The sequence below is a fragment of the Cygnus olor genome, chromosome Z (assembly GCF_009769625.2).
Source record: "Cygnus olor isolate bCygOlo1 chromosome Z, bCygOlo1.pri.v2, whole genome shotgun sequence".
In the NCBI taxonomy this organism is placed as follows: domain Eukaryota; kingdom Metazoa; phylum Chordata; class Aves; order Anseriformes; family Anatidae; genus Cygnus; species Cygnus olor.
In genome coordinates this window covers 51,215,571-51,452,581 of record NC_049198.1, presented here as the reverse complement: position 1 = coordinate 51,452,581, position 237,011 = coordinate 51,215,571, and the positions used below count along the sequence as shown (strand labels likewise).

The 237,011-nt window shown below is 41.0% G+C and overlaps 5 protein-coding genes and 1 long non-coding RNA gene across 21 annotated transcripts; 3 read left to right on the top strand and 3 right to left on the bottom strand.

The window, feature by feature from the left end:
- Positions 1–14,714: 14,714 nt before the first annotated feature.
- On the bottom strand, positions 14,715–36,623 carry RNF170 (ring finger protein 170). Of its 8 annotated transcripts, XM_040542142.1 has the most exons (9): positions 36,486–36,623; positions 35,519–35,575; positions 29,976–30,046; positions 28,406–28,549; positions 23,907–23,982; positions 22,688–22,799; positions 21,606–21,679; positions 19,190–19,294; positions 14,715–17,503 (listed from the first exon to the last, which is right to left on the bottom strand). In XM_040542142.1, exons 4-9 carry the CDS (start codon positions 28,540–28,542, stop codon positions 17,234–17,236), a joined length of 774 nt encoding a protein of 257 aa, XP_040398076.1. In that variant the 5' UTR covers positions 28,543–28,549; positions 29,976–30,046; positions 35,519–35,575; positions 36,486–36,623; the 3' UTR covers positions 14,715–17,233. The 8 variants fall into 8 exon arrangements, with proteins under 8 accessions (XP_040398076.1, XP_040398082.1, XP_040398079.1 ...); XM_040542148.1 differs by lacking the exon at positions 29,976–30,046 and having other exon boundaries at positions 36,486–36,617; XM_040542145.1 differs by lacking the exon at positions 29,976–30,046 and having other exon boundaries at positions 22,688–22,796; positions 36,486–36,593.
- An 82-nt stretch (positions 36,624–36,705) lies between these two features.
- On the top strand, positions 36,706–125,302 carry HOOK3 (hook microtubule tethering protein 3). Of its 4 annotated transcripts, none has more exons than XM_040542136.1 (24): positions 36,706–36,873; positions 51,439–51,524; positions 60,855–60,927; positions 69,532–69,582; positions 73,262–73,394; positions 75,544–75,611; positions 83,280–83,342; positions 84,409–84,492; positions 85,753–85,916; positions 86,521–86,661; positions 89,855–90,056; positions 93,463–93,573; positions 96,437–96,524; positions 97,110–97,179; positions 98,798–98,938; positions 100,932–101,019; positions 105,689–105,694; positions 106,420–106,454; positions 107,279–107,361; positions 109,392–109,492; positions 112,322–112,426; positions 112,538–112,609; positions 113,876–114,012; positions 122,609–125,302. In XM_040542136.1, exons 1-24 carry the CDS (start codon positions 36,817–36,819, stop codon positions 122,622–122,624), a joined length of 2,175 nt encoding a protein of 724 aa, XP_040398070.1. In that variant the 5' UTR covers positions 36,706–36,816; the 3' UTR covers positions 122,625–125,302. The 4 variants fall into 4 exon arrangements, with proteins under 4 accessions (XP_040398070.1, XP_040398072.1, XP_040398071.1 ...); XM_040542138.1 differs by having other exon boundaries at positions 119,958–125,302; XM_040542137.1 differs by lacking the exon at positions 105,689–105,694.
- A 4,657-nt stretch (positions 125,303–129,959) lies between these two features.
- LOC121062303 (E3 ubiquitin-protein ligase KCMF1) lies at positions 129,960–182,266 on the bottom strand. Its single transcript, XM_040542134.1, has 7 exons — positions 181,812–182,266; positions 157,296–157,463; positions 141,901–142,040; positions 139,353–139,454; positions 135,803–135,977; positions 132,637–132,919; positions 129,960–130,592 (listed from the first exon to the last, which is right to left on the bottom strand). The coding sequence occupies exons 1-7, from the start codon at positions 181,825–181,827 to the stop codon at positions 130,331–130,333; spliced, it is 1,146 nt and encodes a 381-aa protein (XP_040398068.1). The 5' UTR covers positions 181,828–182,266; the 3' UTR covers positions 129,960–130,330.
- A 138-nt stretch (positions 182,267–182,404) lies between these two features.
- On the top strand, positions 182,405–186,842 carry LOC121062304. Of its 3 annotated transcripts, none has more exons than XR_005815509.1 (3): positions 182,405–182,664; positions 182,759–184,278; positions 185,566–186,842. It is a non-coding gene; the product is annotated as an uncharacterized LOC121062304 (long non-coding RNA). The 3 variants fall into 3 exon arrangements; XR_005815508.1 differs by having other exon boundaries at positions 182,759–185,749; positions 186,255–186,842; XR_005815507.1 differs by having other exon boundaries at positions 182,759–186,842.
- An 8,153-nt stretch (positions 186,843–194,995) lies between these two features.
- Positions 194,996–206,327, bottom strand: FNTA (farnesyltransferase, CAAX box, alpha). The gene is made up of 9 exons (XM_040541257.1): positions 206,068–206,327; positions 205,668–205,753; positions 204,926–205,040; positions 203,991–204,095; positions 200,489–200,615; positions 199,925–200,073; positions 197,819–197,881; positions 197,126–197,297; positions 194,996–195,650 (listed from the first exon to the last, which is right to left on the bottom strand). Exons 1-9 carry the CDS (start codon positions 206,325–206,327, stop codon positions 195,522–195,524), a joined length of 1,206 nt encoding a protein of 401 aa, XP_040397191.1. The 3' UTR covers positions 194,996–195,521.
- Positions 206,328–211,306: 4,979 nt separating this feature from the next.
- FUT10 (fucosyltransferase 10) lies at positions 211,307–222,972 on the top strand. Of its 4 annotated transcripts, XM_040541645.1 has the most exons (6): positions 211,307–211,521; positions 213,326–213,535; positions 215,044–215,401; positions 216,021–216,303; positions 220,047–220,882; positions 222,726–222,972. In XM_040541645.1, the coding sequence occupies exons 3-6, from the start codon at positions 215,399–215,401 to the stop codon at positions 222,948–222,950; spliced, it is 1,347 nt and encodes a 448-aa protein (XP_040397579.1). In that variant the 5' UTR covers positions 211,307–211,521; positions 213,326–213,535; positions 215,044–215,398; the 3' UTR covers positions 222,951–222,972. The 4 variants fall into 4 exon arrangements, with proteins under 4 accessions (XP_040397579.1, XP_040397578.1, XP_040397577.1 ...); XM_040541644.1 differs by having other exon boundaries at positions 213,323–215,401; XM_040541643.1 differs by lacking the exon at positions 215,044–215,401 and having other exon boundaries at positions 211,308–211,521.
- The last annotated feature ends 14,039 nt before the right edge of the window (positions 222,973–237,011 follow it).

Below are 237,011 nucleotides of genomic sequence, written 5' to 3'. Positions count from 1 at the left end.
ACAGCAGAATGAGGGATGGTAGGGACTTGGTCTGAAACCACATCTGCAACAAATCTGTTGAACGAGGCGGCACTTTTTTCCTCTCCCGTGATCGTTCTCATGCCCGTAACTACATTTCGACATATTCCCACGGGAGGGCTGCTCGGCAAACACTGCTGCATGCTAGAAACACCCCAGAGGTTCCACTTGAGAACTCTGCTGCTCCGGGAAGGCAGCCCTGCCTCCTGGATCTGTCTTCCCAGCTGAGTTACTCGGGGAACGACGCAGTGCCAAGGCTGAGCAGGAATGCTCAGAGGATGCCAAGCTCAAGCAAAAGCTGAGAAGCTCAGCAGTGGCCATGGAGGTCATGACACCAGCCCATGATACAGCTGGATCCTGGCTACCCCTGCAGCGGTGCACGGGACAGAATCTGGTGTGCAAAAAGTTAGAGGGGAAAAAAAAAAAAGGAAGCTGCGAGCATTGTAATTCAAGCTGTTGTACATAGCCACTTATGTTTTATGGCCACATAATCTGTTTGGTGTGGGATTACTGTGACTTCTAAATGGGAACCATGCCTCCTTCGGCACAACAGAAGTTATTTAATGTGTTTTAATCTTCGTGTTGTGCATGGCTGCAGACTGTATTTCACACGTGCTAGCCAGACCACTGTGTACAGATTTCCACTCCACTTCAATGCAGATTTTTTCCTCACTTCAATACAATTTTCTTCCTGAGAGAGTCCGTAGTACTCTTGCGATATTCTTGATGCTTTCCAAATTAAATGCTTGAGTGCTTTGAAAGATGCTTCAGGGTATTGTTTCTAATTCTGGATGTCAATTTGAGCTACAGAGCCCACTTACATAAAGATATGTTTTTAATTGTAGTATAGGAACCAAGCTACTTGTTCACTCTAAGCGCTCAGTTTGGGCCTTGGGTGTCTCACAGAGGTGCCCTCAGAATCAGAAGAGCTCAGCGAGGAGAGAGCTTCGTCTGGTTGCACTCTGTTATCGGACGGACATGGAGTAAAAGCTGGGTGCTTTGCATTACTTGCATGCTAACCTGCAGCATCATGTTAAACTTTATTTTGCCTCTGACGGCCCTTTTCCCTTCACCTTCTGTCACCAGAGGCCTTGCAAGAGTGGGGCAGAGGTGGCTCTTGCAAAGCTTCCAAAAGCAGTGTCCCATGGTGGTAACTCAACCCGCTACCAGATTTAGTGCCACTGCCTGTGTCCTAGACCAAGCGTCTTCTTCAGTCAGAGCTACTCAGGTTCTGATGTACGCCCTTCAGGTGGATCTGGCAATTGCATCAGTTGCCAGAAATCAAATGGCAGGTGACGCACAAAAGCTGGGGACCTCTCTCATTGGTCCTGGTGTGGGCTGATTGCTCCCTGCTTCACTTTCAGATGTGTGAGATACCCGCTCCTCGGCTGAATTACGATCATTTTCCAAAGTTTCCCCTTCTTTGGTGTGACGTAGCGAAGTGCAAGATATGACACAGAAGTTGTGTTGGGTTTCCCCCCACCAACAGTAAATGAGATCAGGAAGTGCAAATGGCAAACACTCAGCACATTTGGGCAGATATCTCAACATCCGAGCCACCCTGACACGTCTGAAATTCCTGCTTCCCTCACTTTTGCTCTCAGATGTCAGCTCAGTGCGGCCCTGGGAGGGTTTTGGCAAAGGGAGGTGTTTGGGTGGTTTCTTTCCCACCCCCCCCCAACATCGACCTGCAGGTCAGGCAGGCATGAGGGCCAGATTCCTGAGGGTACAGGTTACAGGGACCAGCTCCAGCTCTTGGGGTGCCTCTCGTGTCCTGTGATTTGGCTGTGGGGGCTAATGCACACACTCTTCCAACGGTTCAGTTTCGGAAGGTATCCAAAAGCTGGGGTCAGCTGCCCCCAGAGCTGTGCTGCGGTGCCAAGTGACTCCTCCTCCACTCCAGCCTGGCGTCTCCTCTGCGAAACCATCGGCACTCTTGCTCTGAAGGAGCTGCACTGCACTGCTTGAGCTGTGCCAGCCTGGGAGCAAACCTCCAGCCTTTGCTTTTCCTCGGCTTACTGGTTGTTCTTTTGTACCGAGCAAGTCATTTCCCTCCGGTGCCCAGCAGAGCAGTCTGTCTGCTAGTAAATTTCCAGTATCTGCAGTAAACACCTGACACGAGTCCACCTGATGCTCTGCAAGCCTTGAGGCTTTACACACAAACAGAAACTCTTTGCCTCCCTCTCCACCCTTCCTCCATGCCACATCTCCCCTTGGAGCACCTGTGTTTCTCTAACCCCAGTGCTTCTCCTGCCACCCCTCAGCCCTGCAGCACTCTGAGCCCACCTGCAAGGATGGGAGCACTCACCTCCACATTTTTCATAGAGTCATAGAATGGTTTGCATTGGAAGGAACCTTAAAGACTAATTCTGCCCCCTGCCATGGGCGGGGACACCTCCCATTACACCAGGTTGCGCAAAACCCCATCCAGCCTGGCCTTGAACAATTCCGACTTTCACCTGTCATTTTGCAACAATAAGAGGAAATTTTCCATTCAGTGAATTAGTAAATGGATTGATTGACAGCTGCATTTGCAAAGGAGAGACATAGCGCATCATGCCAGCACTGTGAGCATGCAGGGTCAGTGCTGCCTTGCTGCCCCATGCTGGGTAAGACCTGGGTACATCCACAGCAAGAATGTTGCCCTAAAAGCTGGGAGGGCTTTGCAGGTTTGGCTCTCAGCTCTAAGTTGCTCCTAGACAGCACCTCGGCAAGGGTTATGCTCAGCATGATTCAAATAGGGAAAAAGTTAAGGAAGATCCTGGAGAGAGAATTACACAAAACAGAGAGCAATATAAATGCTTAAGGGTTAATAAAATAAAATAAAATAAAATAAAATAAAATAAAATAAAATAAAATAAAATAAAATAAATAAAATCAGCATTAGGAAACTTGTAACCATTCCCTGAAACACACGTTAGAAAATTGGCAACCTCCAGACAAATAATAATACATAACAAAGGTGCCAGATTACCTCTACTGCCTTTCCCTGTGCCCTTGCTCTCCGGAGTTTACAATTGGAGATTAAACACAAGTTGCTGTGGCGAGGAGGTCTTCCAGTTTGTTTGCCTCCTCACTGAAGGTTTTTGGGGAGAGTAGGGTCTCTCCATGTGCTGGCCAGCTGGGCTGATCTCAGGACATTGAGAGCTCTCCCTCTTCACCTTCACCTTCTCTCTGTCACAGTGCAGTTATTTGTAGTATCGGATCAGCAAAATAGTTCCTCGTTTCCAGACAGTCTGAGAGCATGCCCTATGGGTTAGGTCACTTGAACACCTTTAACCCCAGCATCCCCTTAGGATCACCACGTGCTGTCAAATGTCACTGAGGCCCCACTGATCGCTCATTCTAGGGGTGTCAAGGGACACTCTCACCTGTGGGTCATGGGCTAGGAGCAGCCAGGTGAGCTCCTCGGTGCCTGCGTGGCGCAGGCTCCTGTGGATGACTCGCGGGGAGAACTTCCCCAGCGCTTGCCCTTTGCTCCTTTCAGTTTCTTCAGAGGAGGCACAGGGGCGGCTGTGACTCATTGCTGCTTTCGGGAAGTGGCAGGGGCTCACGGCTGTGCTGCTCGTCGTCAGCGTCCTCCCCGATAAGGCTGCACTGGCTGCAAGACTCCAGGTGGGCTTGGTGGGCTGGGCATCTCCAGGCTGTCTCTTCTTCCTCCTCGCTTGCCAGCAAGGCACACATGAGGGTGGGATATGGAAGCCTGTGACCCTGCAATGCCATGTGTGTTCGAGCACCTCAGGGTATATGGATGGGGCAAGCGTGATGTTGAAGGCACTGAAGAAAGAACCTGGGCAAACAGGAGTGAGGTAGCGTCTGGGACCGCAGAGCAAATATTTGCCTGCAAAGCACTTTGGCAGATAACTGAGAGGCAGCCAGCATGGGGCGGAGAAGTCCGGAGGAGACAAGGCACCGCTTGTTTGCTCAGCAGTGCAGAGGATGGGAATGCATAGCCCAGGTGACCCAGGCCTCTCAGGCAGTTGCAGAAGGTGAAAGACAGGAGTCGGGAGGGCACATGTGCCCAAATGCCCTCCCAGCACTGTTTGGGGGTGAAAAGCTACTAATGTGCAGCAGCACATCTGGCAGGAGGCTTACAGGCCACTCTGGAGGCGAGGAGGGGCAGGATCATGCACCCCAGCACCTCAATGGCTGGAGAAACACTTGTCCGTGTCCCTGAAGGACGTTTCACCCACCACTTCCCAATGTCGCCTCCGTGCAGCGGCTGCTGGAGGTAGGAAGGGACCCAAGACCTGCCCTGCTCCATGCCCTTCTCCCCACAGAGAAGACCTGCTCCTACCAGCCAAGCCGCAGGAGTCCCCAGGAAGGGTGGCTTCCCCCTGCAGACCTCCACCAGACACCAGGCACACCACTGCAAGTGGTGCCTGCTGCCACCAGGACGTGGTGGGCCTGGTCTCCAGCCATACCCTGCCCTTGGTCCCAGGCCCTGTGTATAAATATCTCTGGCAGATAGCAGCAGTCACTTCGGAAGAGAATGAGGTGGGATAAAAGATCTTCCTCCTGCGCCCCCTCCCAGCTGCTGTCAGTGACCATTAGGAACTTCTGGAGGGAGAGATCGCTCTGGGACCTTACCTCCTCATTTAATATTTCTCACAGAAATGCCACAGATTTGTTTAGAAGCTTTTGGAAACTGCACAAACTCCTGACTTCTTCAACAAGAAGTTAATTGTGCACCACGCGGAACAGTCTGTCCTTGGGCTGACTTTAAGGCCTATCCATGGCTAACATCATGAGGCACCCTCAGGCCTTGTGCTGCGGGGGCGGGGAGTGGTGTTTCCCTGCGCACATTTCCCATTCTAGTCCTGGTTTCACAGAATCACAGAATCATTAAGGTTGGAAAAGACCTCCAAGATCACCTGGTCCAATCATCACCCTACTACCAATGTCTCCCACTGAACCACGTCCCTAAGCACCACGTCCAACCTTTCCTTGAACACCCCCAGGGATGGTGACACCACCACCTCCCCGGGCAACCCGTCCCAGTGCCTAACTAAATGATGAAGTTTCTTAGACCTCTGCTATTTCTCCTCTGCTCTGCAGGTTAAGAGCCCTACTGTCTTTGCTGTGTCCTCATACACAGCTGTTCCAGTCATCCTGCTCCTCAGGGTCCTTCCTGGTTCCCCTACAGCCATTTGCAGGTGGGGAGACCAGAGCTACACGGAGGGCTCATGGTGCAGACACACCAGGGACTTTGGTTCTTTATTTCATTCCTTGTACTGCTTGACCTTTGATTTCCTCTCCTGACCCCTCCTGAGAACACCAAGCCATTCTTGGCATCTCCCAGGTCTCTTCATGAGTGGTGACAGCTGGCATGGGATCTGTCATTATGCCACCACAGCAAGGGTTGCTTGAGCCCTGTGCACACTATTCTGCATTCACCAAAGCTGGGTTTCATCTCCCACTCGATTGCCCGGTTACTTTGACATTGAGGGAGACTTGTGCTGTCATCAAGTAAAAAGATAGCTTGCTAGGAACCTGGCTGCCAAGGAAACCTTGGAAGTGTAAGTAAGGGAGCAAGGCCCATGAGTTTTCAGAGTCTGAAACAAGAGGGTAAAAAGTATACCTTACCCCATCCCCACCATTGCCACTTGTCAAAAAAGCAGAGAGGAAGGATTGATATGCAGAGATCTACCCCATCCAATCTTGCCTGAGTTGTTTTCATTTTGAGGCAGCCTTTGGAGCAGGTTATGCCTTTGGAAAGCCAAAGGCTGCTCCAAACCCTGGATTGCAGTTCAGCACCCGATGCTGTTTCTGGGGAATGCTGACTTTCCCCACGGCAGATGGAGCACTCATGTGACACTCTGTACACTATGTATCATCTATTTACATCTTTTTTTACATTAGCAACAGATGGCTTGGCATAATTATTTTTTTTTAAATTAAGGGTAAAATACATCTAAAACTTCACACATTTTCTGGAGCCTATGTTTTTTACTTTTACAGCACCAATGATAAGGTCTTCATCAAAAGGACTTCCCTTACCCTTCCATTAACTTCCTTGAAGAGGTGTCACACTAAAGATGAAGAGAGAGGGGACAACAGTAAGTAAGCAGAAACTCTCTCAGTTGTGCAAGGGAGACAGGAAAAGGCAGCACCAAAGCAAGAAAGATGAAAGTGAGAAGAAACAGACTTATGGGCAGTAATAAGAGAGCAGGGGAAGAAGAGAAGCAATAGTGCTGACAAACACTATCCTCAAAAGCTGATCTGACTCAGGTCCTTCAAAAGCATGAGACTACTTTATAAATACAAAACTTACCAAAGCATGAGTTCAACAGTTGTTTTTTTTCTTGTTCCTCTTTTGGCATACAGGGCTGTAGGCACTGGTTCCTTGCTATCAGGTTTTCACTGGAAAAATGAGGTTTGAAGAGGGGGAGGAGGGTTAATGTAAACCAGGACTTCCACACACTCACATGACTCCCAAAGTTGGGGGTGTAAGTGAGCTGCCGGCTTGGTTTGACCTAGCAGTGCTGATGGTGTCAGAAGAAAAGAGGAGCTATACATGATAGACCAAGAGCAGCCAAGGTACTGAGATATCTTTATCAGGCTACATTTGCCTTGAAATCAAAAGGCCTTTGAACAGTTAGGGAGGAAAAAATTCACCAAAGTTGCCATGTGGAAGCATGATCCTTTTGCATGAAGTCAAGCCTTGCACATGGACAATACGAAAAGCTGCTGCCATCTGTTGGGAGGTGGCTGGGGCATGGTGGGAGAGGTCTGCCAGAGCAGGACCTGAGAATCCTGTTGGGACACAAAGGATTTAATCTCCATCCTCACTGCAAAGGACCATATCCAAGGAAAGGAGCTCTCCATGGGGTATCATTCCTGCCCACAATCTCAACAGGGCTGTAGTACTATGACTAGGCAAGGATCTGGTATGCCTTGTGTCGATGGGCTAATAGGAATGAGTACAGAGCAGTTTGGGATGGAAGATCTTTTTGATTGTATGAAACATCTCTCAAAGGAAGGGCCATGCAGGGAACACCACGATCTGCAGACAGAGTTCAGGGCAAAGGCTGCAGGACCTTTCGGTGACCAACAGGCCAATGGTGCGCTGCATTTATGAATAGGTCTGTCCCAGTTTGGGCACGTACATCTTCTGGCTGTGGTACCACTCGTTTGCTAGATTATTTTGACCCATGAACCTTCAATGCAGTAAATCAGATGATGCGCCTACTGTTTCTTGCTTGATGTTTCTTAGCAAGCAAACATGGTATGGTGGGTGGATGCAAAGCTAGTTTACATTTTTACGCTAGTTTTACTCCTCTGTAAATCCTACTCAGTAATGACTAATCCCCAAGTTGATTCCCCTTTCCCATTCGGATTATTTTATTTTCACTAGATTTTGATACTTAATACAGTTTAACCATTTAGAGCCTACCTGTTAAGATTTATCAAATGCTATAAGGCTGGCTCTAGGGTAGGACCCCATTATTGCTTGTATGTAGTAGTGAATACCAGGATTGTGATAAAACCAAAGGCAATGGAAATAATAAGACACCAACCCTCTAGAAAAAGCAGAAATACTTGAAGGAAAATGCACAGAAAAAGCAGATTGCAAAAGAAACTATGGCAAATGCCTACGAGCAGTCGAGCAAGTAACCAAGGCCAGGGGAGCCCACCCATCCTGGGTTTATTCATGAATCTTCCCATAGTGGCAGGGACAGCTTGGGCCCTGCAGCCTCTGCTTAGCAGCTCTCATTTTTTCCAGGAACAGTGCTACCCAGGATTCATCGCACTGCACTGAAGCCAGGAGGATGCCAGCAAGGCAAAAAGCTATGCTACTTTGTGAAGAGTTGTGCAACTAATTCCTGCTGGGCTTAGGTCAGTCTGCAGAAGCTCAAAAATGGCAGTAAGTCCCCTGGGTACTGTGGGGTACACTCACCAACGCTGGGACATGTTGCCCCAGCTGCATCTGCACACTGGCTTTGCTTTTTGGCTGTCTCACAGTCCACATGGGATCACCACAGGCCCCTGCTAGGATCTGACCTCCCCACCCTTTGCAAGGAAGCGTACCTGAGTCAGGGCTGTTCTTTTGGGCATTTTCTGGTGGGTTGGTGCTCCCCTGCCTCCCTTTCTCCTCCAAAGGGTAAGGATCTGCCCACTTCCTTCTTCCTTTCCTTGGCAACGAAACCTCTGTAGTGCAATCTCCTAGCTTGTGAGGAAGGGTTTCAGCTATTCTCGATGTCCTTCTGCCCTCAGATCTACCACGGCATCTGCAATGCCCCCAGCAAGTCGGTGTGGGGCTCAGCGGCGTACAGCAGCCCAGAGCAGAGCACAAGGTAGAACAGGAGAAGGTCTGCCCTTTGGGGCCCGTGTGGCTACTTCTGCTGGTGAGCTAACATCTACGCTTACTGCAATCAATCGCCTCATTCTTCTGAGCAAGATGAAATAAATCAATAGCAAAGATCTGAATCCAGGAAAGGGTTTGCCTAGCAGGACAGAAGGGGAAGTTCATGGGATTTCCAGAGAAGCAGCTTTGGTGACACCATGTTGACAGTCCTTGTGGTTTTAATCATGTGACTTATATGCTGATTTTATTTATTTATTTATTCTGGAGCTCATGTAACATGATTACTGAGTTCTCCTTCTTTCCTTTTCTTATAGAGAAATTTACTTATTTATTTATTTATTTGTTGGAGGGAGCTGTGAAAAAAATGATGAGAACAAAAACCCCAGGGGCTCAAACTACCTGTATGCAAATAAAGGGTTACACCACAGAGATTATTTTCAAAGCAATGTCTTGCTTTTCTTCAATAAAAGAAAGTTGCACCCAACAGCTTCAGTGACAGAGAAAACCAATCTTTCCAGACACGACCGAAACCTTTTGCAATAGCTTCTCAGTGCGTGGGCTCTACTTCAGCCTCCCAGGTGCAAACAGAGCCCAGCTAACAGCAGGTCCACTTCAGTGCCGTGCTTCTGGTCTTTTCTTTGGTTTCAGTCATCAGACAAAGGGCATTGCTGAGAAATCTAAACCAAAACTCTGCTGGGCTTCAGGTTCTTCATCCTTCATGGGGAAAGGCAGCAGATGAAGGGTGCCCAGCTCTGTGAGCAGGGAGGAGACAGAAGGATGGGGCTGCCCGGAACTGTCTTCTCCAAGCTGCTGCATTTGACCTTTTAACGACACACGTTTCTCACCTTCCTTGCTGATGCATGACATGTTGAGGGGTAGGCAGGAAGGTACGTCTGGGGATAAGGCGCTGAGTATTGTGAGATAGGAGCAAGTGATTCATCAAAATTTGCTTTGTGATATTTACTGTGCACCACAGTAAGAAAGTGGGAGGGGAGAGATACAAAAATGTGCAAAAGAAGAGAAAAATGACCCTAAAGCAAATTCCGGTTGTTTTGTTGGATTCTGAAGACTTTAGAGGGGATGAAAATATTAGCTTGACCTAAACCAGCTCACTCATGAGGCATATTTTAATAGCCGGTTGGAGTCAGCTTGCATTAGACAGAATCCCATGAACTTCTGTGATGAGCCCAGCCACGAAGGCAACAGCAGCAGCAGGTAACACAGCCCCTGGCATCCAGGGACCGAGATGGTGGAGAAGGCAACGAAGACCAAAGTGTGACCTTGTGCTTTAGAGAGCAGGAACACATCCCGGGGGAGGATGGGAAAAGCATCTCTTTCAAAAAGGTGATTTAATCATAGGAGCTTACACTGCATACAATGTGGTACAGGTTGTTTTCAGGTTCTGCTACCTCCCTGTTTTGATATTAGAAGAAGTAAGTTTCCAGAATGCAGGCAGAAATAGGGGGTACAGGGAAAAATATTCTTGACTGTGAAGCACAACATATGCTAGTGTGAAGCTGAACAGCTTTCCATGTAACATATTCTAGCCAACTCATTCGTAACACCTGATATACCCATGGTTCCTCATTAGTTACCTGCCAACAATGAGCAATTGACTTAATATTATCAATTGTGTTCCTTTCCCCTCTCCTTCCCTCCCACCAATTAAGCATCTGTTAGTCATGAGAACTAATCCTCTTCTTGGAAAATACGGGACAAACAATGAGTTTTTTGTAATAAAATTGAATATTATTGTAAGTAGTCATTAAGGTGTCCTGAAATAAGGTGGAGCCACATTGTTACTTCAGGGATTTTAAGCACTGCAATTTCGCAAAGCTCCTAGGTAAAGGTATGCTGGTCAGGCCTGCTGGCTGTTGTGTACAGATGAGGTTTGTTAGAAACCCAAGACAGACTTGGTCGGATCAGGACTTCTCTTGTCCCATGTCTATTAAGGCCTAGAGCTAGCTGCCTTGAAAAAAAAAAGCCTTTTTTCATTCATCTACTTCTTCCTAAGGCAGGGCTAGCTGTACAGATGCCAGTCTCAACCAATGTGAATCTGCCTTTAGAAGCCTCGCAGCGGAGTTCCCACCATTGTCCCAGACAATATCCTCTGCTGGTTCACTTAAGCAAGTTGTTTTTTTTCCTAACCTAAGCCTCATTTGGTACAATTCAAGCTCACTGCCACTTCCTCTAGCCATACCAGATGTATAGAATAGCATTTCCTTTTAGCATATTTAAAGACAGTTCTCTGGTCGTCCTCAGTCTACCTTATAGGCAAAATACCAGTCTCTTCAATCTGTCTTCACTGTTGCATTTTCTAGACTTTTTGTAATTAATGTGCTTTTTACCTAGTATTACATAATGAAAGAATTACAAGATATTTACTTGTCATCATAGAGGGCTATAAAGTAAAAATAACAGTAGATCACAAAATTACTTTTTTTTTTTTTTTTTGAGGCTCTTTTCCTCTTCACCCCAACCTTTGTCATCTCACTGTCCTTTGATTTAATCCACCCAACAGTGAGGCCCTGACACTTGTCATAAGAGTTGCAGTGGAAGTTCCCAAGGCAAAATCTGAGATTAGCTAGACATGAAGAAAACCTAACTGTGATTGATAGACTCTTTGTGTGGATGCTGAAGAGACAGACATCTTATGTAGCACATTAGCACACTAGCTCTCAAAGAAACAGGGATGGGAGTGTGACTTTGTGCTCTGTCCCCTCGGAGCAAATGCCCATGTGGCTTCTGGGGTTGGTGACCAACAGGCACTTGTCTGTTTGGCTGGCGAAAACCAAGTAGCAGAAAACCTACAGAAAGGCAGAAAGCAGTTTTCTGTAGGAGAAAACCTGCCTACAACTGCAACTGTATTATAGGCCTTTGACAAAAGGCTCTAAAAGAGCCATCTACCATGACAGCCTCGTCTGTCTGGGGAACACTCGTCTTCAGCCGAGTCTCCCACAAGCAATCATAAATGCAACAGACAAAAGGACAAGTGTGTACCATCAAATTTTCAAGGCTATTTAATAGCTTTTTACCAGATACATAATTAAATGTGTTTCCATAAACACTGTGTTTCCATAAACATAGAACCGTGTACCAAAAGAAGCTAAAAAGTTTACCACAGAGTGTATCCTCAGCAAGTTTGCAGATGACACAAAACTGGGGGAAGTGCCAGATACACCAGAGGGCTGTGCAGCCATCCGGAGGAACCTCAAGGGGCTTGAAAAGTGGGATGGCAGGAACCTCGTGAAGTTCAACAAGAAGTGCGAAGTCCTGCACCTGGGGAAGAACAACTCCAGGCAACAGTGTATGAGGTGATCCTTCCCCTTCTCTTCTGCACCACTTAAGTCACACCTGGAGCGCTGTGTCCAGTTCTGGGCTCCCCAGTACAAGAGAGATGTGGGCACACTGGAGAGAGTCCAACACAGGGGCACAAAGGTGGTGAAGGGACCAGAACACCTCTCCTCTGAGGAAAGCCAGAGAGATGGGACTGTTCAGCTGGAAGAGAAGGCTCAGGGGGATCTCTCTGTCTGTAATGCCTGGAGGAAGAGTGCAGAGCCAGGCTTTTTTCAGTGGTACTCAGTACCAGGACAAAAGCAACAGGAACAGGCTTGAACACAGGAGGTTCCCTCTGAACATCAGGAAGCACTTCTGTGCTGCGTGGGTGACTGAGCACTGGCACAGGTTGCCCAAAGGGGTGGTGGAGTTTCCCTCCTTTGAGATCTTCAAAACCCAGCTGGACATGGTCCTGGGTAACTTGCTCTGGGTGTCCCTGCTTGAGCAGGGGGTTGGACCAGATGGTCTCCTGTATTGGGTTTATGTGGCTAGGTTTTGGTAGCAGAGGGCTGAAGGGGGTGGTTTCTGTGAAAAGAATCCAGCAGCTGCCCCATGTTACATAAGGGCCAGTTTCAGCCAGCTCCGAAAGGGACCTGCTGCTGGCCAAAGCCAAGCCAAAAAGTGAGGTTGTTTGTGCCTCTGGGAGAGTACATTTAAGAAAGGGGGAAAAAAAAAAAACCTGCTGTGCAACAGCAGCCAGGACAGCGAGGAGTGAGCAGCAGCCCTGCAGCCCCCAGGTGAGTGCAGCAGGAGGGCAGGAGGTGCTCCAGGCACGCAGCAGCAGTTCCCCTGTGGCCTGTGCAGGGAGAGGCCCCTGGTGGAGCAGGCTGTCCCCCTGCAGCCCATGGGTCCCACACGGAGCAGATCTCCACGCTGCAGCCCCCCCGTGGAGGAGCCCCCGGTGGAGCAGGTGGATGTGGCCTGGAGGAGGCTGCGGCCCATGGAGAGCCCCCGCAGGAGCAGGCCCCGGGCCGGAGCTGCAGCCCGTGGAGAGGAGCCCCCGCAGCAGGAGCAGGGGGTCTGGGGGGAGCTGCCGCCCACCCGTGGGGGACCCGTGCTGGAGCAGTTTGCTCCTGGGGGATGGATGGACCCCGCGGTACGGAGCCGTGTGGGAGCAGGTCTTGAGGAGCTGCTGCCCGCGGGCAGCCCCCGCAGGCTCAGTTCGGGAAGGACGGCATCCCGTGGGAGGGACCCCGCGTGGAGCAGGGGCAGGGAGGGACCGAGAGGGAGCGGTGGAGACGAAGCGTCAGGGACTGACCGCAGCCCCCATTTCGCATTCCCCTGTGCTGCTTGGGGGCAGGAGGTGGAAGAGGGTGGATGGGGGGAAGGTCTTTTTGGTTTGCTTTTCCTTTGTTTCTCACTGCTCTAGCTTGTTAGTAATAGTCAATAAATTGTACTAATCTCCCTAATCTGAGTCTGTTTTGCCTGTCACGGTAATTGGTGAGCGATCTCCCTGTCTTTGTCTCAACCCTTGAGCCCTCTGCGTTGTATTTTCGTCCCCTTTCCCTTTGAGGGGGAGTGAGTCGATGTGGTGGAGCTCAGCTGCCCACCTGAGTAAAACCACCACATCTCCAGAAGTCCCTTCCACCCTCAACTGTTCTTTGATTCTGCAAGTCTTGTAGGTAATTTCTTAGCAGAACAGATCACATCTTCCCAATAGCCAGGGGCCATTCATGACATGAATCATGAAAAGCACAGGACTGCAGCACATGCTGTTCACATTCAATTTTTCTTTGTCCCACATTGGCCTTCACCATTCCCTTAAACCTATGGAGATTATTTTCTATTTTCTTCAGTTTAGCTTACCATCTAGATTCTATCTGCCCGCTTTATGCTTTTGTTTGCCTGGAGCATTGACATACGAATGTGCTAAATAATCGTCTGTACTGGTTTGGCATCCTGAAAGCTCAGTGCCTATGGATCTGAAGCACTAGTTGGACTGTTCAGGGAAAAGACATTTAATGTACCAATATAATTTTGGGACTAAAATCTGAGATTGTAATTCTCATAATGGAAATAATAAAGATGAAAAGCATTGAGTTACTGCCTGTGGACAGGATGCCCAGACATAAGAATCACTCAACATTGGAGCAGAGCTACCACTAACTTTAGACTGGTGGAGGGGGAAAAGGAAGAATAAAAAAGTTCCCATCCAGAAAGCCAACAAAGTAAATCAAAAGAATCTCTCACTTTAATAGCAATTTATTATCATTAAAAGTAACAACAAGTAGGTTTAAATCCTTTTGTTTTAAAAATCTAGTGTAACACACAGGTCACTGTTACAGTTCTATGAAATCTATGGCAAAATTGCATCCCCAAATAACACCATTTTGCCTCATCTTCATAGGCATCCATGGTGTGTGTCACAAACAACATAGAAACAGACTGCTTTATACAGCGCTTGTGATAAGGATTATCATTAGGCCTCGAGATGCTACAAGTTATTCTGTAAAAACTATGAAGTATAACTTTACTTTTCCTCTTCGTTAATATTGCTGAAACAATCAAATATTTCACAGGTTTTGGTGAAGCCATAACAATCTTTTAAGAACTGTCTTCCCCCCCACCCTCCCCCACCCCCCCCATATTGCTTCTTTTCTGCTAAAGGCTTCCTCTTCCCCTCCTTTCGTGATATGGCTGCTCCATTCCATGCAGCAAAACTGCAGCAATGTTTGCAGTTGCTCCCCAGACAGCATTTCTTTCACATTCTGAAGCTAGTGCTCAGGTCTAGCACTTACCTTGAACATTGCTAACAGAATAACTTGGCAGTATGTAGTTAAGGAATGCTAAATGCTCACGTATTTATCTCCAGCTTCGTGGGAGCTCTGCAGCTTCAGTTAAGCTCAAGGTATTAGCATTACTCAAGATAGCTAACTTAGAGCTAATTCAGATTTGCCTGAAGGAGCAGCAGCCAGACACTGCTGGACAGCTGCACCTGCACATTACAGCTGCTCGAAAGAAAAGCCTGAACAACTCATAATACTGTTCATCAGTGCCTTGAAGAAGCAAAAAGAAACCCAAAAAAGTCTCCACATGCAAGCACACATGTTGGTGAAAAGGCAGGATGGTCTTTATTCTGTCAAGCATTTACTGTGCTTAATTAAAGCTTACAGTCTTACTCAATATTCAAAAGTAAGCTGAGGCCTCTGAGTGAAATCCTGCTGGCTAGCAGAAACGTGGTGAACAGAACACAGGTAAACTTTACGTAGTTACTCAAATGTGGCTTGTACATGATTTCAGATACAAAGGAAGATCTGTTCTTTGGGAACAGACTCCTTGGAAGGGCTTTTCTGCGTTAACTTCTTCACAGTATCATGTGGAATTTGGGAGCTCAATGAAAAATCACTAGGCAGTTTCTATACCAACTCGATCTGGAGAGTCGTGGGAAAAAGTATAACCACAATCACAGGATAAACGCATGTAGGAGGTACCAGATCACCAGATTCTATGAACAGAGTCCAGTTATCCTACAACAGCAGTACACACTGTTCTCTAAGCAGACCCACAAGCTAAACTCTAGGAAAAAAAGGAGGTGTTACATTTACTTGATTGTAAATACTTTTTTGGAGTTTGCTCTCAGCTGGATCTCTTGGAAAAACAAACAAACAAACCATGCTTAAAGCAAAACTACAAAATTCTGTTTATTCTAAATTACTATCTTGCTTTGTAAATACGTCTAACAGCTTATGAATATCCCACACTTACTCAATAATACCTTAAAGACTTAACTGAGGTAGCCACCACACCATCACCATACATTAACAATACCAAAACAGAGAGTTAAGCTCAACTAATATGCTCAAGAATGGCTGGTTTGCTAAAAACAACAGGGTTTGCTAATCAAGACATCATTTTCTGTCCTGCTCTTCTCCCCCTCACCCTTGTTTCACTTCCTGTTTCTCTTCTTGCCCATCTTTAACACACATAGCAACAAGGAAAAATTTAGCCTTCCAGTTCATTTGGAAAACATCACTGGACTTTCAATAGCAAATTTCCAAATGAAGAATCAGTGGATTTACCTGTAAATGAATGTAATTTAAAACACTGAGGGACAATCTCCAGCACCAACCATAGAATGACACATCAGGTGCCAGTTATATCATCTTCCTGAACATGCCTAGGTACTAGAAGCTGTGGAAAGATGCCGACATGGGCGAAACACAGAAGTGGTGGAAAGGTCCCTTTCATTTTAAGTCTCATCCAATACAATGTAAACATGCAAAGAATCACCTGTCTAATTGCTGTCTTTCAAGTACTCAGGAAGTTAAAGTAAAATGGCAATTACCTTTCCTCAAACTAAAAAGTACACAGATATGGAATATTCTTGAGCTTTCTAGTGGCATTCCCTTACATAAAATGAAAGTACTTTCAAATGAATTCTGTAGCTATGATAGCCTATATTGAAATACATCAGAAAAAGAATCAACTTTAAGGATAATTAATACTCTGGTAGGTTCGAAAATATTTCCAGATTTTTATTTTTTTTTGGTGGTCCCTATTCATAGATCTTTTTCAAGTTAATTCAGAACACCCTCTGCCCACATCCAAGTCAACCAGCCAATCAAACAAGAAATCCTCAAGTGAAAATCAAACACCCACATATCTAAGTTGTTTAATATTAGTGTTGCAAATATACAATCAGGTAAAGTTCTGTAAACATCCAGTTCTGAGTTCTTTTCTTTGATTACTGCCTAAAATCTGAGGGTTCTTTCTATTGGCCAGATTCTTGAATGCAGTTACAGGGATGCAAATGTCCAATATAGATATACTGCATTGACCTGAAGCGGCACAAAAATGCCACTTTCAAGGTATATAACCCACCAAATAAACAAGCTGAAGAGAAAAACCATGCTCCCATTGAAACACAGAGCACTAGCCAGTTTGGTGTGCATAATACTGGTTTCTCCATGTAGATCGTCTGGTGTGTGCATATTACGAAATATAAAAATAAAATTGTACGAATTGCATGCAACCGTACATAGTGCAGCTTAAGCAATACTGAGGTGTTCTCCTTGTTTTTGTGAAGCAAGTGGACAGCAGTAAACTGTAGGCTGATACCTGTAATGCAGTCCTTGGGTTTCTTCTTCCACAGAGATACAACACGCTACTTTGATTTTAAAAAACTCTAGCCCACAGCGGTGAGACATTAAACAATTTAGTCATGGTAACTGTCCTCTGAAGAGTTTCTGAAATTTCTTTATACACGTCTAAAGTACCCAAATGTATTTTTTCTTAGAAGTTCTTTACCAGAGCTCCCTTTTCACAAATCACACCCCAAAAGAGGTGTTTTCTGCTTTGATTACATACAATTGTTCATTAGATATAAGCAGATGAAGGTAGCTTATTACATTATAAAACTAACCTCATCATTATGAAGCTTTTGTAATACACAAAGATTCCAGTTAAGCATCACCACATACTAATTGTTCATACTTGTATAAGATGATCAGCTAGAAGCCATGAAATTGCAGTTACTGAAGCTGTGCACAGGCACCTTACTACTCCATACTTATAGTTCTCTTTTTAAAACATTCCACAAACACCTGTGCATCTCGGAGATTTTCATCCGTTTCATCTATTCAGCCGCTGTGTTACCACTTCTCGGTACATGATGGAGATGTATATCAGCAGGAGAAAAATGACAAAGAAATCATCCAAGAACCCCAGGATTCCAAAGAGGGCTTCAGGAAGAAAATCCAGAGGTGATGCCAGGTAGAGCAAAGCTCCAAGCAAGCAGAGGAATATTCTGATGCGAAACATCCAGAAGAGGCCCCCAACAGAAAACATCTCCCTGAATGCATGCCGCAGTAAAGTGGGCAGATCCATAATTCTTTCCATAATCTATCAAGAAACAAACCAAAGATTAATATTTTGCTTTAGCTACAGGTCCATGCTAAATGGGTCTTTTTTTCAGTATGAAGTTTCTATTACTACATTACAGCTTTGGTATCTCTTCATTTATAAGTATGAAAATAAAAAACAGTAAGATAAAACTCTCTGGATTTAATTTTGCTAGGTAAGAAGTTAGTTTTAGAATATATATGTTTTCAAGCAACAGTCAAACTGTATAACTCTATACAGTAAAATGTACATTTGCCTTACCACAAAATACATTATTATCTATTAAGAAGGGAAAGGAGTGACTATTAGAGGAAAACAAAATATGGAGAAATTATGAAACAGCAAACAGGGTAATTGGAATGATATATTGATCAGAAGGAAAGAGAACTAGGGATTCCTGGAAGTAAAAGAAACAATAGCTAAATTAGAATACATAGAATTTCTTCAGAAACACAACACCCTCTCCTATGGCATACAACCAGTGATTCTTATAAATCACCAAGGATCAAACTTTAAAGTAAACTAAAGAACCTTTAAATGAATCCATCCCTGGCTCCTTCCTTTTTTTCTTTTCTTTTTTTTTTTTTTTTTTTTTTTTTAGTATGATTCTGTCATCTTAAGTGAGGGACTGCTCAGTAGAAAATATTCAAGTGTTTGTTGTGAGGCTTGGGGAGGATGACCTTTGAATTTTACTTTATTTTTTTAGGTACTGATTCCGTTTCTACTGTACACAGAGCCATGACATTAAAAGGACTTATCACCAAGGCTGAAAAAATCCCCTAGAAAAGAATATTGTACGTGGTTAAGGCAAAATACTGTGTATAAATCAAAAACAAATTATCTAATTCAGGTTAGGACTTTAGTGCAGACTTCTGGGATGACCTTGGACAGTTACTGAGGACTAGACGCAGAGCCCAGAAACATCCACTGGAGCCTAAAATGTAGTTTCAATCTATTCTGGATAAAAACCATTCCTGTTTTGTGCTTTAGAACATGAAAAACAACAAAAATCCCTTCTCACAATTTTTTTCTTTTTGGACTGTAAATTTTCTTAGAAATGTTTTGTTACTATATCTAAATCCAATGAATAGGTGAAGACAAACAGTGTATCAGAGTTACTGGTATTTGTGTGCATACATCTCACTTTCCAAATCAGGCCGTGCACACAAAATAAAGGGGTACAAGGTTGATTTTCTAAAGTTCATAGAACTTCAACCATCTCTTAGCTATTCATCAAAAAAATCCTGTTTTCTTCACTCAGAGGGCAGAATAAAGACTGTAATATAGTCTTGCAGAAAAAAATACCAAAACAGCATACAGCTTGAAATCTGAAGAAGAAAGGCAGTAGAACTTCAGATTCTTCTAATCGATTTAAACAGATTAATCAAGCGAGTATTCTTTCCTACAACTCACTTGTTTCATTAAGTATTAAGAAAAGGGAACTCAAGATTATTAGCAGTTCTCACTCACAACAAAAATAGTAGTTCCAATATAGCAACTACAAACATATTTCAAGCTTGTGGGCTTGTCTTAACCATAAAAGCACGAGTTTCCTAAGAAAAACCTGCATAGTCCCTATACATGACAAATAGAAAATTCACATTCCATGGGAAAAAGAAGTCATCAAAAATGCTGTTAATCTCCCCTGAAATCACTGATGTCCACCCAAATTTACCGCAAACTTACAGATCTGGGTTGTCCCGAGAATCTCCGATTGTAATCATTAACATCTTGCAGTACTTGGGCTGCATCCTGCTGATCTTCACCGAAGAGTGGTAAAAACAATGTTACCTAGGCACAGCAGGGATTTTAGAACATGTGCAATTAAACACAGATATTGTCAATTATAAATGAGACAACAGTAATGTTCAGTTAACTATATAGAACAAACTTTGTTTTAGTTCAATATTTAGTAGCAAAATAAAATGAAAAATATTAATATTTAATACACGGTTACTGCTTCTAAGTTTCAACAAGTTTATTGCTTAAAACTATTTAAAGAATATCAATGCATTTTTTTTTAAAGTTTGCGAAAAGCAAGCAACAACAAACAACCCTCCTTCTAAGAGTAGCTTGCCACAAATTTTTCGCAACACCTAAATCTTTCATGTTTTAGAAGTGATTTGGATAATAAAGTTAATTTCACAAATTAATCTAGTTTTGTTTCTTAAACTCAAAATCAAGTAAAGCATGCACTGAGGCCATTCTCTGCCAGCTTTAGAAGGACGCTGCATTTCAGCAAACAAGCAACAAAATTCATGCTTCATGTTACAGACAGTTATAAGAAGACCAAAGAGAGTAACAGAAGACAGTGGAAAAAGAATAATAGCCTTCAGCTCTCTGGTAAGTACAGAGGATTCCCTTATGTTCTCGGGTTAATTATCATGCAAACATAAACATATGTGAAGTCATATTCAAATATATTTTATCTTTCTGCATAAGAGTTTCTGGAAACCTAAGTCTTGCATTTGGAAGTATGTTTAGGTATAAAATGCGTATTATCAGAGCAAGCAGAAAAAGTCTTTATTTAAATTATAACTATTTTTGGAAGTTCCCTCTGTACCTGCCCAGTAAATATACATCTTCAAAGCTTCCAAAAGCAGTGTATATCTCCAATGGCTGTTACTACCTAACCCCATTTTAAATCAAAAAGAAAAGAAAAACAGAAAAAGCAACGTTCAGAAGGAAGGTCCCCTCCTTTCTCCCAAGCACAAAACCATTACTCTTTAAGTTGTATGTTGAACAATATTTATTTCTGAGCTAATACTAGATTTAAAATGAAGCATTTATTACATTTCATGTCTATATGTAGAAGCTTAAAAAACAAAGCTTCTTTAAGCTTTCTCATATTAACTCATCTGTATCTGTGGAATGCTTCAAGAGACTGGACTTTGAAAAGCTTTTCAGAGCATAAGGCAAGGGAGGATCCTGTAGGAGTTTTTACAGCAGTCACACTTGGCAAATAACAGCACAAGCAGATCTATATTCAACTTCTAGCCCTGCCACAAACCTTCTGTGTGACTCATGTCGTTCATGTATATACACTTCCATTCCCCGTTCAAGTGAGACCTCGCTTTTCTTACCTCACAGGGGGTGAGAATGAATGCATAATCATGCAAGCAGTTCCACCCAATGTACTTATTACTCAGAGGAAGATAGAAGACCATCTATCTCCAGAGAAATATTAAAAAGCACTTAAAAGTATCTTATTTTCCTTTTTTCCATCTTTCTCACCCTTATTGTCTGTCTGTCTCTCTCTCTCTCCTCACTTGGTGTTGTCTAAACCCATTCATTCTCCCTCTAGCCATACATATTTTTCTTTCCTTAATCTCTCCTATGGTCACTTGACATGCCGATACACAGAATCAAAACAGGATATAATGTATGGGCAAGGGGGTGAAGTATGTTAGTAGCTTCCAATGAATTATATAACTCTGTAATTTTACTACTGTTAAAACACAGATGTACTTTTGTTAAAACAGACTGTGAGGCTCAGATTGAATGTTAATGAATTGCAAGGACATACTTCAAACTAACAATGTAAGTAAATTGTGTAGGAAGGAAGTAATATGCTTGCTCTATAAAGCTCAAATTAATAAAAACTAAAAATAGGAACAGAATAAGAAATTGACATGGATAGTTTTTGTTTTGGTTTGTTTTTCTGGCAAGGAGAACAGATGTACTTCTTAGAAACCAGTCATATTTTGACTACTGGCAGTCTTCCAGAACAGCCAGGTCTTTCAGATACAAGTTCTAGTTAAGAAGTTGTATAACATCACAACTAGGAAGCAGGGAAGAACCATAGTTAAGGTCTCATGATTTTCTGTTTTCATATACTGCTTTACAGAAAAATGGCTGAGTTATCAGTGCTGTTCACTTAAATTTGAGTTGCAGGAACATTCTTTATTTTTTTGATTTATCTGACAAAGCAAAATGTTTAAGAAACAATGTCCACCATCTATGTCTCACATATCCATATTCTTTCAGCTTCTCAGATTCCCTCTTCTGTCACTCTTAATACAGCAGTCCACATGTAATGCTTTTTTTGGTAAACTGTACAAGATGGCCAAACCATCGGGTCCACAATTACTTGAATTATTACCGTTTGTCTGCAGATTGGACAACGGATTGCACCAAGCCACGATCCATACCTCCAGTATGCAATAATGCAGGAACCTGACAAAAATAAGTTTCAGATGTTGACATTTCTGAGCTGAAACTATTATTGTATGAAATGATAAGCTAAGCACCAAGCAAAACAATGAAGATGTGTATTTTTGTATACGGCACTCATTGAAGATACCAAGAACCATATTCAGCATGACTAATGAGAAAAATCTTGAACAGGTTCACATGCATTATTAATTTTAAGAAATTATTTCCTGAAATGACAGAAAATCATTAACTGAAGAAACAAATAATAAAAAAAATTTCCAGTTTAAAATTCAGAAGTGACAAAAATATCAAGAGATGTAAAATTCATCCTGAAAACCTGGCTTTATCATCAGAGTTTCAATGGGTGAATCAATGTATGAAAATCTGGGTCCCCTTACTGTTTTCCACATTTATAACTTTTGTCTTTTAAATGACCAGGCATGGTAAGCATGATATATTCTGTAACAGTAGACAACCGCAGTAAAAGAATCCTACTGGGAAAGTGAAGGAGGGGAAGCAAAATGCTACATAGAACATTGATATATATTTATAAATTTGAACAGCTGGGCCTCAAAGAAAAGAAAATATTTTAATCATTGTAAGCTAGTAGCAACTCTTTAGGTCTTCTAAGAAAAACAAACAAAAAAAACCACCTCTGTAATAATGAAAACACCAAGCAGATATTTTTTGTTCTTTCTAAACCAGCTTTTTTAATGGTACGTTTCCAAGTGTATTTCAGCCTCTTCTGTTTTTCACTATCAGGAAGTAACGATACTCTCTGTCCATAATATATTTAAATTAAATGCATTTCAAGCCTGATACCATAGAAAAAAATCCAGCACATTATGAGAGTGACTATTTATTAGCATGCATTTTTTCAACACATTATATAAAAAAATATTTTTAATGGACTTGCAGATACGCAGTTAAAATCTAGCAAAGCTTTGCATTAGGGTAACAGTACCATTGCCAGAAGTTTGTATTTCTGTTCTGGTTTTATCAATGGGGTTTGGGGTTTTTCTTTCTTACCACAGAAGAGATGTCCACAGTTTGTTTCTATAGGAAATGTAGCTTGTTGCAAACAGACTGGACAAGACATATCTGTATAGAAGCGATGTCTGTCACCAGCAGAGGCATCCTGCTGGGACAAAAGAGAAATGGAAAATGTTAGAGATCCTATTTCTTATGAGAGAAGTCTGCTGAACTTCAAGTACATAAATAAATATATATGTTACCAGAAGTCAAATACTCAAATGCAAAACTATGTGAAATAAAATAAATTTCAATTCAAAAACAAAACATACTTAAATGCAAAAGCTGTTTCACCAAGAAACTTTTTTTTTTTTCTGGTGACGAGCACATTATTTTCCCCTCATATAAATATGTGATTCCATCCAATTAAAGACCACAAGACCACAAAAGAAGAACCTCCCCAATCCTTCACATTAAGTAGGACCCCCTAGATTAGACACACTGAAGCATGAATAACAACTTAGATTCTAGACTTTTACTTTATTATTCTAAATAGCTCTGGTACCTAAACTGTATTGCTTACCAACTGCACTATCTAGGGTTCCCAAGGCCAAACAGGGACATCAGTTTGTTTATTTCACTGTGGTGAAATGTGTTTTCCTCCCCATTTTGCCATATTTTTCCTCCACATAAATAAGCATTCTGGTCAAAAATCTGTCATTATTTCAAGTACTACTATGATTAAAGACTCTTCTGAACAGTCTCCAAGAAGTATGGGTTCTCTCATTCGAGGGCTGGGACTCAAAAATTACTGCTAACATGGCCTAGGCATTAGATTCTCTCCTACACGTCGGAATTGGGTGCAATTCCTGTTGCCCAGCTCCAGCTGTTGTGCCATTGTTCTGCTACACAGTTTATCAGTTTAAACATCTAACCCCTGTCCTGTGGCAGCAAGCTGTTCTCCAGATTCCTTTTCCTTAACACTAAGTTTCCAGGAACATTGCAGGAAGCACACAACACAATCTAACATACTCCACCTTGTGGCAAAAGCTGGTTTGAAAAAAGAACCAGTCAAATCTTCAATTGTAGACTTGATTTATCCACTAAAAAAAAAAAAAAACGACATCACCTCATTCTTAGATAAATTTTAAGGATGCCTCTGAACAGTAAGTAAGGTCTTGAAACTTTCAACACTAGCTTCTTCCAGACCTTCAGAAGAGAAGTCTACACTACCCCAAACCAGATAGGTGAACGATTTCAACACTTAGTAAAGTACCTGTTCAGTTTGAAGCTGCTGTCGAAGAGCTCTTACTAGCTCTTGATTTTCCGGGTGTATGTTCTGATGTTCGTTTCTGTGAAAGGAAATATAAGCAATAAGAAAAAACTGAACACTGTGAACCAACACTAAAAAATAATTGATTAGAAAACAATGAAACTTAAAAAAGGGGGAAAAAAACATTCTTTCCTGCTATAAGGGATTTTAAAGGAAGTACACAAATAATTAAGGAAACAGTACATTTAGTGTAGATCCTAAAATTACTCTGGCCACTTAAAGCTCTACAGCAGCAAAGTTTTTCAAATAGAGGCTCCATAATCAATCACTAAACCATATTAAAACTCAATTTTGTCATGAAAAAAAAATCAAGCCATTAACCTGCAAAAAAGTCAAGCTGCTTTAAAGATATTATATTCATCATGTAGAAAAAGTTTTATTTTTTCTCTCCATTCCAGTTTTTATGTTGTTGCTTTACTACAGAAGCTATCATCGAGTTTAAAAATCCTTACTACTTCAGATTTATCTGCTATATGAAAGATTAATCCACAAGATTTACATAAGAAGGGGTAGGCAAACTCTTAGCTTTAGAATGTTGACTTTATGTAACTATCAGCAGCTTGGATATAAAAAGAAATCACTGCAGACTCTACTGGCAAGAAAACTACAGGTTAGAAACACCAAGATAAAAAGGAATCAGAGGGAAGGGACTCACTGAAGAAAGGAGGCTGGATATATTAAGAATTCAAAAACACAATGGGAACAGGATTGGAATTAGAAATTATGCAGACAACATTAAGAGATGTTGAGTTACAATAAATATGAGTCAACAACACGTTCAGAACTGCAAATTTCTGTGTTTTATTTATTCATATGGATTTAACTGGTGATAAATTCTGCTCAGCACTGTTGAAATCTCAGCTGGATTGTGTCTTCCATTTTGAGCTAAATGCATAAAAACACGTAGAGAAATTGGAGGAATTCAGAAGAGATTTATAAGAACTACTGCCCACATAGTTCAAGCATTAGAAAAAGACTGAAGAAATGGGAGCTTGTTTAGAAGACTGCCTATGGAGAGAAGAGGGGACAGGATAAGTCTTTTAATCTATAAATATGAGCAATGATTTTCCATAGTTATCCAAGGTTGGTGGAAAAACATTTGTAACTACTAAGTGTACGAGGCCAGAAAACTTTACCTCAGGGTACTGTGACTTATCTTTGACTAAAAGTTAAATTGAAGAACAGGTTACTCTGATTCTAGGGATGATCTAGGCAGGCTGATCCTGTGTCAGAATTAAATGGCTGAATTTTAAGATCTTTTCTGGCTGCAGATCTATTTATGTAACTTCCTCAGTGGCTCCAGGCACATCTGCAATATTTTCCTTCATTTGATGTGAGCAATCACAATACTGCATACTACTGTCTTTAATGTTTTGTCTTCTTCATTCTTTTTTCAAAGAGGAACAGACAAAACCCATATTTTCATGCTAGTAACAACCTGATTATCTGCAAAAGGTATATTTATTTAGCAGTTAAGTGGCTGACATACGAAGCTTATATGATGAGAAGCTTACATTAAAAGCTTTCTTGTTCTCCCTGGTTCTCCACAAATCACATCTTGTAGAAGTTGTCTGTCGTGCAAATTATATGTTTAACAGTATTTTCCTGTTTAGACTCTACAAATTAGCATGCTTTGCACCTTCAGTTTGCCAGAACTTTGATATATATTGAAATTCAATGCAAATCACACACAAGTGGAAGGTGTGAATTATAAGCCAGTTTATCCCGAGTCCTTTATAAACAACTAATTGCAAATTTCTTACCAGATTGTTATCTAAAAAAAGTAGACAAAGTTACCAGGGCAATACTAGCATATCATCCTTATGCAAATATTACACATACGTGACTTTAGTCTGGTACCACACACTGTGCTCAACACATGAGAGTGTTTGTAGAGGTACAGTGTCTGTCACCAATGCATAAGATGGTTCAGAAGCAGAATACTACACAACGTCCAGGAAGAGACAGGCATAGTTCAAGACATATCCCACTCAGAGCTTCTGTTGTGCAGTTAGTGTGAGAAAGTAAGTTGGAATAAATGAGAAACAGTATGGTGCTTTGTTAATTAAAGGCTTTTTTTTTTCTGGCCAAACACAAGCCAGAAAAAAAAATAAGTTTAGTAAGCACTTTTCCTCATTTCTGAGTGTTAGCACTCCGTAACTTGAGGAAAGAAATCCCATGAGATGGCAAGATTTTACTATGCCTCATGAAGGACCACACCAAACTATCATTACCAGGAGAGGAAGGCTGCCTACTCATTCAGTGTGTGCTCTCATGTAGGCAAAGTGAAGGCCAGCACCTATGCAGACTGATATATCACTGCACAATGATTGCCATTGTTCTTTTTCCAAGGACTAAAATCTGACTTCTGCTGACAATACTGACTTAGTTTTATAAACAAACCTTACGCTGGAATAGAAAAAAATAGACAAAAAGAATAAAACTACAGATTCATAAATATGGGTTTGCTAATTCATGTAGGACATGCTGGGAGTCTCTGATCCAAAACACTGGAGGGTCAGACTCTCTTTAACATGTTTCATAAAATAAATTTTCACAATCTCATTTGTAAAGTGGTAATCTACTTATTTTTGAAAGATGATGGAAAAAAACTGACTGCATTTTATCAAAATGTACAACTCAGAGACATTAAACAAAGTATCTTAAAGAAATACTGAACTGGTATCTCACTGAACTAAACACCTGCAACTTGATATATATGTTAGTTATTGTTAATAGATTTCAACACCAAAAGTTCAGCACATGCCTTGATATGATGCCTCATTGCATTTTCCCTGCTACAAAGAAGTACAGCAACCGTATCCCTCAGCAGTTCTTTTCATATTCCATTTTTCTCCCCTCCATATTTATCTGTGTTTTCTCCCCTGCCTCTAGTTCAGTGCTAAATAGGTATTACTGTTATTTTGTACTGTACAGATTTTCCATTGTACTGTACAGATATTGATGGTGACAATACAAAAGAGGTATGGGGAAAATGCTGCTTAATACAGACAATTTTCAAAGGTTCCAGAAGGCACAGCGGGTATCTAAGAAGATGCTGGTAAGACCTTCAGTAGTCAGTCGTACTGTGTGGAAATAAGCTAGTTTCTAGCCTTCTAAACTATTAAAACTTTGTGTTCAAGTTCGTTTGCCATTCCAGAAAATAAACTGTCAAGGCATGTAACAGGATCCACAGATCTTGTTACAGCTCATTCCACTGCACAGGTAAGATCTAACTAGCCATTTTCTCCTCCCTCAAGTAACTCTTCATCATCAATGTATCATCTCCCTGAATGCCCATCTTGAGTAAGCTCCCACTGCTCTTGCTCACTGCTGACCCTCCTTGCTTTACTCACTTTTTTTTATGTTAACTTACTTTGCATTATGAAGTTCAAAACCAAAATGTTTAGTATTTAACTAAATGCTTCAAATGCAAGTCACGTGCTATAAAAAGTCAACATAAGCACAAGAGGGCAGAGAAAAGGCAGCTGAGGGAAGAGAGGAATCCTGAAGTCATCTGAATAACTGAATACAGGCTTGGCAAGAAAAGCACTTTGATGTGCATTCAATCCTCTGAGGTTTCCGTGCTATCTCCTGGTCATGAACAGAAGCACTGCCTTGCACTTCAACCAGGCTTTTCCGGTCCTGGTATCTTTCATGGCCTGCTCTCAAACACACCTTGCCCCACTAATACTTCTCACAAGGACACGTTCTCCTCGGTAAGCTTCATAATGCTGATGCATCATTAAAATTTAGTTTTCTCAGATATTAAAACCGCTTCTGTATTCAGAAGTACACAGAAGTGTTAAAAAAAGACATACAACAACAACAAAAAAACCAAAGTAACAACAAAAAAGCCAGCGTGAAGCTCAGATTTATTCTCCCAAAAACACACAGGCTAAGATATTTGTTAGGTTGCAAGGAAAAACATTGGAACTACAAATAAGCTTTTATTAATTGACCTTTAAAATTCTTTATGGAAATGGAAAGCATGGAAAAGCATATTAAAGTCCATTGTTTTTCAAATATACACATTTATAAATAAATCAGTCTGTTCTTTTTTTTTTTTCTTTGAGAGTTCAACTAGCATGTACATTGAAGGATTCCATTTAATCTTATTTGTGGAGTCATTATTGATAAATCTTTGCTCAGCAACCAAGTATGACACAACAGCCATACAGACTGTGAACTCAGTCATTTTGAGTCTTAGGAAATGATGAACATATGAAAATTTTACTTTACTTTTGAGAAACGCATCATTTAACTCTTAACTGTGAATTAAATTATGAACTCAGACAGGCAGTTAGCTAAATAGAGTAAGTGATCAAACAATCATTTCCTTAACGTCACAAAGTAAGTTTTGTATATGCAACAATCGGTTGAGAAAGTTAGAATTTGACAAACTCAAGTACGTTGATTAATTCCCATCAACATATTCTCACCTTAAAAGCGTATATACCAGAGCAGCAATGAAAGTGAAACTGAGCACAACTGCCACCAGTACCTGGTCACTTATTCCTTCTATGACTGAATCATTATCTAGCTTCAAACTCTGAACTTCTGCCTGGTGACTGGCCATCACAGCTCTAAAATGTAAAAAGGAATATATATGTATACATGTATAGAGAGAGACATACACACACATACAGACATACATTCTTAAACAGTTACGAATAATACGTATACGTATGTATTCATATGAACAATAAACTCTTGAAGCAAAAGATTACTCATTGCTGGGAGAAAAATGGTAAAAGAAGAGGAAACATGCATTTTACCAAACAGCTTGCTGCAGAGGACTACAAAACATTTGCCTTGCACAGTAGCAATAACTGCATTGAGATATAAGGTCGTCTTTTTTAAAAAAAACAACAAAATCAGTCACATACTTTACCTGAAAATCTTTATCAGATATCTTGCTTAGGGACAGGATACCCTGCTGTATTTGACATATTCTAAGGATAGTTCATTTGTAAAAAGTATGACTCAACATTATCAAGATTTTTTGTTATTACATAACACATCATTGTTGCTAGGCTAAAACAATATACATTTTAGAAACCTAATTTATTCCCCTTACCTACATGAATAAAGAAACAGGAATATTTGCATCACAGGTAGTTTTAGAGTGTTAAATGGCCATTTGGATGCACAAAAACCATCTGATGAATTTCGTATTTTATCTGCCTTTTCTATGGTTTCAGCTGGAAATATGGGAAAAGCTTGAAAGAAAAATAGTACTTTCAGGCTTCCCTAGTTAAACTTATTTGTTTTATACTCATTTCACATATACAAAAATCAGAATGACTTGCCAGCACTAATGTTCATTAACCTGCAGCTGAAGACAAGGAAAATAAAATAGTCTGCAACATGCTGCTAAATCACTCCTGTTCCAATCAGGAAGTGAAATGAACTACAGCTGTGAATATTACGAAACCAGGAAAGTGAAACTAAGTCTAGGAAAAGGTTAAAAAAAATGCCATATTAAAGATGTGTCCATACACATTGGAACTATTTTTCATACAGATTTGACATAAAAGCTCAGCAGCATTTTACAAGGTCAGGGAAGACAGGTGTCATTTACTTTACTTCCTACTCCAGTGTGGGTGCTTTAAGCCTGCAAACTTTCATCAGTGTCTCTTCCTAGTTCACAGCCTGTATGTGACTTCTGAATTTGAACCCTGCAGTCTAGCAAACATCACTACAAAAGACATCGTCTGGTTCTGAATTAATTGCAAAAATGAAAGGGAACACAAGCCATGGGCATTTTAGAACCTAACTGTAATGCACTACCCTGGCAAGATTTCAACACACCAGTCTACTGCTAACAGAAAAATGTCATCTTTTCCATAAGATGACTACTCTCACTCTCCAGATCTGTTCTTGTAGGAGTTATAGAGCTTTTTCCAAGCTTTGTTACATTTGTGGGAGCCACCTCTGCAGCAGCAAGGCAAGAGAAGCTAGTATATTCTAACATTACTATAAAAGGGGTAAGTGGGTATAATTAAGTACCATAATAGCAGAGAAAACATGGAGCATGAAGGGTAGATTCCTTTCATTGTTCTTATATTTTTGGACTTCCACTGCGAAAAAACAAAATGAAATAATGAAGCATATATGAAGTGGAACATAAACTAAGTTACCTAACCTGCATCTCAACCTGAACTGAGACTATTATTCCTGTAACTATAGTCATAACTTTTGCTAATGACAGCTTTTCACCCACAACTGTGTCATAATCTAACTACTGAAATGTTGATTAATATTTAGAAAGAATAAGTTTTCCTAAAGGTAGAACACCTATGACTCATCAAGAACCATGTTTGAAATAGGTCAATATTGACCCAGATTTCATACATACTAATGAATAAAAGTCTGTATCTTTGTGGAAAGGTCTTACGCAGGATCATGACCCTACACACAAGGAGCTACAGCATTTCTGTGTAGCTAGTTACGCAATTAGATTGCTATACCTAAAGCTGTGAGGCTAAGGTACTGTGAAAGTCTTCTGATCATCAATTCCTTGGTGCTGAGGGTCTGGATTTCTAGGCGTACTGTCAAGCCTCAGCTCAACATTCCCAAACTGTACACTTTATTTCTTTTAAATATTCACTCTCGAAGAAGCGTCTCTCTCTTACAATACATCATTCTGGGACACCCATTTTCCACAACTGTGTCTCAGGCAGAGTGCTGTTATTTTCATGTTTTCTCTCCTTAAGTACCATCATCACTGCACTAACCTTTACTGTCACACTGTCATTTCTGGGTTGACCACTCCATATACTTACAGACGTAAATGGCAAGGAACTGGTATGTGATGATTTCTCCACAGTCCTGCAACAGCTCTGTCAGAACAGACCAACACACTAGTAACACCTACACTTTGTTAAGCATTAATCATTTTTTCAGAAATACATATTGTGTTCGAGAGACATACAGATGCTCTGATTGCCCAGCACCTTTGGAAGGTAAATGTTTCTCTCTCTGACACCTGAAAGGCTTCCTGTATCAGTGCTTGCTTGGTGTACTCTGAATCCAACACATGAATTGTCAGTATCACACAAAATGAAAGGAATTTTCCTGAACAGCCTCCAAGGCTTCCACTCTAGAGCTCCCTCTCCTTCTCTTCATGCTCCTTGCAACAACATCCTTAATTCTTATCTATTTATCATTACACTGACTACATCGTCATTTCTGCTCTTGTACTTTTACTGAAATACCCGACTGTGGTGCCAAGGTTAGCAGGAGAAAATGAGTATGGAACAGAGATTCTCACTTTCTCTTCCTCACCACACACAATCCCAATTATTTTTCTCTACTTCAGATGTTCACTTACCACATATGACTTTCCCAATGCCCATTTTAACACCAACTTACTGCCCAACAGGAATTCCTGCACAGTTTTGCTTTTCTACATAAAAGACCGCTCCTCAAAACACTTTGTCTTCACTAATGTATCACTACTGTCAAGATATACAGGGGGAAGTGGAACCTCTGCCTCCTAAGTCTCTCTCCTTGCTGCTTCTATTACTAAATTCTAGGGAAGATGGGCTATTAATGTTTAGGACTCACATTCATGTCTTAACTTTAACATGTTTTACTTTCTGCCTCTGGACAGCAAATGAGTGCTGTGCACATTCCCCTCGTTACCTCTAGCACTTCTTCTGAATCAAACCATTGCACAAGAGGGCTGACACAAATTGTGTAGACTAAGAAATATAAAGAGAAGCTTTTCAGTTCAAAAGATCAATACATGCTTTCTCTGATGAGTCATTTAAGCCTCAGTAGACACAGCAACGATCTCCTCCTACTTTATCTCTGTGTGAGCATGTAAAAAAACAAACAACAATGGCTCCAAGGAGAACACTGCTGAAATATACAATGTGAAAACTGTCTGGCTGAAGGAGGAAGGAATTTTCTGATCTCAAGCCTGTTTACAACATTTTCCAACAAAATGCACAGAACTGCAAGCTTGCAGTTCACGTTTCTTCAAGTGCAACCACAACAGCCCATGAACACAGCTGTAGTGGTTTGTATGCATAATAGACTAGCCAAGGCCTAACATTGCTTCTAAAGAATCTTGCCTTCCACTGAATGAGTAGGTCTAGCAGCAGTGGTCTTTCAGTCAGCACAATTAATAAGCAAGCTATAGGAGACTCAGTCTTAAATGATATAATGAAGTTATCTTTTGTGACAACCAGTGCTGATGAGGACTAAGGACTGAAGTTCACAGGGAAAACTTCTACAAGAAAAAACTCTACCTATCTCTCCCAAAATAATATGCACTAGTAAGTTGATGCCATATAATAGCAACTTGATGTAATTTGCATTGAATTATTTTCTTCAACCCGTTTACTTTGATCCATTACATTTGTCTGGTTGTGCAAAAATAACTGTATTTCCTCAGCCTGTTCAGATCAGTCTTCGAGACCATAGGCTCTTCAGGCATTAAATAAAGTTGTTCATTCTTCACTATAGACTTATACTACTGTTTCTTTCCTTTTAATAATTACAAAGGTTTGAAAATTTTCATGCTGTGTCTCTGTTCTTTTATACAATAAATTAGTTCTTGTCTATTCTAGCTTTTTAAGAAAACTGTCACATTAATATAATGACTTCAGTTAAAACAGGCAGTAATAAGAAATAAATTAAATTTTAAGAATTGACCTTTGCTTACACTTGGAATTATTTTCCTCTTTTAAACCACTTAGCAGTGAGGTAGCTTTTTTACAGGAGAGCATAACCCCACCTTGTCTTCCAATTAAAGGAAGAAAAACAAACATCTAACATCTAAAATCATCTAACAATTTCAATCCCATTAAAACTGGATGGTATACAATCAATTTCAGAATGACAAAAGTACAGGTTGCAAAGTTTAAAAATCCAACAAAAACACTTGGCCTTTTTCCTACATTCAGTGCAACAACAGTAACAAAACAAATAAACAACAAAATTTCCAGTTTAACTTTAAACTAGTGGCACTTACTTGAAATAAAATAGTAGGACTGCCTAGTAAGGAAAGAAATACAAGTAGTTATTCCTCTCTTCCACTTGGCTTAGCTAAATTACAACGGGACTTTGCAGCACAGTGCTTAGATGGGGATCAGATTTATCTGCATCAGGATTCTTTATGGTTACAGGATGTAAACAACCTGAAATAGACTCATCTGGCCACAGAATGCTTCAAAGTAGAAAGGAATGAAACTTTGTAAAATCATGCTGTTTTGTTTGTAAAACAACATTTCAGACTACCCACCTGCACACATAATCACTTTGCTTGTCCTGTGTTTTGATGACTGATTACAGACAGAAAGCAACACTAATTTACAAACATTTCATATAAGAACCTGCAGGCCTTGAAAGGTACATTTCCTTCCACCTGATGGTTATGTATGAACAATACATGCAATTTTATGCAAAAGAAGCAAAATCATGAAGAGCAACATTGCAATTATGGTGGTAGCTTTTATTCTCGGAAACACATACAGATAATACTGAAATGTGGGGGCACAAAGACCCATAATAGCGTGGATGCATTACCTCTTTTTTTTTTTTTTTTTTTTTTAAGATTTGAAAAATATTTTGAAGGCTTTCGTGTACTACATACAGCACAGTTAGAGCAATACCTACACTATGGTCTGCAAACAAATGAAAAATATGTTATCTTATGTCTGCCACAATACATTATGTACTTTTTGTGAGCTAACCAAAATCAGAATATCCCCATAGATTTTCTATAGGAATTGTATTTTCCAAGTTCAACATGAAAGTACCACATGCTAATATACTCCTCAAAAGACAGAGGACCCACTACCAAAGGAATATGCTAGCTCAGAGAACTAAGAGGCTCTCGTCATCTCAGAGAAGTAAACAATGAGATAACACACAAGCAATACTGCTGTGAAATACTGATTAGTAATCACGAGCAACGTTGACTTTGAGAGCAGGGTACAATTTGCTCAGCATCTGAAAAATATGTTGGGTAACAACATGCCCCTTCAGGGATGGGCTGGGAGTGAACTGAGTAAGAACAACCATTCTACTTCATTTGTATTTCTGCTATTTTCTTCTTGTTGCAGTACTGACAACCACCCTCACTGCTTGAAAAAAATTTATAAAATGAAGACATCGGTGGTGCCCACCACCGTTGGAACCTACAATACCGATTGCCTGTTGTCTTTTAGTAGTAGAACCATTATTCCCTTTTTCCTTGCAAATGCTTCTTGCTTTAGAGAGAATATGTGTTCTCCAGGATATGCTAATTCCTAACTAGTAAAATACTACTGAGAAACACAGGCTTATAAAATGGAACTCTTGGAAAGTACAGGTTATTCCTGTGATTCTGATTTTTGTTAAGTCTCCAGAATTTTCTTCCATGGTAAAAGGAACTAAAACCAAATAAATTGATTTCATTTGTATCACCAGGTTTCCAATAAGTGACCTGCTTTAAATAACAAAATCGATGTTTAATTGTTTGAAAGTAGTAAAATGGAGCATATTTATTCTGTAAAACCCTCCCCCATGCGTATCAGCTTATATTGAAATCTTTAAGGCATGAATTTAGCTCTTTTGGTTTCACTGAAGAGAAAAACAGACACAAGGTCCCCCAAATAAAGACAAATTAATAATTGCTAAGTAACTATTGAGACCTTTCTTGTCAGAAGTTATCCAACTACTTCCAACTTCATGGTAGTAGTAGCTCCTGGACATTGTCTGTAGTTGAGAATAGGACTTTGCTAATGGATTTGAACCACCAAGCTGGATCCTACAGTTATTTTCACTCTCTTTCATGCAGGATTGAAGGGCATGCCTACACTGCATTCAGGAAGCGTAATGACAGCATGTGTTACGCATGTCCAATGAACGTCAGTGAACGTACAAATAGTATTGAAAGTACTTTAAAGTTAGTATACTGAAGCTGGACTTTGACATAGCACTGGACATATGAAATGTTTTAAAAGAGAAATTTGGTAATGACGGTGGGTGTACTCAGAAAAAGTCGTTTTGATGACGCAGGATTTATTAGCTTTCCATTTTTGTGAACGCACACTTATTAGCAAAAAGCACAGAATAATCTCTAGTACTAAGTATTTCCATAAGTTTCAAAAATCAGGAGGAGACAAACCAAAAGGCACAATTACTAAGGCAAATAAAAAATAAAAGTGACGTACAAATTGACAAGATATATTCTGTGAGAAGGTTAAAACAAACTCAGGAACATTAGAGTAGGACTTCATGCAGTCTGTTAATACAGCATTATTATGAGTTAGCGGCTACTTTGGAGTCATGAATCTGCTTAGCTGGTACAGCAAACTTATAGCCCAACTCAACCATATTGTGTTCAGTTATGCTTTCATCGTCGACCACCAGTACTTACAGGGTAACGCTGAATACATTTATGCGCGAACATAGTCATTGCAAAAGAGAAAGAAAAAAGCTTAAACAGTCTTGGTAGATTTAGTATAAAGCCAAAATAGTGGACAGGGCAATTTCAGTAGGGGAATAACACACATTTCTTCATTATATGTTAAAAACTGCCAAACCAAGGCACTTGCCTGATAAAGCAGGTCTCTGCAAGGTCAGAGGTCAGCAGCGCCTGTGGCGCATCTTCCCTAAAAAAAAAAAAAAAAAAAGTAGGTATTTTGCTTTTCCTGCTGGAATCCCACCTTGCAAGTTAAAGATGCAAACTCCAGATGCAAATTCCGTACAGGAATATACTCCCAACAGAGCCTCCAAACATTTTCCTATGAGCCTGAAACCGTGCAGCATTCCTATTTGGAGTATCTGGATGACGCATGACCTGTGTCAAACAGCCCCAAACCATGTCTGGAACTGCTGCATAAGGCTAAAAGAGATGGAAAGGTATGGAGCTCTAAGAAACACGGAGGGCAGAATTGGGTTGACATGAAGATGGGAACTTGAGGAAAGGCCTGTCAGTGCCTTCAGTTGGACAACTAACTTTTCTGGGCAGACAGGATGAGAAAGGAAGTAATGTTGCTTAATTATAATAGTTTACTGAAATATGGTAGTATTTCAGCTAAGGCTGGAAAGGCTTTTTTTTTTTTTAACTTAGATAGTTTGAAAGTGCCCCAGAATTGTTCATGGTGGAAAGCAGTGCTTCTGTACGCAACCTCACATCCCCAACAGCACGACAGAAAGCGTTACCCTGCCTGCTTGCGTCAGCGCCACACGAAACTGAAGTTGCATGTCGCGACAGCTGACAAACCGGGGCGGGACACCGGCACACCACGGGGGATCACAGCCGTGAAACACCGCTCGCCCCCCGCTCCAACGAGAGGAAAAACCCCCGAGAATAAACCCCGAGGAGAATAAGAACCCGTCACGCGGAGGCTGCTGCGGGCCGTGCCGAGCCGCGGGCCCGCTACCGAGCGCTGGGCCGTGCCCCTCAGCCCGGCCTGCCGCCACCAAGCCCCTTCTCCCGGCGGCTCTCCCTCCCTTTCCCCCCTCTGCGACCGGCGCCCTCCGCCCCTACCGTCCCGCCCCGTCCCCTCACGGCGCTACCTCAGCTCCTGCCGCTCGCCAACGGCCGCCAACGGCCGCCCCGCCCCGCCCCGCCCCGCCCCGCCCCGCCCCCTCGCGTCGCGTCTGGGCCCGGGACCGTGTGGGCTCGGGGCGGCGCAGGGCGCATGCGCGGGCGGGCGGCTCTCTTCACCCCCCCCCCCCCCCCCCCCCCCCCTCCCGTCAGGCGCTTCTGACGTGTCTGCGCCGCGGCGCGGCCCGGCCCGGCCCGGGACAGGAGCGGACAGGGCGGGGCGGGAGGGCTGAGGGAGGGAGGGGGCCGCCGCCGTTGCCGCCGCCGCCGCCGTTGGAACCGACCGGGCCGCGCCCCGCCATGTTCAACGTGGAGAGCCTGGAGCGGGCGGAGCTGGGCGAGAGCCTCCTCACCTGGGTGAGTGCCCCCGCAACGCCGCCCCGCAGCACCGAGCCCTGGCGGAGCCGCCCGGGAGCTGCCTCACCTCCCCCCCCACCCCCCCCCGCCTCTTCCGCCCCCGTCCCCGCCGGGGCGCTGCAGGGAACAAAGGGCCCAGCGCGGCCTCCTGCCCCGCAGCCCGGCCGTGAGCACCCCTGCCTCACCCCCACAGCCCACCCCCCCCCCCCCCCGGGAACCGTGGGCGCCCGGGATTCGCCCCGGGAGTTGTGCCGGTGTGGTGCGGGCGCAGCGGGTGGCGGCTCGGAGCCATTGTGCGGGGCGCCTCCTTCCCCTTCCGCCGGCAGAGCCGCCGGGTGAATGCCCGCGGCGTGAAGCCGGGCTGCTGAAACGAGTCCGCTCCTTCAGAGGCTTTTAAATCGTGCGAGCTCACGGCTGGGCAGAGCTGCGGCGGTGGATGGTGAAGTTACCGAGAAACGGCAGGGCACGCTCCTCTCCGAAATCCCAAGGGAGAGGAGCAAGGGAGATACGGTGGTTAGAGGTGAGCAGGTGGCCCAGAAAGTACAGCAGCCTGAGGTCGTGGGCAACAGTATAAATATATACATATTTATATATATATATATATATACACACACAGATCCCTGGCCGCCCCACTGCGTTACGCAGGTCAGAAGAAATAACTAACTCCTTCTCTGTTTCCTTCCTTCACATCCCTGCCAGCCTTTGTGTTTCCACCGTGGCTGGCCCCCTCGTCCTGCTGCAGGCTTCCCATGCTTTGCTCTCTCAGGCGCTGGGAATGAAAAGTCCTCTTAGTGGTAGAATTTACGAGGAAGTGGCTGTCTGTGAATCCTGGCAAAGAAGGGCTCAGAGCAAGGAGAAAGAGGTTGGCGTACCGGGGGCGATGGAGGAAGGTCCGTCGATGTGTGCTGCTGGTTTGTCTGTGTTTTTGTTTTAGCTGTTCTAGATACGCTCCACTGGTACGCTCTGGCAGTAAAGCAGCCATGCTCCTGGGAGAAGCGTAAGCTTAAATGCGTGCCTAGCAAATGGTCACGTTCCCAACGCCTTCTGAACTCCCCAGATTCCCAGGTCGCCAACAGACCAGATCTTTCCTTTGAGCATGAGGCTACTGTGCCAGAAACACATGAGCTGCTGCAGAATTTTCAGTCAAAGAGATTGAATTTTCTCTTGTAGCGTATTGGTCTATAGTGATTTGAACTGTTGATCCTACCCATTATCCAGTCGAAGACTTGACAAAATAATTAGACTTTAGAATATTTATGAAACGTAGCATCTCTCTAGAAATCCGTGTCAAGTCTGAGAAAATTTTAAAACAAAAAATATTCCAATTTGCAGTTACGTAAGTGTGCCATTCAAATTTCATCTTTAGGTGTTAATATTTCGGTGGAATTACTTCTAAAATCTTGTAATGCTAAGGTATTGGCTAGCTAGCAAGGGAAAGCACAAAATGCAGAGACACAAGGCAGCGGCCGCTTCCCTACTCCCCAAAAGAATTCTTTGTACAACCAAATATGGTACCAAACAGCGGCTCGTGTGTGTTTTGAAAGCCTGTCTTGTCAACTTCTGCACGTGTTCAGATCCGGTGGGAGCTGGATTATTTACTTTGGTAGAAAGTAAAGTAAGAGTCACCAGCTCTTGTCTGTGGAGAGCAGGAGGACAAGTATATCGATACAAAGTCTGTTCCACATTAGTAAAAGCTAATATTGATTTTTCTTGCATTATGGTAAAAACCAGTGAAAACAGCTAGCAATTTCTTTTTCCATGCTGCATTTGATAATGCCACTTAACAAATCAATTGTCTCAGTTACAAAACTTCATTGTTACCCTTGAAAATAATTTGCACTTCCTTTAAAATCTAAGCCATTGAAAACAAAATTACCTTGGGACAGAAAACTGCCCTGAAAATGTAGATATTTCTCTCTAAGCTTTCCATTTTTACCACAACAGTGGGAAAAAAAAAAAGGTCTTGTGGGGTTGACCATCTATAGGAGTTATTACTCAGCCATATGGCCACATGACATATTTGGGCAGTAGTTAGCATTTATTGTCTTTGGCCCTGAAACTGCATCTATCCAGTCAAGTCTGTGGTAATGGTCCATGCAGATCCCTTTACATTTCCACCCTTTCTACTCCATTAAATACTGGGATGTTCAAGAAACTAACTGCTGGCTTTTTGGTGAACAGAAACATTAGTAAATACTTCTTAAAAAGCATTGGAATTAGTAAGCACATTTCTTAAAGGAGCATATGGGGTTGTGTTATTTTTTGCAATTTCAGGATTTTTGTATGAATGTGACATTTTAATTGGCTCTGTTTAAAAAAAAAAAAAAAAAAAAAAGTAGTTTCACTTTCTTCCAAGACAGGCAAAACTTGCAAAAAGGAAGAAAAAGCGATGAAATGTTTAGCCCTCAGTGAAACTAGCTGTATAAACAAGGACTTTTTTGCCTGGCCTTTCTCCCAAGTCCCATAATGATGCTTGGGAAACCGCTCATTTAGATGGGAAAATAGATCTGTCTTAATTACCATTTACTTGTACCTCAGATGGCCAGTCTTTTCCATTGTGCCAGGGAAGTCGTCTGTTCTTAAGAACTGGTTTAACCTCCCAGATTGCTTGCTTCACATTCACATAGAAGTACATGAACTGGTTTGTCTGTGTTTTAAGTAGAGCAGATAAGGCTTTCCACAGGTCTGAGAACCTGTTCAGCCTAAACTGGATGTTTGCTGGCACGGACACAGGTGAGATGAAACTGCTCCTCCCGCTGCCAACCTGTGATTTTAAAGACTGGGGATGTCCTTCACGTCTTTCACCTTGTGTGGCTGAGATTCCTGTTGTGGTTTCTTTAAGCTAGACCAAACTGCTTACCTGTAAATATGTTTTGGTTTATTCTTTAATATTTCACTCACACCCCATTTTTGTGTTGCAGACTAGCTTGGCATGTGATTTTCAGACTTTTAGCTCTTTGAGAGCTTTGCCAAGTGTATTCCTGAATTGCTTTTTTTTCAGAATTTTAAGCCAGGAGAGTTTTTGCTTCCTTCCATTTCAGCAGGTGACCGTGACGATCCTTCGATGCAGCCAGGGTAGTAGCAACTAGGGTGAAGCCGAGTGAAGGACTGGGACCCAACTACTGTTGTCTCAAAGTTGGTATTTATACTTCAGCAGTTTTTGCAGCCTGCTGTAATTGCAGAACTGTTACCCTACCAAAAATATCCCAGAAGCCTCTTCTGAGACTATTCTAGGCGCTGTGGTGTAGTTATCCAGGCAGTGCTGCAGCCAAAGCAGTCTAGAAAAATGAGGCTGTGAGGTAAAGCTGCAGTGATTTTTAAAATTGCTTCAGCGTATCTAATACAGATTCACACCACCTTTTCTAGTCAAAACTTGTGACGGGTCCACATGAGAACACCTGGATTGTTTTGCGTTCTGTGTGGTCCTGGGAGTGCATTTCACTCCGATGCATCACTGAGTCATGTCTTAAAACACAAAGAGCTGTCAAACATGCATGTGGCAGTTGCACTGTAATATGCCTGTAGCTGAAATCAGTGTGATGGGTACAGGCTTTTTGCTGTGGAATCTGGTAAGTTTTCTTACACAGAACTAAGGTCTGATATTGAAAAGATTACTTAGCATTGGTATATAAACAGCACGACTCCCCAAAGAGGTCATTGTTGGGTGGTTACAGGTAGCAGGTTGCTGTAAAGGTATCATGAACTTTCTTTCCTTCATGATGTTAAGTAACTATTATTTTGCCATACGCTGCCTCCACCAAGTTGCCAGCTTGCCTGCTTTCTTTCTCTTCTCAAGGCCAAATAGATATACTATCTATGTGCTGGTAGACATGTTAAAGCCTTATAAGTGTGAATTTTGTAAATACTGTACAAGGCCACTGTTTTCGTTTCCTGCATTTTAAAAACACATCTGGCCACTTATGTGGTATCACTTCTTTGACCTTTCTCCTTTTTGGCTGAACTATCTTCGCAGTACAGCGTATCTCTATCTTCTGCCTGTTGCCTTTTCCCCAGCTGGAAGGATTTGCCTGTGCTGGTTGGAAATTTAGACACCATGTAAACAAGTGCAGAAACAGAGATTTTGATTCTTCAGGAAGGCTGCTGGTAAACACTGTTTAGGCCTCCTTTTCGGAGAGGATCAAAGCTGCCAGAATTTGCTAGTGAAACTCTTGTTTTCCCTTCCTGTTCAATTATCCCTTTTTTTATACTATGCTGTCCTTGATCCTTGTGCATCTGTGCTTTTAAGTACTCATCTGATTTCTTATGGATGCAAAGATCGTTGGAAACAAGTTCAGCCTGTTTAAACTCTCTTTCAACCCTTGATGGTCGACCACAAAGCTGTAGGGTTTTAATTTTCTTCTGATGATATCATCGCATCAGCATCTCTTACCTGTTGAAGAAAAACCGTCATAGTTCAGGAGTGGTTGGTTATTCTGGTGGTGACAGCAGATCAGAAAATAGTTGGGTTTGAAGATGTTACTGTTCGGGCAGAGGAAGAAAACATTGAGCTTGCTTTGCCAGCATTTGTGGAACACAGGCTGATCACAGCCCCTCTATCTGCTGCAGCAGACCAGTAGGTTGGGCTGCCTTTCTTTCTTTTAACGACCTCTCACTAAGATGTCAAAGAGTTTGTTGTTGCACTCTTTTAGGTGTGCTTGTCTGAGAGGCCAATGTTCTGAGCATATCATTTACTGTGTTTGAAGGAGCTGGGGTATTTAGCACTGTTGCTGGGTGATAGGGATTTTTTGACCTGTCGTCGAGAGGTCAAGGAGGGGCAGAACAACTTCCCTTAGAGACTGCGAACAACTGATACAAGGCTGATAATGCGTGAATATCGTAATCAAAGATGATAAAATACATTCTGTATGTGTTATTTTTTTCTTCTTAAGTCTCAAATGTGTCAACAACAGGAAGACAGGGTAAACACAGAATTTGGTAACTGCAGACATTATTCTTCATGCGTGCATTTTTTATCAGTGTTAGGTTCTGGTTCTTCATGGCCTTGTCACAAATTCTGCCTTTTTTTTCAATTCACTCCTTTCTGAAGAGCCATTGTATAGTGGTGGCACATTCATAACAATCAGTGGTTCTCTGGAAGTTAAAAAAAAAAACCACAGCATTTTGATGTGATTCAGCATGTGCTCAGTTTCAGTTCTGCCCCCTCACTTTTCCAGGGGGATTGTGAGATGCTGCTAGGAGAAGAAGCAGGTTTTTCTGCAGAGAACCGTGAACCTTAATCAGTACAAAGGAAACAACTGCTAGCTTGTTAATCTTGAAGTGGGAGGTGAGGAGAGGAGCTTGTTTCCATCTTTTTGAAATAGTTAAACAGTCAATCGGTGAATATTTAAATTGGGAATTTGGCACAATTGTCATTGTCTTTATTTTGAGACTGTTTTAAGGCATTTGAACTGGAATATGAATATTCTGATGCTGTGTTCTTCCTGGACCGTCAAAAGTCTTTGCTGTGATGTGTTCGATGTTGGTAGAGCAATTGCAGACAGAAATTGTGGAGCAGGGGGGAGAGAAGAAAAAGGACCCAAGACTCAATTGTGCTTATTGCTGTCTGTGTTTTTGAGTGAGCTGAGGTACTGTGACAGTTCAGAGAGACTTAACCAGCTTTGGTTTTCCTCCAACTTCAGAGAGACTTAACCAACTTTGGTTTTCTTCCAACTTCAAAGTTGAGGGTTGCTTGAGCAATTTAATTTGCAAGTCCAATTCACGAATTAAAAACAACAAAAAAATTTTGGCCATACAACAGCTTACGCTAGTACAAGGTTAAGGCAAGAATGCGTGGCTGGAAGCGAGGGGAGGAGGGTAGTAGTGTCCTTTTTGTGGCTTTTGTTGCCAACAGCCTGGCGGGTCCTGCTGCACGGGGAAGGGGATTAACTCCTTTCCAACCTGCTGGTGATGGTTTTCTGCCATGCAGAGCGGGCACATGCTGTTCTCCTGGCTGCCTCGCTTTGCCATATGTGACTTATGCATTCCCGTGAGTTCCCTAGTGCTTCTTGTTCATGCCAATGAACACAAGATAACATGGAAAGGAAGAGGAGGGCTTTGATGGAGAGAGAAGCTCCCTAAGTTCGGAGGAGCTAGCGTTACACTCCTGCAAGTGGCAGGCAAAAGCTTCTGAATGGATACAGAGCGGGAGTTTGAACGAGGTAGCTTGGGCTGTAAAGCAATGGCAGCTCCTCAGTGGAGGCATGCAGGAAATGGTTCTGGGGTGCTGCATGTAGTGGAGCAAGTATTGCACAAGTGGATGCATTATAAAGCTGATGATAATATGCTTCAGCCCTGAAATTGGTAGGGCTTTTCCACATCATTTAGCTGCAAGATTATTTGCAGTGCTTTGTGTCCTGTAGAAGTCCTGTTGACTTCAGAGCTACATCTCTCGGGATGGCTAAGTTTAGACACCTCAGCTAAATACCAGCTGTGCGTCCGTACCGTGCATGAGAGGCATTAGAAGATCTGGGAAAATAATTTAATTGATTCCAGAGCTGCAAAGTATTAAATAGGCCTTTCTTCTGTTCTGGGGTTGCATGAGACAATCCTTTGAATGACCTTGTTTGCCATGGTGTCAAGGTACCCATAGTTTCATTTCAGGGTAGAAACGAGTATCAATATGTTTGTTTAACTGCAACAGATTATGGTTGTTTTATCAATTTTAGTGCCCCTTTGGTGCTCAAGGGAAAACAAACAAACAAGCAATGGGACTTCCACACTGCAAAGTGTTTTAGCTGATTTTATTGTATGGACAACACCGAAGGATGGCAGCGTGTTCCACAGTGACTCTGGTCTTTCTTGAGGGATCATGGAACTGGCGCAACCTCTGACAGTACTTGTTCTGCATACCTAAGCAATCTCTGTGAAGTCCAGGAAAAAGTTCGCCGAAATAAAAATCCTAGAAATGGAAGAGGCTTGAACTGTAAGATATGCCAATTTTGGTGGTGTCCTATACATCTGTGTTACTAGCTGTAGAATCTGTTAAGTCTGAAATGTTAGCTTGGTGAAAACTTACAGCAATCTCTTTCTGAATCCTATCTTTTAGGTGCTAAGTCACTCTTGTGATCCTGTGAAGACTGTGTGTTTCCACACTGATCAGAAAGCCTGTGCAGATGATATTTCAGTCCAGCTTGGTACTATTGAATTCATCCTCTGTGCCTTTGGAGGAGAGCTCTTTATTCCACTTGTCAACAGAGACAGCGCTTTTCATTTAAATTATAGCTGCAAGAAGGTGGAGTTGTGGGCTTTAAATAGGTATTCTTCTTTCCCTGTATCTTGCAAAGGGAAAGCTGTCATCTATGTTCATCTTTTTTTTTTTTAAATAATACTAGAAATGTGTATAAATCTGGACTACTAGTATGCTAAATTCTTTTGTCTAACCATTGTCCAAGAAGCTAAAGGACTTTGCCTTGCTGCTTGTGCTTTATCTTAGTAGGGATCAATTTGAGCGTTTTTGCCTGATGTTATTCGGGTCTCTAGTAGTCTAGCAGTCTTCATTTAGAAAAAAGGAATTTTCTCTTTTGTCCACAGAGCATTCTGCTTTTAGAGAACAGTTTCATTTTCCTTCTTTCACTAAACACACCACCGTTCCATGGCTTGTATCATCATACAGGCTTCTGTAAGTCAGAGTGCTAACGACAAAAGATATTCTGTGCTTCCTGTGTTTGCTTGTTAATGCTGTATCACTCTTATCAACTAAAGGTAGTACAGATGTGAGTCTTTACACTGTTTGGCAGAAGAAACTGGTGGCTGGACTCCTATAAACCTTCTCATTTGTATTTTTCCATGAGAAGGTGTTTCTAGTCTTAAGAGGCACTTTTTTTTTGAGTTTATAAGGTTCATTGGTGCTTGGTGGAGTGTGAATGTGTGTATCCTATAAATCTGTGTGTTACGGTCATGTTCTGGCAGTTCCACACTTACTGATAGCTTGTATTTTGAGAAAATAATAAAAAGCATAAATGGGTAAGTATTACTTTTAAATAAAATATGATTAAGTTGGTGGAAGCTCAAAAAAATGTTGTTTTAGTGTACAATGTTAGGCCTTCGTGTTAGGTCTTATATTTTAGTTTTATCATCACAAATGCTCTCTAGTATTCTTTTTTATCAGCTAGCATATCTGGCTTTCAGCTGAAAACAGGGATATGTTCCTTTTCTCCCTGGGAGTTCATAGATTAGTTTTTCTTCTCGTGCATGTTTCTGAAATGGTTAAACCAAACATCATTCAGACTTGAGTTTCTGTTCATTGTGTCTTAATAATGTGTCAGACTTGAACATTTGAGTTCACAGTATTTTAATGTCAGTGTCAATATAGTACAGTAAGAACTGTTTTTTGGTATCATGGCTCTCCCATCTCACAGTGCTTTAGTAAGTTAGCTTTAGCCACGAGGGTATCTCACCTACTTTCTGCACTGTTTCCCCCTGTCCCCCAAAAAAATAGTTTCTGTGGAAAATGTAAGCTGTGAAGGGAGTATTTTGAGTGAGTTCTTTCAGAGCTTTGACATCTGTCTTGCTCAAGTATTAGGCATCCAAAACTGTACATGTAAAATGAGAAGTGAATTAATAAAAATAATACCCATTTCCCTGGAAGAATCATCATTTTGGCCAGTGTACTCGGTTTACCTGACAAGGTTTTGCTAGCAGGGGGCTGCAGGGGTGGCCTCTGTGAGCAGAGCCCAGCAGCTGCCGTGTCAGCTCCAAAAGGGACCTGCTGCTGGCCAGAGCTGAGCCAGGGTGACATTGGTTGGGCCTTTGTGAGAGCAGATTTAAGGAAGGGGAAAAAATGCTGTGCAACAGAAGCTGGGAGAGAAGACTGTGAAAGTGTGGGAGAAGCAGCCCTGCAGCCCCCCAGGTGAGTGCAGCAGGAGGGCAGGAGGTGCTCCAGGCAGGCAGCAGCAGTTCCCCTGCGGCCTGTGCAGGGAGAGGCCCCTGGTGGAGCAGGCTGTCCCCCTGCAGCCCACGGGTCCCACACGGAGCAGATCTCCACGCTGCAGCCCCCCCGTGGAGGAGCCCCCGGTGGAGCAGGTGGATGTGGCCCGGAGGAGGCTGCGGCCCATGGAGAGCCCCCGCAGGAGCAGGCCCCGGGCCGGAGCTGCAGCCCGTGGACAGGAGCCCACGCAGGAGTAGGGATCTGGGGGGAGCTCAGCTGCCCACCCGTGGGGGACCCGTGCTGGAGCAGTTTGCTCCTGGGGGATGGATGGACCCCGCGGTACGGAGCCGTGTGGGAGCAGGTCTTGAGGAGCTGCTGCCCGCGGGCAGCCCCCGCAGGCTCAGTTCGGGAAGGACGGCATCCCGTGGGAGGGACCCCGCGTGGAGCAGGGGCAGGGAGGGACCGAGAGGGAGCGGCAGAGACAAAGCGTCAGGGACTGACCGCAGCCCCCATTCCCATGGGAGGAGGTGGAGGAGGTTGGATGGAACGAAGGTGTTTTTTGGTTTGCTTTTAGTTCTCATTGTTCTAGCCTCCTAGTGATAGGCAATAAATTATATTAACCTCCCCATGCTGAGTCTGATTTTCCTCTGGTAGTGATTGGTGAAGAATCTCCCTGTCTTTATCTCAAGCCATGAGCTTCTTTTCATCATGGTTTCTCCCACTGTTCATCTGAGGTAGGGAAGTGAGAGAGCTGTGTGGTGGAGCTTGCCATCAGTGTGAAATCACAACAGCCAGTACTGTAAAGACCTTGTCATTTCATTGTTTAGCTGTTTGAGTGCCTAATGTAATGTTGGTTTGCAATTAAATCTTTGAGATTTTAGTAAGGAGAGTCCAACAACCTAATAATCACTAAAAACATCCCAAGATCTAAATCTGTGAATAAAACTGCTGCTTGTCTGAGAGCCTTGTCTGCTTTATGCAGTGTGCTGCTATCTTGGAAAGCAAGAAAAGATAGTAGTGTATGGCAGAAGATAGCAGTGCTGCCAAATGGCTGGAGAAAAATGGATGAATGAAGAAACCTTGCTGAAGTGCTTCTGAAGCACTTTATCAAGTAACAGGATATCCAGTTCCCGTTCTGACAGGTATGGGTCAGTACAAGAGTTTGGAATTTGAGGAACAGCTTCCTGTATCAGGTAGTTAGCTTACCGTCCTGAGAAATATTAATGGTCTGTGTTTTAGTGGGCTACTTGCAGATCTCACTGACAGTACTGGGTGAATGCGTGAGGAGAGAAATATCCAGCCCTCTTTCAAGTACTCTTGATACTGGCTTGTAGGGATATGTATCCATGCCACTGAGATGGGTTCTTGTCTTCCTCTTGCTCATTTAAGTCACTTTTTCTATCTTAACTGTGTGCTTTGTTTCATTTGTGGTGACAGAGCACTGATGTAGGCTCTGTAGGGCAGCTAGTTGTAATCTTGCACAGGTAGTTCCAAAAACGTAGTTTTTAATGGATAAATTATTCTAAAGCAATGTTGGAGAGTACTCTGCTCTGAAAAATAACTATCTGGAAACTGGGGATTACCTTTTGTTGCCTTTATGTGTAAGGTAACCAGTGTTTCTATGAGCTAAGAACCTCTGATACAGATTCCAGGTATTATTACAAAAGAATACATGACAGATTTATTGTGCAGCTGTACCAGCAATAAAAAACAAGCTATGGATAGACTGTGCAAAGAACAGGTCTTTCATTAACTGTAGCCTTGAGAAGTGAAGGGTGCTAGAGAGCTTTTTTGTCTTTCTATTTGGTTTGTTTTTCTGGTGTTCATCTTCCGGCTTCATGAGGTGCTGGATATCCCATCACAAATTTTATTCTGGTGTTCAGCTAGGGTGTTTGAGAATAGAGTGTTTGTTCAGTTCTCTGACCTTCATATATAAGATTATTTTTTCATGAAACATGTTTCTCCCTCCTATCCCTAGTAGCTAACAAATCCTCACTAGCTGTGTGTGTAATGTGGAACTGTAATTCAGATCATCCAATGTCCTGAGTTCCTGCAGCAATTATTTACTCCCCAGTTACAGACCCCTTTGCATTGAAACATTCACCTGCTACTCTTTTTCAGTTTTGTATAAAAATTGACAGCACATGCTCATGGCCTAGTGAATCGGTGCCCTGGATTAATATCTTAACAAATGAAATAAAACTACCATGTAACAAGAGAAAAGGGTTATGGAAAATGTGAAGGCCTTGCTGGGGCAGCAGCTATGATACAAGTGGTGTTTTCTTGTTTGGTTGGTTTTGTTCATTTGGTTTTTGTTGTTGTTGTTTTTTTCCCCTCAGTGTTTTCCCCCATCTGTCTTGCCAGTTAGTTATCTAGTTTGTCAAGGTTCCTCATAGTGGTACAAGATGGGGGGGGGGGGGGGGGGGGGAAGGATCATAATAGGGAGTGGGAATGAATTTACAGCTTTGGGGAATAAGAAATATGGGCAGTATTGCAAACACTCAAGAAGAAGGAACAGTTCCAGCAGGGTGAGAGAGAAGTCTTCCAGGGGAAGCACATTACAATGCACAGGAAGGGCAGTGCGTCAACAGCCATTGCTGAATAGCTCTTCAGAGGCACACAAAAAATTACTTGCTTCTCTCTCTCTGCAGTTGGACTCCGCTTCAGCATTGCCGCATTCTTGTCATTTTTCTCCCTTCTGGAAAATGGATTCTGCTGTTTCTTAAGAGTGCCTTAGCTTTTTGTAGAACGATCTGAGAATGGACTAGGAGTTTAAATTTGACACAAGTGTTTAAATTTTGTGTAGTTTTGGAGGGAAGAAAATATGTTCCTTTCATGTATCTGAAGGATATGAAAAAGATACAGGGCTTTTTAGAGCCAAATAAAGGTTTTGTAGTATAAATTTGACACCTTAGTTGAAATATTATGCAGTGTATTCCTTTCCTATGCAAGCAAAGACATTTCTTACAAAATTGAAATGTACGTGAAGAACTAAGTTGGGAAATTATTTTAAAATTTTCTTTCTGTTCTGTGTCATCTAATAAAAAGCATTATTGTCCGCAGTTCCAGTCATGCATGTGTGACTGTGAAATAAAGAGTTCAGACTGGTAACCTGAGCCGTTCTGCTCCTTGCTGACAGTTTTGACCTTTTTTTACTTAAAGTATGATGATAAAAATTAGTTACAAAACTGCAGAGATTATGCACCTTGTTGTTCTGTGCCTTAGAAATAGGCTTGGCAGCCTCCCTTCTTGGCTCAGTGTAGTACTACCTCTTAACTACACTCCTTATTTAGTCAAGGAGATATTTCATATGTCAAGATGCAAAATAAACTTCAAGAAACTGAATTCATTTGCAGTACTTGTGAAGACCACCTTAATGTCAGTATTTCTTATTTGAAAATAGCATTTTACTTTGTTTTTGAAAAAACAGAGTAAAGTTCTTAGGTTAATTTTTCATTTGGCTATTGTGCAGCAGACTAAGTGATTGAAATTTTGGTAATTTAAAGGAATAGTATAGAAAACTTGAAATAAGTTTTCATGTTTATGCTTGAAATTTTTACCCTTATAGCATCTTGAACTTCTTCAAGCATAAGCATCCACACTGTCATTACAACCTTTTTCACTGGAGAGAAAGTGTCGTTTCCTATTTTGAAGTATTTGTGGATTTGGGCACAGGATTGGCTCTGTATTCCTTTGACAGTATTGCTATAATTCAGAGACTATAGGTAAGTTGAAGTTTCTGGCAAAATAGCAATTTGATTTTACATCCTGCTCTGTGGTGTTTTTTATGTTTTTGGTTTTGTTTTTTTTTCCAACCCACCCACCATGATTTTTGCCTCGTGTCTAGTTAATCTATTAGGGCTTCTAGATTCTCTGGAGGGCAAGTGACAAAATGTTTTCTTAGCGTACCTCGAACCAAGCTACACAAAAATTGACTTGATCCGAAGTTACTTTGTCTGTTCTGGATGCCACATAGTAGATTTTATTCTTGTACTCTTGGACCATGTGCATCATTCATGACTTTTCACAGGTAGCTGCTTTGCCTGGTCACTGAACGTGTTTCAGGAGTTCATTGGTTTTGGCCATTCATGGACATCATTGCTGCTTTTTCCTAATGAAATGCTAGGGTTTTTTCCTTCCTGAGTAAAGGGAAGAAAGGAACACACACTGAGGGGCTCCTTCTCCAAATTAATTTTAAATGGCAATGTTGCTGAAGTGCTTATTTGATGTTATGAGAATCTGGATATTGTGCTTTTGATTTTTGAGAGCTTTCTCCACAAAAAAAAAGGTCGTACACAATTTCTTGTAATGTGAATTGCAATGTATTGTAAGATATGTATTCAGAGGGCATTTATTGGGAAATGGCTTGTACCAACATTAGTATTTCAAGTACCACTGAAGTGGGAATGTTGTACAATGTGTTCGCAAAAAATGGTTGGTATATCTAATGTTTATGTAGCCTGAAGTTGCAAGCTGTCTTGTAGGCTTTCTTATCTCTGACACATGCAAGTAGTGCTTCCTATAAAGAAGCCCAGGCTTCCCTAGAAGGAGAATAACCGCAGAGAGCACTGAGCAGATATTCTCCAAATGTCATGTCATCAAATCTACTTCCAGAAAACTCATCTGCATCCCTAAAAATTAATGTTCATTTAAAGTAAATGATCAGGTAACTTAGACCAGTTGAAAAGACTGTGCTGAAGCAGTGTCTTTTCCACATCAATGGAGAAAGGGAGAAAAGAGCTTTCCCTGGCATTTTTGTACATTTTCTGCTGCTGTGGTGGGGGGAGGGTTGCAGATAGCCTGTAGGCTGTATGCATGTAGATGGAGCAGAAGAATAGAAACCATACAGAAATTAAGTGTATCGATGAGTGGGTTTTTTTGTTAAGAGATTGCTCTTGCTCCTGCATAATTCCTTACTTCTAGAATAATACACAGCATCCTTACAAAACTAGATTTGTCTCAGTAAGTGTGTTCAGTGCACAGTCTGTAGGGGCAATTTGTTATAAACTAGCTCATCTTTAGGCATAAGTAATTCTGTCATCAAACAGCTCAGTCATAATGGCCTTGCCATTCCCCTTTTATGCATCTGAATAACAGCACTTCTGTATCATTGCTTCCATCTGAAGATCAGAGGCTTCTCATGATATGGACTATAATGCCTGTCACTGTGTTAATTAAATGCACTGAAATAATTAGAACGCTAGTACTCTCTGGACCTGCCAGGGCTTAGCAGCATTGTGCTTTGCTCCTTTATCTGAATATTTGGGAGCAGTTAAGTTTGGAGTATGTGTCTCTCTCTGAATTTGGTCTTGTGGTTTTGGAGAACCTGTGTAATTGGTGTTACTTTTGAAAGATGAGTTTCTTACATATGTTCGTTGGGAGGAAGTACTTGAATATATGCTCCAGAAGTACTTAAAGGGGAGAAAGTCCAAGTAAAATGCTGTGGGAAAAATGCCTTTTGGGGAATGTCCTGTTGTCAAGCGAAGTTTACAGCATTTGTGCTTACAAAAACAAAGATGCTAAGCCATGTCAGTAGTTCATTTCTTTGATTGTGATTAAACCTAAATTTTCATACTTCTTAATATATACACCAAATGTGTTGAGTTTACTCTGTTTGCTCTTTGGTAGCTTTTTTTTTTAGTTTTAAAAATTCCTTGACATTGAAGTGAAAGAACATAACTTTTTTTGTTCTCCCTCAGATCCAGACATTTAATGTCGAGGCACCATGCCAGACTGTGGAAGATTTAACGAGTGGGGTTGTGATGGCCCAGGTTCTTCAAAAAATGTAAGAAATAATTTATCTAATTATTTAAATACACACAGATTTATTTTCTGTATGAATTTGACTGATATTAATGTATTTTAGTTCAAACATGGCTGGTATTTCATTAGGAGCTGTCTATTCCTTTGTTTAGATAGTAATTTAACCTGGAACATGACTAATACACTTTTTCTCCAAAGTTTTCAACTAACTGTCTTAAGGGCAAAAGAAAATATATTAAGTTTTCTTTTAGGAAGGTATTTATTCAATTCTAATCTTACTGGAAAGTAAATTGGGTTAAAAATAAGCTTGCAAGTTCAAAATACTTTTTTTTTTGGGTAAAAGTTGGAACCAGTGCAAGGTAACGTATCGACTATGATCACTGCTTGAAAAGCAGTGTACTTGTAATGTTAGAGTTAGTTTCAAGCAATAAAACTTCGGTGGTAAACTGAATAAAACTGTCAATTTGGTTGTTTGCAAAGATACTGCATTCTTGAGAGTAAGTGGAAAAAATAATAGTTGTTGCACTAGATAATGGTTTTGTTTTCTTGAACTGTAAGGTCACAGAGGATAAAACGCGTTAGTTCAGCATCTCAGTGTAATGTAGGATGTGTTGGGGGAGTACAGGTAAGCGTCTAAAACGTAGCAGTCCATATCCAAATTTACTTACTTTCACAGAAACAGAATTTTTTATTGTTCATCAGAAGCTTTAGCAGCACTTAGCAAAGACAATAGTCCAAATTGAGTATGTCAGTCCTACAGACTTTTTGTTTGTTTTTAAAAAAGATACACTTTATTTCCTTCAAATGTTAAGATGCTGTGGTGGTTTCAGTCTAATGGACAACTGAACTCCACCACAACCATTCTCTCACTCCCCCCCTCCTCAAAGAGAGAGGGTGGGAGAAAATATGGTGGAGAAAAAAAGGCTCATGAGTTAAGGATAATTTAATTATGGAGAAAAGAAAAAAAAAAGCGAAGGCTTTGTGGGAGCAAAAAGAGAAAACAATTATTCTCTACTTCCAATCAGCAAGTGAGGTTTGGCTACGTCTTGGGAAACAGGGCCTCAATCTGCGTAGCGGTTGTTCAGGAGGACAGACATTGTCATAATGAGAGCCTCCCTTGGGTTACATCAAAGAGTCTGGAACAGGCAAAGTTGGAAGGCATCTCTGCAGTGCCTAGACCAACCCTGCTTCTCAAAGCAGAATCTGCTAGAGGAGGCTGCCCAGGACTGTGTCCAGTTAAGGTTTTGAATGCGTTGAAGGATGGAGACTCCACAGGTTCTCTGTGCAACCTGTGTAAGTATTCAGCTGTCCTCACAGTGAGAACGGTAGCAATAGCAACAAAATAAAATAAAAATTCCTTACTTTTAGATAGAAGTTACTGTCTTTCACTGCCTCTTGTCTGTTTGCTGATGCCACTGAGAGGGTTCAGGTTCCTTCTTTAAATACATCCTGTGTTTATATACAGGATTGATAAGATTCCATTGACCGTTTTCTTCTTGAGGCTAAACAGATCCAGCTCACTCAGCCTCACCTCCTATGACAGATGCTTCAGTCCTTTAATCATTGTAATTGCTCTTTGCTGAGCTTTCTTGTATGTCCCTGTCTCTCTTACTGGTGAGCCCAGAAACAGTGCTTCGGATGTGGCCTCACATTGTGGTTTAGCCTGGCAGGCAGCTAAACGCCACAGAGCTGTTTGCTCACCCCTCCACCCTCACCCAGTGTGAATGGGGGAGAGAACTGAAACGTGCAAGAACTTGTGGGTTGAGATAGGGACAGTTTATTAAGAAAGAGAACAAAAAAGGAGAGAAGGAAAAGGTGGGAAAGAAAAAGCAGTAACAACAAAAAGAAGAAACAAATGCACAATGCAGTTGCTCACCACTGGCTGACCGATGTCCTAGCTAGTCACCAAGCAAAGGCAGATCCTTGGGCCAAATCCCCCCACTTGTTCAGCATGACACCACATGGTGTGGGACATCCCTTTGGCCATTCTGGGCCAGCAGTCCTGGCTGTGTCCCCTCCCAGCTCCTCGTGCACCCCCAGCCTCCTTGCAGGCCAGCACCAGGAGCTGAGCAGTCTTTGGCTTTGTGTAAGCACTGCTTGGCAATAACTAGAACACTGCTGTGTTATCAAAGTAATTTTCATCCTAAATCCCAAACACAGCACCATACCACCTAGTAGGGAGAAAATTAATTCTATCCCAGCTGAAACCGAGATGTCTCACCAGAGCTGACTAGCACCTCCCTTAACCTGCTGGCAGTGCTCCTCCTACTGCTGCTTAGGATGCCATTTGGTCTTTTTTGCTACAAGCGCACATTGCTGTTATGTGTTCAGGCTGGTTTCTTCCAAGCTCCCTTTCTGCAAAGCTGTTTTCCGTCCAGTTGGCCTCCAGCAAATACTAGTGCATGGGGTTGGTTGTTCCTCCCCAGGTGCAGGACTTCGCGTTCAGTTTTGTTGAACTGCATAAGGTTCCTGTCTGCCCATTTCTCCAGTTTGTCAAGTTCCCTCTGAATAGCAGCACAACTCCCCAGGTCTGTCAAATGCTCCTTCCAGTCTTGTGTCATCTGAAAACTTGCACGCTGTTCTGTCATCTAGGTCACTATTAAAGAAGTTAAACAGGGCTGACCCTTGGGTGTGCTGCTAGTGGACTGGCCTCCATCAGGGGTTCGTGCTCATAACCATTCGAGGCTGGCAGTTCAGCTACTTTTCAGCCCACCTTATTTCCCACTTACCTATCCCATGCTTCATTAGCTTGTCTATAATCTAAGTATCCTGATCAGGTGGCCTGTAACAAGCATGTATAGCAACATCACCTGTGGTGGTCTGCCTGGTCATGTTAACCCATAACCTTTCAGCTGGCTCATCATCCATCCCAAAGCAGAGCACATGCATTCCTGCTGCTCTGTCACATTAAAGGCATCTCCCCCTCATTGCCTTCCAAACCTGTTCTTCCTAAAGAGCCTGTATCTATCCATGGCAGCAGTCTAGTAGTGTGAGCTACCCTACTGTGTCCCCATGATCCCAATGAGACTGTGGCCTTGTAATTTTCCTGTTTCTTCCTATTTGTTTTCAGTGCTGCATGTATTAGGCACTTCACATTGACATGCAGTCATGCTGATTCCCAAGAACAAGTTCGAGAGCTTTCACTGTAATTATTTTCTGTAGACACTTTATTATTCATGTGATTGGAGTGACCCCACCTCAGCCCTGTTTTGTTGACCACGAGGTCTCTCCTGTTCATGTTGCCCTGCAGCCTTTGCTTGCCAGCAGATGTTCGGTCATCCTTTACCTCCTACATTGTTTCTTGTTTAAAACTGTTACCAGGTTTGCTAGCCCATCGGCAAAGATGCTTCTTCCCAGCACAGACAGGTGGATCCCATCTCTTCCAAGCAGTTCTTGATCCCTCAAACAGGGTTCCATGGTCACAGAAACCAAAACCCTGCTGCCAACACCAGTTACACAACTGGTTGTAGGCCTGCAGAATCTGTCCACTTCTGAAGCCCTTCCCTCTAACTGGCATGACAGAGAAAGAACACTGCTTGGGTCTTGACCATTGCTTCTAGAGCCATATAGTCACACTTGGTATGCTCCAAGTCTTCCTCGCTGTAGAGTTGGTACCCAGGTGGAAGAGTAGAACCCATAATAGTCTGAGGGCAGGATGAAAATGGGCAGTTTCTTATGCCCTGGATTCAGGCCCACAGCAAGCAGCAACCTTCATTAGATGACAGGTCAGTCAGGAGATGGGGAGGGCCTCTATCCATTGCAGCAGGGGATTGCACCTGCTAATTAATGCTTATCACAACCCTCTGGTGCTGGTTTGTGGGCCATGTCTACTGGACACTCTCAACTAGTTAATTGTCAAAAGACAAATTTACTGCCTAGACTGGAGAGACAAATTTTCTTAAACTATGTTATCCTTATTCCATTGAGGAGAGTGAACTAGTATTTCTGTGCAGCATGATCCTTGAAATTCGGGTGTTTTTCAGCATAGCTGCTCCCCACCTTCCCCCACCTTTAGGGTTCTCCAGTAATGTGTGTACATAAAGGGGAGAGGAGAGAATTTTGGCAAGTTTTATAGAAAATGTCCTGATGCACCCAAAAATCAGTGTGTGAAAAATGACTGAAATACCAGATTAATGCACCTGGTGAGAATCCCTCCCCAAAGTTCTCAGGGAATGAAGAAGATGCAGTTGGTGAAAAACACCAACTGAATGAGGCAGAGCATTGACAAAAATTGAGGGATGTTGTTCTTGTCCAGTCATATAGATATACTTCCATAGGAGAGTAAGGATGGCTTTTCATCTAAAAAAAATTCTAAAGTTTGAGGGTCTAAACTCACTGTTCTTTCTATTTTTCAACCTCTACCTTCATGGAAAGTTTCCATTGGTACTTGTGAGGGCAGGCAGTAGTGGAAACATGGCAAAGTCACTAGTTTATGATGAGGAAGAGTTTCAGGGAATAATATTAATAATAATAAAAAAACTACCCATACCTTGTGTCATCTGTTCAGAAGAAGCCAGCAGTTCCTTCCATTTTGAAGTATGTTTTTCTTAATGTTTTTATGCTAAAGGTAGTGTCCCATGTTTGTAAGTAGGGACCATTGAGCAGAAATGCCAACTTACATGGCAGATTTTTTTTTTTTGTAATAAAACTTCTGGAAGACACTGTGAGAAGAAAAGGATACAGAGAGACAATTACACCTTCAAAAGCTTTTCAGGAATGTAGTGTGTGATAACATATGGCAGACATTTGAATTATGTAAGCTAGCACAAGCATTTTACTTACAGATTCAGGTGTTAATAAACAGGTTGTGATTTAAAAAAACACAACGAAACACTGAAAGACATCGTTCTTTCTATCATAAAGCCTTTATTGTTGAATTTCAGGTTAAGGTGTCATTGAATGAAGTTCTCCAGTGCTAATAATTTTCTTCTAAGAAATGCATTCAGCCTATATTTTAGCCTATATTTATTGTATTATTCCTTAATATTTACTGTTCATTTGAGTTCAGATAGGAAAGTTACTGTTCCCTCTGATTAAAATTGTACAGTAAGATAAGGTAAGTAAAGATTGGAAGCAGAAGTGGGTGTTCAAGTTGTCTGAGTAGGCTGTCTGGCTAAAATCATGTCGCTTTTGCTGTTCCAAGCAGATAGAAGTGCCATAGCTAGCTTCCAGATTGCATCATCTTTTTCTGTGTGGATTTTTGCATTTACCACTAATATTGTTCATCTGTTTCTTACTGTCCACTGGTATCCACATAAAAGCATATTACTCTGTTTTATACTATAGTTTTAAATTTTTTTTCATCTCTCTCTGGAGACTGTTTAGTACCAGGTGTTCCTCTTCTTTTAGTTCTTTCTTTTTCAGTCATTTGGGCCTTGGTAGATATGGAAGATGGTATTTGTTTTCATTTGTCATCTGAGCATTTTGCCCCCCTTAATGAATTATTCATTTATGATATTATACGTTGCAGCATGCTGTGTATGTTTTGACACATGCAGAAAGCAAAAGCCATGCTTTTATTTGTCCCTAGTGGAGAGATCTCTTTGTAAACAGACATCTCTTAAAGCAGCTTACTGTACCACTGTTAAAATGAGTAATAATCATGTGTTATACTGCATGTTCAGTGGGTTGGTTTTCTTTTCTTCAGAAGAGTATTTCTGTCTCTTGGCATCTATGATTTGGAGAGATGATTGCTTAAATAAAGGAAAATTTGCATACAAAATAAGATGGATGTGGTATAAATGACAACTGCTGAAAGCAACATCACATGAAGTGATACACCATTGACAACAGGATAAGTGTCTTGTGCTCTGAAGAAAAGTTCCAATTACCTGCAGCGCTATTGAGAGACTAGGCAGCAATCAACTGATATACAGATGCTTTTATAACCTTGAAAGTTACCAAGTGCAAGAGATTCCCCAACTTTGAATATAGGCTGAGGAACTTCATCACTTCAGAATGCTGAGTTCAAGCAAGTCATCTCAAAGTATTGATTATGCTCCAGTCAGTTTTCTGCTGACCTTGTTTAGTGCAGTACTTCTTCAAAATGAAGTGGAAGGTTTTGTAACCACAGCTGTTCAGTTCTCAACCACACATTTTCATATTTGCTTGGGTGATGCTTTTTCAAACATTACTCCAAGAGATGACAGCATCTTTCCTAGTGACATGGACAAAGGGGGTTCAAGAGCTCTGAGAATGTGGTTGAGTCATGATTCCCAAAGATTTAGTAGAGGGAAACTTGTTTGCAGCAAGGGCTGTGAATGAGCTAGTGCAGCTTTTGGAGGAGGGTCTGGAAGCTCTGTTAAAATGTATTTCTAGAAATTCTGGTGGAAAGCTTCTGGTTTGAGATGATTCATTCCATTGGTTCAATACGGAGAGAAAACATTGCAGTTAATGTAAATTCTGAACCTTAATAGGGCTTTTGAGAACAGGAATTAAATTAATCCAGTGCTCTAGGAATGATTCTGAGGTGACTTTTACATGAGGAAAGGGTGGTCATTCTAGATTTGCTTGGTGTTGATGCCCACCTTGTTGCTTTTCTGCTTATATTACTGACAAAATATTCTTTGCAGTATTCTACTAGTTATTGTGTAAACACATTTGAGATGCCCTAAAGAGAACTGTTGGTATTATTCTGACCACTGTGGTGTGTTGATGATGTAGAGTGGCTTGCTTACTGGGTGCTGGACCCTGGATACTTCCGTGAGGTTTGTATACTTAAAAAGAAAAAAACCTGTGAAATCTGTGGAAAATGACTGCCATACTTAGCTTAGGTTTAATTCTCAGCAATCTTCTTTGTCTGATGATCTGTATAAAGGTGCAGATAGCCCAGGACTTCTATCAAGAAAGTGAGGGGCATTTTCTGTTCCATATGTTACAGTAATTGCAGTAGTACCTGAGAAAAGTTTTTTATGTGCTATCAAAGTACAAGTATCCAGAGTGGAATTATTTGGAGCTAAACCTGAAATCTTCTATTTCTTCTTCAGTTGATGCCCCCATTATTGAAATGGGGTATGCAGCGTTAGTCTGCCAGTCGGTCCAGAGTTCTGCTTGTGGACAGTTCCTTATGCTTAGTTATTTAGAATCAAAATTGTAAATCGGGAGTTGTTATATTGATGGTGCTGCAGCCTTCAAGTAGGTGAAGATGTTCGTGACCAACTGCAATCTTTAAAATAAGGTATGGTCCTTAAGAAAGTCCCGATGGTCTTTTTTTGCTGGGGAGGCACAGATAACTAGTTATACCTGCTTTCTCACTGAGCTGGGTAGACACTTGGTGAGCAAGTCTGTGAGACACCAGTCTTGGTGACACGAGTCTGTGAGCAAGGCTCACTTGTGTTTGGCAGAGTGCCCATCCAGAATATACCAGGCTGCTTTGTGAACTCCAGACTTCAAACAGAAGCAGTTCGAGTGGGTCTCCTTATTTTCAACTAACAGGTGTTTTTTTTCCCACTGTTCTCCGGATGATTTTGTTCAGATTGGTTGGAAGTTAGGCATACTAAGACCTTTTGCAAGGAGAGACAGGTATTTAATGTAAAAACTGAATGCGAACTTTTTCTTCATCTGTAGTTGATCTTGTATGTACTGGAATCAATTTCTTGCTCAGATTTACCTGCCTCTGAGAGCAGAAGCCATTTGACAGCTATTTCAAAAAAGTCCATTTCAAAACCAGTTAAAACTCTGGATAATATGTTGCTTTTTCTGTTTCATGCTTCAAGATTTTGTCATCTGTGCTAGAACTGCACTGTTTTTGAATGGGAGCAATTTGGAGTCATCAGCTTAACTAGTAATTAAAGCTGTTCTTCCAGCTATATGTTTGCGGATGCCATGTCAGAGGAAAAGAAATATGCCATAATCTTCACCAGTGTCTGTAACAAAATGTGTAAAAATAACAGTTAAAATGTTTCAGTAGAGAAATGTTGGTGTTTATGATCCTTCTCCCCTCCTGTGTATTGTATCATGGGCTGCTTGCAGGCATTGGAACATTGTGGAGAAGATATTGTGGGGAAAATGGAATACAGGAGGGATAATGCATCAGGAAAAAATGTGGGTACAAAGAATATGCCCTACTATAATTGCTGATGCAGTTGCTGGCTTGCAACATATATGACTGCAGAGATGTCACTTTAATCTCTAGACATATTCATAATTTTTTTGAGCTTTTCCTGTAAGATTTCATACAATCTTACCTTTTTTTTTTATTTCAAAAAGGAAGGGTTCAGTTCACAACTCCATCTTCAAAGGATACAGCAGTAAATCTAATAGTACTTGGCAGTGAATGCAGCAGTATACTTCTAGAAATTAGAGTACTTCCTGTGAAACTCTAACCGGGCCTACCATGTTGACTCAAAAGCCTTATGTTTATAGAAAGTTTTTCTTCCCTGACTATATTAACTTTTGTTTCATCTGCAGTATGGGCCTTTCATTATATTGTGTTGTCATTCTCCTTTAAAACCAACTAGTTATAGTGCATTCTCTCTCTAGTTCTGAGGATAACATTGAAATTCTGTATGGTAGAGGAGAGATTTTACTTGAGTGTACAGTAGAAAATGTTAGCCTTTAGGTGATCAAGGAACTGAGGGCAAGAGAGTCTTAGGAGTTGTGTTTAACAAACAACCAAAGGAAGGTGCTTGTGAGAAAAAGGAAGAGGGGGAAGAAGTTTAGAGAAATAAAGGTATACTCTACATAAAGTTGGTGTTTTTATTCTGTCATTATCTGGATTGCCTTGTCAATAGTGCAGAAGATACAAAAAAACGTTAAGGAAGGGTGTTTGCAAAAAGATTTGTCAAAGATTACTGTGAAAAAATATTTGCAAAACCTGATAGTGTTTGGTAGATTGTGTTCTCAGTAGAAAACACTTAGCTGCACTTATGCTTTTTGGTCATTCTCATTATATAGAGAGAATATATATTTTTCAGTCTCAAGCTTCGCATTTAGTAGGGGAATATTTGCAATCAGTGTATAGCAGTATGATTCCATAACACGTGAAAAAGTAATAAATTTTTGTAACACTTTAAAGTAATGCAAACATACTGCTCCAGCAACAGCTGATAAATTACAGGAAGAATTTACAGAGAGGGGAAAACTGACAAAGTACATTCCAAGTACAGCAGCTTCTTCATAAGTATTAGCTACTCATGGCACACAAATGAAGCTGTGCTGTGAACAGGGTGCAAGGACTTAAGGAAGTGGGTACTAATGGGATTCTGAACTACTGTGTACTGGCCATATATAGAACAAAGATGTAGTCATTTAAGCAGCCTCAGCTTGAGATAGGGTCTTAATCACACTAAAGTATCTTCTTAGTTCCTGGAATCAGTTTTTAACAAATACTCCTTTTTTTTTTCTATTTCAGAGATCCAGCTTACTTTGATGAAAACTGGCTAAACAGGATCAAAACAGAAGTAGGAGATAATTGGAGGCTAAAGGTATTTGACTTACCTGCTTCTCTGCAGATCTGTAGTTCTGTCCTTAATACAATATTGTGTTTAAATATTAGCATATTTCTAGATCAAGACCTTGTTTTATAGTACAGTAAGTTGAATTTAAGACAGTTTTTAATTACACTTGCTTATTTTTTGTTATTATAGTCCTGCATAGTTTAGCGAAGAAAACACATTTTGAGTTTTAAATGGGTTTCAACAATTAAAGAGAAAAATATTAAAATAAACATCATGCTTAAACTACCATTTGAAAAACAAAGAAATGTGAATGAAACATCTTTTGTTTTTAATGCAAAGTGTGAAAGTATGCTTTCATATAGAGGAAAAAAAGCTCTAACAAACAATTGTGTAATAATAGCAGACTAATAGCCAATTTATTTAAATAAAAATGGTAAAATGTTATTTCATTTTACTTTGCCAGCTCTGCACAGCTAGTGAGTTTTAGGAGAGGAAGTGATGCTTTTTCTGTGTTGTTTGTACTCAGCATGTTTTTTAACCGCAGCCTGTTTGCTGGGTCATTTATGTCACTTGGTATTCTAGTACTTTCTCTGCAGATCTTAAAGGCAATAGGATTTACTCTGGTACAGCCATGGAGCATTTTGGTGTATAAAACCTGACGAACACAATTTCATATGCAGATACTAGTGTAGTTTCTGACCAGAGAATGATATATGTACCTTTCTGAATTGCTGTTTCCAGCCTGGTTTCTTCCTGATGATTTTCATTAGATAATATTGCATAAACACATTTTGTTCTGGCTCCCAAAAGCTTTTCTAAACATCTGTGAAAGGGCTACAACTGCGGGAAAAACTCTCATGCATATCTGTCTTATCAATGTTGCTGACTGGAGAGGGGGGAGACACAGTTAAGTGCTACCTGAGGAAAGGACAGAGGGTGTTGTTGTTGCCTATGTTGTCAGCAGATCTGTCAGCATGTTTTCTGCTGCCTGGCCAGTATGTACGAGTCTGGACTGTCTAGAACAGCTTGTCTAATAGCCTTACCAGCAAAATGTGGGAACATTGTTGAGAATATATTGATAGGCTGGTAAAGAAAAGATATGGTTCCTACAAATAAAAATCTGCTGGTAGTAGAGCAGTTAATTTAAATTATTTTTTTCAAAGAAGCTTATGAAATTGCAAATGAACAGCTAGATGCAAGGTTTCATTTTTCCCTAAAATAATAATGTGGCTTTTTTTCCTAAGGAGTATTGAAGTCTTGGTTGTTAAATTAGGAGAACAACAGTCTGACAACTGTTTGTTATAATAGTATTTCAATTGATTAAAAATGGAGTAGCAACTTCTGTAAATCTTATGGAGCTTGAGGAAGAATTATTTTTTTCCTGTCTCTCCTGCCAATGTGGCAAATTCTAAGGCTTAACAGGTGTGAATAAAACAGAAAGACTGAACAATCTAGTAACTTCATTATGTGATTGAAGCCTGGAAAAACATCAGCTCAAATTTCAATTTCTTGCTGATGTCGTTCCTTTTTACTTTTCATATTTCCATGTAAATAAGAACTAAAGACTGATATTTTTTTCTTGTTTAAAACAAATGCATATTACAGCTTTTTGTATACGTTTTTGTATGCCCCTTCCTTTAAAAGTCACAAATGTGGTATTTTTACTCCCATTCTTTAACCATGAAAGTAATCTTCTACTATGCCAGCTGTTCTTCTTCTTTTTGTGTAAATAAACACCATTACTAGTTTAGTTGTTCAACTGTTCATCCATCAATCAGTTATTCATAGTCTTGCTCATAGGAGCATTTTCAATCCGTGCACTTACATTGGTTTGTCACTAGATTATAAATGTAGGCAACATAGTCATGTGTGTCTCCTTAATATGATTTCCCTTAATATTTTAAGAAGCACTATGAGAAACTATAATTAGGTTAGTTCAGTACTTCACAAGTCATGATAATGAGCTGAAGAACGTTCTTGTTGCTAAACATGGTTGCTCCTTGCCTCCAATATCGTGTGGTATAATAGTCACCACTTGTGCAAGCTCTCAGTATTATGAAGCGCATAAAGGAACAAGTCCAGTAGGGGAGGTAGGTTTAAAACAAAGAAAACATAATGTGCCTGTAATTCTTTGTGAAGCAGTGGTTAGGAGAGCTGTATCAGGCCCTCCTAACCACTGTTGAGAGAGAGATTGAGAAAATGATGCACTGCATCATTGGATGCTGTCCTCTGTGGTATATAAACAAGAATATATGGCTGAGCTTTCATTAATTTTCTTGTTTAGCAGTTCATGAAACTTAGTTTACTTTTGATAACTGCAGGAATGCTGTCTTATTAAAAATATTTTTCCCATTGCTGTACCAGTTTAAAACAAAAGTAAAAATTCAAAGGGGTGTTGTTATACTCTTGGTTTTGGGGCAGGTTGTCTGACATAAGAGATTGAGCAATGAACAGGATAGAAAAAGGGAAATCTTAGAGCTCTGGGGACTTGCAGAGTAGGAAGTGGTCAGCTAGCATTCTGTTTATTAAAACAGATGAGATCTGTTTGCCTACTGTGTTTAATACAGAAACATTTTGTTACTTATTTGGGGTTAAAATTTCTGGGGCACAGCATATATCGGCATGCTTCACAGTCTATTTTTTCTGTTGTGTAACAAAACCCACTATTTCTCACTCCTGGCCTAACAGCAATTATATGTTGTGGTTTAAGAAAAATGCATAAAAGCGCAGACATCTATTTCCTGATATAAAAATGAACACTTTAAAATGGTTGGGGTTTAAACTGTGTACACACTAGTGTTTCATGCTGAAGATGATGACATTTTGAAGACAAAACAGCCTTCACTGAAACTGGAAAATGGTGTGGAAAATAAGTTTATAGCCAAAATTTTTCAGGAATGAAATTCCCTAATCAAGAAACAAGAATAGTTCGAGTAGTCCAGGAATATCAGTACCGAAAGTTTAAGCAGTTAATCACTTGCTACACACATCATTTATTTTATCCATGTTTGTAGTAGCAAGCTGTGTTTGTTCCATTCCTGAATAGCACATTTAAACAGCATGTGCCACTAGATTTTCTCCAACAAGTACAGTTTGAATGCTTTCTGTTTGATGGAATATTGCAAAGTGGAATAATCAGTGAAATTAGAGTACAGGCTATTTAGTGTTGTAATCGAAGTGAACAAACCTTCTTTGTGAGGATTAATTTTGACTCTAGCAGTAGTACAGTTATGCTCACACTGATTTATTCCAGTACAGGCTGGGTTGACTTGTATAGTAATGGAACCTAGTTTTCTGTGTATGGTATCATCCTTCTGCTACTTTTATATTCTCTGTGGAGAAGGGAACACTTATTCATGAAAAGCCATTTAGAGTTTGAGGGTTTGGTTGTTAATATTTTTTTCCTGATAAAGATAGAAGCCTATCTTGTGAATGTTCTACAAGCAAGAAGTGGAGATCAGGCATTCTTATTAGTCAGCAAGTATTTCTGTCAAAAAAGATACTTAGCAGCTGATACATTTAGTTCTTTTTTGTATATACTCAGTTCCTAAGTCAGCAATGTCTCTGAATATAAGTTTAATGTGGGAATACTGTTTGTTCGCAGCCACCTTTTAATGATTTTTTTTTTCCATTTAATTCAAGGATGTGTCTCTATCTGTTCTTCCTGGTATTTCTTTTTGCAGAAGACAAGTTGGAGGGTGATAACTCCAAAGCTAATAGTACAGCCTCTCTCTAGGCCCCATTTATAATAGTGAAGAGACAGAATGCAGTTCAGAGCAGAAACCTAATGTAATGGGAACTACGCATACACACAGTCTCTTTTTTTCCAATTTATGTACTCTTCTTGGCTGCACTTAGTCATATACCTGAAGCTGAATGATTAAGAGTTCTCTCATCACTGCAAGCCTGCCCTAGCAACACTTTCAGAGGTTATAAGATAGTTAATTATAACCTGTAGGAAGAGAAATAGGTCTATGCATAATTACCCAGGAAAGATACTGTAGAATAACATTTCAACATTGGGGTTCCCATTTAGACACCTGAGTACCTGAAATGTACAAGGATAAATTAATTTACACAGGGTATTCTGTACAAGCAAGATTTCAGTCATGCATATGATAAAAGGATAAATGGAAGAATGAGAACTGTCTGTTTGACAGCCATTTGACTGGCTGTCAAAATGTTAGAGAGTGAACAAGTGGTTATATAACCCTTGGTCCCTTTTTGTCAGTCATCACAAGCTGAAAAGCATTTCTGTTGTCCATTACATTAGGCTTTCCTTTTGTTGCTCAGGTATATTCCTAAAGAGAGAAATGTAGACACTGTTCTTACAGACCCTCAATATAGAATTGGTGTTTGAGCTGCAATTAAATAAAAATAGATTTCATATGACGGGTGAGAAAAAAAATTAGAGCAGCCCCAACCCCCCCAGCATTAAGGTTTACTGTGCCAGATCAAGTGTTGTCTTCAGTAAATCATATCTCCTTTCATTCTAGTCCGTTTATCAGGTTAATGCTGTAGAGTACGGGTCAGTCTAATTAAATAGTGTGTGCTAAATATGTAGAATCTTAGAATCATTATAGAAATATAGAGTCATTATATCAATATAGAAAAGACTTTTAGTAATATCAATATGGAAAAGACTTTTAATATCATCTAGACAAACATTTAACCTTGTACTGTCAAGTCCACCACTAAACCATGCTGCGAAGTTCTACATCTACATGTTTCCTGAAGACCTCCAGGGATGGTGATTCAACCACGTCCCTGGGCAGCCCATTCCAACGCCACACAGCCCTTTCAGTGAAGAAATTTCTCCTAATATCCAACCTAAACCTCCCCTGGTGCAACTTGAGGCCATTTCTCCCCATCTTATCACTTGGTGCTTGGGAGAGGAGCCTGATCCCAACTTCGCTACAACCTCCTTTAAGGTAATTATAGAGAGCAATAAGGTCTCCCCGAGCCTTCTTTTCTCCAAGTGAAACAACCCCAGCTCCCTAAGCCACTTCTCGTAAGACTTGTTCTCTAGACCCTTCACCAGCTTCGTAGCCCTTCTCTGGACACGCTCCAGGGCCTCGATGTCCTTGTAGCGAGGGGCCCAAAGCTGAACACAGTACTTGAGGTGCGGCCTCACCAGAGCTGAGTACAGGGGGATGATCACCTCCCTGGTCCTGCTGACCACACTATTCCTGATACAAGCCAGAATGCACTTGGCCTTGGCCACCTGAGTACACTGCTGGCTCATGTTCAGCCATCTATTGACCAATAACCCCAGGTCCCTTTCTGCCAGGCAGCTTTCCAGCCACTCATCTCCCAGCCTGTAGTGCTGCTTGGGGTTGCTGTGCCCCAGGTCCAGAACCCAGCACTTGGCCTTATTGGACTCATGTAGTTGGCCTCAGCCCATCAGTCCAGCCTATCCAGATCCCTCTGCAGAGTCGTCCTATCCTGGAGCAGATCAACACTCATGTCTAACTTGGTGCAAACTTACTGAGGGTGCACTTGATCCCCTCATCCAGATCATTGATATAGCTATTGAAGAGAACTGGCCCCAGTACTGAGCCCTGGGAAACACCACTAGTGACTGGCCTCCAACTGGATTTAACTCCATTCACTACAACTCTGAAGAACGGGAATGGTGGATGGAAAAGATATTGAAAATGAATTGAGATGATGTTGAAAATGAATAGATTCATCTAGAAACAATCAATTGTGAGTTGTAAGTGCTTTAGCAGTGTAATAGAGTGTAGTTGTTCCTATTTTCTAAGTGGGTTTCATGTTTTTTCCAAGTGGGTATGGATGTGCAGAACGGATTATGAAAGGGGTTAGGAGGGTAGTATATGTGCTATGTATAGAAAAGGAAGAGGTCAAGTTGCTGATGCAACCAAATAGGGATCCTATGTGCTCATGGGCTGGGGCTGATCTCCAAAGGATTATAGAGCACTTTATAGTCATGATCGATATTGGAAATTATATCTGTCGTGTTCTGCCATTGCACGACTTAATGGTCTTTGTTAACTGGTTGTAGTTATTTTTTTCCATGTGCTTAAGAAAAAGACAAAAACATCTGATAAACCATCACCTGCTGTGGTTTAGAATTCTACATGTAATCAGTTGTCTTTAACAATTTCCTGTGCTTTTCTCTGTTACATCTGTTGTTCATTTTCATTCATCTCTGTTTAAAGTCTTCCTTGTAAGAATTTATGCTATGACCTGGGAAATGCTAATGGATCCTCTGAGCTGAATCTCAAAACAGACAACATTTGTGGTAGTTTCCCATGATGATTCTCTGCCACTGGCAGTAGAACCATCAAAGTGTATTTACTGCACACTAGTGAAAGAGAACTCCCGTAGTAATACTGAAGGTCGTTGTTAAGTTTAAACCAGTCTATAAAGATGCTGCTTCAGCTTTATAATTGTCTGATTGTGCTCTCAGTACAAAGATGGTGCAGTTAACTCCTGAAGGCAAGTTATCCTGACACTGCTGATTGGCAATGGTTGACAAAAAAAAATTGGACCTCAAAGACAAGATTATTTAAGTTTATTTGCTGTTTTCTTTTTCTGAAGATGCTGTCCTATATGGTATTTTTCTTGACAGATTCTGATCAATGCTGATACTGTTCCAGCATCTCAGCTCTAAGTTCTATGAAAGTTATATGGAGGAAGATAACCCTTTGTTTTTAAGGGATTTTAATTCAAAAAATGCTCACAAGGAAAGGGGAAAACAAGTATTTTCTAGGCTAGTACATCCTATTTTGTTTCTCATTTCTGGGATTGTGTTCAAGTTCAAGGTTCCTCACAATGTTCTCATCGGTAAACTGGACTTAAATTCTACAGCATGGCCCTTGGGTTTCTGTGAAACTTTCTGCAGCAGATGCAGGTAAATTACAAACTGGAAGATTTTAATGAATCAAGTATGAAAATTATATTCCAATCACTGCAGTATTTGTTATGGTGATTTGATATAAAAATCAAATGATTTATATTTCTTTAAAATCTTAAATCTGTTGCAGACTTTGGTTATGATCGTTCATAGCCCTTGAAAGATGGTGGTGATTGCTTTGGGGCTGACAGCTAGAATGTTATTGTAGATTTTAGAGATGTATTAAGTGGTGTGGCATCTGTAGCTTGTTCCTTTGTTGAGTTTCCTCCAGAAAAGGAACTGCATTTTTCTTTCATCACTTCATTTTGTCTGTTGACTGTTGGGAGTGTTGAGTCTGTCGTTGGGCTTCAGTCATGCCTCCAAACTGTTTTCTGCAGTTTTTTCTTAGGTCTCTTGGAAGGTAGGTAGATTCTGTCTGCTGCCAGAAGTTCCTTATTGGATATTTTCAGAATAATAAAAAATACATACGTAATTGGAAGTTTTAAGGCAGCTGGGGTTTGAGAGTTTTGTTTTGATTTGTTTTTTCCCACTCTCCATTATAGTGTCATGGTTTGCAACTGTGGCTACTGTTGTCAGCAACATCAGTTTACAAATCCTAGTTTGAATCCTAATTCGTACACTACTTGTGTCTAAGATAAGATGAATAGAATTGGGAAGTGATTACTCAGTTCTCTAACCATCGTCTCATTTCTGCTCAGTCTTTATAGAACCCGCTTATAGACTTGCTGTCATAGGGGACAAGTGCGCTGCTTCTGTTATCTAAATTTCTTGCATATGTACATTGTTGGGAATCTATACCATTTGGTGGGAATCCATCGCAGTTATTTTCAAAAAAAATCTTTTTTTCTAAGCATCACCTATAAGATCCATTGGCCTTTTTTTTTTCTTTTTCACAGTTTCTTAGAGACTTGTTCTAAGTCATGGCTTCTGTGGTGGTTTGTTTTTTTTTCTTTGTTTGTTTTTTGCCAGAAGGGGAGCTGAAGAACTGTGGCACAGATTCTATACAACAGGAGACATGTAACTGATGTCATTGATTATGCAGGTGGAACAAAAACCATCTTTGTATGGCATTGAAGAAATGTGAACTTTGCCTTGACACTATAAGACAGGCATTTGATTGTGAAAAACTGGGTTAGGGAGTATCAAACAAAAATGAAAGAACCAGGAGGATTAATTAGTGAGAATGTTAATAAGTTAGCCTTACGTAGGTTTGGTATAAAAGATGATATTGAGCAGTAGCTGGTTTTGGTTTGGAAGAAAAGGTTTGCTTCTGCAAACAGTAGATCACTAGCATATTTTATGACAAGAAGGGGAAGAAAAAGAATGTTTCGACTTACAGATAAAAATACATATATATATATATATATATATATATATATATATATATATATAAGTATGTATATATATACACATATATATATATATAAAGATAACCAAGTATTCCAAAGAAGATTGGTGCTTTAGAGTCTGATCTAGAGGCCATCTGAGAACGTGTTGATCTTCATAAACTTAAATGGGTTATGTGAATTCATAAAGATTTGTGATCAGGTCTAGCAGTCTGATCACAACAGACTATTGCATAATTTCCATAATTCTAATTTAAACTGTTTAAACAGAAATTCTCTTCATGTGAATTGATGTGATTGTATGATTCTTTTATGTGATTCTTCTATGATTGCCTACTTTATGATCGTGTTTCTGCAATTTATTCTTTGCATTTATTGTATTTCCTTCCTCTTCTTGTCAAATAGGTAAGCAACCTGAAGAAAATTTTAAAAGGGATACTGGATTACAACCATGAGGTAAGAATATTTTAAAGTAATCTACATTTATGTTGTTTTTGTAAATATTTTAGTTAACCTATTTAATGTAAATTATGTTCTACTGATTCATTGACTTCTGACTTTTTCTTCAAAAATGTTTGACTCAGGGTGTTTCATGACCTGTTCTCAGGCCTTAGCCTGCTCTAAAACTTCTTACCTGCATTATCAAACACTCTAAGCTTTTAGAGGAATATGACCTGCAAATCCTGTCATACAAACTGTAGATGTCTTTGTTGACTATGTTCTGATGATGGCCTTAAACAGTACCTCTGTTCAATATTTCTCTTCTGCTCCAGCTAAAAACTGCATCTTTTTTTCCCCCTTTTCTTTGAAGAGAGAAAGAGAATTTCTATCATCTCCTTACATTACTGTTTTTAATCAATTGCTTTAATCCTGGGATAATAGTCTGCACATGGTGTTCTCTGTTATGAAACTCAGAAATTAACCACTCTGGAGAAGATACAAAACAGTATTTTTCAGTGGTGAATTTTCTGTTGAAATTTGCTTTTAGCTTCAGTGATGTTTTGAAGCAAATTGACCAGTACAGACTGCAGCACAAAATCCATAACTTGTACATTCTGGACATTGCTTGTCCCTCAAAAAACAAAACAAAACAAAACAAAAAACAAAAAAACCCACAGTATTAGCTTCTCTGAAGTACTTCTGTGAGGAAGGTATTTGTTAATAAATGTAAGTATTTAAAAAGAAACAGATTTTCAGAACGAAAATGTTATACTCAGAAGTTCAGATTCAGTAAATGGCCAGCTGTCCGAGCTGAAATTAATTTTGAAAATTGATGGTGTGGTGGGTTGACATTGGTTGGCCACCAGGCTGCTCGCTCACTCTGTCTTCTCAGCAGGATGGGGAGAAAATACAATGAAAAAATATCGTAGACTGAGATAAGGAAAGAGAGATCATTCACCAATTATAATCACAATCAAAACAGGCTCCACTTAGCTAAGATTAATCTAATTTATTACCAATAATAACAGAGTAGAGCAGTGAGAATTAAACTAAAAACAACTTCCTTACACCTCCCCTCTTCATGGGCTCAACTTCAATCTCAGCTCGTCTACCTTCTTCCCCAAGTGGCACAGGGGCATAGGGAGGGGATGGAGGTTGTGGTCAGTCCATAAGGATTTGTTTCTGCTGCTCCTTACTCCTCCTTCCTCTGCTTCAGCCTGGGACTGGTCCTTCCTGCAGCATGCAGTCTCACAAGCTGCTCCAGCACACGTTTCCCATGAGCTGCAATTCTTCAAGAAGTGCTACAGCACAGGTCCATACGGTCCTTCAGAAAGAAAGCTGGTTCATAGCAGACCGTTTTAGCAATAATTTATTTGTTATAGGAACTTAATATCACTATGGCAAAAGTGATGCCAGCTTCATTTTGGATAGTTGGAATTTATGATGATTAAGTTTCTAGTGTGAAAACTTTACTTCGATAAGCCAGCAGGTTTTGGCCTGATTTAAGCTGATTAAGTACGCAAATTTATAAGTTTAACTCTATTTGGTTTGGTTTCTTTTTTTTTTCTGCTGATGCGATGCTTGTAGTGATATTGGGGATTATCTGGATTCTGCTACGAATCCTGGTTATGTTTTTCTTGAGCCTGATTTCCCCCTCCTAGCAGTCATCTTCTTTGCAATATAGATGTGAATATAGAAGAATTTTACCTAATTAGCTGAAAATCTTTGAAATGTCAATATGCTAATTTTTCTGATTTTAAAATTTTTAAAAATTCATACCACATCCAGTAGGACAGTCTTTCAATAGCTATCATACATTGCTGTCTTTATCAGTTACAGTAAGGAAGAACAAGAAGCTAAAGGTACCTATTTATAGCTTGCATGCTTTCTGATGCCCCAGTAATTTTACTGCAGAACTCTTCTGCTCTAGAATAGAAGCTTCTATTCTTTTTGTAAAAGAATTTTTACAATATTTTTAAAGTATTTTTATATTTATTTGGGGAAAAAAAGGAAAAATGCCTATTTTCATCTCATGATATTTATTCCAGAATTAATTTTTATATTTATTTTAATATTTATATTTCATTGTTTTTCTCATTGCATTATAATTGTATCTCATGTTTATTGCAAAATCCTGCTCTATTTTCACCTTTACTTTGCTTGATTCCTTTATAGTGTCTGCTGATACGCCTCTTCTCTTCAACTTTTTTTCAACAGAAATTATATTGTCCTTAACTATAAAGCAGTTATGTTATTATTAATGTTAATCTGACACTGCATTTGAAAGAAATTCCAGAAATACAGGTCCATACATAAACACATTATCAGACTTGTATCATTCAAAGAATGTTGTGTTTTACTGTGTTATCACAGTCCATATACAATGGTAATATTTTCTGTTGTGCTTAATGCATTCATAGAATTATTTTCTCGCTAGAAAGACCTAAAGGAAGTCTTTTCATATAAGATTATATCAGAGTTCTTTACAGTATACAAAGATTTTAGTTGTGTTGGTTCTCATTCTTTGAGAAGGCTGTTAATAACAATAATTAAACAACCATATACACAAAGAAACATAGACCCCCAAAAATACAAAATAAGAACAAACCCAACCACAACTCCCTAGCCCTGGGAAACTTTTTAATGGCTTGATTTCTATGTGTTCTTTATATATATATCTGTTGAATATTTTTCATAGATACCTTTACTTGCTTTTCTGTTTTTCTCGAGTATTAAATGAAAAGGAGCATTCGGCAAACAAATGACTGATTCCCTCGGTAGTCATTGTTTCTTTATTGCACCCTGCTTAAGAAATGACAGTTTCTTTTTATCTGCAATTAATGTGTCAGAGATGTGTTTAATTCCACATTTCATATTCATATTTTCAGCCCCCTGAAAGTTCTTGGAGAACAATCTAAGAGAATTGTTTAATTCCTTCTACTGACAATCATTAATGTAAATCCTTCTTAATTATAAATCAGATTACGTTAATTATAAGTCACATGTTTTCTTTTTTCTGTTTTTCAGTATTTTTTTTATTTCTGTGTGTGGGCTGTTTAATTATATATTGTACTACTACCTTAAATTCTTTTCCATTAAGCTATTTTTTTAGCTCTGGGAATTGCTAAATATGCTTGAATTTTTTGGAAGTGCAAGGTCAAGTGATCAAGTGTTTTACAGTCTTACATTTGTCATCCATCAGTGCTAGACACATGTTTTGTAAAAGTGAAATATCTTAATTTCTGCCTTTACAATGGTATGAAATATGAGACTTGTACGTAGTATTTTATGCTAGCTAAAATGTTTTTAGGTATTAGACTTTTAATGGAAAGCTTTGTTTAAGAAAAAAAAAAAGTTATCCACATGCTGTTGATCATCTTTTGAGCCTGCCTTTGTTACCTTTCTTATCTGGAAAAAAATCATACTAAGTTTGAAATGACCAGCTTCTTGTTAATTGGGACAGGTTTGTGTTTCACCAAATACTAGTTGTACCAAAGAATATGGGTGACTTACTACTCGGAGGTCTGTATATAAAATGGTGTTAGGCATTTTTGTTTGTTTTAAAGTTGGAATGAAAACTGTACTAAGGCGAAAAGTGAACTCTTGTTGATTTCAGATCATGTTTGTCTGTCGAAATTTGTGGATCTGTGTATGTGTAGTGATACAGACATGTATGTACTGGGTCTTTATGCAGATTTTGGGGCAACAGATTAATGACTTCACGCTTCCTGATGTTAACCTGATTGGAGAGCATGCTGATGCTGCAGAACTTGGAAGAATGCTTCAGCTTATTTTGGGATGTGCTGTCAATTGTGAACAGAAGCAAGGTATTTAATTTTGAAAGAATGTTTGCTTCAAGACAGTGAATGAAAATCCAGCTTGTGTAATCACTTAGGGGAAAATGATATTTCTCATGTTGCCATTAGAGACAAGTAAGCATCGTTTTTATAAGTAATAACGTTATTTTGTCCTACAGATAAGAACTACTGTTTTGTTATGAGTTTCACTAGTTTTGCACTCTCAAACTGTGGAATTGGTTTTGTTATCAACATATGTAGTTTCAATTTTTGTTTGCTGAGCTAAAAAGGAATTCCAAAAAGGAAAATTCTGGGGCCCTTGCTCTCACCATTTATGAGGTAGCTCTGGGTAGTTAGGGATCAAAAAATGATTGGTTTTAGGAATGCATTCCGGTCACCTTCTTATTGCATGGCAGAGAGCCACCACTATGCCTGGAAGCTGTTTTGAGATATGTTTGGTGTGATCTTGGACACTGTAGTTTCTGAGAGTCTTTCATGAGACTGGCAAATAGGAATAACGACCGCTGGTGACCATGTCCTTCTCAGCAGATGCTGAAGACTAAGCATCAAGGACATCCAAAATGGCACTTAGGGCCCCTGTTAGGCAATTGAATCCCACATCAGCAGTCACTGAAAGACAATTCTGATTCTCTTGACTCCTGTGGTATCAACTGTCTATCTGACATGCACAGTTAAAATAGGGACCCTTTCATTTTTCCTGCAGATGCTGCAGAGGATCTATTGGACAGTGGAGACACTAGTTAGTGTCCCAGATCTCTTGCTCTAAACTAGCCATATCCTTGGGTGCTGCTGTGTGTCTTATTGTTAGACAATTACCTTAAATTACACTCATTTCAAGCCATGTTATGATAATAAAGCAACCACAGTTTATTCTTAATACTTAAAGCAGGGAGCATAGAAACATAGTTATTAAATACACAGGTGGATAAATAAAATGATGTTTATTTATTTACATTAAAGTTGCATTGAAGATCTATCTCTTTGTGATTTAACTTCTTGCAGTTCCCTTTCTGTCAAAACGGCAGCTAGGCTTTCAGACCTCGTCTTCCTCTTGCGTAGTGCATCTTAGCTTTTTAAACTAATTTACTTGTTCTAGTTTTCTCAGGTGTCTAAATTACTTTTTTCTCTCACTATGAAATTGCTTTTATACTTTTCTTGCTCAGGAGACAGTCTGGATACCCTATTAATTAAAGTAGAGGTGATTTTCTTCCACAAGTGCATAAATAACTCCTTTATTAGACCGTCTGTCTTTTCTGTCTTATGTAAGATTCTTTCTTTCTTTTGGTGATAATTTGGCATCTTCAAGTGAGAAGTATATCTTATTCCTGTATTTCTTTTAACATTCAAACTGACAGAGTAAGAGCATAAATAATCAAAATATATGAGCAGTCTAGTTATATGTGTTTTGAACGAGACTTGGCATTACATAATTAATCACTTTGAGGTGACTGATCCCCAGCATCTTCCTCTTTGGCAAAGAATGTAGGTGGCATGTAAAGGTGATCATCTCTGACTGGAAACCATACGATACTGGGCAAATTATAAATCCCTGACTTGGTCTAAACATCAGAATTTGTCATTCTAACTTGTCTCTTTTTGCAAAAATACTTACCGAGTAGCTCACGTGGACTTACAGGTGAGCGAGGATAAAGTGGAGGGAATTTAGTTGTGATATAGCACAAAAATTAAAACAAACTAAGAACAGATATGGAAATGACTTGAAATGAGGATGTTGTAGAAAGGACATGAACCTTGAACTCACAGAAAAGGACAGTCTCTCCTTGGACAGTGTACTTGTGTAGCCTGAATAGTTTGGGAACAAAGTAAAAAAAAAAAAAAATTAAAAAAAAAATAATGTATAGGTAGAATTTAGACATAAATTTCAGAATTTACATCTTTAAAGAGTGACGTGCAAGAAGGAGAAAACAAAGGATGATAATCGTGTACTTTTTTCATTGTTGCAGTGTTCTAGTGCGCCTGGATTTACATCTGATCAGATTTTGTGATAAAGTCTTGTGTATCTTTTGGGGGTGGGACTTAATTGGTGGTTATGCATTTCTGTATCATCTGTGACACCTAGTCAGTTTGTGGGAAGGATACAGCTTCTGACCTCATGTTTTGTGTGTAACATTCCAGAATGCTCTTTTTTTTTTTTCAGAGTACATCCAGACCATAATGATGATGGAAGAATCGGTTCAACATGTTGTCATGACAGCCATTCAGGAGGTATGTCAGAGTACCCACAGTGTGCAGATCAGCTTTTCAGTGTATTACAAACATATACTTTTTTTTAACTTGGAAAAAAAAATCAGTTAAAAGTAAATAAAATAAGGGGAATAGGTTTTGCCATTTTGCATTGAAAAATATTAAATTTTAGAGACACAAAGCACTAAAGTTTGCTTTATGTCATGGAACTCTACTTGAATGTCCCACTTTTCTTTAAATCTAGAAGATTGCAACTTCTAGATGTTTTTTATACTGGGTTCCCTTTCCTATACCTTTCCTACCCTGTGTGTCCTGAAGTACACTAGACTGCTTCTGTATGAGTAACAAATATGGTAGAATTTCATCAAAATTTGTACCTTGTAATCACAGAACTCCATGAACTAAGGGAGTTAATGTTTTCTTTACTGGACAAGAAAGAGAACTGTATAGCAGAGTATTCTTTTGTTAGTTGTAGTGTTTTGAATAAGGTAATGAAGGTATTTGTGATACACGTTTTTACATGTTGGCAAGTATACTACTGTGTATTTTGTAAAAGTGCTGTTCAGTAGTAGGAAACTTGATTTGCTTCTGAGACTGCAATGGTTATGGTGGTTAGCCTGAAGAGTTTCTATATGCAATTAAGGATTTCATGGTCATCTGTCAGTGTTGAATCACATCAAAAATACAGAAGGGCACATCAGAGAAGTAAAATAAACCAGAGTGTTGATCACTACTACCAAGAAGCTGCTCAGTGACTTCTAACGTGCCCAAAGTGCCTAGAAGAGATGTGCCTATTAGTCTTTACAGATGCACATTTACTGCCTGGAAGGCAAGTAAGGTAAGCAGGAAATCATTGGTAATAACCTTTCATCTGAGCCTGAATGAGAGAAACTACATTCTACATTGAAAACCAGGGTAGTTTCACTTTAATGCCTAAATACAGAAAGAGGTATCATTGAGCTTATGGGAACTCCAACCTCAATTATTACTTCGACCAATGCTGCAGCCATGCAATTCTAGATCTTGCTGGCTGTTTATGGACTCATATATGTAATTTTGCAGACAGGATTTTTGAAATGGGTGTTAAAAGAATCCTTATGCTAAATCATCTTCCAGTCACTGCTGCCAAGAGCAGGCAAGCACCAATTTGACTGAAATTTGAGATATTTTACTTTAGCTTTTTTTTTTTTTTTTTTTCAAACTATGAGATAATGTTTTGGTGGATTTTCTTACCTCATCTTTTATTAAACTTAGCTTTTAGGATCGCTTTATCCCTTATTGTCTTAAGATAGAAAATCCTCTCTTATCCTTCCTCCTGGAGAGGAGGTTAAAAATCTCCTGGATGTTAACTTCATTTGATAAAATAGCTGGATCTGAAGTAGCCTATAAGTCTTGGCATTTGACGAGTAGGCATTGAACTTGTTTGGTGTTTGTGCTCTGTCTCAGAGATTGGGAGTAGAATTGGGGAGAAATCACAGAATGAGTATCTGTTCTGGAACACATTTTGAAACTCAGTGAATCAGAAGGTTTACTATTCATGGACTGGTGTGATTCTGAGTGATCTTAATGCTGCCTTCCAAGCTGTCATTAGAAATGTAAGATATTTAGACCCAAATGAGGAGGGCCTGAGGTGCTTAACTGAAGAGATCAGAAAGTATCCTCAAAAACAGGATTAGGTCTGAGGAGACTTTTCAGAGCTGCACCTTCAGTCTTTGACTTTGGAGGGGTGAAACTTCATTGTATTTAAGGAGTTCTTGTATTTCTTGGACTTGGAGCAGATCTCAGAATCCAAGTGACTTGGACTAAGCAGTGTGTAGGAGACACCAAAATAAAGTGCTTAGGAAAGTAGCTATATATGCATATTTCAAAAGTTGATATGTCACCTAATCCAAACATTTCAAAGCACTTGACATGCAGTTACACTTTCTTCAAAATTAGGTATTTAAAAAGACCTCTCTAGGCTTTACTGATGTATTATGTAATTGATTTTTCTGTTTCAGCAAAGCACATATAAGTGCCTTGATACTTTATGGGTTTTCATAGATCATCTTAGTCATGAAAATAATTCTGAAAAGAAGCATCTGCCTTTTTTCTCTTTCCTCTTTTTTTCATGAAAAAGCTGTTTTTAGATGGAAAAATGAGCGTTTTGTTTTAAATTTTATTTGGTAAATTTATTTCATTTTTTAATTACTGGTGATTTTTCAGCACTTCTTTTCTTTGCTTTCTTATGTTTAAAATAATAACATTTATAATAAAACATGGCTAGCACTCCATAAAGGTTTTATGAATTTAAGAATGCTTTGTTGGCACTTTATCAGTGAGGTCAAATTGATTTGGTTTATTACCACCACCTAGTTTCTTAGATTCCAATCTGCAGATGTGCATTTCTAAATGCAGACAGTGTACGAGGTAGAGGAAGAGCAAGAATTATATATCTATCAAAAATATTGGCAAAAAAGTATTATATATGATTATATATTATGTGCTATGTATTATGCAATATATTCACGTATATTCCATTTGTAGTGTATTTTAATTTATTATTACTTGCAATTAGTAAGTTATATTGTGTATAATATGAAATGTATTTTTAATTTCATAATTGGCAGATTTTTTTCTGAAGGCAAAAAATCTTTCCATACAGAAATGATTTTGGCTATTCTGTATTTTACTTTCCTTGACATCTTTGCAGAAAATAACAGGAGAATTTCCAAAGTCTTCTGCTTGGACTAAAGCAAGTGTGTTTTCCCTTTTCTGTGCAGGTCAAGTTGAAAGTCAGAATAGGCTCTTTACAGCAATATACTAGAAATTGTCAAAACTTGTATGGGTGCATAGCAAAAAGCCCTGCCTGTCTGGATTAATAGTCACTGTGTTGCTTCCACAAAACAGAAACTTTTGTCCTTTAAATGTGCAAAGGTAACAGGGGATTTTGAATAGGTAGAAAAACATGTCATTGGGTCTGTCAGCAGGAAGGGAAAAGTCATGCTGCATTAAGGAATACACACTATATCATTTATAGTGTTATATCTTTAAAAAGTAAATAAACAAGAAAGGAAAGCAATCCCCTGAATATAGAAGCTGGAATTTGACATTGTTTCATGGGCTTTTAACTGAGTTGGTACAATATTAGCAATTGTAGAAGAAGCTTTTCAGATAGGGAAGTATTTTGAACTTCTAACGTCATCAACTAAGTGGTATAGCTGCACTTGCACAGTCATGTAAATCGGGTGTTGGGGGAAAAAAAAGCATTCATAATTCAAGTTATTCATGCCTGTGGATTTTGTGATAGTTTTACTCTAATTTTCCCTAATATTTGTGTGTCTGTGACAACGTGAATTGTGCAGATTTCACAAGCAATAAACTATCAGTTCTACAAGTATTTTTTTAAGACATTTTGCCAAAGCTATGAGTTTGGAATTGTATAGATATAAAGGATTAACGTGAACAGAATAGGAAATAACAACTGCTTCTCATAAAAACCAGACTAAGAATTGTAAAAATTGTCACAGTGCCCAGGTTAGTGTGCCACATAAAATCCAGAATAACCTCTTTACCACAGAATAAGCTTTTTTGTATCTAAGTAACATTTTGATTGTTCGAGCTTGTGCTACTTTGTCTTTATTCTAACATCATAAAATAAACCAGAAAAAAAGCAGGGAAATAAATGTTAGATGCTTGCTTTTTTTACCATGCATAGTGCTTAAGAAGACTGTTCTTTTACTGTAGAGAATCAAAGAATCACAGAATCGTCTAGGTTGGAAGAGACCTCCAAGATCATCTAGTCCAGCCTCTGTCCTAACACTAACAAGACCTCCACTATACCATATCACTAAGGACTACATCTAAACGTCTTTTAAAGACCTCCAGGGATGGCGACTCAACCACTTCCCTGGGCAGCCCATTCCAATGCCTAACAACCCTTTCCATAAAGAAGTCCTTCCTAATATCCAACCTAAACCTCCCCTGGCGCAACTTTAGCCCATTCCCCCTCGTCCTGTCACCAGGCACGTGGGAGAATAGACCAACCCCCACCTGTCTACAGCCTCCTTTAAGGTACCTGTAGAGAGCGATGAGGTCTCCCCTGAGCCTCCTCTTCTCCAGGCTGAACAACCCCAGCTCCCTCAGCGGCTCCTCGTAACACTTGTAAGACGCCTAATGCCTGTTGCTGGGTTTTGCAGGCACTTTATTCATTTCCCTTTTTATAACCTTTAAAATCTTTGCACATCATTGTTCATTAAAGGTAAATATTAAAACAGATGAATATACTGTATTTAAGCTAAATTATGAGCTGAGAGCTGAAAGGCAGTGCTGGCTGAGAGCTGAAAGCCAGTTCTGGAGCTGCAAAATTGAAGACCTATGTGTCTACCTGTAGTTTGCTTGTCAAGAAAACAAGACTTGCAGCTGTGGAGGGAGAATGAGAAGGCCACTTTCCACTGCATTTTGTTCTCTTGGGTCAGCCAGTTCAAATACTTGAAACAAATAAGATATTAATGGTTTCCACGCTAAACTCAAAATATTGGTGCTGACTCATACATAATAAGACCGTGTGTTCTAATACCACACTTAAGGCTGGATGTGAAGCAGTAAAACCACAACAATATTTCAGGAGTTAGACTGAATGTGAGCATGAAAGTAAAGGAGGTATGGCAGAACACAGTAAGGATGTTTGCTTTTAAAATTAATAACAGTGTATTAGTAATAATGAATCCAGAAATGTTTAATATGCCATCAAGCAGTTAACTGTTAAAATGAACATTTAGGAGCACTAAACTTCTGTACTATCGGAGATTGATTGGCTAGAAACAATGTGGAGAACAGGGAAAATTAGGCAAACCTGTTATCTTATATTTCTTTAGATGGACAGAAGGTGTGGTATGTATTTTGAGTTGACATATGTAACTGCATGAAGTCCTAAAAATACAGCATTCAATAAAACCTATCCTGAATTTTTCAGGAAGTCTTGTAGAAGTTTGTATAGGTGGGTAGAATGGTACTGTACAAGATGTGCTGCCTATAGTAAAATGTTTGCTTTTAAGGGGGGAGAAAATAGGAAGAGGTAGTCCAGAAGCAGAACACAGCGAGGACATCTGCATATATATACCGTTGTCCTCTCCTGTGTGTGGGAAAATGTGTTGGGAAAAGGTAGAAAAGCTCCTTCCTCATTCCTATTTATTTTCCCTTTTCATTCCACTTTTCCACCCACTTCTTAACATGAGTGTATTGTTAACTAATAATGAGAAGTCAGATTTGTATATTATTTGTGAGTAATCTGTTGGTCTCATTCCCATTTCTTGTCTGGACACAATCCAGCTGCATAATTCCTTAGATTTCATCTTTAGAACACCCACCATGTCACAGGTCATAATATTGCAAGAATGCTTCCTGTCTTTCTGTTGTTGTTTGTTCAGTCTCCTGTTGTGTTTGCATGTCTCCTATGGCTCTTGACTTCGGGGCCTCATGTGCACTTCCCATGACATTTTTGTGCCCCAGATTCATGATGCACTCCATGGAATTCACTTCACAAATTTAGTTTAACATTCATGCTACACACATACCATGTATCTCCAGTACCTAATTCTTCTCTAATCTGTCAGCTAATGTAGTTAACGTCACCCCTAATTCTCCCTAATTTTCCCCGATTCTCCCTCCTTGTAAAGCCATCTGGATGTGGCTGTGAGCAGCCTGCTTGAGCGGGGAGGTTGGACCAGATGACCTCCAGAGGTCCCTCCCAACCTCAGCCATTCTTTGATTCTGTCCTTTTTTTCCGGATGTTTCTGCAAGGGCTTCTCAAGTGTAGGAAGTTCTTGGAGAAGTGGGAAAACATGCTGAAGAATAAAGGCATTGCATTTATTGGCCTCAGCTTGTTTCCTTTACAGTAATCTACAGAAGGGAGCAACATCACAGTGGCCACTAGTAGGTTGTACAGCCTCTTGTATTGCTCCTGCATAAGTCTAGAGCAGGGCTGTAAGCTGGGTTTCTGAAGTGGTAGTTGTACTGCGTCCAGAAGGGGTATGTTGAATGTCAGGGGCATGTTACAGGCTGCGTGCAGCCTGGGACTTGCCAGCTGGAAAGTGCTTAAAGGGTAGTACTGACACAGTGTCTGGAGCACGGAGGGCGCGTGGTTGTGAACAGTGTTGTTGGGTGTGCAACAGGGTGAATAGTTCAGCACGTGGTTAGTCTTCGCATCCCTGTTAGTCATCTGGAAAAGCATTTAAACAATAGCTAGTGAAATGGAGCAATTAAAACAGGCATAACAACGCTAAGAAGAGAGGGATTGGAAATTTTTGTTATGGATGGCAAAACAGTTTCAAAAACATGGCCTTGAATTAAATACAAATTTGTAAAGCCACTATATATGGTAATGAAAAAAGCATGTGATTTCATTCTTCAGGACAGCTCTGAGGCAAGAGACTTTCTAATTACTATTCCAGAGAATCTGGGCTTCATGGAAAGCTTCATTTCAGGATAGTTTGTCATTGTAAAGATAGAGATAAAATGGAAAGAATTCAGCAGTCAGCAACAAACATGGTCAAGGTCTGAGGAGGACTTCTGATGACAGATAGATGAGTTTAAACACAGTATACAGCTAAATCCCAACTAAGGAGATCGGGAAAGGGAGAGAAATGTAAGTGTATAAATATTTGAGGAGTGTAAATGTCAAACAGAGATTTGCTCTTGCATACAGTGGTATAAACAGAAAGGATGCGGAGGTAACACAAGCCCTATGCTATATACCAGAAGAACTTTGCCAATGGAAAGTTATGCAAAAGGCACTGGTTTCTGTAAGGAATAAAGGAAGCCCTGTCTTTGGCAAGAGCAACCAGTCTGGACAGGAGGCCTTGAGAAAATGGGGGGGAGGGAGAGGATGAAGGGGAGGTGGGGGGAGGGAAGAAATCTTGTGATTTTGGTTAGATTCAACTTCTTTTGTTTGTAACTTCTGTGAGTTGTGCCATAGGAGAAACGATAAAACATTTCATGTTTGTATAGAATCGCAGAAATGACAGTTATGTTTCTGTAATGCCTCCTTTTGAGTTAGTTATGTAGTATTTCTTATTTTTTTAACCTTATTTCTTAAGTCACAGCTAAAAACAATGTTTTCCAGACTAAAATTACTATCAACCATTGATCACTCAGTATACCAAGAATTTTATTACTTGTTCTCAAGAATACCATTTGTAGATTTATTTATTTACGTATTTATTTTGCAAATTGCATGCGACTCCAGAAAACGAAGTTTGATTGTTTTGCACAATTAACTGAAATAGGTATATCCCCAACTTTTGTCAAATAAATAAATAAATTGATACAAACAAAAAAAAAAATGAAAACTAGTGGCAGAGAACAATTTATGGTAAATCTTTCAAATGTTGATAGCTTCCATCATTCAATGGCACTTTGGTAAAATGTTCTCCACGATATACTGCAGGTTTCATTGTAGATAAGGATGCGCTTTTGCAGAAGAAAATGAGATGATGTAACATTTCATTTATATTGCTTTAAATATAATACATTTTGAAGATTACTTTCAGTAATTTTTTCTGAATGTCATATAAAAATTAAGTGGAAAACTTCTTTGTTGTCAGAACGAAGCTCACAAAAATTTGAATCAATTTGGTATTTCATTGAAGCTTAGGTTTTAATATAAAAGTAAATCTTTGCTTTTTCTAATCTACTGTAATCTAATTGCAGTTGATGAGTAAAGAGTCTCCCGTCTCTGTTGGAAATGATGCTTACGTTGACCTTGATCGGCAGGTATCTAAGACTAGATGTTTCTTTTCCTTCAATCATAGCATATCAGTGCCCAATCATTTTGCTTTATTAAGAAACCTGTCTCTTTTATAGAGTCATGAAAGGATTTTGAGGGAAATTCATGTAAGGAACAGAAAATTAAATTTATGTATTTTAAGTCATTTTGCTTTATAAATTGAGTTTCCCATTTTGGGTATTTAACAGAAAAAAGTCATTTTTTAAAAAAAAAAAAAAAAAGCTATATGACATAGTACAGCAAAACTGCAGGTTGGTGTAAATTTCTGGGTAATGAGAAAGAAGAATAAGAATGTTTGTAATATTCATCAAAACTTTTTTTTTTGCCATCTCCCACTTCTAAAATTGGCTAAAACAATATATAGATTTTGTTCAAAATCCTTAAAGCAGTCCCGAGAACTGTTAAAACTTGTAAGAGAGTTAACTTTACAGCATTTGTATAAAAACATGCAAGGTATACATCTTTGAACATAAAGCCCTTTATGGGGATTACCTGAATACTTCCCACTACTTATAAGATTCAATGTCTTTTTTTTTTTCAGAAGGGAGTAGGGCTCTCCATCAACATGTTAATTGTATTCCTGTTGTGCAGTTTGAAGTGACTAGAGAGATTTTACCCTAATTGTCCATTCCCTGTATTCCACCTTCCAGTCTTTTGTGTATTTAAAAAGTAGATTCAAAACTGAAATTACCCACTCTTTGCATCTGTAAAGAAAAGTGGTATTGACAATTTTTTCAGTGTGTGCAGAATTGACAAGGTTTTCAGACCCAAGTTCTTCAGGATTTTTACGGTCTGTTCATAGAATAAATGTGGTAATTGGAATGCTTTTTTGTAAGACCAAATACTCTTAAATATGTTTACTTCTGTCACACAAATTAAACAGTGCTCATATCTGCTTCTTTGCTTCTTTTTAAGAGCAGAATTGCCTCACTTTCAAAAAAAAATCAATATATTACCTACATGTAGAAATAATTGTGCAGTCGTGTAGTTCAGAATTTTTCTACCTGCTTTACAGAGAGTGATTAAACTAAAAGTATTTGTTGTTTATGGTAGCTGAAGAAAACTACGGAAGAGTTAAATGAAGCACTGGCAACAAAAGAAGAAATTGCCCAAAGATGTCACGAGTTAGATATGCAGGTATGTTGTCTATATTGCATCTATTAGTAATTACTGAGGAAGAGACTTATTAATTTTTAGGTAGCTGAAGACAAGATGTATAGTATGGAAATCTAATTTGTAAATTGGAGAAGAAAATTGCACAGTAATTCTTTTGCTTTACTTGTGCTAGCAGGGTGAAGTTTGTTCTCTCGTTTTGATGCAATGTTGCCAGTACTAAGATGATTCATTCTAACAAAACTTTTCTTTTATTCAGATAGGAAGGAATTGAGCTGCGTGTCTCAGTGCTTGAGTTAGAGAAGGCCTAGGAGCAGTGCAGCTGTAACAATTAGTTTCAACCCCAGCCAGAAGTTACTCTTGTCTACCAGCTCTGTATGGGTTTAGATTGAGCCTTACTGTAAAATCGAGCATATGTAGTCTGGAAGACACGAAGAGAGTAATGAGGGAGCCCAAGAAGGCATTGTCAGTGAAACTTCTTGGTGCTATAATTCAGCCTTTTGCCAAGCTGTTCACTAACTGTTAGAATTAATGAAGTTGTTTGCCTTGATTTGTGTTTCGTGGTGGATTTTATTTGATGATGCAAGCTCTTAATGAAGCGTTTCCTTCTGTTGAGATCTTCATATTTCTTCTCTTGCCCTCCTCCTCCTCCTGCATATTTAATAATAGCTTCTATGCTGCTTACTAATATATGAACTCATGCTTCAGCTGCTGTTTGCAGCACTTCTGGTTCTCTCTGCACCAGTGCTTGTTTTCACAAAACTGTTGGAAACTGAGCCATCTTGGGATTTTGTTCCCGTTTCAGATCTGCTTACAGTTGGCTGCTGGATGAAAAAAAAAAAATCAGAAGGGCACAGCCATTACTTGGATATCCAGACTTGGATTTTCTATGGGACTGATAGGCATTGTTTCATTTGGAAGTCAATTTTAAAAGCTTTAATACGAAGTGCTAATTTTACGTGTTTGGAAAGTATGCAGACATCAATATACTGAACTCCTTTTCTGTGATAGCTAAGACTTTTTTGCCTAGATGCTTCTGAGAAGTACAGTTAAAATTACCTTTTACGGGTGCTAAATTCTACCCCTAATGTTGCCATATGTTGGTTACATCACATAGCAATTGAATACCTATTAAAGTTACGGTTTGTCCTTTGTGAAATGTGATTATTGAAACCTGTGCACTTCCATTTGTGAGTTGTGTTTCTACTTTGTTATGCACACAAGAAAATTACTTTTTAGAGCTGGATAGCTCTGTTATTCCAGTTTGTGTATCTGTTAAAACAGGTTGCAGCCCTTCAGGAGGAGAAGAGCAGCTTACTTGCCGAGAACCAGATTTTGATGGAACGTTTGAATCAATCTGATTCTATTGAAGATCCAAACAGCCCTGCAGGTCGTAGGCACTTGCAGCTGCAGACACAGCTAGAACAACTCCAAGAGGAAACATTCAGGTAGAAGAGTTGCATGTGGGTAGATGGTTTGTTTGTAGCTGGCAGCAGACATGACTATGTTTGCTAGTTGAAATTCAGGTAACTACATGAATGACTTGGTAACTAATTGAATGTACTGGACAGGCTTTAAGAATAAATAAATAAAAACCACATCATTGGGAGCTCTACAGCATTTCATCGGACAATCAGGTTAGTATTATTGAACGTAAACAGCTGAAAAAAAGCGTAGGATAAAGATGTCATGTTCAAACTCTGTACAACCCAAGATGAAAAAAGGTGGAGATTTCTGCTTGAACATCGATTTTTTTTTGGATTATTATAACAGAAAAAAAGTCAGGTTATCTTTCCATTAAAACATCACAACATTGTGATGTTCCAAATAGAAACACTGACATCAGATTGAAGGCATCAAAAAACTTGATCTGCTTCTATATTTTTCAGTAATCAAGGCATTTGGGAGTGTCTGCAATGTTGCACATTGGGCTTCTGTTTTCCTTTCCTGCATAAGAAGTCTGTTTCTAGCATTCTTAGAGAGGATGATGGTGAAGAAAGATAACTGTTGCTCAAGCTGAGAAATCTTTTCTGTTTCACTTCATTTCTACAGATTAGAAGCTGCCAAAGATGACTACAGAATACGCTGTGAAGAACTGGAAAAGGAGATTGCTGAATTGAGACAACAGACAGAAGAGCTTACTACATTAGCAGAAGAGGCTCAGTCTCTGAAGGATGAGATAGATGTACTCAGGTACACGCCACAAAATTCTGCTTAAATAAATTAATTATTTATGTGCCTAATCAGTAAATATTAGCAAATTTAGCAATTTTATACCATCTTATGGCCATAACAAGCCATGTACTGGTCTCTGAGTGTAGACTATTCCATGATCATCATCGCCTTCAGGATGTGGGTGTCCGTTCCTGTTGGGGAACCAGACCTTTTCCTTTCATGGGATTGTTTGGACTTGTGCTTTGGTTCATAATCATATAATATGAACAACATCTGTTACAGCGGTCTTTCCCACTGAATTTTTAGCACCCATAGTTGTAATGACTGACAATGGTAGGGGTTTATAAGGTGGGACAGCCTCTTTTACAACAGCATAATCCTTCAATGGTGGTATCTTGCTGCCATGGATTATTCAGAACTAGTTATCTGTCAGTCAGCTGTATCTTTTTTTCTACCAATTCTAACATGACTTATTTTAATACTGACTTTTCTAATTCACTAGCTTTCTACCAAAGACATTCATCTTTACCTTCTCTGTCATTAATGTACGGAACGAACCCATTGTGCTGCCCAATTTTATAAATTATCTGTGTCTGAAGTTTGGGTTCAAAGAGTAATTCCTTGCCCCAGAGAGAGTCTCTGTGCTTTATTGGGGGTTAGGGAGATTTGGGTTGCCCCAGGATCTCATAAATTGACCACCAGTAGGGGATTTTCCAGATTTCGTAGGAAATTGAGTATGTAAATAAGTTCTAAAATGAAGCTGAGGAAACAGTAATAGTTGGGAATAGGGAGGAGAGAGGGCAGGGCCAGTGCCATCCTGGCAGTGTACCAGGTGCTAATTTCGTTATGGATGCTACTATGTGAACTTTGTCATTCTTTGAATCAGAGGGGTTTATTATATGGTGTTCATTTGATGGGGGTTCAGCACTCTGGATCGTGCCATGTATCTCTGTCCTATCATCATCATACATAGCAGTCATAACTTAGGGTCTGTTCTGTCAATTTGTAGCAGTTGTTGCCATTGCTACTAAGCTTCAGCAGTGAATTGGGGTTGTAATTTGTTTTGTAGGTATTTACCCTGTGCTTACATTTATTTCTGGTTTTGTGTGTCATACTGCTTTTGGAAAGATTTTCTTTCTCAGCTTCTAACAAATAATTCTTAGCTTGTTTGTCTCTTATTATGTCTAGCATAACCATCAAGCAACTTCAAAGAAACCATCATGATCCTGACTTGCTCTTTCCTTTATATGACTTTTATTTTTCTCTCTCTCAGACCCTGATCAAATTGCCATATGTTCAGTGCAGTTTTTCCCCCACCTATTGAGTAATTCAGTGCAGGTTATTATATCCTAACTTCATAAGCTTTTGCCTTCCATCTTTCTATCTAGCACATATTCCTCACTTAAACTCCATGTTAGTTGTCCCAGTAGTACTGGTCTTATTGCTCCCCAGTGTTACTTCACCTTGTGAGTCACACTAAGCACTTTTATTGCTGAAGTTATGTTGGTCTGCCAGAAGGAGCATATTGTGAATGCCACTTCAATGTCACAGTCCTTTTCAGATCCTCCAAATGAGTGCACAGACCACCACTCAATTCTGCTTCAGTAAATTAGTTACTAATTACATATCTAATCAGTAAATGTTAGGCAACTTAGCAGTATTATGCTATCTGATGGCTGTAATAAGTCACTCAGCGGTATCTTGAGTACTTTCCACTCACCTATGCCACAACATGAGTGTCTACTGTCATCAGGGAGTTTGTATACTTGTAGTCTGGTTACACATAATACAGATTCTCCAAATGCCCGCCAGTGGTTTTGTTTATATTTTCTAGTTAAGTGAGGGTGGCTTGGACCATAAACTCTTATCAGATCCCTTGTTGTCCACATGAACAGTATGCACTATGTGCAATTTTATGCTTCAGTTGGTGTCCTGGAGTTTCCATCCTCTGTGTTCTGGAACACCAGGATTTCTGTATTTATCTGTACCAGATAGTGGAGGGACTGAGACTCCATTATTTCTACTAATCACAGAATCATAGAATGGTTTGAGTTGGAGGGGACCTTAAAGATCATATAATGCCAACCCCCTGCCATGGGCAGGGACACCTCCCTCCAGACCAGGTTGCCCAAAGCCTCATCCAGCCTGGCCTTGAACACCTCCAGGGATGGGGCATCCACAGCTTCTCTGGGCAGCCTGTGCCAGTGCCTCACCACCCTCTGAGTGAAGAATTTCCTCCTTATATCTAATCTAAGTCTACCCTCTTTCAGTTTAAAATCATTACTCCTTGTCCTGTCACTGCATGCCCTTGTAATAAAGTCATGGAGCGTATATTGCAGTAAATATGGAGGGAACAAAAAATGGAATATGAAGAGGACTGCTGTGGGATACTGTTGCTCTACTTCTTTACATCAGGGAAAAGGCATCACATCAGGGCATGAGCTGAAGGTCTCTGAGCTTTTGGTGATGAAACTTATTAATGATAACTAACATATATACCAAGTTGCAGGTGTTTAGTTCAGTGAGATACGAGTTCTGTATTTCTTTAAGATACGTTTGTTTAATGTCTCTGAGTTGTACGTTTTGAAAAAAATGCATGTCAGTTTTTTCATCATCTTTCAAAAATAAGTAGATTACCACATTAAAAATGAGATTTAAACTTTAGTTTATACAACATGTTAAACAACATGTTAGAGAGCCTGACCCTCCAGCGTTTTGTATCAGAGACTCCCTGCATGTCCTACAGGAATTAGCAAACCCATGTTTATGAATCTGTAGTTTCTGATTTTTTTGTCTATTTTTTTCTATTCCAACATAAGGTTTGTTTATAAAACTAAGTCAGTATTGTCAGCGGAAGTCAGATCTTGAATCCAGCAATTGGTACAGCTTGCACGTTTGACCTTGATGGAGAACAGTTGACCACACTGAACAAATGTGAAATGGGTACCGTGGCCTTCAAAATAATACAGACCTGTGTTCAAACAGTACTCTTTAAAAGTGCTTCAGGAGCTTTTTGAGTTAACAAATGGTGGAAGGGAAGCAGACAACTTAAAAGTGAAAACATCTCGTAATGTGAGAATATGGTCATTTTCTCATGTTCCTCGTGATGTCTCATAATGTCTTCTGTGTGAATTCAAAATAAAGGAAGCTTCAGGACATTTGATTTTGTTAGCTTTCAGAATATAAATCTGATACAAATCTGTCCCTCCAGGCATTCTTCTGATAAAGTAGCCAAGTTAGAAAGCCAGGTGGAATCATACAAAAAGAAATTAGAAGACTTGGGTGATTTGCGGCGGCAAGTGAAACTCTTAGAAGAGAAGAATACGATGTACATGCAAAATACTGTGAGCCTGGAAGAAGAACTAAGGAAGGCCAATGCAGCACGCAGTCAGTTGGAGACGTACAAGAGACAGGTGAGAACAGAAATCATCAGTGCAGCAGTTTTCTGCATTGTGTAATAATTCCTTGTTGTAACACAGCTAATATCTCAAAGTAAAAAAGAAAAGATGAACAGACAGCTCCATGCGTTTAGGAGAGTTGCTTGTTTTGTAGGCACTACCTTTTTTCTTCTTTTCTGCAATTCTTATCGTTGTTTGAATTTTACCTTTGTTTGCCAGTATACAGTATTTTTTTCTTCTCAAAAAAACAACAGATGTTAACATTTTTTCTCAAATTATTCCTAAACCATAGTCAGTATTGAGGCTTGAGTTACAGCCTCTTCTTTAAGAAGTGTCCACTTTTCCCTTAGAAATTTCCAGCAGTGAGGAACATAACATAGCTGAGATAAGTTATTCCATTGGTTCATCAACATTTTTATCTGAGGTTCTAGTTGTGCATAGGTGTAGAGAGAAAAGGATGTATACCATCCTTGTTTATATGCACTCAGCAGAGTACAAAATTAATCACCAGCACTCTCTCTGAAGTGAAAGGCATTTATCTTGCTTAACAAGGCACCATGTGATCATATTTCTGTAATGGTGGAAGATGTGCTCAGTCTTCTCTCTGCTTCTGCGCTACACTGATATGACATCATTCTTGGGTTCTTGTTACAGGATCAGACAGAGCTGGATTTGTTAAAGCAGTAGTGCCCACTCAGTATTCCTGTCTGATTGTGAACTCCAAGTGGTAGTCATGGTACAATGGTCCCTATACATCAGCTTACAGCAGAGTAAGAATGCAAAAGCCACCACCAACTACAGTGCAAGCCCTGATGCAAAGTGTGGCCCTGAGACTTGAGAACTTTTTTCATGCATATGGCCGTCTTGGTTATTAGGACAGTGAGCTTGAGCCTCTGTGGGCTAATTGTTAATACAGTCCAAGTGATTCCACTAGTAAAGAACATGGGCAAGAAAAACACTGAAATAACAGACAATCAAAGGGAAAAGTAAATGCAGAAAGCAATGACCTTTGATACGCAAGTAGTGTTATGTTTACTAGCAAGAAATATTCCTTGCCTTTGAACAGTTCAGCATGTGATATAATTGTGTAACTTTGACAGTCTGCATTGATTGTTCTCATTTTACCAATGGTAAGGTTTTTAGAAGGGGCAGTCCTGTCATTTGTTCTGCAAGAAGTACTCTTCCTTTTTGCCATCATTCCCCATGCTTTATAGCAGGGATTTCACATCTAAGGAGCTGTTGATTTGTGCAAAGGTGGTCTGCTGTGTGAGACTGAAATGAACCTCAAGTTTCTCATGTGACGGGTGTGAGTTTGTTTCATCTAACCACAGTGCCTCAGAATAAACACAGAGTGTATGTACCTTAATTGTCTGTTTGTTTGGGCTCCTTTTGAGATCTGCCTTTGAATCATGAAATGTCGTTAAATTAATTCCTGTGAATCCCAAGTTTTGCTATAAAAATTAAGCCAGATATAAGAATTCAGATGTTATACCCTTGTTGAGCAGTAGCGTGCCACTGTAGTGCAATGTGTGTGGTCTGGTGTGTGGAGGGATCCAATCTGATTTAAAAGGATGTCATCAAAGAGTTATTTCTTTGATTTAGAAGCTCTGTGCTGTGCAGGTGTTGTGCAGAAATACAGTGGTATATAGCGATCTGCAAGGAAATTCTATCTTCATCTTACCTGCTGGTTTCTGTGAGATGAGGTTGGTGATGGTATATTGTGCTGGGAGATGCAATAGCATTTACTTAGGAATTTTTGTTCACTTTTCTGAAAGTAAACACAGACGTTTTCTAAGAAACCTTTTATTGCAGCATGAAGAATTAAAATGTGCAGATTCCAGAATCGTTTTCTGTAATTTTAATTCAGTCCCTTTGTGCATGTGCATTTGGATATATTTTTAACAGTATGTCCTTCTTTTCTTTGCTGCAAGATGCCTGCTTTACTCATTCCACATGTCAAATAATGCTCAGTAAATGTGTTGGCAGTTCTTTTTTTTATTTTATTTTAGTTTTCTGCATTACCATGTAGCTGTGTATCTGTCTATACACTCCCAAAATCTGATTCAAAATAATTTCCTGCTGTATTTTTCTACATAATTATGGCATGAGTGATTACAGACATTAATGCATTTATTCCATGTGAGGTGGGAATATACCTACTTTACAAGAGGGGACAATCACAGGTGAAGGCCTTCATTTTTTAATATCCTGAGTAATGGAAGTCAAATCTGAGAAATTCAATATTTTCAAGTCTAGCATTTTGATTTATTTTTGTGATAATCTCAGAAATAGCAGGCCGGTGTTTTTTTTCCCAGCCTTTATTTTAAGAACGACAACAGCAGTGTCCTTCATTCTAAAATTTAAGACTATGCAGCTTTTCTGGCCTGGTAGTTTTTTTGTTATAGCTATACACATTGAAAATAAAAGGGAATTGGAACCACTAGATAGTCTTATGTAGGTATGGCTGCTGTTTTGCTTCAACAATTTGTTAGTCACTCTCCCTGTAATCTGAAAGTCATGAAAAAACCTTCTTATGAATTGCTTCAGAAGAAGCTGTATGTCTTCAGCTGAGTCATCATTCAGCTTACATATTTTCAGGTCAGTCTTTTTTTATCATCTTAAATCTTTTTGGATTAGTTGCTTCCATGCTCTCTGCATTATGAGTGTTATTAATGTCTGGGGATGAGCTTTTGCTAGTAAAGGTTGAAAGCTTTGAAATGGCAGAACTTCACTGATTTGCCTTCTGCTCACTGATTTTTTCTGCTCAGCTTTCACATTTCTACTCATTTCATTAATTCCTTACTAATTTGTAGTTGAAAGTATATATATGACACTGTTAGCAATGTATTTCCTTCCGAAGTAAAGAAAACTAGTTATGAGCCTATGGGTGAATCTTTATATTAGTGTATTAAAAAAAGATGAGGAAAATCTCAGGTCAAGAGACATTGCCTGACTACATAAACTGGTGTTTGAGTTCTGAGCAAGACTTGTGAAACAGAGTTAACAAAAGATTAAAATTAAAGTGGATTTCTTCAGAGATTTTTCTTTTTCCTACACTTCTCAGATAGCAGGAGAATTTTTCTACTTTTCCTAAGCTTCTTGATCTGTAGAAATATATAGCTTTTTTTTTTTTCCCCTGTAAATAAATCATGCTTTGGCATAAATTCCTGGTTTTAAATATACTGAACATACTTTACAATTTTTGCTCCTTTTGTTTATGGTGAAACCTAATATTTGAATGCTGTTAGTTTTGCTGAAGCTCAGAACAACTGATGAAAGAAGGTTTTAGTATGTCCTATAGGTAAATATTTCACTTGTTTTACAAAATGACTTGTGGTGCATGGTAATTGGCTACTTTGTCTTGTGTATTTTGTTTTAATATTAATATTTGCAGACAAATTATTAATTCTTGTTCTCACAGGCAGTTGAACTACAAAACAGGTTATCTGAAGAATCCAAGAAAGCTGATAAATTAGATTATGAATGCAAACGGCTGAAAGAAAAAGTAGACAGCCTCCAAAAAGAAAAAGATGTAAGTGCCAAGGTGTTACTTTTTTGGTAGTAGTAAAAGCAACTTTGTGACTTTTATAACACAGGGATATGATAATGAAAACTAGACGTTTACAGCAAGCTTTTTAAATTAGGAACTCTTTTTTCACATAACATTTCCTCATGTGTGATTCTTTTTAAATCTTAGAACTGTACAGCATGGAATAAAGTGACTGTACAAAAACATCTGCAACACATTTCTAAGAGGAAGAGCCTTCACAGTTGTGATCTGAAGTTGTTTCTTGCCCATTCACCATGGGAAGGTTAATAAACACCCAAAGTAATTGTCATGTTTTCTGAATAACTATTTAAAATAGGATTTTTTGCAGTGTTGTCCTAGTACTGAACTCCTGTTACTTTTTTTCAAGAGCTTTCTTTGAGGTACTGTCTGCATGCTTCTCTTTGTGCAGTCACAAACACTGCAGCAAGTCTTTTAGGAATCTTATAGGACATGCCCTTTTTCTTGCATTCTTACCTTTTATGACAGTTCCTCATTGATCTGTCTTGTAGTGTCAACATGGAAGACAGAGGATGGATACCAGTCCATTCTATTCCTCTCTGTCATTTGCTACTAGTGATTCTGAGATCAGTTGCTCTGCCCTCTTTTACTAAGACCAATCCTTCAGATTTTTCTTATTCTGACATACTGTTGTTTATCAGCAGTTTGTTTCTTAGGAATGCATTTGCAGGTGCTTTAAAGTACCTGAAAGCATGGCTGGCACTTTTGAGTTACAGATTTCTCAGGCTTCTTCAAAGTAGAAATCCATCTGTCCTTCAGCCAGAATCTTTGTAGGCATTTCCTTCAATATGTCATATTTCCTATTAAATCCTGTCCAAATTTTCCAGCCCCTGCACTTGAATAGCATTTGAACTGAAAAATCTCAGTTATTTTCTGTTCACAGGTCCTTGTTTTCCATATTTTGTTAAATTTTCTAACTACTGTGAACATTTGACCTTGATATCACTTCCATGTGCTCTTCAGCTGAGATTGGAATGCTCATAGTAATCATTTTCATATTGTGCTTTGGCTTTCATCCCTGCTCCTTTTTTAAAATTTGCTTTTCTAGTTTTGTTATGTTTTACAATGGTAAGATTGTGTTTGTGGCTTACCTGTTGCTTGATGGACCATTTTTCTTGCACAAAGGATCTGAATTGCAGGTCATTGTCATACAGTTTTCTGTTTTACTGCCTGGCAAATAGCTTATTTTTTTGGTGGATGTTGGTTTCCAGTACATTCTTCTGAATTGACATGCACCTGTGAGAACTAGTTTACAGTTGAAGAAGAATCTCAACATTTGGATTAGTGATTCGCCGCCTGTGTTACGTACTCTTTCTTTTCCCTGTTGTCACATACATATCACTAACATTGCCCATCACAGGTCACAAGCTAAGTAATGAATGGTATTTTGTCAGTAATATTTTGGAGGTAGCTGCAGAAATCAGTTTTGGCCTTGTCTTTATATTCTGGCAAAGTGTGGTAGTGCATTCGATATCTTCTGTAGTTTGGAATTTCACTTCTGTGGTCTGTTGTTTGATAAGTGCTAATACAATTTGTTGAGTTGGCTTTGTCTTCAGTGTACAAATGCAGACCTAGGGCTTCTTCAATTCATTAAAATATTCTGGCATTTAATTAATCAACTTGATGTTTTCTGACTGACAGTAACAGACTGCTGAATCCTTGCTTTCAGCATCTGAGTTTGAGCACTCCTCTGTGTGGCTATTTTTCTGTGGTATTTGTAGTAAAAACAGTTTTTAACCTGTAGGGTTTGTGAAATGGCTTTCTGTGCTAATAGAATGCATATTTTACCCAGGTTGTAGTAGTTGCACCAGAGTTCACCATGCAGGATTCAGAAATACAGCAGAAGCCTCTGTCACACCTGAACAAAACGTTCTTTGTCAAAGTTATTCCAAGTTATGAATCTATTCAGGCTGAAATATAAAATATATTTGAATCAAACTGTAAATGGAATCAAATTCAAGGAGCTTGATAGCTGATGCCAACACAACTGTACCTACAAAGAGCTGAGGTCTGTCTCAGACCTTTTAGTGGCACTGGACATTTCTGATATTGGAGCAAATTACCATTTGGATCTTTACATAATTGCTGTTTTCTACTTTCATATTTGACTCTTGGGAACCTTCTGGACTAAGACTTGATGTTACCTGTAGATTCCCGTTTTTCGCCAAAAGCAGACTTCTGCAAAATGGGAGAGTATTTACCTGACGGTACTGAGGAGCCCATCTGTATAGACCCCCAGGATGGGCCTGTCCTGTTCTTCATTTCTCTTTGGACTAAGCCTCAAGCAAATAGTTTTCTTAAATATCTGAGATGCTGGTGACTGGCAAGGCCAGTTAACACATGTCAGGAAGAGGTTGTAGATCTGCTGCTCGCCATTGCACAGTTGAAAGAGAAACAAAACAAAGTTAATGCAGTTTGTCTGTTGTGTTGACTGTGTATCCACCTGCCTTTTATTTCACTCTTGGCTAAATCTTGATTTCTTGTTGAGAGAAACATCTACACTCTCCTATCTCACTTCACTTTTCCTTGGAACCAACCCATGGTGAGGGGAAAAGGAGGGTGACTTAGTGGTCCCAGTACATGCAGTTTACTACCTGGTACCAGAATTTTGTGTCAATAACATATTGATTGTGTAAGCTTATACCCTGGTATTTTTGCCTCTTTAAGTATATTGACAGAGCAGCAACCCTTCACAAAAATAATACTGTTGGTGTGGGATATTTGAAAATTATTTTTATTCTGTTATAAAATAGGCTGAAGATGCCTTAATTTGAAAAATAATAAGGTGGCGCCAAGATTCATATTTATTCTCTTTCCAATTATTCAGAGATTAAGAACAGAAAGAGATTCTTTGAAAGAAACTATTGAAGAGCTCAGGTGTGTACAAGCACAGGAGGGTCAGCTCACCACTACAGGTAAAGGACAAATAAGGAGATTAAATGCATCTTTTCTAAAGTTCACAGGACTTCTCTAAAGACTGCTGAATGTGCTTTTGTGTAGCAGGGAATAAATTTAAGATCCTCTGAGAACAGCAATAAAAAGCTGCTTCTGCTACTCATAACTTTGCAAGTATTTGAGAACTTTAAACATGATTTCAGTCGATCAGAAATTTTAGTCTCCTCCCCTGTGTGGTAGTTTTAGAATGTATTTCTAATGTCTATGTAGTTGATCTCTGAAGAAAGTTATGTGAGTTTTCTCATGTGTATATGATATTTCATGTGTTGCAATTTATTTTTGTTGCATTGCACAGCTTTTTAGATAAGGTAATGAGTAGAAAATACACCATAAAATCACTTTCACCAGAATGGATGAAGACAGAAATAACGATTATTCGCCAAATGAAACTGCTGTTGCCTGTCTTGCTGTAGCCTGACTTTGTGTAATTTTCCATTTACTAGCATTACTCTAAAATTACAAGCTTGTAGAACAAAGTTTATTTCTGATCTTTTAAAATAAAGTAACTGGTCTGCTTGTTAAATTTTTTACTTTTCCTGACCCAGGATTGATGCCGCTAGGAACACAAGAACCTTCAGACAGTTTAGCAGCAGAAATTGTTACTCCTGAAATAAAGTAAGCTAATGTGTGCCTTGTTTTACTAATCCTTACAATGTACCCATAAATAATTGGTTCATTTCTTAATCAGTGCTATAAAGTTTCTACAATTAATATATATATATTTTCTTTTTTTGGATTTCTGCACAGTAGGAGCTTAGAACAAAATTCATTTGACCTCTTAATTTTTGTACGGTACTCCAAGAGAACGATAACAAGAAACTCTTCATGCTCATACTGTGCCTCTTCTTTTCCTGCAGAGTGTTCATGTAACTGCACTTTATATCAGAATTAACAGACAAAATTCCAGTGGAACTTGCAGTTGTACAAGGAGAAAATGAATAAAAATTGACATAGAAACAGTTGATTTGATAATTCACTCTGTATTGTTGCAAATGATTACAGTCTATGGAAGGGAAGAACAGCCATGGCAGAGCTGAAAATCATAGTTTAAAAAGTTGCAGGTGGTGCTTATCCTTGCCAGTATGCTCAGTATCACTGCAGCTTGAAATTTAAGTTACTTAAAGGCAGTCACATCTCAGAAATCTATTGACCCTTTAGGAATTTTATTCTTTCACATTTCTACAAAAATTGACACAGTTTTAACAATTGGAAAGATCCTTTTGGGGTCAGAACATAATTTAAGTGAAGAAAGCTAACAGTAGAAAAGAGTTCTTTTCTTCCAGCTCTGTTGCTGCATCTTACTACGAGAGCAATTCTTCTAGATTTGTTCGGCAACAACAAAAGAATGCTTTCACGTAGTATTAGTGAATTACGGAATTATTACATAAATCTTTGACATGACTGCATGAGAGAGGACAGGAAGCATAAATACTGTAGATACACAAGGTTAGACATGTGGTTTCATTATCTCTTCCATCTTCAGCTCCTGAAGATGAAATCTGGATTTTATGCAAGCATGCATCTATGCAGTCTGTTTGCAGCTGCTAAATTTGGCCTTTGTGCCTACCTCATAGAGATGGGCTGTAGCAGTGGCTGCTGTAGGAGTACAGCTTCCTGATCTGAAGGTCTGGGCTGCTGCTCCCCCTGATGACAGGGGAAGACTGTAAGAGGCAGCTTACCCACTGGAGTAGCTGCTGCTGCTCTCTAGTTCCCTGTGAGGTGACAGAGCGTGGGTCTGTGCTCGAGCCCCTTTCTCCATCTCATGGATGTGACTAGATGGGGGATTTTCATCAGGCAGGTCTGGTCTGCGATCTGTCATTTGCACCTGAGTAAATCAACAAGTTAAGTGACATGAGGGAAAACAGACCAACAGGGTAGAAGTGGCTTCCCCAGGTTTGTACAGTAGTTCCATGACAGCTGAGATTACAGCCTCCCTTGACACTTGTCACCGAGCTTTGCGTTCTCCACATTCTACCTATAAACCTGTCCTTCTGTACTCTGAGATCTAGGAGGGGCATTCAGGCAATTTTTTTCTGTTGTGCTTTCTACAATTACAGCTCCTTTAATTGGGTTTGAATTTGCGGGTTTGAAGACTTAATTGTTGTTTCATCTGTCTGTCTTAAATAGGTAAAGATGATCTTTATATTATCTTTACACCTTCTGTTTTAAACTGTTTTTTTCTTTAAAGAGATTAGTATACTATTTTCTATAAAACTGTATTTCATGTCTTTAGGGAGAAACTCATTCGCCTTCAGCATGAGAACAAGATTTTAAAATTGAACCAAGAAGGTTCTGACAATGAAAAGATTGCCTTGTTGCAGAGCCTTCTTGATGATGCAAACTTAAGGAAGAATGAATTGGAGACAGAGAACAGGTAAGAAGTATTGTCTTCTAACTCCTCTGTCCTCTGCTCCATTGACTTTTCTGACAATGCCATACACTTTTGACAGTACTGTGCCAATACCAGGTTCCCCAGCATAAAACAGACAGAGACTTAATGCAGTGAGCTGAGTGAAGGGCCACAAGGATGTGATTACAGAACTGCAGCATCTTTCAGAGATTCTGTGTAGGCAAGAAAACAGGAGACTTGGGAGGAATGCTATCAATGTTTGTAAATGTCTGATGGGAATATCTAAGGGAAATAGTCTCAGTGGTGGGAAAAGGCAACGGGTGCAAACTGTAGCACATGAAATTCCATCTAAATGTATAAGAAAATACTTTTTTACTGTGAGGGTTTCTAAGCACTGGAATAGGTTGCCCAGAGAGGTTGTGTCCATTCTTGGAGATACTCAAAACCCAACAGCACGTGTTCCTGAATATAGGCATACATGGCACCAGACTGCATCTGAGGGTGCTAAGGTAGCTGGCAGATACTGCTGTGTAGCTGCTTTCTATCTAAATCTTGGACAGGTAATGTTGATTGGTGAAGGTTTCTGAAGCCTGGGAAAATGTAAATGCCACGCTCACCTTCAAAAAGGGCAAGAAAGAGGATCCAGGCCTCTACAGACTGGTCAGCCACAGCTCATTTCCTAGGAAGCTCGTGAAGGAAATCCATCTGGAATGAATTTCCAGTTGCAAGAGGGACAAGAAAGTAGTTGGGAAAGGCTGATATTAATTTATTCAGAGCAAAGCATGCCTGACTAAACGGATTGTCTTCACTGAGATGGCTGCCTACATGGAAGAGGTTGAAATACCTTAAATTACCTCAGATTTGGCAAAGCCTTTGGCACAGTCTCCTGTGATATCCTTACGTTCAGAATGGTTACATACAGGCTGAATAAGTGGACAGTAAAGTGAGTGAAAAATTCAGTCACAGTGAATAGTAGTGCTGTTAACAGTGTAGAGAAATGAGCTGATGGGGCCCTGTCTGTGTCTGGGAGGGAGACCAGCAATGCAGGCTGGTGTTGGTAGACTGGGGAGCAGCTCTGCTGCGAAACCTGTGGGTATCCTGGTTGGGCAGTAAAGAGAGTGTCTCAGCTGAGAACCCTGCAGCCCAGGAGGCTGACTGCGACCTCGTCTGTCCTCACGAGGCTGTGAAGCAGCCGTTTGAGGAATCCCATAATACCACGTCTGGATATAGCATTCAGTTTTGGACATACAGGAGTGCTGAGATGAGGCATACTGGAGCACATGGTATGTGGGGTAATACTGAGGACTAGGTTTGCTCAGCTTGCAGAGAAGATGGCACATGGGAGATGGTTCTGCGATCTACATCTGCATAATGTGAATCTGTCAAGAAGGCAGAGCTGGACTCTTCTCAGAGATTGACAGTAGAAGGAAAAGAGGCAGTGGAAACTGGAGTATGGGAGATTCTGACTCAATGCAAAGGGAAAAAAAATTCTAAGAAATTTCCAACCTCTAGAAGAGAGGCTCAGAGAAATTGTCAGACTTTATCCTTGGAGGTATCTAAACCTCATCTGAACATGGTTCTGTGTTACACAGCTGCTCTCAGTGGATCTGTTTAATTGATCTGCTTCATGAAGGAAGTTGGATTAAGATGATCTCTGGAGATTCCTTCCAACCTATGGGTTTTTAGGGTTCTGTGGCTGTGTAAAGGCAGTAAGCTAGTAGCTGTCTCACAGTGAGTCAGAACAAGTTAGAAACTCTTGTTGTACCTGTATGGAAATAGTTTCTTATGACTTGCATCTATGCTGTCTTGGATAAGTATCAGACTGTTATGGGAGACTACAAACTTTGATCTCTGGAACTGTTGTACCCTCTCAGTTCCGTTGTAAATTTTTAGTGAATAAAATACAGCATTGCACCTCCTGTGTAGATGATCTGAAAACATTGGACACTAAAAGTCTCGGCATTGTTTTGCAGTTTTTTATTGTTTTCTGAAAAACAAAATATTATCTATTTCCTAGATTGGTAAATCAGAGACTCCTAGAAGTGCAATCCCAGGTTGAAGAACTACAAAAATCTTTGCAGGATCAAGGTTCAAAAGCTGAAGATGTAAGTAGAAATGTGTATCAAGCTTACATTCAAGTAGTTTTATTTCTTGGATCATCCATTTTTTGGTAAAAGTTTCTGCTTGTTATGTAGTGAAGAAATATGCAAATAGAGGTTTCTGGTTGTTTTGCATATTCACTGTTATGGTCTTAATACTAAATAATGCTTCTCTAAATAGAGTATAAGACATAATAAGACGTTTGTGTAGAAAAAATATAAAAATCCTATGCAGAGAAAGTGTCAAGTTTTGCTTAATTGAATGTGTCTATTCTAATAGTAAAGTCAGCATTGTTTAAAATTATTTAGTTAGAATAGAGACTTTTGAAAGGCATTAAGGACGTGTTAATTCTCCACATCTTAGTAAAATATCTGAAGTTATTTTTGGTTTGCTTAGTGGAAGGTAAGCCCTTTCCCGACAGTGGAAACCCTGTAATTGCTAGAGTAAGTGTATCTTGTAATGCCATGCAGGCCAAAACTAAAAAAGGCAAATGATTAGTTGATTGACATACGCAGCAGTTTCTGTTTCCATTCACAGAGTTAGCTTTATTTTTAATAGGAGCATACCCATCATGGCAGTTAGTGTGGAGAACAACTTTCAGTCTTCCACTCAAAAATTACTTTTGATATCTCTTGTGTTTGAGACAAGAAGCTCTATAACTTTATTGAAAGCAGTGATTTACAGGAGGGCACGTGCACAGTGTACACTCACAATACCAGTGTATTTCCCTGCTAAATGGCAACAAGTTGTAATGCGTTGCTTTCTATTTTTGTGTTTTTGTTTTAACTAATTCATATAAAAAATGAAAACTATTACTAGCTGCTTGTTTTCATTTAAGAGTGTATTTAATTTAGCTTGTCCACTTAATTTTCAGAATAAACTGTATGAAACTAAAACAACATAGTTGGGTTCACTTAAGATTATTTTCCTAAGTAACTTAGAATGTGTTATAGAATGCATTATGAAATCATTTCATAGTATTGTGTGATTCTGAGATGTTTCTAGGTTATTGACCAAAATCAGATCTTCAGGATGAACAAGAATATGAAAAAATATATATTCTCAGGCATTAAGTATTGTAAATGGTCCCTATCTAATTGCATTCAGTTTTATTTACTGAGATTGTAATTCTGTCCCTTTTTATGGCTCTGGCTTGGACTGTAATTTAGGATATGTCTGTAGCTCACTTACAGGAGTGGTTGCAGCCTGTTTAGGCATCATCTGAGGTGGTTCTGCTAACAGCAAAATACCACTGCCACAACACCATGGTATAGCCTCTTGTGTGTACTAGGCAGGTGTTGTCAAGCACAGCTGAAGTTCACGATGAAGTAGCTGCTTTCTGGGCTTCTGTGTAGGTCTGACAATGCCAGTGGTGACTTATATGCACAAACCCCATGGCCTTTTTTGCTGAGCTTAGTGTGTAGGCCTTGACTTACTCTTAATGAAGCAAGTTAAGTGTAGAATCAGAGATGAATTGAGGTTTCAAGAACCTCTAAATGGATGGGACACCTCATCCAAAATCTCGCACAAAGCAGAGTTTAACTCAAAGTTAAACCCTACTTCAGAGGTAGATCAAGTTGTGCAGGGACATCCTGAAGTTGTCTTCGATCTATCCTTAAAAAGGGTGATTCTTCAGAGGCACGAGAAAAAGAATAAGGAAGCACATGGCATACAGTTCATTTTCATCATTTTGACCATGTCTTTTTCACTACTTTTCTGTAACAATGCACTTTTTTTCATATTTACAATGTAAAAGTGAACTACTCTGAAAATTGAAAGTCCTGTTTGTATTTTGATGACTGTTTTTGTTTTGTTTTTGTTTTCAAAGTTGAAGGGATTTTTAGGCTTGCTCAAAAAGCAGTAAAAGCATTATTGTAGCCCAGACAAATGTCCTTACCGAGATCTAAATGAGGAATGGATCGGTTTCATTTTGCACTGAAGTTGCAGTGGGAGGAGGATGTTAGGAAGATGTCGGTGCCATTAGGCCTGTAACATGCACTGACGCATCATGTTGGGATGCATGATTGATTAGTCAGTCCATCTAGGTGTTGCGTTGCTAGACAGGGAATGGCCTCCTACCCTTATTTTCCAGACTACAGTATCAGGTCAGACATGAATGGTGTGGTCAGAACAGCAGGTTTGATTTGTTGTCCTTCAGAATGTGTTCATGTGTAGAGCATCAGCAATCAACAGGTACCCCAAACAGCTATGATTGTCTTTTGCATGCCTTATTATCACTTCCTTTCTTCATGCTTGTTCTCCCTTTCTCCACCCTAATGTACAAGTATTCCTAAATAAAAAAAACTGCCTTTGGTTACTTCTGCCCCACTGGACGTAGTCCTGATAAATCTGTAGAAAATCTGGAGTTTCTCGTACCATTACATAGGCAATCTTGGCCTTATATGCTATTCTTGGTACAGCTAGTATGTCCTCCTGATGTGGCGTCTCCCTAAAAAGTCCCCAGAACTCTGTTACCTGTTCTGTTTCTTGTGAAGTTCAGCTGCTTTGCTCATTACTCTTAACGTGTCTGTGAAATCTGGCCATCTCTCATGGTGCTGTTTGTAACTTTTGTCAGCTTCTCACATCAAAAAATTTTCTCAAGACACGTGCTGTAGTTGCCCTCATCCTGTTAAGTTAGCTTAACCTCAAGCCAGAGTATAGCCATCTGTCTGCAGCTTTAACATGTAGAACAAAACCAAGCTTTGATCCCCAAAGGGGGAAAAAATGTTCCTTTTGTCTCCTTTAAGTATACGAGACATTTTCAATAAAAAGACTATTTTTGTAAGTTTTTTTGATGCAAAGGAAAAATAGCAATTAAATACTGAAAAGGATATCTATTTTCTAAAGCCATCAGTGGTTTTGCTGGAGTTTTGTAAATGGAACTTGTTAGCATTGGGGGGGGAAAAAAAAAAAGGCAAAATATCCAGTATGCATTTGCTGATATTTTTAGTTTTATTATAGAAATACTTGTCTATTATGAACACATGAAAGACTTGAATGAATCTCAGTGTGAAGCATCTCAAAATTAGATAAAGCTTCGTTTTTTCATGGGATTTTTTTTAAGGTCCTGTCCTTCCTATCTGAGAACAACAATTTTATTAATTACCTGTTAGGAGCAGAGGATGTGGGATGTGGATATATGACTTTGAAGCTGGCTTAAACTTATTAAAAAAAAAAAAAGTAATGTTTGCCCATTTTTAGAGTAATTTATTTGAATTTATTTTATCTGTCTTGCTTCGAGTATATACAACACCTTTGGGTTGGTAAAACCATATGTTTTACATTTTATCCTTTTTCCTAATCACGTGTCTTGGGTAAATTACTCTGTCTGGGTATACTCAGTCCAGCTTCTTTTAGTGGTGGTGCTGTGAATCATTGTTAGCTTCTTGCTTGTGAGAACTTATGTTCTATCTAGATGGGAGGGAGATTACTCCCACAACAATGCTAATACTGTGTGAGTAACATGAGCATATACCAGTTGAATCCACACTGACAAGCGGTCATTGGTGTCTTTACCAGTCTACACCCAATGTAATACAAACATTCCAAAAACAAAGCTGAGTTCAGTTTTAATTTTCTTAAAAGCCTTCGAAAATAAATAATCACTGTTGCCAGCTTTCCCTTTTCTCATCTAAATCAATCAATAGTCACCCAAATGGACAGACATAAGCAACCTTGCCAATTTAAATACTTTGTGACCGATAAGGATGCATGCAAACATTTATTGTTACAGAAGAGTTGGTGACGCAGCAGGTTTTTTTAGAGGATTGGGAGCAGAAAAATACAAATGGTCAAAACCTGCAGATACTTAGCTGCTCTAAATTTCTGACTTTGAAATCAGTGGAGTCATGTTGGATTATTTTACATACTTCCCCCATTTATTCTACTGCAAGACGGAAATCCAATTTTGAAGTTGGTTTTCAGACTTGAATTTGGAAATCAAAAAAAAAAAAAAAAGTGACCTAGGAATGTGGTCAAAGACAATATTTTGAAGTCTTTACACTATGACAAAGCTAAAAAATAAAAATAAATAAAAAAAAAAGTGGGGTGCACAGTGAAATTGTCCCTATTGGCTAGGTGTCTAAACCTGTGTTGAAAGACCACTGGAGGAAAGGCAATGAAGTCATTTTGTTAGTGATATTATATTTCGATGGTGTTCTGGAACATTAGTCACATGCTAGAGCTCCATCCTGATTCGTATTGGGTAAATACAAAACAAAAAGGCAGGTTCTGTTTTAAGTACTTTACATTTGTCTTGTATTTGATCTATGTGGAAATAAGACAATTCAGAATCACTCCACAAAAACACATGCATCTATTTATTATGGTTGTAGCCCAATAGACTGCACACTTTCTCCTGTTTGTTACTTGTATCATTTTTGTCTTAAATGACTTTCCAAAACAGCAGTTGTTCTCCTTTGAAATTCTGGTTTAAATACGGTGACTTACAAATGTGCTTCTTTACCATTTTTATATTTTTTTTAGTGATGTGTTTTAGAAAATGTTACAGGATGAAACTGCTGATGAGAACAGAGGAGAAAAATACGCATGTCTGAAAATATGCGTAGCTTTAACTTTTTCTGTTCGTGACTTTCTAAATAGTTTCTTCTGTTGGCTGCTGTTTTGCTTTATACTAATGTCATCTCTGTTTCTTGGCATGGGCTTCTGCTCAAGGCTATTGTGAGTATGGCTTTCTATTTACTTAACGCTACTTTCAGTTTAAAGACATTTATTGGTTTTGTTTTTTGAAAGATACTCACTGTGTATCAAGTGAGTTTAAGATTAAAATAAAATTTACTTTGAAGCTTTTATTTAAAGAGCTTATCTAAATGTGATTTAACCAGAAAGTGGAACACTGTAAGTTGTATGATATTTTTTACATGTCTGTAGTCAGTAAAGAAGAGAAACAGAAAAGTGGTAAATGTTCTGCTATACTCCGGTCTAAAACACTCTATTCCCTCTAGTTTCTATGGGGACAGGAATTTGCTTCAATTAATTTATTACACATCTTGATACAAATTGCTTTGCCATATTGGTAAGATAGCTCTTCTAACAAATTTTGCTGCGCTTTCTAATTTCATATTAATTTACTGAGACTGATTACAAAAGTACTGATCGTGAAGAAATTAAAACTACCATAGAGCATTATAATTTATGGATCTTGCCTATATTGGTCCAGTTCCTGGTGAAATATTTGTGAAGTTACAAAGCATTCTAATTTCAGGATAGTCACATGGCTATGAAGGAAAGGATTGCTACCACAGAGGATGGATTTACAATCTAAAACTGAGTGAAGTAAAAATGTGGATTTGTGTTTGAATGTCAAAATTGTCTTAAAAATAATTTTGAAATTATATTAAAGCACCCCAATATATTAAAATAACACATTTAACTTTTTGTTTTAGTCAATTCTTCTGAAAAAGAAACTTGAAGAACATCTGTAAGTATTTTTTCCTGTATTGCTTGCAGTTTGAAATTACATGTTTTCCATATCATACAGAAGGCAGACACTCATTAATAATGTACCTAGAAGATACACAACTAAGAGAAATGATTTAGCACAGAAATGTTAGGGAGTCTGCTATTAGGATATTATTTTCATTTCATAGAAAAACTTTGCCAAGTAATAAGAGCTGTGAATAAAACATCTTTTGTGTTAGTTAGAATACCTTGCCTAGCGTTGTATAAGAGTCGAGAGGAGTAAGTCATTTTGTTCTGGGGAAAACACTTGAATTTAAATAAAAATAATCTGTTTACTTTTTAGGTAACTTAGGGCATAATACATAACATTTTAGGGAGTGTTACCATTTTGTTACATTATTCCCCTCTACTTCCTAAAATGCAAAAGACTTCGCTTTTCAACTGTCTTACAATAAAAAGTGTAGTTTTTGTTGCTTGTGGGTTTAGCCATTCTTTCATTATGTAATCTCAGTTAAAAGTATTCATTTTAGGCATGCGTTGTATAATTTACTGTAAGTTCTAAAGTAAATTTGTCATTTTGGACTGAGAATGAGGCTGTTTGCTGTTACAGTTCTCCTTGTACTGTAATTCTTTGCTGTCATATGTTACAAATATTTCCACAGTGACATTAATAACACTTGTCTTTTGTCCTCATCCCACATAGGAAAAATCAGTAATGCTATTAGAAATATATTGCTATTTGAGCTGTTTTTTTGTTGTTGTTTTTTTTAATATCGCTTAATGTTCATTCAAACTCAGTAAGAATATTTGGAAAACAATATGTGCCTTTATGATTTGTAACAGTGAGAAACTCCATGAAGCTAATAACGAGTTACAGAAGAAACGAGCTATTATTGAGGATTTGGAACCAAGATGCAATAACAGTTGTGAGTTTACTGATGTGCACTCCATTTCTTTTCTTTGTAAAGCATTTCATGTGTGAGGTCTTTAATTATAATAGCTATAGAAGGTGCAAGGTAAACAAAATGCACATTTTAAATGTCAGTGATAGGTGTTAATTTCTCTGACACTATGGTGACTAAAAAGATTATTCTAATGCTTGAAAAGCAGGAGATTGCATTTTAGAGACCACCATAGTAAGAAATGACAATGGCCATAGAAATACCTAGTCATTATCATACCTATCATTGAACCTCAACTGTTCAGAACTGTCATGTCTCCTACCACCTTAGTTTAGAAGATCCTTGCTGCCATCACCAGGTTATCTTTTACTAACAATATATATTCCTTCAGTATGTTTTCAGGTAACAGAGTAGAACTGTGTTGTAATTTGAGAATATTTTTGGGCAATCGTCAACACAGATGTAGGAATTATGTTGTATAGTTATAGGTCAGATGGTTTCTAGAGCCCAGCATCTAGCTGTTAATGATTGATTTTTAGCATGGTAATACTATTTATTTCTTGAGAAATACTGCAGGAGCCTGATTGTTGGTTTTGAAGCTTACTCATAATAGAACAAGGCAAAAGCTTGCAACCGATGTCAGCTTCTCTGGTTTGTGCCAGAACAATTTCAACCATAAGAGATCCAGGTAGACTAAAATGTAGTTTTACTATTCATTACATAAATTCTGTATCCAAAAGGGATTTTTAGTTAAGTTGAGCTAAAACTGCAGGGTATGCAATAAAGTTCTATGTTTTAGCAAATGTTAGTACACCTGGAAATGAAGGTTAGGGACTTCATAAGCAGCTAATAAACACATGATCCTGACATTTTAGATAAGCCTCAGTGTGAGTGTAAGAACGTTTTTCTGACTCTCAGACTTATTAAAAAAAATAGTCATGTTAAAGCTTCTGTAGTTGTTTTACTGAAATTACAACTTGCTTTTTAAAAACCTAGGTCTGAGTTTTGTCTTGATAAAATAAAAATGCTTGTATTTCTTCCTGTATTCTCATAGTCAGCATAAAAGGTGTGCGAATTATTTCTTCAGATTCTTTTAGCTGTCCTGAGAATGGCCAAAAGGATTTGGTATTTTACAAGAATCACAGAACACTTTGAAAAATTGATTCTTGTATTCTTGGAGACAATCTGCTATTGATTCCTTCACTGATCAGTGAAGACTTTCGGCAGGACTTACTTTGTTGTGTTGAGTAATGATCAAGATGACTTGATCCTGTTTACTAGCTTAGTGTTTTCGAAGAGCTTAGAGAGAAAAGTGTAGGATAAACATGAAAGAACATTTTAAAACAAAGTTGCAAAACAAATGGACTGAGGGTTGCCGACTGTCTAATGCTGTATGAGAACTAGACACCACTGTTATGTGTTATTTGATCCGGAATGATGGAATTGACCTTCTTTGAAGATGTATAGTTTGTGCTTTAAGTGATAGTGGCTCAACATATTTTTGTATCAACACAGGAAAAGCCTGTGTGAAACTGTCCTGCTGATCTGCATTGCTGCTTGAGAAAAAGTGGAAAAAATGAAATTGACTATATTCATGTTACAATTCTGATAAATTATGTCCAGTGTTAAAATTGAGTAGGTCTAAGTAAGAATTGTACCTCTTATGAATCATTCCTCTAACACAGAATAAATAAATTCATTTTTATCTGAGTTGCAATGTGAATGTAATTTGAAATTTGTAATGCATTAAGAAACTAGTTTGCTGAGTCTGTTCAGTAATGGCAATGATTTATGATTCCATTTCTCTTTATTTTTCCATATTTTTAAAAGCAAAATTTGTGCACAAAAAACAATCTCTTGATATTACATGAGTACATGTTTTTTTATGTTTCTGAGCTGTTGAGTAATTAAAACTATGGTATCTGCTATATCACATTCCTTATGTGATAAGAAGTGCGGTATGTTCTACCTGTGCCTTAAGTGTCTGTTTAAACACACAAAAATAAACATAATATAATTGTTATTTCCCAATGTGTGCACCTCCTGACATAAAGCACTCAAAATTGAAGAGTTACAAGAAGCCTTACGGAAAAAAGAGGAGGAAATGAAGCAAATGGAAGAGCGTTACAAAAAGTATTTGGAAAAGGCCAAAAGCGTAAGTATGTGTGTTCCATGTTAATTATCATAGAATCAACGAATGGTTTGAGTTGGAAGGAACCTTAAAGCCCACCCTGTTCCAACCCCACTGTCATGGACAGGGACACCTCCCAACAGACGGGGTTGCCCAAAGCCCTGGCCTTGAGCACCTCCAGGGATGGGGCATCCACAGCTTCTGTGGGCAGCCTGTGCCAGTGCCTCACCACCCTCTGAGGGAAGAATTTTTTCTTAACATTTAATCCAAATCTTCCCTTTTGTTTCTTTTAGAGCCATTACCCCTTGCCATATCACTACAACCCCTGACAAAGAGTCCCTCCCCAGCTTTCCTGTAGGCCCCCTTTAGGCACTGGAAGGCCGCTGTAAGGAGCCTTCTCTTCTCCAGGCTGAACAACCCCAACTCCCTCAGCCTGCCTTCATAGGAGAGGTGCTTCAGCCCTCTGAGCATCCATACTAGGATTGGTAATGGAGAAATTCCTGAAACAGCTGTGCTGCTCTGTTTCAGAATCAGAGAACCACTTATGTAAACCAATTCAAGGGAGGGAAGCTCGATAAACAGAAGTACTCCTTAATTGGCATTTTTGCTGAGGCTTCTGGGGACTTCCAGCACATCTTCCCTGAGTAGTTATGCCTCTTCGTACATGCAAATGTGGCTTAGTGCCACCAAGTGCAGGCACAATTGGACCAACAAACAACAAACCAACAAAAAGCTTGTATCAGCTTTTCTTCTTTTGGTTGAAGAATAAGAGGCAGAGAGGGAAGAGGAAGTTTGGGGTTCTCTGCCTCACTGGATCTATTTGTGTGTGCTTCCGGATGGTGTAGGCTTCTCACAGTGCTCAGTCAGTAATGTCTCCCTTACCAGGAGCAGATAATTTTGATACACCTTTTTATCAATGTAGCTTTTAGCTGCTTCAGATTTCACTGAATTCTGATTGCTCACATAAATTGCTCATCTTTTTTTTTTTTTTTCTTTTATGGGGCTTCTGAGAAGTTCTCTCAGTCGTAGCCCTTAGAGTTTACAGCCAGAGGTAATTACACACGTGGCAGAGTCATTCTCACCAATTTAAATTGGACTTTGCTTTCTTTGTTCATCTTTTGCCCCTGGTTTCCTTCTGTTCATGTCTTGGTTTAGCTAACTGGTTTAGAAACCATTTTAATGTGAACTCTTTTAACAGATGCTTTTTCTACGTAAAGTAGTATTTTTGACTGAACTACTTACACAAGCTGTTCGATTCTCCTACTGATGTTTAGTATTGCTTTTCACCTTTACTACTTAATGTATGCTTCGGGCTAGAAGGTGGCAAATATTTGAATGTGGAATTGAGGGTGTGGGTATACTACCAGCTTTAAAATGGCAATATTGTCGTCTCAACCATAGCCCCATTTCTTCTATACTTTCTATATTTTATTTGAGTTTCTTAAAAGCATACTAGCATTTTCATTCATCTGTTTCGTCTATTCACGATAACATCAAAGTCTCTGCTGTGTCTGGATTGAGTTAAATGGGAATCTGTAAATGGGTTCCTAATCTGTCAGAACTCTAGGCTTCCTTCCTTTATTTCTATGTGGTTTTCTCGGTGACTACTTTGAAGATGTTTCAAAGGCCTTCTGGAAAACTAAACAAATCTTTCTTTTTCTTTTTTTCTGTTTTCTCTTTTGCATCTTATATTCTTAGAGTATTCTGGTGAAAGACAGAATCCTGATTTCCCCCTTCAATAAGATTTGTTTGTATGTACTGTGTTACTTTATAGGGTGCTTTATATAACAGTAACATTAATTTTTCTTCTTAGGTTAGTTTTTTGTGATCTCATCAACTTTCACTTTTTTTTTGTGAAGACAAGTACAATCATTACAGCCTTCCACTATAGAAAGTATATCTAAGTCTAGTGTATGTTTTCTTAGAAACCTAGTATACTTCTGTGAGTCGTCTTCCATGAATACTATTCCGTAAAAACAACTTAGTAAAATTGAAAGCATTGTTTTATTTCAGCATTTATATATCATTCTGAAATGGTTAGGAAGACAAAGGAGAAGTCTCTTCCTATATATCCCCAGCATGTTAAAAACTTGTCTGCCATTTTCTATTACAGAGAGCTTAGGTATCTAAGCATTTTGCTGGATTTGTTCTTAGCTGAGCTCTGTGCTTGATAGCACTCAAATGCTGCCTGCGATGGATGCCACACATGAACATAACTAGGTGTCTGTTCATCGTATTAGTAACATAGTGATCATGCATGTGCCACAGGATGCTTTTTGGCATAAGTTTTCTAGAAATAGCAGCACCTGATACCCCAATGGTACCCCGTGGCACCAGGTGTAGTCTTTCCAGATTGAAGTGGTCCATAAATTGAAGGGGAGGAATTAACAGGGAATGTGTAAGTAAACCTGAGCTTTTGGAGCCTCGTAAAAAGTCTTTGAGAAAACATTTCCACCACTGTGGCCCCAAGGTAGTGTAACCAGAGAAGGGACCTGCAAATGTGAGTCTGGGACAGTGAATTTCTTAAGTTCTACTTTTCCTATTAGTAGTTTTGTTTCATGGTCACATAGAAGAGAACCCAGTTCAGATTCTCCAACATACCATGGCTGATGTTCAGAGGCAGAGCCTCTGTCATGCTGTTCAGCAAGATTGTTTCACGGGAGTCAGCCTCTTAAGACTGCACATCCCTCTACTCCACATCTTGGAGTGTCTTTTCTTACCATTGATATGTTTTAAGTCACTTTTTGTTTTTTAATCAGCTTTGCATGGTTATAATTGTTTGATTTTTTTTTTTCACTTAATTAGATTGCTTTTGCAGTGTTTAATTTAAAACAATCTGTTTTTCTCTTACAGGTCATCCGCACCTTAGACCCTAAGCAAAACCAGGGTGCAGCTCCTGAGATTCAGGCTCTGAAAAATCAGTTGCAAGAACGGGATAGAATGTTTCATTCATTGGAGGTAGTAATCTTCGTGTTGCCTGGTAGATGTGTGTTATTCTTGTGGTTTTTTAAGTATAGACTAATACTTGTTGTACTTTGTTTTTAAATGTATGCTTTTTTTTTTTTATAGAAAGAATACGAAAAAACAAAAAGTCAAAGAGAAATGGAGGAGAAATTTATTGTTAGTGCCTGGTATAATATGGTAAGAAAATCCCAAACTTTCAAACAAACAAACAAAAAAACCCAAAGGGATTAATATTAGTTATTTCAAGGTTGTTCATGGAATTCTTCATTTATTTACATTATTTTTTTGTTTGAAAATCATTTTCCAACACACAAGACACAGAAACAAATGCTTTTTAATCATTTTAAGTTATTGTTATATAAGACTATATATTCCTTTGTTAACCTTGGGGTAAGTGAGAAAGAACATTTTTGTTATTTTTCAAATTTTAAGACCAGAAATGGCATTTTATAGAGGGAAGGAAGCTTCAGATTGCTATCTTGAAATTCTAGTCCTTCAATTATGCTGACTTATAGTGCTCAGATGTACTTTGATTCTGCAACCGTCTCATTGTTTCAAATGAAGGGGCACAAAGCTTACTGCTGCAGTAAGCACTCTGAGAAGCAACCTCTTTAACCTAGGTGTAGGTTTAGCCCCAAGTGAAGGGCAAACACAGGTGTGTGGCCCTCCCATAAAATATTCAGAGTATAAAAAAGCAGCCACACAGCTTTTTCTGGGCATGTGTGCAAGGAGATTTTTCACCTTCAGCAAATGTGTTCAAGACTTCTCTTCGGGAGAGTGTGGCTGCATTGAGTCTGCTGTCCTGATAGAAGGAATCCATGACCCATGTAACATTCATGTTTTCTTCTTCTTCACCATAGAGTTCAAATTCCTCCTCACTGTCTTCCCTGGGCAGGGTCTTTCTTGTAATTAGCCTCTGCTTTTGTACACAACTATACAACCCATCACAGCTTTTTTTTTTATTTTTTCGAACTCTCATTTCCTCCTTGCATTCATTCCTGCTGAAAACATACTTTCTCTGAAGGTGTGATCCTGCCATATGAGCTAGTGTAGAGATGGAAAGAATTTGCTTTCAGAAGAGAAGTACTCTTCTCACTCAGTATGCTAAAGGGATCTGGGGTGACAAGGGGAGGCAATTTTGAAAAGGCTTGTCCAGTCGCTGTGTTTGTGGGGAAGCATTTTGTCAGATGTGGGAAACCGGGGGACATGCTGCTCAACAATGTATTCCAAACTGGACAGTGACTGGGGAAAAAAAAAAAAGAGCACATGGTAAAAGATCTTGAAGGATGTTTTTGCCTTAGCCTTGAAAATGTGATGCTTTGTGTTTGAAATTCAAAACAACCTTGTAAGTGTTGGTGAAGAAGAGGCAGTAAAATGTAAATGAATGAAGTTGTTGAATGTTACATGTTCTACTTTTTTCTAAGAAGTTTCTCTTTTCCATAGGGAATGACCCTGCATAAAAAAGCAGCGGAAGACAGACTAGCTAGCACAGGCTCAGGACAGTCCTTCCTGGCCAGACAAAGGCAAGCCACGAGCACAAGGAGATCGTACCCTGGTCATGTCCAGCCAGCAACTGCAAGGTAGAGAAGCCTTGCCCTTAGAAAGAAAATTGCCCTATGATCAAGGCCACTTCTGTTGCAAGTAACACCGTTCAACAAAAAGCAACCAGCATCCTTTTCTCTTTCTCCCTTGTTACCACCATTATTTTACAGTTCAGGAAAGGGTTTTATTATGGTTTCCTCATTGTTTTGTAATGCCCTTTGTTTGTGTTTTTTGAAGTCCATCTGTCCCTTTTTCTCTCTGCATTTTTCTGAATGTGCCAAAGTTTTGAAAACATCTAGAGGAGTGTTGTACAATAATGGAATCTTTTAAATTTGTATGAAGCCTGGTCCCTTACAAAAAGCCTCATATGGGCTGTGTAACAATGTGAATTTCCTGTCACAGTTGATACATTTGTGCCTATAAGGGTTGTAATGCTTTACAAGACTGCCTTTGTTAAAAGGAATTAAGCTTTTTATTTTTGTGCTAACCAGTTGCTTCAAAAAAAGGCTGAAAACTCATCACAAAAATGCAAAATTAGTATATAATGTTATTGTAAAATATATTTGCAGCTAAAACACTTATCGGCAACAAGAAATATCTTTTTAAAAAAGAAAATCTCCTATGCTCTTATTCTTGGCATTTAGTAGGGAAGCAGGATGATTTTTAAGGCTTTTGTTTGTCTGCTGGTTTTACCTGTTGCTGACAGAACTGAATATTTTCAAATGGTTTGTCCCACTCTTCTAGATCAAGTGTGTGGTTAATATATAGTATAAAAAGATCGAGAAATATTTGGAATGCTTTAATATGCTACTGCATCATCCATTTAAAAAAAAAAAAGCGTTTGTATTAATTTTTTATAATTATGGACTAACAGTAGATAATGGATTGAGGCCTAAATTAACGTTGTTGATGTTAACATGCTTCAGTTGTTGTCCCCTAATAAGCAACTTGCTTTTAATATATTGATTCAGGGTATATTTGTATCAGTTGCCTTACTAATGGTACCAGTGCCTTCAGGTGAGCATGTTGCTGACTGTTGAAAACTGGCTGTAATTTGTTGTACTACCTTCTTAGCATGTAGCTAGTTGATCATATGTCGCTCTCTGTAGCACCTTCATGTTGATCAGTGGGGTGGCAGATGGTCCCTAGTATTAATTTAGGCCCTGGTCCTATAAAATTCTGCTTTTTCCCTGAGCGATTCTATGTTCTGGCTATTGTTTTTGTCAAAGAATTGATGGACACAGAGGACCTGAGTGTAGGTTGAAGGCTTCAGTCTATTTTGTGGTGATTCAGTTTTAAACATTTTTCATTTAGAGACTCTTTGGCCCCCTAAATGCATGTTCAGTCTGGTTTCTACATTTATTCTTTTACTTTATTTTGTTGCCCTTCCCAGTGAAGACATTTCTTCATAAATAGCTTCAGAAAAAAGGCATATTAGCATTTAGTAAGCATCTGAAGACCTGTATTAATTCACAACTTCAGTGGGTCGAACAAAGGATAGTTAAAATGAGTACACCTAGATTAAAGGGTAAGGAATAGGTGGATGGCACTTGCAGGTACTCCTTTATCCTCAAGTACATCATCTGTTTTAATCTAGGCTAAGAATGCTTTCAATGTGTGTCTGAAAAATGTAGTTGTTTTTTTTCCCAGTAATACAAAAACATACGAAGTTCATTAACTTCATATAAGTTTGTCTTTTATGCCCCACATTTGGAAGAAAAACAATTTTCTAAAAATTCTGCTCTTTAATTCATGATGTGAGAAGTCTGGGCTATACTTGCAAGATAAAGTTGAGACAGCAGAAGTATCTTTTTGTGTGGAGAAAAGTTAACAATGGCAGTTAAGCAACAAAGGCAGTTTAGGACAATTTCTGTAGTTCAGTGAGCTGATCCTCGTTTTGCTGTCTCTTACTGAGATACCAAATGCTAACAGATCAAAGAAGTTTTATATATTACGTAGCAAGATGACCACAGTTTTTGTGTGAAGTCTTTTACTGATCTTTTTGTGCAATCCATTCAAGTCATTTGAAGAACTCTTTACTGCATGCCGTGTGTGAACAGGAGCAAGTAACCAGATTTGATGTTCTTGCTTGAGAGTAGAGCGTTATGTGTCACCTAGAGAAAGAATTTAAGAACACTGAAAACTCCATTTTTATTCTAATCTCACTGTCTTTGTCTGTTATCAAACTGCCAAAGCCTACTTGTGAAAGAAAGGAACACCAGGACCTTAATGGGAGGGTTTCTCTCTTAAATTTATTTAATAATTTCATTTACTGTTGCTATTAGTTGCATATCTAAAATCACTTGAATGCAATCTGCAAACTAGAATAAAACTACTTGCTTTAATTATTGTAACATTTATTTTACTATTTTGCCTCCAAAGTTCTGATGACAGACAAATGCCCCTGATGGCTGGGAGATGTACAAATGCTGATTAGAAGCTTTGTCTTTAGGTTTTCTCTGTCGTGGCTTCTCTCCCTCTCCTCTTTTCTGGTTGTTGATTTTTATTTTCTGTTCTGTAGGTTCTCCTCTTTCTGTTTGGACTTTCCATTTTCCCATAAGATAAGACACTGAAGCGTGTATTCAACAGAAGCTCAGAGCTTGTGTTGAATATAAAAATCTAAAAATGTATTGCAGTCTTATACCTATACATCTAAAGAGCATCTGTCTCTGTCCAGTTCCAATAAGTCATTTCTTTTGACTTCTAATGGTAGTCAACAAAATTTAATTCTGCGTTATTTAGCATTTTCCTTTGATTATCTGTTGCATACAGCAATTCTTAATTGTTTAGTGTGGATGGCTCTGAAGAAATCTTGCTTGTTTTGTAGTTTTGGAAGTAGCGTGCTATTAAAAAACAAGGGCTGAGAGTGTGACATGAGGTAATAAGCACCTGTACAGAGCTAGCTGTGAATGCTGTCTATTCTTTGTATCTTCAGTAAAAGAATATAGCAAAAAAGCCCTGTAAAACAGAATTCTCTTAGTACAATACATACTTCAAAGAAACTTCTAGGAAGACTTTTTTGGAGGCAACAAAGACTATTGACATCAAAACTGTAGTGACAATTGTTAAATTATAGGCTGTCTTGATACACTACAGAAAAAAAAAAATCCTGCAGACTGGTCTTAAAGGAAAAAAAAAAAAAATCTCTTCAGGGCAGTGATAAAACAGCTAAAAAGTTCATGAGAATACGTTCCTAAGTACTGTGCTGAGGATATGCCCAGAATAGTCCTTCTGGGAGATTTAAATTAAATGCCAACAACATGTAACAGTTAAATGCTGTTGTTTAGAGCTGAAACCTAGTTTCTGGTCTTACAGGATGTGTGTGCAGTCCAGTTTAAGTATTTCCATGTTAAGTTGTTAGCATGTGTGATCAGACATTACAGAAAAGAGCATTCATGTTCCCCACTTTCCTTACAGCAACATTTAACCACTTGGATCCTAACATACATTTTCCAAATGTTGTAATCTAATTTAAGGGTTATGTGTCCCATCCACAGTGCAGAGGAAAACAAACTGTAGCACACAGCTGTATATATTGTAAAATGAAGTACATACACATTGGCTACAAGGTGTTTTTCATTATCTCTTTGGAAATGACCAAATGGTAATCCTGTGCTGTTCTGATGATGTCCCTTGAGGTGGTAGTATTAACTCTTAAAGTTCTTTGTGGCCTTCTATTCATGTAGACAGCACTGTCAATTTTATATTCAATGTGTATGAAAGAATTAATATTGACCAATCCTGTTGCTGCTTTATGATCATCTTGATAGTAAGTGGTATGTGCAAGCTGTCAAGAAAATTTAAGGGGATTTGTAGATTTTAAAGCCCTTGGTATTTTGACTTATGCACGTAGCCTTTGTTTTCTCAGTTCTCTAGTGTATGAGGCTGTCCATAGCTTCCTGGATGAGCTGTAGTGGGTTTGATTATATTGATATGTTGACGTTTTCTGTTGATATGATAATTGGAAAATATCTTAACTTCAGAACTTGATTTTCTTCTAGTTAGTGATTGGAGGAAGACCGTCTTGAATGTGGCTAGTTTTTCTATTTCTTACAAAACAAAACAGTTCCTGAATTTTATTCATTTTGTAGTTTTTTTTTTTTCCCCTGGACATTCTGACATTTTGCAAGGATTGATGAGGGAGCTATTTTTGCACTCTAAGTCAGATATGTAATACTGACTTCTTGTGGTTTTTTGCACGTGTTTTAGGTAGAACATGGACTCTGTTTTTTGCAGTAATACTAAGTTGATAAGCTTTGACATCTCCAAACCAAGTTTAGCAAATTTTGGAGGCATTTTCTCACCAGTATTGTGCAAATAAATAGCTAAAAGAGGCGTCCTTTAGAAGAAATAGTTTCAAGCGATGTTTTTTCCACTTGGAGAAAGTAGTTGTATTTCAGGTGTCACCTGCAGAATAGATTGAAAGCTGGATTATGACTGAAATATGATCTCAGGTGATATGCTCAGAAGGAAACCTCATCAGAAGCCCTTCCTTAGAACAGCTGTATTAGCTGACGCTGGCAGTATGATACACGTAGTGTTCTGTTAAAATGAAATGGTGAATCATAAACGTAAGAATTTAAATGTGAAGATTGGGTAAGCCTGGAATTTGATGAATGAGCTCTTGAACCACACAAGCTGCACACAGCCCAGGCATGTCCTTTCTCAAATCTGAGCAGTCCAGCTCTCCTCTGCATTGGCAAGGCTTTCCTACTTTGTGCCTTTCATCAGGAGAGAGAAGTGGACTCTTACATTATTGTATATGCTGATAGAGGAGCCAGGAGTGGCAAGGAATGAGTCTCATTTGCACTCAGAACATCTTTACAAACCAGATCCTGTTCTCTGGGGTCAGGCAAAGGCAGCTGTCAAGTTCTGTGTCAAATTCTAGCCACATCTCAAGTTAGTCACTTCCAAGGAATCCAGAAAGCTTCCTGACATCACTGATTCTGTAGCTTTCCTCCTGTGATGCTTCTTCCCTCTGGAAGACCAAAAAAGGAGCAGAAGCCTGTCAGTAGTTTGCAGAATGTAAGTAAAAATAAGGGTTGATTTCTTCAGTTTGAAGGTTGAGAAGACGGATAAAAGCAACCATTAAGTACAAAAATCTGAAGAGCAGTGTGTCTTTCACTGTTCTGCCTTTTGGTGGTAGTTTAAAAGTAGTAAAATGAAATCTGAGCCTTTGGAGCTGTTTTTCTAATTAACTTTGAATTGTAGTTGATAAAATATTGGAGGCTTTTCCGATGTCAGTAAAACAGGAACTGTCACTATGAGCATCCTCAGACTTCTTTAATCTTCTACAGCAAATCCCTGGAGATTTTGTCTCTGTTGACAATCTCACTGCAGTATTTGGAGATGCTGAGGATTTCCCTAGTCCTGTTCTCTCTTTTTGCTTGATTTTTATTTTAGTGGATTCACTGAAATACTGGGATACAAAGATCATTTTTTAAATATATCATCAGCTTACTGAATTGATACCTAGATCAGCTAATGAATGTAGATTGAAAATGGATGAATGTAGATAGAGAAGTCCTAGAAAACTTGACAAATCATACAGTCCTACAGGACATTGTACCAACACGTGGCACTGTAGCCAAGGCGGCTTCCCAAAAAAATTGCTCTGGTGTCATAAAATACTTGCAATATTATAACACAGTTGCAATAAAACCATCAGGTTATTTTTTATTGTCATTATTTGAATGAAACATTCCTTATGTAGTACAAATTTTATAAAGCAGAGACTTTAGTTCTCAGTCACCAAAGGTTGCTAACCAGGAGAATAAACCTGTTTCTTGAGGGTGTCAGTGGTTTTGAGGGATTTTTAGGTTTGTATTTAGCAGTATCAGTAAAATATTGAAATAGTAATAAACGTGACATTAAAAGGCCATGCTTCTTATAATTTATAATCCACTTTGTATTCTGTGATTGTAAGAATTACAAAAATTTGAAGTGGTGTTAACACAGTTCTGAAAAGATGCTATGTCAATAGGTTCTTTTAGGCCTAAAATCTAAAGGAAATGCCATGAAGAAAGAAAGAATAGATGCAGGAAAGAAAACAAACGTTAGCAGTAGAAGCCATTAAGTAATTTTAGAAACTCTGCAGGAAGAGAAATCTGGAGACAGTTAACTTAAAGGAGAAACTTGGCAGAAATATTTGGTATGAGTGTAGTGTTAGACTTTAAAGTAAGGATAGTACTAAGTAAGTACTACCCATACTTTCAGGTAAGTACTATCCTTATTTGCAAGTAAAGATGCATTGCCCTGATGACTTTGGTGGTTCTGTTACAAAATACTAGTTATAGACAGTGGATAGCTACAGAAAGCCTTGTCTTTATTAGGACTGAACATACACTGAATATAAAAGTAGTTCCTTAGAAAGAACATGGGGTCGGGTCGGGTTGTTTGGTGTTTTTTTTTTTTTGCATCAGGTTTGGCTTGTGTGAGCACTGTTCTGAAGTAAGTGTGTTGATAGGTGCCTCCAGAGCTGGCCAGGTGAGTGAGAAGGAGAGGTTCCCATCCCTTCTGAGGCTGTGACGTGCAGGAGTCGTCTGTCATGTCTGCGTGTGGGAAAAACACAGGATGACAGAGAGAAGTTAAGGAGGTTTTAAGTCACTAATTAACCACTTACAATGAAGTGGAGCTAATGAGATCTGGTGCTGAATATTGAAGGGAGATGTCTCACCAAGAAATAATCCCGCAGGCTGACAGCAAGCCATCAGTTACATATAGCTGAAATATTTTATACTGGTAAGAAAAGGAGAAGTCACTCCTCTACAGGCAGGTCATGCTGAATAAACTGTCTCATTCTGAAGGTGCCACAGGAATAATGACAGGTTATGCTGAGTGAATTTACGCTCACATTTCTGTCATCTTCTGGAGAGCTGCTGCAACAGGTAGCTTCTGAAAGTATTGATTCATTTTGAGAAGTTCCCCAAGAGAAGGAAATTAACAGACAGTTATTTTAGAACAAGATAAGAATTTCAGGTTTGAAAAGGGCACTCTCAGATGAACCGAGGTATTTGTACGTCCTCAAAAGAGAAGAGAATACACTGTCCAGAATTTACAAGTCCTCTTTAAAAGTACTAATGTCCCGAAGAGAAACCTGTAATGTCACTTCTGTTTATGTGCATCAGGTCACTCAGAGCATTACAAAACAGTAAGTCTGAACTGTGTAATAGCCAGGTGAGATTAAAGGAGTAGCCTGTATTCATTTATGCATAATAGAATAGGTAAATTCTTATGTAGCTTGAACTTTTATTTTTTATTGACTAACTACAGTAATCTTCATATAATTAATCCTGAACTCTGTAACTTTCTGCATCCAGGCAGTGCAAAGCAAGCATAACAGCACATCTCAAACAGACAGTAATTACTCCACATACACTCCCAAGGTCTGCTTTGAATGTGTTCTTTTTAAGCATTTTCTGTTTTTATTCCATTTGATTTATGTATGTATCTTTCTGTTTGTTTTTCAACTGTTAGTTGATCAGTATTCTGAAAAGGAAAAAAGAGGGACATACAAGCTGCAGGACTTGCAGCAGAAAGACCTTTTTTCGCTCTAAGACCTTGAGTTTAGTTATGAGTATTTTTCCTTGGGTATGTAACCTGGGTTTTCCTGTCACAGGAACTGTTCTTAGAACTGTGCTTGACTAGTGCAATACTAGGGAGTTGGAAATGAGGAGAGAAACAGTTTGCACAGTGTGATTTCAGTTGGGTGAAGCTACTTTACTCTTTGCGTCATCACAGTGAGGGCAAGTGAAAGTGAGAATGAGCAGTTAGTGCTCTGCCGTGCTGTGTAAGGATATTTGTGCTGCTTGGCGAACCTGAAAGCACCGTAGCTGTGTTAGTAAAGCATTCCACCTGTCAGTCCACTGGCCACAAGGGAGAGTGTATCAGCAAGGATGGAGCAGTATGCAGCCTATCCAGTTGTCCTCCAGACTTAGATTCACTTACGCAGTATTGTGATGTGGTCTTAGGGCTCCTACTTGGTGTGTTTTAACAAGAATATGTGTAATTTCCTTGTGATTAAAACCTGCATGCAACGAATGAGTAGCGCTTGCCAGTGTAGTATGACAGTGATGTCGTTTTAGTGTCATGCACAGATTGATCTTTGATGAAATATAAATGCTTGAAGTTTATTTGCGGTGCTCAGAGCTTGAAGTCTCAGGCAGTGTCGTTTTGACCCTGATGATTGTCTTTTAGTTTATAACCATGCACAGTATTGGACAGGCACCTTTGACTTTATATTGAGTTTGATTTTTATTTTTTTTCCACTGGTTGTCCTCACAGACAGCAGGAATGCCAGAGATTTTCATAGCTGTGTAAACTTAGTTTCCATAGCTATGTTAGCAGAGAATGGTGGCCTGCAGGACTTCACTCAGAAGTGTTTAAATTTGTCCGAACTGTGTCTAAATTTTGATATTGTTTGAAGCTATTTTGTTGCTGTTCCCAATTTTCGGCATACAATCTTCCTGTTAGTTTGAAGAGCTGCTCTGGCAAAGATGTTTTTCCCATGAATTTGCACAACTCTAAGTAGAAACGGCCTTACTGAACTGCTTTGAAAATACTTGTTCTGTTCTCTGTTTTTTAAATGGTGATGTTATCTGCTTTTTAACTTTCTCTTTATTCTTTTATTTGCAGTGATGTGGTTGCATGACCTGCAGCATTGTTATAACAGGGACTGTTCAGTGCATGACTTGCTTTTCTGTCCAGACTGCATAACCAAAACTTAACCAGTTCTACACTTAAGACTCATGGGCATCTGATTTCAAAGGGAGATCTACTTGCAGAGAAGCCTACCATCTTGGGAAGTGGCTTTCCCACTTCCTGCTTCCATTTACTATTTCTCTTCACAATAAGTCTCCTATGAGGCTAAAAGAGAGGAAATCCAGTATTCAGAGCTCTACAGGAGGCGTTCTGCAAACTGACAGAGCACTGTCAGCTCTCCATTTTACTTCTGTCTGTCCACTCCATTTAATTCTGATTAACAGCATTAACACACAGACCTCCTGCAACATTTTCATATACTGAACTATAAAAAACCTAGTCTTAATGAGTTCCTAAAAATGCCTTTTGGTTACTGTTAAAGTTTTAAAGCACCTGCACCCTTAAAGGATATACTTTGAATCTTTAAATAATTAAAAGTAAAGCCAAGGAGGTGTTTTACCAGGAGAAATGACTCATGAATTGCTGCTTGGCCAGCCCATCTTCCTTAGAAAACCAGGCAAGGTTCATCAGATAATCTCTGAGACAGGCAAACTACTGTGCAGTCCTTTGCTCACAGACACTGCCTGCTTCCTTACTATGTATATATGCAGTAGTTTGTGGCTGTTGTATTTTTCTCTCTACGTTTTAGCTGTGTTGTCTGTTTCTTTCAGAAACATTTTTTTTCCAATCTGTGTACAATTGTTAAACAATCTGAGGAAAGAACGTGAATGGAGATAAGTATGAAAGCTGTCTACACCTTCAGTATTATGCAGATTGTCCTTGCCAGTTTATAATTTGGGTTGTTTATATTTTACCTGTACTATTTCTTTTCTCATTATTGCAGTCTTAGCTATTTCATTTCCAATTGCACTAGCTTGGCTGTTTCTTTGTATTATGAAGTTTAGCTATAAGATTTGCAATATTTAGACAGTATAACTCGAAATGCTTTGTGCTGCCTATATTAATTTAAAGAGCTGCTTATTTAATATTCTTAAAAATCTGCACATTTGTACTACTGTATCTTTGTTTTGTATTGGACATCCAGTACTGGCAAGATCCAGAAGGCAAGGGGGTACTGTCGTGGTCTAAGTTAAGACGTTCGTTGTACAGGGGTTGGTATGTGAGAGGTGGGAAAAGAGGGCTGCCCAGCCACAGGCCGCGCCGCAAACACCCAACGGAACCTGGAAGCAGAGTACCCCGAGCCGCGCGGTTTAAGCCCAGTTCTAGGGAAACCCCGTTCTCGCTCGCCTGGATCCTAATCCTGCAAAAACAGCTGCACGCACGCTCTCCAGGAGCAGCACTCGTCTCGGGGCAGCGGCGCTGGGGAGCGGCACCCCTGGGCCCCGCAGCACTTGGGCACAGGGCGCCCAGTCCTGCTGCTTGCAGCTGTGGGCGCGGCCATGTCCGTGTGTCTGCGCGTGCCTGGGGCCCTCGGGGTGCATGGTGCCCTCGGTGCCCCTACCTCAGCGCGTTGTGCCAAACCGAGCTGCTCGGAGAGAGGCAGAGCGAGACCCACCGCTCTGTGCAGCGGGTGGGTGCCCCCGCACGAGGGGACGGGACGGCGGGTTCCCGGGGCTGGGCTACCCGTGCCGGCGGTGCTGCTCTGCCTGACAGCGCCTGGCGGGTGAGGACGTGTCCTCCTGGCCCGGCAGCGCCTGTGGCAGCGCAGCCCGAGGTGGGCTGCAGGAGGGGTCCGGGCAGCGGCGCTCCTGTCGGGCCGAGTCCAGCAGAGCTGAGAGGTTTGCGTCTTTCCAGGTCCCAGCCATCAATCCCTTTTGTTCTGTGTCAGGGCAAGCTTTATTAGAAAAACCCCTTACTTTCCGTTGTGTGTCCCAGGCATAGTTCGTCTCCCATTTGCTAGTGCCGCTTCTGTCGGGAGCGCGCCCTTCTCCAGGCCACGCTGGGTGCGGGACCGCCGAGGGCAGCGGTTCCGCGCGGGGTGTGAGGGGATAGCTGCTTTTGTCACACCTGCCTGCAAGGGTGCCCCGAGCCGAAGCTTTGCTGTACCTCATTTATCCAAGTGGTTTGTGCAGTTTAGAAACTATGTATCGGTTGTTCTTGAGCCTAAGACATTTATATGTAACTGTGTTTAGCTTGACAAAACTTGAGTTCACTAATGCAACAGAGAAACTTAAGGTAGCTTTCAGCAAACGAGCTGGCTACTTTAATTAGATTAGCGTAGCATCTCTGTCACGAGGTGCTTGCGAGCTCACAATGCAGAGGTGATCTCCAGCATGTCTCTGATATACTAACTTCATTTATGCTGCATAGAAAACTCTTTTACTTTCTTAATAGCAGCTTGTTTGACAGTCCAAAATTAAGTGTTGACCAATTATCAAAGTAACTGTTTGTGAAATTGACAGTGATATATTTTCTGTAAGAGAATGGATTCCTAGAGTGTCAAAACATTAATTTCCCATTTCGGTTCATCTATGAAATGTGTAACTACCAGATTGTCATGGTAGCAGTATTAATATACATATCTGTATATAGACAAAAAATACCCAGTGATGACCATTAGAATCAAAAGGTTTAATATTTTTTCCCAGTCAAATACACTAATGCTTCCAAGGTTACAGAAGAGTGTACAGTTGTTAAACAAGTTGTAAATAAAGGCTTATATAAAACACAAGTGCTTGCTTTGCCTTTGTTCGGTGCTCGGTTTTAAACTGAAGCCAACGCACAGTTGGCATTGAAGCTTCTGGCTTGTGTACATGAGAACATTTTTGGTGTCAGCTGGTCTGCCCGATTCTTAGATATACCACTGGCATCGTGCCTCATTTCCCAAGGGCTTTGTGAAGTAGAATGAAGGGAAGGTAGGCAGCAGCAGGAATTCAGCAGAAAATGTGAACCTCCTCCCTTCTCTTGGAAAGCATCCACTGGGGCTGGCCCATCACTGCAAGAACTACCTGCATGCCTTGCCTCTGGAAAGACCAAGGCTGCTGAAGTAATATGACTTCCTCTCGCTGATGGAAGTTTAGCTATAGAGGTAGCTGTATGGGTATGGACAGGAGCAACTGCCCTTCCCTTCTGCATTGCTGAACAGCTTTGCTGTTTGGGGTGGGGATGCAGGGGGAAGGAGCAGGCAGGCAGCATTAACATGGGTAAATTTTGCTGGTTGTGAAAGAGAGGGCAACAATCAGCGAGAGATACTGAGCCTGCAACTGTCCTGTGTGATACTGGGAGTAAAGGGATGCGCAGAGGCCCTGTAGCAGCCTTTCAGGGCTGCTTTGTACAAGGATTAGAGGGAGTGCAGTAAGAGAAGGGCAGCATGCCTTGTCTGCATCCGCTGTCAGCGAGGTGCAGCCCTGCTGTGGCAGTAATGAGTCCTCCTTGCACTGCAGGCACTGAGAAGACAGCCCTGGGCAAGGGCAAGGGGAGGGGGCGTGGAGGGGAGGGGGTGGGTGATTGGGAAGGGCAGGAAAAGGGCACAAGAAACCTGGTGAGTATTCAAGGATCACCTCCTCCAAGAGCACAGCATCGCACACGGTGAATAGGAAGTCAGGCAAAAATGCGAGGAGGCCTGCATGGGTGACCAAAGGGAGGGAATTGAGGCCTGTCCCACAGGAGGAGCTTCTATAAAGCCACGGCCAGCCCCATGGATGAGGGAGGAGCAGTGGATGTTTGTCTTCCTGGACTTGCATAAGGCCTTTGACACCGTCCTGCTTATGAGAGCCGCAAAGACAAGCTGCTGAAGTACGGACTGGATGAGCAGTGGGGTGGATCAAAAACTACCTGGACGACTGGAGCCAGAGAGGGGAACAGCCCCAGGCTCCAGGACATGTTGGGGCTGCCCAGCTGGAAAGCAGCTCTGCAGAAAAGGACCGGGGGGGGGGGGGGCAGGTGGTCCTCAGGGACACCAAGTTGAACGTGAGCCAGCAACGCGTCCTAGCTGCAGAGACGGCTAATGGTGTCTTGGGCTGCATCAGGCAAAGTACTGCCTGCAGGTGGTGGGAGGTGATCCTTCCTTCCTCCTCAGCACTGGTGAGGCCACACCTGGAGTGCTGTGTCCAGCTGTGGGCTCCCTCATACAAGAGGGACATGGACATAACAAAGTGCCTGCTGTTCTCAGTCCCACCCCAGTCCCTCCCATTCCCCCGATCGCTATTTCCACCGCTCTCCTGCCTGAGGTCATCATGCCCCCCTGCTATCCTGTTGTTTCCCCCACTGCCCATCACTCTTTTTTCACCTCCTCCCTACCCCTGCCCTGTGACCCACACTTCTTCCTGCCTCACCCCTCCCTTCACTTCACCACCCTGGGGCCCTGCTTGGCCTGCAGCACCCCCAGGTGGGCATCGGCCCTGTTCTCCAGCCCCAGACACTCTTGTAAGCACTGATCATCCTCCTTAGGCGCCAGGAGAATAAGTGACCTCAAAACAGCAGTGTGTCCCATTTATTTGGCAAACAGGGCAAATCAAGAAGTTAAACAAGTGTGCTAGGGTAAAGTACAGGAAGAGTAAAGTGATGGATCTGGAGGAGTCACCCATGGAGCCATTGCTTCCAGTTCAGGTCTTCTGAGGCCCAGCAGGCAGCAGAGCATTTCCGCCTCCTAGGATTTCTGGGTGGTGGCAGAGAATTACCTTTTATTCTTCCCAAACAGGCAAACAACTCAGAACTGTACACACATACAGCTAAACACTTGGTTTCCGGACCACACGAGTGCCCACAAGTTCCCTGAGACCACACCTCCATGCCTACCATGAAGGCCTTACAAACCACTCCTGTGGTAAAAGAGGGTGGAAGAAAAACAAAACCACCCCCCCCCCAAAAAAAAAAAAAAAAAAAAAAACAACAGCCCACGCAAACACCCCCACTCCCCAAACATCCCAGACAACCCAAACATCCCAGAGACGTGAAGGCAGTCAGAACACTGGCAAATGACAAGAGGTGGATGGAAGCTAAAATGCACTTTCGTTGTGTTTGTCGTACTGAACTCACAGGATTTTGCGAGTACAGAGTACTAAGGCTTGCTTTTATGAAAGGGTAGATCACCCACTTCCACTCCCTCAGGGGGAAAAAAAAATAAAAATCTCCTATCAGATGCTTCTGGAAAGTTTCTGAATGCTATTTTCACTGTAGCATGTATTTTCAAGATTCTGTGGACAAGTGTTTGGGAAACACCCAAGAATACAATCCTGAGAAAGCCCACACTGTGAAGGAAAAATGCTGCCCTGCAAATACAAAGCTGTAGCCTACTAGAATAAACACTTTCCTAGTAGCCATTTTGTATTATTTCTAAACTTAAAAAAAAAAAAAAAAAGAAAAACGAAACAACACAAACCCCCCAAAGACACGTGAAGACTTCTAATCTCTGAAGGAATTAGTCTGATGCCTAAGCATACCTGTACATGCAAGTCAGCACATACTCAGAGTCTAAACACAGATAGCATTGGTCTGCACCCTTCCCCAAGTACGTGGAGTGTGGGAATGACATGATGCAAACATCCTCGAGAGACCAACCACACACACACACACACCCCCACGTTCCAACATGCGCTGAGAAGAACCTGTTTAAAATTTATTTTTTCCTATAGAAAGCTGAATTCACCTACCTGCGAGGAGGCCTGGATTACTTACTTCATCCCCTGCCAAAGTGTGTAAGTCATCAAGCGCATTTATATCAATTACCCAGGATTTTTACATGAACTGACTTTCTATACAGCTGGAATTAAAGACAGCTACAGAAAACTCTGGAACAAAACTATCTGCGTAAATACATCAACAACAAAGAAAATCAACTGAACAACAGTCTTGAAAATGCTTTATTGAACCGTGTGTCTTATTGTAATGTGCAGAAGATGTGTTTGAAAAGACTACAACTTGAAAAACTTTTGAAAATCCTCAACAATCAATAAAAAAAAGTCCCTACTTGGGGTAATCTAAGGATAACCAGAGGCCTCATGTAAATTTTCCCTTAGAACATTTTCTGTTGCAGAGACCGAAAGAAAACAAAGCTAGTACTGCTCTATGTGGAAACAATCAGGATTTGAGGATTTTATTATTATTAAAAAAAAAAAAAAGGATGGAACTTAAAACCTCAGTCTATAGGGTTGCTTCTTTTGCTGCTGTTATTTTGGATTAGCATACACGTCACAGTTCTGCTGAGAACACCACCTGGTGTTCAAGTCTGTAAATTTACTCTAAAATGCTAGCAATGCTGCAGAGATGGAAGGATACAGAGAAAGAGAGAGGGGCTGAGGTGAGAAAGATCTGGAAAGACACCATTACGTTATAAGCCTAGTTTAATAATAATAATTATTATTATTTTTAAATCAGAAGCTGTGTGCACTTTTGTTTTTATAATCTAACTTTACATTCAAAACAAAACAAAACAACAACAACAAAAAAAAAAAAAACACAAAACAAAAAAGGAAAGAAAGCCAAAACCAAACACACCCCTTCTGTCCTTGTCTTGGGGTTATTATGAACATATATGCACAAGAACGCTGCACTTTTTTTTTAAAAACCAGTAGGGCTAGTATAGGCATGTAGGTGTCAACGATTCAACTAAAAGGCTTTTAGAACTTTTTGTTTTTTATACCAGCAAAAATAACCAAAAGAAACAATAAATAAAAGGTGCTAAAGTTAGCATTAAGAATTCAGTTGTAATATAATGACAATCTGGGGATCCAAATCCTCAAGCTCTCCTGATACTAACATGTCTCTGCAAACTATTAAGCAAATACATAAATAACTCAAAATATGATTGAGGCTGTGAAAGGCTTTTTAAACTAAGACAACATGATCCAGGTTAACTTTTTTTTTTTTTTCTTAAACACAGTGAATATATGAATCATCTACACCTGAATAAAACATGTTTAACAATTAAAAAAAAATTAACAACCACAAAAAAGAAAAACTTTAAACAAAAGTGAACATCATTTGATTTCAGGGCACACAAAAGCCCTTTGCAGTAGCTTCCAGCAGTGGTCTTATTGTTGTGTCTCCTACAGATGCATAAAATGAAGTTCAACTCCACATTGACGTGATGAATAACAGGGCAACATAATGATCACATATAGCAAAATGCCACACCCTGGTCACGACAATATAACCCACTGCAGAGTTTCCATCGTGTGCAGGAACAGCACATACAGGTGTCATTCTGTCACATATTATTCAAAAGCTACTTTGTGGCCACAAACTGCACTAACCTTTTTGTTACGTAACCTTTGAATAATGGGAAAGCTTTGGGTTTTATAGTTTTGCTCCTTGTATTTAAATTTTTAAATGACAAGGTCACTAAAACTCATGCACGCTGCAAAAAACGTCATGCAGTAGTTAAGGTAAACCATCCAAGCAGTTTTTATTCATTAATATTCATAAATACACACAGCAGCTTCATTAGAGATTTTTCATTTTTTTCCTCTTCAGTTTGAATGTGGAGTATTAGGAGAGCCTTTTGCATGTCAAGGTACAGGACACAGAGCTTTTTGCTCTGCACTGCAACCTACATTTACCTGCTAGAAGTAAAAATTAGTTAAGTGGAAATGATTATCATATATATCTTTTTTTCTCTCTTTCTTTTGAATGTACACAATGTAACAAGAGTGACAGACCTGAAATTACAATCACCAAAACAAACCCAAGATAGTTGTTGTCCACTTTCATTGGCAAATACAGCACAGAGGACATTGTCTGCAAAGTGGGATGTCATCAAAGAGGAGGTGGAGGAGGCTCGTTTCCTTTATTACTCTCTTTTAAATTTAGGTTTTCTAAAGCAACATCTAGAGGCATAATATCTACACAGCCCATAGCACCAAAATCGGCAATTTCCCCCCGCTCATCCTCGTCTGAGGAGGAACTTTCTTCCTGCATCAAAGTGGACAGTAGAAGCTCTTGAACAAACAGGCTGCAGTCTGCCCGTTCGCTTTCCATTGACTGACGCTCTGCTTCTGACATCTTCGGATCATTCAACCTGTACAGCAGCAGGGGAGAAGAAGGGACAGGCAGTTGGTGAAAGTACATTTCGCTGGTGACACTTCTGGCACGCGCCGGAAGGCACACAAAGACCTCTGCCTCGGGACACTCCTGCCTGCTCTTTGACATGCGCGGCTCCGGCAACCTCTGGCTCCTAACAAACCACCTGCTCCTTACCTGCTCCTGTTCCTACAACAGCCTTAACCACGACTTCAGGAAAATACAAGCTACTTGTGAGTTTCCTGATACTCAGAGGAGCCTTTCAGGGAGGGTCGATGGGACTTCACAGACACCCACTAGGTGCCTGGTTTTTGTTTCTAGGTCAACTTCTAAGTTTACACGTGCCACAAAATATATTACCGCACATGTAATGCCTACGAATTCCCAGGGCATGATAAAACATTCTTTCTACCACTTCTCTTAGGTGACAGCACATGCCCTGATAGGAAAGGAAATCGCTCGCTCACGCTCTGGAAATAAGTCTGGGACATTTGCACGTACTTTGATTAAGTTTCTCAGATAATAACGAGCTGCTGATTGAAAGACATCACATAGTATTATTCTGAACTTAGATAAAAATCAGCAAGGCATAACAGCTTGACTCAAATCCAGGTTGCTTCGCACAGGAAATGCAAAGACATGTTAAAATGCCCATAGCTCTTTCACACTATCAAACAGAAAAACAGGAGTATGTCAGGGGGACTGCGGGGGAGGAAGGTGGGGGAGCAGGAGAGATGTGGAAAACATTGATTTCAGGTCAATATCAAACTTGTAAAAGAATTGTAATGATGCAGTGGGCAACTCCTCTTTAAAACAGCCCTGGGATCTAACTATAGTTTCTAAAGCAGTTGTGTGTCCTGTTAATTAATGGCATCCTTTACTTGGTTTGTGATTAAGTCTCTAAAACACTTAATATATAAACTCCTATTCAATCTTCAGCTTTTAACACAGATTAATTTCCTGTTAAACAATACTATCTACTGACTTCTCTCTCTCTCTCCCCCCCCCCCCCCCCCCCCCCCCCCCAATTATGGCTTAAATCTACATGCTTGAAACACTGGAAATGCTCCTTTCATTGGACATAGTCAGAAAAACAATCACAATTTAGTTATGTAATATTTTTGTTCCTCTTGAAGTTAAGATGCAGCAATTACTGTTTACCCATTGCTTAGGAGCAGACAGAAGGTTTGAAAAGATGCTACAAGTACAAACAAAAGCATGGTATGTTAACTACAGACTCCATGAGGGATCTGGCAGAAGTCTCCTGCCTGGAGTCACAAGTAGCTTATAAAGCCAAAACTCAAAAGTAGCTTCCTTTCAAGGTTTGCAGAAAGCCACATTCAAGTCTCATCCTTTAAAGACATTCGTAGTTGTGGGGAAAAAAAAAGAAACACCACAGTGCACTTGTGAGATTGTCTCTCTCTTTTGCAAACACTAGACCGCTACAGAACATATCCAAAAGCAGATAAAGTCCCTTCAGGCCACCTATAAACTGCTACTCTTGGATATTAAATTACTGCTAAAAGTTTGGATCAGGCAAGTTTTTGATGAACATTTTATACCTTTAAATATGAACATCTAATTGCAGATAAAAACAAATGGAAAATTTCCAAGCACCACATTTCTTGTGATTATAATACACAAAGAAATGTGACATTTAATGCTCTTCTGGTATTTTGAGTATTTGTGACAGAGTGGTCTACAACCACACTTTTAAGTACATTTGACAGAGTAAGCAGATGATTCAGTGGACAAAAATCTTTCTTTTAAGGGTGGCACATTAATTCAGTGACGGTAGCAGTCTCCTTTCAGGCTTCAGTTTATTGTGACCACTGTTGAGATCTATCATCAACATATTCTGTATGATTAATTAGCCTGTTAATTCTGGGATAAATATGATCACATTTAAAGACTCTGCTTTACTAGGGCATGTGTCTAATTCCAAACACACAACAGTTTAATTGAACTCCGCCTCTAGAAAAAACAAGGAAAACTGAAGTGGTAAGAGGTAAGTGTTGAAGTAAATACACAGAACAAGTTACCTTGTAAGAAGAAACTGGGAATTCTGGATAGTCTGCTGACTGTTTTCTGTGTTAGATGTGTTGGTGGTTGTTGTAGATTGTGTAATAGTGGTGTTGACATTGATCGTGTTGGTACGTCTAGTTGCATTGCGTGCAGTCTCCAGTTGTTGTCTCGCTGCCTGTGCATGTTGTCTTTCCAACTGCAGTTGCATCTGCAGCTGCTGTAACTGAGAAGCGGAAGGGCCAGGGGAATTGAGCTGTCCTCCTGCAGAACGCCTCACGCCTGATAACTGAGATAAAAGCTCTGCCAGAGAAGAGAAAGGTATCTATGATGAAATACGTTAAGTGACTATTACACAATAGAATGAATACACCCTGAATTCCAGTGCATCAATTAATTTTGTTTCAATCAACAAAAATAAAGTACAAATAATGTTGGAGAGCCCATGAAACTCTTCAAAAAATTCCAAACACTCAATATCTCAAAGGGTAAGGAAGATCAAGCCTAATTCTATGAAGGTTTATTTCAAAGAAAAAGTCAAAGTTTAACGCCTTCTAAATAACAAGAGAGACAATCCATAGACAATACCCAGTGAAGGATAGTACCCTCTGCAGCAGTTCTCTGAAACTTCAAGACAAAATACCAAATGACTAGGAAAATACTTCATTTTGGCTTTGATTACTGACTGTATTTTAGCTTCAAAAAACATGCCCCCATAACACAGGTTTTGCCATCCTAATGTCATAGAAGGAAGCTGCGTTGAGTAAGAGAGAAATATGTGCTGTCACTTCAAACATTTAACAACATGTATTTAGTTAAGAAAACTTGTTCAAAAATTGCCTCACAAAACTGTTGACAAGCATGTTTGCTGTTAAAGTTTTTACTCTGCGATCTTCTAGAAATTAAAAAGTCCATCCTTAAGTCCTCCCTTCTGAATGATGCAATGTTTTTACCAAATTTTGTCTGAAGATTATTTTTTGAAACAAATACTAGCAGTAAATTACTGTTTGATGTCTTACTGCAGGATCTCTTGTACACCCCAAAGTTGTGTACTCCTTAGCTGTAGTTAGTGCAAGGGCAGAGGAAGTAGAGTGTGATATTGTGGCATGGAGGAGAGGGCAAAATTATTATAGGTCATGATAATTTTCCTTCCATTGCAGTAATAAAATACAGTCCTTTTAAATAAGCCTTTTAATGGGGGAATAAAGCAAAATGGAATTCTTTTCTGTGTCAGGAACTCAGAATGGTCAAGGTTTTTTTTTTTTTCTTTTGTTTTACCAGCACTGATAATCCCAACTATCTTAACTTTTAATTCCATTTTAATTACTAGAAAAGGCCACAGAGAGAAAAATATAAGAATGTAACAGATACTACAAACTCCATCATTTTTAAAACAGAAAACTTCTAGACATCTTTCCTATTCATCGTTTTACTAAAAGGGAAGAAAAATCAAACTGTCAGACAAGATTTAGATTCATTTATCCTCACTTTAAGTTAAGCCAAAATTAAGGTTTACAGAATAAGCCTATAGCTGAACAGTACTTTGGAAGCAGATGTGAGCTTGAGATAGAGGCTTGATATGAGGAGACCCAGGCAGACAGCACTGAACTCTAAATGCTTTTGCAAAAATGGCTTACTTAAAAAAAAAAAAAACACCAAAAAACTGAAGTTGAGAAGAGTGCTGTTTTATCCAGTATTTAACTCCCATAAGAGGGAAGGCGTTGTGAGGCTGAAAACAAACCTCAGCACCTTGAAAACCTCCAGTGATGGGGTATTCCACCATGTCCCTGGGGAGGTTTTTCCAGGGATTGACTGTCCTCACTCTAACAGATTTCTTTCCTACATCAAAACGAAACCTCTCCTGGTGCAGCTTGTTCCCACTGCCCCTTGTTCTTTCCATGTGATTCCTATTGAAGAGAAAGCCTTCGTCCCCTCTGAAGCCATCCTTTAAGTACTGGAATACTGTGATGATGCCTGCTCTTAGCCGTCGCTTCTCCAGGGAGAAAAGACCAAAATTCTGCAGTCTGAACCCTGGGAGCCCCTGCTTGTGATAGGATGTGGCCTAAGGAAAAACCACTGATCACCACCCTTTGAGTGTGACCTCATTTAAGCTGTTTTCTTCTTTTACTGGGTTACATTAAATCAGCTGGGGAAAAAGTGTTAAAGCAGGTCACAGAGGGTCAGCAGAGCACCAGAGCCAGCAGAAGGAAGGGAAGGGGACTCATTTACGGAAGGCAGCTTCCCTTTCAAGGGCAATGGTTAATTAAGCTGGCTGGTTGGCTACCTCTGTGGAATTAATAACCTGGAAGAAGGAAGTTCCAGTTTAAGCATTTATGCCTACTCAGCATCTGAAACAAAGGTGGATTACAGCAGGAAGTTCTGATGTTTCCCTAACACACTGGCATGGTCAAAAAACACAGCATAAAAATGTATTTGCAACCGGGAAAAAGTTACGTTTTAAAATTGTCTCCATTCCTTTTTTTTTTTTTCTTGCAAAGATGTTATTTTCAAATCAAAGCTAAACATACACTAAACAAATTGTTCTGGAAATCCTAGAAACATCTTCACATTTTTCTGGCGTTAAAAATGAGACAACCTTCCTTCATTCACAGGTTTTCTAAACTTGACCAAAATATGCTACGAATGCTTGCTTGCAACAGTACATTTATGTAAGAACTTACAAGTACACCTAAAAAACCCCTCCAATATTAGCAAGGCTGCCATTCACACAGCCTGAATGCAAGCTGAACATATTTTCAACGTCTGTTAACAACATTCACGCTGATCTGATTTCATTGTCATCAGCTCTAGAGTATATGGTTTGTGCTAAAACAAACTGAGAAAGTCTCCTCCATAAACACCTTCATACTCATAACAAATTAAAACGAGAGGTACTGAAGTAGGCGATGAAAGCAGGACACAATTTCTTGTAAAAATAAACAGCACCTGTGAATAACAGGCTTTGGGAACCAGCCGTGCACTCTCTGGAATGAAAGGTGCAGGCTACAGGGGCAGTGGTTTCAGCTTCAGAAGACCCAGGCATAGGCCCTGGGATAACCCAGCACAGCACAACATTCATCAACAAGCAGCCACCAGTCAAAAGCAAAGCGACCATTTATCATCTTGAACTTTTCTCCATCTGTATAAGAAGGACACTGGGGTGAAATCGGTGGTTACAGCTCTTACCAGCTATAGGATCCATGGCTTCTCTATTGCTTGGAGAATATGAACTCTGAGAAGATGAAAGCCCACCAGTGGAACTGCTAGTAAAGTGCATGTTTGATCTACGCGCACGGGGTCCCCCCAAACCCCGGCCTGGGTGAAACATTCGACGTACATGCCGAACACCACTGGATTCATCGTAAGAAACGAGTTAAGAAAACAGAACTGTTTTGCATCGGCTACTAAATAACAAGAGCATTTGCTGGGTGAACCACTTGGGTACACACATTCCTAAAATAATCATTCAACTTCTAAAGCAAAGCTAAGGTGCAGTGTAGCTACGGTGCAAGTTGGACATACAGATCTGAATTTGAGACTGTGTACGCCAAACTCCTCGTATTTCTTCAGCTTTTTACTATGTCTTAGAAACATCAAGAAAGATTTTTTTCCTAAGATCAAAGTCTTCTGCTAAGTAATCTCAACTGACATCACATGTTCAGCCAAAGTTATCAGAGACATGGACTTATTCCCCCTCCCCAATTCCTATTTTAAATACTGAAAATAAAAAGCTTATTGCCTAATAAAAGTACACAGCAATTACTGTATTCCTTTTGACTTTTGTACTTCATGCCAGAAACGTCATCCAAAAAATTTCAACACTTCAGTCCTTAAAACTTTGCATGAATTCAGCACATTCATCACACTCCTTTGTTTTACCTTCCCTCTTTTAACCAAACAAATACCACGAATTCCAATTATGAGAATGACTTCTTTCATTTTCCTTATTTCCCCTCACTTCCCATCTGATGCTTAAATTTCAACTCATGTATTTTTACAGGCTCTCAAATTAAGACACCATCAACAAATAAAATAGATTTTGTTAAAGAACATTAATATATATTGTATGCTAACATACTATATAATATAAAAATATATATTAATATATATATCAATGTACATTACATTGTTAATGTACATTTTTCCAAGGCAGTCCAGTTAAGATTTCACATTATTTTAAATATCACTAGTACAAGTAACTAGAGCAAAATGAAATAATTACCTAAACTTTTAGCTCAAATCCTTGTTTCCCATTTTCCTTGTTTCTAAAATAGCATGCTCACCACTTGTACATAATCTACTACAGCGTAAGATTAGTGCCCAATGTACTTTTTACAAAACATACAGGTACAGTGCAGAACCTCAGGACATTGCAGAGGTCAATAACTTAAGACTGAAAAAAATGTCTAGACTTCTTATGGCAAGAAAGAACGTATGGTTATTAAAAGGAAGTTTACAGAATGCTTGCCTTTCAAACCTACTCTGCTACAGTATAAAATACAACATATATGGTGCAGGAGGAAAATCTTCCTCGGAACAGAATACAGTTTTTCCAGTACAGAGCGCCTTCCACCTCTAAGTGTGCTAATACTGGGTGCTACTGGATGCATTTCCCCAGCTTTCTCCATAACCAGACCAGTTTCTGGAGATTTTTCAAGCTACTGTGGGGTAGGTTTGCTAACTGCAACTTTTAAAGTGCTTTAAGATAAAAAGTAAAGTCTTACCAGCTACGCTAGGGTAAGAAAAATCTTTGTAAACCCTAACTTGTGACAAACAGATAAGCTGAACTGCCATGCAAGAGCTACATGGATTACTAAGGCTGAAAAGATATATTTAATACATTTTCAAACATTTTCCTGCTGAAGTAAGAATCTATTTGTCCAAGAAAGATCCCTTCTGGGATGACTGACAATGAAGCATTACCCTGTACATGAAAAGACTGATTTTTATATTTCTTTTTTTTTAATCTATATAGCTAGCAATAAACAAACACTCAAATTGCACATTATCTGGCAGCATCACCAATATGGAAGGGGGGCAAAAGGTGCAGAAACATGAATTCCAGTCAAACATCGCATCATGAATGTCAGCAGGAAATTCTTTTCACTGTATAACTGGTAAAATTTAGATTTCATGGCCTATATTAATGTTGGAGGCCCAAAATTTAACCTTTGGTATATCGCTATGCAGTTGTTAGGGATGCACATTTTGTTAGATAAAGCACAATTAGGCAGGTGTTACAAAAAACACTTAACTGGTAGAAACCACAGAACTAAACTGATATATGTGCTCAATGACTTGTTACACCAATCAACGAGCAACAGCTCAGAGCAGTCCACAGGCCAGGAAAGACCCAATGGTCTGGAAGTTGGACTATAAATGCTGGACTATATATATCTCCAAGAAAGATCCACTTTGGAAAGGCTGCCACTGAAGCCTTACTCTGCATTTGAAAAGGCTGATTGATGATGCCTTCCTCATCAGTCTCATCCCACCTCTATCCAAAAGGGAGGATGGCACAACTGCCTTACAGGACCGCAGACTGTTGAGGACCTCCAGGGACACCAGGGACCAAGCTCACATGGCCAGAGCCACCACACTCAGCACCAGCTCCTCCCTAATGCTTACGAGTCCTGCTTCCATCCACAAGGAAAGGGGAAGCAGGGATGACTGCTTTTCTGTAAATTTGTAGTGTTCTTTGCATTACTCATTACTCCTTCACAGAGGCCATGAACACCCAAATTCCTTTACACTGATCCAATTAATGTGTAGTAATTAATATGTGCGTTTAGTCTGTCCTGACCCTTAAACTGTGATAAACACTAACAAGCTTAAATGCAAACACAATCATAACTGAAATGGAGACATCTCCTTAAGTGGTGTCTTCCTTCTGTTAGCATAATGAACTTCAGTTGCAATGTGTTTTTTCCCCCTTTCTAAATCTTTGAACAAAAAAGGCATTAGCAAAGTAGTAATGTAGTCTTTTTGTCTATTTGTTTATATGAGATGCACAAAGAAATAATTCAGACTACTTACTTTAAGTACTCTACATAACCTGGAGATACTCTATATAACCTCATCTAATAATAAAAAAAAATAAAAGCATCAATTAACCCTAGAAAAAAATAGAGAAAAAGAAAAATATACCTAGAACAAGGAAAAAAAAATTCTTTCAGCTCTCCAGCCATCAAATGTAGTTAAATGTGCATAATCTGCAGATAAGGTAACTGAAAGACAGCCACTTATTTCCCGGGAATTCTGAAAGTTTTCCTTGTCATACTACAAAAATATCAGCAGGTAACACTAGGAAACTACCTTGTTAAAGCATGGTGATAGAACATTTGTCAAAACCAGCTAAGCTCAAATCATCCTCAGATCACTGTCTTCATGTCACAAATAGTTAAAAGCCACTATTGAACCTGGATGCATAAAATCAAGACTAATGACCACGCAGGATAAACCACAATGTAAGTAGGGGAAAAAAAAATTAATCAAAACACACTGTGAAACATACCTATAGGCTATTCACCATCTAATATTTATGGTTTTGCTTTGTTTTGTTTTTACTAGAAAGGAAGCAAGTTTTTGACATACAAACCTCCACCAACTTTTAAGTTCCAAGAAAACCAGAGGTATAACCCCTTGATTAAAAAAGGAAAAAAAAGTATCAAAACAAGTACTCATGTCTACTAGATGAAGAAGTCTAACTTCTGTCTGTCATCTTAGGAAAGGATATTAAATCTCTAGGAGCTCTGTGTTCCAGTGTAAGATGAGCTGCAAAGTCATCTGTGACATGATTGGGATCCCCTCCAGGTAATGCTGCACATATTGGACAAATCTGAAATGACAAACAGAGAAAAAACAAATTTATAAGTTTTACACAAAGTAGAACTCATATCACTTAGTCAGTCACTAGACATTAATTCTTAAACTTTAAAAATCACATTTCAGGCACCCACAAAATGAATAGCCACATATTTAAGAAAAAACACATAAAATATTTTCTCTGCTTGGCTCTCGTGAGACCCCACCTGGAGCCCTGCGTTCAGCTCTAGGGCCCCCAGCACAAGAAGGACAGGGACCTGTTGGACTGAGTCCAGAGGAGGGCCCTATTTCCTTACAGGGCATAAAGCTACACTGATCTTACAGAAATCCTGTTACTTAATGGAAGAGACAATTTTCTCCATTTTATTCTTGAAGAATACAATCTGAATAGCTCCTGTTTCGTTATTGTGAGAAAAGCTCTCATCAACTTTATCAACAACATATCAACAACCCTGACCTTACGGCTCATTCACAAGGAGCCTAGTTACTTGCCTCCTGAAATGAGATTCAAACATGACATACAATGAAGTTTTTGATTTTCTATTCATTTATTTTTATTTACAACACTAACAGACTTCTAGTTGAATGCTGTATTGTGTTCAGTATGTTGGACTGAAATGAAACCCAACACCAATGGTATCATCACACCAATATCCAGATTCTTTTGCAAAGTTGCCCTATAACGCTTACTGTTACCCTTGGGCATTTACTGGTGAAGAAATACTGGCAGTTACTGAGGTTTTGGCTCTCTACAAAAATCATAATTTATTCTTTTTACAGTGTGTAACCTTACAAACCTTAATCACAAAATTTCCAATCTCTACCATAGATGCCAGTGTAATTTTTTGATTAAAGTACTCACACTAGATTATCTTTTAAGAAAATATTGTCAAACTCTTCCTGTCCACGAGTACCTAATATTGTTACATGTACCAATGCCAAATACACGAGAAAATAAGCAGAAAATCATCATCTTATCTGTACCACTCTGAATACAAAAGTGGCAAAATTAAATCTTCACTTTTCAAATTATTAACAGTACAATATTTTATTTTTATTTTGTTAGATTTCTTCCCTCTGGTGGACCAGAATTCTTTGTGCTTATTCATTTAAAAAGATGAGTGGGAAGGGAAGAGTGACCATAAACAAAACAAAAGTTGCTCCATCCCTGGAAACTTTCTTAAGGATCTCAGGTAAAAAACATCTTTTACACTCAGATCTACTACTAGGACTAAAAGGTCACTACCTAAACAAAAACAGTTGCTTGGAAATCCAGGATCACAGAAGTTTAGAACCCACAAGATTTCCTTCTCAGTTAGGTGATGGTTTTTCACCATCTGCAGTAAGTCTCCAGTACCCAAGCAGTCTTACATCTTTTGCACACTAAACATTTACCAGAAAAGCTAGAGTCAATACTTAACACAAACATATGCAATTATATTCAAGGATTAAAATACTGTCCTTTATCATTATTTGAAACAGAGATGATAATTTCGCAGGCTGACTCCAGAAAACTAAAGACTAATTTAACACATACAACTCTTTCAGAAATCAGTAGGGTAGCAGGTGTTTAAGATCACAAATTTGGACTTTGTATATGGAATTCTGGAAGTTGCAGCCACAAACAAGGACATGCCACATTTATAAACCTAGAATCTTATAAACCTAGAATCTGAATATTCTGTGTCATGAACATACCACTGACATCAAGTGGTGCAAATCAGAACTACAACACCAAACCACAAAAGAAAAGTCATCCAAACGTGGAATTTTCAATTAGTGACACTATGTCTGAAAGGTGCAAAGTTAAAGAGAAAATCAAGGAGATGATAAAAGTTTCAGAGTGTCACTAAGATAACTCATGATCCTACAGCGTCACTGTTAAAAGTAAACTGTTTCAGTTCATAAGTTGTCAGGAAAGATCAGAGCCTCAAAACAGTTGAGGAGTTACCTCCCCCCCAGCATTCCTTCTCGCAAGAATAGGCTTCAATAGGCTTGAAGATAAAAGGTTTATTTTCTTCCACAGAATTCCTTGAAAGTCAGACTGCTGCTGCTGCTGCACACCTTCCTCTGCCTTAAGAGTTACAACAGACTGGTATAGGTCTTACAGGACACTGTAAACTCATTTGGCAATTACATGCAGGCTGTAAAAAGGGAGACACTGCTATACAGAATAACCAGGAGAACACTTTAAATATCGTCTTACAGCATAATAAGCTCACAAACATGGTAGCCTTTACATGACAGCAACGAACAGCTATTACAAAAGAAAAGCAAGCTTATTATCCAAGGATACCCTTAAAACACAGAAGAATTTAGATGTCACCACCAAATGTAGGTACATCTTAATAAGCATTTAAATGAATTCATGCTTCAAGAGAGATATTGTACCAGTTTCCCAGAAGATTCCTTTTCATGTTTTTCCACCACAATTAAAAACCGATTTTGAAGCTTCTTACCACTTCTGTTGATGTTTCTGCATGCTCAGAAGTAACATGTTCTTGAAGAGATGTTTCCGTATAACCCATTTTTCCACAATAAGGACAAGTAAAAGACTGTGGCTGCTCTACAGAAAAAGCTTCTCCACCATAGTACAAATCTGGAACAAAAATTTTTTAAGTAGAAGTTACTTCACAGCAATAGAGTCAATTACTTTGTTCACGTAAACCTCTGTTTATGAATGTACTTGAATGCAATAACTGCCAAATTAATCTGGTATTTAACTAAAATGGCTATTTTAATATTCTGTAAAGGCCATATGCTGATAGTCAAAAAGTGTTCAATTACTGATGACAAAACACAGGCTACATTTCACTTTCATTAGCAAACATAATATAATCTTCTAATATTCAGTAAAAGCAAAGACTCCTCTGTTGCTGCCAGATCTTCACTTTTCTACCACCCTTGTTATCCCTGGTACGAGGTCACCTTTTCAATCATGAGATTAGCTCTCAAAAGCTTAACTCTGAACACTACTCTCTGCAAGTTTAGATTAAAATTTGAAAGTCCTCTGTGACTCCATACATCAATACTTATGCCATAGCTGAACCACTGTTTAGTAATAAGAACTTTTAGGAATGTCTTAAATAAAAGTTATACAGGAAAGAGAAATCTGATTATGTTACATGCTAGTTTCAAAACTGTGTTGAATTCAAGCATTTTTGCACTACCTATGAAAAGCATGCACTTTTGAGTTCAAACTTAACAGTTCTCCATACTTATCATGAAAATTTAACTAACCATGAAGAAAATGTTTTTTGTGTGTGTTTTTTTTTTCTCACTCTTCCTCTGCAGGGGTTACGTATTCTACAGGAAACATGAATAAACTTCAAATTCACATCAAAATAATAAAGAAGTGACTTTTGAGGAACTGATTTAAAATCTTTTTACTGATTTTTTTTCTACGACTCAATCAAAAATAAAAATTTTCAGAGAACCATGAGTAGTCTGCTGTAAATTAAGAATTGGATTAACCTGAATAGATACAAGAACTTACGTTCTACACCCCAAGGCAATATCCATCTAATGTGCTAGGAACGTGTACTTCTGCCAGAATAAGTCACCTCTTACCAAGGTTTATTGCATCTTCTGCTATTGATCTGACTTTAGGACACAGCTAGGAAGAAAAGCATTTTTGTTTCTGTAGCCATACAAAAGACAATGCTGAAGTTAAAAATGTACATATCCATAGTCTGTTATATTAACAGGTAGGTAACTAAGTTTTGAGGGCTAACACTGCAAGACCGCTTTTATGGAGAAAATCACTTTTAATAACACGCTAATACACACAGTTAAAGATACATGCAGCTCCACAAACGGAACACACTGCAGACCAGAGTTTATGTTCAGTAGGTCCCTGTTCCTTTGTTCTGAAAACTGCTTCCAGAAAATTTCCAATATGGGATGACAAGAGAAAGATGCCCCTTTAACACACATAGTAAGAAATGCCCAAGTAGACAGCAAGTGTTGCCCAAAAGGAAACAGTACCTGACAAACTGAGCATTTTAACTGGTTCATCCGATTAATTATCATGCTCAGCTTGAGAACCATCCTGTATCTACATTCATTTATTTAACACATACACACGCACTAGAATCTTATGTCCACCAATCCAAAGCAGAAAATTTCCATCCTATAGGATGATTCAAACAGATTTTTTTTACATGCATAACTATCTTTTGGCTTGAATAGGTTCTCTTAAAATCACAGTATATGTATTTTCCACGTGCAGACCAGTCTTGTTTTGCTAGTCTTTTGTACTCCTCTTATACATGATATGCAATATAAAGTTTATGACAATCAACCTGTTCCAAGACTGTCTTGAGGCAGTACAAAGGCTGTTTCAGATACAACACACAGATGATGCACATAATTCACAAAACTTCAAGATACTGGAGTTTCCAGACAGTGCCACTTCAGTGCACGTATTTCATTGCGCGCTCTTCTGAAAGTTTTTTTCAAAATTCACATTCAGATTCCTACTCTGATGTTGCTAAAAACATGAGTGGGGGTATAAAAATTGCCAATATGCTGCAGCATACCCAAATATGAAGAATCTAAGTATGCTGTTGTTTCAAATGAGTAAAGCAGGAACAAGGTTTACACAGGACAAAGTTTTAAGGAGTCACTAAAACGGTCTCTGAATGGGTCAATTGTACACAAAGTGGAACGAATACTCTTTCAGAAAAATATTTTGAAAGGCAAAGGATTCAAAAATGATAGTTGAATAAAACAGATAAATGCAAAATGCTCTAGTAAAGATTGATGAAAAGAATCCTCCTTAGCATTGTCTGAAGACAAGTTTTAAGTAACAAAGCTCATTACACAAGTCACTACAGCACGTATCAAAAAGGAAAAGCATGTATATCAAAAGGAAAAACATTTTTTCCACTGTTTCATTGCACAGAGGAGATGTGAACTCCAGTTCTCATGTTATTTCATGTCCTGAAGATACAAAAAAAGTTGGGACGTATATAAAAATTCTGGGAACAAAATCAGTGAGACGGCCAAGCTTTTGAACTAAATAGTAATAAGGAATTCCAAATTAACTGTATTTAATCTGCCCAAAATAGCACAAGTAAACACTATCCTGTTCGGTTAAAGTAATGCAGCAAGAACTTCTGCAAAAAAGGCTGCATACTTGTAGGAACAACAAAAAAGCCAGTCAAACACACACAACAGAAGCCACTCGCCGAGGCGATCGGCCCCGGGGCAGACGCGTTCTGCAGCGGACCGGGGGATCGAGGCGGGCAGGGCTTTTTCTCGGCACCGAGGCCGGCCACTCGAGGCAGCTGAGGGAGCCGCCGGGGCCCGGCAGCCGTCGTGAGGGAGCCTGACGAGGCGCGGGCGGAGCCAGCAGCGCACTCCCCCCCCCCACCGGCGTCCAAAGGCAGCCCCTAGGGAAGGCGGCGAGCAGGGAGGGCCCCTCGCCGCTCTCTTGCAGAGGTCTTTCCCTTCGGTACTTGTAACCTGCCTGCGAGGAACCCGGCCATGGTATCAAGCAGGCTGAAAACCATGGCCTCCGCATCTCTTGCGGCCTCTCCAGCCACAGCTACCGATGTGGCTACTCAGACGGAAGGCTCGGGGAAACACGCAGCCATCCAGGTCTTGGGCTGCAGGGTGTGCCCGAGTCTTCAGTCGGTATCTGACAGCAGCAGCGATGGGTATGCCTGTGGGAGGTGTGCCCAGGTTGAAGAGGTGCTCAGCCAGATAGCGGAGCTTCAGGAGGAGGTGAGCAGGCTCAGGAGCATCAGGGAGTCAGAGAGGGAAATTGACTGGTGGAGGTGTACTCTGCCCTCTCTGAGACAGACTCACGAGCCTGCCGTAGCACAAATGTCTCCTGCTACACAGAAGACAAAAGTTCCCTCATCCCGCCAGGCAGCAAGAGGAGACCTAGGCCAAGGGGGGAATGGAGGCAGGTTCCTGCTCAGGGTGGTAGGCGAGCCCTGTCCCTGCCCGCCTCACCTTCCCATCTACCCTTATATAACAGGTATGAGGGTCTAGAACACGACAGTCAAAACAACGATGTAGACAGAAGCCCATCCCAGTTGGAGAGGGTGCCTAAGGCAAGGCAGCCTATCCCCTGCATTGCTACATCAACTGTCAAAAAAGAAAGAAGGGTTATGGTCATGGGGGTCTCCCTTCTGAAAGGAACAGAGGGCCCGATATGCCGACCGGACCCAACCCACAGGGAAGTCTGTTGCCTCCCTGTGAGAGAGGGAGTTAGGAGAATCTTATCAAGTAGAGATAGAGCGCTGACAGCATTAAACTAGGATGCTACTTAGTGTCTTTGCTAACTATGGTGCATTGTGCAAATTAACTAAAGCAAGAAGCCTTGGGCCCCTTACCAAGGTCAGTCTCCTAATAAGAGTGTGAGCCTATCTTAAGAAACTGGCAGAAACTGGTCCTGCGGATGGACAAGAGCCAAGGAGCAACTGAGTGTGCGCAAAGACAAGAGGTCAACTAGCGGTGATGAGGAAGAGTCATCAACCTTCATCCCCACGACCCCCGACGACCACCACCAGGAGACACTGCGCAAGCGCAGATGGGAGGAGTTTATGGAAATGACTCCTTGGAACTAATTTTAATATAAAGCAGGGACAGGTTATGAATGTGTATAGGCACACTGTGAAACTTCATGCATATGTAACTCTTTGCTGCATATAACCATGGCAAGTTGCCACATCAGATGCACACGACTTTGGCGGGACTACTCCCCGTGCTGCCCAGCGCTCAATAAACATACCTACTTTACAATCTTACTGATTGTGGAGTCCGTTTTTGGCAAGTCACCTGGGGCTCGGGTGAGAGACTTTGCTAAGAAAGTCAAGTGCCTGGTACGGCCCAGCGACTACTACCTGCTACTGGTCTTTCAGGCTGGTAATGACGAGGTAGCAACAAGAAGTCCGAGAGTGATCAAAAGGGACTTTAGGGCTTTGGGGCGACTACTTAAAGGATCAGGGGCACAGGCTGTGTTTGCCTCTGTCCTTCCGATAGGGGGGATCGATGCTGACAAGCAGACTCATCACATTAACACGTGGCTTCGGGACTGGTGCAACCAGCAGAATTACAGGTTTTTCGATCACAGGAAGGTCTACGTAACACTGGGCCTGCTGGCACCAGATGGGATGCGCCTCTCTCAGAGAGGGATAAGGATTTTTGCCCAGGAGTTGCCAGGGCTGATAGATAGGGCTTTAAACTAGAGTCAAAGGGGGAAGGAATAAAACCAGGCACGCCAGTAATGAGCTAAGAGATGGTGCGCTAGAATCAGAGGGACTGTGTGTTAGTGAGGTCTTTCAGTCAGCTCTACAAGGTGCTGTGCATAGGGAGGCACATCTGAAGTGCTTCTACACAAACACATGCAGTATGAGGAATAAAATGGACGAGCTAGAAGTCTTGGCCCAGTCCCGCAGCTACAACATCATCGGCATAAGTGAAACCTGGTGGGATGAGTCCTGTGGCTGGTGTGTTGCAATAGATGGTTACAGGCTCTTCAGGAGGGACAGGCAGGGTAGGCAAGGTGGTGGGGCGGTGCTGTATGTGAAGCATGGGCTGGATTGTGTGGAACTTCAAGTTGGCGATGGCAAAGTTGAGAGCCTCTGGGTAAGGATTAAGGGATGAACAAATAAAGGGGATGTCGTTGTGGGAGTCTGTTACAGACCACCTGGCCAGAACGACAATGCAGATGAATTATTCTTTGCAGAACTAAGAGATGCCTCAAGATCAACTCCCCTTGTCCTTATGGGGGATTTCAACTTGCCAGACGTCAACTGGGATCACCACATGGCTGACACGAGCAAGTCCAGGAGGTTCATAAAGCACCTCGATAATAACTTCTTGGTGCAGGTGCTAAGGGAGCCAACTAGGAAAGGTGCCCTCCTAGGTCTGTTGCCGGAGAACAGAGAGGGTCTTCTGGGAGACGTGGCAATTGGCGGCCATCTCGGTCATAGTGACCATGAAGTGGTTGAATTTATGGTAACAGAAGAAAAACTGTCACCAAAACTTCAGCCCTGGATATGGGGAAAGCAGACTTCAGGCTGCTCAGGGAACTAGTCAGTAAGGTCCCCTGGGAAACTGCTTTTGAAGGCATTGGCTTCCATCAGGGCTGGTCAGTCTTTAAGCACTGCCTCCTAAAAGCACAAGATCAGGCAATTCCAAAATATCGGAAGTCAGGCAAGCGGGGCAGAAGGCCGGCCTGGCTGACCAGGGATCTTCTACTGGAGCTTAGGCGAAAAACAAAGTGCACGGCTGCTGGAAGGAGGGTCAGGCAACAAGGAAGGAATACAGGGATGCTGTTCGTGTTTGTAGGGAGAAAATTCATGTGGCCAAAGCCTAACTAGAGTTGAAGCTGGCCATGTCTGTGGGAGACAATAAAAAGGATTTTTTTAGATATGTGAACAGAAAAAGGAGAACCAAAGAAAACATAGGTCCGCTACTAGATGGGGAAGGTCTCCTCACAGAAGATGACATAGGCAAAACAGAGACATTTAACACTTTCTTTGCCTCTGTCTTCAACACTGATGATAGGCTTCGGGACCTAGGGTGCCCTGAGCTGGAGGACCACAACGGTGGGAATGACAAACTCCCAACCGACCCTGAATGTGTGCAGGATTTGCTGCTCCACCTGGATCCATACCAGTCCATGGGTCTGGATGGGATTCATCCCGGGGTGCTTAAAGAGCTGGCTGACGTCATCGAGGTACCTCTCTCAATTATTTTTCAATGATCTTGGGAATCTGGAGAGGTCCCATTGGACTGGAAGCTGGCAAACGTTGTGCCAATTTTCAAGAAGGGTAAGAAAGAAGACCCTAGCAATTACAGGCCTGTCAGTCTCATGTCAGTGCCTGGTAAAATTACAGAGAAGATGATCCTTGAAGTTACTGAAGCGCACCTGGAGGACAATGCAGTCATTGGTCCCAGCCAACATGGGTTCATGAGGGGTAGGTCCTGCCTAACAAATCTGATCTCCTTTTATGATAAGATCACCCATCTAGTCGATCAAGGGAAACCAGCTGATGTGATCTTTTTGGACTTCAGCAAAGCTTTTGACACAGTTTCCCATAGGATCCTACTGGACAAGATGTCCAGCATACAGCTAAACAAAAACATCATACAATGGGTGAGCAATCGGCTGACGGGCAGGGCTCAAAGGGTTGTGGTAAATGGGGCCACATCTGGCTGGTGGATGGTCACTAGTGGGGTCCCTCAAGGCTCCATTTTAGGGCCAGTCCTCTTCAATGTTTTTATAAATGCTTTGGATGTAGGACTAGAAGGTGTTTTGAGCAAATTTGCCGTCGACACCAAACTTGGAGTCGTGGACTCGGCTGAGGGTGGAAAGGCCTTGCAGAGAGATCTGGACAGATTGGAGAGCTGGGCGGTCACCAGCCTCATGAAGTTTAACAAAAGCAAGCGCCGGGTCCTGCACCTGAGATGGGGCAACCCTGGCTATACGTACAGACTGGGTGACGAGACGCTGGAGAGCAGCCCCGCGGAGAGGGATCTGGGGGTTGTGGTTGACAGCAAGCTGAATATGAGCCAGCAGGGTGCCCTGGCAGCCAGGAGGGCCGACCGTATCCTGGGGTGCATCAAGCACAGCATTGCTAGTCGGTCGAGGGGAGTGATTGTCCGGCTCTACTCTGCACTGGTGTGGCCTCACCTTGAGTACTGTGTGCAGTTCTGGGCACCACAGTACAAAAAGGACGTGAAACTGTTGGAGAGTGTCCAGAGGAGGGCGACGAAGATGGTGAAGGGCCTAGAGTGTAAGACGTATGAGGAGCGGCTGAGGTCACTGGGCCTGTTCAGCCTGGAGAAGAGGAGGCTGAGGGGGGACCTCATCGCAGTCTACAGCTTCCTTGCGAGGGGGAGTGGAGAGGCAGGGGACCTATTCTCCATAATCACCAGTGACAGGACCCGCAGGAATGGTGTGAAGCTGAGGCAGGGGAAGTTTAGGCTGGACATCAGGAAGAGGTTCTTCACCGACAGGGTGGTTGCACACTGGAACAGGCTCCCCAGTGAAGTAGTCACTGCACCAAGCCTTTCTGAATTTAAGAAGCGATTGGACTGTGCACTTAGTCACATGGTCTAAACTTTTGGGTAGACCTGTGCGGTGCCAGGAGTTGGACTTGATCATCCTTATGGGTCCCTTCCAACTCGGGATACTCTATGATTCCAGTGATAGCTCATTTAGTTAATCATCCAATTTCCCTCATGCATTGGTATGATTTTTATCATGATGATTAAATACCTATTTAATGATTGTAAAACTGGGATTTTCCACTGCTGCAGACATACACACGTTAGAACTTCAAGTCAATTTTTCTCAAAGTACTCCTAGCTGAGCAGTCTCATTTTCGTAAATTTTCAAGTTCTGACACCTTATATGCTGATCTGGGTGAAACAAGAAGATGACACAAAGTGGCAAGCTAACACAAAAAGGGGCAAATCATCTCATTCTTTAGAGGGTTTGCATATAAAAGTAACATCTACTACCTAAAAAAAAAAAAAAAGTCTCTTAAAATTATTAGGTGGTCTGAAAGCCTCTACCTACAAACCTCACCATTTCATGAATGGAAGTATTTTGAAGTAAGGGACCAAAGGGCACGAGGCCATTACCAATCTGAAGAGAGTGGTAAATAGGATAACATGCAGGTAAAAATCTCTCTCCCAAGGATACGCTGTTAGCTCAGTCCAGATGTCAACAATTCCAGTAGTACTGTTCTGTCACAGAGGAGAGAGGTTCAACAAGTGCTGTCAAATCCTCTGATTCTGGTCCTTGCTTTTACAGAATCTGAAACAAGCCATTTATTAATTAGAAAAATCCAAGTTCCTTCCAACCTCTTGATTATGCTCCCACATGTTCTCTTATACTTCATTTCACATCTTTCTTGTAACTCAAAGCAAACATACATGCAAATGGCAATTAAGTATGCCTTCATCTGAAAGAAAAGATATATTTAAAAAGGCACCTTTAAGAAGTGAAATCAGTTACTGACAAATATTAGTATTTTTTTCCTTTGGAAGTTCATATCTTCCTTCTTATTCCTCAACTTTAATCTCCCTCCACCTCTTACAATCAAGCTTCTGACCTTTTATAACCTGATATGTTTTGTTTTAAACAGCCTAAGTTCTAAAAAAAAAAAAAAACAACAAAAAAAAACACTAAAAATGGTTGGTAATTGTGGTATCATCCACCTTTTTTTCTCTCTAATTTTAGAGTTCAGTTATTAAATGGATATAATTATTACCATAGTCATATTACTGATGATCAAAGGCTCATTTGCTAAGGAAGGCCCGAATGACTGGAAGCAGTGTGGGGAAAATGAAAAGGCCATGGCTCCATGTATTACTGCTCTGATGCAACTAGCTCATGACCAAAGAATTATCCCTTGTACTGACAAAGAAATCTTTCAGATAATGAATTCTGATCCTTTCCAAATGCCCTCCTACACAAAATTTTGAGGCCATAACTCTTCAAACTCCTCTGGACCTCTGCAGCCCTCTTCTCAGAAGAGCTAGGAAGGCAGATAAGGTTGCTCAGTAAAAAGAAAACAAAACCACCAGATTAAATCACATTCCTCTAGGAGAAGATTCATTACCCACATGGCTGATCAGTTGCAGGAAGAACACAAAGGAATAGAAGAATCAAAATACTGTCTAAAAAGGAGTCAACAATAGCTTATGAAGTTAGATTTCAAACTCAGTGTTTATAGACTATAGCTTTTCTTGAAGGAAATGAATTTAATGTGAAAACTCAAGCAAAAATATGAGCAGTTTTGCTTTATCATCCATCCAGACTACTTGTATTTAACATTTAAATCCTCAGCAAACACATTCTGAAACTTGGCAGAAGGTTAGAAATGAGGCAGAAGCACAGTAAGATTCCTTAGATAAAAATCAGTCTTTGAAAGAGATGATTCAGGACTACATTTTACAACAGCTTGTACTTGTTTGCTGTTTAGATATATTTCTTTTACAAGGGTACACGAAAGTCAGGAATTTTAGGTTTGTTTTTTTTCCATGAGAAATTTAATTTTAACTCCATACTCACATACAAATAAAAATGCTGGTATTAAACAAACTGTAGTGTAATTATTTGAAATATTTTTTTATTGGTGTTTGAAGAAAACAAATGGTGCCAACATAACACATCAAAAAAGGGCCTGTCTGGAGCCTTCTGGTAGAGGGGAGCCATCAACAAACTGAAGTGAGCTCAGCAGAAGACCTTTGAGGTGGTGGGGCTGGAGCACTGCTGTGAGAAGAGGCTCCAGGCCAAGGCTGGTTCAGCCCAGAGCAGAGGTGGCTTTGAGGCACCTGCTACCACCACACCTACAAGATGTGAGGAAGGAGACTAAGCCGGGCTCTTCACAGTGGTGCATTACAGGGGTATAAGGAAAAACGTTTTCTACCATGTAGATCAGCAGTGGACCAGGATTCCCAAAATACGGGATAAATAGGTTCAGTTATCAGTGGCCTACAAAGAGCATTGAGTCCAATTGTCAGACTACTTCAGGGCTGACCCAGAGTTAAAACATACCATTACGAACATTGTCCAAATGCATCAGAGATGAGTATGGAGCAACTGCCTCTCCAGGAAGCCTGTTCCAGCGTCTACCTATCTTCTCCAGAGAGAAGTTTTTCCTCATGTCTAGTTTGAATCTCACCTGACACAGCTTTAAGCCATCTCCATCTTTGGAGGTTTTCAAGACTGGGTAAAGCCCTCATTAATGCTGGCCCTGCCTAGGGTTGGACCAGAGACCCCAGAGGTCCCTTCCAACCAGAACTACCTTATGACTGATCCTATGACATAACGATACACAGCCATACAGCTGTGTTAGCCATCTAGACTTCAGCATTTTGTCTATCACAAATACTGTCTGCTTTACAGACTGGAGGGACACATTCCCAAGTGGCAGGATCTCTCCTCACCTACTTGGAACCCTCTTTTCACCACCAATGCAGTGCGATCGCCATGTTTGCTAGAATGAAATGCCAACTCAAGTCAAAGCCGAAAGCAACTGCTAATTCCTTCCAGCCAGAGCATCACTACTTCAACCAACCAGCAGGTTTTCAGTACAGCTGTGTCCAGTATGAAAAAACAGCACATCCTCTGCTTTTCTTCATACAGTTTCACCAGTTGCCAATCTCAGTATATTGAGCTCAACTGACAGTGCTGGGCTAACTGCTTCAGTGTGAGAGATGCTGCGATGACAGTATGACAGCGATTACACAGCACGTTTTCAGTTGTTTGTCCAGCAGCAGCTGTACATTTTGTTTCCCCAGCAGGTGCTGGACTCTGAGCAGACATACAAGCCTTAGTTGCCTTGACCAGCCTCAAAGCAGACCTCCACACACACTCCCTCTCTGCCTGTGGGCTACATGTAAGGTCCAGCCATCTGGCCATAAACCCTGTTGTAGCTGTGCCCAGCCCTCCTGCTGCCTTAGATGGACTTTCCCCATGGACCCCGACCTGAAATGTTATACTTCCTTTCTCTGAGACAGTCAGCAGGACCTGATCCTCTCACCAAACCTGCCCTGCACACCTTGGTTGAGTAGTACAGGAGGATTGCTCCCTCCAAGCGAGGAGGCTGACACTTCTTGTGCTGTGGTCACTCAGCTCTCGACTTGCTCTTCGTTGCGGAGCAGCCCTGGTTTTGCTGCTTCCCAACAGTAAGCACCACGTTCTGAAGTCATGAACAAGCACCGATACTACGGAAGGTTAGAGATGATTTGAAGTCCATCTGCCAATACTGAGTAGTGCCAAAATAGCAGCTGCTGCTTAGAGACAGTGTACGCTGGGGATCAGCTCTGCTGAACAGGACTGGAGTGTCTTGGTGGACAGCAAACCAGCAGTGTGCCCCTGCATCAATGAAGGGAAACCACGACCTGGGTTGCATCACAAAAGAAAGTAACGATCAAATTAAGGGTTGTGATTATCCCATGTTACCTGGCATTTGTTAGGCCACAACAGGAATAGAGGGCCCGGTATTGGTCTCTCCAGTTTAAGACACACACACACAAAAATGGAGTAGTTTGGGGCAGGAGGTGGGGAAGACACGCACGTGCATATGCAGATGTGTCCACCAAGATGGGTAGAGGGTTGGCGAACTTGACATAAGATGACAGGCTGAAGGAACAGCAGCTCATTTTGCCTAAGTGTTAGGCGACAAAAGGTGTCAAGACCTTCTGTTACGTGAACGTCGGAGCTGGAAACTGAAGGTACACTTTTACAGTCCCTCTATTAAAGTAATACAGTAGGACTCTGGTAGAGAATTCTATTAACAACTTGCATTACTTTGCCAGTATTATCCCTTTGCAACAGTGGAGTTCATGTAGAAGTTATAGGATTAAAATCATAAAGCATCCTAATTGTTTAAAATTCTTCTCCAGAAAAAAGGAAACGATGAAAACTGCTCTGAACTTCTACATTGTCCTGACCAGTACCAACAGACTACCTGGTAAGTATATCCCTGTTTTTACACAGGCCTATTACAGTTCTGCTCTTTGACTCCTCAGAAATAAACCAATTGGTTTTATGCTTTAGAGGTCACCTATCTTCATATATCAAACTTCATACTGTATTTTAATCTCTGTCACTGTTACAGCAGTCTATCACCCTTTGTGTAAAACCATTTTCTTCCAGCGTCTCTGTGGGGACTAAAGAACAATACCACTATGGCTGTTTTGAATCCCATCTACCTTCCAAAATAATACGAGCTCATACAATGACTTCTGAAAGACAGATACTCCAATGAGACGGTTCAAAACTGATTACTGGTGTCACCAGAAATCACCAGGGCTTTTCATTCATTTTCAGTGTTCTTATAAGGGCTCCTATACTAGTCCAAGTTTCTGGAGAAAAAAGCACCTTCAAGGCATCTGAAGGAGCCCATCTTCTGCCATATGCTTTGCAACTTTATTACTGTGCCTAGGGTTCAAATTTAGGTTCCCCTACAAATTTACTAGAATTTTCATGGAGGTAAACAATACATTTTTTTTCTATGCTGAAACTATCCCAGATACATAGGATTGGTCTATGTGATTAGCTATCCACTGCAAACCCAAGCTTGGTCACAGCTTTAAGAACAGAGTACTGAGGTGAATCCAGTTGTCTGCGCACAGACAGTGCTGGTCAGACGGGAACTAGAGATGCCAGGGTCCTCATCACCACCTGCAGCTGGATCTCCAGCAAGTGGCTCACTGATCCCTTTTCTCACTTTTAAAATCAGTAAAGTAACACTGACTTCGTCTGAAGTGCTTGCTTCAGTTTTGCAACAGAAGGATCCCCCATGCTGCTTCCTTCTCCCTGGCACAATACTCATATTTAACCACCTGCCCTCTCTCCAACCCAACATAAGCAATACCTCTAAGTTCACTCTTATGAAAAACAGTTTTCATACCTTTGAGTCAAACCTGATCACAGACAACAGTACTGAAGTTTGCCACTGACCACCTAATCTAGAATTCATGTAACTACCTATACTACGAGACTTTCAGTCCATATTTCTACTGAAGTTTTCCTTACTCAGACATTCCCTACCCATCACACATTAGAAGACATTTTCTTTTTCTTTCTTTCAAGTTCAACTTACCATGTCACCAAGAAGAAACTGAAGAATTGACTACCTCTTTGCTGTTTAGTTTAACATTTCCAATCTTCCCTAAGAGATTATTTTCTTTTAACCTGTTAATATATTTCCTTTACGATTTTTAAATTCACTGGCATAACTATCCTGATAACCTTGGAATTTTAGATTAGTTCTACCATCCATTACAGACTTTTAATTTAAAACTTAGAATTTCTTAGCTCCTAAATTTTTGGATGTTCTTCAAAGTCATATGATCTTGCCTATAGAGGTCTCTTTGAAAAGTTACCACAGTTTCTCCTAATAACTGTAACATACTGTAAAGCCACGCTCCTTTATGACTGACATTCTACAAGCAATTGTAGAATAAGAACATTTTAAGAAAGACATTACAGACCTTCCTGAGTCCTACGAAAATGTTATCTATAAACATTCTGTAGTCCATGCAATGGTGTATGTTTCCAAGCTCAGTAGTACTCAGGTGCCCTCTTGCATCAACCACTGCTGTGGCTCGGAATCTAGCAATATGCTCTTTCCTATTATTGTCCTACAGTGTTAATCCAACAAGTAGTCTTGCTGCAGTGCTGAGATGCAGTAACAATCCTTCCTGACACTGATTCTGTGGGAGCAATGCTCAGATATCAAGCCAAATGAAATTTCCAGAAGTCGTTTTGTCATCTTTAACTTAAAGAAGCCACAGTAGCACGCACACTAAACGATGCAGGAGTAGCCCTCAGAATCCTACTACCCTCCTGCCTCAGTACTTCACTGTAACCTTCTACCTCTTTGTTTCTTCCTACAGGCTCAAATGACAAAAAATAACCTCTCCCTGCCCACCACAACATAGACAAATGAATTATGTTAAATCAAAAGACATGCTCGTTTACCAAGGACTTCCAAGAGAGAAATACTCAAGTTGCAAGAAACAAAATATATTTTCTAGACATTCCTACATTCTAATGACAACCATTTTTAAGAGATACGTGTCTCGGAGAAATTTCCCCATTGCATGACATTCAAAGTTTTGGCATTTAACATCAACTTCAGGCTCCACAGCAAGCGTGTTTCAGTCCTCTTTTCCCTGTGAATTATGACCACTTAATGTTTATGGCAATGCTGTCATTTTAGCCCGTGTGAAAAATCCAAGAATAGCCACTGCTAGGGGACAAATCAGTTTGAATTGTGCATCTCCAATACTGACCCAAACTCTGAACTGTTATGTGGAGATTTTTTACTCGTAAGTAAGACTTAAAAAAGAAGCATATGCAAATAAAAATGACTGTATGCATTTTTGATAATGAAATGAATGTTTTCCTTCCAAACCCTAGATTCCCAGGGCTTGGATTTTAGAAGTCATGATCAGGCATTCTCAGGGGAAGCAGAGATCTGAGAATTGAGAGAAAGTGAAAGATATCCAACAGCCATTTTGAAAGAGAAACAGTACGTTTCTATATCCTGCTGTTCTCTGATGTTTAAATCAATAAAGAAGTAGACTATTTCTGTTTTCATCAAGAACAAAGAAATCACCACCTCTCAAAGTGCTCAAAATGTGAAGAACAATACAGCTGGAATCACTAAAAAATATTAAAATGTGAGCCCTGTGGGCTTGGAATATATATATTTTTTTAAATGTCCAATGACAGCAACATCTTACGGTAGATATTTGATGCAAAAGTGTTTCCTCAGTTACAACCCCACTGTTACAATGATGCAATAGAAACAACAAATGGGATAGGAGAAACAAGAACTTATTTTTAAATATTGATGTGGTTTTACAGTAAGAAATAATTTTGAAATTAGTGAAACTTCAAAGGAGTCCCAAGAAGACTACATGCTAGTCCTTGCCACATTCAGTACAGCCAGACTATCATTACCCTGCTGTACCAACATTCCCACATAAACCACCAGAGAACAACTCTCCTCCAGAATCTCATCATTTTTCTGCTTCTTCAGTTTCACTTACAGGTACAACATATTGAAGGGGAAAGCTTGCCCCATTTTTTGAATTGGAAGTTAATTAGAAGTAGTCATTGTTATCAAATATACTTAATAGTCTGATAACCTGCTGTGCACTAAATTAAGAAACATATAAGAGTTTTTATATGCCAGAACCAAAGAAAACATGGCTGTTCTTTAGAAGACAGGAATGTGCCCTTATTTTCAGCGTGCTAATGGAAGAAAAAGCGCTTAGTAAGTAGGAATATGAAAAATCCATATTCTGTTTACTAACACAACAGAGCACCAAATGACTGGAGTCTCAAATTACCACTTACCAAAATCTACTCTTGTTAGTATGCACTGCATTGGATGGTCAGTCGTATGCCTTGTTGTTGTTGCACCACTTTCATAACAAGTTGCACACAGATCGTAATCGTAGCAAATTAAACACTTGTATCGTCGACCTCGGAAATTTCCTTTTAAACATGCATCGCAGCTGACACCTGTAAACAAAAAAAATTGTTTTAAAACAACAATAAAAGCTTTTTTTTTTTGATGAAACTGATTTGTTCCTATTCCCTCTCAACAACCAAAAGAAATGAGCTCTCTCTGACACCTACAACTTACATACACGACTCAATTTCTAAACGCATTTACGTCTCTAATTAAATACTGTTCTTGAAAATTAAGCTCTTGAATTCTAGAAGTAAAGTAAGGGCAAACTCAAGCATCTGAAATGATAACAAATTGTTATAAAATACCTCTAGACACCTTCCTACAGATATCTTTATTTGGTAGTAGGACTAGTATTTGACTATTCAGCTACGAGTTTTGGGTCAAATACTCTTAATAGCTAAACAGCATACTGGTTGATCAAGGAAGAAAAAAAATGACAACAAACACCACTTACAAAAGTCTACGAGCTTTTCTGCCTTTACTTTCACATTTTTCTTAACATCCTAATTTTCAAGAACACCACAATCATTCCTGGTATTACTATGTGGGCTACAAACTAGGACTTCTTTTTCTATTTTAAAGAATGGGGAAAAATTAAAGCTTTTTTTGAGGGGGAGAGAGGGGGGAAGGGGAAGGGTAGTTAGGCTGCATCAGTGCTCTCCACCTTATTTCTTTCTGGAGCTCAGTACTTGCGCTTGAGGGTAGTCATACTATATGTGTCAGGAAAAGACTTAATAGATTCCAGAGACTTTCATTTTTTTCTGTGTGGTTTCAGATCTCTCTTGGTTACTTGGTTAATTGCATAAGTATCACCATTTTGTAATCTGTCACGCCTAACAAACTTCCTTCAATTGCAGTGGTAAATTAAGGGCCTCCAGGAAAGAAACCACTGTATACACTGCAGGCAAAATTTTCATCAACATCCTCTTTCACCATCAGCTAAGGCTTGTTCTTCACAGCTCCCTTCAAGCACAGACTTTAGAGAAACAACATTACCAGAACAAAATAGTTACACCATAACCCACGGCCTATTTACCTTTTTTTTAAGCCTACTTGCCAGAGGAGGGCTGGTGTTAATTACAAAAAAATGCTTGCATTTCTTTTTGTTGTGCTACTCCACTCTGTAGCATCTGAACAGAAGCCTTAACACGGGAGTACAGGAATGCAACAATCAGTTATTTCTTTTAAATCTCTGCTACTTGTTCAATTAGACAACTAGTGGACAAAATTTTATCTTTTTTTTTTTTATTAAAGTTTCTCCACCTACAGGACTACCTTAAGGCATTATCTCATCATTTCTCAGGTCGAAGCGCTGCGCACTGGTATGAATACTGAAGCTAATTCTTTAGTTGTCTTGCTCGGTATGTAGCTTGGGTGTAACCGTACATGGAAGTTTATTCAGAAGAAACTGCTTCAAGAATACCCTTGTTAATAACCTAAAAGAACTAAATTTTTTAGGACTGCAAACTTTTTAATCTTACCCCCTTAGCATGCTTTTCTCTGATTTTTCTTCTATTAACTCTGAAGAATCTGGAACAATGTTTAATAATTTGCATACTGTGAGCAACCTGATTTCTGAGGACATCTGCTCATTAACCACGTAAAATTTCAATGTTTCAAGTCCATTTGTTTGCTGTTTTCATACTGAGATGTACCAAGTTTTATACATGCAGCATCCAAATTTCCCCAACAATGCATGTTATACAGAAAACACTTATCAGCTATTGGCAGCACTGCAAGCCTTTTTGTTGCCTACTAAACCTTCTAGAAAGCACTCGATCAGCAAGTTAGGCATCGTACTGAAATAAGCAGACTAGTTTAACATACAGCCTGTGTCAGACACCAACAACTTTCCAAACCAAGTATTAAGCCCTGGTTCCCCAAAAAGTGGGGAAGGTACAGCTTATTTCTTTAAACTCAAAGCAGTTGATTTACTGCAGATGTACGCTTCTTTGTGACTGCCAAACTCCTCCTGTCACATGCTTTCTCAAACATCTAGACAGTTCCTATTTGAGGAAAGACATGTTTTTAAAGTTTTCCTTTACAAACTTTCCTCCTGCCAATACATTCTGAAGTGCAATGCCCCTCCTCCCATGTATTTTGTGATTATTAATTTTTCTCTGGAAAAATTCAACCATGAACACAAATCACAACGTAATGTTTGTACTTAAAAGTAAATGCAACAAGGTCTTCAGACAGCAGATGTATTTTGCTTCCTACAATCAATTCTCTACTGGAAAGTACACGATCTGAGCTTAACAACAACAACAGAATTCAGGTTAAAAGAATAATAAAGTTATGCTTTCTACATCTCTCATAGTCAGTATTTTACCATGACTCCAAACTACCACTTCCTTCCCTTGCAGAAACAGGCTGACAGCACTGGATGGATGTACCAAGCTACTTTTGTACGGTGATGTTTTTTTTATGTAGCAGAGAAAGAAAGCCCCTAAAGGAAATTGGTTAAAAAAAAATAATTAAAATAAAGGACTTAGATTGGGAAATAAACCCATATTTAAATTTGAGATATCCCACTGAATCCTTTTTTTCTAGTCACTTATTCTTAATCATCCATTTTAAAAGCAGTCCCACCAAAACTGAGGTCTGTTGCAGTTTTTCCTGTTCTTCTTTAAGCTGATTACCTGGCTGCCAAAACCTCACTCACCTATCTAAACTGGGATCTGGAAACTGAAATACCCAGCCCAGTAATCTCCTCTGACCCTACCACTTCTATTATAGTAAACACTTTCACTTCCTTATGAAAGCTTTGTTTTTCATTTTTCTCTACTTCAATCTTTATGTCAACTGAAATTCCCTACAAAACCCCCAAGCACTCAAAGATAACATATTCCTGTTAGCATGGTATCTTTCACCAGCTGCCAATCTTCCAACATTTCACTGCATTTACCTTATATTGCAAATACGGCATGCATATTACAGATTTAAGAATGTCAGATTATACTGGATGCATCCACATTAATCACAGGTTTAGAGAAAAAAACAGGCTCTGGAAGGATTCACTTTGAAGTGAGGAACAAAAGCAAACAACCAACCGAAAGAAAAGACTGAACAACAAGTGACAAAGATTTAGATAGTCAGCATAGCATTTTGCGCCAGTCAGAACTGTAATTAATGACTTTTAAGAAAATGCTTGAGTGAAATCCTCTTAGCCCAGAAGGAATTGCTATTCAAGGAGAACTTTTCAACACAGAGTAAGATATAAACATTTTAGTTACAGTTTAAGTTTTCAATTCATTACCATAGATTATCCCATTTCTTCCTCAAATTCTCTTCTATGTTGTTGCTGCTACACAAGTACTCACATACACTGCCTAACATATTAAGAAATATTTCCTGCTCACTGACAAAGGTTGGGTTTTTTGTTCTGCCTTTTAAATGTAACTCTGTTCCACTAGAGGGTAGCATTGTGCTAAAAGCTAAAAAGGTTCAGTTCATTTTACCTTTAACTACCAAACTCCAAATTCTGAAAGCTTCTTCAACAGCATTCCTTTGCAATGTCAACAGTCACAACTTTGCATTTTGAGTGAAATGAATCAGGAGATACTTGACAGTCTCATTAATATTTTTTTTCTCCTTTAATACAAAGTTCTTATATATCAAATCATTCTACACCTTCACCTAATCAAGGCCAACAACTTCAGGAAGATATTGTCACACCAGCATTTTATATAAAGGATACTGAATAGTAATATATTTAGAAAAAACAATCCTCCCCCACCCTCAAACACCTTTGTCACTTTGATCCTGACAATCAAAAATCCTTTGCTCTTATGACAAACAAAAAAAATAGTTTTGCTAGGAATTAATTATCATCAAATCAACCTCTGCTGGGTTTAACAGAGTGACCAAAGAAGGCATATGATCTAATTTCATAACAGGGAAAAAAATGCTGGACAGACATGGTTCCAATGCTACGTATTTTGGGACTAATTTGTTTTTACAATTGCAAACAAATTTAAGGTGTAAAATCAAGTAAGATGTTCTGCATGTCAAAAAACAAAATTACTGCCCTGGATAGATATAGATTTATAACAGAGCAAAGGGGTTATTCCGCCCCACACACACACTCTTGGCTGCCCAAAATACTATGGACTTTTAATATTATTCTGATTGCTCAATAATCTGTTCCAGATAAAAATTATCTGAGAAAATGTTTATACAGCACACACAAGACTGTTCAGACCTACCAAGAGACCTCAGAAGGAACGTTACACAAAATTTACAGCCTAAACGCGACACAATCTTGAATATGTTCGTAAGACTGACAAATGAAGCAAGACAGGCATTACTTTTTTCAATATTTCACATGGGAAAGCACAGAGGCTGAACTCTACTCACTACTGGACAGAGAAAGACCACAACTTTGACGTTTTTCTCAATGAAAAGCAACAGCATTTGCCAACAGCATTCAAGAAGTAATTTAAAACCTAGTTTAGATCCCTGAACCTGGAGACATATGATCTGGGAACAAATGTAACACGTGTACAGCATGAGAACATAACATGTGTACCTCAGAGAACATGTGCACAGCATGCAACTGGTTCCCTTCCTTTCATAAAGCTGACTGGCTTCCTGCTCAGGATGGATAAGATCTTAACGAGGAGAAGGTAATGGTTGTCAAGTAGAGCACATAAGTCATCCCTTAAAAAAGCAAGCTAAAAGAGTTTCAATAGATATACTTTGCAAAGCAACAGTATGAAGGGCATACCCACACAATGCAACAGATTTCTTAAGTATTAATTCTCTTCAGGAGTGGAAAGCATAAGAGCTGTGCTGCCAGATGCAGCATTTCTTGCATGTCACCAGGAATCTGTCTTTGAGAAGGAAAATCTGAAGTCATTAGTAAGACTCCTCAGAACTTCACCAGGGCAAGAGCTATATGCAGCATTAGATGCAGTCCAAAGGAGAACCTGGCAGGGTTTTTTGTTTGTTTTTGTTTATAAAGAACATATAACCGTACGTATGCCATACAGAGGTACTGGAACATGTTCCTATCTCAAACAACAAACTTCTAAACTTTTAGCAATACTCTGGATCTATCACATCCTTTAACTTTTAGAAATTAAGTGGACAAAATTCAAGGCTTCTGCCTTTCACAACTACCTTTCAGAAATCCCAACTTCAGCAAGCAAACGAAAAATAAAACATAGTTGACCCATCTTTTACGGTATAAAAGTCTTCCATCTGTATAGTGCATTTCATTTTTATATTCTGAAGATCATAAGTAACACTCCTTTTAATATGTATCTGATAATTTTCAATGTAAGATGTTCTTTCAGTGGGTTTGTTTTTTAATAAATTTGCTTGACATTAACCATCTCATCTGTAGTCTACACGTCAACCTCTGACCTTAAAGCAATAAATTCTGCCCAATTTTTCAGTTCCTTCTGGGACTAAAGCTAGGAAAATATATGCCATTTGATACCATTAAAAGAATATTAAGCCAAACATTTCTTACTTTAGTATCCCCATCTCTCAATGCAGTCACTACTGCCAAATTTGAGAGGTTAACTTACAGAAACAGCAATTTTTGTTGTTCATGTGAAAAATTCACCAGAAGTTCAGCAAAGCCAGCAAAGTCTGATTTTAAACGTCTTAAATGTTTTCTAAATCAGACTACAAACACAAGCATCAAGGAGATGTACTACACTGAGCATACTCCATCATTCTTGCAGCTCCAAGTGCTGAACAGAAAATCCACACACCGTGTCCTTTAGCTACTCGAACTAACTAAAAATGCTCCATCCCCTCATGCATCCTGTGAGTAACAGGTCTGAACATGCAGCATCTTCCTACAGCAGCGTGTAAGAGGAAGCAGCACATCTTCAAGAAGAAATAATAGGACTGAAGTTCCTGACAGAGATGATGTAGACTTGCATTTGGGAAGAAATGTGGGAGAAAAGGAAGAAGTCATGGCTACATCAGCCCAGAAGGGCAGAAAGGCTTCTGTTTTCTGAACTGCACCCTTCCTCCCTCCCCATAGGCTAGAGCCTATGAGAGCCCCCAAGTTTTGTCATCTCCCCGACACTGACAAGTTTCACGAAGTGCCTGGTACTCGTCTAGAGCTGGCCTACAGAGGGAGATCAAGCAGTACTGCTGACCGACGCTCCGAGTTTCAGCTTGATCCTAACACACGAGTGTCAGCAGGCTGCCCAAGGAAGTTTTTCCATTTATGCTTTCATATCCCATATTGCGGAACCTACACTCAGAAAGGTTTAAGTCATCTAGTGCATTAATAACAGGCAATTAGTAAGTGCCACAGAACATGTTCAACTCTATACAGAAACCACGTGGCAGAGAGAGCAGGATGGCTCCCCACAGCAACAATCTCCTATTTGCCTCTACCATGAAAGTAACCTTTTCCCCTCTGCAATTACCCAGTTCTTTGATCACGCCTTCCAACTCTTACACCACAAGAACCTTAAACAGCTGATTGCCTACATACTGAGCTCTATTTCAGCTTCAGAAGACTACATCCCATGCAGTCAGGGAGGACTGTCCCAGACACAAACTTGTACCTGGCCAGGTAATTAAGCAGATTACCTTAAGGCCTGTGTGCAAGGCATGATACAGTTGTACTACTTGGCCTCATTCTGCTTTTTCCTAACTTGAGTTTGCAAATGTTATAAGTCATTCATTTCAATTTGATTACACAAATGGTTTTAATAATGCTGTACTAAAACTAGCCAAAGAACAAAATAACCATTACAATAATATATGTTCCCCTTAAACACCACAAAAAATGCACTGAATACTGAAAGAAAGTCACTCAATGTTTCACTCCCCCAGATCCAACTTCGAGAGGAAGGCTGTAATATCTAAACACAACAATTCAGGCTGTTTTTATTCCTCCCAGAAACGCCCTTGAGAACTACCAAATTATTTGTACTTCAAGATCTTAAAAAAAAAAAAAAAATCAGAAGCAGTTTTACTTCAAGGACTTACTACTCTCACAGGCCAGCTTTAGGTATCTTTCCTGTACCAATCACGCTGCCCAGAAGATGGCATCACATCACACCAGTAACATTTACACAGCAGGTCCAAGAACAACTTTGCCACCATTAAAGCAAAAATAAACGCGAAGTGCAACATTTTTTAAAAATAGATCCCAGAAACAGCAGTGGTTTCACTACTACAGCAGTAGCTGAAACCGACCAAAAGAGGGAAGTTATTTTTTTACAGCCCCAGGCAGATGACATAACAGCTATCTCATAAACCTTGACCATGAAACTTTTTCTTTTAAATATCACCTTTTCCAAAAGGAAAAACAAAGAACTGCAAAATCAATATAAATTTACTGAACACTGCCCAAAAAAAAAAAAAGTGATAAATTACTCACATCGTAATGTACATTTGCCCAACTACCAATTCACCAAAAAAGGCGATATGATACAAATACTTCTGTAAGATGAGCTTTAACTATTATTCATTCTGTCTTGGAGTAGACGAAAATAGGTTCTGCACACACACCCATAACCTTGATCAGTTCCCAACAATACTAATCATATATTTTCTCTGCACAACAAGAGCAATCACATCCTTTCTAAACATTTCTCACACAATCCTGATATTCTTTCATCTCTTCAAATACACCTGGCGGGACATCATGGAAAAAAAAAAAAAAACAGGAATTGCTCTAGGAGCTGCTGGAGACCTTGGACTTGCAATGTAGACATCATTTTACTGAGAATCACTGTATAGTCTACGCTCCAAAACAACTACTATAATGACAAGCAAGGAGGAATACTTTTGCACCCTCCCTAACCAGAGAACGACAAACTTATCAATACTGTGGAGAAAAGGCAGACAAAACACTGCATATGTCAAAATACAGAAAGCAAGCATGGATTAAAAGGAGGATTTTAACAGGCTTGTAGGAGTCCTGGGCAACCCTCCCAGGTAAGAGGAGAACGCAGCTGCAGGAGACCAATTCTAAAAACTTTTTTTTTTTTTTTTTTTTTAACTAGCCTACCCTGTTTCTGTCTAAGGAATTATTTACATTGTTTAGCAAAAAACTACCTTGGAATCCACTTTGAAACCTCCTACAATAATATTTCCTATGCCTTCTGTTTTATTACTTTTACAAGTTACTGCAAATACCACAAAAGACAAACCATTTTCTCCCAGATACATTAGAAAATAAAAACAAAACACCCTAAACAACAAAAAAAAGTGTATTAGATACCATCCTAAACAGTGAGTTCTGTGCTTCCTACCCTGATCAGGCTCTTCACCAATTGTTCCTTGAAATCACTGAGAAAACTAGTTTATAGCTTTAAGCCCTGGCCTCCTAAAGCACACAGATGTTGTCACTGAGGGTACCACGGACTTCTGTATTTTTAACAAAAAATGTTAAATGTCTTCTCAGATGAAAATATTACAATTAACATATCTAAATATTTAAAACACAGCAAAATTCTTAACATGTCATGAGAACTGATTCACAGTTAAAGGCATGCTAGACATACCTAACAGACCTTTGAAGTAGAACTAAAAACAGCCTCCCGTGCAATGACATGATTGAGCAAATTTGGGTTTCTAATTGAAAATTTGATTTTAAAAAATGATAAAAATAATTTGATTTTTGATTTGATAATTTGATACAAACTTTGGTAACGTTTTATACGAATCTTATCCTTCAATTACTATAATTTAATTTGACCTTCAAAACCATCACAACGTGAAAGCCTGCTAAAATACTGTAAACACATTAAAATTAAACAAATTTCAACACATTTATTAGGGCACAGAAAGTTTGTAATGTGCCAGCAAAGGAACTGGCACCAGACGCAATCTTATTTAACAACGCTGTTAATCTGGAAAACGGCACACAGCATGTGAATTCTATTAACAGAAAAATACTTAAACTGAGGAAAGCTGTAAACAGTGCCAGGGCTAGAAAATAACAGCAACAGCACTGGGCTGTTACTACCTATCCTGTATCTAGTAAAATCAATAGCAAAGTTTCTTATTTAAGAGACAGAAACAAGTTCCTGAGTTTCTTTCAGGCTAAAAAACAGAAATATGTAAACACCAACTGAAAGGGAACTGGGATGGGAGGAAGAGTATCACGCAAGAATTAGCTTTATCAGTGTTAAAACTGTGAATAAACACGGAGCAAGTTCTGAAGAGAAGTTAAACAGAAGAACTGGTACTTCTCTGTTGGGCCCTGCAAGAATTAGATGCAGTCTTCTCAGAAAACACCCTGCATATTTTGATTAAGAGTGTTATTCAAGAAGAGTAACAACGAAATAAATAAATAAACCACAACAGGTAAAACAAGACATGTCCAATCAGGCACTGGAGGGCACCAATTAGCATGGCTCAACTGAGCAGAAGAGTAGAAATACTTTATGGCTTGACAGCCTCAACTCCTTTTTCTATGAGCCACTGTTATAGACAGGTAAGAGAAAAACATCAATATTCAGAACACCTGGAAGAGTCAAAGTTTATCAGCTTTCCCTGCAAAATTTTGCAAAAGGCTTAGCAGAAATTAAATACTTTATCAAGGTACACCCTGAGCGTAGCTGTTGTGTCCAAATGATATACTCAGCTTGATTTATTTTTGATCCATCAGACTCACTCCCAGCCCTCTTATACTTAAAAGATTTACAAACTAAGAAAAGCATGGCAACCTTTTCTCCCATCCAGCATAGAAAAGAGGTAAGATTTAGCACAAGCAGTAGTGCAGCAAGCATGCAGCACTGTCTGGGCAACCACAGGGCTAGGAGGAGAAGATAGAGGTTTTCAAAAACTCTCCCAGTAAATGCCTTGTGAGAACACGACCCGTGATAGCCAAGACTTACAGCAGAAATTTGCACAAAGTGGTTTGGAAATACGCAGGCTTTTCATGTCAGGAAAACAAAACCTGAAAGCAGCTGGAAGAGGGATGGAAAGAAGAACAAGTGGTTCTCCTCCTCACTGAAGTGTATCAGCAACATCCAATACAAGGCAGGCAGCTGTAGCTAGATTCCTCCCTGTTAACCCACCAGGTTTACAAACACAGTAACACTTTCCAATTTACAGCCTACTTTCAACATCACCATTTTGTACAGTATCACGATGGCGCAGAAGAAATTTTCCTTTCCTTAATACCACAAGAGGTCTCAGAGCTTATAAAAATAATCCATTTTTTCCAAACGCAAAAGAGAATGCTAACATGAATGTGTTTTTAAAATGGCAATAGGAGGTTAAAATCCTACAGCATATTCATTTCAGTAGTGGCAGTGTTTTACTCTGGGCTCTTCCTCAGGCATTTTTCTTACTGTGAACATAAACCAACTGCCTTGCCAACCACTTCTACTCCAACTCTCTGTCACGGGGAACAGCTTCTCAGGCAGATAACATGCCTGCAGAAGCTACAGTTGATCATGATGAAAAAGCTGAAAAGTGCTGTGGGAAATGTAGTTTCCCAAAGCAAAAAAGGTTTCACGCCTACTTCAGTCAGGCTTTGAATCTGTTCCATTACTTTCTCCCCTTCTTCCCTGATTGTTCATACGTTCCCTGGATTGACAACCCAGACATACCAAGTGCCTACCTTGCTCTTTCTTCCTCTCAGCAGCCAAATCTCCTTTTGCTTTATTACATGATTTTTTTTTTCTTCTCCTTTTATATCACATACACATAAGGAGCCAAAGGTTATCAGAGTATCATCTTCTAAACACTTCCCTTACAGACCCATCCATTTTTTTATACATACAACCAACTTATTTTTCAGAATAATTTACTAACAACCCTAACAGGGTTGTGTCAGAACATGTGGAATCAGACCATTTTCCTAAATAGCTACCTATTACTAAACACTCTAAAAGCCATTACTGATCTACAAATCACAGTTCATGAATCTTCAGTAATTATTGCTTTTACTGTAATAAGATCATTTAAAAAAAAAAAGAAAAAACATTTTTTATTTTTAATACTTCCATTCAAACCCATCCTTAAATGTGATTCTCAGGAAAAACACCACACAATTGGATTTTTAATCTAACACACTAAAAAAAAATCACTTGGTACATATGAAAAAAATTCCCATGTCTGCCAAACCAGATACAAAGGGATCAATTTACTGCAGAAGGTACAAAATAAGCTCATCAACTTCACTATGATTGTGCCATAAAAGTCCCAATCATATTAAGAAATTTAAGGATAGGAAAGGAGAGTTCATTACTATTCCTAGAACAGAAAATAACCACCCACCATTTCAAAGGAAAAAAAAAAAAAACAACAAACAAACCAATCTGTCTAGAAACTGAAGATAGACTTAGATCAGTACTTAAGGAAAATATTTTCAGCTGAGGTAGGAAGGGACAACAGCTGTGAAGGAGGACCCTTAAAACAATTACTGTGGTTTCAATATAGCTGTTCTGTTTAGAAATATATGCTATATATAGAAACACTAAAAGATACACTAAAATCAAGACAAAAACAAAAAATAACAAAACCCCACAAATCTATTGTTCTGTCCTGCCATAAGCCAATCTCTCAAATCCCCATGATAAATTTCAATGAAGAAACTTCCTAAGCTCTCTGTTCGACCTACACTACAAGAGTCAGACAGGTACTACAGTTTCACCACCTTCCTTCAGAAAAAAAAAAATAAAAGAGAACTTTCTGCAGCCTCGTGTCCTTCCTCTGAATAGGAGAGAATCAGTCACTCAGCTTTGCTATAGAACATGACATTCAGGATTCAACGACATCAAAAACATATGCAAAATTGCATTCCCACAAAGTATCAATAACCAGATGAAAGAAGTCTGAAATTTACAGTTGCAAAGCAATACTTACTACGGGAACCTAGTGTAATGACTGTACAACAATTATAATAAACCACCAAACTTAATTCCCACAGAGATCTAAAAATGTGGAAACTAAGTTTTAACAAAAAAGAATTTTTGAAAATTAGGCAATTTTTTTTAAATTAGAATAGGCAGTAATTTATAGACATTTCACATTATTTGCTGATCTGAATACAAGAATAAAACATATACTTAGCAATACAGCATTTTACCAGAACAGACAGATATGCTGCTTCATAATTTGAAGAAAAAAGGAGAGGTAGTATCAAAACCAACTAGGTTTCACTACATGTTACTGCAGGCTCATGTGCCACACTGCAGTTACAGAATGCATAAAATAGTATGTTAATGATTAGGAAAAATCAGCTGTACAAACAAGTCTGACAGATCTTCATTGAGAGAGTTTTATAAATGATCTATTAGGAAAAAAAAAAGAACTGAACACTATAATATAAATATAGTACTGAAGAAAAACCTAGATATAAAGCTGGGGAAGGCAGAGAGACAAGAGATTTTCACTGTGTTACCTCACTGCTTCTGCACCTCAGAAACAGATATAGTTCAGTAACAACACAAACACACAGCTTTCTTTACATTTTCTAACTAACTTAAAGTTCTGTTCTCCATTTCCTACCAGACTCTGCTTGACCACTAAACTGCTGAGCTATCTTGAGTTCTCAGATGCTTGTGAGAAAATCACTCAACCTCACATGCACTTCTTCAAACACAAATATTTTTAAGACTGCCTCACTACACAATGCGTTGGATTCTTAGCTCTGGTTTACGAATGGATGTCAGAAACACGCAGCTAGTTTTACCAGCAAGATAGCACAGCCTCCTAGCCTGCAGACACCCAGGACAGAGGTTGGGTATGAGCTTGAAACTCTAACCGTTTACCTTGGCAGTTCTCAAGGTGGTGTCACCAGGGTGCAAGGATGAAGAGAAACCTTCAGCCCATTCAGTCGGAGCCATCTGCAGTATGGCATGTCTGCGCTCCTAGGACAACTTTAAGCCAACTGTTATTTTAACAAGTTTTCTGAGCTCTCTGTAGATGGTTACACCACAGCAGCTCCTACAAGAAACAGTAAGCATTAGCTGCTTTCCTTCCAGGGTCTTCTGCATGCACTAGAGCTGGCACCTACCGTACTCCTCTGATATACCTCTCGGCTGACCAAGTCAGCACTTCATACCTTCCTACAGTTTATAGACCCTACATTAACTTTGTATGACACTGTCATACGTACACTATATATACATATATTATACATACATACATTTTATGTGGACCTTAATGTCCACATAAAATATATTTTACAGGCAGAGGCTTGAAACGTTTTTGTTTGTTTGCAAGCATCTTTCAGTACCCACAAATACCAACTTAAGAGTCAACGGTCCAGCCAATAAAGTCAATTTTCCTTGGGTACAACTGGAAGACACTTTAGGATCAGTACAGGAGGAAAACACAAGGATTCACAATCCTATTAATGTACATGCACATTCTTTAGCCTTCTTGTGCCCTAAGGTCTGCTTTGTCTCGAACATAGTTTATTGGATCATTCAAAATACTTCCTCTGTAGTTTCTCACTTATGGAGACATTCCTCAGGTTCCCAGCAGCTTCGCTAGAGTTCCTGGATCAACAGGAAGAAACTACAGTATGGACCTTTACAACTGCTATACACTGTCAAGACGTCCAAATGTTTAGCACCATGAAAAAGCATGCAGGCAGCACCTTCTTCCATATTAGTGATGTTTAATGCAATGACATACCCAGTTAAGAAAGTGCCTGCTTCTTCAAAAGTAATGATTTATGATTTATGAATTAAAGAGAAGGAAAGATATGTTTTGAAGAAGCTCGACACAAAACAATGCAAGGACTACAAACAGTATTCATCATCTGCTGACCTGAAATATTAGCGCTGAAACAATACATCATGGCATTCCTCAAAGCCAGAGTCAGGAGTCTTTGACCAATTAACAGCCTGGAGTACTTTACTCTTGACTAGACAACTGCACTCTGGCACGTAATTCTCAACAACACACTTCTTCAACTCTGTGGTCACCCTCCTTGTACTCTTAATGCTTCCAGGAACAAAATATTAACTGAGCTCTGAGTTACAGTAACTAACTCCAACACTTTAAAGCTGGATAGTACCAGAATAGACTACAAACTCCACCCCTTCCAAAAAAATATTAAAATCTTCCACTCATATGTATATTTTTCTAATGTGACATCATCAGTTAAACCTGAAAATTTGCTTCCTGAAGATCCTCTGCTTCTAAGTAAACGTCAGGCAGCAGTTTGGGATGCAAACCACTGCAAGTTTGACCAGTAAGAGTCAATTAATCTAAAGACATCCTCCACTTACAAAGCCACTCTTCTACAGCAAAATCTCAGGGTATTTTCTCAGCCCCCCATGAAAATCTTCCAGAATAGGACAAATTTGCTGTTCTCTCAGATCCTCCCTGGCAATTTGCAGGCCTTATGCCAAAACAACTGGCGAGAAGGTCACAGCATCCCTTCTTTCTGCAGCCAACAGGGCAAATTAACTGTTCATCTTTAAATGTAAATTGACGATAACCAAGGCAGAAAAGTGTTAGAAAATGTATTTGACATAATCGTGTACCAAGACACTCCACATAGTTTTCACTCCGTCTTGTTAAATCTGTAAGGTATCTAATTAATATAAGTAACAAATGCAAGTATATACAAAACAACAAATAATCCTGGTCATTGTTTACAGCAGGAGTAACATACTCTTCCACCTGTATAGTCAGAGATCAAACCATGCTTGCTGGCATTCTCATCTTATGGGGGACAGGTATGAAATTAATTTCATGTGAGCAATCTTATGCACATCTAGGTTGGAAAAACAAGAATGTTACGTGCACAACATCAGAAGCAGTGCAGTCTCTACGGTTTACTTTTGCCAAGTTCAGTCGTCTTTCTTTGATGAGGGCATCCTGAATGTTCCTTCTCCATTTACTTCATTTCCACAGCCAGGTTTAGGGAGAAAGACTACTCTGGACATATGAAAAAACAATACTAACCATAATTCAGGTGCTAACGGACTCACATTTAGTTTTGGAATGTATGCTGACGAAGTCCAAAGAAACTCTGCAAATCACAGTGGTAAAGCCATGCTTGTGTAGTCGTGACCTACGTTCCACCATCATTACTCCCGGCAAAGCTGCTCTCGTCAACCCGATTTCACCAGTGAACTACAGGCTGCCTCTCACTACGTACATTTTCCACTTGCAGTGACAATCCACAACTCAGCTTGCAATTTTGCATACACATAATAACTGTGCACTTAAAACGATTTGTGTTACGCACATCTCCTCATTACCACCTATTTTAAAAGCACATGCAAATAGTTGCAATAACGCAAGCATTTGCTTTGTTGAAGTGAAAGTGATAGGACCCTAAGCACAGACAAGCCCTTGTGTCTAAACCCCAGATTTCTTCAGAGCTAATTTCATTCTAACTATCGTAAAAAAAAGAGTCCAACCAAGGAAGTTATTTATTCAGACTTCGGCAATTTCAAATTAAAGTGAACATTAATTTCTAAGCATGCAGCTAATACACAAAAAACCCTGTTAAGTAACGAAAAAAATACACTGCCACAGATTTGAACACTATTCCTTGTCAGAATTATTTGTATGGAAGCAAAGACAAGCTGACAATAACAGAAGTCATTATATGATTATAACCTAATAAATTCCTGACCCTGAAAATCTTGCATGATCTATTGCTGCTGGGGCAGGACACTTGAGGTAGGTATCCAGAGAATATCACAACTTCAACAGCTCACAGCACTGCTATCCAAACAGCCACATGCAGGACGCCTCCAAATAATCCTACCGCCATTCCAGGCATGTACCTGGATATTTGCTTCCAGGAGCTGACGTTGGGTTCCCGCTATATTATTAAGCATCTGAAGAACAACTCATTTGGTATGTGGAGTGCAGAACTGGTTTAAAATTACAACTCTGATATGAATATTGATATTCTAAAAGAACTTTGTCCCATCTGTCCAATTAATCCATGCTAATTTCCAGACCATTTGTACATAAAGACTTCACCTTACCCTTTCAATTTTGTATGGTAAATACAATCAAGAGAGCTGGCCAACAGCAACACCCCTCAGACAAGAGCACTGGCTGCTTTAGTATCAATCAGTTAACACAAGTGAGTCCATACATACCACCCACACTTGCAATCCACTGTTAATGAAAAGTTTTTAAACAACGGCCCTCCTCAACAAATACTGTAAGAATGGTTTGGTGTTACCTGACAAGGAAACACTTTTTTTTTTTTTTTTTTACTCCTGAAGCTGCCTCATCTCATCTGAAAACAAGAAAACACGTTCATCTCTACAACAGCCAGAGAACCCACTGTCTAGAAACATTTTGGAAACAGTTATTTTCTTAAATAGACCAGGGTTAGTTGTGTTACCAAGAAATACTAGAGCTCTGTTTTTCAAAGAGGCTCACAGAGGCAGGCATTAAACTTCTGTTGCATTCAACCCCGACAGGGGCCTACAGCATCCACAGATCTTTGTGAAAATCGCCCTCTCTAGGAACAAAAGTAGGAGAGAGACAGCACAGCAAAGGGAAGAAAGAACAATGACAAAGAAGTAAGAAGGTGACAGATAAAAGTTCAAAGCCAAAAGGAAGGAAAACAAAGAAGAGAATTCATCCTACCAGAGACAGCACCTCTTGTCAGTCAAGACAAGAAACATTGCCTCCCAAAAAGAATCTGGCACCAGGACATGGCAGAAGTGATGGGGGAAGACCAAATCTGACCTGAGGTAAGAAAGAAAATGGAGTTATGATCCAGATTTATATTTTTGAAACTTCACCTGTTACTTCATCCATATCTTGCAGGATGTTTTAAAAAAATCTAAGATTTTTTTTAACTGATGTCTTTCTTCAGCTGCATTTTGTCAGTGATTACACTGGGATGCTTCAAATCAAAGTATTGCTCCAGATTTGATAAAAATGTGAAATTCTATGTGAATACTGAATTAAAAACAAATCAGAGGGAAACCACGGAAGTAATAGCTGGAAACAGTGTATGCCACTGAAATGTTAAAGTGAGTCAAGAGCTCGTAAGAATGGATTTGGACCTATAAATCTCACTGAAATGAAGTACAGAAACACTAATCCTCATTTTAGTAGAACCTCCTTGGTGCCTTCAGGAAAGGGAACTCTCTACCTGGATCCTGCATGTGCAAACAGAAGAAAACATCATTGGTTCCCGTGTCCAGGCTTCCTGTTTAATCATAATAAAGATTAAGAACATTTACCCAAGTCTCCAGCTGCAAATGGGAGCAACTTTAAAAGCAAGTCTCCTAGAAGCTCCAAATAAAGCAATCAGGATGAAAAGAGTTAATACATTCATGAAACTCATTGCAGGGTGACAAATTGATAGTAAAAATGAGAATTCTGGTACTTAGCCAGATCATATACTAGGACTAAAAAAAAAATTTATTTAAATATTTTAACATCAAAAAAATACAAGTTTCATGAAACAAATCCAACCTCCCCCTAACACCCAAACTACACTCTCAAAACATGTAACGTGTATTTTTCTCCAAGTACTTTGGAGGCTCCAGTGAGTTCTACCCATACTTAAAAATGAATTCCAACTGAGAACCCATGACTTCCAGTGCTAGAAACCAAGTGATCACCTGTATGCACCTTTGAAATATTATTCTGAGACCTATGGATTAAGAGAAATCACGAGTGATTGGAAAATTGTACTGAAGCTGAAGACATTTATATGATAATTCCCCACAACTTTAACTTGGGACAGACCTCACTCATCAACTTAGTAAATGTCAGTAACCTAAGACAAATAAAACTTTTTAAACTGCTCTAACCTGAAGCCCTGATTTACACACTGTCAGCCAGTAAAGCTACTGAGCTTTTCTCTGTGCTCTGCACTGAATTCAAAAAAGACCTATTTCACAGTGTCAAAGTTTATTGTAATGTTGTGCAGGGATGAAGATGTGAATAACCACAAAGACCATAAAAACAAAAGATGATAGGAATAAGTTCAAACCAGATGTTCAGGTGTTGCTTCAGGGAAAGGTAAAGGAACCAAATGGGACATCAGACTTGAGATATTCAACAGCCACATTTAAGTCTGAAATAGTCACAAGGCCCGATGCATGAAGTTTAAGATAAAAACCAAAGCTTTAGCTGCTTAATCTGGATACTTGTTATCCAGACTCAAGAACCTTCACTAAAAAAAGTTCCACAATCTCTTTACGTACTATATGAAAAAGCACTTCTATTCAGTTTTCATCACCTTCTTGAATACATTAAATATCTCCTTCTCATATTAGGAAATAAGAATTACAGATTCTTATACAGAAAGGAGTCGAGTCATCTGAGGTAAACACCGTTGCAATTTCTATCCACGCAGTAATTCTTCCTCACACATGTCCCGAGTTGCTAACATTACTCTGAGTTCTCTGAACCCAAGCCGCGTAGTGCCTTACAATGCCATTTCTGTAGGGGGGACTGACATTTCTGCCTCCAGTTAAGCTTGTAAATCTCTTCTCCATTACGACTTCATTTTCAGAACACAGCACTACCAAATCTGCCCATCTAGTCTAAATCTGGCAGAGGCAAGAACACGTCCTGCGTGGAGGATTTAGCCTCCTAAGTGATTCCAAGAACAAAAAACATGGAAACTCAAACCCTTGCTGGTATTAAAATACAGGCATCTTAGTACCAATCCGTGATCCAAATCCACAGGAGATGCAGTCTTACACAATTACACGTCTTCCTAGGAAAACAGCACCTCGCTCAGTGCACCAGGGCCAATGGTGTTCAGCAAACAACCAGATACCCGTCTTATCACCACTGGTCAGTCTGAGCCTTTATTTACCACACACTTTTAAAAATTTGCATCGACAATGGATTTTCTGATACAGAATTGCTTACAGGGAAAAGGCAGTAAGATTTCCATGTAGCATAAATATCAGCAAATTAACTTTCACAGCACTTCTAAGCCACTTTTTTCCCCCTTGAAACTGATGGAAAACAAGACACAGATTAAAACCACAAACCTACCAAATCTACTTGCTCAATCTGGGATGCCAAAGGATCATTTTTTCGGAGCATTTGATTTTCTCAGGTCAGGCATATTTTCAAAGCTGATCACAATTACTACAACTGCAGCTGTAAAAGCTCAGATCCCCCGAAGCCCAAGTCGGGCCTTCCTAAAATAAGGAACAAACATCAAGCAGCCACCTCTGTATTCTCTCTTCAGTGATTCGCCTAGCCCTCCACGTGAGCTCTGCAGCGGAGGAAGGAGGTGGGGTTGATCCAACTTTCCACAACAAAACTCTGCTGTCACCACCTCGACCACCCTTCCTTTCGGCAGCACCCCTACCTGCTCGCTCCCCGTATGGTCCCAAACGGGGCCGTGCTCTGACACACGGCAGCCCCCCAGGCACCCCAACGGGGGCTGGGGTAGCATGGAGCAGATTATACACAGCTGTGTAATTGCACAATGCGGATACTCACAGAAGCCTGGATTAGAGCCGTCTGCAGCCAAATTCTGACATATCCCAGCTCCTGGGGGGCTCAGCGGAGCGCTCTTCTTCAAAGGTGCTGCTGTGTCCAGCAGCTTCTTAAACGTATTAACACTTTCTGTATTAGTCATTGTGCTTAACAAACATAAAAACGGAGTAACTGAAGTAACAACAACGACACAACTGTGAATAGCGACATGAACAACTCTCTCTCAAATGGTATCAGCAGTGTAAATAGGCAAAGTACCTGAAAAATTACTTAAATAAAATCTTTTTATTTAAGACGTGTCAATTTCATTTGCCCAGTACTGCTCACAGAACTTGTGTCTCTCTCTGCACACTTCCCCGGAGCCCCTGCTAGTCACCATTAGCTCAAACAAGCATTTGTAACCAAGAGTTATTCAACCACTCTTCTCCCCACACGCACACCCAGTGATGCTAGACATATCACAGTTCTACACCCGTTTTTCTGCTTAAGGTGTTGACCATCAACCTTTCAACACCGACCATTTAAATCTAAATTTTTTTTTGCTGTCTCCCAAAGAATGATCCATGACACTAATTCTTACCATAAGCCTGAGAGAAAAAGTGGTCTCTCTCTACACCTATTTTTGGAGGACCTTGTTCACATACGCTGCACGGACATCATCATACTGGTTCACGTGCAAGATGCTTCATAAGCCATCATCTATAAACCTTTTTTGTTCTTAAATGAAAGTGTAGCTTCCTCAAAACCCGAAAATACCGTGGCTGTTAAATATCACTGAGATACCCAGCTCTTTTTTATTATTATTATTAAATGATGACTCAGTTTCTTGCTGAAAACAAACAATAGTTCAATAATAAAGCAAATTACTGTGATCCAATATTTTGAATCACATTTGCAGCTGTTCAGGTTTAACATTAACATATTGTGTGTCCTAGACATACTCTTACTAGATAAATTATCACGCCAGTGCACATTCAGGTATTGTACCAAGTTCTAACTGGTCTCACAGATACGTTTCTTCATTATTAAATGCAATACTCCACCAACGCAGTGCCTAGAGTACTTTATATGAAAATTGTGCAGTTCCATCACCTGAATTAAGAGTTTTGCATGGAAAAGTACATTAATTTTGCATTTGGTGGCAACTGTGTAACGGACACTACATGAAATATTCAAAGTTATATATCAGCTGCTACACGTTATTTGGCTTGACAGAAATTTGTAGTTTCACTCTACAGCTCAAGTACGATACACGTATGGTATAATTTGGAGGATCGGGTGTTACTCTAGTTTTCAAAACCTTTATTATGGATAACATTTTATTTATGTTTTTTATCCTGACCATACAGAAAGTGTCATTGGCCCAGACTCCCAGTCTTTCCATGGTACAGCTAAAAGACTGGAGCTAATGCTGCCCTGACATTAACCATTCTCAAATGGTTGGCACATGTAGTTCTGGAGACTTCCAGGATGCATTTATTTACCCTCCCATTACAAATAAAGAACTGACTTAAGGATCGTACCTTATTACCATCCACTTGTAACTTCTCTTCACTTGGAAATGAGATTACTTGCCTTGCAAAGCTCTGCTGATTCGTAAGAAGTGCTGACAAACGGGCACCAGTAAAAAAAAAATAAACAAAAACACACACACAAAAAAAACCACACTACAAGCCACTTGTACTGCTACTAGCTTTTTGAAGCTTAAAGAATACATCCCTAAATGCAAATAAGAAACAAACTATGGAAGAGGGTCGGGGAGGAGGGGTACAGAGTGTGCAGGAGAGAGAATCGAGTGTTGCCGGGAGCCCTCTGGAACTGCTGGGACAGGAAAACAGAATCCAGCCCCTTGTACGACCAGTAATGCTGCAGCAACCCAGTTTTACAAAAGATGTGCAAAAGAGGTCTTCTAATGATACTTATGGAAGTTATAGTTCTGTTTTATGCTGTTCTGTGTGCTGTGCACTGTTGTACAAAACAGTCATTACTCGACGCACAGCCGTAGAAAGAAGATTTACAATATGCAAAATACCTTCTGCTATACTTTCCAGAATATAAAAATTCACCTGTCTGTTCCTTGTAGGCTGCCAAGGATTGCACCACCACTTACTCCTAAACATAGGGACCAACCCAGAGAAACACGGTGGATCACTCTGTAAAGGGAATGACAAGAAAACCAAGAGCAGGGGGTGACCTCACCTTGTGTTCTACCAAACCAAAGGCAGGGAATAACCAGTTTCCTAACACCAAGTCATAGAACAGGGATGGTTTTAAAAAATTAGAAATAAGTAGTATTAGCAAAAGGTGGATAAACACTAACAACTACTCTTGACAGTATTACCACAAAGCCTCTGAAACACAGAATGAACATTTCAAGAAAGAGGAACAACAAATCATGTTATACTTGTGCCTATTTTCCTGAAGTAGGGAGAAACATGAGCCCAGAGCTCACCTGTGAGAAGCAAACACTGTGGAAAGGGAGACTGCAGTTCCATTTTTTCTAAGGGGTACAAAAATAGTTAAAAAAGATGCAAGAAAACCTTGCACTTTTGTAAGTAAACGTGCAGTTTTTGTAAAAACTGCATTTTTATAGACAATTACACCAAAGAAGACAGTCAAGAAATCCTAATGGAGTGTCAGCTTAAATCTCCATCTGATGCTTTTACAGCCTATTTAGGGTCCCAAGACTTTGGGATACCAACTTCTCTAGCATTTACCTTACCAGAGACATCCCTTCCCATCATGCAACTGGTACAGCGTTCCAGATTCTGTCAGGAGCAATCAATAAACCTTGTTTGTAACTCAGAGGAGGGGTCATTTTAAAGGAAACACACAGAAAAGTTGTCACTTATAAAAACTTGCTTTTCTCCCTTGCACCATATTCTACCAAGACACATCCTCCCGACTAAGTCGCATTGGATCAAAATTGTCAGCTGTGAATGACATTATACAGACCTGCAGCAAGAAGTACTTTTTTGTGAATATTTCACTTCTAATGATTTCTGTATACTTAACAAAATCAAGTTTCTAAGCCTCTTTTCCAGAAAGTTGAAAAAGCATGCCTCCTACATTAAGAGGAATTATTCTAACCCCGTAAGTAAAGTTGACTAAAACAAAAGATCTGAAACATGAAGGAAAAGGAGAAGCAGTGAGAAATTAAGCTAGATTTTTATAAAAATCTATCACAAAGATGCAGCAATACATGTCCTTTTTAATTTCATGGTTTCAGTCATGCACGTGCACACACACACACACGCACACTCAAAGAGTCTACATCCACAATGTGAAATTACCAGAACTCACGCTCCCCAACCACTTCACTTACAAGGAAAGAAGATTATTTCAGTTTTTCAAAGTAAGCACAGCTAGAAAGAACAAACACTGAAGAATCTGGTTCAGAAAGAAAATACTAAGCTTGGTTTTGTTAAAAATCACTCCTCCTAAATACCAACAAAGCCAGTATCCAAGCACAGGGATATAACTATCACTGCTACAAACAAAAATTGCTGCCCACTAGGGAAATTTATGATATTGCCTCCATCAGAAATGTACTTGGAAGGAAACCCCTTACTTTCAGATTTTCCCTGCCTTAACAGAAAGGCTGGTCAGGACTTTCCAACTTTCTATATTTCTAACTTATTTTATCAGGACTTTTTAAAAAAGACACTAAAATACCACAGCAAATACCACAAACTTTGAAAAAACAATGCCCATGCACTTATCTCTGAAAAGCATGAAAACACCACACGATATTGCTTCCATAATTTTTACCTGTTCAGTTTAGAAAAGTTTGCATCCTACTACTGTACTTTGTAGAGTATCGTTGCTACAAACGTTATAGACAGACTTACAGAGCTCATCATCACACAACGTCACTAACGAAAACTCTGTGATCAACCCTCATTACACTCATTATTTTTCAGCAACTGCATCTTTAGTCACGAACAAATCCAGCATCTTCATCTCTGCCCTCTTAGGAAAAGAGGTATTCCATAAGGAAAGGAGGTGGGTGGGAGAGAGAAAAGGGAGAGCTGGTTTGGTACCCATACTAAATTTTAACTTCGCCAAATAAAAGATGGCTCGTGGATTCTGGCAAGACAATTGTTTGATAAACAAGCGTGCTTACTCGCGTGAAGAAGAAGCCTGCAAGCTATGTGCAGGCCGTACACCGAAAATCTCCTACGCGCTGTTGTCCAGCAGCGAGCCACCAGCTAGAGGCCAGCCACACTACCCACCAACACCGAATTCTCCTGTAGCGTTTCTGCCAAAACATTCCAAGACTGGGTAAAACAGCCGAACGAGATAAGGGAGAAAATGGAGACAGGTGCTGGGCTAAGTTCCTAACATGGCAGAAAGTTGTATTTTTCAGGTGACCGGCCGCGGCTTCGCGGCGTGTTTCCACGCCACGCTCGAAGCGCCTTACCTGCTGCGAGAAAGACTGGGGAAAATAAAAATAAATAAAAATAAAAATAAATAAAATAAAGAAACGGAGGGGTTTTTCTCCTGATACCACAAAACTGTCCTCTTTCTGCTCGAGTCCCCCTGTTGGCTTTCGGTCCTCCCCACCCATCCCCTTTCCCCCCCAGCTCCCCCGCAGCACCCGGCAGCACGGCGGCCTCCCTCCGGCCGCCACCGCCGCGGGCACCACCGGGCGGCCCCGGGGCTGCTCCCCGGCCGCACCGCCCCTCTCTCTCCCTCTCCCCCCCGGACACGTCGGCACCGCGGGCCGGGCCGGGCCGGGCCGTGCCGTGCCGAGCCCCCGGCGGGCCCGCAGGAGCGGCGGGGCCCCGGTCAGGCCGCGCGGGGCCCGCTCCCTGCCGGCGGCCGCCTGCCGCCCCCCCCCCCCCCGCCGCCCATGACACTGCAGAGCGCGGCCGGGCCGCCGCCCTCCGCCGCCGCCGGGGCCTCTCTTCCGCCGCCGCCGGCTCCGCGGGCCCCCTCCCGGCGGCGGTGGCGGCGGCGGCGCCATGATGGTCCGCCCGGCGGGGCGCAGCGCCAGGCCGGGCCCCGGGCCCCGCCGCCCCCGCCGCGCCGCTCACCTTCATGTCGGGACATCCTAGTCCGGAGGCGGCGGCCCAGGCCCGTCCCGGGGCTCCCGCGGGCTGCTCGGGCGCCGCTGCGGCCTGGCCACCCCCCGCCGAAGCCGCCGCCGCCGCCGCCGCTGCCGCCGCACGCACGGAGCCCCGGTGCGAGAGGAGAGGGGCCGGGGGCAGGGCTGAAAGGGGGCCAAAATATGAGAGGCGGCGAGCAGCCGGCCTCCTCCTCCTCCTCCTCCTCTTCCTCCCTCCCTCGCTCGCCCTGCGGGGGGCGGATCCGGCGGCGGCGGCTTCCCGGGCGCCGTGACACGGTGACTCCGGGCCCCGCCGGCCCCTGGCGCCGCCTCCCTCCGTCCCTCCTTCCCTTCCCTTCCCGTCCCTTCCCTTCCTTTCCTTTCCCTTCCCTTCCCTCCCGCTCCGCCCGCTGCCGCAGCAACGGCGGCGGCGGGGCTGCCGGAGCGCCGCCGGCCCCTTCCTCTCCTGCTCCGGGAGGAAGAGGAAATGCAGGCTCCAGCGGGGCGCTCGGCGCCGCCCAGGCCCTCCCGGCGCGGATCACGGGGGATAAAAAGGGGGAAAAAAGGGAAAAAAAAAAAAAAAAAAAGGGTCCGGACGGGACGGGACGGGACACGGGGAGCCCGGCCCGCGGGCGGTGAGGGCTCGGGGCCCGGCGGTGGAGGGGCCTGGCGGCTGAGGGGTTCGGTGCGGCCCCGGGGGTGAAGCTGCCAGACCCAGCCTGGCTTGGGGAAGAGCATCCATCGGCTTTTTCTTAAAAGAAATATTAAAAAAGGGAGAACCGAGACCACCACATGTGCTCCAAGTCGCTTATTGTTGCTCATTCTGGACGTTTTGTGGAATGGTTTGTTGTGGAATGTGTGGCAGGCACTGCATCCTTCTCTTCCCCGTTATTATTAATTATATTTTATTTTATTTTCATCTTCTCTCTTTCTCAGGCCAGCAGAGTATTCCAGTATTCCTGCCAGAAGCGGCCTCCCGTCACTCTCCAGCCCAGCGAAGGACACAGAGGCCCCACGTGCCGTCCGTCACCAAAGTCCGGACAAGGCTCAGTTTCTCTGCACAGAGAGAACTTTCTGTCCCGTCACGCTTGCTTTCTGTCCTGCCGTGAAAGCAGTCGGTCTTCAAACGAGTAAAAACTCGTGACGTGGCTGTGCTCCTTCCTGGTTCAGATGTACATTGGGTATATCAAGTATCCTGCTGTCATGCTGCCTGTCTCACCGATTTCCTGTTCTTCCCCCAAATTTCTTTCTGAACAGCACAGTCTCTCCTTCTCAATCCATGCTACTTCCACCTGCTTTCATTTTACTCTGCATTTTCATCTCCTACCCTGCTCCTAACCCCACTCTGTCTTTTAACTCTACAACCCCAACACCTCCATATTTTTCACTATCTTCCCTTCTTCCTGCTAAAGGCTTTAAGTTCAGTTCCCTCTTTGCTCTCTCCTCCCCAGTCACCGTTCCATGAATAAATTTACAATCTGCCCCCAGTTTCCCTGCTGCACCCCACATCATGCCACAGCCCCTGTGCACCTGCCCTGATCCTGCAATCCCTGTACATTCATGGTGGTGAAGTACCTCTGTAGTCTGTTTTGAAGGCCAGGAGGGCCTACAATCCAGAAAGCCAAGCACCGAGCTGCAAAGAAAGGCTGAAGCGAACAGTAAGTGCTGAAAGGAGAAAATGCCAGCCTCATTCCCTGCACCACCCCCATGCCAATTGTGTGATGCCTCCACTTCTCCCCCTGGCGTGTTTGTACACACTTCTCCCCCTGTATTCTGCCTACTTGCTTCACTTCCATTACTCCCTTGCCTAAGTGCAGCTTGATAACCACAGTGCCTACTGAGAGTGTAACCCAGATCCACCCTGCCTGAAAAGATGTGGGCGTCTTCATGAGAAGCGAACAATACCTTTGTATGGAGAAACTGAGTAACATTTTGGCTGAAGAGAGCCAATGGCTTCCCAGCTTCTGCAAGCAGGGCAAGAGTCAGCGGCCTTGCAAAGTTTGCAAGAAACACCGCAGATGAAACAAAGCTGACAAGAAATCTGCAAATGTCATAGAACTCCCTACAAAAGAGTGAAAGGGGCACCTCCAAGGCAGTGCAGGGGCGAAGCTGTCCCTGTCTGTACACCTTTTCACAGCAGCAGTGGACAGAGTGGGGCAATGGGTCACATGTGTCCCACTGCTGTATTTTAGCACCAGCATTTTTAGATGCAAGCAGCAATTGTCTCACCACGGTGCAAAATACAGACCATCAGCTGCTCTTAGCTGATGCTACCCTTCAGTTTCTAGAAGAGCTCTGGAGCAAGTTGTCATGCAAGATGCTAACTCTGCTGGCTGGCAATATCTTGTCCCCTTGCCTCACCCTGAGCACTATACTGCTGTTTTGACCCATGTTCAGCTTTATCCTTTTACTGGTAGACTCACCTTCAAGATGAGGAGCTCCTTTCCACGCATCTGGTAAAACACAAACTGCAAATAAGGCTTTTTGGAGCACCCAGAAGATTCGGACTCAGTTCTTGGTCTTGCAAGACCTTGGGCTACTCACCTCATCTCTCCACACTTCAGTTACAAATTGGCTTAATAACCCTTCCTGCCCCTGTTAAGCATTATTCACATGAAAGTCCCCTGAATGCACATGTTAGTCCTACACATGTTGGGGAGCTCCCCAGCAAACAACTCTGAAACAATCCTGGAGCCTGTGGCAGACAAACAGAATTATTTATTCTATATAACAGTAATTATATACTGCTTTCTTGCCTTAATGCCAGTACCTATTCTAAATGAGGCAGGATGGGTAAAAGCCTTGACGCTCTTGGAATCACATTATAATATGCTAGCATGTGCAACAGTACTTAAAAAATGTACCTGCTTATATCCTTCGGTGGGGATTTTGCTGATTATCTCCCCTTCAAAAGTAGCAAATATGGTAAAGGTTAAGGCACCCATGCTTCCATGGATGAGCATGCGACAACTCCAGCCGGGTAAGGACAGAGGCGCCTATCAGACAATCTGAAGGTCCTTTACAAGGTCACGGCCACCAGTCAAAAATATTCTTATCACCTCTGCATTAACTTGGTAGTTAATAACCTATACTGCCCTTGTTTTGAGCAGCATTTTTCTTCAAATCCGTGCATTGTTACTCCACAGGTAGAGTAAGAAAGAGAGATTTTATTGAGGTTTACAAAGTTCTCATGGAGATGGATCCCTCTGTCCCTGAGGGAAGAGCCTGCCATAATCAGGTTTCTCATTCTTCCTCTCCCATGTGGCAGAATAATCTATAGGTGAGGCTCGGTGTAGGGCTGCAAGGAAAAAAATGTCGACATGAGCGTTTTCCTTTTGGGTAAATGCAAGCTGAGAAATGAAAATTTACTTACCCAAGGTCACTCAAGGTCAGAGGCAGGCAAGGGATTAGAGACCCAGATCTCATAACTAATTAGGCCACAGTATAAGCCACAGTGAGAACAAGGAAGAAAAAACATAACTTTTCCCAACATGATACCGTAATACGACAAAATTTGTACCTGAAAGCAGCAGAACCCTGTGAAATAGGGAGGAGATGCTTGTGTAGCCGTGTGCGTTTCCTCTCCCTGCCACTGCAGGAGAGCTCAGTACCTGGAGAGGAGCAGGACAAGTGCAGATAATGAACCGAGTTCAGTCATCCTAGAGGTGACGTAAGTGGTAAAAATGTTAGGTTAGGAGCCGCTTGGTCCATTAATATACGTAAAATCTTTCACCCCTTTGCAGGCTACTTGAAGTGATGGTTTTGCTCGTATCAGTGCTATTCCCACCAGACTACAGCCACTTGAATATGTGGTCTCCTCAACACTTTGCTTGGGCTTATTAGCGAGGCTGAGCATCCTACTGCATGAAACACTGAACCCTCGTTGTCTTCATTAATCTGCTCGATGATTCTGCTTCACGTCTGGAGGTAAGATACGCTGTCATCAGAGCAGTCTATAACTTACATAAATCAGTTGGCTGGATCAGTCCAGTCATCGTAAGACAAATATGACACTGTGACCGCTCACACACTCAAATGAACCTTATACACGGGTGCACATCAGGGTCTCCCACTACACTTTCCCTTCTAACTGCTGCTGTTATGCCTCCTCTCGCTCAGCCATCGTTCGATGTGACGTAGAGCTGCTTACTGGCTGTGTTCAGCAAGCTCTGTGAGGAAAGCTTTTAAACTGAAACAGAGGAAAGCAGCCTTGCTATTTTCTGATTTATAAGGAAAAACCTGAAAGAAGCTTGCCTACCGACCTTACTCTGTTTTGTTTTGGATCCTGTGCCAAGGACAGCTGTTCTGCCATCATAACGGACCAGAAGACACAACGATTCTGGGATTCCTGTGGATGGATGCTAGACAGGACATGGTATTTCCACATAAATACTGCTTGTAAACGTAATCCTCTTTCCTTCCAAATACCCAGGCCTACTGATGGTGTCGTGCAGTCCAGCCTGAAGCACCCAAGGCACTGAGTATCAGCACAAACAAACTTGGAGTCACCAGGAAAATCAGATGGCTTTGCTTGTTGGTGTCCTTTGGAGTACAAGCATCCCACTGAAAGAGATATCCCACTGGGCTTGATGTGTCACCAGGGACATCCCTCCTCTGGGGAGTTTATTGGGTGTTGGGGCTAAACTGAACTGAGCACAACCACATGTGCCATATGATGCTCATCACCAGTTTAAACTTCTATTAGAAATCCTCTTTTGTGGAGGTTGGACACTGCTGGGATGCGCAGTGTCATCTGGTGGCACCCCTGTGTTTGCATACACGTACCCTGATACCGCTGCCTTCTCCCCAGCCCGTCTGTAACATCTGTTGCATGCTCCCAAAACCTCTTTGGAAGCCAGACAGATGTCGTGGGGAATTTAAGCTGATCAGCACTCGCACACAGTCAGACATAAGCAAGCAGGCATTGCACAGAGTGCTAGAACTGTGTTGCTCTTTTCCTTACACCAGCAAATGTACCCAGGCTTCAGGAAAAAAAAAAAAGAAAAAAAAAAAACCAAACAGGAACTCTTTTGCTGTTCTCCTCACTGTTCCAGAACGTTCTAATTTGGAGTCACCTTTCAGAGGTTATTCCAGATCTGTCCTTCACTACCGAGAGCTTTCTTCCTTTCTTCAGTTTCTGATGCTGGTTAAGACACCAGGTGTCGATACAAAGGTTACAGTGCCCCTGCTACCTCTTTTTCTTCTGCTTTTCTGGCCAACGCTTCATGAAGAGTTTGAGCCAAAGCAAACACTGAAAATTCATCAAGTCATTCTGTCCTCTTACAGAAATATTTCTCACTGATTGCATACCAGCACCAGTGCCTTGTCATGGCATGGTTCCAGCAGGCATACTGTTCTTACAGGACTTGAAGTCGCACGGTATGAAGAAATAGAAACAGCTCTCAAAAATTCTCCGAATTCCATCTCCGCTCCCTGTCCGAAGAAGACAAAGAAAAAAAAATAATTTATCATTCCTCAGAGTTATAATGACTGTTCCTTTGGAGGTTACCACTGAACCGACCAGTATTCATCTACTTGATAACCACATATGTTGCTGTTTTGACTCCATTCCATGGGAATGAATCAGAAGCAGAGAATCTCAAGCGCTGTTCCAGCAAGGAGGAGATACCCGGGTGTATCCTGTTTACTTACAAAGCCCTGTTTCAATGAGCAGGAGGAAGCAAATAAAACAATATCTGCTCATCATTACAAACAGTTCTTCCTCTCATTCTCAGCTATATTGTATGCACATGTTTCTCAGAGCCTTGCTACAACGCTGCTGCTGGCTGTGAGCTCGACTTTTGTGGCTCTCTGATCTTCTTCTCACCGTTTTTCCCCTGCTGTCCCCCACCTCTTTCAAAATGACATCCACTCTTGGGCGGGTTCCCTGGGAGTTCAAAGCACTGAGTGGCCCTATCTGGCCTTTTTGAGTCATGCTCTGTGCCTGTTCTTGTGGTTGGATGCCGTTTGATACCAGAGACAAGCTGCTCCTTGCAAAGGATAGCGGTTAATCTCAGATCTATGTTTCTTTTCAGTAAAATTTAAGCCAACTGCTACCTTATGCAGTGCACTGAATTTGCTGGGGCAGGGGGTGTTCTGAGTACGCCAGGGGGTTTCAAACATGGAAAAACATATTTTTCCTGCTGGAAAGAGCCCATACTATAAGGTGATATCAGAAAGCTGGCAGCATGGGGTATAAAACCCAGGGTAAGAGGGTCATGTCCTGGCCATGGATACGGTATAGCAATCCTGCAACACAAGGGGCTATATCTCATCTTTCCCTTCCTCATCTCTCCCTATAAATTTTAGCCTGAATACCTCAGTCATGTGCAGGGCCATCAATGTATTAGCAATTAGAAATAGAAATGAGAAAGTCAATACAGCCTGACCTGGAGGGAAAGCACTGCTCTTACTGCAAATGCCCAGAACTGCTGGGTGTGCTAGGCAGCTTTGTCTGGCTCTGCAGCAGGCGCCTCTGCTGAAACCATTTGCTGTAATATTTTTAGCTGTTATTAGTGATGCATGAGTAGTAATTTCAGATTGCCCCAGACCAAATCATCCCTCATCTTCTTCTTTCTTCTGCAAGGACACAAGAGAAAATTTCAGCAGAGGGACTTAGGTGTGCCTGGGAGACCACTAATGACAATTAGAACTCACACACTTTTGGGGGTTTTGTCCAGACATCTCCTTCTAATAAAAATTGAGGTCTTACCTAAAATGGATCTCTCTCATTCAATTGCACTCTCAATATCAGAAGCCAATCAGTTTTCTATTCTCAATTTACAAGTTTTTGTTTTTCAGTTAAAGAATGATCAAAATTACATTTGAAAATGTGCTTTTAAAAATGCGTGTTTCGGGTTCTTCTTTGCCCATTTAAAATACTGAACACTCAATTTAATGAAGCTTTCAGCAGAGCTCAGCCTTTGTGGACTAGACCTGTAAAAAGACTGAGCAAGGTGGTTGGCACTGCCTCTAACAGGCAGCAGAGGGCTGGCAAGGTGTTGCAAGGGGTTACCGTGACTGAGAGCCCTTCGCACCTGCTGTGCACATGGGCTACAAGTTGGTACCCGAAAATGGTCATTTTGGCTCAATTTGCAGTAGAGAAACTGTCAATGCAAGAGGCAGTTAGGAGAGCCAGAGAACACCTCACACGATGATGTACAGAGACAGTGTATTTTCATTATTGTTTAGTAAGGCCATAAGCAAACTCACATTCAAGGTGTAGCTGTAAACTGTAGCGGGAACAGATGTGTGTAATCACCTTGAGTCTGAAAACAGAAGAAGGTTTTCTATCTGCCATCTTCTTGTTCTGTGACTGGCTTTGCCAGAAGGGATAGGAAAGGGCTTGTGCATCAACAGTGTGAGTACAGACCCCTTTTCCTTTTCTATTCCACCTCCTAAAGCTTCTTGGTAGGGACCCAAGTATTTTTTTGAGCTTTTTTTTGAGTCTGCTGGAGAGATGACTTACACAAGACAGGACAGATTAGGAAGACAACAAAGTACTTGGAAAAAAAAAAAAGAATGAGAATTCAAGAAGTCCAGACACTGCAAGACCTCTTCTGTAATAGCAAGATCCTTGCTCACAAGTGGTACAGATGTAGCAGCATTTCACTTGCAGAAGCACCAGAGCCAGCTTTACAGGTGGGAGTGGGCGAGAGTAGCATGTCCTAGCAGATCAGTGCCTACACACATAGGAAGCAGTCGCACCTGAACAGCCCTGTATGCTCCAGCTGGCTCGGTTCCAGTCATGCACGGCATCCCCTCATCCATGTAAAACCCCTCACTGTGGTGGTGGCAGCTCACAAGACTCGGTTTTGACAAACATATGGGTAAGGAACAAGGGTGTGTCTTTGCCCTACTTCACTGAGGTCCTTGGTTGTGCTTCCTGACAAGCAGGGACCCACAACAACACCCTCAGTTTCTTCAGTAGCCCCAAGATGTCCCTTGACTTGCAAGAAGCAGGGGCAGACCCTCTGCCTTCAACCACCGTTAACAAAAACAGCTGGCAATGCCCATCCCTCTGTTGCAGAGGGACTAAAGAAACTTGCCATAATAAGGCTGCTTTTAGTGAGACAAAACTTCCCAGCTTTTGAAGGTGCTTGAAAATGTGACTCTGACTGGAGGCATGTGCACAGAAGTTGCCAACCGACCACAAAACCCACCCTCCGAGCAGAGGGGCTTAGTCACCCAGTTATTTTGGAACACCAGGAGTCAACAGAGTCCAAATCCAGCATCAGCTGTCCGCTGTCAGGGGCAGCAAGGAAATCCTCTGCATCACTTCAGTTAATTAAAAATTTGTCTCCAATTAACACCGCCGCTTTTTACTGAAGATGACCACAGGGCCTTTGCCAGAGCACTTGTGCTTGAGCCCTCTGCGGTACCGTGCATTCACTTACCGAGCAGCTGCTCTCCCGTGCTTAACTAGCAGGTGTGAAATCAGTTGCGCTGCACGGAGAAAAAAGGGGGGTCCCTGTTACACCTCTTCCTGCCTGCACACAGCCGGCGACCGTAAGCTCAGGGTGAATTTCACACTGCCACCTAGCGACTAACGCCGGCTTTCCCCGCTGCACACCAGCACAAAAAGGAAGCGGCAAGGATTTTGACTTCCCAAAGCTAAAACCTTACAAGCACTCATATCCCATGGCTTCCTGAGGAACAGTGATGGGTGACTTGTGATGGAGCACAAAGCATCTCAGCTGAACGGAGTTTGCATAGGACAGTCTACATAGATACCTAGACATCCTAAAGTGCTATTACCATCTAAATCTAGTAAAACTTCCCTTCCCTTCCCTTCCCTTCCCTTCCCTTCCCTTCCCTTCCCTTCCCTTCCCTTCCCTTCCCTTCCCTTCCCTTCCCTTCCCTTCCCTTCCCTTCCCTTCCCTTCCCTTCCCTTCCCTTCCCTTCCCTTCCCTTCCCTTCCCTTCCCTTCCCTTCCCTTCCCTTCCCTTCCCTTCCCTTCCCTTCCCTTCCCTTCCCTTCCCTTCCCTTCCCTTCCCTTCCCTTCCCTTCCCTTCTTCCTTCCTTTTTCTTCTTTCCTTTCCTTTCTTTTCCTTCCTTCCTTCCTTCCTTTTTTCTCTTTCTCTTTCTCTTTTTCTTTTTCTTTCTTCTCAAGAGCAGGCACAAGGAGGCACAGAATCTGTAGAACTGTTCCTCTCCCAGCAGTGTCAACATCATCATTTCTTGTCCAGAAATAGACTCCTTATTTTCAAAACGTCTTGTGTCTGAAGGACTTTATGTTGTTAAGCCAACTGATGCACTGAAATGAAAAGATACTAAGAGCAGAGAAGAAATGAATAGAGAATATGACCATATCACTTTTACAGTGTGGCTTCTGCTGGGTACAGACCATCCTTATTTGAACATTCCAGCATTTGATAACCTATTGTGGAAACAAACAGCTGGTTGTCTACAGATTTCCATTCTCTACTTCAGAGATTTCATCTGCTGTTCATCTGCCTTGAATAGACACCTATACAGACTGTACTTATCTAAACGTACACAGAGTCCTTTAAGATAGCAATGTTATTCATGACCTGCATCATACAGACCAGTACAAACTGCCCCGGATTCTGGGAAAGACCTGTTATAGAACAGAAGTGATATAGATGTTACGTTCGAATGCAATTTTGTACCCTTTGCTGTTAGAATGTATTGTACCCAAAGCCTGCCAGTACAGCCTTGCAGGGAGACGAAGTATTTTCAGATCGAGGTACTTAACAGATATGGTCATTTACAATGAAAACTAAGCACTGCGGGATATTTAACACGTCTGGAATGAAAGTAAAAAGCTGTACTGCCACATTTGCAGGATTGCCAAAACTCGGCCAAACATTGGCTTACTCAAGTTTTCCAAAACAACCTATGCTAAGCAGAAGATATACTAGGGAAACCGGCTGCCACCCAAACAGATGCAGGGGAATCACCAACAAAACCAGAGACTTAAATGGAAACTGCAAAGCCTTATCCCAGAATGTCAACAATTGCACAAGACACAGATGTTCAGGAAAGGCCATGGTCTCAGCTGAGGAACATTTTTCATTGAGTTGCACCCACCAGGCTGTATCTGTGACAACATCTGCGACATGCGGCTCAAGGCGTTAATAAAGATATTCTCTCTTCATTCACGTGCACGAGGCAGAAAAACTGCAGCTGCAGTGTCTCCACCGCCTATTTGAATCTGCACATAGTCAAGTCACACCAGCATTTGCAAAGCCTTTGTGTGATCCCACACCATCACATCACATTGTTTCTTTACCCCTTTGTTCTAAAAGCCGCAGCAGCTTTAAACCTTTTTGCACTCTCGTAGGGGCACAGCTCTCCACAAGCCCATTGTCACCACTGCACTCTATGAATTGCCTGCTAGTGCTTGGACAGAAGTGTTTCGCATGGCTGGACTGATTAGAAACCTTACTGCTTCCCTGCTGGAGAAGAATATTGCTCCCACAGAAGATCCAGCAGAACAGCGTGCTCCTAATCTGTCTCAGCACAGCTAGACAGCAACTGATAAAAGCGTTTTGTGCTAGTTGAGGTGGCTTTGTACTGAATAGATTAGGAAGGAATTGCACACTGTTTTGTCAGCCAAATTGCACAGACAATAAGATGCAAGTCTGTGAGAGATTAGACAGATAGGCACAGCTAGACCAAGGCAATAATAACATCAACCTCTGACGAAAGTAGGCATAGGAAATTACTTCACGTGCTTTAATAGTACTTCGTATTTCACTTGAGGTTCCAAGAACACAGATTTACAAGGGATAGTTGTACCAATAATTTTTTCCATTGACACAGCTCTTCAGTAATAAAATTCAGTACACAAGAGTCACACCACTACATACAATCAGTTACAACAGTAAGTTTTCTCGTACAGACAAACCTTTAGCATAAAGCAGTTTTGTTTTCCCTGATCACAGCAGTCAGTAGCAACGCCGATTGGTTAGTCGTCTAACACTTCGTACTGGAAGATCCTGCTCTCTATAGCTTATATGCTTTGTCAAGCTCTCACTTCTATGAGAAAGATCCTGCCTCAGACATTTTTAAAATTATAGGCTTGGTAGCTGCAGTTGCAAGCTGGCTGGGCAGCCTGTCATTTTCACAGCTTTGACAGCTCAGTATTTCTGAGTGTGGTTGGCTACAACAGAACCAAGGTGTCTTTTGAAAAGAATTTTAGAGCTGCCTTACACTTGGAATAAGAATAAACACAAACATTACCATGAAAAAAAAAACCCACACCAAACATTTCTGCTAAATGCACTGCCTTGTTACTTTCTTTTTTTTTTTTTTTTTTTCTTTTTCTTTCTTTTTAACTGGACTCTCATCTGGTCTCTTAGCACTTGCATGATTTGTTTAATCATGGGCTTTTTACTTGAGCCAAGATTTTTTTTTCTGTTACAGTACATTTTTGAGGTGCATATCTGTTTATTCCTCTTTTGGTAAAATTAGCTATTGGAGAAGAGGATGCTTGCTTGTATAACTACTGCAAAACCCTGTTAACATTGTCACCAGATAATGACAGCTCACTGAATACTTCTAGAAATCATCTTCATGAATGAGAAGGCCAGAAGTTGACCACATCAGAAGATTAAACAATCTGAGAGACCTGCCAGAGCACCCCACTGTACTGACAGAGAAGCACAATAATGGCTGTATCTAAGCTCTTTTGTCAGACACAAGAGGTCACGTGTGGAAATACTGTCCCAGCAGACACAGTTCATCATCCTACATTAGATTAATTATTTTGTCTGAAACTCATGCTGGTGTCTAAAAAGAATCCTCTGCCTTACTCATTATCAAACTGTGTTTATAAAAACTGTGGGAACTTAGTAACATCATATACAGAGACAAAACCAATTCCCTGTTCCCTCTTGATTGATGATGTTTATTTTAATGGTTGCATTTGTGTTGCACCTCTGTGAGCTTTCTCGACTGTTAATGGCAAATACATTACTTTGCCCTGAAGTCATTGAACATACTTCTGCCTAAGTAGTATTACAAACTTAGCATAGTTTCTGTTAGGAACAATTTATCTGAGTAGAAACATACATTTTTTGTTTTATGCTGGAACTTCAACTGTGGTAAAAAAAAAATATATATACAGCAGATAAATCTCCAGAAGTCTGAAGCTCATGTTCACTTTTAACATTCATGTGTCATGACAAAAATGCTTTCTCTACTTCTGGAAAAGTGGCAAGACATTAGAAGTAGTATATGGATTGTATGTACTAACACAATTCCCTGTGAGTAGTTTTAAATCTGAAGAATACATAGAATCAACATATTTCAAGCTTCTGAAATAATCTCCACTACTGTTTAATTATGGCAGCAGCAGCTCTTAACAGTTAGTATCAGAAAGACTGTTCATATTACGGAATAAATACTATTACTTGTTCCTTGTATGATAATTTGCAAGAAAATACTGCATATCAGACAAGCACACTATGCTAAGAACAAAGTTTACAACAGTCATTTACTGAAAACAGGGTAGGTAGGTACAGCTTCTGTACAGGTATACACCTCCTTTGCAGTTCTGTATTTCAGGTATCTTGCATCTTTCACAACTGCAAGGAAAAGTATTTTTTGTCTGAATATTTGCATGGAAAAGACATGAAAAACCTACGGAAACAACAAGGTCGTGGCATTTAATGCAGAGGTCTGCAGTAAGTGTTCCTTCCCTTCCAGCCGAGTAAAGATACATAGCATAACCATTTAGCTACAACCACTTCTGATGCATGACTTCAGACTTCTCTGATTACAAAGGATGAAAACAAAAACCACCTACCACCACCACACACACACACACACAAAAACAAAACAAAAAACAACAAAACAACAAATCACCCACCCACAACCAACCAAAAACAAAACAAAACAAAAATTTCAGATTTTCACTTGTCTGCACAGAATTTCAAGAAAAACTAAGCAAATCTTTGGGTCCCCAAACCATTCTACATGACTGTGCAGACAAGAATTCAAGGATACCTTGAATATATCTAGCATATTTAAAAGTATTGTGGTAAGAATACACCAGAGCAAAAGACACATTGAAGCAACAGACTCCAGTGTACCTAAAGGGGATATTCTATTTTTATCTCTACTAGCATCTGAGAAGAACAATGAACATCCAAAGATAAAAAAAAAAAAAAAAAAATCACTAAAAATTTCAGACGAACGCTTTAAGTTATCTTTTTTTATTCAAAATGACAGTTGGTGTTAGTTGCATGCAATAGCACATGCTGCCAATGCTGCACAGCTGCACCCACGAGAGGCAACTAGAGCACCTACTTGCACTAATCTGAAGCAGGTTACTTTATACCATCTACGCCTAGTGTTACTTGCAGTCATTCCTGCAGCGCCTGATATGGCTGTTAGGAACACCATGTGGATAAGCCTAGATGTGAGAAATTGGTTTAGTGCTGTATAAATAGCACATATAGCTTTATATATTTCCTATTATGAAATAAATCCTCTATTTGGTACATTTAAATAATTAAGCCTTAATTACATTTCTCTGCTGCACCCAGAGCTATCTATCACCAGTAGCAGCGGTGACCCAAGAGACTATACTGCGCTCTGCACTTCTTCATTGCAGCAATACCTCTTTGGCCAGGGAAATACTACACTGGCTTTTACATTAGTTGATGTCCTCTACTTAGTACTCTTTTACAACAGGTTGAGAGCTTAACACTGCTTCTTCCAAGTTCAGTTACTGCTGCTTGTCTGTCAGTGTGCTCTGTTCAGTGCCGGAGCTGTGCTTGTTCTTAAGGGACCTTCCAATGTATCTCCAGTACTCCTTTCGGATGGTGTCTTTTTCTTTAGCCAGAATTTCACAGAGCTAAGAAAGAAAATCGAGAGATTGCAGTGTCATACCAAAAGCTTAATTATCTTTATAAAATACAATCGAAGTATGGGTCAGCCAGTGTTACAGGTACTTTTTAGCAATACTGTTTTATTCACAAGGGTTTTTTGTTTGTTTTTGCAGAAGTACAATGACTTCAAATTGATGCCAGCTCCAAAGAGCAGTTAATCAACCTGGCAGTGAACAAAAATCTCCAGTCCTATTTCGGTTGCTACTGCTCCCTCTGTCACTCCTTTCTGTGCCTATGGCTTGCATCTGTAATGCTATTCAGCCTACAGCGTGATACAGTGTCCCTTGACAAAACTGTAGGCTACAGATCACTTGATTCAAACAAAAGAAGGAACACTGTACTTTTGATTCTCCAGTACTCCAGATGAGCTGACAGGAGATATTTTGTTGGTTTTTCTCTCAGCAGACTCTCCCAAAAGGGTTCTCAATTCAAGTCAGTGACCCCCTCCCACAACTTGTTAGAGCTGGTGCTATACAGGTACACGTTCTGACTTTTGTTTTATTCTCACCTGGGTGATCAGCTGGGTCAACCCCACTCACAGCACATGATGTATAAAATATATATGGTGTGAACACTACCCACAAACACTCTGGTCAATTCCCTTACTGTGCAGATGACATTGTCTTTCTTAGTGAAAGAAAGTGCAGAAATAGCAGCTTCAATGCCTGAATATATGAAGAAACCAAACTCAGTGAAATAGTATTAAGGGACATGAATCTGGGAGGTACAGTTACATTTATTTAGACTCCAGTCTTGGAACACAACAACGGAAAATTGTTGAGAGAGAATGATGTTGGAACACGGAGACTCCAGGCAAGAACTGCAGCTCTAATCACGAGTTCTAATCTGTCCCAAAGTGAGTGAAAAAAGTGTTCTTATAAAAACTACACTGCGAGCCACTGGATTCCCCAAATATGAAGCAAGGGAGATAAACAACATGGCTAGAAGTCATTTATTCTCTGTGAGGAACGGTGCACAACACTCCTTACCGACATTCCTAGCACCTGCTGTTTTAAGCTAATTCCATCATTTGTCTCAGAAATAACTAAGAAATGAAAAGGGAGCTTGAGCATCCAATCAAATATAGACAGTATGAGAACAAAATTCCCTAACCTACAGATTAAAAAGAAAGAGCTTATGCTACAAAGCTAGCATTGGAAACTCCTCTTATTCAAACATTTATCTTCTTCAGCAGGTGATATTAGAAACCTTCCTTTATTACCTGGTGAAGAAAAATTACAGTGATTTAGTAACTGGTGAGTTACTATTTATAGATAAATAAACAAGACCCTTGTGATTATTTCATGTCCAACTCTTCGCAGTGCTGCTGTGATTAACAAGTGACCCGTTCCATTTACAAGAACTAATTAATTTTGTCTGAATATAAAATGAGAGCAATAGACAGCATCCCCGAAAGCAAACCCAAGCTCTCCAAATGTACCTCTAACGCCTTGTTTAGCGTTTCTTCCTTGTTATCACACTGGTTTTCAAGCATATCTTCATAGATGTCCACGAGAAAGGCAATCAGATAGGGCGAGCTGTGGCTGGGCTGTAAACTCAACAGTTGTTCTAGCAGATTTGGATACTTAGAAAGACCACGATCCTGCAGAATCCTGGAACAGAGGCCAACAGACTTCAAACATAATGCAAGGATATCTGCTGCAAAGAATTATGGTTTAGTTATGACTCCTTTATTTGGAGATCAGTTTCGAAATAAAGGAACAAATACGAGCAAGGCAGTAAGTGGGCAGTGTAATTATAATGCAGCAATAATATAGCTTAATGTTGTAGTAAGCTAGTATAGTTATGCCCAACTCAACAGCAAGTACACTGAAAGCATGCTCGTTACTTTCTACTCTATGCTCTGAAGCCAGTAAAATTACAGGTCTACTCTTCAGAAGTCCTTGCAATCCTCCTACATGAACTAGAGGGCCAGAAACTTAGTAGGAAGTTAGAGAGAAATTACGTATCATACCCTTGTGGAGGTTTTGCCTGTGGGTTTAAGCACACAATCCTAGAATGAATAGCAACAAGCTTTTTCCGGTGAAGAGCTAGGCACAAGGCATGAGGAGTCATACAGTTTAAGGCACCTTCCTTTCATAGAAACTCTCTTTCCACCACAAAGGATGCTCACCCTTTTAAATAGTTCCAAGCACTCTCATTATGTGGTACTGCTGTGATCATCTCAAGAGTGTATCTGTGAGAAAAAGAAAACAGGTCATGAATGCAGACACTAACAATTCCGTTACAAATTGCCTGAATGTGCTCAGATACTCCCAAGCACACCCCTCCAGTCTGTATTTCAGAATCTTTTCGCAGATCACCTCAGCTAGTTTACAGATCAAAAATGTCTCGCAATATAATCACCACAGGCCTCAAAGAGGCAGATATTACTGGAACTGTTTTAAATTCTGAAGTGTTTCCGTTTGTTGTATTTCATACATTAACAAAATAGCTCTCAAAATGATGAGTGTTAATGCTAAGAAACAACATCATATACTCTCCTGGTATGCTAAATGACTAACTTGTGTCTTTATGTTCATCAGGTCTGAATTCAAACGACAAGGGGCTGAGGAGGGCTGGGGTAACAGAAACCCACAGTGAGATATTTTAGTATCACTGGATATCGTATGGTTCTGTACCTATTTGCACAACTTCTGTTAAGAGGCTACATCCGAGCAAGCCCCATAGAAAGGGGCAGCCTGAGCTCTCAGCTCAGAGCCTTCTGGTGCAGGTTCTGTTAGAATAGCAGTTAGGTAACTCCACTAAGAACAAAGCAAGAACAGGCACCGGCCATACAGTGGCAAAGCCATGTTTCGTCTTCACAAAACAGCCTCTACCTACTGCCTTTTCCACAGCATTGCCAGGTGTTCAGCTGACTTCTACAGACAGCAGACACCAATAAACAGTTCTATAAGCATTAGTGGAAAAAAAAAAACAACATATATTTTGTGTGTGTATATATATATATATATATATATATATATTTATTTATCTATATATACAAACATTTTCTCTTTTTCTTTTTTTTTTTTTAAAACACTTCTGCAGTCACTACCACAAGGACTGAGTTTATAGAACAGTAGCTAGGCTTCTTGTTGCTTGATAAAGACACTTGGGAAGTCTTAATCTTAGATAGTCTGATTCTTAAGATGATATACAATTAAGATTATCTTGGTCATAGCATCACCTTGTTATGTATCAAAGGAAGAGGGCAGCTATAACTTTCACAGAGAAAAGGTTAGGTCTGGAAACATCCAAACCTAAGTTATGGAAAGGGTTCAGACTCATTAATTTGCAAGAATGTCATAAACTGGAAAAGAAGTAAAACTTACATTGGTTTTCTAAGACAACCATGAAAGGTGGTGGAAGGTGGGATCCTCTATCAATGACATACCAATTGACCTATTCACAGCCTCAGTACTTCTTCTAAAGAATAACTCAAAAAAAAAAAAAATCACTACTTGTTCTCATTGCTTCCTCACTTTAGACAAGCATCTCGTAACCACCAACCCTGATCAGCAGCCTGAGATGTGCAAAGCGCACAAGAAGGCTTCCCTTACCATCCATAGTAACACAACTGGCTAGAAGCTCGGTTTGTTTTCAGTCACAAACATACCACTTTGGAAGAGTTTCCAAAGCTTGTTTCCTTAAAATTAGCCAGCTCACACAGGCGAACACATAACCCTGAAAGCTCCTTTCTGTTTCTAGCAGCATCGAAGTCTTTGTAAGCATGATCTCTCTTCCTACAGTCCGTGTCTAGGTTATCTTTAAATCACTGTGGCTGCCATACTACTGAAACAGCGATTTAGTACAACGCTGAGTGTCTCTCCTTCCAAGCTTCCTAGCTCAGTGTTCTGGGTAGGATGTAAGATATTATGGACAACACAACTTATGTGCTGCCAGTGTCACAGGTTTTCTGCAGGTTGATCCACTATAACGAGTTGACTATAAAAAGCCAAAAGTTTTGCGTTCACAGTGAAGAGCAAGGTAGGAAGACACATTCATGAGAATAGCTTGTCAAGGTTAAGGACAGCCCGCCAGCTGACAAGTCAGTGGCACTGAACATGTCTACATGTGCACGAACAATTGATCTACCGTCTATGAGAGGAAGCCCAAATGCTACTTTAAAACAAAACCAAAAAAAATCCATGCCCACAACTGTCAAGCCCTGTCAAGGTATTCATTCGCTTGCATATAATGGAGACTGCTTAATGTGGGAATGAACAGTATTACTAACTGGACTTCTCTGTCTAGGACTGCTGGATCATCATAGCCAGTGGTGTTGAAAATTACAAAGTATCTTTGGTTCCAAACAGAGTTGTTTCTGACATCCTCCCTCAGAAGTTGGTCTACATATTCCAGTTCGTTGTCCCATAACTTGAACTCCTACAAAAAGGGAAGGAAGAGAGAAAACCACAATGAAAAGGTTTTATTTTTTAAAACACATTCTACTTCATACTAAGCTCTCTGAACATTAGATACAAGGACTTTTTAAAAGAAATCAACACAAAATTCAAAGGAAAGTAAGGAAGGGTGTACAAAGAACTTGCTATGTTATTCAGTTACACACAATGGTATTAGCTCATCATTGAATTCACACAAATAAAAGGAAGCAGCTGGTAGCAGATATTTTTGAGCTTGCTTGCTAAAAGCTAGGTGATATCTGAACTCTACCACCCACTAAAATGCAATTGTTTTTTCCTTCAGCTTTAAGAAACAAAGTGCAGAATGCATTTAAGATGTAAAACTGCACAAGGTGAGCAGGTTATTTAGAGAATAAGCAATTCAACGTATACGATACCTGAATAACCCATTGTCTGTGTTGCCAAGCATGGTAATTTTTGGCATCCTGGTTAAGAATGTCAGCTATGAACTCAAGCTCTTGGGATGGATCCTGCAGCCACTCTACCAGCACTCGTCTATGATGCCTGATGATAAGAATAGGAAGCTATTTTTAGGATAGTCAAGGATTTGTGTGAATGTGTGGTCTGGATTAAAGCGGCATTTAACATCTACTATATACATCAAGAAGTGCTAGGTAAAAGAAATACACCAAAACATTTCACTTGTCTCTGAGAAATATACAATGCAAACTTACACCCTCACAAATTCTATATAATTAATACTTTAACTACACATACTCATTGGTCAATCACGTCCTTTTAGACAAGTTGTGTTTATCTGAAGTACCATGTTCACACTTTAACACTCATTCATGGACAAAATCTTCAGCAAAATTAATTTTTCTCATGCTACGTAATTTTTCTAGTAATAACAACATGGTAGGATGGCTCCCATGACTGGAGTGTTGAAATGGGAGGAGACTAGGAGGAGAGGGCTCTCTACATCAACAACCAGCTGGAGTGCATGGAGCTCTGTTAGGGGACAGATGAGGAGCCAACAGAGTATATGGGTTAGGATTAAAGGGAGGACAGGGCTAGGTGACATCGGGGTCTGCTACAACCTACCTGGCCAGAAAGAGCAAGTGGATGAGGCCCTCTACAGAGGCACAGGTGCAGCCTTATGCTCACAAGCCCTGGTTCTCACTGGGGTGCTTTAACCAACCCAGTAGCTGTCGGACGGACACCACAGCAGGACAAAAACAGTTGAGAAGGTTCTTGGAATGCTTTGATGATTATTTCCACCTCCAAGTGGTAGAGGAGCCTATTAGAAGAGGTGCTGTGATGGACTTCTTTCTCATCAACGAGGTAGCGCTTGTTTGGAATGCAAAGGTCAAAGGCAGCCTTGGCTGCAGTGACCAGGAAACAGTGGAATTCAAGATCCTTAGGGCAGCAAGGAGAGCGTGCTCACAAACATGGACTTCAGGAGAGCAGACTTTGGCCTTTTCAAGGATCTACTTAGTAGAGTGCCAATGGATAAGGCCCTGGAGGGAAGAGGGGCACAAGAAACCTGGTGAGTATTGAAGGATCGCCTCCTCCAACCTCAGGAGCAATGCATCCCAACAAAGGAGAAGTAGAGCAAAAATGCCAGGAGACCTGCACGGATGAATAAGCAAGGAACTCCTGACCAACCTCAAACACACAAACACAGCCTACAGAGGACGGAGGTAAAGACAGGTAGCCTGGGGGGAAAACAGAAACACTGTCCAAGGATCCCAGGGGCAGAGGTAAGAAAGCTAAGGCCCAATTGGAATTGAGTCTGGTCAGGGATGTCAAAGGCAACAAGAAAGGATTCTGCAAGTCCACCAGTGACAAACAGAAGAGGAGGGAAGCACAGGCCCTCAGATGAACGAAAGGAGAGACCTGGTTATGGGGCAGTGAAAAGTCTGAGGTACTGAATGCTGCCTTTGCCTCAGTCTTTACCAGCAGGGCTGGCATTTGGCAATTGCTGGTCCCAGAGGCCAGGCTGGAAGCAAGGAGGACGCACCTCTGGTGGGAGACGATCTGGTCAGGGAACACGTGAGCAAACTAGGCGCATGTAAGTCTACGTGCCCTGATGGGATGCGCACCCATGGGTGCTGAGGGAGCTGGCAGATGTCACTGCGAGGCCGCTTTCCAAAATCTTTGCTCACTTGTGGCAAGTGGGAGAAGTGCCTGGAGACTGGAGGAGAGCAAGCGTCACTCCTGTCTTGCAGGAGGACCTGGGGAACTACAGGCTGGTCAGCCTTAGAGTCATCTCTGGGAAGGGGACTGAATTCTGGAAAGCATTTTCAGACACATGAAGGAGAAGAAAATCACCAGCAGTCATCAGCATGGATTTGCCAAGGGGAAGTCAGGCCTGTCCCACACGACAAGCTTCTATAAAGCCACAACCAGCCCCATGGATGAGGGAGGAGCAGTGGGTGTTGCCTTCCTGGACCTGCATAAGGCCTTTGACACTGCCCTGCTCGTAAGATCCTCAAAGACAAGCTGCTGAAGTATGGACTGGATGAGCAAACAGTGGGGTGGATTGAAAACTGCCTGAATGATTAGAGCCAGAGGGTGGCAAGCAGTGGTGCAAGGGCTGGTTGGAGGCCAGTGATGAGTGGAGAACCCCAGGGGTCACTGCTGGGTCCAGCCCTGGTTAACATCTCCAGGAATGATCTGGATGATGGGGCAGCGTGCCCACAGCAAGGCTGCAGATGACACGGAACTAGGGGAGTGGCTGACTCACCAGAGGGCTTTGCTGCCATCCAGACCTTGAAAGGCTGGAGAGGTGGGCTGCCAGGAACCCCATGAAATTCAGCAAGGGGAAGTGAGAAGTCCCGCCCTTGGGGGGTAACAGCCCCAGGCACCAGGACACATTGGGGCTGCCCAGCAGGAAAGCAGCTCTGCAGAAAGGCCCTGGGGATCCCAGTGGACACCAAGTTGAAGGTGAGCCAGCAACGCGTCCTAGCTGCAGAGACGGCTAATGGTGTCTTGGGCTGCATCAGGCAAAGTACTGCCTGCAGGTGGTGGGAGGTGATCCTTCCTTCCTCCTCAGCACTGGTGAGGCCACACCTGGAGTGCTGTGTCCAGCTGTGGGCTCCCTCATACAAGAGGGACATGGACATAACGAAGAGAGGCCAGTGGAGGGCCACCAGGATGGTCAAGGCACTGTAGCACCTCTCCTCTCCTATGAGGAAAGAGAGAGTTGGGGCTCTTCAGTCTAGAGAAGAGGAAGCTCAGAGGGGGTCTTGCCAATACCTGAAGGGAGGGCAGAAAGAGGACGGAGCCAGTCTGCTGTCAGTGGTGCCCAGCGCCAGGACAAGAGGCAATGGGCACAAACTGGAGCACAGGAGGTTCCATCCGAACATCAGGAAGCACTTCTGTGCTATAGAGGTGACTGACACAGGCTGCCCAGGGAGGTTGTGAAGTCTCCCTCTTTGGATGTGGTCCTAAGCAATGTGCTATAGGTTTGGACCACATGAACTCCAGAGGACCCTTCCAACCTTAACCATTCTGTGATCCTGTAACACTGCTCTTTTCTTTATTTCCCCTCACTTGAGAAAAACCCTGTAACAGGTAAGTGAACTCCAAGAGCCACTATAAGAAAAAAAAAATCAATTCTTTTTCTCATGTTTTTTGCCGTTTCATCAGTCATTATTTTTCTGTCACTTATTTTGACAGCTTAAAAATTTAAGTTAGAAGAAAACGACCTTTTTATCATATCATAATTGAGATTAGAACAAAGTGCTAAAGAGGACTTTGGCTGTGACAGTGATGCAACTCCATCTTACTCCTCTGCTTCTGGCACTGTATTACACACAGGGAACAACTCTTAAGAACCTTTAGTATCAATTAGCACAACTTTTTCTAGAGAATTAAAACAAAAAAAAAAGATCTGTAGAAACTTTAAGAACTGAAAAGAAAATGTGGTTTTACCAGACTTGGTAGTTCTTTGGTTGGTCTTCAATAATAGCTGTAATGTACTTAAGTTCCTCATAAAGATCCTTTCCTAAGGACTGCAGGAGGACCCTCCGGAAGTGCCTGTACAAAAATCAAGCATTCAGACACTGCAGCAGACTTTCCTAGAATTCATAAAAGAGCCTTTCTTTGCAGTTCTTCAGACAGATATTGAGCCTAAAAGAAGTGCAAAGAACTAAGCCACATATCCAGTCCTATTAAAGGTCATTCAATTACTGAACAGCAGACAGCTGGAATATAACTGCTTATAACAACACGTTATCTAAAATCACAGCAATCCTAGGTTTCACGTCAACCTCTGTCTACCCACATCATCGCAGAATCCATGGCTTTGTACTTGAAATAATGTAAGCTTTCTGATTCTGTGCAAGATAGTGGGCATAACAGGGGTATTTGCTGGCATTCATGAGTTAAAAAGCCCTGCTTTGAGTATCAGAAATTTACTGCTTATTCACCATATATGCATTAACCAGAGAGATTTTTTAAAATGCGCTATTTAGCATTATACAGCTATCTAGCACTGAAGCAGTAACTACCATACTTTCATGCCTCTTCTTGAAGTTACCTGAAGGAATCTTCACCATTTCGCCAAGGTCACATTGTTGTTTAAAACTAAATCACTTACCTGGTGAAATTCTTTTTATAGCTAATCCTGACTTTGCTCAGTAACATTCTCAAAACACAATGAATGAATACCAGTGAATCAAAACTAGACATGGAAAATAGTGAACATGGGCTTTCTTTAGAAGCTCAATGGGAGTGTACAGTATTCCCCTGCAAAAACTCAGCTAGTTGTGCCCCAATTATACTAACAAAATTGTCTGAGATGTAAGAGGTTGGCAGTCAACTGACAACAGAAATAATCTTGGGTAATAATCTTAGTGATCACTTACCATACTGTGTAGTTTGCAGCATTTAACTCAATGGCATCTGCTGTTAGCTTGAAAGCTCTTTCACTTCTCTCATCCTGCTGCAGAACAGCCCGGAAGTAATCATAGACATCTCGAACTAGATAGATAAGAGCATCTTACCCAACAGTATGAGAAAATGGCCTCACTAAGGGGTAAGGTTAATGACCCCCATAAAGTTACTTTCTACTTTGCATACTTTAAGTACAACTCCTTAAAATGATAGCTACATACTGATATGATATGCCTGTTGATTGAAGCCTCTAATGACACTGGTATACTGAAAAGCTGCAAGAGTATCTTAAAACACACTATCTGAAAAATATCCAAAACAATCTGCTTTATGCTGCTTAGTCACACTATTCCCCCAGATGCAGTAATTTCATACATGTCTCTTCCACATGTGGGCTAGAAATGTCTTGCTGTGTGAACCACACTGTCTGCCAGTCCTTGAGCTGCACAATTTTAAAATAAAATTTTGCCTATTGACACCCGACGTAAAGACTCAACTTCAGAGATGCCTGGTGAAAACATCACGCGCAGCTGCCTTAACACGTGAGATACTAACCACTTTCTTTTTACCAGGACAGGTGCCCTAGCAAATATATTATCTGAAACACGGAAACATATTATCTGGAACTAGTGTTGCTTTAACAGTGCTAAGGAGAGATAAAAATTTAATCACTTTATGTTTTCCCCGAAGAAAATACATACATTTACAACTTACACTTTTCACTGTAGATGATCTGAACCACGGGATTCGGCCCGTCGTTCTGAGGAACTGGTTCAACGTCTGCCCACTCCTTCCTGTCCCTGTAAACAAACTTAATTTACTTCCCTGTGCCTTTTGAGCCACACAAGGCCCCGGGCGGGCTGCAGGCGCAGCGGCGGCTCCCAGGGACCCTCTTTCGGGTTTGTTTCGGTGCCGGCACGTTGGGCTCCGGCCGGGAGCACCCGCTTCCCTCCGGGCCTCGCCTTCCTCCCCCCTCACCCCCTCCTCCTCCTCAGCATCTTCCTCCTCCTCCTCCTCCTCCTCCTCCTCCTCCTCCTCAACGCCCCACAGGTGAGGCGCCGCCGCCGCCCGTCACGGAGCGGAGAGGGGCGCCCCGTCCCGTCCCCTCCCGCACCTGTAGAGCACGTAACCGCCGTCCTCGCCCTCCTCGTCCTCCAGCAGCTGCCCGAAGCCGCCGCCCTCCGCCTCGTCGCCGGGCTCCCCCTCGGCCTGCAGCTCTGCCGCCGCCGTCCCCTCGGCCGCCATGGCACCGCCGCCGGAAGGGGAAGGGAGGGGGGAGCGGGGACCGCGCCACAGCGCCCCCTGGCGCCGCGGGGAGGGGGCGCATGCGCCGTGCCGCTCGGCGGGAGCTGGGCGTCTTCCCGTCAGGCACATCCCGGTGGGAGCGTCGCGGGGCTGGGTGTTAAACCACCGACACGTCTACAATTGACAGTGTTCATCAAGGAGCTACATTCCTATCACCTACACAATGCTTTGTTTGGGCTGATATAAATAAAAATCTGAACAACAAGAAGTGAAGGAAAAAGAGGCACTTCACATGCCAGCAGTAGTTCTTATTCCTGCGGGGTCCTGCCCTAACACCAGTATAACTAGCGATAAAAGCAGAGGCAATGGCCCCAAGTTGCGCCAGGGGAGGTTCAGGTTGGAAATGAGGAGACATTTCTTCTCAGAAAGAGCAGTCAGGCACTGGGACGGGTTGCCCAGGGAGGTGGTGGAGTCACCGTCCCTGGGGGTGTTCAAGGACAGGCTGGACGTGGTGCTTAGGGATGTGGTTTAGTGGGTGACGTTGGTAGTAAAGGGATGGAGCAGAAGATCTGGGAGGTCTCTTCCAACCTTTATGATTCTGTGATTCTATGATTTTATGATCGGGGTTTGCAGGTGCAAGGCATGAGACCAACATCCCCAGAATAACCCCACAGTATTACACGGGAAAACTGCCACAGGGGCTCTGGAAAACACTGCTACTTCAGCTGGTGTGAAAAGTTACAGAGCCGCAGGTAGCAGATCCCTAGCATCACAGATGCTAAGGCATTTAGGTGCACCTCTACCAGCAATATTCCCCCCACCGTGGAAACTCACAAAAGGAAACCATTTTCGAGTTGGCCTTGTGACAGTTCAAGGTTGAGAAATCTGGTCTCTGCAAAAGGTGGTGTTGGAAGGAGGCCTTGAAACAGCCCGTTGTGACCAGTGGATGAAACTGGGGTAGTCAGGAGATCCACTGAAGTGGCGTTGGTTAGTGGGACAAAGCAGCTGGGGGAGATAGTCCTTAGGAAAAGCAGCTGACCCAGTGTTACAGGTTTGCAATCCATGACATGCTGAGATGCTTCAAAGAGGGCATGGTTAAAAATCAGCAGAGCACAAGTGTAGCAAGGGCTGTGCATGTGTCTGCACCTCAGCAGTGCTGAGAGGATGGTAGGAAATGATTCCATGTGTGGTGAAGAGGATTATAGTCTCAAAGTCTGAGGTGCCCAAGTTAAAAAGAGCTGTAGGTGTGTCCCTTGTTTTACAAAGATTTTACAGAAAGAAGAATGGTGTCAGAACAACAAGAAAGGAATATAAAGACAGGGCTGGAAATCAAAACACAAGATCCAGGACAATGAAGAATTGGGCCCTCAGGTTCTTTTTGTGGCACTGAGCAGCTTTGTCTCCTTTAGGAAGTCACTTGACCTGTTTCCTTTCCTTTCCTTTCCTTTCCTCTCCTCTCCTCTCCTCTCCTCTCCTCTCCTCTCCTCTCCTCTCCTCTCCTCTCCTCTCCTCTCCTCTCCTCTCCTCTCCTCTCCTCTCCTCTCCTCTCCTCTCCTCTCCTCTCCTCTCCTCTCCTCTCCTCTCCTCTCCTCTCCTCTCCTCTCCGCCTTTTTCCTGCCTTATCTATTTTAATGGTACACTTGGGGACATGATCTGTTTCTGCTTGTATGTTAATTCAGTGACTGGAGTGCAGATTTTTTTTGGTGCATCTGAGTACTACAGTAACATAGAACGTAATAATAACATAGTGGAGGGAAAAAACAAAAACAAAAACAAAACAGCAATCTATTGAAAGGTTGCTTCAGATTACAGAGATATGAATCAAACAGAACAGGAATGGAGAAAGACATACACAGAAACTGAGAAGATATCCAGCAGTACCTAGGTGAAAGAAAAGAAGCTATAAAATGCAAAACATTATTATTACAAAAAAAAAAAAAAAAAAAAAAAAAAGAGCCAAGACTACTTCTTCTTAAAAGAAATAAGGAATATTGAAAATATAAACAAATCAGAGAAAATGCTACGAGACTGATCACACTGCAGCAAAGTTACTGGGTGACCTATTTCATGGTGGAAGGTCACAAGATGATAAAAATGGTTGAAATGAAGAAAATCCCAGATTGCCAGTGTAAAAGAAGGGCAGAAAAACTACAAAGCATTATGTCTGTTATGTAACCAGACTAATTAAAGAGTAATGAGACTTACAGGATAACCAGGCTCTGTCATTGCTAGTCCTTTTCAAAAGACAGCCTTAGGCACAAAGGTTTTCTTTGCTTATTGAGGAGAGCAGGAACTCATTCATCATATTACTGTCTTTTACACGGTACTGTAAGTAAATTGCCCTTTTCCCGCTTTTGCTAAGGTTTTAAATATCCAAGTGCAGCGTTCAGCCTAAATGTGCCATTGGAAACTGCTGCTATGAATGAGGATTGGAGATTTGATAGTCTTTGTGGTCTAATAAGACCATTCAGCTTGACCTATGTTTCTCCTCTAAAAACTTGCGAATATATGTCTGAATGAAAGAGAGAAACATCAAAGGCAGCAGATCTCCTTGTTAACGTGCAGAAGGGAAAGACACATGCTGACCTGTGGAGGGACAAGTTGCCTTGTGATTTCATTAGATAGCAGTGACTCTCCATGGGCACAAAACACTCGAGACACAGATCTTTAAGAAGTCTGGTTTATTAGCTCTACTAGTTGGAGCAACAATTCGGTTTTTGGTTTTGCTTCCTCCATGATCACCTGCCCCAACACCCATGCCTTCGCTTATGCTGGCCCAGCTTGTTAACACCGATAACAGGCCAGATCCTGCAATAGGCGCTTGTTTCCTCAGAGTGGCATATCAGGACAAGAAATGAAATTGAATTTTTCTGATACCAGCCGCTGGATGGAGCTGGTCCAAGAATATCTTGCTGATAGCATGGGGTCGACAGGGTCTGACAGCCATCCCACCGCCCTCAGGACTAGCTTCTCTATTTTCAGTTTGAATCTGTGAATCGTTGGGGTCTATGGACAGCGTCTGAGGACTGGATGGGTGGTAACTGGGAAAAGCAAGCCTGTTGCTGGGAGGCTAAAATGCATTACAAAGAAATTCTGCCCTCGTGAGAGCAATTCAGGAGTCTGCAGACTGAGCGAGCTTGAAAGCCAAGAGTGTAACTAAATTTTAAAATGAGGGACAAAACCAAAACCTAATGGGATCAAAGCAAATCCTTCCATTAAGTGTAACAGGCTTCTGATCTATCTCCATCTGCTCAGTTTGATTTATGGGCTGCTTGTGGCATGCTAGCTTCAGTCCTGTCAGCCTCATGGCACCCTGCAACCATTAGTCAGGCCTCCAAAAGCAAGAGTCTGCCTTAGCATGGATCCACTTTACAAAATAATAGCTGGAGTTTCTTGCTACATGGCTGCCGGCCCAGAGCCGGTGGAGCAGATCTGTGCTGCAGTTCTAATATCTGTAGCCATGCTTTGCAAAGCATATTTAAGCCCCACCTGAAGCTTCTACTTACAAGTGTGAGCCCAGCAGCTAGGATTTTGGGGAAGAAACAAGAGGTGTGATGAAACTCTGGACGAGGAGTGAGGGATAAATGAATCTGTCATGTCCTAGCACCACAGTGATGCTTACTAGTTTTTGTCTTAAGAGGAAGGTAGTAGCCCAGGGGAATCAGAGCTCTGTGGTGCAGTATGAGCAGCAAGAGGTGGGCACTGCTGCAGCAGGCTGCAGTCAGCCACAGCGATGGGGAAAGGGTGGGAGAGGAAAGGGGGCAAAGACAACATGGCAAGGATCACTTGCACTGCTGTTTGTATTGCTGGTTGTCTGCTGGGTGCTCTGTGAGCCTTTCAGAAAGGCTACAGGCATGACCCACAGTGTAGTAAGGAGATGAGCTGTGTGCTTAACATTTGCATAACCTATAGCACTCAGACATGTCAGCAGAAGTACGTCAAGCTTTCCCTCTGCCACCTCTGGGATGCTTCCACCCTCTGCTCCCCTGGTAGCTGCCCTCCTGCACCTCTGCTGCCCTTCACACCCAGGCTGTGCCCCTCTCCTGAGCCCCTCCATTCCTGGACTGGACACTTTTACTCTTGGGGGAGAGGCGATGGAGGAAGAGTTGTTTTGCATTTGTTTTCCCTTAATGTTTGAAGCATCAAATAATGGTGTTTTGCCCTGTTAGTTTATAAGTAGTGTATAAGTAGAATGTTTTGGGTTGGAAGTGACCTTAAAGATCCATCTCATTCACAAATACTTATGAACAAACATGTGCAGGTATCAGACATCTTGGTGTTAAAACAAATGGGATATCATGTAGATCCATGTTATAAATACGGACATGTATGGTTATGTGTACGTATCAGACGGATAAATGTTATCTCTGCCCTGAGCCGGCACAACCAACATTTTAGAGCAAATATATTTCCTTACAAACAGCAAATGCCAGAAACTGCACAAAGAGGGCCACAACCTCTGGAAATCCCGAGCTGATCTGGATCACTACTCGCAGCCTGGCAGGGATGCCCCGCAAGGCTGGCAGCACGTCGCAGCCGTAGCCCTTCTTGTGCTCGGGGTGCCTGCCTCAGCTCTGAGCCCGAGGGACGAGGGATGTGTTCCCTCTCTGTGAGACGGGGCCGGCCAGCAGGCACTTGAGTGCTTCCCAACTTCCATGACGCATTTGGTGGTTTTTTTTCTGACAACCCTCTGGCTTGGCGCAGTGGAGCTAAGCCCTCTCGAACAGAGCACCGGATAAAACGGTGGCACTGTTGTAAAGATGAAACAAAACAGAACGAGGAAAAAAAAAAAAAAAAACAACAACAACAGCCAGAAGCACAGCTAGGTTAACAGTTACAGAAATCAGTGTCAGAAGCAGACTTTTTAATTATTATTATCGTTTTATTTGTGTTTTATTTCGGCGGGAGGAGCAGCCGGGAGCGGCAGCGCTGCCATCGGCCCGCCGCGTTTCCTCTGCAGAGCCCTCGGGACCCCGAGGGGAGCCGACCCCCCCGGGCCCTCCCCGAGCCCCCCGGGTGGCCGCAGGGAGCTGGGGGGGCTTTGGGGGCGGTGGAGGAGGAAGGAAGGAGGAAGGGGGAAGCCGCGGATCCGCGCCGCCCCTCCGCGGGGCCCCGCGCAGCGCCCGCCTCCCGCTTCCCTCCCCAAGTGGACGCTCGAACTGAAAGTGAAAAATAGCCGACAAACAAACAAACAAAAAACCCCAAACACACGCAAAATAATCATCAAGCAGCAGCAGCAACGACAAAACAACAACAGCAAGGAAAAAACCCAGACCCAACAGCACGGGGACGGTGGCACATCGGGCGGGATGGTTTTTTGCGGGTAAGTGGGAAAGCAGCCCGCCGGGCCGGAGGATGCTGGAGCCCGAGGGATCGGGGGGAGGGGGACGGGGGGACGGGGGGTGACGGGGCTGCAGCCCCCGGGAGGGGTACGGGACGGGCTGAGAGCCGGGCAGGGAAAGCGGGGTGCACAGGGAAAGCGGGGAGAGCGGCCCCGGGGCACGGCTGGGTGCGGGGGGAAGGCAGCGAGGCAGGGCTGGGAGGAGAGGGCGGCGGGGGGACCCGGTGGGAAGTTTGGGAGGATGTGCGGGGGGCTGCTCTGCTGCACGGGGTAGTGGGAGGTGGTGAGGTGTCCTGCTCTTTCCCCAGGTCCTTAGGCCCTCTGCTCGGCAGGACCGAGGTGGGAAGGCTCTGCGAGGTCTGCTCTGCTGGCCAGGCTGGGGCAGGACGGAGCCTGGCGTGGCCCACCGCCAGCCCACCGCTGGGTACGAGCACCGGGTTTGGGCACTGCAGGTGACAGAGAGAAGCCGTGACCCCCCCTGCCATACCCCGGGCAATTGGTACAGCACACCCGTGCTGTGCAGTTCCCCCTCTGGAAGAATACCTAAACCCAGGAAGATTCCTGCATTTTTACCCAGGCAGAGGGTGAGGGGGGCTTCCAGTGTGTCATTAGAGCCTCACTTTTCCATGCACAGGGTAAGATGTATGCTATTAAAGACACTGTTCTGCCCCCCAAGCATGGCTGAGTAGATTTTCACTAATACACTTGCAATCAGAGTTCAGCCCTTTCCCCTCCTGATGCCCTACTTTGGCTGTAATGCAGGAAGGTACAGGGGATAGAAGACTTTGAAACTTGGTTTCAAAGGCACTGAACTGTCAGCAGCATACTGCAGTACCCAGACAAAACCTTCAAAAGCAGCTGTCCCACGCAGAGCAGAACTCACACAGCACTGTTTCATGTGAGGCTTTGGTGAAGAGGCTCCTCAGGTGGTTGATGTGAAGGGATGTACTCATGCTGCAGTGGAAGCAGGACCAGCCTTTCGACTCTATCTGCTAACCCCACAGAGGCAAGAGGCAGGCAGTAGCTGTGGGACCCATCCCTCTGAAAGATTTTTGGAGCTCCATGACTGGGATGCGGGAGGTAGCTGATGGGCACACACTCACACATAGGGAATGCAACCACATACGCCTTTTTGTAGAAAACCAGACTAAATTCTAAGAGGCACATCTCTGAAAGAGATGAGTTTTAAAATAGCAATTTGTTAAAAAAAAAAGGTATGTTTTTCCTCTTTCTCAAGTTTCAGAATACCCACATTTTCAAACTATAATCCTATGCCTTGAGAGATAGAGTTTTGTTTTTCTCTCATCTTCTTCTTCCTCTTTTTTTTTTTTTTTGAATCTGAAACTGGAATTTGTGCTGGTATTTTCACTCAGTAACATCCATCATGCAGCAAAATGGTCTGGGAAAAATAAAAAAAAAAAGAGTGTCAGGGAAGGGGAAGAGTCATTTGAGGTTATTTGAGAGGCAGACCAGCATGGATACAGATTGCGAGAGAAGGGGAATTTGTTAAACCTAAACTGTTCTAGGTTTGGAGAGAAATATGTGGAGAAGTGATGTGTGGCCCTGCTTTGAAAGGAGCCCAAGTCCAGGCTGAGCAGAGGGAGAAGGCAGCGTGTGTATGAGTGCTATTTTGTGCAGACCGCTTTCTGGTTTAGCTAAGGGTTAGCCTGGCTCAAAACATTGTTCCGGCACCTGCAGAAAGCTACAGGTAAGACATCAAGTTAATCACCAAGCTCGAGGAGCGCTCTTTGTTGATGTTTTACCCTTTTCTTTTTTTTGGCAGCAGTCACCATGAAGAGGAGTAAGGATGGAGTGGGACAACATTGTGGCAAGGGCGGAAAACTTTCAACAAGCTGGCCTGCCTGACGCCTAGCTCTAACTGTCCGTGGGTGCCCTGCGGGCCTAACAGTGCAGCATGATCAGGACGAGGAGGAAGAAACTGTGGGCATCTTGTTTCTGCTTTGCAGCCGCCTTTTTCCTTCTGGTGACATTCCAGGTACAGGGGAAAAAGGGCGGGGGGTATGCATGTAGTTGCACTCAACACGTGACAAAAATTTGGCAAATTGAGAGAGATCATAAAAGGCAGAAGATGTTTTTCGTACAAGACTGCTGTGAGAGGAATATTTGAAGAAAGTCTGTCAGCTCTCTGTCAACTCTGTTAGGATAGTGGTAGCAGCTCCATAAGTGACATTACACAGAGAATGCCTTCCTTGCACAGCTCCTCAGCTCCTGGAGGAGTTCCTCACAAGTTGTGTACCAGACCACCCCATGTTGCATTGCCTCCATCCTGTACTGCTTTCCCAGTCTCCTCAAGGCCTGGAGTTTGAACTGATGAGGCTGGGAGGCAAGGCTGGACCCATTCCAGGCAAATGTGGCAGCCTTACCAGGAAAACCTGAGCAGTCCTGACTCAAAGGCTGTGGTTAGCATTAGGAAGTCCAGTAGCTGGTCAATAAAAGAAAATGAATGAGAGGAAAATCAGTGTGGAGGCATATTAATTTACAGTAGGCGCAGTCCAGCCTAGCTTTTCATTAGAAGAAAGCAACTTTTACACAGATTGAATCAGCCTTAGCTGACAGCTGTGGGACTTTCAGAAACTTCAGTCATGAGAAGTGCAGGATCTGCCCCAGGGATGTCTCCATTTGGACTGTGCTCTGAACTGAAGCTCTTGTTCAGACTGGTACCTCAGGTGACTCCCAGTGGACCCAGCATATGGATTTCAGAAGTTCTCCCAGGCCGGCTGCTTGCTCTGAATGGGAATGACTTTGTGGGGGCAGGTGTTGTCACTTTTGGTTCTCTGCCCCTAAGCTGGCCATCCAAAGTTTGATGTGGCTGCCCTAATGTGGGAGCAATGCTAGCAAATCTTTAGGAGCTTTACTGGCAGGTTTTGTGACTGCACTGCACCTCCACAGCTAAGCAGGTTCGTATTTGGGATTTTCATCTGACGAGTTCACTGCACAGTGACACTTGGTGCCCTGCTGCTGGGACTGCTGCAGCATGTGTGCTGTGGGTATAAATGGTATATCATCAATCCTCAGGAGTTCAGAGAGAGCTGCTAGAAATTCTGAACAAGCACACAGATTCCTTGAATTCTGCTAAGGCAAATTTTGGAAACAGAAAAGGAGTATGTTCCTGGAGAAACATGGACATGAAGTAGCTATAGACTTATCAGAGTTATATTGCTGCACTTACATCTTACTGCACTGCTAGACAAATAATCCTTGTCCCCAGCTAGTATCTTGTCCACTTGCCAATGTGGGAATGTTTTCTGCATTTTTCTGTGCAGCTGCACTTTGCACAGCCTCCTGTGTGTGCTGTCCCAGTGTCCTGTGTTGCACAGAGCCTATTTAGTTTAGTTACAATCGGTGTATTTTACTAGACAGTAAGAGTGAATGACATAGCTAACAGCAAAATGAATGCATGTGGTAATGCTATCAGGGAAGATAAATGTTTTCAACCAACTTAGTGTAAACAATGGTCTCCTGCTTTCCAATATCCTCCTTCAGAGCCATCCAAAAAGTGGAAATGCTGTGAGCCAAAGCTGTCTGGTGGGTATCAGCTCCTCCATCGCTCTTGCAGCTGTTATTAGGGTGGCATTAGGCACTGCCTGTAGAGATGCACACAAAAGAAGCCGTTTGCATGGTGGCAGGAAGGTCTTTGCCCCACAGAAGCTAAGGGTGGTTCCTGTGTATCCCGCAGCACCACCTACCAGCACCATTTCTGTCTCTTCACTCTCCCTCAGAAGACTTCTCTGCCCCAGGACACTTTCATGAAAGGTACAACCTGTAGAAAAGGGTGGTGGTTTCATGGGCACCTGAATTAGTGAAGCCTGACTTTCTGAGGACTTCTGTCTCATGGCTGATGGTAAGCCCTGTTAGAGGTTCTCGTATGGTTGGAGAGCTTGTAAGGTTTCTCGCAGGGTTTCTGATCTGTACATGATGGTTTACACGGTCAGGTCTTTTACTTCTCTGCATACAGGTGGGATTTTTCTCCTGTGCCTGGCCAACAAGTTGTAGTTAGGTTTTCTTTAAGACCTGTCTGCATCTGATATACCCAGTCATTGGTTTAAAAATTAATCAGGGTGGGCACAGATGACCACACAGAGATGTGAAGACCTCATGACTTTTTTTTTTTACAGCAGATTTCCAGAATAAACCTTGCTACTGAAGGGCTGTCCTCTGTTTTATGCTATTTCCAGAGAGAAAGCAGAATTTGTCTTCTTAACTTTTGTCTGACACAGCCATATCTCAGTAGAGAAATTTAGTTTTTGCCTCCACCTTACCAATTCAAATTGAAGTACTCTCTGTTCTGACATAAATCACCTGGACAATGGCTGCAATGAGTGAAGTGCATCCACTTCCTTGATTGACAGAAACTTCATGGAGACTTACTTAGTGCCTGATGTTTGAACTCTAATTTAACATGCAAATGTCCCGGCTAATGGCAGTGATGTGCTGTGATATGTATGCTTTTTCCCCTGAAGGTTATCACTGAACTGAGCGATTCAGAGAATAAGGTGGCAGTAGACTACAGTTTACACAGTGGTCCACTGAAGCCTGAGGAGAGACATGATTTCCAATTTAAGAACAAACTTGACAGCAACTTCAGGACAGAGTCTGATGCAAACCAATACCCCATCCTGCTCTGGTGGTCTCCCCTGACTGGAGATACAGGGAGACTGGGTCAATGTGGAGAGGATGTTTGCTTCTTTACTATCAACAAGACCTACCAGCACAACCAGATGACAAGAGCTTTTCTGTTCTATGGTAAGGAGCTGTTTCTTTCCAAAGGAGAAACTTTCCCTTCTGTCCAGTTATTTTCCTTTAGAGATTAAATATTCTAGGTGGAAATCAGGAGCAGGAAGCTTACACAGCTCACTTTGTTAAACTTTGCCTGATGCTGAATCTATCATCACAGGTCCAGAGACCTCTGCAAAAGGACTCTGAGAAGTGACCATGCACATCTGTGGGATGACTGTTGTCTTGCCTCATGCTGCTTTCCTGTCACATGTGCTCCCTGTTTATGGGAGAAAAGATAATCTCCTGTAGCTGCCAAGTCATGAAAAGACAGTCTGAGATCAGGACATTTTTTTTTCCCAGTCTTTTGGCTTATCACCCCCAGCAGAGGTTCTGCAAGGCCTTTGTCACACTTGTGCAAGACTTTTGTCTTAAGATAATGCCCTCACTGGTAACTGTGCAACTGCCCTGCTGCATGTGCCAAGAGATTGCTAGCAGACTGTAAATGGAAAGCACTGAAAGAAGCGCATTGATTCTGCACAAGGAACAGCAGCTAGTGCAACATGCTGAGCTGCTCTGGCTCTGCTGCCTAAGAAGCTTCTTACTACTTGTGCTGTAAAATCAAAACACAAGGGGCACCATTGTTAAATTTTTTCCCCACACCATTGCTTTGCAGATGAAAAAAAGAACTTTAGTTGGAAAAATAAAGACAAATAAATTTCTGTGATTGGTAGGTTCAGCCCCTTTGTCTGGAAACAAAACAAAACAAAACAGAATACTGAGTTTTCGTTCACTTGTTCAAGACACAGGTGAACTGGAAATAAGGGCTTTTAACGTGGTTGTTAACAGTAAACTAAAAACTTCTCATCAGTAATCTTTTCAGAGCGCCAAGTAGGTCAGCATTGTCTGTTGCTAATATAGTGGTCAAGCATGAAGGCAAAGGAATAACAGTGAGGGAATGAGAAGCTGACCTAATTAAAGACAAGGAAAGCTAGGTTTGCACCACGTGAAAATTGTGAAGTCTGGTGCTTTTGGTCTCTGGCAGCAATTCTGCTTGCCTGCTTCAGCATTAAAAGAACTACTACTGTTCATTTTTAGCAGGTTTGTGGACATGATTACTTATTTTCAAAAGGTTATTTATACTGGGCAAAAGACCTTCCCCGTAGTTTTTCTTTTTCTAGTGGTGCTGTCTTTTCACTGCATATAAACACAAGTGTCAAAATATGCAAAAATGTTACTTGTTTTTAAACCATGATAAATGATCTCACACTGCTAAAGTCTGCAGAGACAAAGGACATAGATAGGGGTTGACATAGGTCATCTCTCCTCTGGAAGTGAGCCATGGCACCCACTTGCTCGATTTTGTCTCTACCTTTGGAGTAGAGTCTCCAAAGTAGTATCCAAAGTCTACCTTTTCAACATCACATACTCCACAGAGTTTTGCTTGTAGCATGAGCTGCCGATGCTGTTGCTTCTGAGGAAAACTGTGTCAACAAGAGCTGGATCTGATGTAGAGGGAGATGCTCAGCTTTTCTGCACCAGAGAGTTGAGTCCTTGGAGAATAAATCCCGAATGAAAGAAGTCTCCTAAGATACAGCACTTCTCCCGAGAGCATCTGTCATTTGTTCCTGCACTTTGCCACACATCTGAGATTTTCTAATTAGTAGTTTGCAAGTTGAAATTGCTTGTAATTACAGTCTTGCTGTGCTTTCCTTATCCCTTCGTAAGCTCATTAATTTCCTTCAGCTCACAGGGTGGGCAACATGCTGGTTGTATCTTCCCTTCAATGCTCAAAATCTTTTTGTCTACTTTCTGGATGGAGATTGATTAAGTGTTATATTAGAATCAGCCAATTTGGTGTGCTTTTATCTATTGTGCTGTTTTCTTTATTTTTCTCTGTGCCTAATTCTCTCTTTGTTTAATAAGTTTTACACATTATGCTTCTATCCCTCTCTCACCCCTTTTCTTGTGTCATTTTTTCCTGCATTTACCTTCCCTCTCCCCTGCTCTGCTACATCTTTGAGGTAACTTGCAAGAGGCAGCCCTGAACAGCTACGGTTTCAATCCACAGCATTTCGTTATTGTCTATATGCACTGCAGCTTCTCTTCTGGACATCTCTTAAAACAAGGTGTTTTCAAAACCAGATAGACTGCATAAGCTACTCTGTAAGAATTTGATTCATTCTCATTTTTCTTCGCCTTATTTCATCACTACCACACAACAAAAACAAAGAAAGCAAACAGCTTTTTTGTTTGTTTGTGTGTTTTCAGTGAGTGGCACAGCCCTCAGTGGAAAAGAGAATGTCAAATCCTTAGTGGTCTTAAAAAACAAACAAACAAACAAAAAAACCCCACCTGATGCTCTTTGAAGGATCATTCTCTATAGGAGGTTTTTATACTCCTGGCAGATATCATCCATCTTCACTGCTGTAGTGAAGTCTTCTATTGGTTTTACAAGGTCATCCTTGGAGTCATCTTGGCAGGCTTATGCAGCTACAGAGATCATTGGGCATTTTTTTTTTCATTCTTTATATATTAGTTTCTAGATGAAAACTTTTTGTTACTTTCATTGACTCCCTCTTTTCCCCTTCCCCTCTCCCTCCCCTCAGTGGTTTGAGGTCAGGGGTAGAACATAGAATGAAAGGTCATGAGTAAGGTGGAGATGGTAGAATAACTTGTCCAAAGAAAACGGGTTTGTGTTGTTTTCAAAACCAGCTGTTCCTTTTATTTTTTGGTTTATGAACCTCACATGCTTAGCAGAACAGGTTAAAAGTTTCATATGTTCAGTGCTGGTACACAAGTCAAAACCAAATATAGTTCTAAGGCAGTGAGGAAGTGTCATGGCAGAGATTCGTCAGCTTGGCATTTAATCTGAAAAAAGGCTAGTCATATGAGTGTAGTACAGCACTACTGAAGGGAGAGAAAGGTTCTGATTCATGACTTGATGTTTTGAACTCAGTTTTGCACAGATCAGTCTTTGAGAAAAGGTTTATAGGTTTGACCTGAAGCTTTGACCCTGGTTTTCCTAAACTGTTTGAGGAGCTCGCTGTCCTTCCAGAAAAGTGCAAGCAGCTGCAGTGGTCTGCTTTCTGCATTTAGACGTGGTTCTTTCTCTACTTTTGCCACTAGATTGAGGAGCCATCTTTTGCCAGAGGCTGTTTCCTTTATGTATCTGGTAGGCAGCTGTGATACATCATCTCTTAATTTTCTATATGATAAACTAAATAGATTGGCTTCCAAAGTCTCTATAATATATTATCTTTCCAAGACTTCAAGTCATTCTTACGATTTTTCTCCTTAACTGCGTCCAATATTTTAGCAGCTTTTTTTTTGTTGTTTTGATACTGGAACCAAATTCATCCCTGCAGTGACCATTTCCCTCTCATTATAGACAGAGGAAATGCCATCTGTTCCCCTATTTACATAGCCAGGGGATTATTAAGCATCTTATTAGTCTCCCTTCAGTGCAGTAAAATACAAAATAGGAAGGCTTTGAAATGAGAGGCCTTTAAACTAACATGACCTGAATGTAAACTGTTTTTAATGTTAACTACTGATCTCCCGTCTCTAGATTCTTCTGCTGCCAAATTTGCTTCTCTCTGTCACCACATTCCTTTGTCTTTGTATGAATTACTCTCTTTGTTGTGCTGCCTTATAATGTCATAAATGCGGTGCTGTAGGGCTGATATTAAATTAAAATTGAATTTCTGTATATTGTACTTGTGTGACATGACAGGGGAAGGCCAGACTAAACACTATTTGCTTTTGTCTAGGTACTGACTTCAGTATAGACAGCCTACCACTCCCTCGAAAAGACCACCATGACTGGGCCCTTTTCCATGAAGAGTCACCAAAAAACAACTACAAACTCTTCCACGAACCAACTATCACCTTATTCAACCACACCGCGACCTTCAGCCGCCATTCTCACCTACCACTGACCACTCAGTACCTTGAGGGTGTAGAGGTCCTCAAGTCCTTGAGGCACATGATCCCGCTGCAAATGAAGAACAGCCTGAGGAAGCAGCTTGCTCCACTCGTGTACGTGCAGTCAGACTGCAACCCTCCTTCTGACCGGGACAGCTATGTGCGTGAGCTGATGTGCCACATCGAAGTAGACTCTTATGGGGAATGTCTGCATAACAGAGACCTTCCCCAGCATCTCAGAAATCCAGCTGCCATGGACGACGGGAACTTCTTTAAAATACTGGCACAGTACAAGTTCATTCTTGCATTTGAAAATGCTATCTGTGAAGATTACATCACTGAAAAACTCTGGCGGCCACTGAAGCTGGGAGTGGTACCAGTGTACTTTGGGTCTCCCAGCGTTGTAGACTGGCTTCCCAGCAACAAGAGCGCAATCTTGGTATCTAGTTTTTCACACCCTAGGGAGCTGGCCCACTATATCAAAACACTAGACAAAAATGATGAAGAATATGAGGCCTTCCTGGAATGGAAACTGAAAGGCAACATTTCCAACCCAAGGCTGCTTACAGCAATGAAGGAGCGCAAATGGGGAGTGCAAGATATCACCCAGGACAATTACATTGACACGTTTGAGTGCATGGTTTGTAACAGAGTGTGGGAAAACATCAGGAGGGAAGAAAAGGTACTTGTGACTTTGTGTCTCGTGGGGGCTTTAAAATGGCCATAGGTTCAGATTTGCCAGAGGAATTTTGATTATCAGATTTCTGGCCAGCCTACAATCACTGGTATTGCAGTGTAATTGGGTTATATACATCCTCATGCCAAAAGGTGTTGGCAGAAGGTGTGAGTACATGGCCAGGGTATGTGTTCTTTGTACTGCTACAGTACTGGCACTCATGCACAGTGGCTGTTGAGCTGGTGGTCATCTCAACAAAAAGCTTGAATTGTTCAGGGAGGAGGTTTTTATCAGGCTACAGTGAAGAGCCTGACTTGCTGACTTGCTTTAGAAGACCACCCTGAAGGCTACCAAACCCTGGAACATGTTGCCCAGAGAGGCTGTGGGATCTCTGTCCTTAGAGGCTTTTAAGACTCACCTGGACATGACCATGGACTTTAAGATCTGATTAGACCTGCTTGGCGTAGGGGACTGGACTAGATGATCCCTGGAGGTCCCTCCTGATTTAAATACTCTATGATTTTCTGGGGCTGTGTATATGTGGATGCATGCAAGCCTTTAGTGAAAAAATGTCATTTTCTCTGGCCATATTTAGTGACTAAACATTGAAATATTGATGTTTAAGACAGGCTGTGTATTTGTGAGAGGAACTGGACCTGTTTCTCCAGGTCTAAATCTTTCAGAAGTTACACTGATAGAGACCAGCTGGAAATGGCTCTGTTATCTGGAAGCCCAGCACTGAGGACCCACCAGACTTGCAAGGTTGTTGGCTGTGATACCAGGAGGTCATTTCAGAGCCACCATGAGCTGTTCAGTCTCCTGAGGCTGCTAGTTGTGGTGGCCTGGGCATTAAACAGAGCATAAACAAAGCCTTACCTGTAACAGTTATTACAGGATGAAGTTAGAAACTCACACCATGTGCACCTCTGAGTTAGTGAATACTCATTTTAATTACCATATTCCTTTAAGGTTTCTAGGTTTATGTACCAAGAACCATTTTTTTAAAAGCTTTTCATGGGCTCAATTATCAGCATAGGTGGAAAAACAAACAAACAAACAAAAAACCACAACCTTATTGTGCCCAATAATGGAACTGACCAATGGCTATAGTACCCCAGAGTTGTCCTATACCTATTAGGCCCTATTTTTACAGGTCACAATCTGAGCAGTACACTAAGTAGTCAGCCAGTAGAAGGGAGATGAAGAAAGCATTAGAAACTATTAGGGTGAACTGAAGTGATGGGGAGTGCAAACTAGTAAGCATTTACATTACATTTAGCCAAGCTGTCCTAGATGAATCCAGTGCAAATCTAGACAGTTGTCCTCTCCTTAAATTGGGAATAAAACCATGGAAAGGTATAAAAGGGATGAGATACAGAGATTCCTTTTGCATGCTTTCGTGACTCTCCAGTCAAGCAGACTATGAAGACCAGTCTGCTTTCCTTGTCAGATTCATACCTTGTCTTTTTCTCATTAAAATAATCTCATGAAATGTGTGCATATTTAACATGAAAATGGAATATAATGATGAAAGTAGAACTTGTTTCCTTAGAATTTCAGATTGGCTTAGCTGATGCTGCTTGTTTGTAGCCAGATCTGATATGAGATTCTGGCTCTCGTCAGCATGATTGCCCTTCCTCCAAGCAACTCATGGAGAGCTTCCCCTTGGACATCCACAGGGACATGGCTAGAGCCTATGGTGGGAGGGTAAATTCGCTGACATGCTTTAATAGTTTATTAATGGCATAGAGCTTTTTTTTTTTTTTTTTTTTTTTTTTTTTTTTTTTTTTTTTTTCTGTCTGCCTGGGTCCCTGAATAACCCCTTCCTTTTATTTCTCTCCATTGCCAGGGATGGCTACCCCAGAATTGGAGTGCTCAGGTTAAACATCTGAGCTGCCCCAAACCCGAGGCTTTCTCGTTCTCATCTTCAAACGCTGGCTGGAATTCCCTCCAAGAGATGTGGATAGCAAGTTTTGAGCAATCCAAGAAGGAAGCCTGGGCACTGAGGCAGCTGGTGGAAAGGAACAGGAATTTTACAGCTCAAGAATTTTGGATGCTTGTATTCAAAGAATAAATGCAACAGCCTGTAAAACAAAGTGACCTTCTCAGAGGAATCTATGGATTTTTATTTTTTTTTGATTTTTATTTGTTTTGCAGGTGGCCTTACTGTACGTAGGATTGTAAACCACAGGAAGTAGACCTGTAAGACTGAATTTAGTATGCTTAGTGCTCAAGGGGTATAAGGAGTGCTAAGCAGAAGAATCACCCTACTGGTTGATAGGAGTATGTGTGTGTATGCTAATTTCATTAATTCATGTGTTTTAGCATTAGAGCACAAGTTTGTCAAGGTTCTCAGGGACCAGTGTCCAGCACAGATCTAGCCCTCGTGAAGCAAGTGTATCTCCCTCCATCTTTAGGTACGTGCCTGTGTTCATAGCCTCAGGACCCCTTTCTTCCCCAGTCCAGGATCCTCTTTTGCTGCATTGGTATCCACGAGTTGGAGAGCAGATGATACCATTACACTGGTACAGCTTCTGTGCTGCTTTGGATGTAGAGAAAAGATTGGGACTGTGTCCCTGGCTAGTTGTTTGTTATCAATTTCCCTGGCATCAGCAGATTTAGCAGGGACTTTGGCGAGCTTTGTGTCCTGACACTGAATGCCAATGTAAAGTGCATTAGTACTTGGCACAGGAAAGCACCATCTGTTAGTGTCCAGGGACAGATTGAATGAAAAACGTGCTGGCTCAGATTTATCCACCATCTTCTGCTAAAAATAAGCAGAGCACATGAATATCTCCACTCCACAGAAATAGGGCTGGCCTCAATATCACTTACCTTCTTGCCTTTCTGATGATAGACTAATTTTTTATCATATATAAACATGGAATTGTGGTTTTGAAAAGTCAGGGATAAAACTGAGAACTGGTTCTGAAAAGTATTCAAAAAGCACAAGGAAAAGGTGGCAAACAGCCTACCTGTTTTAACATAGAGAACCCCAGATTACTTTATCTGACAAAGAAAAAAAAAAAGGTGATATTGGTCATCGCTTGCCAAAGGACATACCTTTGCATGATATACAAACTTATATTTTTCATCCCAACTTCTTCCAACTTCAGTCTGTGGAGGAGTGGAGGAGTCCAATTCCACAGGAGTTGCACACTGGCATTATCTGCGTGGAGCCATTCAGATGAGGGAGAATCATTCATATGATGACATGGAAAATAGAACTACTAATATGAAGTTCTTCACATCTTTGGAAAGGCAGATTTTCACCTGTCTGATCATTTCCATGCAATTGTTCCTTGTAGCAGGCTATGTTAAGACTGCTGCCAAGCATCTGGCTACTTTGTGAATGGGTAGCAATGAGAAAGGAAGTGAATAGCATTTACACCATGAAATTCAGGTGCAAAATTCACTTACCTTTGAAAAATTTCCTCACCTGAAATTTCCTCACCAAATAACTGGTGAATTCTTTATTAACTTTCAATCTAGCAGAAGAAAGCATTTTTGTGGCCATAAACCATACAGCATTGGACTTTGTTTCTATGAGCACATACTTATTTTTGAATGAACAAAACAGTCTCACTGAAATCTTTCTTCTGTTGTTTCGCCAGTGTGGCACACAGAACCTGTTGGACATGTCTTAAACTCTTTCCCCATTGATCTACAGTACAAATGATAGTAAGCTCTACAAATCAAGCAGGCCTTCAAGAATGTGGTGTTAACAATAGACATAGAGGCTTTCCTCAATCAGGACCTAGAATTGAATATAAAGCCTACAGCATTCTCAAAGGGAACTGATGAATTCCAGCCCATCACCAAGAATTTCTGTTTCTCCTCCCCAGATGGCACAGAACATCTGCAGAATGAGGGACTAACTTCTTGTGTCATGTTCTGCTGTGCCAAAAATCTTAAGCCAGGTAGTTTAAAGACCTCAGGAGCTGCACAAGTTAAGATTTGCTTTTCTTTATTTCCCTGGTGGAATCTGAGACCCTGAGGTTCCTGAGCAATCTGCTAGGTATGATCTAAAATTGAGGCATATTTATCTCAAAGAGTCTATGATACATTATCCCTGATTTTACCTTGGTGGAGTGGGAGGAAAATTAATACTGAAGTAATTGGTTTACAACTCAAATTCTGAAATTCAAAGTGACTAGTAACAGATGCGTCAGAAGAGGTAACATCTTCATCCACTACTATATGGAGAAGGAAGACAAGTCCCCCGGTTGGCTCAAGGTACACTGTGGTATGATCGCCAGACATCCTCACAAGGTTCTCTCATAATGCAGCCTTTCTAAAGGGTCAGCATTAACTCTTGTCTTCCACAGCCTAGTTCAGAGCAACATACATTTGGCTTCTTGGTCTTAAATCACCCTCTGCAGCCTTTTCTCCTGTGCTAGGTGGAAGGAAGTTTTAGTGATCACCCTAGAATATGTGAATATATTATGACAATGATTTCTGCAGGCTAATCAAGTGAAAGACCGACTTTCCATGAATTTTAAGTCTATTTAATCTATTTATTTAATCTATTTTCTCCCCCTACTGCCCTGAGAAAGAATAATCAGAAGCAGCTGACCAGTCTCTCTCCCTCTTTTATTTTTTTTCCAGCTGATTTGCTAGCCTTCCTGTCATGTGCAGATTTGTAATTCTAGCCAGGACAGTACAGCAGCCTACAGCAGTCCTGGCATGGTTAGGAGAGCCTGGGTAATGAGGCAGCTTTGGGTACCAGCTTTGGACATGATCTTCCTTCTTCCTCTCCCCAGGGGAAATCAGAACTGGGGCATGGATGAATGGGAGCAGGCAGGGCTTGCTTTCACCCTTTCTGCTGCCCTCCCGTGGCCTCTCTACTTGTGGCTTCCTCCTTTCACCAGCTCCTCCAGGTGTACCTGCATCCTCCTGACTCGTATTGTCCATGACATTTGGTTGTGCAGGGAGAGAATACACAGGCATTTGCTTTTCTGCTGCAAACTTTAATTACATTTAATAATTTTCTTCCACTGTGCCAGAGGTCTGGGCCTCCTCCCTTGTCCCCGCAGAGTTTGGCTGCCTGTGCTTGAGGCCAGGTCTGACTCAATATGGTGATAACATGGTGTCAGGCTGCAGGGAAGCAGCTAAGGTAAGCATGAGAAGGAGCTGGGAGAAGCCTCAGCTGGGACCTCCCCCCCTCCAGAGCTGTTTTTGATGTGGGGGCCTTGCCAAGGCACATGCACGGGCTGTGCTGCACCATGCCCGTGCCTGGCCACCTTGTTGACCCTGACCCATGCACTCAATTTCAGTCTCAGTCTTGACCTGCCTTATCTCTGTGGAGCTGCTGGACAATTACTGTGCTGTGGCCAACCCTCCCAGCATAACCACACCTGCCCCGCATGCTCTGCCGTGATGCAGCATCCCCTCTGTCTCCATGGGGAAGATGCTCTATCTGCGGTGTGGTTGCCCTCTGCTCCCAGTGGATATTTTCTTCCAACAGCCAGGGACCTTTTCACCAACTTCTGTGAGTGGGAAAAGTGCTCCTGGTCCTGCCATCACAAGGCTTCCTTCAACTGCCTAACAGCTGCTTCACCTCCTCGGTGAGCTGGTCCTCAGCAGATGCCCCTGCAGAAACACATGTGTTGGTCAATCCCCTGACTGCTACTCACAAATCCTTGGCAGCCCCATCCCCTGCCCCACAGCAGTGCCAAGCAGTCAGGCCCATCCTTTGCCTGCTGTGCTTTGCTTCCTCTTTGCCCTCCTGGGCTGTCCTCCAAACCCTGCAGCACTCCAGGGTGCACCCACCACATCACTCTGATCCCAAGCATGAGCAGGCCTCAGACCCAAAATTTCCTCTCCCCTTTGAACTCTGACCACTCAGTAAGTTTTCCTCATTTTTTTTTCCTGCCCTTCAAAAATGTCATTAGCACTGACAGTAGCCAGCCTACTTGCTTTGTTTCATTTCCTTTACAGGGCTTGATGGGGTGGGGGTGTTAACGCAGGTGGGAGCAGATCATATGAGATTGCTGCACTGAGCATACATTAGGGAAACAATGGAGTATTCACCTCAGAGAATGAGCAGCAAGCCAACAACTAGGAAAGTAATTGGAGAAATGAAACATAAGGAGCACTTTGACTGCGTTCATTTCAATGCAAGACAGGTCTTGATCCTATGCTGTGGGTGCACAACTATGCATTGTGATCTTCAGAGGTCAAACCCTAGCTTTCCTCCGCCATTCAGCATTTTGCTGAGAGACAAAGCCAAACACTTGCTTGTGGCAGGCACTAATGAAAGCCAAAGAACTTGACGCCAGTAAAGCACATTTGCAAAGTGTGTGATAGTCTGTTTTGTCGGCGGCATGGTCCCAGCCTAACACAAAATACAATGTGGGTTGCGGTGTGCTTCTACAGGACAGCGTGCAATCAGTGCATGTGCAAGAGGTGAATGTAGGAAGCATAATACCGCCACATGCAGCACAGTTCTGCGGAGACTGTCCAGAAAAACAGACTGAGGAAAAAGTAGGCTCTCTCTGTGCAATTAATGCAAAGGGAGAGCACATCTGAATCACTCTTCACACGAGCATATTCTCCAGCAAGGAGTATGGAAGGCCAGGTAATGTGGGGTGGTGTGAATGTATGCTGCTGTGTTGTGCTGGCTGGCAGTCCCAGTTAACTGTTTTTAAACAATTGTTTTATAGTATCATAGAATCATCCAGGTTGGAAAAGACCTCTAAGGTCATCTAGTCCAAACTTTGAGACCTTGTTTTTAGTTTCTCCTAAACTCAGGGTAAGTGAATTAATTATTAAAAACCTACAGCCATTTGCTGAGCTCTTGGCTTCCAGGCCTTGGAAAACGATGGGGCACAGAGACAGCTGTTCTGCATGTAATCAATGAAAAATCTTGAAAGCAAGCTTATTTAATATAGGTACACCTATTCCACAGGGAAAACTCACCTGAAGACTATTAAGAGTGTAACTGGTATTTTTAAAAACTGTCTCTTTGCCGTAAAACATTATGGGAAGTTGGGGCACCACAAACCCCAAGAGACCCCATCCCTTTTATATCCCTAGTCCCATCCCAAAACCACACACAGAGACAAATACACAGACTGGTTGCCTTCTTCTCACCCTTGCCTTCAGCTGCTGTCCATCCTGAACCTAGAGTGAAGTGAAAGTCTGTGGAACAGCACCACCAAAAGGGTCTGTGCCCTCCTGTCCAAGAGCAGGGGAAACATCTGGCACTTCTCAGCCATGGGGTGTCTGACTAGCCAGTCTGGAAGTCCTTTATACACAAAAAGCCATGATAAATAACGAGAGGCAGCATGTTGGCTGCCAGTATTCCTCTGTGTGGAAATACAGAGGAGAACAACCTGCTGGGTCCCCTGGAGAAGTAGATCTGTGGTCCCAAGGCTCCCGGGCTGTGAGGGGTAAGAAGGCTCAGGGGACTGACACAGACTACAGATGTGTGTCGGGAAGCCCAAGCAAAGCCAGCTCTGTTTGATGCAGCCAGCCCTGGCTTTGCTGCAGGCTCCAGGGCTGCTTGGCAGCTACATCAATCTCCCTTGCAATGCTGTGAGGTCCCTGCAGGGAAACCAGCTCTTTGTGACCCACCAGCATGTGTCTTGTGGGTGCTGGGGTGTCCTCAGGCCTCTGCTGGCTGCTGGCTGCTGCAGGCCTCAGGACAGGCAGGTTTTGAGGCTTCCTGAGGTGCAGCAGCTATAACCTGGAGGTGGGACTCAAAGTTCCCTGTGATAATACAGGTTCATGACACTTGGAAGAAAACTGCATTTTTTAGACTTTGCTGGCAGCATATCTGAGTGTTTCGATGTGCACACTTTGCAGTTTTGGGTATTTCTTCAGTATTGGTAGGCCTCAGAATACCTTTTTGTCTTTATGTGGGTAAAGAAATTATCTCACACTGCATACCTGTTCCAGCCATTGGAGCTTTGAGAGAGACATTGCACAAACTGTTCAGCAAGGCCTGTGATAAAACCAAGAGACTTGGCAGCCAGGGCTTGGCTCCCCGGGAGTCATAGCCTCTCTACAGATCCTTTATCCCCAGGATCATGTGTGCCTTTTGTAATTATGCTGCAGAACTCTCGCTTTAAATAAATTAAACTTTATGTGGAGTGTGAATTATTAATGTGCTAAAATGTGCTGCTAACAGTTGTTTGCATTTAAAGTGATTACTCACTGTTCCTGACTGATGCATTTGGTCATTTGCCATTTTCCCTGAGTCAGCAAAAACACATCCTTTCCCTCTGTGCTGTGTGTTTTGTGCAAAGACCACAGAAACCCAAGAAGATCCACTCCAGGAGATGGGAGCAGTATAAAGAAAAAATAGCTAATACTGGAAGTAATTTCAAACTCTGATTAGAAAAGACCCCTTCGTCACCTAATAAAATTTAACCATAAAACGTAAGCCCTTCTTCATCTGTCTGAGAGGGTAAATTTGGACTATCTGGTCTAACGGCTAGAGCCAAAGCCTACCTGTCTGCTTTTAGGATGTCTCTGGGCAAGAAAAGTTATGCCTTACTCGTTTCAGCACGGTTGGCCTGCCCCAGGAGGGGATGAGTCCTCTCAGACAGGCAGAGCAACTTTGTGTGCTGGTTCCTGCTGGGCAAGCACACTTCCCAGGACTCCAAAGCACTGCTGAGAGTCACCCCCTGTGACTCTCAGCAGTGCTTTGGAAGGAAGTCATGACTGCTTTTTAGGGTTTATAACCTAGAGGCAGAGAATGTAGTGGCTAAGAAGTGTAAGGGTTGAGATAGGTATTCAGACAGATACCTGAAAACCTTTTCAAAACAACTTTGAGCTTGTTCTTAGGGTTGGGTTAGGTGTGTGGACATGAACCTGGCTTGGAGGAGGGGCTCTCAGGTACATAAGTTATCAGGACGAGGTAGTCCTGCCCTAGACTCAACCCTGCCTATGTCTGCCACTCATGTGACATTGTCTGACTACCAAGACCTGTTATGGGGCATGTACCAGTGCTCTAGGGGCCTGAAACTGAGGTTTCCACAGAGCTAGAGACATGAAAGCGAGGGACAGCAAGACTAATGCATAGTTTAACTGAAGTCAGGGTTACCTGTTACATGCTTGCACATCCCACCTGATGGCACTTTGCTATATCGTTCTTGACTGGCACAAGGGAAAATAGACCTCTGGCAACCTGTACAAGGAGGTCAGTAATAGTTATTAAAGTAGGAAATCTACATCCAGGCTAAGAATGTGAAAGAAACAAACAGGTCCAAACACTCTTGAACAAGAACTTGTCCTTTTGGGGGCCTGTCCAGTTCAGAGTTGAAGAAAGGTGATGTCCACAACATTTGCAATTATTACTATAGTATTACCTGAGGTAATGGGGTGAGCAAACGGCTGTGTGGTGTTTAGCTGCCAGCCGGGCTAAACCACAACACACCGGAAACATCTGAATACTCTGCCACTTTGAAAATCCAGCTCTAATTCTGTGACCTTAAATTCCTATGCAAGGGCACCAAACAGCGGATTTCTTGCATTTGATCTTTTTGCTGTTGTTTTGTACCTATACCTATACCTATACCTATACCTATACCTATACCTATACCTATACCTATACCTATACCTATACCTATACCTATACCTATACAGATACCAATACCTATACCTATACCTATACCAATACCTACACCTACACCTACACCTATATCATTTTTTTGCTTGACCCAAGTACACCCATGTATCACAAAGTCAAAGGTGTTATGATGTTTTCTCAGGGAGAGCTGGTGGCAATGTGGTGACAAATCTCAGCCCTATGACATTGACTTCTCCTTTACCTATGTTGCTTCCGGCTTTGCACAGAATTGCCTAGGACTGTCACAGCACAGCATGGGATTTTGCAACATTTCCCCGCAGGAACTTATGTGTTAGGTCTACTGAGGGAAGAGCAGGGGAATCAGGAGCAAGCTCCACGCTCGTAATAGGCAGAAAGACAGAAATACCTAAACATGAGATATGGAGTTTATCCTTTGTTCTGCCACAAGTAGTGGGGGATACAGAGGGTATCCAAAACAGTGCAGTGCATCAACATCCCCTTGTTCCAAACAGCAGCAAGGCTGCTGGAGTTGGCCCATATACTCGTTAGCAGATGGGACAACATAACCTTGAGAGATGACAGGACTGACTCAGCCCTGCGGATGCATTTCATGGTCAATACATCCTGTGTCGATTAGCCTGAATTCACATCCATGATGCCTCAGCCAACCGCATCCTCAGAACCGTCATCAATATTTAACCCCGAGCAGAAAAACAAAAAAAAAAGAAAAATCTCAGCAAAAGCCCCTCCGGTGACTCCACACCTCCTGTTTCTGCGGAGGGCAGGGAGCGGGTGCTCGACCAAGCGCCAGGCAGCAGCTGCAATTTCCAGCAGGGCCACGAGGTGCCAGTGCAATGCAGAGCACCGCTGCCACACCGCAGCTGTCCCAGGCAAGGACTTCTTTCTCTTCGGCCTTTTTTCTTGCGGTTTTGGTCCTTCTGGCAGCTTGCATGCTTCTTGAAAACGGTGCACCTCTCCTAGAGCAGGGTGAGAACTTTGCATCTTGCTCATGTGTAAACATGGAGGAGCTCTCCTTTGGGCAGTATCATGGCTGAGTACTTGGTAGAAAAAGTAAAATATATTAATGTGAGAAAGAGCTTATGACTTGGTCTCTTGCGGTTCCTGCCCTGTCAGCCCAGGGAATCCTTTAGCAAAGCCCTTCTGTGAAGCACAGGAACACTCTAGCATGCTTTGAAGGACTTTCTTGAAGCTCTGTTTAATTTCCCGTGATACACAGTCATGGGAATGATGAGCCAAAATATTTGTGAGGATGAGAAGTGAATCAAATGTTCAGACGCCAGGACCAAATGGGCTAGATGTTAGGGACACCCTACTGGCAAGCAGCCTGGGCAAATGTGGGCAAAAGTGTTCGGCTTTTTGTGTGCTGCTCTCTCCTCGAGATCGTCTTTGTACAGCACAGGAGAAAGCTGTCATTATATCAGATTCAAAAAATCCTTGAACTGTTATCAATCAGCCATTTCAAATGGTTGTTTGCAAATTCATACCAAACATTGTGTTACCTTTATGTTACTACAGAAGAAGGATGCAAAGAATGTGACCGTTCCCCAACTCCTCTCCAGGAGCTGGCCATAGTCAAGACAGGACTTGTATGGCATGAGCCTTACATTGCTGCGGATGTCTCTTTGGTGCCAGGTGTGCTGCCTGTGATAGATGCGTGCACTCTGCACTGCCTGACACAACATGGGACTGAGTCCAATGGTGCTGATGGCACCCAAGGGCCTACAGGTACATCCCTCCCCGTATCACCCTAAAAAGCCCTAAGCTCCAAGAAACAGCAGCATACATTCAGTCCACTGCAGTTTCTTCTGGATGCCTGCACAGTAAGCTAACTGAAAAACAACAGCATCTGTGACAGCAGAAAAGCATAAAAGGAGGAAAAGGAAATGGAAAACCCAGACAATGCTATTAACACAGCCGATTTTGAGAGGCTGTGTTTACAAGTGTCTAGGTTTCCTTCAGAGAGGTAGTTATCTGCAGCTTATTAATCAGTTTAACAATACTAAATCAGGAGGTGAGGAGTTTTACATCAGTAATGATGTAGTATCCAATTGATATTAATCAGTATATTGATGCTTTTTCTTTTTTTTTTTCTTTTTTTTTTTTTTTTTACACAAATGAAGAAAACAGGTAAGTGTTGTTTTACAAGCCTTTAACATTATGGGACTTCTCTTTTTATAAGAAGAATCTGCAGGTCATAGGTGATGTTATGATACTCATATTCGTATCCCACCTAGGATCAAACTGACATGTGAATGATCCTTGTTCTGCATTCCTGGAGTTTAATTTGTGGTTAAAGTACTTTCTATGACAGCAGCGTGGATTGTGCCACTGAGTCAGTAAGGTCTGGCCCATCTTCCCTGGCCTATGTAGGGAGGGACAGCCCTGTTTCTGCATGGTGTGTTGGTTATTGACAAAACCCCCTCTTTTGCCTTCCGATGCTCCATTCAATTGCTGGGTGCTGGTTTCTTGTCTGTCACTGTAATCTGCAGAGTTCCCTGGAATGTGCTTTTCCATCTCCCCTGTGTTGGCACTCCATGCATGTGACAAAGCTGCATGCTATGTAACAGGGTTTCTTCATTCTGTTTTTCTTATTTTCTTTTTATTTATTTAAAAGCAGTAAAATCACAGTATAGTAGACCCTCAGCAAAAAGGAATAACACCAGAAGTTGCATCACAAAATGTGATTTAGAAGTCGACAAAGTTTACTAAAGGAGTAGGTGTATTGTTAGGAAGTTACAGAGATTACCTTCTCGATCAGTTGCTATCAGACATATACTAAATTATTCAGAAGAAACAGAAGTTCAGAGAAGGCTGAAGCTTGCTTAGAAGTATTTATAAGCTCTGTAGAAGAACAATGTATTAGAAGCTACTAGGGCTAGGGGTGGGGAAGAGCTTTTACAAGGGCCCTCACGGACTGGGGCAATACTGCACTAGAGTAAAAGCTCCTGGAGATTTGGTACCCTGATGAGGGATGTTGAGGCAGCTGGAGCAGGAGTGCCTTGACAACTGCCTCTCTTCCACTGAAAGGCATCTATTTTTTTTTTTTCTTTTCAATCCTGAGGTGCATCTGGGGCTGTGGCCCTGGGGTGAGCGAGCTCTGTTGGGCTGTAAGCTGGTTTTCCTTGCCTGGGTGTTGTGTTGCCCAAAATCAGGTAGAGAGAGTCGAGGCAAGTATGACAGCTCAAAGCGCTGCTGGAGAGCCCAAATCTGTCCCCTCTCCTCCCCTGCAAAAGGAACTGGCAGAGCATCTGCTAAAACAAAGATATGGGCATACAAAGGGGAAATGACACAAGTAAATATGCTGTCGTCCTCTCCTACCATGCCATGGGCCTCCTGGTTAAGGCTGGAAAGGAGGCCTCAAGGAGAATTTTAAGCCACAAGCCTCATGGGAAGCTTGAGCAGGAATATTTGGTCTCTTTTGGTTTGAGAACCACAAAAAGGCTATGCTGAGTGGTAGGGCGGCTTCACACAGACACAGATCTTAAAAAATAAAAATAAATAAATAATAGAAAAAAGCAAAGTATGACCTTCCTCTGCTTCTTCTTAATATACATCTTTACTGTGTGCTCTGGGCAATCCCTGTTCTGCTCACTGTGATTTTAACTGTAGGTGACACATGCCTTACGACAAAGAAGCCGGGTGTCAGTGATAGAATCAATAGATGAAAATTAAATTAGATGAAAAAGAGGGGGATGGGGAAGCAGTATTAAACCTCTTTTTTTCTTCTTCCTTCAGGAGGCCTATGCTCACTAATAGCTGAGCCTTTCTGACTGAGAATCTGGATGTGTCAGTTTAATAAGGAGAGTCCTGACAAAGGGAAAAGTCATTTACTGGGATGATTTAAAACATCACATTTAATCATGATTTAAATAAAAAGCAAGGAACTTCCATTTAAATCATTGGTTACATTTTTGCTACGTGTGGGCTTCCAGGATTTTTTTTTCTCCTCCGAGAAAGTCTGATTCTCATTTGCTGATACAATCTAACACAGCTTTTGGCTGTGCCGGGAATGCACTCAGAACCCTCAGCTATTCTTCACTCAGCTGCATAGTTTAAAATGTTTATTCAGATTAATAATTTTTACTTTCTTTATGATGCTGGAGGATGACAAAGACCTATTTGCTATTCCAAGTTAATGGTTCTTTCTTGTGATTTTTTGTTAAACAGCTTCTGGAAGAGAACTGGGATTCTGTTAGTCCGCAGTTGTAATTACATAAAAGTACTGCATGCATACTGCAAAAGAGAAGGTTTATCAAAACATGTCCAGCATTTAAACTAAGTGATTCGTTAAACAAAAGTAATATGATCCTTATCCAGTGATCTGAATTTAGCTTCTGGTCATAATGACCTTCAAGATTTTAAAAGAAATAAATCTAATTTTACATCTTGTTTATACTTATAGATTAGAAGAGGAAAATTAAACTTTTCTGCCCTTCCTTTTACCTCCCACTTTCAGCTCTGAGCAAGCCAAGTTACTGCTCCAGAACATGGAGATGGTCTCCCTGCACATCTGGAAGTGGCTGCTTTTGCAAGCTGACTTCAGCTTTTCAAAACTCACCTTCTCCAGGGCTTAGATAAGGATTTACATTGTCTCAGAGGCTCCTTTTTACTTCAGATAACAGCTCTACTTTTTACAATTAGACCTACCTCATTTGGCTTTAAATAATTTTCAAATCCACTTAGTTTTATAAAGAAAAATTGGTCATATTTTGCACATGCATAAGTGAAAAAAAAAAAGTAAGCAACCACGTTATTTTGTTACCTTCTGGTAAAAGAGAGGAAAGGCTGGCATTCTCTCCGACTTCCCATAGAGATGCTGAGGGAGGTTCCCAGCCAGCCTTGTGGCAGCATGGAAGCAGACAAGGTGGCAGTGGAGGAACACTTCCTTGGGGCACCAAGCACCGTCCAGCCCTGCAGAATCACAGGGTGGTTGAGGTGGGAAAGGACCTCTGAAGGTCACCTCATCCAATACCCCTGCTCATCAGGGAGACCGAGAGCAGGTTGTCTAAAACACCTAGGTCAAGTACTGGTTGCTTTTGAGTATCTCCAGGATGAAGGCTCCACCACCTCTCTAGGCAACCTGTTCCACGATGCCTCTGGAGATGCCTCGGGTGAAGCAAGCCTAATAAATGGCAAATTGATTTGGATCTGCTCCAAATCACCCAAAATCCTGGAGCTGTGTACTGCACTTGTGGGAATTGGTGTCAGCAGAGAGCTCCCCAGGGAGGGCGCAGCAGCGACAGCAGCAATAGCTGCATGCAGCCCAGGACTCCAGTGTGCTGGCCACAAGCAATGTGCCTTTCTATGCCTTCCTGACAGAAGTTACACCTTCCTGGCCCAAGCCTTCCAGAATGGCAAGGTGACGACGACTGCCTACCATGGTCTATTTCTGGGCTGACTGCGGGGGGGAGTTGATATCCTAGCTCAGAGCTGCCACAAGAAGATGTCAGTCAGTATTTCCTGTAGATGATGGGGTTACTCTTTCCTTCCTCCCTTCCTTCCTTCCTTCCTTCCTTCCTTCCTTCCTTCCTTCCTTCCTTCCTTCCTTCCCTACTTTCCTTCCTTTCTGTCCTCCTTTCTTTCTGTCCTCCTTTCTTTCCTCCTTTCTCCCTTTCTCTTTCTTCCTTTCTTCCTTTCTTTCTTCCTTCCTTCCTTCTTTTCTCTCTTCCTTTCTTCCTTGCTTCCTTCCTTTCTTCCTTCCTTTCCTTTCTTTCCAGCCCTGCAGCTCCACAATCAGTATTGTATCAGCTTGTGTCTTCTGCAAGAGCACGCACACAGACCTCCAGCACACAAGGGACTCAGCTGGAAAACCTGCTCTCGGTTTAGCAAAAGAAAAGAATCAAGTAAATTTCCCTTAAATAAGCTGGAAACAAGATAGCAGACCAGAAATAAAGAACAGTTTTAGGTTATGCTGGACATGAAAGACTACTCCTTACTGGTGCCAGTGCCATAGCAAGGTGGAAGGGAAAGACTGACTAACTGGTTCTCCTGCTGCAGTTGCCCTGCTGTCCTGATGGCAGTCATCTTCCGTTTTTCTTCAGGATTGCCTCTTCTTCTGTCCATGCAAGCTCTCTTGTGTCTCCATGTTACTACCCTGCTAAACAAGATTTTTCTCTGTAATGCCAGGGGTGCCTCAGCTACGCTGTGCAGCATGCACAGCTCACAGACAGCTTCGTACAGACCCAGTTTCCTACTGTATCTTATTGTAAGAGCGTGAATAAAAACTTGGAGAAATAAATACAAGTGTCAGACTTTTCATTTAGGTGTTCTTGTTTGTTTGTTTTGTTCTTTCTTTTTAATCATCTTCCTTCATACTTTTCATTAGCCTTGAGTATCCTGACGCTGCCCCATTTCTTAAAAGAAACTGAACTGAGCCCCACTCCACTGCCTGAGTCCATTCGGACCACAGCTCTCCTCCTGAGGTTTGCTAGCAATCCCATAGAAGAGACCTGTGGTGCTATGAGCTATGGAGCCGAAGAGGCTGGAAGCAGTCCTGGGAGCCTTCTGCACAGCATTGCTCTGGCCTGCTAAAAAGCTGAAGGTGCCCTTCCAGCTGCTGTGACAAGAATCTCAGAC

Bases quoted from the DNA above. Each gene is read 5' to 3' on its own strand.
- LOC121062303 (XM_040542134.1), bottom strand. The intron at 142,041-157,295 runs GTAAGTGGTAAT...TTTTTGTTCCAG, and splicing joins ACTAACAAGAGTAGATTTTG to ATTTGTACTATGGTGGAGAA. The intron at 139,455-141,900 runs GTAAGAAGCTTC...TTGTCATTTCAG, and splicing joins CAGAAACATCAACAGAAGTG to ATTTGTCCAATATGTGCAGC.
- HOOK3 (XM_040542136.1), top strand. From the start codon at position 36,817: ATGTTCAACGTGGAGAGCCTGGAGCGGGCGGAGCTGGGCGAGAGCCTC. The intron at 107,362-109,391 runs GTGAGTTTACTG...CCTGACATAAAG, and splicing joins ACCAAGATGCAATAACAGTT to CACTCAAAATTGAAGAGTTA. The intron at 112,427-112,537 runs GTAGTAATCTTC...TTTTTTTTATAG, and splicing joins GAATGTTTCATTCATTGGAG to AAAGAATACGAAAAAACAAA.
- FUT10 (XM_040541643.1), top strand. From the start codon at position 213,455: ATGATCAGGACGAGGAGGAAGAAACTGTGGGCATCTTGTTTCTGCTTT. The intron at 216,304-220,046 runs GTAAGGAGCTGT...GCTTTTGTCTAG, and splicing joins AAGAGCTTTTCTGTTCTATG to GTACTGACTTCAGTATAGAC. The intron at 220,883-222,725 runs GTACTTGTGACT...CTCCATTGCCAG, and splicing joins ACATCAGGAGGGAAGAAAAG to GGATGGCTACCCCAGAATTG.
- RNF170 (XM_040542140.1), bottom strand. From the start codon at position 35,787: ATGGTTTGGGGCTGTTTGACACAGGTCATGCGTCATCCAGATACTCCA. The intron at 35,576-35,671 runs GTACGGAATTTG...TTTTTTTTTTAG, and splicing joins TCTGTTGGGAGTATATTCCT to GGAAGATGCGCCACAGGCGC. The intron at 28,550-35,518 runs GCAAGTGCCTTG...TTTACATTTTAG, and splicing joins GCAGAGACCTGCTTTATCAG to AGCTGTGATGGCCAGTCACC.
- FNTA (XM_040541257.1), bottom strand. From the start codon at position 206,327: ATGTGCCTGACGGGAAGACGCCCAGCTCCCGCCGAGCGGCACGGCGCA. The intron at 205,754-206,067 runs GTGCGGGAGGGG...GTTTGTTTACAG, and splicing joins GGCGGTTACGTGCTCTACAG to GGACAGGAAGGAGTGGGCAG. The intron at 197,882-199,924 runs GTTAGTAATACT...TTTTTCTCACAG, and splicing joins GTCCTAGACAGAGAAGTCCA to ATACACTCTTGAGATGATCA.